The sequence below is a fragment of the Athene noctua genome, chromosome 4, assembly GCF_965140245.1.
Source record: "Athene noctua chromosome 4, bAthNoc1.hap1.1, whole genome shotgun sequence".
Classification (NCBI taxonomy): Eukaryota; Metazoa; Chordata; class Aves; order Strigiformes; family Strigidae; genus Athene; species Athene noctua.
Genome location: NC_134040.1, coordinates 29,085,783 through 29,329,575, shown reverse-complemented (window position 1 = coordinate 29,329,575; position 243,793 = coordinate 29,085,783). Strand labels below are relative to the sequence as shown.

The following is a 243,793-nucleotide window of genomic DNA, read 5'->3' as shown; positions in this document are numbered from 1 at the left end:
CAGCTTGGGGTTTTTCACTGACCTTATACCCACCAGTACAGACTTGTAGCTGCTTTCACATCCTTACAACCCAGTGTTACATTTATATAGGCGTAACTCTTCACCTGTGAATTAGCCTAGTGATTTCAGTAAAATAAGGTCTGCCTAGAAGTGTTACCATTTCTGTGCGGTTTTGTGCGTTGCTGGGACTTTTAATTCCTACAGGTTTTCTTGTACAAGTGGTCTGGGCAGTTCTCCTTCTTCACATTCCCATTGAAATCAACTTAAGGCAGGGAAAGGTCACTGCTAATGCTAAAGCCTGTTTCATAAATCTCCTCCACGCTCTGGTGAGCACTGAACTCCACTTCGGCAAAGCAGAAACGACTTGTTCACGGCAAACACTGTACGGGCAGCACAGACTTCCGTAGTTAGTATTTCTCCTAACCTCCTCAATTTCATTTAACGTCAGAAAAGAAGCAGCGCCCGTCATAAGCCTTGAACTTCCTCCTCTGTCACCAGTTGGCCTGCTACGAATGAAAAAGCAAAGCTGCAAAACAGGCAACACGCAAAAATAGCTTGAGTGTTCCTGCATATCAAGGCTCGTAAAGCGCTGCGCTACCAACTGCCCCCGCCGACGAGCGGAGGGCAGCGCACAGCCCCGCGGGCGGCGGGGGCGGGCCCGCGCCCGTGCGCATGCGCGTCACCGCCCGAGGGGAGGGGGAAGCGCGTGCTCGCCGTCACGTGCCCGGGGGAGGCGGAAGGGGCCGGGGAATGCTGCGGTTGCTGGAGAAGCTCCCGCCGGGCCGGGCCGCCGAGGTGGGCTCACCGGGCGGGCGGCAGCGGGGCCGCGGCCGTCGCGCCGGTCAGCAGCCCGCCTTTCTCCTTGGCGGACAGTGTGGCTGCTTTCCGTCGGGGCCTCTGAGCGGCCTGCGCTGTGAAGTGAATTTGGGGAGTGGGGACGCGGCGGGAGCGGGCGGGTGCCCTCGGGTCCCGGTCGGGCGGTGTCCGGTAACGGCCCTCGGGGCTGGGGAGGGCGGTGTTCGCCGCGGGGAGGCCGAGGTGCCGTTCTCGGCCACCTGCGAGGGAGGCCGAGCCCGTGGTCCGCCGGCGGCGTGGGGCTGCGGAAGGGGGCTGCTGCCCTCTGCGGGCCTCCCGGGGCCGTCCCCGAAGGCCCGCCTCGCAGGGCCTCCCCAAAACGAAACCAAAAGTACGGGCTCAAAATACGCCGGGGGGGTGCACCCGCTTTGCTGTTAGATGCTTGGAACTAGCCTTGAGCTCTTCCAGCGCAAGCCTTCCGAGGGCTGTCAGCTGGCATTGCGGGGGGTGGCCTCCGTGCGGAGCTCCCGGCTGCTCCCAGAGAGGCTCCCGCGATTTCCAGGTGGTGAAGCAGCGAACTGGCTGGATTTGCCTCACTACGGTGCTCAAAATTATTACAGCAGGCTAAGAAGCCTCGGTGCTAGAGAACACTGGTTTGGGAGACTAGAGACCCACAGGCACAGGAGTGAAGATCAGCACTTTGAGTTGTGCTTTGCGTCCTGGCAATCCCAGTGCTGAGATGACTGAGGTGCCCTTTGGTGTGGCAGCTTTGCTGCTCAGCAGTACATAATAGTAGCGCACAAAACTATTAAGTCCAAAAGTAAGTCCAAGGTGAATCTGAATCACGTTATTTCTGTGGCAAACTTGTGGATTGACTTGGGGAGAGGTGGGGGGACAGTTCATATTCAGGGACTACCTCTTTATGATATTTTTTAGAATGGTGCATTGGCTGCACTCGAAGCACTGAGCCGTACGAGTGATAACTGAATCAATCACCTGATCAGTCCTATAGCTGGTGTACATTAACTGGGATAGAATTATGCTCTTATGTATTACATTGTTTCAGTTCCTTCATAAAATAATCGATGGCATATGTGGCCGTGCATATCCTCGATACCACGATTATGGCACAATTTGGAGCTTGTCAGAGTGGATGGAGGTTTTAGAAGAAACAATGACATATTTCAAAACTACAGTTGGCAAAAACATATCTGATGAAGAGGTAAGGGCTCATCACTGGGCTTGACTTTGAGAGATCATACTGAAGTGATTAATCTTGTAGTGTGTTTAGTCCTTAAATATTTTTATAGTGTAGCATTTGAATAGTAGCAGACTAAGCCTAAATAGGTAAAACGTGAGCAGCATTTAGAGATACACTGCAAAGGCTTTTAAAAGAAAAAGTTAAATTGACACTTATTTTAACTAGCACTGGATAGTACTTTTTCGAATACTGGTTTAGCCACTTAAATTGAAGTACCACCAAATTAAGTCTGTTTTCCTTAAAATACATAACCTGTCATTACTGTTCTTTAGCAATAAAAACAGTTCACACTCTTGTTTGGCTTTCTTTGTTCGTTACTACTGCATTGAAGTATTTTCAAATACTGACTGTATGTAGATCCAGAAAAACCCCAAACCTAGACTGTGACTGGAGGACCATGTGGAACAGCAACTATATTTCAGAGCATTCCAGTATATATGAACTTTGCAAAAACTTGGTCTTCCATTATCAGAAATGTTAATTCTCATCTTTTGCACAGTGCTTGTATTTTGACTACCTGCTAGTAGCTAGATGAAGAAAGATACTTGGTTAGCCATAAGAAGGTCCTTACATCAGTATGTCTGTTTCAGCTAAACTAATGTATTTTGTCTCTGCTCTGATGTTTATAAACTTTCAGAGCTAAACCTGTGTTGTGTGTGATTTTTCTGTTTTGATTTTAGGGTGGTGTCTAAGAAGGCCGATAAAGCCTCCATTCTCTTGTGTCTTTTAATTTAAATGACAAGAAATATTTTTTTTTTCTTAGTATTTTTCTGTGGTAAATACTATCAGAGAGCAGCCACTGAAGGCAGTGTAAGACAGATCAGACTATGGAGTCCAGTATAACAGCTATATGGGTAGAAGCTCAACTATTACAGGTAGTACATGTTATTTCTGAGGTTCATAATTTTAATTACTATTTTTATTTTTGTAGGCTGCTCAGCAGATAAATGAGTTAAATTTAAACTATCAAGAAGCAATCGCAAAATGTCTAAAAGGCAGAAAGGAAGAAATCAGGAATGCGCTAGTGGAAAGAGTAAATGCAATCTCTTCTGCCCAGCTGCAGGATTTTGACTGGCAGTTAAAGGTGAGAGTGTTGCCTTAATGTTCTTTGAAAGAAGTGTTCCATGGCACAGAAGTAACTATTGATACAGTCCCCTTAGGCCTGCTCCTTAGACCTGGAGCATGGTTTAATTTTTATAGGTATCAGAAAAGTACATTCATGACAACACATCAGAGACTTGTCAGAAATTTGTATGAACTATAAAAGTAAAATTATTCTTTTTTTTTTTCCTCTCCTTTTTTCTAAATCTGTAATACCTATCTCTTTCCTGAAAGGAGATTGAGTATTTTTCAGGAAGACCTGAAAGTTTTGTATGCTGTTATGATTTTGAGGCCTGAACAGACAGTATTTTTACTCAAAGGAAGAAGAAATATTTTAGAGAGTAGTGGACTGATTCAGGATGTGTTTCCCTGACTTTTTTCAAATTTTTAGATTCCTGCAATAAACAATTATTGAATAATTAGTTTAAAATCATTTGTCTTTAGACTTATTTTGATAATAACTGTGTTGCCTAAAGTTGGATGGTGCTTTGGGGTTATGAAGACAGTTGCTTTAAATTAAGCTCTATCAAAGACTTAACAATGTTATTTACACTGTTTATATTTTTAGTTAGTCCATGGGAGCTGTTAAACAGATTTGTAGAGCTGTTAACTAGTTTTCCATTTCAACAAGAGTGTTAAATAATTTGTGCAGCAAACGGCTTTGGAGATCAAAGAGCAATGCCCACAACAGACAAGATTTTGCAATAGCAAATATGGCATCATAATGTGCTTCAGATGAACTATTACTAGGGACTGATCTCATGCTAACTGCATTTACTGCTGACAAAAGTTTGTTAGACTTTATGTGAGCTCTTTGTTTTGTTGTTTCTTTTAACTTTTTATTCTGGAGGGTTTTTTGAGTTTCTATTTTGTGATACAAATTTCTGGTACATGTCTGAACTATTTTGCTTTAAACCACCTTTTTTCCCCCCCTCTTGAGCTGGCTGTGATTTTATTTTTTAAATTTTTTTTTTTTTTTGCTTACTATAGTTGAACTGTACCAAGGACATTCTCTCTTCTGCTGTGCCACATTCTGCTTTCTAAATAAATGAGATAGGCATGTACAATCTTTGATTTGAATGTATTTTAAAAGCCTTATTTATATTAAAGTGAGTATAACAGTAAATAAAAAGAAAGCACAATTGACATGTAATCCTCTTCATCAGTGTTTGTCAGTTAGGCTATCTGACAAATGGTGTTTGATCAGCTGTAGAGGGAGTTGAAAACTGTGCAAAGGTGTCCTCTTTCTCCCAACTGCCCCTTCTGTAAGACCTTTCTTGTGGATTACCAGAACTTTGAATAGTGACTTCAGAATTCATAGACTTCACTTTTAAAGAGCCATGATCAAATATATCCTTTCTTTTCACCTAGAATACTAAAGTATAGCAGCCCAGTAATTTTAAGAAATTGTTTTGATAAATATATTACTATGAAGAGGGGGTTTTACTATTTAAGTATATTTCTGGTATTAAGAAACAAACAAAAATCCCAACAATGGTGAGGAAAAAAAGCAAAACAAAAAACTTCAGAGATGACTTGTAAGAAGCTACTTTTGTCATGTTGATGATTGTTTTGGTAGTACGCATTTAATGTAAAGTCCAGATGTAATCCTATGAAAGTCTAAAAACTTAATGGCTCCACCTTACACTATTGTTGTTTCATCAATCTGCATAGCTTGCTCTCTCCAGTGATAAGATCTCCATGTTACAAATGCCACTTCTCAATCTTGACTTGGATGTGAGAGAAGATGGTGAAATTAAGCCAGTTTCTATAGAGATGAATAAGGAAGAGTTGCAGAACCTAATAAATGCACTGGAAGCCGCTAATAAGGTAGCTTTTTCTGATACCATCCTTTTTTCCTGACTTCTCATGTATTGAGTTTATTTTAACTGAAATTGATTGTTCTGGGTATCTTGCTTGAAAACCCAAAGTAAATCATTCATTGGCAAAATAACTATAGAGTTACAGAAAGCCTAACTTAAGGCAGACTATCTTGGATAGGCTTCAGGAGTTTTTTTAGCACAGTTTAGTCTAGAATTTTTTAAAAATGTAATTAGAATCCTGATAAGCATAGTAGTCACACACCACCATTAGAAAGTCTTATGAGAATAGGAGATGAAGCAAATGAAATGACAAAGTGTCAGATGAGAGTTGATTTTGATTTGAAAGATTGGAGAGAACTCCAGTGTTCCTCTGGATTCACAAAATGTCAGTGACTGGTAATGCACATGGGAGAGTTGTTCGGTTCAAACTGAGTGTCTTAATTTCCATGTCATAGTAAATCAGGAAAAAAGTTAGGAAAATTTCCATACAGTAGTCCAAGAAGAAAATTGCAAGTGAAACTTTATTTGGAGTCTCTCAGATTTCTTAATAGAAAAGACTAAGGGAAGTAAGAAGTCGAAGAAAAATTACATGCGGAAGAAGTGTCATCTGATTTGAACCCTAGTGGTAACTGTAAAGCCTGGAGTCCCTACTTGTTCAGTTACCTTTCAGGTTTAATTCTGGCTCTGTTACAAAGGAAAGTGGGGGTTTTGTTGTTTTGTTTGGGTTTTTTTAAAATCTGAAAATGTCTTCAAATATGTATTGTCTGTTATTTGTGAGATGGAATTCTCTGACATCTTACAGCATGGATGTGAAAGTGTTGTATCAACATGTTTTATAAGTTAGAAGCTTCTAGTTGCTTCATAACATTTAGCAACTAAGGGGTTATATAGATGTTATATGTAATGTTATGCTATAGCTGGAATCTGTAGATGAACATTTAGAAAAAATCATCAGTATGTAACTAAAAATGATAAATTTATAGCTCAGAGTTAAATATTAAGTTATAATAGTGCTGTTAATATTTTTAATTTAAAAGAACACTAAGATTATGTCTACCAGTTGCTTTAACGAGGCTGTGAGACCTCTGAATAACTACACAGTTCCCAGTAGGAAAATGCATTAGTCCAGATACAGGTGGCATTATTGTGAAATGAGAGCCCTTAGCAGCTTGCTTTACCCTGGATTTTTCCCTCCAAAACTAAACAAAAAATAGTAGCTTGTCATTAACTCTGCGCTATGCAAACAAGAATTTTTCTGGGATGGACTCCAGCAGTCTCCACACTTCTCTTATTCTCCTTGAAGGTCTGTTTGGAAGCTGTGGGATGTTGTCATGTCCTTACTTGGTATTATTTGCACACAAGGAGGAATTCACTCTAGAAATGGTCTCTTGGTTCTTCTTTGTGCAGAAGGAATCTCACTGGGTCTGGAAATTACCGTTCTGCTTTTTGATTACAGGGAGCTGAGGAATGGTTTTCATGAAGTAAGTTCTAAAGAAAGTTATTGGAAGTGATAGCTGTGTGAGGTTCTAAAAGAGAGCTGAGAGAGAGAGGGTGTGTTTTCCAGAGTAAAGACATGTTTGTGCAGTTGCATATTACGCTAACAGAAAGCAAAATGCTGTATTTCCTAAACTTCTTAAGTTTTGATGTCATCCAACTTTAATCTCATTCCTTTTCTTCTTTTTGAAGGTTGTCTTGCAACTGAAATGATGGAATTCGGTTCATCAACAGTATCTGCTGGCAATGGCTCCCCAATTGACTTGAACCAAAAAAAAAGTTCTCTGCAAAGCCAGAAGTTGTTGATGCTGTAAAATAGTGACCAAATAAACTGTTGTATCTGACCTAAAATATAAAAATCCAGTGTACAGTCACTTTTAATGTTAAAGATTTATAGAACTACAGAAAGGTACCCCTTATTATGTGTGCCATATTTGTTTTGGTTAAACTTCACCAGTGACTGCACAGGTGCCTAGTAAAACTAAGGTGTCTTACTTGCATAATAAGTTATCCTTATCCAAAGTGCCATGATAATTAAGAACATGACAGAATACTTGTAGCAGTAATGTATTTATACTTGTAAATACTAAATAAACACTTGATTTTGTGTGATAATTGCAGTAAGTTATTTCTTGATTTATTAATCGCTAAACTCAATTTTTTTAGATACTAGGGAAAGTCAGCTTTACAAACGGAAACAGTATAAAATCGCAGAATGTTTGACATTGGAAGGGACCTCTGTAGGTTATCTTGTCTGACCTCCCTGCTCAGGCAGGGCCACCTAGAGCTGGCTGCACAGGACCCTGTCCAGACAGCTTTTGAATGTCTCCCAGGGATGTTGGCAACCTGGTCAGCACCTCAGAAATTGAGGAAGAAGCACTGGGGCTTTACTCAGAGTAAAGTTTGGATTTTTAGTTTGGGTTTTGTATCTTAGCTGATGGATTTTCACTAATATATATCAATGTTTTCAAAAGGAGGTGCAGTGCTGCAGAGGACCTGACCTACATGGACTGTGAAAAGGCTATTCCCAGCCCAGATAACAGAGCAGAGAATTGGTAAATTGTGGTCTAAATCTGCAAGAATATTAGGTTTTGACTGTAGTGTGTAACAGAAGTTAGAAGCTGTAACACTAGACAAACATATACCAGGAATCTTTATGGTTTTTACTATTTGTCAAACCATTTTTCCATATATAAAGAGCAAATTATCTGTAATCCTTATATAAATACTAAGATGTACTCTTCCACATGTGTGGATGTGCACGTTTTGTGTATATATAAAAGCAAAAAGGCAAAGTGTTGATGACTTCCCTGATTTTGAAACTATGAAGATGGTGTCTTGTGTTTCTTCTACTGTATCTTGTTGTGCCATAAGTTTTCACTTGTATTATTTTACAAATGACTTATTATGAGTGTACAAAAGAATTTGCCTTCAGAGGGCTGGTTGGAGAAGAGGAAGACAAGAAGCTGTCTTGTAGAAAGGCCTCTATGAAAAGGATTTTAGTAGGCTTCAGGGATAGTAACCTAAATAGATGTTTCTAATAACAAACTATCTTCCTTGAAGATAGTGGGTCAGAGTATTTAACAAAAAATGTGTCTGTCTATGAGATGTAGTGTGTTTCCCTTTTATTTGGTACTGGTATATTTAGATGTTCATGTCCTTCAGTGTCAGCAATTCAAGAAAGATCAGAAAAAGTAGAGAAGGGGATTAAGTCACAAGAATGAAAGAAAGAATGAAAATATATCTTACAATGAAAGGGCTGCAATCTCTAGCAGATGTGGTATGATCATAGTTTTGAATATTTATAAATAACAGAAATTTGATAATGGGTCAGATAACCTAAGTCCTTACATCAGTGGTACCAAATTCAAGCTAAAAAATTCAGGTTTGAATTGATATTTGTTTAGCTTTATAAAAAAATCTGGAAAGAGTTACTGAAGTTTGTCCTGTAGTTGTTTCAGGAGAATGCTGTTTTTAAATTGTGAGTGTAATGAATAAATTGGTCATGTCTATTCATAGGTATATTTGTCTTAACTCCAATTCTCCCTTTTCCTCTAGATCTAGTCTCTATAGGAGAGTGAATACACTGCTATGATATGGCCCTATGTGCTTAAATGCTCTATGGATGTGTGGTGCATACTGAAGCTATGGCTCTGCTTTAGCTTTTATTGTACTGTGATAACGTACGTTGCTAAAGCTTTTGTAGAGAAAAGAGGCTTAATTTTAGGGAACTGATTTTTAACAGATTTTTATTGTTGGCACGCTGTTTTTGTACTTCAGGACAAAAGGACTGAAAACTTCAGTTTAGAGTAGCAGAAATAATAAATAGCAGTTTATTTCATAGGAGTGAACACTATCAAGTTTGAGATGTCATTTGGGTAGAAGATACCACTCATCCATTTTTACAATTTATAGATGTACTGTGAACACATTTAAGAAAGCAAATACCAAGGTCTTCAAATAATATAAAATTGAATATTTTAAACTTATTTAGCAGTATGTTGCTGAAGAGACTTATGTTACTGCCTCTTTTTCAAAGATCAGTGGTTGAAAAATACAGTATATTCTTCAAAATAAAGTCATGTGTTTTCTCATCAATAAAAAGCCACAGATGATAACTTCTATTTTTACATTCAACCTATGAAACTTCTGTTGGAAAATGTGCTACGCATCTAGTTGAGAAACAATTTCTTTAAATTGTAGATGTTTAAAAATATTCTTTTTCTCATTAGTAGAGACTTAAAAGTACAGTTTCCTTTTAAATTTTATAGTAAGTTATGTAAAAATGGATTTATGATTACTTTAAGGGTTTGTGTTGGTGTTTCACCCATAGTATCATCCTATATTTGTCCTGTCCTTTACTGCAGCACTGAACAGGAAAGGCTGAAGAATAATTTTTCAATGATTTTTTGCTTTAAAAAAAGAATACAGTTTCTGCTATGTGACAGTAATAAGTGTGCAATGAGCTGCTTTTTCGTGGGTGTTAGACTTTATTGAAAGTCTGAGCATTGTTTATATAACCATCAAAATGATGCTTTTGACAGGGGGCATAACAATGGCTATGTGAATGATTAGAGAGGGAGAGGAGCACCAGTTGACAAGCAGTTGAGAACTAGCAGCTAAAACATGGTTGTCATGGAATTGCATTTGAACATGCACCCTGACCTTACATCTCTACAGAGAAATGAACTGTCCTTGTAAGGCATGTAATGTCCTCCAGTAAAGGAAAAGGACAAAACGGAATGAAGAAGAGAGATTGCTGCTCTGTTCTTTGTACCATCTACCAGAAAATGGTTTCATTTTGTCTCTGCTCTGAGATGTAGGTACTTTTGAAGAAAGCAAGGTCTCTTCTTGTGACAGATAAGGCATTTGACAGATAAGGCTGTACTAGACAAAATTGATGCAAAAAGCTAGAGATTGCACAAACCCCATTATATTTGTGTCAGCTCCAACATACATTTCGATGAATACAGGTAGACATGAAAAGGTTGTGAATAGGAAAAACATATTACGGAAACATCTAGAACAAGCTCATGTGGCCAAGAGCATACCTGTCAAGTATGCCCAGCCATGCTCCCTTTTGGGATGAAGAAGGGGAAGTTAGGTGAGGAAGCTGGAGTTACATTGCCATACAGAGGTTTTCATAGAGCACAGAGCACTGCAGTCCATGTTGCAGCTCCTGGGGGAACTATGCTGGGACCAGGGTAAAATATGAGAACTGTGCTGGTAACAAAAGCCGTGGAAGGGCTGTGCTGTGGGGAGCGTCATTCACACAGCCACTTGAGCCTGTGACTAAGGGGGGAAATTGGGGAAGCCTTCTGAAAGTATAGGAATTTGACTAAAGGTACAGGAGTTTAAAGAGACTCCATTAACATTAAATAACTTCTAATTTTGTCCTTGCCTATTTGCTCATTTTGCCCATATCCATATTTTTCTGTGTTCTTCCAGGCCTGAGCTCTTTCTAATTAGCTGGTTATGGTAAGTTGAATGGCTCTGATGTTTGCGCATCCCACCACACTCCCTTTTAACAGTTGATCCCAGGTGATTCCCCCTTTTGTCCTGTTTCACAGAATCACAGAATCTAGGTTGGAAAAGACCTTGAAGATCATCTATCCAACCATTAACCTAACACTGACAGTTTCAGGGACATCTGTTCATATTCTCCTAGTGTTTGCCCCTGCACACCAGCTCACTTCTAGGTCCTGTGGTCACGTGGGAAAAAAAAGGGAAAACAACCGTCATAAATATATCAGCGGAACCTCTGTGATTTTTCAGGTACTATGTACAGACCTCTTAAGTGTGTAACTAAGACCAGAAACAAAATTTTGTGCAGTAGGCTTTTTGAACCAAAAGTCCTAACTAAAAAGTACATATAACGGACACACTGTATGAAGTTCTCATTTTGGCATGTAAAAAGCACCTACAGCAATTCACATTTCTTAAATAGACCTGCAATTTGAATCAGAAAATGCAGCATATCTTGATGCAAAATATAAAAGTGAATTATAAAAATAATGTTACCTGCCCTCCATTGGCATTCATTACACTTCTCTCCATTTCATAGAAATCTTCCCTTGATTTCAGAAAAATCATGTTTTTCTTGATCAATTATTTCATCTTTGATATTGGCACACTAAGGTGAATCAGAATTGGATCTGACCAGCAAACTATTGGTATGGAAGTGACTGCTGTAACAAAACTGCTTTTGCAATTGTGTATGTCAAAAAGCTGGGTTTTTAAGAGATCTGTATAAGCCTGTAGAGTATTTCTGAGTTCTGGAGCAAGGTTTTCTGATAACAAACATGCTGAAACATGATTATGCTTTTATCTGAAAGGTGATCTAAGAACCAGTGACACCTTGTCCTGAAGTATGCACACTTTGCTATCACTTTGAGTTGTGAATTAATATTTATAATGAAGTATCAGAAATAAAGGGGGTTTAACTTTTCTGGTACCAGAGAGTGCTTTCATAAGTGTATCAAGACAGTATATAAATTTTTTTACTTCTTTACATTTTACCTTAATTATGTTTAGCAGTATACTATGCTTCCCTCTGTAGATTTATAGTTTATATTTACTTCAAGTCCTCTCCAGAAAGACCAAAACGCAACTACCAAAATGTATAAAAGGAGGCAAATCTCATAAATATTCATCCTTTGGACTTTATAAACCTGTGTGGTTCACATCATCGGGCCACTCTGTGGAGAGGTCATTGCAGGAGCAGTACCTGGTGTTTTAAGCTAGTTTGTGGAGGATATACTGGATGTTCAACCCTTTACATTCTCTATGACTGGGAATTTTACTCAGTATGTGCTAGCACCAGTGGGAGTCCTACACAGAGAAGGCTCTGGCTATTTTTTTTTTGGCATCAGGTTACTCAGCTAACTGAGCTAATATAATAATGAAAGGCACTGGAACATGTGGGGATTTTTCTAACTGGGAACAACTACAGGTCCACAGGGACTGCTTTGGTGGTGCACTATCTGAGGGGAAGGATTCCTAGTATATGTTGTCAGCTATATTGAAACAGCAAATGACATTTTGGAGATGGGAACAAGGAAACTGATATGTTCACAGATGCAAACAAGGTTGCTGATGCTCTCGCTGAAATGCATAATCTGCCAAAGAAAACCATCTTTATGAACATTTTTGGCAGCATGATTGATATTTTATACTTTCATGTAAGACTGTGCAGATACAGATAGCCAGTGATGAGTTAAAAGACGTTATTCATCAGAGACTGTCTCTAGAGATATGACATGCTTCTGCTGCCATATAATTATTTTAGCTCCTCATTGGTAATGATACTCAAATGCAATTGGATTTTTGACAAGAATAAAACTGTGAAAGAATGACTATCATACCATTTCTTTGACTGGCACCAGCACAAGACAAAAGGTGATGTTTTTATAACACTTGGAGGCTCAAAATTACTTATAAAATAATTAAGAAATAAACACTCCAAGGAGCAAACAACATAATTAGAGTTCACTCTGCACTCCAAGACAGTAAATAGACCAAAGTCACCTGATCTTCCTTTAAGAAATGCCAGATTTCTCATTTGTCTCTTAATTCTTTCACCCTGTACATACACATTCTGGTATAATTGTTTGCTGAAATTCAATATTCTTGTGTGATCTCCTGCCTTCTTTGGGCTGCAGGGTGGATGCCTATGGAGGTAGGAAGAAACGTACAATCACAGATGCGGGGCTTTATGCTTTTCAATGCAGAAACCTTTTTAAAACATTTTTATAGGCAACAGGTATAACACAGCTGTTTTTTGACTAGTACTCCCAAGGCAGTGCTAGGAATGCATTCTTAGTACATGGGAATTCATGAGAAGGGGCAGAGGTTCATTGGTGATGCGAAACAGAAGCAGCTGGTGGAACATAGCCCCCAGCCCTGGATGACATTCCTCATGATTTATCTCAAGAAATCTTCCACTTGCAGTACAAACGGATGGAACATTTTCTGTAAGGATGTACAAGGTGAACCAGTGGCTAACTCAAACAGCAACTTCCATGCTGTTCAGTGGTAGCATAAAGTGCAGGACTGTTGTCAGAAATATTCCTGTGATATTGAACATGTTATTTTTTGGTGGTGTTTTACAACCTTTTCTACCAGTATTGCTATTCCTTCTTAATTGTTTTGAGTATGTGGGAATATAAATGAAGTGGAAGACTTTTTGTTTATCCTTCGGAGTGACTACAGATGACTCTTACACACTGTTTTGGGCCGATCCCAGCTCTCATTCCTGCCATCTCAGCGCTATGGCTCTTGTAAACCAGTGGTTTTCTCAGCCAAGGAGGATTCACAGGCTGGCTATCCAGTTGTGTTGGTATTAGAGAGATGGGCAAAATCACCACAGTCTCTGGGCTGACCCCATTCCAGTTTGAAGCCCTGGGCAAGCATAGAGGAGCTATTTAATATACTCTGCTCTTGGAGAAATACATGCTACAAGACATGTTGCCGATTTAACCACTGACTGTTTAGTTCATAATTAGGTAGGATACTGCTGAAGATAAGATTAGAATGAGATTAAAAATTGATTGTAAGTGTGAAATAAATAGTTTCAAGAGCATGAAAACCAATGAACCCTGTTTTCCACATAGATCTGGGAACTGAATTACCCTCCAGTGTGGATTCTCTGATGATTAATAAGGTTGGGGTTCTTTTTTCCAGAGAAGAGGGATGGATTAACAGCAGCTTTGTCCTCTGCTCAGCTACCTGTTTTGTTGAAACTTGTAAGAATGTATTATCTCACAGATGCTTACTGTTCTGTTATCTTTTGGTTGAAATTGCCAATGGATTCAAATATTTTTGGGAGACTCAGAGGCAAGCAAACACACCCACAGGGACAATAGAAGCTCATATCTTTGGGAAACCCAGTTAAAAAGGATTTCCAGTAGAAATGTCTTTAAATAACCTATTCAAACTCACAAATTGTATGAAATGGCAGCACAAATGTAAGAGGGTTTATCTGAGAGCTAATTAGCAATAGGACTTTATCTAATCTGAGCTTGAAGTCTGGTTCATATGGGCAGGCAAGCTAACTACTGAAATACAACAGTGAGGGAGCTTAGCATTACAGCATTAATCACTTAAAGCCAGCCAAATGACTCCAACTTATTGATGGGAAGAGGTTGTGTTTCTTTTGTACTTGCTAATTCCTAGCCCCAGATGTCAATGTACTTGTGTAACCCATAAGTATCCACATTTTTTCATCCTGTGCCTCTAATAACTACTGCCTTTTGCTTGCTGCCAAGTTAGTGCTCTCAAGTGAGAAATGTTTTCTTCTGCTTTTTTTTCTAGAAGTAGTGGAAAGACAGAAAACGTGCTAATTAGGGTTATATGCTCTGTTGCCAAGTTTTGAATTCTCTTTCAAGGCTTTGAAAGAGGTTTTAGTTTAAATTCAATGTGCCTTGCAAGCTCATATGCATAATTCTGTTTTCTTTACCGGTTAGTGGTTAAATGTTCAAGAGGAGCTCAGTGGAAGGCAAGAGGTGCTGGTTCTGGGTTAAGATATTGCCAGCCTTCATAAGTGTCTCTTGCCTCTGTATGTGGAGGGGTTATTAGCCCCTGTTACAAAACTTTGTGCTGAGAGCTGGCAACTGTTTCCTCACTTAAGACTGTGGCTTCTAGCTCTTGCCATTCAAAACTGGCAGCAGGTTTGGGGTTTCTATCAGTGACATGTGTTGAAGGACTCCTGATACATGAGTGTGGACCGTGCTATTTTGGAATATGCTGCTCTGAAGGAGTTTTGCATTTCCACTGCACTTGGTTTGTTAATGGCCTTTCTTCAGCTCCATACCTTTTTTTTTTTTTTTTTCTTGGTACTGTACAATGTAACTGCTTTTAGCCCATGTGCCGGACATCTGTGCATGAAGTAGCTGGATGTTCCATAAGCTAGAAAATATGTGTATACAGATGCTTGGAGTCTACAAGCAAAAATGCTAAAGACCAGTAATGCTGATTATTGCTCTTGGAACAGAAGGCAAAGGATCTTTTCTTTTTTTAACATAAATTCTTATTTCAATACCATGTTGGATGTTGGCTCTTCCTAAATGTCCACTGTAGCTGTAAGAAGGGGTTTAATGTCTCTTCACCACTGGAACAGCTGGGTTAAATTACTGGTTTTTGTCTGTGAATATCTTTGGGAAATCAGGTAATGCCAAAACATGGGTCACTGACAGTTGTTTTTCATAGTGTAAAATAACACCACAAATCTGCAGAATATATTGCTTGCTTTGAATTTATTTCTGTGTATAACCACAAAGCTGGCAAGTTCACTGGCTCATGGATTTATTCTCTCTGTTTGTAAAGTCTGGTGCCAGTTCATTGAATTCAAAACTGTTTACTGGGGTGTGTGTTTGAAATGGACAGCACATACAGTCCTACTGCTGTCTCCCTCCTGGGCCTATTTTTTTCAGTTATGGAAAGTTCAGTTTGCATAGCATGCAAGACTTCTGTATGTTCTGTGTATTTTTTATTTTATGATACCAAAATATTATTGTTGCCACTAAAATATTCTTGATCTAAATCTAAACATTGTTTAAACTTGATAAAAATTTAATCAAAATATCCCATGTGGGATGATATGTGACAGTTCTTATTTTGGTTGCTGATATGGTACAAATGTTGAAAAATTACTTGGAGTTGTTTTAGGGTGGGGATAGGCATCTAAATTGTAGCCTATTCAGAAGAGCCATTTGACTGAATATTTGTCCTGAATCACCTCAAGTTGTACTAAGTGGCTGATTAATCTGGTAAACTCTATTAATAGACTTGAGGTTAAAGGTTGTAGCAGAGAGAAGATGGCTGAGGAGACCACCTTTTTAGTCCATTGACCTTGGGATGAGACTGGGACTTTGGAGGCCACAGAAAGAACTGGTAGTCTCAAGGATCCCCCTAGATTAACAATGTCAAATGCCTGTTTTGCAGCCTTGTATTTTTTGCAATGAGTACATTAAACCTATCCCTTTCTTGTTTGGTGATTTATCATTTCAGACTGTTTCTGCCGAAGCTTACTGCACAAACAAAGGGAATGGGCAGCAGGTTCTGATTTGTTAGGAGGTCCTGGTCCTGCAGGATGTGACAAACACTGACATGTAGGAGTGTTTCATTTATTACATTCTAATTTAAAGATTGTAATGTCAGCTGGCAATAAGGTCATCAGTTGACCTTACTGCCAGGCAATGAGGAACTCATGAAGCTTTCCACATCACTCCTTTGCATTCCCTACTGAATCCTGACTGTGTGTATTGCTGCCTACTGTCCTGATCAATGTTTATTTCTGTACCAGCTAGCATTGATAACAATCACCTTGGTACCTGCATAGACTTTGTTGGCTTGTATATCCTGACTCTCCTAAAAGTATGAAACACTTTCAATACAAAATAAAATTTTAATGGATAATAGTTACGTTTCAATAAAATACTATGTTAGGCAACATAGTATAGACGCTGTTAGAAAGTAACTGTCAATAGAGAAAGGAAATGGATTTGGTACAGATAGGAGATGACAGACCTATTGCTTCTCAGTTGCATGGACCTTGCCAATATTTTGCCTGTGGCTCCTTGGTTGGAGTTGTGTCAGGCAATGAGCATCCGGGTGGGGAGAGGCAACTCCTCAGGAGCAGTGTACCCCAGATCACCAATTCAGCCGTGTCTCCTGTTCTTCAGTGGAGTAAGAAAATCTGTAGGAAACTGTGTGCAGAACTCTCCTCAGATCTGATCCCAGACATCTGCCAGCCTTTGGGAGAATGTGTTGCAATTACCAGCCCCAGGAAACCTGTGAGTCAAGAAAAGTGGCCACTCTTGGGCTGGGGTATCTTTGGTAGTTGCTTCCTGGAATGAACATGTTTCCATTCTGCTTTTTAATACAAAATTACAGATGGTACAATTGTTCTCCTCAATTTCAACTTTGCTACTTTGTGGAAATAACAAAATTCTAGTTAGATCAAATCAGCTGATTACTTAGTTAGAAACTCAGTGGGTTTTGTCTATGCTACCCTTTCTTTCTTTTGAAGATCTCTGCCTCTGAAAATGTGATCTCTTTCAGTGATACTGCTCACAGACACTATGGAAATACTTCCTAGTATAACTATTAACTTTGAAATGATGTGTGTTGTAATAGTTATAATCCTTCAAACAGTTATTTCTTCAAATTTCTCTACACTATAAATGCTGAAAGACTGTGACATAACTCCTACTTTGAGTTTTACTGTCTTGTTTGGAAGCATGCTGCTGTGGGCTGCCAATATGTGGAAAGAAATACAGTTAGGACTAATTTTTATTCCACTTAAAAATAAAAGATAAAAGAAGGTACGGAAAGGTCACGGGTGATGTACAAACTCTTTGTAAAAATTGAGGTATAGAGCTTTTGATGAAGGTGCTCTTTAAGAGCAGATTTGTACTTTTCTGATCTGATGTGGTGAGGCTGGATTTGGGTTGTGGGTTGTTTTTTAAAGCTTAAATCTAGAAGTATTCAATGGCTGGGTATCTTACCTTGAACATGTAACATTACGGCTACTGCAGCTCTTCAGAGTTAACAAAATTGAAAGGAAAAGTAACAAGTCTAATTACATCAGATTATGGTAACATTATTGCATAAATTAGTGGATATAATACAGCCAGTAAACAACATTGAAAAGAATAAAAGTGATAGGAAAGACCATTCTGGACCATTTGTCTATCGAGTTAACATCAGTCAAATCAGGGATTTTGACTTTGATCTGGGATGCCCTTCTTCGTAAGCGTCCTTTTTTATGAAGCCTTTGCCTGTCCAGAGCACTCCTACTGTAGAGGTCTCTGCTGGAAGTGGCTCTTCTGTACTGCAGGTTGGCACTGTCATACGTGTACGTGGTGGCTCGGGGGTCACGGAGGCTCGTGAACATGTCTGAGCTGCTGACGTCATTTCGTATTTCAAGTGGGCTAAGAAGCATGTTTCCATGGGAATCAACCTGTGTCAAGGAAGGAATGTGAATTAGACAAGTTCCTCAGCCAGCCCAAGGTGTTTCCTAGACAGACTGGTACCTTCTGGCTCTACTGCCAAGGTGCTCCTGGGGCTGCAGTGACAGTCATGTCTTGTACAGTGTTGACAAAAGTAAAAAGATATTGAATACACTTTCCTGACTGGTGTGAAATTAGCTATTAAGCATCTAAGTACCTTTTCTCCTGACCTGGCTCCTTGGTCTGAGACCTTTTAATTTGGTTAGTTATCTCACTTTCTGTAAAGTAGGATTTTTCTAATTTTATCTTTAACTTAGATCATGGTCTTTATGAAATACTGATTTTTAGTGGCTGGTGACCTGACACCCACAGCTTTCATGTACTCAAGGTGAAAAGAAAATGTTGCTGTCTCTGCCCATTTTATACAGTTTTAGTGTTGTAGGTTAGTTTCAAAAACAGTCTTGTAACAATAGGCTCACCTGAGAGAGCATGTAGGTACATGCGCATTTTATCAGTTATCGTAAAATGCTTGTGATGAGAATTAATTTTGGGGAATTACTATATTGCAGAGATGGAAATCCCTGCTCCCCACAGCATACTATTAACTTGTGCATTACAGATAAAATAATCCATTTTACTCGATGAAACCTTACATTCTGTTGCATTTTTATATGTTGGTACCAGAAGCAGTTGTTTCAAATATCTTTATTACTTCCTTTATTAGTGCTATTATTTAGTCATGGCACTGTTTTAAGTACCTAAGCAAAGAATTGGAAACTGCAACTGCTATGTACACGTCTGGTGCAAACAATTATATACATATGTATATATAAAATATTTTAATATAATTGCCTTTTTAATGTATGAATGTAATTAACCATGAATGGCTGTATTACTGCAAAGTATTTAGCTTTTCACTCATCTTTAGTTTTCTACATGTTTGTAGTAAAACCTCTTTTAGGAAAAGTTTTTTGGTGTTTCCAAGGATGACTCCTGACTTCTCCATAAGTTGAGACTTAGATGTTTCAAATTGCCTGATATTTAAATATCCACTGTTGCTCATATGAGGGAAATGCACATCAGGACACAGACCTCTTAAATGAAACTTCAAAGACTTTTCCTTGCGACTTGACTATTAAAATAATTTTTTGTAAACTGTGGTGTTGGACCTACCCCATATACATTACCATCTATACCATGGCTGTCTGGGGATGCCTTTATACCAAGAAATATTCTTGTGAAGCACTGGTGATATGCAATGCTTTTTTCATACTCTGAGCTTTACATTTTTAGCATGACATAGCAGAGCTAGGAAATGGTATAATAATCTACAGCAGGTTTGAATGCTGTTCAAGAAAAAACTCCAAGCAGAGCACATGGGGAAATCCAGGCTCTGAGGTTTGCTGCAGAGAAAAGCTGGAAGCCAGAGAAAGCCTCGGTTCCACCTGGCAATGTGGAAGGTGTTCCTTTCCATCACCAGAAGAAGAAAACCTTGTGTGATGACTGCTGGCATATTTACACTCTGCCAGACTAAGCACTTAATAACCGAAAATAAAGTTGTGAAGGGGCTATTTGTACTAAAGCCACCCAGGAGAGCTGTGGGGAAAAAAAAGTCTTCTAAATGGAGTAGTATAGTAAGTCATCACAGGTAGAAAACGCCCTAGTCAGGTTTAGCAATTGATTCTGTACATGCTGAAATGAGCATTCAGTGGGAACATCCCAGTTCCAACCACTGTTTTGGTGGGAAAAGATCACATATTCTGGGTTTGAGAGGCCAGCTGTTCACAAACTCACAAACCAGCATGGTGTTCGCAATATTTACTTGAGATGTGGGCTACCCAGTTTATTCTTTTTAGGTCAAGTTTTCAAATTTAAGCAGAAGAAAGATCTAAGATGGAGTTCTTTACTCTTCAGAGGACTGCCATAACTATGGGACTATACAGTACTCCTAAATTCTGACATTTTCTGTGGAAAAAGCAATGATGTCAGAGTTGTCTCCATGTAAAAGGAGAAATTTTTTTAATTCTCAGAAGTTTTGATGGGTCAAACTTGTATTCCCAGTTTTACAAAATAGCTCTCTGAGCTGTCTTTGATTACATAATCTAATGTTCAAGCTAATTGACTTTAGTGTTATAATAGTAGTAACAGTAGTGCAAGCATCATTAAGCAGTTATTATGGCTTCTCTTCTGTAAAGACAACTCATGATTGCCTACAATCTGAAGTGATTCATAGGGATGTTTCTAAAACTAACACACCCTGACAGTTTATTATAAGCCAAGCAGCATATGAATTCCTGGTTTAAGTGTTATGAATGAACCTGTTATGATTTAAAATTAGTTTCATTTAAATAATTTTAGCCTGGATGATTTGTATAGAACACAAAGCAATTCAGTCTTTGAACTGCAGTCTTTGCAATTCAGAGCAAAGGACCTTATGATGATCTTGAATAAATTAGTTCAGAGAAGTATAAAAACTCTTCTTACCTACCTGTGTCAAATTCTCTGCTTGTGAAACATGATGCTGGACTAATAGTTAATTTCACACATAGTTAAAAACTGTTTCAGAACTTACTGAAATTGACTTTAAAATATTCTTAAAACTTGTGCAGCTGAGGTTTTGTTACTGAAGCACAGGAATTCTACAAATTCCCATAGGAATATGGAAAATATATAAATTGTTACATGAAGCCCCCAAATCCCTTGTTATTAGTTGTTTTAATATAAATGTTAGAATGGATTAACAGCAAATATGCACACAGAAAAAGCTGTACATTTTCTGTCCTTAAATCTTTTCTCCCTCACTTAATATGAGGTTATCTGGGACTTGCTGTCGGTCCTGTGCTAGAGGAAGCCTGTGCATCAGAAACAGTCCGCAGGCTTTAACTCACTCCATGTCTCAGTGATGAGGGTCTTTCCCCACATCAGGGATGTACTGCAGTTCTACACAGCCTTTGACACATTTGCATCAGATGGCATGAAAAAAAAGTGGATGGAAGAGACAAGGCTCTGTTTACTCAGTTTTCTGGCCCACTAGCTGGCTGCCTGCTTAGGATCTCAGTCCCCTCCTTAGGTAGGAAAGATGAGCCATATCAAGCCCAGAGTAGTTCTTCCTTGCTTGGATATAGCGCGTTTATTTTTTCAAATACCACCTTGTCGTTCTTTAACTGAAATGTCCTAAATTTTATTACATAAACCAACCATTGCTCAGATGAAAACAGGATTTCTTGCTTAACAGATACTCTGAGCCTAAATATGTGTTTGCATGAACATATACATTTTGCTTTGTTTGTACATTTTGCCCAAAGTTGTAGAAAGCTGAAGAATTGTTATATTTTTGTCCTTTGAACATATCATGAAGAATATGTGAGGAGAATCTCAAAGCATCTAAATCTGACATTGTGTTAGTCAGAGGGTATAATTATCAAAGTTTAAATATTCTTCAGATGCATATATGTGGTGATGCTTCTTGTAAGGACATTTGTATCTATATTGAGAGTCTATCTATATTGTGTTTATAGATTTTTAATTCTCCATTTGCACTGGAACTACCTAAAGCCTAAATCAGCACAGGTACATATATATGAATCTTCATCAGTGATGGAAAAGCCTTGATGTGTGTTCAAGAAATATCATAAAAAGAAATAATAATCTGGCTTGTATGTTTACTTAGAAAATGAGTTTCCTGCTTAGGAGCATCAAATGATATTGTAATGTAAAACAGATAAAGTAATAAAAACCTCCAAAACAACGATCCTATGTTGACCACATAAAACATAATCAGACAGTTCTAGAGGAAGAGCATATTGGTATTCCTTGACAGAGAACAGGTGTCAAATGCTTAGTGCTGTCTGGAATGAGTTTTTACCTACCTACTTTCTTTATGTTAACTGTTGGGAGATAAAAGGTAAGAACTTTTATTTTGTCTCAATACAAAACTATTTTGTCTTTCTCTTAAGATGAAAGATTCAGGGCCATGTTACTCATACGAGCTGTCTTGTTGGAACAAATACAGTAGTGTTATCACAGTCTGATCTGCAAAGAAACAGGTTATGCTTAGCAGGGATATACTTATTCAGGTGCGGATTTACTTGAAGGTTTGAGTTAATTGTGTAGTTATGTGCTCCCTCCTTTTTCTCCTTCCAGTAGCCACTGTATCGAGAAATTGTATGTTTTCCTTGGAGACTGCAGTTTGAAAGGAAGGTGTGATGCTGTGCAGAACTGGGGAGCAAGAGACCATCTATCACCTGCCTTGTGTTGCCATTTATGAACCCTTTGATGTCTCAGACCTTTTCCCACTCACATTATGATTGCATCCTACCTCTTTTTGATGCTTGAGACATCTTCTGTGTAATTATTCACATTATAATTGTCTGTGGAAACAGAAGCAGTTGCATGCATAGACTATGTAAATATTTTCTTGTTGGATGGTTTGTCTTATTTATCCATAAATTATCCAGAATTTATGGTGGTTTCCTCTGTGACAACTAGCTTTGATAAATGGACAGGGAGGTACAAACAGTCTTGATCCTTTATTCAGAGAAAGGGAAAGATTGTTTACTACAAATTGGTATTTTTTTGCATATTAAAATTGAAAATGGCATAAACTGTGAAACTGGAGAGGCTTTATTTCCACCTTCTTCAGTCTGTAGAGCAAGGAACAGCCACATATGAAACAGCAGTATCAGTATGGCTTCATTTTCCATATGATCTTCTCTATACTGCGTTAATATCATGGTCAGTTTGCTGAGTGTTGCTCACATATGTAACGTTTTTGTTGTCTGGTGAAGGAATTTGAACTCATTTAGTCGTGGGCATCATATGTCAGATGGGAATGAACAATATCTTCACCTGGCACAAAGAAAGGAAGCACTGTTACATATCTTCTATTGCTTATAGGTCTCTGTATGGATAAGTGCTATGGGTGAAGAGTAAAATGGAAAAAATATCCTATAGTTGTATATACTTACAGCTGTACTTCTTTTGTGCTCCAAAAACCCTTTCCCCTGTTCTGGTACAGACATCATAATACTAGTGAAAAATCTCAAAACATGATGGAACGGGGCTGGGAGCTGTCTTCACTAGAGGTCACATAACCTTGCTGTGTCTCAGTGCTCTGGTCATGTGCACTCTTCCTGCCAAAGACAGAAATATGGCTGTTGGACATCAGCATTTCCATGCTGAGTAAAATGAATGTTCACAAGGTCCCACTTGAATGTATCTCCAGTGGGATAACAAAATCTAATGATATCCATTCACATGTGTGTGTTTGTGTGTATATATATGTATCTAAAATCACAAACCTTCACTGTACAGTCAGAAAGTGGTCTGTCCACTTAAAGCATTCTCAGTCTCAGAATGGAATTGCAGTCTTAAGTGTGAACACTTACAAATCCTGGTACAAAGCATGTATGCCTTCTGTCTTCTGTCAGAAAAATGCTGGTGTATGCATGTGGTGCTCTGAAAAGTTCAGGTGTGGTTGTAAATACTTTCCATCTCATTCTGAGTACTGGTGTCAGTTTAATCTTTGCCAGTATAACATTTAGACAAAAGCTTTTAGTGGTGTTAGGGCTTTTTGTTAGTTAAACAAACTCTCCAAATATGTAGGAAAAAAAGCTTACCTGGACTCTCATCCTTTACACTTTCTCATCCTTTACTTAGTTCAGTGCACTGAGGCCCATGTAGCCAAGGCTGACCTCTGAAGAAGTGTTGCTTCCTTCTTCATCATGAACCCTTGCTGTGCTTCTTCTCACCTAGGCTGGGTTATCTCAGAAGCTGTTGAGGTGGCTTGTCAGAGTTTGTGGGTTTCGTTGGGATTTTCCCTTCCTTATCTTCCACAGAAATGGATAGACAGTGTCCGTGCACAGCAATCTGTAATGGGGCAGCTTATCTCCTCTGCTCTGTGGAAGACAATACTTTGTGGGACCTTGGAGACTGCTGAAACCCTGAACTGAATTTGTGCACCCACTGTAATAAAGCATCTCCTACACATTGGGACAGCAGGTAAGGACTTTTAATGGGCTCATGAATTCACTGAGGCTGAGGACACGCCGACTCTGTTAATGATGTTTAGCTGTAGTGGTATGGCTGCTGGGACAAAAGATACACAACTCTAGAACTAATAAAATACCACAGAGTTTCTGAAATGAACTTCCTGATATGTACATGAAATCGCAACCATCCATCAAGCTAAAGTCTTACCTGTTATAATTTTATGCATCGGTCTTTCTTCAAGCTGAACAGAGGGCTCCAATACAATTTTGTCCAGTTTTGTGTTATCACCTCAGGCCACAGGAGTACAGAAGTTTATGGGACAGCCTGGGTAATATCTCTATAATACTTGGATGTAATATATTGTAAGAAAAGCAGAGAACAGAAGAAAATTTTTGGCTCATTAGGATATGCATTTTCCTCTGAGTCAGACTGGGCCAAATACACCTGATGGAAATGTTTATTTCTGAAAAATTGACAAAAATGGAATAGGTTTATAGAAGTTTGTAAGTGCTCAGTGATGTACTGCTAAATTAAACTATTCCCTATTTAAAAAATGTCCATAGTATTAATTCCTGGAGTTTGTCTGGCTTGTTTTTTAAGAGGGGGTAGCTGTGGTCTGCTTGAATTGAGCCCAGGGGAAAAATCTGAACAGCTGTGAAAGCTGTTATAAACTAGCAGCATCCCCCTTGTGTTCCTGAAAGCTCAGTGGTGTGGGCTTCATTCAAGACTCACTGAAGCAACAGTTTCTGTCTTTGCTTTCTATTTTTGGAGAAGTTTCTGTGTATAAAGAGGAACTATATAATAAACATTTCTTCTATACCACATTCTATAGCAAAGAAATATACAGTTGAAATGGTAAATATTTAACTTCCTTGTACTCCTTGTATTTCTTCTGTGGTGAAATGGTAAATATTTAACTTTGTGTTTCTTTTGTGCTGCAAAGAAATGCTTGTTCTGAATATTCATTTGCATTTTCTATAGTTTCTTACTCTGTTTTCAGTTGAAGATGGAACAAAACGTATGTTGCTGTAATCTCCTTGAAATACGATTTTTCTCGAGACAACCTTAAATGCTTTTGCATATGTGTTCAAACTGCATTTATCTCTGTCATTGTATACATCAACAGTCACAGTAGAAATAATGTTTCTTAGTTAAACAAACCTTTAAAAAAACAAACTGAAAAGTTAGCTTGGACGTTTTACCTGGACTCTATTTGTCTCCAATCTGCTCTTCTCGCCTGTAGCATGTCCTGTCCTGCCTGCTGCCTTTTTCTGACGTTGGGGTCCTTTCCCAAAGAATATGTAGTTTACAAAGGCATATTCCAGCAAGGCCAAGAACACAAACACAAAGCATCCCATCAGGTAAATATCTATTGCCTTGACGTAGGGAATCTTTGGCAAGGTCTCCCTGAGGTGGGTGCTGATAGTGGTCATGGTCAACACAGTTGTGATTCCTGTGAAAGGAAGAAAAAGACATTGACTAACAAGACAGGGAAGGAGATTTGAGCATGAGAGGCGTAATAGCAGCATTGCCCAGCTACCATGCACTTATGCAGATGGCTTAATTATGTGATCAGATTCTTAACAGCCAAGGGAATGTGTTTTGCAGGACTGGAAAGGAAGATACCCTTGCAGGCCAGCTGATACACCTTCCTTGACTTTCCAAGCAACAGAGGGTCAATGAAATAGCCTTCAAAAGCCCACACTGTCTTGTTACATCTTGCCTTAATTTTTACAATAACTCTACTTGGGAACATGGTGTTAGCTGACCTTGGTAGCAAATTGTTAATCACTGTTCTTTCTAGGTGAGGAAATGCTTCTCATTTTATTTACAGCAGTAGACATTCTTGACCCCATAGGGTGGCTTGCATTGTTCTGGGGAACTGGAATAACTATCTAGCTTTTGACTGAAAACAGAGGATTGAAAGGAGAAAGGGAAGCTTTATGATAAAGTAATGGTTTTTGATGATGAGAGTGACATGTATGTTTGTACCAAAACAGCTTTTCCTGTTAAAGGGATGCTTGCAACAAAACATTTTCATCTCATTGTGTTATCCATCACTGCATGATTTTTTTTCTTTACTTTTTTTCTTTTTTGCATTTTGTTTTAGCTGGATGAAATGATTTTTAGTCTGCTTTAACCACAGGTCATTAATGCATCTAGATAATAGCTCTAGGCACAGGTGTAATGAATTGAATTTACAGAGGTGGTGCAAAATAGAGATGGGACATAATGGCTTTCTGTCATTAGCATTTGAAAAACATCTGCCTTAAAGCACAGATGGCAGCAGAAGATCTTGGTTCTTATGGAAAGTGTAAGAAGGAACATGGCATGGGAAATAACCAACTACGTAGGCAAAACAGGCTTTTTAGGTGTAAACTGGTATATGTCCCCTGATGTCAGAGGGATCTTGAGTATTCATTCCAGCCACATATGTGGCCAGAGAGGATGCTTTTTAACATCAATGAAATGTTGATGCAGCACAGTGTAGATATCCTTGGATAGCCAAATTAGACCTTTATGCTAGTTTGGAAGCAAGATACTTTTGGCCTAATCCAAAGACCATTATGGCAACTGCAAGTCAGTCAGGGTACCAACCTAACTGCAGAGCAAGAACTTCAGATGTAGGCAAGGTGACACCTGACACCTGCCTGCCTGCCTAACAGCAAAGACCCTACGCTGCATGTGTTAGATCACGATAAATGCTGCTGCAATCAGCTGTATGGATTTGGTGCTACCGTATTCAAAGGCAACAAGTATCTATATAGGTCAGTGATTTTGAAAAGAAGTTACCTAGAGCAACCCTGGCTGCAGAGGCATCATAATTGATCCAAAAGGATACCCATGACAGAATTGTGATCAGCGTGGAAGGCATATAGGTTTGCAAAATGAAGTATCCAATATTTCTTTTAAGCCGGAAGCTAAGTGATAATCGAGGATATGCTCCTGAAAGAAAGAAGTCATATAATGACTAATGCCTAACAAAAGTTAGACATTGATATTTCTGGGCTGGGGAAGAGGGGGGAACTTTTTTAACTAGCCGGTGCTTACCTGTTGTAAATTCCACTCTCTTTGATACCATCTTGTAATCAACAATAGAAAATTGTGGGAGCTCGATGTTATTAACTCCTGTTACTGCTGACTCTCCTCCATTCCAGTAAAATTCAATATCATCAGTAGTGTATCCATCTGAAACAGAGGCACAATTTGATTATTGTTTTTTCTCTTTGTTTTATTACTTGGCTTAAATAGTTGTGGTCAAAGCGGAAGGAGCTGCCGTTAATCAGGAATTCAGCCTTCTGCTGTGTGACATTTCTGTTATACAGAAGCCATGTAGCCTTGTCCATACCCAGGGGAAGCTTCTAGGTATGGAAAGGGAGAAGACAACAAACAGGACAGAATTTAAGATTAAAGATCAATTTTTACCTAGCTCTAACACTACTACTTTTCATTCAGGCTTGAGTTGGTCACTTAAACCAATAGACTGATATAACATCAGCAAAACTTTTAAACTCTCTAGGAGGAGCTCTGACAGTAAGTACCAGGTTCTGTTCTCAGCTTTGCATTTGATTTCCTATGCAGGCTGTGACAAAATACAGAGTTTGGAGCCAGTGGAGGCAAAGATGATTCTAGAAGAATTCAGGTGCCTGTACTATTACCTGACAATGTCTGTCGGAGATGTAGGTATCCCTTTGATATTCATGCAACATTTTATATTTTAATTAGACCAGCCATCTTTGATCTTCTGTTATCACAGAACTATTTCCTATCAACTTCAGAACTAACATGTTTCTTCTCTTTCCCTTTAACAGCAATGTTGATTATTTATCATTTAATTAAAAATTAATTTGCCATTTTGAATGTTAACATTATTGTTACAATTTTCAAAAATAATTTGATGAAACTCAATAGTGACTGAGTTTCAAAAAAGCCCCTCATAATTTATGACATTTTGGAAGTAATATTTAAACTGGTTCCAATTTACTGCATTTTACTACTTTCTCCAGATATCTACCAAAGGAAAGAACAACATCTCATCTATTTTTGACTTTTCCCTCAGGTGTTAGATTTAAACAGATTTAAATCATATAGCACAGATCAAATAAAAGCATATGTTTGAACTCAGAGTTTTAGAAAACTTGACAGTGGTTTTGCCAGCTGAACCAACCGTAGCATCAGAAGCCTCTACAGTGTTAGGAACTTGTCCTTTCATATGCAGTAGTAATGCAATTTCTAGCTAGGGAAATTGATCTTGAGATGTCTTTGCCTATGATAGTGCCTGGTAATAGCCTCATCTCTGGAAAGCTGACCACATGCAGAATGGGTCCATAGAGCTAGTTTCCCCGGTGACAGAGAAGTTCTCACAACTTGCTGCCAGGCTCAGGGGACTGCTCGGAAAGTCTGCAGTTATTGAACAGCTATCTTTTGATGCAAACACACAGCGACAGGTTGAACAAGGTTAAGTGTTCACGTATCTTATTTGTGAACAGCTCAGTGCCATGGTTTGCTGTCTGAATTGCTCCTGAAACCGCACTAACCTGTGTAAAGTGAATTGCTGCTGTTTCCTTAAAACTGTGCTTCCCATTACTTATGATAACTTTTTTGAAATGAACCATCCTAGGACTGTCACACAGGGCTCTCTGCATGGCTGGTTTTCCTTCCTTCCAGGGAGAAGCCAAAAGCTTTTCATGCAAAAGGTCGAGGTAGCTGCTTGGTAGTGGGACTTCAGTAGCTGGTTTAAAAGAATTGCACACAAACCATGGGGCCAACATGAGCTACATGTAGGGTGTAACACAGAATGATTGAAAAAGGGAATGAAGACTGTTAAGTCTGTTTGAAAGGCCAAGATTAAGATTGTCAAAAAAATGTTAACTTCATTTTCTTGTAAATCTGTTTTATAAAAAAATCTCCCTTGAATTTTTTCCCGTTTTAAAAAAGATGGAGCAAAGAGAAGAAAAGGTAAACTGTCATCTCATACTGAAATGATATTGATCATGTGTAGACTTGGTACCACACAGATATCCTTGACATGAGGTAACACTCATAGCTATTGTCTGTAGGGGCTAGAATAAAAAAGAAAGGTGCAGCACTACCTAGATGTTGCATAAGTATTTGCTGCAAAGTCACAGGTGAAAGTTTAGATGTGAGAATCCTGGATTGTGCTTTAGGGTTTGGAAAAAAATGGTGAACCTGATTCTTCTGTTCTGTGCCATCATCACCTGGGGTCCTTTTCACACCCTTCCCTCCAATTTTGCTCTGATCGTGCTGCTTCCTCCACCGGTGTATGCTGGGAGCCAGGGCAGAGAGAGGAGCCGTCTCCAGTTCTCAGCAAGTCATGACTTTATTTGCTCTCTCTTTAGGCAGTCTCTGCCAGCCTCTCTGAACTTCCTCTACCTTCTTGACAAAAGAGGGAATAGTTTGGGCACCTTATTGCAAATAAAATTCCCTTCCCTGAAGGTGAATTATTGTAGATTTACTTGTTAAACCATAATGATTCCAAATAAACACCTGGGATATCACAGGGCAGATCTTAAAAAGAAAACAGGCACAACTTCCCACAAAAGGATTGCACATGTACAGTGTGTGGTGATGCTGGACCTTTGCAAAAGCAGATTATGGGAGTTTCGGAATGTAAGCCAATGTACTTTTCACTAGCCTTGAAAAGGTTTCTTTGATTTTGGCTACTAAATGAAAAGTTGAACTACAAGGTTATAAAGTCAACTGACCAAAAGCAAGAACCTGGCATGGAAGATTTCAGATGATAACAAACCATCATTGCTGGCAAGCCATGTCTTTAACCTTTACAGATTTAAAAAAGACTTCCAAATGCTTCAAAAAATGGATCTAGTGTGAGCTACCGCTGTTCCTAATATGCTGATAGGTTCCTTGAATTTAGTCTGGTTAAAGATGAGGGAAATTATGAGAAAGGACTAGGAGCATTCACATTTGTTAGCGCTCTTTTTAGAAGAGTAATTGAGCAAGAACATCTTCCTGCGGTTTTGTCTAGAGAAAACCTCAGTACAATCGTGATTTCTTTGACAGTCATTGTAATAACTCTGCTAGACACTAACGAGGTGTGTAAACTCTCCCCAGGCAGTCCATTCCCTGATGTGATATGATTTTTGTTGTGTGATGCCCTTCATTATGTGCTTTGCACGTTGTTCTAGGTGTGTGAGAGGCACTGCTTTCACGGCTGACGATGGCTCACAGGCGCAGGCCTCAGAAGCCCGCATGTTCACAGGCGTTGACATTGCTTTTTGCTTTCCAAACTTGAGAGGACCACAGTTGGCTGTGGTATAAAGACTGGAACTGATCTCAGCTCTGAACAGGGTTAGCAGAGGACAGATCACTACTTTTTGAAGTGTGTAGTACCTTTAAGTGAGAGAAGTAACCATGTAAATTAAGAAACATTCAGTGTGGAGCAGCACTAGCTTCTGGCTAGCAGGTAGTGATAAACCCTCATTTTTGGCAGCATATGCCTTTAACATTTACAATGGAAAAAAGCTATTTCCGTGATGGAAAAAGCACGCCTAGTCTGTGCAGTGGCCAGCTCCAACACGCTGATTTATTCACTGAACTTATCTGTACTGCCCAGGTATTCCCTCCGCAGCTTTTTTCCCATGTGATCTTTTTCCCTCTGGGTACATATCCGTGTCACTGCTTTAAAGGGATGCCTCTGCTTTTGTGACAGAAAGAGCAGTGCTTACAACTGGATGGTGATGTCTGAACACAAATTTCATAGAAGTCACATACTGGGAACATGAAATATTTTGAGTATGTTCATAAAAGCTGTCAAGAGTGGTTGCAACTTCAACCGCAGAAGTCTAGAATTCCTTCCCCAAGTATCTAAGACATTAATGATATTTAACTGGTTTAGTGACACGAGTTAATCTCAGTTATGCCCGTTCCCCCAAAGCCAGAACCAGGTTGAGGGCGCGGGCCCGCCTGTGGCCGAGCTCCCGCCGCGCTCCCCTGGCCCCTCGCCCGACGCCCACCAGGGGGCGCCCGCGCTCCGCGGCGGCGGCCGGTCCCGCGCAGCGCCCCCGCCGCGGCGCGGCCGTTGCCCCTTGGCGGGAGCGGCCCGAGGGCAGCCAGGCCCGCCGCCCCGACCCTGCCGCCCCGACGCTGCCGGCCCGACCCTGCCGGCCCGAAGGGGTCTCGCCTGTTGCCGAGTCCGGCCAGGGCAGCGATTGGGCCGCGCCTGCGGAGAGCCGCGTTCCCGGGCGGTGATGCGCGCCGGGTCGCGGCTAGGCGGTGGGCGGCTGTGTGTCGCGGTGCGCTCCCCGCGGAGGCTGAGGCTGCGGCGGGCCTTAAACGTAGCTGCTCGATATTCCTGGTGCAAACATGGCCTGATTTCTGGGCTAGAGCCCTAGCAGTCTAGCCCCCTTAATCGAACAGTTTTCCCAGGATTGCTGCGTGTGATTTTGTTGATCTAAATAATAAGCCATCACTAAGATTTTTAATTAATACAGGTCTCGTGTAAATTATTAGATCTATTTAAGCCTTTGTTTACTTGCTAGACTCTTCTGGCTTCAAAACCATTAAAATATGTTTAAATGCCCATCTTGAGATATCAAGCTTTTGTTTCCTAGAAAATAACGTCTAGAAATATAGTCCTTGATGTGCCAACACTTTTTTTTTTTTTTTTTTTCCTTTAGATCAGCAGCTGAGATTTTCAGTGAGAACATTTAGGCAGAAGTACTATATATCTAAAAAGTAACTAGATTCAAGCACGGCAAGAAATAGGTTATGTATAAACCTTGCTGTTCATAGAAAAATGTATTTTTGAAATGTTGCTGACATTGTGATATAGCTGAAGTTAATAGTCTATTAGATCTTAATGTCACCAGGTTGTTTTATTTTCCACTGCAGCACTTACTTTCTCAAATACCTCTGGGATAAATAAAGATCTGTATTACACTAACTTAATAAATAAAGTAATGGTTCTACTATTATTACCAATTCCACAGAGATGTCCAAATGGAGCCCCATTTTCCTTCTGATTCACCAGGGTAGGCCGCTCTGAAACACCAGCAACAGGGTCTCTGCCTTAGGGATCTGAATCTAAATAAGGCATTTCAAGAGATCATTTAGCCTTGTGTAAGGACATGAGGCTGGAACCCAACTCTCTTCCATCACTACTGGATTGTCCCTTTCCTTACAATTTAGTCTTTGTTGCTGAATGTATTCTTACAACACCACTTTTCTTGTTTAGCGCAGTTATTATTCCTCCAACTATTCAAACAGGGAGCTAAAGCATTTCTTCCACACACCACTGAGGTGACCCTTACAGTGGTAAATTGACTGTACTATTTCAACTTAAACCCAACATGTGAAAGGGACACTGCAGCTCTGAAGAGGTGTTTTGCAAAGCAATGTCATCCGTTAACATTACAGTGATAGAAGTGCTCGAAAAGGCTCCCTGCCACCTGTGTTCAAGTGGGTGTTTGTATCTATAAGTGACTTTTTTTTCACTGAGAAATACTTTCTATAGGCAGATGGCGGATTGTAACTGGGGTTATGAGTCAGAATTTAGCCTAAGCAATACTGACCCAAATGAAAACTTGGTTAGACTGCTGGAGTACTATAAATTGTCAGTTATTTAAGAAGGTTTCTCAAATAAAAATAAACTAGCATATGGGGCAATCTGTTCCATCCCAGTTGGAGACATCACTTCCTAGCCATTAGAAACAGAAAATAAACGTTATTACAGCATAAAGTCACTCTTGCAACACCCTAAACTAGTTCAGAGAGTGAATGATAACCTTGCCTTACTGTGCAAATACCTTTAATATTGGTACATTATTACTTGTTATCATTTTCTGCCCCTCTAACTTTTTAAATCTCATTTGCCAGTGAGAATACAAGGTTGAAAATCCTTTGGGAGAAGAATTGTTTGGTTTTTCTTAATATCTCCTTAATGGCTAACACAGCAGGACTTCTCAGTACCACTGTAGTCTCAACAGATGTAAACACTGAAGATTTCTGGATAAGTAGTCAGACTTCTACTGAAAATGCCTTACTGGTTTATTTGTCTCTTTTTACTGGATTATACCAGTGATGTCAAAGGACATACCAAGCCTAAAATAAATATAATGCAGTGCACAATCAGAAATACACGTTAGTATGTTTTATCTAGTATGGCTTTCGTGTGCAAGAGCCTCTTATAAGGCATACTTGTATTTTAATTTTTTTTCCTGTGCATTTGTAAGAGTTTCATTCTCATTATCTATAAAAAAACAAACCAAGGAATTATTAGGAAAGGAAAGGAGAGCTAATGCAAAGTTCTTCATTTGCATTTTCATATGCTTTCCAGTTCATGTTGTGCTATTTCTTGACTATTATATGCAGTTTTCTCTCTTTCCCCAAAATAGCTGTATTAAGTTGGCTACAAAGAAGGGCCATGGAGATAATTAAGGATAAACTTGCTTCCATTGAAGGAAGGACTGACTGAGTCGTGCATCATTCTTTAGCCTGGAGGTAAGATGGCTGAGGGAAAGTTAGGACAAAAGTCTAAAATCACAATAAATAAAATTAATAAAATACTATCAAAAATCCCAAGTTGCATGGTGAGCTTGAACAGGACATGTTAAATCACAGTCCCTCACACTTCCAGATGAAGAAAGCAACAAATCCTATGTATAGTAGCTAGTTTGAAAGAAATAAAGGGAAATACAATATAAACAGTGTACAAGGTGATGTGTCAGAAATTTACGCTTGTTCAGAAGCTATCACATACTCACAGAATAAAAATCCATCCAGGTTATCAATGATACTATTTCTGACTTGAGGTAGCCAAGTACAGAACGCTAACTGGAGGAGTTTACTGGGGAAACACCAGCATGTATATCCTATGCTGTGTTCTAGCTTCATAAGATAAGTGTTACTGGTCACTGCCAGAGGGAAGATGATGAGATAGATGTTTGATCTGAGACAGTACAGCAGTTAAGGGTCTGGCATGTTCCACTGCAGCCGGATTTGCTCGTCTCATATCTTTAATCTTTACAACTCGTATTTTTACTTCATCACTGGAGTGCTGATTTTTAGCCTGATGTTGAGAGCCTCTGACTCTATACATCTTTGTGTGATTCATGTAAATTAAAGTGTGATTAGAAAACCTTGTTCATGCCCACACATTTTATGGAGTAATAAGAAACCTGCCCATAGGAACTTAGTGGCCAAAATGTCACTGAAAACTCAGAGATCTCTTATACGCAAATGTTTAGTGATCAGTTCCAGTGATTTAACTTTGGATTTGAGATGTTTTGATGACCTGTTCTCTCAAAATTAACAGCAACGATATTGGGTTTTAAACTTTTTTAACAAAGCAAGTGTGCAGTATCTGCTTCTGACTACTGTCTTCTTGTGCAGATTAGACCCTTGCGTAACTGTATGTGTAACATGTACAGATCCACAACTACTGCTAACACATCAGCCCTGATAAGCACAGCCATTATACATCAGTTTCTACAGATCTTTAGCTATTTTCTCATCTTATAATCTAGTTTGAGTGGCTCTGAAGCATGAAGGTTTAAAATGTTACTTTAGTTACTTTGGTAGTTCCAGCTGCTGTGGATCTGTTTGTTCAACTGCTTCCATGTTTCTCACTTCTTTGCCTGAATCCTCTTCTCCTGTGGGGTTGAAAGCAGCAAAATTCTGTCATCACCATTTTCTTGTCTAAAGGCTAGTCAACAGTGATCAGGGCAGAGCTTGTGCATGAGGAGATTAACCCAGTTTCCCTGCCTTTTATGCACGTTCACTTGCTGCTGGTACCAGACTGTCCTTGAGAGATTGGAGCTGGGGAGAGAGGGGTTGTTTCTTTCCAGTAGCAAGTGTCAGAAATCCCAGTCGTCTTATCTTGCTTTTGTTCTGAGATGCCCTCTACCTGAATCTGTTTTGAACTTTCTCCTTCTCCCTTTCTTCTTCTCCTTTTGAGTGGACACTCATACTGGATACCAGCTGTATCTTAATCTGCAGAAAGTTGAACCAAAGGTCCTGAGCTTTTCTGGTGAGGTTTGCTTGCTTCCCCCCCCCCCCCCCCCCCCCCCCCCCTCTTTCTTTTTATCTTCATTCCCCCCTCATTTGATGAGGAGGGAAAAAATCCATCTTCAGGAGCAGCAAAATGCAGACCCTAAATTGTTTCTACTGCAATCCTGGCAGCACAAACTGGGAGTGCCTGACATGGGATGAAATACCTCAGTATGTTGAGAGAAGCCTGACCCCTCCTGGAAGCCCAGTGTTTCAGTCCGTCACCTCTTTTGCTGACTCAGAGGACTTCCACACCTTCACGTGAACCAGACTAAGGTGACTTGCAGTGCTGTCAGGAGCACATTTTATGTAGAGTTTGTAAGTCCGATGCAAATCACCCTTTTCACCTCTTCGTTTCCTTTCTCATCTGGAGCTGCTGTACAATAGATGGCTATCCCTGTCTGAGCCATAATCCTGGAAGTTTGTTCTGGTTTGAGTTGCTTTACAAAGTTAAAAAGAGAACAACACTATTTATAAGCACATTATGTAAACACTAGCAACAGAGGTCCAGCTGCTTAGCATTCAATTAATTTAGTTCAGTCAATATTGCATGGTACATAGTTTTGTCTGCTCGTATTGTAAACACATCTTGCCCTTGAGCACTTATTTCATTTCACTAATTAAGATCTACGTCTAAGTGCTCTCATTTTGTTGCCAGGCAGAATCCTCCAGTTTTAGATACAGCTGTTGTACTCAGTGAAAAAGGCATCTGAAATCCAGGTCCATCTGGTTTGTGCTCCAGCGTGTCAGGCCAAAACCTGCTCTTGTTTAAGGCAGTAGGATCTCTGCTTTCAACAAGACTCACACGGCAGATGAATCAGGACATGTTGTGTTTCTTACTTATGCCAGCATGGCTTATGCAAGTACACCTTATGTTTCTATGAAATATTGTGTTCCACTGAAATGCTGAAAACCCTTTAAAAATTTTAATTACTTAATTCAGGTGCATAGATTTTTCAGAGGTAAATATGGAGGCAAGTACAAGGCCACTGTACTTGGGCTTTTTAGATAAACAATGTTTATCTAATTTTTCATCGTGGTCTCACTCACTGTTCTGACTATGTAAGTAATTCTCAATTCATGAACAATCGTAGAAAGATTTAAAGTTATACTGAGCTACTTGAAAATTTTTGTTCAGACAAAATTAAGAATAATTGAGTGAAAAAAGTACTTTTCTAAACAAAATTAATTTCAAATAAGAATACCATTTTGACTTTTGAAAATTAAATATTGACTCTTTTTAAAAAACAGATTTTACAATGCACATGTATTGTGCATGTATGACACTTTTTCTGCATGTATATTTTGCCAAAATAGTTACACATTATTGATTTGATATACTTCACTGGGGAAAACGCCTTGCCTGAAAAATACCATGTTGTTCTTTATGACACTGTTACAAGACCATGAAAGGAAATGCAGCTTTGACTGTTGTTTTAAAACTTTGTCACTGATCCTCTTTAATTCTGTAACTGTAGGTAAATGCTAATTCTGTACTGCCAAGAAACAGGAGCAAGGAAGTCATACAAAAAAGCAAAACGCAAGGAAAAGTACAGCCAGGTCTATACTTGGTAATAGATTTATAGCTCTAACAGGAAAAAAAAAAAGAACTTCAGACTGAATTCTCGTCTTGGTTCTACAGAAATGACTCCCATTGCTTATTAAGCTGGGATGGCATTGGCTTCTCCTGAGAAAATTTAACTCTGCTAAGGCAGTGAGATAAGTCATAATCATTTAAAACACTGTGACACATAATGCAGTTCACAACTGGTCTAAGCAGAGCAAGCTACCAGCATTTTTTGGGTGGCCTGTGTTGCTAGCAATGGTTACAAACAGAATGGAAAAGAAAACTATGGTAGAAAATAGCAAAATTCTGTTACTACTAAGAAATTATACACCACTTTTCATCCATAGACTTTAATACCATACAAAATGAATCCATCTCCATTTAGTAGGGAGACCTGAACTGCATGAAGGGGAAATATAGAAGGAATATATTGTACTTTACCAACGTGTTATTAATTTCAATAATAAGCCAAAACCAGGGATATGTAGAGAAATGTTAGTCCTTACTAGTCTGGTATGACTAATGAGCCTGGGCTGAAAATCAGAATTAGCAAATTGCATGTTCCCTTGGGCAATGAACAGGCTGGGTTCAGGAGAGCAGTACAGTTCTGCACCGAAAGAGATGAATGGCTTCTTGGACACCGAGGTGTCCATGATACTGCCGTGGTTGCTATTTTTCCTTAAGCACTGAAGAATGAGTGGGGGATTCCTGTGGCTAAAAGCATGGGCTAAAATCAAGGAACAGGCTTTCTAAGTGCTTGATGTACAAAGTCTGCTTAGTATCTGCAGTTTTGTGTGAAGGCAGATATGTGGCACACACTCGTTAGCGGACTAATACAAGGTGTTAATGGAGGGGCAGGTGCTCTATAGAGGGAAAAGGTCCAAGATCTTCCAATCAAAGGATGCAGAATAATTTTATGTGCGCCTAATCTTGTTGGTACAAATTCCTGCCCAAAGGAAGTGTATGAAATACTTGAATTATGGATTCTGTTGCTTTGACCCTGACCATGAATTCAAATAAGGCAGTCATGTTCTGTGTGGTTTGGATTAGAAATGGTAATCTGTTAAATAACTGTGTTTTCTCGTGAAGAACTCTCCATAGGTAATTTAGTGTTCCTAGGCACTCACAGAATATAAATGAATGAGAATTGAGATAGATTGCTGAGGAGATTAGCCATATATTCTGAGTTAAAAGTAAGTCCTTGTGGGTATTAGCCAAAATTGCACCTCAACAGCAGGAACAGATATACTGGATAGCAATCTAGCAACATTTAGGCACTACTTCATCAGCTCAGATCTGTACTTAGAGTTACTGTGCAGCCTTTCCATTTTCCCTGGCCATCAGCACTATGGCTATGCAGCCCTGATCTTGGACGTCCAGTGTCTCGTGTGAAATGAATCCTTGTCTAATTCAGTTTCCATCTACATGCTGATGGACAGTTGTCCCTTGTAGAAACCTGGCTTGCACTCCAATGGTAACAAGTAGTCACAGAAAAACTGAGGGAGACAAACATTCACCTCTCTGCACAGATGGTTCCTGCATAGCCAGGGAGATCTGGGCTGGCAGTCTGGGAAACTTGGTGCTGTTATTTCCATGGAAGCCTAATGAATTGAGAGCTGCCAATCACCGGAAGAGATAAATTCAGTGAAAAATCATATCAGTATAAATAAACTCTTCAAATACAACTGAAATGCTCAGTGTTTTCTTCAAGTTTCTCACAAACTGTGGTTTGCTCATAATGATCCATGTTTCTTTGTACAGTCTGTTCTTGCACTTAATGTTTGTTGCTTTAACCTTATGAGGAAGATGAATAAATAAATACAGCTGTTAGAGGTGGTAGCAGAAAGCTAATGGAGGAAGCAATAAGAAATTTATCTGAGGGACTCAATTCTGTTCTCAATTCTGCAGAGTAGATTCCTGAGGGTTCGAGGACTCGTATGTGAGTATACTGCCCGCTTAATAAAACTACTTCTTGTTAATGTTGTCCCAGGTCAGGTAAGCAATCTTTCCACACTGAGACTTGAGGCATTGTGTTTTGTTTATTTGTGTTACTGCTGTGTCAGGGAGCCATAGGTATTGATCAAGACATAGAGTGGGTAGGCACTGAACAGAGAATTTCCCAAGATTTATAATATCTGTAAACTCGGATGCATTTGGGGCAAGGCTTAATTCTTACAAACTGAAGTGAATCCATAAGTACCAGAATCTTCCAACTTGTTCTGGGTTTTGTTTGTTTTATATGGCAATTCACACCTTGGCAGAAGACAAGTAAATACATAAACTGTACTTATGGCTGTAGCACCCTAGGACAACTGCATTATCTTAAAGCACAATATGCCAGCTCTTCCAAAAATGTGATATGACCAGGTGCAGAGATTATTTTTCCCGCTGCTCTGCAGAAATACAGACTCATTTAAGAGCACAGCTGTTTCCAGAGAAATCATTTCCTTCTCTAAATGAACACTTGTTTTTGAAAAGCAAGCCCAGCTTTTCCTTTTGCTGTTCCTCTGGCCTGGGGGCTGTCAGAAGCTGAAGACTGAGACCTGGTGAGGCTGTACTGGGAAGCGACTCCGCCCCAGCTCTCCTGTCCTCTGTGGTCATCAGGGAACAGCCTGGTATTGGTACCTCCGAGGCTACTGAGATGGCACTAAAATCAGAAGAGCAGTCAGTGAGAGTAACTCTGCATTCCTCTCTGTGTGACAGAAAAGATATACCAGAAAGGTGACTTGATTAATTTTGTGTGCTCATGAACTGAAATAGTTGAGTATCAAGTATTTGCTATTAAAATCTATGCATCCATACAGAGACAAGCTACCCATCTTTTCGAAAGTAAAACAGGGAAGTCATATAGACTATACTATTAGCATCTGAGTAACTTCTAAATTTGTGTGCAGTGTAAAAATACATGGTGAAAGTAAAATAACTGGTTTACAATCCTCTGGGGAAAAAAATCTTTCCAAAGTGTAGAAACAGAGCAGTTGCTGTGGCTTAACACTAGTGTACCGTGAAGAATGAATTATTTTAGCTTAGTGACTGACTTGAAAGATGAGTGGTAAGGAATGACTGAAACTGAGCCAGAAATACATTTTAAATTTTAATGTGAAAAAAAAGAAACATACAGTCCTATTTGGCTAATTTCTCAGTTTCAGTATCAACAGGCTATTTGTGAATCTGCTTCTCAGAGTATCTGGAAAACAACTTGCTCAGCTCCACAGCTCTGTGCTAGTCTTTTTCTCCCAGTGATGTTTAAATCGGCTGCTGTGGATGCTCATGCCGTAACTTTAAAATCACTCCTGTTTTGCTGCCAGCATGTTCTCTGAAGCTCAGAAGGATGGCATTTTAGCTATGTCAGAAGTTAATGTGGATCTACAGACTGCTGTGTGCTCAGGCAATCCTTCTGAGAATGAATTTGCAGTGATACAAGCTCAATGTGTGTATTCTGCATAGGGTCTACAAAGCATCCTAGGGTCTATTATCTGAATGTTTTTAAAGTGTGTTTCAAATTGCAAAATGTGTTGCCCAGAGAGTAGTCACTTTGCTGTCCCAACGGGCAGTATATATGCTGGGATCACACGGGCAGCCTGTGTGTGCTGTTCTCCATTCCTGCTCTTGCTGAGATGTTTCCTATGGTACCATCTTGCTTGTTTTATGAGTGTGCTGTGATAAAGTGTGTTTTTCTGTTTTTCTGGTGGTGTTAACCATTCTTTTGCTGGGGTTTGTGGGAGCTAGTTGTTTGAATCTGATTCATGGCAGAACCCTTGTGAAATAAGGCATTTTGTGGATGTCATAGAGCAGGCAGCAATGGGAGTCCAGAAGAAGGCATGGATGGACACCCATCTGCACACTGGTGAATTGTGAATGCTGTGAACTGGATGAATTGCTAAGAACCTCATATTACTTATAGCTGGCAGATTAAGTCAAGATGGGCAGGCAGGATCTCCTCTGCTTTTTGCATTCAGAGAGTTAATTTCAGAAAGATCCTACTGTTTGAGTGATCAGTTTTGGAACAGATACCCTTCTCTCTCTCTTCAGAGTCCACCAAGTTTGAAATAAATTTAAGGCTGAGTATGTATTTTAGAGCAGTTAAAGGAATTGGCCAGAAGCAGAAGAGAGTTCTTATTCCCAGTGCTATACTGTAATAACCAGAGACAAGTCAAAGTAGAGAAAATGAGTTTTTTTCTCCAGGGTTTGCAGGGCCTGTGGGAAACAACACATTCTGGGACACAGGTTTATGGCTGACGCATCTCATGAGAGAGCAGGGGGAGTCTGACAGGTGGGTGAGTGAGAGAAGCTCATTTACAGATGTGGCAGAGCCTAAGCAACTGCAAAGGGTGAGAGCTGCCCTCATTAAAAACATCAGAAAGATGGAATCTCTTAAAAAAAGGTATAGAGTTGAGCATCCTTCCAGCTTTTTTTTTTTTTTTTTTTTTTTTTAACTGGGGTCTTTGCAGCTGGTTTTTAGAATACTCTGAGCAACGAGTTCCTTTGGGAGGGAGAAAATATGACTTCTGTGGAAGCAATTTGATATGCTTGGTGAGAAGAAGCAGCATGAAACCAGATGCCCTTTTAATGGTTTTGAATAGTTTCAGAAGAAGATGAGTGGATCCAGCTCAAAGCTCCTACTGCCTTAGGTACCAGCACAGTCATATTAATTAGTGAATTTTTATTGCCAGGCATGAATAAATTACTAGATATCTGGTGTCTGCAGACAGGCAAAAGAAAAGCTGTCTGAAAAAGCTTGGATTTAAGACAAGTTTTTCATCTCTAATAAAAATAAACCTTTTTGTTTGAGGTGTAGTTTCTTACATCTTTGGTAGTTCAAATGCAATCATACCCTGGATCAATGCAATCTTGTCTCAAGCAGGGAGCTGTGATAAATGTGTTCAAATCTCATTCTGTCAGACCACTCTGTGCCAACAGAGGTGATAATGAATGTTTAGATATGAACACAGTTGTTTTTTCCAGCAACAAACTATGTAGAGGTTCAAATGGAGTCTTTTATTGACTCACTGCAATATTCCTTAAGTTGGCTGAACTTTCATCAAAGCATTCCATATATTTAGTGCTAGGTCTATTTCTATATGAAGCAGGGACAGCCATAAAAACAATGAAGTCAAGACAGAATTGCCATTTTCTATGCTGTAGCCAACTAAATGAATCCTCTTCTTTTCCCCAACTCACTCTGTTAAGGTTTCTGTGGGCTTGTTCAGTTCACCCACACAAGTGGTTTCTAAGAGTGCTGCTGATAAGACTAACACATGGTTCAGTGTTGCAGTGTTGATCCCTGAATCATGCTGCAGCATTACAGTTGTCATAGTGACACAGATTTTTGAGACCAAAGGGACAGTTCTGATAATCTGCTCAGACCTGTTGTAAAACACACAGTACCTTGCCAATAAGTAAGTGACTTTGCCAAACTGGAGTGCAGCCTGGCCCTACCTGTCCTGACAGTGAAACAAATTTCACTTAAATTTGGGGGATGCTAGAAGAGAAACCCCAAATGGGGAGTTAATTAAATGTCAGAGTGGTGCTGTCAGCACATCATTTTTTTCTTCTGAGTGAAAACTGGGTGCAAGCTTAGTCCACCAGGTCACACTGTGATTGTGATACTGGCAACTTCAAAGGGACAAAGAGTATTAAAGTAGTAACAGTATCCTGTCTTATCTTCTGGGTGGTGCGGTGAGGTCAGTACTTGTATTTGTAATGAAGGATGCTAGAGTGGGGCAGCTCTGTGCAGTCAGAAGTCTCTGACAGACAAGTGCTGGGTGATTTAGCTACAGAAGTTTGATGCTAGTGTCCCTGGTTGTTTGCCTCCTCCTTCTGTCTGCTCCTTTATCAGCTGAGATGTGTGTCTGCATCTCACTCATGCTAGTCCAGAGCCTGCTGCAGCTGCTGATAGGGACAGTGGGCTTGTGCCAAGGCACTGGGTTGTGAACTTCCATAGCAGCTGTAGCTCTTGCCAGAGGCTACCTGGTACAGCAGATCTAACAGCTAGGGGGATTTAACATCTTAAATTGCCAAGCTGACATCCATTAGAGCTCACATGAGAATGTCAATCAGTCTGGTTAACTGCCAGCCAAGTATTAAGTCTCCTCTGTCCCAGCATATGTTAATCTTTGAGAAATGGATTGTTACAGATCCCAGCTCTGCTGATGAAGCAGTTCCAATTATAAAATTCCTTGATTTTATACACAGAAGTTTCCAGTGGCCATCACGGTATTAGACAGTGAAACAGGTGTAAAGCCTCTGATATGGTCTCCCCATTTGCCACTGCAGAATTGGAATAAGGTGAACTGCTTGAGCAAAGCCATGAAAATGTGTGTGAAGGAACATGTGCAGCCAAAATCCTCTCCTCCTCCTAAATGTATACATTTCTCTGCTTGTCAGCTGGGCATACATAGCTTCTGTGGTCCTATAGGATAGCTTCAGGAAAGCTGAAAATGTAGTTTTTTAATGGAAATAATCTGCTGGCTCAATATAAGCATGTATTATCCCTGTGTTGACTGCTCTGCTGGAGAGGTTCGATAGTAGAGCAGCATTTGATTCTTTGTGCTGTTTTCCCATTCTTGTGTAGCACAATTGTTTTGCTGCTATTTGCAGTGCCTTAAATTCCTCACTGGTAAGTGTTATTAAGGACCAATTCTTAGCACTTTAGATTTTCAGGGATTGTCTTTGGCTAATTTCCACAGCATCCCTGTGAGGCGTAATGACTCATTGCCTTTCTGTTCACAAATAGTGCTATGTGCATCTATTCTTTGAGTAGCTTAAGAGCAATTAATCCATGGGACTGCCCGGTTCCTCTGAAGCATGCTCCTTCTGCAGTAGGTGCAAGTCTCCCTTAAAAACACAGGGGAACTCAAGAGAGGTCCAGGTTGTGTGTGCTACAGCGTTGTTCTCTGGCACTGCTACAGAGCTGCGCAGCTGTTCTGGAGGCACTGGGAAGCACTGAGCTTTTGGAGGGGAAAATGTGTCTCCAGCTTGCTTGGTTTAGAGGTGGGGAAGCACCCTGGGACAGGGAGAGGACTTGCTCAGATACCACCATCTTGCTACTCTTAAGGGATGAAGGAGATCCTGCAGCTCTCATGTTGAGAGGGAGCTGGGGAGAGAGAGAGGACAATGTTTGCTGCAGCCTTCTGAACGTCACATCCATGCATGGTCAAGCCACAGCCTGACCCTGGGTAAAGAAGCAAGACTGAATTGAGGAAGCAGACAGGGCTTCAAACACAAGGAGAAAGGATGGCACAGCATGTAACACTTACGAATCTGAGTGTAAAATCTGTTAGCCAACAAGTTTTCCAAAGGATTCTGTTCAGGGAACTACTCAGCAGCCCTAGTGTCCTTGTACAGAGGATTAGAAGAACATAAAGCTCATAAAGTTCAGGGTTTTTATGTGAGTTTAACAATGGTGTGAAGAACACATGATCCACCTTGGTCGTGGTCTAGTGTCTGAGCATTGGTTTAACTGTAAGGCTTTTGCTAGCTGTTTCTATTGCACAGTCATACTGCTTGTGATTACACCTGCAAGTATGCACCTCTATGCGAGCCATGCATTTATATCTGCAGGAGAGGGGAGATCAGTTTAATAACTACTGCACGATAGTTTAATAACCTATGCAGGATAGATATTTTACTTGCCCATACAGATCTTTGACTTGGTTTATTATTCACCCATTGCCTTTTTGCTTAAATTCCAAATTGTTGAGAGCATTTACTACAGGCATGGAACACTCCTCATAGACATGCATCTTCACTTCTGAGTTACAGTGCTTCTGCTGATCAGATCTGATTTAAAGGGCGGGGCTGAGGAAAGGGCCATCCACTTGGAACAAACATTTGAAACAATTAATAAAGAAGCAGATAGAGAAGATTCTCAGTGTAAGTTGTGATGGTTTAATAGACAAAAATGGAGCCATGCCAGTTTTCACCAGCTGAAGATCAGACATTACTTCTGTGTCAGATTACATGCTGCTGCGAGCTACTACATTCAAGGCTATTAGAGTTGCATAGATTTACACATCCATACAGGTCTTTTTGTTCTCTAAGTGTCCAGTTCCATTTATTGTTTTCTTTCTGCATGCATCAAGCTTGCATGATTACTGGCAGCACCAAAAATGAAAATGCTGTTAAGAAACAAAGTTAGCATTAAAAGGTCACTGTTACTGTTACTACATGCCTGCTGAAGCCCAGAAGCCTGTAGGTAGCAGAAGAATAAAGTCAGTGGTGATGGCAATTTAGAGCACATCTCTTCAAAGTAGTGATTATTGTTCAGTGATGGTTTCCTTGAATGGTACTGGTCTGGAAGCTGGTACCATGTGGGTTAAACCATATAACTGTACACAGTACAAAAATGTACAAAACTATTTTCCAGTGCTTTGAAAATCGTCTGGGAGTGCACACAGTACACAGTATCGGTCTAGTGGTGAGAGATGCTGCTTGCTGTTACACAGTCATTTCCAGGATTGCTTAGTGATTACAGCACCACCTTCCCTGGCGCTTTTAAAGGAACAGTTCTGCCCCAGGGTTTGTTTAACTCCTGTCTCTCCCAAAATTGAGGTGGATAAGACTTTTTTTCAAAGGGATATTTTTTTAACCAAGAAAATGTTAATAATTTGATTTTCATCCCAGCTCTGTGAAGATTTGTATACTGGCTTAACAGCTGAATAGATGAAGTGCATTGCAGAAGCTGGGAGGAGGGGTTGAGAGTGAATCTCACAAACTGGTTCTGTCATGGAAGAAAATGTCACATGCCTAATGCATGTGGCATGAACAGAGAGGCAGCTGTCATGGTTATCACCTCTATTCTGTCCCCTGGTAGCTTTCAAGGGGATTAATGGCAGAGTACTCAGGACAGCTGGCTTACTTGTATTCAAATGCTTAAGAAAGGAGTAGGCAGCCTGCTTTTCAGAATGTTCTTCTTCCAGGTATGATCAAAAATTTTCAAGAGTCTTAGAGTTGCAGAGGAGAAAAGCTGTGATGCATTAGAAGGTGTGTTTTAGGTGGACAATTGTCAAAGATTCCAGTGCTCATGACATATCTACTACTTGTGAGCTTTCAGTTGCAGGTAAGCATGTTCGTGCTTTTAGAAAATCATTCAGTTGTTAGCAGAACTAATCTAAATACTCATGAGAAGTAATGCTCTCTGCCAATTTTGACCTGTTGGCAAACTGTGAATAAAGATTTTGTTGATTTCTTTGGATCAGCTCAACAAGTATTAACATATCAACATATATATCTTTGGAGACATTAATTATTTATAGCAAATGCTCAAAAGGTCTGAAAAGCAATTTTCTTTTGGGGATGTGTGACTGGTCATATGGGTGGCATGGTATTCTCTCATCCCTGATTGTGTTAGCATTTTAATTGCTTATTCCATCTGATGCTAATTTTGATTCTTGATGAGCTCTCAGTGGTAGTACTTAGTCCATTCTCACTGAGCACTCATCCCTACAAAGCTTTGTTTATGTGAAAGCTTGTGACTAAAGAGATATAAACCAGCCAAGCATCAGTCTAGTTTTGTTATTTGGGCTGTTAGCTGATAAATACTCATGTACTTTGATCAGCTTTAGTCATGATTGGGCTGGAGACTTCAAATCAGCTATCTCCCAGCAAATAAATTCAGGTATGACTTCAGTATGAAGGCGACTTCAGTATAAAGTCGCCCATTTTGATTACTGTGACACTGTATATATATCCATTTCTTCTGCTTATCACATAGAAAAGTTACTGAGGAGACACGTTATGCAGTGTATTTTGAAAATCAAGATATGACTCATTCTCCATTGCACCGCTTAATAAATGTAAGCCAGAAGATGAGCCAAGCAGTGGCAAGCAACATCAGGAAAAGTGGTTTGTGCCAAAAAAGGCAGGGGACTGCAAAACCCAAGGATGGGTATGACAACCATGCAGCTTAACGAGTGGCTCTGTTGGTCTCGTGAAGTGGCGGATTATGAGACTCGGACAGAGTTTTGCACTAGCGGAAAGTAACTGGAGAGATCAGCAGGGTGAGGGCAGCACTGGAAAGGGAAGTTACAATTGCCTACTGCCTCTGCTTCTTGGGACTGAGAAGAAAATGGCTGTATATGTGTTCATACACAGGGGTGTGGGTGTGCAGGGCTTCAGTCAACTCAGAGCAACGTAGATACGGACATGATAACTGAAAGCAGATGTGCAGGGAAAGTTAATGCATGTTGGTCTAACACAAGTATTAATTATATGCACATCGACTTGGCCCAGCTTGCCACATTATTGTGTCTGTTGAGGAGGTTTAATATGGTGCATAACCAGTATGTCCTTTCAGAGACTTCTTTGTATGTGTTTAATGGTGAACAGAGAATAAGCTATTGTGGTGACTCGGGACTGCAGCTATTGAGGTGCTTCACAGGGAACCTTGACAACAGTCTCCCTGCTTCTTTTTCTGAGATGTCTGCCTGCAATGCCAAAACACTAGGATCTTTAAAATAAAACCCACTGTTTTTTAATCTCTAAAGAAATAAATGTGCAGATTCTGTTCAGACAACACTCTCGAGTAAAAATAATTTTCACTGAACCTACTGTGAATGTTTACTTGATTGAAATTTTTTGCTGGTGGAATAAACAGTTTGTTCTCAGCCTGATGGAGAATTTCTAAAATCACTATAAAATGACATTCCAGGAAAAGGAGCAAAAGCAAGTAATTCTTGGGGAAACATTTCAAGTTTCTTACCAAACAATTTAAAACCTGAATGAAAAGCTGCACCTCCACTAACTTATATTAGGGCTGATATTGATTATGTGCTTACAAAGAAACAAAATACTTCATTATGGAGAGTAATTCTGAAGGCATGTGCCCATTTCAGTCCTTTAAACAAGGCATCTTCCTGGTGCTATGAAGTTGAAATTATAAACAAGTATAAACATTGGGCTGAGAGCCCATCTTGTCTCTCATCAGTGCTCTAGACTGACTGCTTTTTTCAGTGCCTGACAATCGCCACCTCACAGTTATGCTGAGATATATTACATTTATGTATACACAACTGATGAGAACCCTTGCAGTTCAGAATAAACAGAAATTTTGCCCAGCAACATTTCTAAGGCTCAAAGTGATTTTGTCTTCTTTGGTTTAGACTTATTTATTTTATATTTGTGTTACAATACTACTAAACCTTTATACATGAATATTCCATTGTTTTGAAACTGTCAAAATGATTTTATTTGTCAAATCTAAGCAACTGAAAACTAATGGAATCCTTTTGAAGACTGATGCTGTGAGACTTTAGGGAATTTAACCTCATTTCGGTCCACAGCAAAATCTTACATCATGAGTTTCTGCAGAATGAAAACTGTACTTGCTGGACTTCTGAGAACTTTTAGTTCTTTGGATGGGCTGTGATACAAAACAATGAAAACATTGCTTTTGTTGATGATATAGCTACTAGGAAATTATTATGGTTAATCCTGGATCAGCTTGTTTCTCCGTTTATTTAGCACTTCAAACTATCCATCAAATCAGATGTTCAAATGCTAAAAATTGTTCTTTCTCTTCTGAAAACCAAACTAAAATACTGTCTTTGGGGAAATCTGTTAATCCTTTCTAGAACCCCATACCTCAGAGAGAAGTATTATTAAAAAAAAAAAAGAAAAAAAGAAGAAAAGATTGCTTAACTCTGAGAATGCAGGAGTTGTAACGTGAAAAATGGAAATTCTTAAAAAACTGCTGCATTATTTTGCCTTGGATGCTGTGTAGTCTTAACCAGTTTGTTAGATAGACTGCTCTGTGGACAGTGGCAGCAGCTGGTTTGACCAACAACAGAATAAAAATTATCTTCAAAAATCTTGATAGGCATTTCTCTGAAGGCTAGCGTCATAAAAGATATAAATATGTTAATGACAAAATTTTGCAAGTGCATACCTTGATCCTGTGCTCATGGAAGACAACAGCAAAGCTCTCATTAACCTTGGTGCTGAAGGATCAAGTTGTTTTCTTTTATAACCCCCAAGTGTTTTGGAAAGAGCAATTATTAATCCTGCCACCACTATGCAGGGCAGATGTTAATCTTGATGTTAGAGATGAATGCACTGAGGTGAAGCAATTCAGGTTCTGCAGTGATTAGGCACTGAAGACGGACGGTGCTCAGTTGCTGTCCTCTGATCGAATCATCAAGAAATACTGTTCTCCCTTTCTCTATGGGAGATTTTGAAAGACATCTTACAAGACTGGATCAATCAACATTATAAATTAAACATATTTTGGCTTATGTATTATAGAAATATATTGGGTATGTTCAGTGTGCAAGCTCACTGGACACACAGTATTTGAACAACTTACTCCTGTTTTACCTAACCCATGAATGTCTTTCAATCCACAGCTGTCATTTGGCCAACCCTCTCCCTCCAGTAACTTACAACTTTCAATTTCGAGTGTGCAATTTTGTTCATCCAGAGGATATCTGCGTAGATCCATCATGCAAGCAGCTGTTGTTGTGATCCTGTAAGAGGAAGGTGAAAAACATAATGAGATTTGAAACTACATTTTACCTGTTTGAGAAGGCAAGATTTTCTATAGTGGCTTTTCTGTTTGTTTAAATACAGAATGGTTATGCACATGGATTCCTGGCATACAGGCTTTATATAGCTTGTAAAGAATGATTAAATAATTTATACAGCACAATATACTCGTTACACTATAAAGCATCAGAACATATGATAAGTATCATAGAGCAGGATTTTGACTGAAAACTTTACATGCAAAAGTGTACAGTGTTTTGAAGAACATATAATGAGATTTCTACTTGGACATCTTGTTTTTCATGTTCTTAATTCAGACATCTTCAAATTGCTTTGCAAATTGTTTTATTTATAACTGGTACTGCTGATAGTTTTTTTTTTAGCTTAATTTTTTTCAATTCGTTGTCATCTACTGCTGTTTTAATTTTGTCTGATAGGTATATACATTTTCATCTATGTTGTGGAAATATTGGTAATATCTGATTCATTATTTTTATGGTTTCATAATTAGTTTATTGTTAACTATGATAATTGAACATCACCTCTTAAAAATGTCATGACGCGATCAAACACTTGTGAAATATCATATGGTAGTTACTTAATGAACATTTAAAGTAGCTATGATGTAAGCTGGATCTTCCAGATCCTTGCTCTTTCTAGGGGGCATGTGAATTGATATTCGATTCCTGAAGATATTCTCCACAGCCTAAGCTTTTTTGAAAGGTAGTTCTTCTCCTTTTGTTAGACATAAATCACAGAGCATCTAAGCAAATGCTTGCTGATAAGCCTGTGACTCGGGAGGAAGGTTAAGTGACTACATGAGGATAGGGGTCAAATTATAGCTTCTTTTAAAGATTCCTTTAAAAAAGAAACTCATAATAGTGCTTTCGAAGTCACAAAAGTGAGTTATCACCTGAATTTGCCTTTTTTTTTGGTGATAAATGGGTTCTTAAATGCTTATAAAACTTCTGAAGTTGTGAATGGGAAAACTTGGCTTGTAATTTTAATGGTCTCTCTCTCTCCCTCTCTCTGTCCTACAATTCCTGCCTGAGAAAGGCAGATAACCTCTTTTCTTGATCTGGATTCGGTTCTGTTGTTCCATGTTAATTAATGCCACAGGAACACATCTAAGATTTTACTTTTGATATGCTGAAAGTCAAACACACATTCTGTATTGGGGTGATAATTCTGTCACAGAACTGACAGAATTAAAAGAAAAAAAATGCCACAATTTATCCTAAATCTACAAAATCCATCTGTCTACCTGTGTATCAGGCCATCTAGCAAGAACTGGTATGAGAACTAGTCCATGAAACTACTCTAGAATACTGCATAAAGTACCATAGAAAGGGTATATTTTTCAGGCTGATTTTTGTCACATTAAATTGGATTGCATGTGTCTTAATGGGTTCTGCATTTGTCGTAGAAAAGGTTGAGGGCTTCAGCAGAGATAGGACCTCATTTACTTTGGCCATGTACCAAACACACCTTATTGAAAGGCATTGAGAACACATGTAGTAATCATTTGTCAGACACTTCTTAATAATGCTTAAGATCATGCATAACAATATACTAACATTAGTCACAGTGAAATGCTTTTTAATGAAAGTTTCATACAGTAATGTTTTGTTCCCAATTAATAAGTCAGCCTTTATGGTAATTTAGTTCATCTATATCAATCAGATTTATTTAAGTGGGTACAGAAGTTGACAGTGTTTCCTAGACGACAAGCTTACAGTAGCCAGCTATTTCCTAATGGCCAGTGTATCTGTACTGCTGACTTCTGCAGTTTTGCACATCCTCCATAAGCTACATAAGCAATACCAATCTGTTATTCTTTACAACATCAATGCAAATTAATTATTCAGTAGTAAATAATGCAGTCGTTGTATACCTGAGATTTAAAAATTCCTCATAATTTCTTTTTTTCCCCCTGACATTGTAATGCTGACAACTGTATTGTCTTCTCGCTATTTGTGCAGTTTTTTGTGCACTGGTTAGTTTACTGTGTCTGATCACTACTATGATCCAAGAACAAAAATGAATGTACATGCTACTAAGACCCTGCACTGCTAATAAACCCTTAGTATCAGTTTCTGGCAGCAGTAAGTGATCCAAATTTGCCTAGCCTGTCTATTGGTAATTTCTCATCCTTCATCCTTGTTATATCTCTCCTTGTCTCTATGTACAAGGAAAGGTAAAACAGAAGTACTTAGTCTATGTTCTCTGCTTCCCTCAGCTCTGTTTTGCATTCCCTATAGGGCCAGTAGGGCAGTCTCTGTACTTTGGGGTCAGTCTCCATACTTTGGGGAAAGTCAGTGGTGGTGGTGGGGAGCAGGTCTCTCTATCATGACTACTAACCCCTCAGCAGCAGTGTTGAATGCTACTGTGTCTCTCTGGTGCAATAGCAAGCAGTTGCTTCCAGGGAAGAGGGGCGTGACAGGGTTTTTGCTGAAGTTTGCAGAGACGAGAGCCACACAACATGAGATGGGAAGGACAACTGGAGGCTACTGTCAAGCAGGTCGTAGAGGGTGGCAGTCAAGAAGCTTGAAGCTTGTGGCTTCCATCAGTAGGAGAAAGGATCCTCCTTCATTTGTAGACCTGCAGCTTTGGAAGTGGTACAGTGCTCTATGCAGAGCGGTGACAAACAGTATCTGTCCAAGGATTTGTTAGAGTCAGCTGAGCCTGAACTGCATGCCCATGTGAATGGGAAAAATCAGGCCAAAGCTCCTGGAGGCTCCTTCCTGGATGGGAGGGAGGCACCAACCTGCCAACACAATGTGATGCCTCCTAAAGTTGGAGGTGCTTAAGCTTTATTTGGAATCTGAGTCTTCATAAATCTACTTTTTAAGCATTTCTTTCTCCCTCATGATAGATCTCAGCTGTGTAAAATTTTTAATGACATTATGCTCTGGATAATCACAACACTTGTTTAAGGAGATAAATTAAACCCAGATGCAATTGTAGTAATTGCTATCTCGATTAAAAAAAAAAAAATCAATTTCTCATTATAAATAGAGTAAAATCCCAAACCAGATACTGGCTGCACTACTGTCTCAGTGAAGAGAGTAACTGATGGCTGGCATATGCACCAGAAGCTTAAAACTGAAGATATTCAAATGCAGAATACAAGGGGGTAATGGCGGGAAGGGGAATGCACTAGTCTGTACACAGGGCAAAACTTGCAATATATCTCTGTTCAAGAAGATTAGTCCTGAAAATCTGGGCACAAGCAGTTTGTGGCAATGGTGGAATACTATGAGGCTCTGTTAAAGTTTAAGTGGAGGACTAATTCCACACTTGAAGCAGAGCTATTTATACCTCAGAGTAGGATATGCTTCTTCCAGACCTTCCATTCTTAAAATATGTTTTAAGTTCTGGTGTTGGGGCTAACTTATTTTGTTTGTATAGTGTCTTTCACCCTACTATCCTTACATTATTTAGATTCTTTTGAATATAAATGATAAAAATGGGATTATGCGAAGAACACACGCAGTTAGGTGAAGATATATCATTATGCTACATAATTTTATGTCAGTACTCAGACATTCTGGGATGGAGTGAAGTCTTAATTGATAACAGGCAAGATAAATAATACTTGCAAAAAAGCAAAATGAACTGATTTTTTTTTTTTTTTTAATTGTGGCTTGGGGTTCAAGTTATCTGATCCACTGCTTAGCTTTTATTTTGATGTCTGTCTCTCTGAATACCATATTTTTACTGTATAATCAAGTTATTTTTTGCCAAAAATAAAGTTATATGAAAGAAAACATTGATGTCCAGTATCTGCAAAACTGACTTCCTTAAGTAATACTGTCAGAAGTTTCCCTGCAGAGCAGCAGGTCTTGCAGGAACAAACAGTAAAATTTAGTATTTTGGGTTAAGTCATCAGTGAGCAGTTGAAGTAAGTTCAGAATGAGTGCAAGAAGTGAAGTTATGGTTCAGTACTTAGAGCATTTCATCAAAATGCTGTCAAAAATTGTTCCTCAATTCCCGAAGAAGAAATAGAAGCAATATTTAAGACAGCAATGACAGCTAAATATGGAGATGATCAGAAATAAACAATGTGAATTTTGTCATGGAATGATACTCTATTTGGAGGACAGGTATCAAATTCTAATATGCTTGTTCTTTTTCTCTCAGTCAACAGAACATAAATTATAAATGTATATGAAGATATGAAGTGGGACTGACTAATTTTTCTTTCCTTAAAACTAAAATAAATTCTTCAAATCAAATAAAGAATAAATATGCTTTTCTTAACCAGTACAGAGCTAGGGTTCTAGTACACACTGGACGTAGACTTTCATAATCCAGGTAAGACACTGCTTTTAATAAATCGGTGTTAATTTAACTTCAGTGGTGTCAGGGAAATTAATCCCATAGCAACTGTTTGACATCAGAACCAAGTCCCATACCCTGATGTAATTGGCCTATTTTTTCTGTAATTCAGAAGAATCTTGATGTTTAAGATTTAATGGGATGTCATGTAGGGAGAGTTATTGAAGGAATAGAGGAACACAGAAAAATTGTACATTCAATCTGAAAATTTTTTTCTCTGTCCATGTCATGTACAAGGTTTACAGTTATTGTGCCTTTCTCCAAGAAAAGCCTGAGTGCTTGACCCTGGGAGAAAATATCAGCTCTGAACCTGCAAACATGCTCAACTTCTAGTGCTTGGAAGAGCCTACATACAGGACATACATTTGAGCATTAGGGTTGATATCATGTATTTTATATGATGTAGTGTGTACTTGGGAAATCTGTGTTCAGTGGTCTGTGTTTTACTTCTCTGGCCAAATTGTATTAAAAAAGAAGTTACAAGTGTTAGTAAAATTGGGGAGGGCCAATAGGTCGTTAAATAATAATGCTTTCACAGATCTCATTAGAAGTTGAGAGAAAATTGGAATACCGGGTCCTGAGCCAGACACCATAAAAGATTTAGATACTTAGTTTTAGATATGAGCACATTAGCATGTGGGAACCATTTTTTTAGGTTGGAAAATTATTATAATTTGGCTAATTTTTTTTTTTCTTTCCCCCCCCCCAAATCAGAAGGAAATATATCTTTGACTCTAGGGAGACAAGCTATCACTGCTGTAGAGTACATATTTTGAGAAAAAACTCAAGTTTATAAGGAAAACTTTTGTATGGGTTTAGATTAGCAAGTGCAACACACATTTCCTTTTAATCTTGCTCAGAGAAAGAGTAGAATTGCATAAGCATGAAAAAAAAAAAAAGCTTCTTGAGGAAGGTGTGTACAAAGAAATATACAGCTCAAGGAGTTAAAGTTGTAAGCAGCTGAGAACAGGGTCAAACATGAGAAGGCCCCAACAATCTTTATTATATTGGGTAAAGTGACCTGTTCTACTTAAGTCACACAAAGATTAGGCCAGGAAAAATGTGTCAGACTACAGGCTGACTGTTTTATTGATGTTCTGAACTGGTGTTTGCTTGATTTGCCTCTCCTTCATCTTTGTTTTTCATTGAGAAAAGAAATTTTAAAAATGGATTAAAATTCACAAAGAAGTGAAAATGGGTTTTAAATGTAGAAATCCTGTGGTGTGACTTTCTGAAAAAGATATATTTATATATGTGTGTGTGCATATGTAAATATATATGTGTAAATAACGATGCTGTTTATATTTGGATTAAGCAGAGGGATGTGGATTTAACACACTGCAGATAAATAACATTAGGTCAAACCTTTCTCCCAAGACTTTGATAGAACTTTGTTATTATTTAGAACTGACCAGCCAGCCAGTGGTGCTATGGCAATCAGTCACCATAACCTACAGTGCAGCAAGCTTCTGGCCATGCAGGAGTTGACCTGTTTTCAATGCAACAACCAAGCACGTCTCCAGAACCCACCTCTTCCACTGCCTGTGGACAGTGGTGGTGTGGAAAGGCATCTGAGGTATAGCCTGCATCTTTTGGCTACAGCTCCCACTGACCTGCAATGCTATTGCCTCCTCCTCCTCTGTCACCATGTTCCTTTCCTCCCAGTCTGCCCCTTTAGTTGCCCACATTGAACCTTGAATGAAATGGAAGCAGCTCAGAAGTCAGGTTGGTAACCTCAGGTATCAAGGCGATGAGCAACTGAGGCAGTAATATTATCTTGAGTTAGTATAGCTGCAGCCAGAAAAGGACATGTGGTCAAATTCTTCAATGCCTTTCAAGGGTTGAAACATTGTTTTTAAGTTGAAAAGAACTGCAGTGGTTAGGAAAAAAACATCAACTACAAACTACTGAAAAAAATAGAGAGGAATTAACTATAATAGTACTACTGATCAGTGCTGTAGTATAGTAATGGACTGGGATTCATGCTGAGACCTGGAGGAGTCATTCTGAGTTTATTGTCTATCCCTGTGTACCTAGTAGCATTCCTGAGAGTGAATACACTTGTCAAATGCAGAGGAGGAATATTTAGTTTTCTCTGAGGTATAAATACAAATGTCTGTTTCCAAGCAAAAGACAGGCATGAAAAGTTAATCTACAGGGTGTCAAATCAATCAACTGCATTGGCTTGAAATAAGAATATTTAAAAAATGCCCTTAATAAAAATGTTACTGTCCCTACTGCTCTTTCCAATCACATATGCTCTTCTCCCCCAAAGCTACTGAGCTGCCTGCTTGGGCTGATGTGCTGTCCCTGTTGCTCCCCTGAGACACTCCTTATCTCATTCCTTTTGCCCCAAGTCATATTAATATAACAACTACCCACCTAAATAAGGCAGAATTTGCCCAGGTTGATTATTGTTGTTGTTGGGTTTGTTTAACACGGATCAGTTCATTGACTGGGCTCACTGCTGAGCCCCAAAGACAGTTAAATGATACCATCTCTGAAGAGAGTATTGATGATAAAGAACTGATGAAGGCAGTGCTTGCACACAACAGAGTTTGTCAAGTTATTCCACTGTCAGTGCTATGCACTGGTGAAATGCTACAGGTCAGTCCATTACTGGTAAGCTGCTTGAGCTTTGTCTCAGACAGAAGTCCTGGAGGATTCAAAATACAATTCTTAAATAATGTTTCCTGTCCATCTCAGCAGTAGAGCCTAATCCTATGGGATGCATTCAGTATGTCTTAGGCAGGGGCAAGCCTCTGATTTAACACACACTGTGACATCCATCTAAGAATGCTTTGTGCGTGTGTCTTTATATGTCCAAATGGTTACCAGGTCTGATGCAGGAGATGTTGGCTTGCAGTAAGCATGTGCCTACTCTTGCTGTTGTGGTCATTTCAGTTTGCTCCAATTAACATTATTTAACTCAACCTAGGCACTAGTTTCTTACATTGATTTTGTGTCTACAAAGCTATGCAGAGAAGGCTGTCTTTTTCACTTAATAAAAGTCATGAGTTGTCTCTGAGAATACCTGGCAGCTTGGTGGTGAGGGGAAGGTAAAGCAAGAAATCAGAAATCATCTTAAGCTCTTCCCAAGACATTTGCCCTTAGTCAGTGCTGGGGGCAAGGTAATGGGCTAGATGGACCTTTGGTCTGGCCTTTTGTCATAATTTTAATGTTCTGACCTTTGACCAAGTTAACAGCTTAAATGGAGGTCTACCCGTCACCACTTTGACCATCTCAGGATATCTTTCATTCCCCAAATCCTTTCTTTCTGAGTTCAACTGTCCCATCACATTTATATGGATAGCCTGCACATGCAATAAATGAGTTTGGGGTAGTGCTTCTCAGAGAAGCAAGGTCTAACTTCTTTCACAGGATCTGATACACTCTAGAAGATGAGTGGAAATAGTCCGGTCTCTTCTACTAGAATTATAGTAATACAAAGCAAGATTGATTAAAAAAGAGAAACATGTATCCATGATATTTCACTCCTGTATGCCCAGGAAATATTTGCAATTTCCAAATATTTGATCTAGTTTCTTTCACCTATGCACAAGTGATGACACTGCTTGGTCTTTAGAGTTCTGGTTATATGAGTGGTTCTGCTGAGTTACTCATGTGATCTGAAATTTTGTCAGTAGAGATTGTGAGATCCACAGACTAAGGCAAGTAGAAGTGGGTGCAGTACACTGCAACATCTTTAAGTGTGTATGGTAATATATATTTTTAAAAGCCTGAATCACAAGATGATGTAGACAGAGAGATGAGATGTGGATGTTGTCACAAAATATCTGAAAAAAAATCACAACTCCTTCATTCTTTTCTAGATATACACAGTGGCAAGATGTGCAAAATTAAAAAGGAGAGCTCTTGGACTTGTGCATTGCAGGTTCATTTATGCCTTTGTGAGCAAGCCTATGATGGTGTCAGACTGAGTCACTGGCAATTTGTGCAGAGTTGGAGCAGATGTAAATAACTAATGCATATTACAAAGTAGAGGAGCTTCAGGGCTGTATCTTTGGCAATTTCAGCCATTCAGGGTGAGCAAACTATTAAAGGCTACAGTATGAGAATCAGCTTTGTGCTACCATCTATTCAGGCGTAAATACTCTTTTGCTAGACTGAACCAACTGTGAATTTTAAACCTGTTATCCATCTGCTGTTTATTAATTCCCCCCTCCCCCCCCCCCCCGGTTGTATTTACTTTCTTTGTTGTTGGGTTTTTTTTTTAATGATGAAGGGCTGTTTGCTGGAAAAGGTCACTGCTGGTCTTCCTTTAAGAATACCAGGTTCAGATATTGCTTGAAGCACTTTGAAGGTTATGGGTTTTCTGATGAAGGCTTGCAGCTATAGTGCCTTGTGATCATGGTGCTGTGATCTATAGGACAGAACTGTGTGCTGCCTAAGAACTGCCTGTGAAAAGCTGACGGCCTGGATACTTCACCACCAATGTCACCTTGAGCACTGGGCTGCTGCATGCTGGCCTCTCCACTGTGTTGGCAGAGGTATCTGTGGGACAGTGGTGTTACCCAGAACACGGATATATTCAGGGCTAAATACCCACTTTTCCACAAGGAAGCGTTATTTCTAGTCCCAAAGAAATACCCTGTTCACAGCATGTCTCTGCTGAGTCCAAGGGGTGGTGTGCTGCAGGGAGTGGGGGCTATCTCCTGGAGCACAGGATCTCCTTTAGCTGGGCCTGCTGTTGACCCCTTCCTCCTCCTCAGCTCATGAACCTACAGTCCCAACTACCATTCCTCCTTAAAAATAGATCTTTTATTAAGTTCTGTAAATCCAGAGTGAGACCTGCTCATTAGTAACAAGTGTGTGGGTGGGCCAGACTATGGCATGTCAGGTGTTGAGGAATGATTCATCACACTCCTTCACTATCTGCATCATATTCTCTTCCAGTTTATGCAGTGATCCCCATTGAAATCTAGCACTACACTGTCATGTTCAGCATATTTGAAAATTTGATTTGGGCTAGCAGCTGGCTGATTTGAAGGTAAGTTTTGGAGGCAGTAAAAGAAAGCCAAGTATAATATAAAATATCAGTTCAATGGATATTCACTCCTGAACTCATCCTTGCAATGAACCAGATCTTTGAATGTAGAGACCTGCAAAGTGCCTAACACTATAAGCATAACCTAACATAATAACATCCATATGAGGAGGTGCTCAACCCTTTCAAGGTGTGTCTCATTCCTGGGAAGAGTCAGGATTTTTTCTGCTATATAGGTATGTATTCTGGCTGACTCTTTTTATACTTTGTTCACGTAGAACATTGACTTCCATAGTCAGTGCCAAGTAAAGTGTCTCAAAGGTTAGATAATCTTCAACTTGGGTGCTATAGGCATTAAAATATTTTGTGGAAGGGGATATCCCATTTTAGTTGTCTTGGGACATTTACCATGGCACTCAAAGTAATTGTCAGTAAATTAATCATTGTTATTTTGCTTAAAGAAAACCCCCCTTGCTGAATAATCTGATTTTAAGATGTCAGAACTATGCTGCAGAGAACAGTTACATAGTACTATCATAAAGCAGGGGTGAAGTGAGGAGATTACCCTAAATGGGGCCAAATAGGCTTGCTGGCATCTGCCTTCCACAGGAGAACCTGAAGCTCCAGGACAGAGGTGGGAGTAGGAGGCAGTGCAGAAGGGAAAGCTCTGATGTGGAGGAGTCGGTGAGAGAGGTAGTAGGAGAAAAGGTCTGTAAGGAAATATTTTTCTTTCACTGAATTATAAACTTCTAAAATTAAAGCCTTAAACCAGATATGTACTTTTTACAGATAATGTTAAGATCTTTTTCTGTTCAATACAGTGTATCAGAAATAATTCAGAGTGAAGATGAATGACTTGCACGTGAAAATCTAGAAATATAATAAAAAATTACTAAAATGTTACAATGCAGCTTTTTAAATATTAGGAAAATGCTCTTTCTTTGATGCTTGTAAGCCAAATTTCAGTGCAATGAGACTTTTTACAGCACAGCTATAAACCCATGAAAATAAATTTTATAATAAAATCCCAAGAGAACTATAACTATACCAGGGCAAACAAGATACTTCAATAAAAAGCGCCTGAGAGTTGGAGCTGAAATTTACTGCAAAAAGTAATTTAGTTTGACAGCACAAGTATGTTGCAACTCAAAAAGAAAAAGAGAGTGAGACAGATGTGTGGTGCTTAGCATAAAGAAAGGTCCAAGAGGGAAGTAAAGTCAGATAACTGGTTTTCACCTGTTTTTAATTAAAAAAATAGCACTAAATCTGTAACTTTTTCAGTATCTCTATACAGACCTTCTAAAAGTGACTAAATGCAAGAAGAGTGATGTTACTACTGAAATTCCTAGATGTAGATAACTTCCACGAACTGAAATACCCTGCTCAAGAGGAAGTAGATGACAGCTAGATGGCAGCAGTTAGTGTCTTTTGGTATCTTCATTTTTTGGGTTGTTTGTTTTATTGTTGTTTATTCCAAAATAAAACAAAACTAGACACCAAGATATGTATTGTGTGTGCGTGAAAGAAAGGCATGCACATGGTCAGATGTCTCTACTTCTTTGGCAGAAGAGGAATCTAGGCAACATCTTCCAACACCCAGCCTGGTTTCTAATTGAAAGGCTTAAAGATGTGCTTGGTCAAAATGACTGGTAAACCCCAGTTTGTTTCTGGGATCAGACCTACTTCATACTGAACAATTGTTATCTATCTTCCTTGTAACCAAGGCAGATCTTCCTGGATTTTGGAAGCACGGGTGAGGTTGGAAGAGAGTACTGTCATTTCCCTGTAGGTGCCATGCAACTCTTCAGGAACTGTGATTCTTCATGTAGCTTCTACATGCCAACATTATCATATCAGTGCATCTCAAACAGAAACCTTCAGTCAGAGGAGGAAATGTGCAGAAGCAATAATCAAAACAATTTTCTTTCATATTTTTTGCCTTCTTCTAATGCTTGGCTTGTTATATTTTTCAAGATGGGGGAGTCTGCTCCTTTTCCAGTGGTTGTGGCTTTACCTATGCACTGGAAAAATGGGCAAAAACAGGGGCTTCAGTACTAAACAAACTTGTTTTAGAGACAGAGGTCTAGTGGTTTTAAATGAAGAGAAATTAGGTGTTACAAGCTGTCAAGGGTGGTATAGAAACTCTTTCACAGTTGAGAAGCACAATCCTTTGTTGATTTTGTGAAACATGAGAAACAGAATGATTTTGCATGTGGCATGTCCTCTGACTCTCTGTTATGCAGTTACAAACAACACAGGTTGTCAGCCCTTACTGTTGGTTCACAACACCTGTGTGAGCCAGCAGAAAGCGCAGAGCTCTGAGGGAGTAATTGAGAGTACTTGGGCAGGTGCTTGTCTTTTCTTGTTGGTTTGGCTGGATGGATGTCTAACTTCTGGAAGCATGAACTGAGTGGGGAGTTGCCTTGGAAAACACCAGTAGAAAATACAAGTAAGTGCTGAACTTCTGTGGTTTTTGTGAAACAGGTGCCCGACTTGGCTAAGCGTCTGTTTAAGATGTGAAATGCAAGGCCTTTTGCCGATGGTAGGTGAGCCTTGCTTCTTTTTTAGCTATAATGAAGAATAAATTAGTAACTAATTAATTTCAGAGAAATCTGACTTGATATTTTTAGGACTTCATGGTCCTATATTGTTTTGTTTAAACCACAGTCCCTGCTCCTAAGAGCATGCAACAGAGAGGACAGGCAGCATTTTCTATAGGGGTTCTGTGGAGAAAAGAAGAAAAGGTGTTAAGAGGCAGGAAGAATCCTGATGCAAAGGAGAAGAGGCCTCTGCTTGAATCTGTGGTTAGTTTTACGGCTGTGATTCTTTATAATGAACTTGCCTATGAAAATTATTAATGACATGTATCACCTAGAAAAGATTGCAATAGCAGCAGTAAATGGCTTCTTACAGTGTGTCATTGTACTGCTTTACATTTGTAACTGACTGTAAGACATAATACTTGCCAAAATATGCTTTTATCAGTTACAGAGAAGGTCTTAAATTATCAAGACTTTACAGATCACTCAAGCGATTCTTAATATAAAGCATGATTGATTTCTGAAGGTTTTTCTCAGGTGTTTGGTATTTGTTGTTTTCCTGTGTTCTCCCATCCTGACCAGACAGTAAGCACACCTCATTTGTTCCAGATAGGTAGTTGAATATGAAAACTAATAATTTCAGTCAGCTAAGCTGGCAGTATAATTATGTCTTGATACACATGTTGTGAGGAAACTTGACTGCATCTGAAGAAGCTGAGCTACTGCAGTTAATCTACCATGTGCAGTGACTAATTTCATTGGAGAGCCGAAAGTAAAATGAAAAATCTTGTACTAGGACCTTAATGAGAGGATCTTTGCTTTTGCCAAAATATTGACCCTGATGGCAGTGTAAAGCGTGAATAAAGAAATTAGATTGCCTTTTTGCACACCCCTAACTTTGGAGGAACGTTGATGTGATTTTTGCGTAGAAAACTGATTGATGATCATGCCCTGTGAATGGATCTTAATTGGAAAACAAGATAAATCAGAGAAGAAATGAATGTTTTCATTGCATGTGGCCCCAACTGATTCTGTGACAGCAAATCAGTTTAAGGCATGTATTACTTCAAAGAGTTTTCTAGTTACAACAGCTTATTAATTCTCATAACTTTTTGAATGAGGCATAAATTAATTATAACATTGAAATAAACTTGGGGCAGTAGGGTGTTTCTGTTATTCCAGTACAGCTTCTCTGTAGTTCTTATGCCTTATTTTTCTTTGTGAACTGTGCTGTTGAGTCAGTTAAAACAAACATTGGAATAAAAATTGTACTCTGCCATTCATTTTAATTAGAAAACAAGATTTGGGACACAGTGGGAAGGATCTTTGGGTTGTTGTTTGTACTACTGCAAGTAACACCTCATGGTATTTCTTTCATAATCTAACCAACATGTATCTTAAAGTACTTGGGGGTAGTAGGGCAAATATTAAATAAGAAGATTTGGAGGAACCATGTTTTTCTGATAGCCCTTTAATTTGCAGCTTGGATTGATTTACAGCTGGTGTGTACCCCTTTGCCTTTGGGACAATATTGTCCTGTGGCTTACGCAGCATTTTCCCCTAACATTATTTTTCCTCTTTCTGGACAAGCACATCTCCTGACTTTTGCTGCATGAAACAAAATTCTCTGTTCTTGTTAAGCAGACATGTGCCCCTTCCCAGCTGCAGCAGCACTAGATGAAGAGGTTACCATCTTCTAAGTTACCTTCCCTTTCCTGGAAATTAAAATCCATTATTTTCTACCAGCAGAGCTACTGCTGTGAAAAAACCTTGAATAGTCTTTGTGAATCTGTTTTTGTTGACTGGTAGTTAAATCAGGTAATGTGGTAACTAGCTCATAGTGACTCAGAGTAGGAAGTGTTCACCAAAGCAACCTTAGTTAGCATCTATAAGAGAGCTGTGATCTCTAGCACAGAAACGGTGATGGGTAACTTGGAGTAGACTAGGAGAGATCTTCTGAAACCAGCACAGTGTGGATTAGGAGAAAATATGTGAGTACATATGTGGCTTCCCCTGTATGAATGTTTTATCCAAGCCTGCCCTTTTCACCTGGTTCTTCAGCTGGGCTTCCCTAAAATGGAGCAGGTTAACAAGCCCCAGAGAGTAGCTTAGAGCATTTAGTTTCACCTGACAGCCAACACTGATGAGTCATATGCAGATTTCATCTGAGTGGGTCACATCTTTGAAAAGAAAACTGGGTTTGTGCCAATGAGATATTTTTATCCTAAAAGATCTGTTAAGTAAACCCAAATTTTATAACTTTGAACTGGTAAGGGATGGGCATTTTGTATTTGAATGTGTTGGGGGGGTGGTGATGCTGGTGAATATTTTTGCCAGTTTTGTCTTTCTGTAGTGGTAGTTGTTTTACAAGGTGGGTACCAACATTTTTGTGTATGCTGAAAATGTTTTAGGGGGAAGAAAAAGTTACAAAAATTCTAAGCAGCTGTAGAGCAGAATATATATATTTGTTTGTTCAACTTCATATTTTAATAGAGGGGAGAAGAACTTGCTCCAGTGTTGAAGCTTTGTCCTGTTTTATTTGGTTTTAGACTTCCTTTATATTTAAAACATAATTTCTTTTTATTTTTAAACAATGATACTTACTGCTCTCTAATATTCCCTGAATGATGTGTGCACCAGTGATCCAGCAGACTGATATGTAGCTGTGTAGCATCTTGAATGCACAACATCCATCACTTCTCCTTTGTAAACTGAACATCCCTCATAAACAGCGCACACAGGCTTGTTATAAACAATATATATTTCATAATTTAAACAAGTGTGTATGTCCTGTAGAAAAGACATTTGTATGAATGCTTTCTCCATGATATTTTGGAAGACCTTATTTTGTCTGTTTGCTTTTCTTCCCAATTTTTTCAAATTCTTTCTTTTTTTTTTAAAAAAAATATCCAAAACATACACATTTCTGTTAAAAGCTTCATAGAAAGATTTCCCGGTCATCCAAGTTAGGTACTCAAAATCCACTAGCTATTCTAATTTCTCCTTGGCACAGAACATTTTTCAAATGGATGGAATACAGGACAGCCAGACAGGTGGACCTGTTCAAGCAGAAAAGGTCCAATGAAGTACCTGAAGTACTTAAAGTTCAGGTTGTCCCCTCCATGCCTCATTATGCAGTATAGACATACTTCTTGATACTTAGCATTTTGTAGGGCTGGCAGACTGTAATTAAAACTGTGACAATTTGTATCTGAAATCCAAGAAGACGTATGAATGGAATCTCATGGTACCTTTTTACATATTTTGACTGTAGAGCTGCATTTAGGGTACTTGCATAGAAAGGCTGGCTAGAGAACACTTGTTTTTTTTCACTAAAATCATGAAGGTTAGCTGTGTTCAGAATGGTGGTGTGAATATACTCTGCAAGATTGCATGCACTTGTGAAATTTGAGGAAGCTGGATGTTAATGTGGGGATGTATTAGCTATTGGCAATTCCAGCAGAGAGAATCAAAGCCTTCATGAAAGAAACAAAATGAGCGCGTTTTACGAACCAAAGCCATGAGCTGAATGAGAACAGGGCTTGTCTTCCTCAGCTCTTTAAACATCAGGACAGGTAATATTCACGTACTTTTGAGAGTTTCCTGGCTCAGGCTTTGGTGTTGACCTGTATCAGGCTTTCTTGTCCCTGCCTTCATCCTGCCTCAAGTAAGCCTTAATATTCTGCAAGCTCAGACTCTGCAGGCTTTTTTTCTTTCCTAGCAACACATCTGCATTTGATTTCTACAAACAGTTGACATATAATTCCTCACAGTATCTGTTGTGCCTGTTTCTTCCATCTTTAAGAACACAGTCTGATAGACTCTTTAATGCTACTGTGGCTTTATTCATGCAATGTTCATGAGGACAGAATAAGCAAAAATCTTAGATGATAGCGATGCTCTTCATCATAATGTTAAAATACTGAATTAAGATTGAAGCTTAAAAACAGATTAACTTAGTTTCCACTCAAGGTGTCTGACTCATTAAGGAGAATTTTGAGATAAAATCATATTATTTATGGTGATTCTCATTTTATGTTGTTTTGTCACAACCTTGCTGTGTTGCATGGCTTCTTAGTGCCCTAAGAGGTGGTTGGGTAATTTTTCTTGTTTTTTCTCCTGGGACAAGAGAGAAATACAGTAAGATAGTGCTGCTTGACTACTGTATTGTATTTTCTTCTGGATTTCATAGTTTAGAAATTCTTCCCTGAAATGTTTTCATGATGAAAGAATGCCTATATAATTTATTACAGCTTTCATCGACATAGCTAATGAAAATATAGGAAAGTATGAAAGATGACAAGCCAACCTGTATTGTTCTGAAACTCTCGTCTTTCTATTTTCCACCCTGTATAAATTGTTTCCTATTATTCTCATGTTTAGTAGATAAATAACATGTTATTGCTAAGGCTCAGTGTTCAGGTAAGCCTGATGAAAAGCTGCCCTAAGAATCTACAGCCTTGATGACTGCTCAGTAGATTATCATGGTCTAGATTTTCAATGAGCAAGATGGCTTACTTAAGAGGTAAGCAAACAGCCAGTTTTTCCCTTAGGCCCAGCAGAGCAAGATGCAAAAGAAATATGTAATTTATAAGGAATGATTTACACTCTGGGTTTAGCCTCTTTTTTGCTGTTTCAAAACTGTCTGAGAGAGAGCGTGAGTTCCTCAGGTGGACAGGCTTAATGCTGCTTGTCATTTTTTGCCTCTCTTATTGGCTGCAAACAGTTCATGATAAGGAGCTATTGCACTGTGTTCAAATTCCATACCAGTTACCCAGTGGTTCCACAGAATGATTTCTTTTCATTGAATGGACACCTTATTTTAGTACTGAAGGAAGGAGTAGAGAATCTTTAGAGGAGAGGGATCTAAAAATGGGTTTGGAAATGGTATATTTTAAACTTGATATATTGCAGCTTCTACTGGTTTAAGACATTCTTCCTAGGTCTAATTTAAGGCTCCTTTGGAAGGAGGAATATTTACATATAAATTTTACTTCTTGTTACATTTACACAAAATAAACGCATACCTGGCATAGAGAGAAGAAATATGATAATTTTTTTTCCCTTTGATCTTTTAACTCCTTTTGCTATGGCCAGGGCCGTCTCCTTGAGTATGCTAATAGCTCTTCAATTTGCCAAATAATACCTTGCTTATACTGATAAAATTTCCTACAGGTGACTGAGTATGGCAGAAGATTGAGTTTTTCCCCAAGTGAGTGAAAATTCATGGACAGTACTGTGCAGTATTCAGGCAGCTTTACTTATAATCTTGTGGGCATTCAGGCTTTTGAATTTTTTCAAGAAAATGCTTTGATGTTTTCACTGGCATCTTAAAAATAAGCCTGACATTTTGCTATTAAGACGTAACAGAAAAAAGAAATCAGAAATGGAATTAAAGATTGCTAGTGAATGAAAGCTCATCTATTTGTCTGTCTCTCTCGAGTTGTATCTCAAACAGCCATCAGCTCAATGCTTATAAAAGACAGAAACTTCTATCGCCACTGAGAAAAAATTTCCAATCAAGCAAGCTCTCCACCACTGACATCTCAATCTTGAGCTTATAGGGAAACCTACAAAACATCCTCAAAGATGAACCTGGACACTAAGCTTTATGGCTGTACCATTCATAACCAGAGGAGTGAAATGATATGGCTACACAATACTTGTGGAAAAAGCTGCTGCTTATAACCCTGGGTAGTTTATTGCACAGCACTCTGAATGACTGTGCTTAGGGGAATGGAGGAGGTAGCAACTGTAGTACGGGTTGGAATATCTATTTTATATGAGTTTTGTCAGGAAAGACAATACTGATGGATCTGTGACTTCAAAGCTAATTGTTCTAACCTGTACTTAACTTAAAATTTGTTGCTTTGGTTTGATCAAAGGTTTTGTGTGCCTGAAAACTTGACTATTTTTCAGTTAAATCAGGTGGTGCAATAAAAATACTATTCTTCCGTAGAAGAGAAAGATGAATTTTGGCATATTTGTTTTCCTGCTGTCCTAAAAGTATTTTAGTAGCTTTTTTGTTCTGTCTGTGGTGTTGCTTGTTAGGTGTGTTTTGTTGTTGTTGTTAATGAAACTGAATAAACCAAATACTGTTTATCGTATTTTTAATGATAGCCACATAAATAATCCACCAGTTTGGTTCCTTTATATCTAGCACACTCGTCGTCTGTTTGAATCTGCATGCACTTTTCAGAATTAGGAATATTTTTTAAAGTATTTAACTAATACAAAGCAAATGTATTTATTATGCAGAGAAAAATTATTTATTCTTCTCCCTCATAGTGGTTTGCTTATGAGAAATTAAGCATTCGGTGACTCTAAGGTTGATAATATACCGTATGTAGAGTAATTAAATATCACTGACACACCTGTGACACATGTTCAAAACAAAACTCTTATCTTTGCTTGTTTTATAAAGGCAGAGTCCCAGCAGGGGGCTCCCAGGTAACACTGAGAAACCTTTAGTAGTCAGCAACTGCATCCTGGCTGCATCAAGACAAGTGTGACCATCAGGTCGAGGGAGGTGATTCTTCCCCTCTACTCCACTCTCATGAGACCCCACCTGCAGCACTGTAACATTCAACATAAGAAGGACATGGACCTACTCAAGTGGGTCAGAGGAGGCCACAAATATGATCAGGAGGCTGAAGCACCTCCCCTATGAGGACAGGCTGAGAGAGTTGGGGTTGTTCAGCCTGGAGAAGAGAAGGCTCCAGGGAGACCTTACAGCAGCCTTCCAGTACCTAAAGGGGGCTACAGGAAAGTTGGGGAGGGACTCTTGATCAGGGAGTGTAGCAATGAGGGGTAACGGTTTTAAACTGAAAGAGGGTAGATTGAGATATAAGGAAGAAATTCTTCACTGTGAGGGTGGTGAGACACTGGCACAGGTTGCCCAGAGAAGCTGTGGCTGCCCCCTCCCTGGCAGTGTTCAAGGCCAGGTTGGACGGGGCTTTGAGCAACCTGGGCTAGTGGAAGGTGTCCCTGCTCATGGCAGGGGGGTTGGAACCAGATGGTCTTTAAGGTCTCTTCCAACCCAAACCATTCTATGATTCTTAATGTACACTAGTCATCGACACTTGGGTGATAGCTCTGTATTTTAAAACTTCCTAGAATTTCAGTAAAAGTACTATTTAGAGTATTTATTATATTTTTTAAGCATTTTACTTAAGGTTTTATTTTTTAAACTCTTTTGGCTCCTCTTAAAGTGTTTCAGTAGAAATTGCTTTTCCTTGGATCCAAAGCTAGATGGTAAAAAGCTGAAATTTTTGCTTTGGATCTTTTAAAACTTGGGCTGATATAAGTCTTTTGCCAATTTAGGCTTAACACCATCTAACATCCCTGAAAGAGCTTGGAATTCTTATGCATTTTAATAATTTTCTGCAAATGGGTTAAACGTATACCCTGCATCAAAGAGAGGCAGCATTAATTGTATTAAGAGCAGAATTATCAGTCTCATGCAAAGCAATAATTAAAAAAATGAAAAACTGATATACTATCAATATGGTATATCAGTATGCCAAAATATTAAAGCACTGATTTTATAGCTGTTTCATTTCTTTCAGTGAAAGACTCAACAGTTGGAGGTCTTGTAACAAGACAAGTAGGCTAGTAGCCAACTGTATTTCAAATGATGCCACAGCTGGTGTCAGTGGAATAATTCTTAGGAAATAATCTGACAATTTTTTGATTCTCTTCTCTCCCTCCATTTACAAAATGTCTGACTAGAGATTCAACAAAAGTATTTCTTCAGAAACACTTCTTCAGGTATTGAAATATCTCTTGTGGAATAGTTTGAGCTAATAATATAAATTTTTTTTTTTTTTTTTTGTTGGACTCCAAAGATGTGTTCCACAGATGTTTTCTGACAGAAGAAAATAATGAAAAATGTGTTAAGACACTATTTGAACTAAATCCTTGGTAATAAAATAGATCTGTGCAATGTTTTTCTTTCTGTCCCTTTATCAGAACATAGTAAAACTGCTAAATACAGCATTGTGGACATACAGATGATTTACTTGGATAACTTTTAGGCCTTTTAAAAAGTCTTAAATACTATCTCTCATTTTACAAAAAAAAAAAAAATTAGCCTAAAGAGTTATGGTCTTTCCTTTGTAAAAAGGTTTATCATCAAACATGAGAACAAGTTTAAACATCCCACATCAGTTGATAAAAAATATTAAGATTTCTACACCAGATTGACTTTCCAGGTTCTTCACTTACACAGATATATTAGAAACAGGACTGGAAGTAGATTTATGCTTCTACTATAACCACTTGATCACTGTCTTACCCAACTTATAAATCCATGTATCTAAAGATTATGAAAAATGCTGCATTTGTAGTCTCTTGTGACCATGATCTTGGAAGTGGCTAGCATGGCTCTGCTACAAGAGACAGCAGCAGCAGCATGCATTGGATAGTGAAATTTCCCAGGCATGAGAAGTGCCAAGGGGTCTAAACTTCCCCCAATTTCTTCTGCATGTGTCATGATGCACAGGAGATGTCAGCCTACCCCTTGTATGTAACTTATCTTCTCAGATGATAAACTTTTCTGTCTGATCTATAGAAATGATGGTAATGTAAGAGGATGTATATATACCTTTTTGGAAGATGATTAGTGTCTTGTTTGACCAAGCCTATTGTTATGCATGTGGCTTTGAAAAACTGGTCTTTAGCATTTTATGAAGAACTGGACACTTCAAGTTTGGAAAATACAGTTCTGCTAAAGTTAGAACAAATAATTTGTACTTGTCCTATTTTGGTTTTAGCTGTTCTTTCCAAAGATAAACTAAGTGTAAACTCTTACTGACTTGACTCTAGGAAGGACCTGTGTGGGGTTTTGTTTGTTTGCGTGTATGTATTTTGGTTTGTTTGCTTTTATTTTTTTTGAGGGGTGGGTGGGTTTGGGGGTGGTGGTGGTGTGTGTGTTGTTTTTTTTGGAGGTTATTTTTTTGGTTTTGTTTTTTAATGGAATTTCAAGAATTGGAGAGCCAATGCCTTTGTCAGTGGGACATGTTGTCATTGGTACTGAGGTCAGAGGCTGTGACTGCTGTGTTACTCTGACTTGTGAGCAGGTACCGCAGCTAAGGTGAAACCAGTCACGCCAGGTATAGACCACACTGTACCTGAGCTAGGGGAGCTGAGGCTCATGTTGCTGCCTGATGATTTACCCAGAGATCAAGAAATAATTTGCAGTCAGGTCAGATTCCCATGTAAATCTACCTACTGTAGGCTTAACTGCTGAGAGAGTTTTGGGCTTTTGGCTCTTGCTTTAGGCTCCAAGTAGCCGCAGTACTTCTGCTACTTCTAGATTCTTCCCTGAAATACATTATCTAATTATATTTGCAATCCAAATATGTCATCTGAAACTACATGGATTGTATTTGAAGTACCTACCTCCTCATGCTTGCTCAGGCTGACTTCCCAGTCTAACAAAGAGGTCAGACTTGCAGTTTAAGGTGGAATTGTATTACCGATGCTGTAGCAATACTTGGTAATCTCGCCTTATTAAAGACTTTATACATTAAAACACTCTAGTTGTGACACATTTTGCCTCTTAAAATGAGGTCATTTTAGCCTGGCAGTTATGAGACCACGTACATTGATACTATAGCAAAAATGCCAAATAGAGGAATACACTATCGTACTTTATAGAACAATTCATTTTACATTTTATTATCTCAAGGGCTTGACTGTTTTCTAGATTGTAAATTCTCTTGCAGCTACTTCTAAACTAGGCCAGTGATATTTGAGAAGAAAGGCTAATTGTCTTTTTCTTTTAGGTAGAGACATTTGTATAACAGTGAGGGTTAAGGAGAACATACATTGCCTGAAAACATTTTTATGCATGATTGTTTGCATTTTAGGATTGTACTCAAAACAGTTCTTAATTTTTCTTAAAATTACTTAAAACCACGTGTTTGATTGACTTAGTGAATTAATCAAGGCAGGCTTGCTCTTGATGTGGATACATTTAAACACTTGATGTTGTGCAAGCCAACATGCTGCATGGTGCAGCACAGAGCAGGTACAGACTGATGGCTGTGAGGTACATGAGCAAAGAGGATGCCTCCGAGAAGCAGCAGTCCCAACAACCTGATACCTTTTATTAATTTTCCTTTTTCACTTTGTGTGTTGTTAGTGAATGGGCTGTCCCTCCCAGCATTTGTTCAGGATTTCAGCAGCTTTAGGGTAGTGTTTGTTATGCCAGGTTTTGTCTCTTAAAGAGAACACCTAAATTAGGAGACCAGCCTTTTGTGGATATAAGTGCATTCATCAATGTGGTACAGGTCTGGTAAAATATTTGTTGCCTCCCTTAGGACCTTAATTTACCTGCCTGATACCTTTATTGCATAGAAAAAGTACAGATTTACCCCTCATCCCGGCTCCTCTGACTTTGGTTGAACAGGTACTTCACTGATGTCACCGATCAACATCAATATAAATTAAATGAGAGTAAGGTTGGGTTTAAGCAATTAAGAACTTAACATTTTCTCCTTCAGTAATTGTTCTCAGTATGCCTGCAATTAATAGCATGCAAATTGGAGATCTGCAGCAAAGTACTATTTTAATTATTGTCCCTTTTAAATTTTTATTAGTAGAGGAAAATGGATTTGCTTTTTATTAAATGTATTTTTAATGAACTTTAAGACCTGGAAAACACACATACTGTGGTATGTGTCAAATGTATGCTGATATGAAATGTACTACTTAAAGTTTGTTAGCATATTAGGGTTCATCATGGATCTCTATTGTTATGTACCTGTATACAGCATTATATAAAAACATATACTAAAAAATCTGTACTGCTAACAATATATACCAGCTCTGTAAGTTAAATTGCAGTGGTTTTTAGAGAAGCTTTTGCCTTTTTCTTTCAAAAATACAAGTGGGTTACTGTATATGTTCATTTGGTGTTCCTTGCAAAGTTATATTTGCTTTTTCCCTGAAATACTAGATTTTGAACATATTTCTTGCTGCTTATAAAGTTATGGAAACTTAAACACTAACTCCTAGAGTACAAAGATGAAATATGTGCTATGCAACAGTGTGTATGCAACTGGCCACACTGATACAGTAGGAGTTACATAGCTCACATATGAAAAGATTATGGGACCTTCTTTCTGGTTGCACAATTGTAAGATAGCCTGTTAGGTGTACAGATATCAGGCACGAGCTTTTATGGTTTGAGGGGAGAAAGCTGAGACGGTAAACACACAAAAGCGCCTTCCTCATATGATACCCACCCCTTAAAAGCAAGTAAAGAAAGAAATACTTGTAAAAAATTGCTTTTGCTATTATTGGATGAAGTGATTCTTAGAGTGTATACAAACTTACTTGAAATTCTTCGTGATCAAAGGTACTTCCGTGTTAACCTCTGCCATTAATTTTACTTAATTTCTGTCTCCCAATGTGTTTGAGGAAACTATATTATTTATTTATTTATACCCACTACAGACGAGCTTTGGTGTGAATGCAGTTCTTTTTAAAAAATAAATAGCAAAAAAAAAAAAAAAGACCATCTACTTAGAAGTGCAATTTTGATGTAGTTTCAGTTGACAGTGGCAGATTAATACTTCCAAAGTACCGGAAGACACTTGCACTTCTGATATGGGAGAAAGGGAGGACTACTTGCTCAGATTTAGTAGGCAGAACAGAGGATAAAATATTCCAAAATTAATTATACCAAGACAGTAAGAGATGATGTGTTGCATAGATATGTAATTCATACTTTGCAATGTCCTTCAGCTTTAAAACTAAATGTCTAATTATTTTTTAGTTTTTCTTTGAATAGTATTAATGTGCTTAAATAGTATTTTAACAATATCAATATATTTAAATAGGTGACAGACAATTTCAGTAATCTGAGTTTGATCTAGAATCTGCTTGACTTCAGTGGTCTTTGAATAAAGCCTAATGGGCTTTGCTCTACAAAATGTTTATAATTCAGTTCTTCAAAGTGCTGTACTTGATAGCCACAATCAATTACTGCATCAAGCTTTTGTTCAAATTCAAGCCCATGAAGCCAGTTGTTGTGACTCCACCAGATTGCTTATGTACTTAACTACTGAGTCACCACTCACATATTTAAAGCTGAGTCCATGTTAAGTACTTGGGGGTTGGTTGGTTGTTTTTTTTTTTGTCTATAGGACTTGCTCAACCTGAAGTGTTTCCCCACCTACCCTAGGTTATTTTCACATGAAAAAAAATGCTACGTGAAAATCGAATAAAAATTAAGTTGGGTGAAACTGGAGGGAAAACTTCCAAATCAAATCTAGGGAATTATGTGACAACTCATTAGGAGTCTATGAATAGTTGCTCCCCACATTGCTGCATGTTTCTGCCACATCTGCTGATTACTGGGAGTAAGATCCAGGGGAGATTTGCCGTGCATGCTGCTGGAGGGAGTTCAGTTTGTGTGCTCTTTTTGGGATGTGCAACTGGTGGCTTCCCCCTGGCTGTTTGTGAGGCCATTCGTGCTACAGACAGCAAGGCTGTCTCTGAGTTACTCCTGGGACTTCTTACCCTGGCAGCTGGAGAGGACCCTAGCTTTCTTCCCTTTTCTTACAGTTTTCAGTCTTCCATTTCCATTTCTGTTGTTTATTAACTACTAATTTACCACTTAATTTTATCAAGCCTGCAGGCTCCAATTTGTTCTTGATGCTGAACAAAACCTCAGTGTTTCGTAAGCGGTCTTTTTGGTTTGCACATAGAAGCCCATAAACATTTGCAGGTTTTCTAGTTTACCTGTAGTAGTAAAGGTCTACATAAATGATGCCCCATAATGTTTAAGGGTTGTACTCACTTATGTCTTAAATATCCTCTGTTTTGGTGGTGTGCTTTCAGTTCTGAATTACTGCAGTGATCTCGGTCTCAGGTATTCTTCATCAAATAACGTTAAAGAAATTATAAAACACTGTGTTGATGGGTATGTTACATTATGTATAACAAACGTGTGAGTAAAGTAGTAGCAAGATTGCATTTCACTGTATATACAGCGTTACATGAACATATCATAAATGTTGCAAATCCAACCACTCCAGAGTGAGGTGCCTGAACTGAGGTAATCTCTTCGATTTCCAGTCATGGTGTTAAACAGTGTACAGCAGCTTCTGGTGATGAGTATAGAGCAACACAGCACACAGTTTCCCACCAGTGCCCAACTAAATACTGGAGAAGTAAAATGATGAATTGAGCTTCATGCAGCAAATGGACTAAATGCGCTTGTCCTCCACTGATTTATCGTTTTGCACTCTGCCCTTTCCAATCTTTGTACATTAAGTAGGGTAATAAGAAACTGCAGGCTGGACATGAAGAGTCCTGGCAGGAGCTGGAGGAGGCAGGTTTGGGGAGAGGTGCTCACATCTGGAGAGGGGAGTGCTGCTAAGCTGGCAGATAGTGTAAATGCAGGTTTCAACATCTAAACTGCAGAAAAGTCTGGCTGGACCTGAGAAAATGTTCCTGAAATGCAGTAGGCCCAGAAGGGAAGTAGAGCTTTGTGCTGCTACTTTCACAATTCCTCCTGCTAGTTAAGTTAGATGGCTGCAGGGGACACCCAGCCTGAGGAGGAGACATAAGTAAAAAAAAAATAAATAAAAAGTACTTTTTGATATTTAAGGAGAATAATGCAGTAGTTGTTTGTTATGAGCTTAGGAGTTGTTAGGTTAAAGAATCACAGAATCACCTAGGTTGGAAAGGACCTTGAAGATCATCTACTTCAACCATTAACCTAACACTGACAGTTCCCAGCTACACCATATCCCTCAGCGCTATGTCAACCCAACTCTTAAACACCTCCAGGGATGGGGAATCCACTACCTCTCTGGGCAGCCCATCCCAACGCTTAACAACCCGTTCTGGAAAGAAATGCTTCCTAATATCCAGTCTAAACCTTCCCTGGTGCAACTTGAGGCCATTCCCTCTTATCGCTTGTTACTTGGTTAAAGAGACTATCCCCAGCTTTCTGCAACCTCCTTTCAGGTAGCTGTAGAGGGCGATGAGGTCTCCCCTCAGCCTCCTCTTCTCCAGACTAAACACCCCCAGTTCCCTCAGCCGCTCCCCGTACGACCTGTGCTCCAGACCCTGCACCAGCTCTGTTGCCCTTCTCTGGACACGCTCGAGTCATTCAATGTCCTTTTTGTAGTGAGGGGCCCAAAACTGAACACAGGAATCGAGGTGCGGCCTCACCAGTGCCGAGTACAGGGGTAAGATCCCTTCCCTGTCCCTGCTCGCCACGCTATTGCTGACACAAGCCAGGATGCCATTGGCCTTCTTGGCCCCCTGGGCAGACTGCTGGTTCCTGTTCAGCCGGCTGTCAATCACCCCCCCAGGTCCCTCTCTGACTGGCAGCTCTCCAGCCACTCCTCCCCAAGCCTGTAGCGCTGCTGGGGGTTGTTGTGGCCCAAGGGCAGCCTCTGGCATTTGGCCTTATGGAAACTCCTCCAGTTGGCCTCAGCCCATGGCTCCAGCCTGTCCAAGTCTCTCTGCAGAGCCTCCCTGCCCTCGAGCAGATAAACACTCCCACCCCACTGGGTGTCATCTGCAAACTGACTGAGGGTGCACTCAATCCCCTTGTCTAGATCATCAATAAAGATGTAAAACAGGAGTGGCCCCAAAACTGAGCCCTGGGGGACACCACTCGTGACCGGCCACCGACTGGGTTTAAGTCCGTTCACCACAACTCTTTGGGCCCGGCCATCCAGCCAGTTTTTTACCCAGCAAAGTGTGTGCCCATCCAAGCCATGAGCAGCCAGTTTCGTCAGGAGAATGCTGTGGGAAACAGTGTCAAAGGCCTTACTGAAATCAAGGTAAACTACAACCACAGTCAGTTCCTTTATTCTTGCTATTTTTTGTTTGGTGTCTGAATACAATTATATCTCTTTACATCTGAAAAACAAAGCGAGCCAATAAAATTTCTGTAGGATTCTCTCATTCTGTTCCACGTTTTTTGCCCTGAACTAGAGTTATATAGAGCACATAGCTGTTCAGTTAGATTTGCTCACTCATTCACTAAAAAGGAGTGACACTGATAGCGTCTCATACCCTGGTGGTCCTTCCATTCTTGCACAGAGCTATGAGACAGACTACACCTGTACGGCATTCTCGTGCTTTCAGCAGTATTTAGAGAAGCACATCCCTCATCTTTTGTGTGAAAAATAAGCTATATCGTGGTATGCCTGTGCCTGCTTGAGCACTACCATGCTTCATGCAGTAAATTGCAGACTAGCCGTATGGAGATTTTTTTTTTTTCTCAGAAAGTATTGTACAAACCAGTTTGCAATCTCTATCAAATTAACAGCAGTGTGTGGGAAGTGACCTGGGGCAGACTGTGTCAAATTAACCAGTTTTGCACATCGTAAGAACAATCCTGAAAATGCATTTTAGCTTATGGCAACATCACATATTGATGGTGCTGCAGCTCTCAGACAAATACAGATGTTCTCTGCTTTGACTTTATAAACACACAGGCTGGAGGAGTCCTTGCTCAAGCATGAGGGAGCATAAGCGAACTTTGGTGCTTTTTTTCCTCTGGTAAACACCAAGGTTAATGAGTAGCTCTTTCTCCTGCAGTTACTGAAGCCTGGTTAATTAATGCAACTGTATTTTGGCCATGCCTGCTGTCTTCTGTGCATAGACTGTTGGTGCCAACTGTTTTCTCCCCATGGGTTTAGGTACTTGTCATGGATCACTCCTCTCCTTGCACCAGCCATGCCATGCCCAAGGACTGGGTTATGGACTAGGAAGAGGAGATCACAGTAGGATTGATAGAGGGGCACAGACAATTCAAACAGTCTGCAACCAAAGGGAGGTACAAAGAGGAAAATCCATTTGCCTTGAAATCAGTTTTGCATGTCCTTTTCCTCTCCTTTTCTGTGAGTTGAACAAATGCTTCTAGCAGTGCATCTCCTGTGATTAGGGGCCATGACGGCTGCCCATCAGGCATGTTTGCTTGTTTAAGGGCGATCTGCTGGAAGAAAGTTGCAGGCCCATGTGACCTGTGTCAGGCTGAACTGGTATCCACAATGTGCACATGAAATGCCTCCCTTATCCCTACACCTTCCTAGTAGCAGTACACTGAGGAATGTATTCATTTGCCTGTGAATCCTGAAAAGTGACCCTCAGAGACTGAAATGTTTTGGGAGGTGGAAGAAATGTCAAATATTTGTTTGACTTATTTTTGCAAAGTTCTTTATATCTTCAGGTTTCAAAAAGATAAAGGAAGTCCCAGACTGGTTCTTGTGAGACTTAATACCAGGTAAATACATATGAAGACACAAAGTAGGAGAAAGTAAAGTTTTCTGTGCTGGATGTGACCTACTGTCTTGCTCCTCCCTGGATTCTTTACTCTGGCATAACACTTCTTTTTTTTTTTTAAAGCCACCTGCTGCTAAATCTTTTGGCACTGATACATGGAAGAAATAGCTTTTTGTATCACTTTCAAAACTACTCTATCACCTTGCTTTATAAGTTGTTCTGTATTCTTCTGTGGAGTAAAATAAACAGTAACTTTTCATTTCAGTTAGAAGGCATCATTTTTTATCATTTAGTCTTTTTTTTTTTTTTTTTTTTTTTTTTCTGGAGCTGTTTAGTAATACAGGTGAGGACAGTCTATTAATGTAAGTATGCTGCTTGTTGCCATGATGGAATGTGCTCAAAAGGACCCAATAACTGACTCTAATAAAATCTATGAATGTGTTTGGAGGAAAACCAAAACTCCATAGTCCCGAATCATAGCAATACAAAACAAATCCACAAAGCAGTGAAATTTCACTGCACTCAAAGATGTAAGCTCCTGGCTAGCGAATTTCTTTAGTAACATTCTCGGATATGTCATGAAAATAGAGACAGTCAAGAAGGGAAGTTCACACTCAAATTTACTTTTAAGATTATATTTAAAAACAAAGCATTCCACATTTAATAAATATAGCTTTTCTTGCATTCCACCTGTAGGATATGCTAGATGGGCTTCCAAGGATACTACATGAATAAGTGGTCAGTAAATCCAACGTTGCATGGGTCAATTCACATTTGTGAGCTGGTCAGAGGTAGATGGATGTGTTTGACCATGTTTACATCACAGAAGATCTTCTTTGTGTAAGAAGAGGTGAAATAAGTCCTTATATTGAAGGCAGAGATCATCCTTTCGCCATCCCCTTGCAGTTGTAGCAATGCCTAGGAAAGTAGCATCCTCTGTAGCAGTATAAAAATGTGTGGTCTCACTAAACCCAGAAGTTTTCAGTGCTCTAAGCCCAACCTGCACATCCTTGTCGTAATATGCTCAGACCCCCTGCCTTGAAATAAGTGAAGACCTGCTCCAATGAAAGATGGGCTTGTGTCTGAACACCAGAAAGGAGGGAAATTTGTGTAAAGGTATCACTAAAGGTATGTTGAGTTTCTTAACTAGTACTTTTGAAAGATATACTTCTTTCACCACACCAGGTGAAATTCTGCTGATGTTTATTTTATTTTGAGGCAGTGTCGTGATAACAGATGTCTTGGAAGCAACAAGATGTCATTGTTCTTCTAGTGAAATGCTGAGAAGAATTAAGAGGTGGCATAAAAATACTAGAAAAGGATGATTTAAATCAGAGCTTCTATTCTTGACATCATGATGTAAGAATTTGCTTATGGAATTCAGAACAATAAATTAATGTTTCCTTAAAGATCTTAAATACAGATTACATGTCTAGCATCTTACCTAGGAAAGGGGGAGAAAGAACAAGCAAAAGAACTAACAGCATGTGTTGATTTGAGAATCTAAAGCTTTGGGAGAAATATCTATAGAATCTTGCCTGAAAAGGCAATAAAAATAATGAGAGACGCTGCTAGTGCCAGAAGTGTTATAGCTAATAGGATCTGATGACTTATTAAAAATTGGGAAAAAATAAAGAAGAATCCAGTATTTTACCATCTGTACTGGAACCAGGCTAGAGTTGTCTCAGACACCAGCCTCACAATGCTGCAGGTTTGCACATTGACTCAAACGGATTTTTTTTTCTTTCTCTTCGGAAGCAGGTGGCTACACCACAGAAAATAATAATAGCTGCTGGTGGGAGTACTTGATAGAAACTGGAGAATCACGCACTTCAGGTAGATAATACTTAACAGTGACACTCAACTTCCCTGGCATATTTGAGATGGAATTCAGTGGAAATACTAATGTGGAGTTAAATACGTTTATGTGTGTTTAGTTGCTTAGGCAATAGGATGAAAGAGTTATTTGGTTAGTAATGTTATGCATTATTCACTACTGTGAAAAATTATCAGAAGTAGTATTTTCAGTAAGAGACATAACAATGCACAGTTTTAGAGAGCAGAAGGTTTAAGAGCATTTTGTGTCTGCACAAGTTTATATGCACACATTGTTCTTTAAACTGTGGGGTTATAGCAGCTGAAAGTTACAGGAAAAAAATAGCTAAAAGGGCTGTTTTTTCATCATAGAAATAAGACTGTAATGGAGACATACTGAACTGATAATGTTTTGTTATATGATCTAAAACCATTCCAGTGTATTCAGTGCATGTTTCCCTTGTTTATTCATCTGTAAAGCCAGATGATTAACCTTGTTTTATTCTTCCTCAACTCTGTTGAGACTGAACATTTCATCATTGCCAAACTGCTGAGTATACTGATGCAAGCAAAGCAGGTTATTTAGAGCTGCTGTGATTGTTCCAATCCCTGTTTAAAGAAGCCAGTAAAATTTCGTATCTGAGCTTGAAAAGAAACATTTAACTCTGGACTGAAAAACGAAAATTTGTGTGGGGAATAGGAGGCAAAGGGAAAGCAAGCGTTTAAATCATCCTTGAGAGATGGTTTAAGGCCCTGCCTAATTTGTTGGGCATTCAGACCCTGGTCTGCAGTGTAATTGGTGTTGTCTGTCTTATCCAAGTCATGCAAGGCCAATGCTCTGTCTTCAGCAATGGAGGTCATGGCTCCTGTGTGAGAGGTTTGGTGATACTGTCTTCATGGTCTCTACTGCATAGAAACTAAATGAAGCTAGTATGTTGCAATGTTTCTTCTCTACTTGTGAGACTAAGATTGCAGCCGTGCTCAAATTTCTAACAGGCAATGCTGAATTTTACCCAAGAACATTTTCTGCAGTGTTTTCTTGTGTTCTATTTCTTATGAGGCACCTGTGTCATCTGGTATATGAAGAAATTTCTGTTTGTATGACCTAAAGGCTGACAGAAGCATATTTATTACCATGAGGAAAGTGACCGCTAATAGATGCAAACCAAGTGCAATAATTGCCATCTGTTCTATGAAACCTGTTTCAATGTCTCTTCATTCTTTCTTCTGCTCATTTGTTATCTTTGCCTTTGATAAGGTCTGTCTTGTGGGATGGTGACACTGCATGTGTTTTCACTGTCAGACCGAAGTCTTCTCACTAGATGTATCTAAACAGCTACCTTGTCCTTGCAAAAAACATGGCACATCAGCTTGAGCTGTAAAAAAGTCATGACAGCTGAGCATCTCTTTCTGCATGTGGTTCGTGACGACAATGCTGTTGTTATATATGGCCACATCTGACAAAGCAGGGGCTTGGGGTGCAGCAGCCTTCTCTGGGGTGAGAAGGTGGGGAAGCCCAAAAAACCTTGGAAAGTCCCAGGTTGCCCCTGTGCCAGCGTATGTTAAGGGCATGAGGCAGGCGTGAGGGAGGAGATGGGAATCGCCCAGTACTAGACTGCAAGTGTGTGGAATATAGGTTGCCCTTTATATTAGTGGGGAGGGGTGTGTGTGGGTGTATGTTTATTTGGTTTTATTTGGTTTCCCTACTGAGAGCAGGGAGGTATTGGATGGGGTATTATTGTAAGTTGCAGAGCTGCAGCTGTGCTGGAGTTGCAGAGCTGCTGTTTAACCATTCAGATGCAAATGGTAATTTAATCATATGAACTATGTGAAGGTGACCATCTTTACTGTTGCACTGGAGTTTGCCTGACCACCTCTGAGAGGAAGAACACAGGCATTATGCTCAGGCGAAGGTCACAGCTTCTTGGCCAGGCTGGTGCTTTGTGGATGAAGTACATGAAAGGACTTGCAGCAGGTTCACCAGATATGTCACAGATTCTTCTGCTATTTCTGAAGAAGGCAGTTATTGATGTCAGATGTATGACATGCGTGTTGGAAGAACATGCATGACATACATTTCTAGGTATATTTTATATTGTATACAACTGCTTGTGACAGACTGCTTGGCTCTAATGCACATTCTTGCCCCTGTGCAAATCCTGGAATGTAAATAAATTTAGTTTCTGGCTGGGAAAAAAAAAAAAAAAAAGTATGGAAAGTTCTCAGGCCAAAAAGCCCTCTAATGATAACTGCCATGCTAAGCTGATTTTCAGAAGTCAGTTTGATTGAAGGGAACTGTAGGAGGTCTGAAGGCAATGCGAGAGATTTATTTTTCAAATGCTCTGTTTAGCAGATGATAATGACAGCCTGTAGTCTATCATCTGTTTCCTCATGGGTTCCTTGTTTTCTTTTTTGCAATAGAAGTAGCATTTTTTCTGCACCAGCACAGATCTGGCTGTATCAAAGTGCCTATGTAGTTGTTGGTAGCAACTGATGTGCGCTACCTGTGAATCTGACAACTTCAAAAGAAAATTTATGATGAACCAAAATAATAATTTTTAAATGATTTTTTGTTTCTTGTGACGCTTGAATTTATGGATTGGAAGGCTTTCTCTGAGTGCATGGGGTAGTGTTGTGTTTTAGAAGGTTATGCTTTTGTAGGCTAAGAGGTCATTTCAAACTTTTATTTTCAGTAAGCTCTAAGTTATCTTTCCCCAACCTGGCAGGGTGGATTGGAACTAGATGATCTTTAAGGTCCCTTCCAACCCAAATCATTCTAAATATTATTTTTATTTTGAATTGCTGCAGCAGTTTGGTTTTTTCAGTCCTATCTTAGGTACAATTTTGAGGTATTTCAGCTAGGTTTTATGCTTTATGACTTTTTTTACTGCCTAACTGAACTATGCTTTCAGGTTTATGTTCTCTGGACATTATTTTCACTGTTGAATGACAACAGTGATCAAAGGTTGTTTCAGACAGGCAATGTCTCTTTTCCATGCAAAGCTACCTTAACTTTAAAAATAATGCAAAGCCTACTCAGGCTCTGCAGCAATCAGAACATAAGAACTTGGTTTAGTTTTAATTTTACATTTGTGTACCTTATCATTAGATTGTGCCTGTTCAGTTCTTAGAATATATTTTTATCAACAGGGGTCAATACAGGTTGCACTGTATGAAGAAACAGTTGTGGTGTGAAGAGGCAGTGATTAAAGGAGAAGCAGCAGATTAAAGAAAACCTGTTACTCAGACATATAGATAATCTTTAAATAAATCATGTAAATTTAGAAATGTCATCTTTTTATTCCCTATCAAATGTTGGTCACATCTTCAGATAACTCCCCGTTTTATATTTGTTGAGATTTTATATTTTTATTTTATTATTTGTTATCTTTTATTATTAATATTTATATTCTGTATTTGTTCTAAAGAGCTGCCGGATAAATTTCAGAAAGAAAGGTTTGTCTAAGCTGTGATTAGCAGGTGAGAACCATAATAAAGAACTCATCAGTAGTATTAACATGCTCAGAAGAGCTGAAAGAAACAGAGGCATTAAACTTTGCTAGTTATGGCTATAACTTTTAAAGGTAGTTTTGATGCCCTGTGGAAAATTCTTGGGTGTATTGTGGTGGTCTAGATGGAGTATTTGTTGACTCATAAAGCTGCACTGAGCAACCAGGAAAAAGGAGAGGAGCGCAGCATTGGTACTCCTGCACTTGGATTCTGCCAGGACAGCCATATAGCTGATTTAAAAAACCCAACATACCGTAGGCCATAAAGGACGGTCCCATCTGGATGGAGTCGAATCATTCGGTTTTTCACAGTCACCCCATGGACAAATGACTTCTTGTCATTTTGGAAATACGTGTCCGGCACCCAGAGCTGGTCAGCCACCCTGTTGTCCAGAGTTAGGTTCAAAGGTATTCCAGAATAAGAGAGCCTTTTATCCCTCCAAGACTGCTGGAAGTACATGGTCAAGGTGTAGTCCTAGGGAAGAAATAAGAAGGGCTTTTTGTATTTTGCGTATTTTGCATACTGATTAACTGAACAGAAGTTTCTTTTTAGATAACTCTCAGTAGTTGAGTATCAGTAGCAACAGAAAGTTTAAGGATCTTTATGATGTTGTCATTAACTGTGATTGTAAGTCTTGGCCTGTTTGTGTTAATGTCAAACTTCACACTACTCATCAATGTCAGCGACTACTACAGGCTTTCAAAACCTCTCAAGCCAAAGGGAATACATGGTACATTTGGGTCTCCAGTCTGTGGATCCCACTTGTGCATTTTTTGACTTTTTTTTTTTTTTTTTTTTTTTTTTAAATGTGAAAAGAGCAGGGTTTAGCTGACCCCAGCCAAACAGCATTGCTTACCATTGAGGACATTCTTTTGATATTCCTTCCCTTCATCTTGAAAGATTCCTTCCCCCGCCCTCCCCAATTCAGAAAGGCCAGCAGTCCATAGACCTCCCGAGAAAGAGCAAATATGATCTCAGAATGTATAATGGACAACTTCCCGTTCTGCATCTGCTGGAATTGCCAGTGTAATGACCTTAGATAGCTGGGCACATATCACCTCAGCCCAGGGAATGCGGTGCTTTCTGTCCTTGGCAATCAGACATTACCACACAGAAAAAGAACGCCTTCTCTTGACTATCATGTTATGTAGCTTAGATGAAATATCATTTATGTAGTCCTTCAGCTTTCACTTAGTCTGAAAAAAAATAGTTCTAAAGGCTTATGGCCTGATTTACTCTCTCATGTCTGTCTTTCTGGGAATTAGGAGATTTTAAAGGTAGTCAGTTCTTTAAAGTGGAAAAGACCATGTACTCTGTAGCTGATGGAGTTCTTAGAAGGTAAGTGGAACAGCATCATATGAACTATTAGTTTTCTCTTCCTCATCTTCTCCCCCAGCACCCTTTTTGAGTGGCAAGTTGTTTTGTCACATATTTTTTCAGTAGAAATGCAGCTAAATTATAGATATTATTGAAAACATTGGTCAGGGGTAACACTTTCTTTTGTGAGGGAAAACCTTACCTCTGTCATCCTCGCAAATCCTAGCCTGGACTCTTAACTTTTGAAGAAATAGAAAGCATAAAAGCTGTCTGGTGTGATTTGCTCTCTTCATCTTCAGTGGCTTCTTAAGACTGTATCATTGCCATGAAATCAAAGCAGACTTGTTACTTTTCCAAAAGAGTTTCTGCCTAAAATGTTGCATCTAGCAGAACGATAAACTATAGACTTATCAGTAAAAGAGTTAATGAAAATACCGTTCTTGTTTGCCCTGGGCCTGTAGTAGTTGTTTTGTATGGAGGAAATGCCATAACTTGATCAGTGGTAATACACAATAGGACAATTACACCCATTCTGAGGACCTATTTGCAAGAATTTTACAGATATGCCCTTTCCCAGGCCTGCAAGATGATTACCCATGACAGAGCCAAGAAGTGGTACGCTGAAGGCATGAGTTTTTTTCCTGGCCAAGGTGTCATGTCCTGCTTAGAAGAGGGAGAGAAGTGACTTAGATTTGTAAATCCCCAACAGAGTGGACAATGGTGAGAGAAGTCTCAAAGTCCGTATGCAATCAATTATGAATTTCCCACCGTGTATTAACTGGATACATGATAACTGACTAAGTATATAACAAATTATGGCAAGCAATATGATATGAACAAGGAAAAGGATGGGAAAAGAGAAATAGAGATGAGGATAGAAATCACCAGTTGATTTCTAAATGGTTGATTTCAACAGTTCCTGTGTTGGTCCCGCCAGCGAGTGTTCAAGGATGCATCCGTCTTCTTCACTACTGTTACCCTTGCCCCTCCTCAATTTATATACACTTTCCTTGGGTCCCCCCTCCAGGCCAACCTACATATGGATGTATTGTATGCATGGGGAGGAGTAAGGTGCTTCATGGGATGTTGCAACTAGCATGATCTTGTTAATCTTTCTTAGCATATGCAAGGGTGTCAACTTTAATGTGCATTTTGCAGCTAATGCGGCAAAGGTCATTCACCAGCCCGATGGCCCTGAAACTTTACAAGATGTACCAGAGGAGAACAATCCTGTCTCCACAGGGCTTCTTCCTCCAGCCGCATCCTGTACTACCCAGGCAAGTTTTCTCCCACATGGGTCACACAACAGATAAGAAAGTGTCAACCTTAGCTCACTGAGCACAAAACCTGCATTATTCAGACTCCACATTATCCACTCTGTGACTATAGTTTCACAAGTGTTTGAGACGTTCCTCTGAAAGCGTCAGAGGGCCTCCACCCCACCCATTCCTTATCATTGTTTATGCTTCCCTCAGACTGCTTCTCTCAGTCTTTGTTTTGGAGAGTTAAAAGTTGTCTGTTACACCAGGTAACTAGGAGGAGGTCAGGACAGCTGCTTTTTCTTTTCAGACCATGCTGGTCAAGCCTGGAACTACAAAGTAATGCAGTGGGATGTATGCTGTGCTCTGCTGAATAGGTGATTTATGATTTAAATAGCGGTATGGAGAAGCATGAACCCCAAGGAAGCAAGTTTTTGAATGAACAATTTGAATAGAGTTGGGTTAGAAACAGACACTTAAAGAGAAGTTAAGTCCCCGCCCTTTGTTCCTCTTATGCATATACAGACCCAGAGACCAGATGGGAATTGGATGAGAAAAAACAAAAATTAAAAAAAAAAAATCGCTATTCTGGTGCAGTTCTCATACGTTGTATCTGTTTTCTAGCCTATTTCAAGCAACTTTAGGTAGAAAAGCTTCCATACATGGCTGATACAAGATAAATCCTCAGTGCTTCACTTGGTATCCTCTACATCTTCTGCCTGATTCAGCAGAACCTATGCAGTCTGCAGCACAGATGGAACAGAAATTCCAATTATACATAATTATCTTTTTTCCTTCCTGCTCTCCTCTATATTTTTACTAAGTTTTAAAGATGGTTTTGTAGAATTGTTGTGCTGTCCTGTAGAAAAAGCTTACAATTGAGAGTGGTGCCTATGTGATGGTTCTGAAACCAAGAGAGAAGAATAGCCAAGATAAGCTACAAGAGATCTCAAAGGATATGATCAAGTCAGTGGCTTGGGAGAAATTCTCTCTTGGCTATGGCTGCTAGAAGAAAATGAGTTGCTATTTTTAGCATTATAGTCTGCTTTAGAAATTTTATATTACCCAGCTGTGCATATATACAGAATACTGCTGTTGGTAACACTATGGTAGAGTGATCAGCTGTCCTGCAATTGTGCTATACTATGTAGAAATACATGGCAAGCCAACAAGTGTTAATAGGGAGAAAAAGATCTGAGCTTTATCCTGAAGCAACCTCAGTGTTTCTTAACTCAGAAAGAATTATCAATTTTTTTCCATTCCCCAGAATGTAGGAGTGTTACTCATTAAATATTTTAATGAGGAAAATGAAGTTGTATATCATGGTTGTGAGAGTTCCTGTACGTTCTTATTTTAAAAAGCATAGTTAAGGGTTATTTTAATAAAAAGCAAATTCTATCTAAGCTATAATAACCTAAATGATATAGTCATACATTTTCTATTTTTTTAATGGAATACAGCCTTACCTTTCTCATATTTCATCAGTGAAGAATGAAATGCTGGCAAACCATATGGCTAGCCACATCTTGGAGGTGTCTGTGTTATTTTTTTTATATTTTACAGTAGTGAGATTGAAGTGAGGATTTAATGAATCTGCCTTCTACCCTGTAAAGTTTGCTAGGGGGTTTGTGGTTTCAAGCTCTACACTGTATGAATAATTTCTGAATCTTTCAGATCTATAGTGTTAATTGGCTGCAGATTTTTTTTTTTATCTTTTTATGACTGCTTCCCAAGACCTAAAGCATCAGTTTAGCTATGAAAATAGATCAGACTATGTTTAACTTTTGTATTTAAGAATTTCTAATGATGAGTTACAGCAGGGCCTAATGTAAAATTAAAAAAGAGAATCTATTTCTGTAGATTATTATCTTTTTAAATGTTTTGTTTTAAAAAATATGTCACTTTTTTTTAGAAGCACACTGAATATTTTTTAACCCCCCCCCCCCTTTTTTTTTTCCCCAGTAGATTTAATGGAGGTGTCTATGCTTTCCACACATGACTCCCTGCTTTTTCAGGGCATAGTCAGCCTTCCTAGTGGTAAATGCCTGAGAAGCAATGACAAAGTTGCTTTGATGTGTATTGATTTTTTTATTTAATGTGATGAATTCTGATTTCTTAGAATTAAATGGGTTTTATTTCTTAGTTATTGTGCAAATTTCTTATTTTTGTGTATCGAACTGGAAATTTGTGAGAGTATACAGATGTGTACTGTATTATAAGTCAATTTGTATCAAATAAATAGACAAATATTAGACAAATAAATACATGCTAGTTCTAGGTAAGAGATTCTGTGAAAATGTGAGTAAGAGAAACTAGCCTATTTTACTCAAAATGGCAAATTATTTTTTAATCTGAATTTAAGCAGCCTCATAAATAAATATCGGCATCAAGCTTTGCAGTTCACTTGGGTAATACAAATTTCTTGTAGTAAAGAAAATGAACGGACCACCGATGCATATTGTACTTGAAGTTAGAAGAACAATTTATAGTTCCAGTAAGTAATAGACTGGAGAGTTCCCATACAGTACTATGTTTCCTTTTTATTTCTATTTTTTGGTTCCCTGATCTTTTTTGTGCAATATGTATAGATGATGTAAGGGCAATAATGGATTTTTTTTTTCCTGTTAAACCCATGTAGCTCTCTGAAAGCAGTAGAGATCCATTAAAATAGCTAGATAATTTGGACTTGCTGGTTATTTCCATTGTGTGGTTTACCAGTTCAGCACAGCAGAGTATAATGTGGAATATTGTTATATTATAATCTAGCCTTCTGGGAGGCACAGAACTGGTACTTCACCATGCTTATCAGTTGAATTATGGACTCTGGAATAAAAGAGGAGTTTACATTCCTGCTGTACTGGCAGTTGCTTCAGCTTTCATAGATTCCAGACATACATGTTTTAAGGGGAAAATAGGGAATCTTTTAACGTGCAGTGTTCAGCTTTGTGATCTAAAAGATCTTTTGTATTTTTCTTCTTTCCAAGGTGGTCTCAATTTAAGTTCTGTTATCATTTCATGCACTGAAAAACAGCTTAGCACATGTGGTGGTTTGACCTTGGCTAAATGCCAGGTACCCACCAAGTTGCTCTATCACTCCCCCTGCCCTGTCTTTTTTTTTTCTCAACAGGGCAAAAAGGGGAAAGAAAGTAAGATAAGAAAAAAAAACCCAACGCTTGCGGATAAAACAAAAGCAGTTTTAATATAAGCAAAGTGAAGCAAAGGTCTGCACATGGAAGCAAAAAGAGACCAGATTTATTCTCTCCTTCCCATGACCAGGAGCTGTCGGGCCTTCTCAGGAGCAGGGCTCCCATACGGGTAGTGGTTGCCTCGGAGGACCAAGGGTGACCCCACCCCCTTCCTCCTTTCTCCCAGCTTTATACTGAGCAGACGGGATATGGTCTGGAATATCCCTTTGGTCAGTTGGTGTCAGCTGTCCTGGCTGTGTCCCCTCCCAAGATCTTGCCCCCCCGTCCCACTGGGGGAAATGTCGGGAAGAGCCTTGGTGCTGTGTAAGCGCTGCTCAGCAGCAGCCACAACACCAGGGTGCCATCAACACCCTGCCAGCTCCCAGCATAAACCACAGCACCAGGAGGGCTGCTGTAGGGGAAAACCAATTCCAGCTCAGCCAGACCCAGTACAGTGCATTGGGATATATTTAAGTAATAACTGACTATTAAAGCACACTCCAGAAGTCTTACCAACTAAACATTACCAATATGAATGCAGTTCTTAGCAAAAGTGAGTAAAAGGAAGACTATTTTGTGAATATTTAGCTGTTCTAGGTCAATTCAGTATCAAATGTCAGATCTCTAGATGAGTTTGCGCATGAAAGTACTGTGCAGCAAAACACATCAATGAAACACACCAGTGTTATACTTTTAATAGATAACAGTGTATATTGATAGTTGTAGGATGCATACTGTACACCTAAATGATCTTAAATTTAAACTCTTGGGAACCATCCAATAATCAAATATCTGGCAGCATCATAGCAAATGAGAAGCAATGCAATTCAAATTTAGTATGACTTAATCAAGACAAACATAACTGAAATTGCAATTTAAATATGGAGTGATCATCAGAATACTAATACTGGCTGCAATAAGACCATAAATGTAGAATAGCAATATATGTAAATCCTGCTGTGACTGCAAGCTGTTATTAATTGGGTAAGATTATTTTCTGTGTTTATCTGATACTAACAAGAATGGGAGGGGCAAGAGTTTTGAGACAATGGTAAGTGCTGAATTTGCAAACTGTAAAAAAACCATACTCTACTCATATGTTGTAAGCATGCTAATGTATTCTGAAGAAGCTGTTAGCATTTGTTTAGCAAGAGTTAGCTGTGCTATCTTGGAACTGCTAGGGAAGATCTATACCCTCACATGACAAAGAGTAAGAATGCAAACAGTGATGTGGTATTTTGGGTGTGGGGTTGGTTGTTTTGGTGTGTTTTGTGTTGAGTTTTTTTGCTTCTTTATTTGTTTGTTTGTTTTTTACATTCTGTATAATTTCCCATTTATACTTGGTGCTCAATTTCAAATACTGCACAGAATTAGGGGAAAACATTTTAACCAAAAGTCTGGAAGAAAATACTGGTTCTACTCATGCTCTTCTCTAAAAATGTCAGGGCAGCTACATCTCTATAGTAAGCCTGCAGTCCAGCCAAGCAAGGAAGCCAGGGAGTTAGGGATGTACACAGTAGTGGATCAATTGTATTCGCCTTCCTTTCTAAGGATGTAGTTCAGTGTTCCTTTTGGTTTTGTTTTCAATGAAGACTGATGCAGCATATCTTGCCCAGTTTCCCTCTTCTGTCCAAAGTAGTGGGAGAAGTGGGGAAGGAGCATGTACTCAAATTATTCAGTGCACTGGCCTGGTTCACAGGAGGCTGCAGTTCCTGTAAACTGCATTTCTGTCAGGGTAAACAGGATAGGGAGCTCCACTGACTCCAGGACAATAGAACAAAAAACTTCTATTTTCCTGAGAGAAGCTGTTTGTTTTTTCAACAGGATCAGAATTTTCCCACTTCAATTTTTCAGAAATCAGATTTTCTGTCAGAAAACTGCAAATCATTTGTAGATATGTGATTTCTGTAGGAGAAAAAGTTATGCAAGGTATTGTTATTTTGTTTGATCCAGCCGGTAGCTCTAGTTGCTAGTGAAGTGCCTTGCATTTTTGTTTTTCAAGTGTGCTGACTATTCTCCAGAGAAATGTTTCCTAAACCTTGTTGGCATTTATAACTTCACAATTAAATTAAGTATGTGGCATCACAGCTGTGTCTTACAGAAAGAAGCAGAGATCTGGCAAGAGTCCTCATAGCTGTAATGATGATGCTCTTTATTGCTCAAAGCACAGCCAGGAACAAGATTAGACTCATTGTAAGAGTAGCATGTTGGAAATGAAGGCGCTCATCGTTACTGATTTGGGATACAGTATTACTCTTTGCAGTCAAGGCAAGTCTCCTTAACTGCTATGGGGTTAGAATTACATCCAACGTCTTCAAACATTACTGAAAAAGCAAACCAAAAGGCAAAATGTTTCTCAGTTCCAACAGACTATGTATTTTATTGCATTTTGTTCAGTGTTTTAGTAATAATACTTAGTAGAATTATTTATTACTGCTTCTGGCATTTAAATGGATTGTTATGATAGTTGTGTTCCACTGGCTTGGCACTAATTAACATACAGGAGGGTAATATCTCAAGTTTATCTTGTGTATTCTACTTTGCCTCATAGAAGAGTAAGGACTTCTGTACTTTTGGATCAATATTCCACTGCCTTACTCTCTGTTTTTTTTCTCTTATTTGAGCTTTGCCAACCTTTCAGGCCTGAACATGCTGCTTGTTCTTCGTATAGGAAGAAGAAAGATGATATTACTAAATACTAATATGAATTGCTATGATTAGGAGTGGACTTGGCTAAACTTATCAGGAAAGTAAGGTAGCAGGTAAGGTAGGCTTAACAGCTATGTTATCCTCACCAAATGTTGGAAGCTCCTTTAAGAAAGCTTGAAAACCATAACAGCATTCCCAGCTGCACTTTGAACTTCCAGCCACATAACCTACTGTCCGGGGTAGCAATCAGCTACACCAGTGTAACGTTGCTCACAGTCCAAATTAATATTATGTCTGTCTTAAGTGGCTATGCTAATTGCTGACATAAGAATTAGAACACATCTGTGGTATGAATTCACATACCCTCAAAGATCAATGAACTGCTTTTTAGTACCCATAGGAAACAAGTAATGGTATCTATTCCCATGCTATTCTATTTTGCTTTGGAAGCTAGTAACCTTTTCTATATAGAGGTAATACTGCCATAAAGGGGGGGTGATTGAGGGGAGGGGTGGAGAACAGGAAAAATATGGCACAGGAGATCTACGTGCTGAAGTAAAATGGCATTGTAATGAATGATGGAGTAAACAAATACAAGTGTCCTGGCATAGAGAGTAACTGTATTGAATGTATGCATATATTTTTACAGGCAGCAAATAAATATATTTTGGCTTGTGAGAACACCTGAGATTAAATAAAAAACAACAGAAGGGAAAAAAGAAAAGGTTCTTGCTGGCAAGTAGTCCACAGACCAATGTATGCTAATCCATGTCTAGATCCATCTTTTAAGAGCAAATGTAGACAGCAGTAAGGACAAACATATTTTCTCTTAGATGTTTCTCTCTGTGAAGGAGCTGAAAGCAATTTATCCAGGTGGTCCCATATCTGTCTGTATCTGAGGATTTCATTTAGTGTTCAAGTCCAGGTATTAGCAACTATAGTGCAGAGGTGTTCAGGTATTATATGCTGCTTTGTGCTGAAGTCAGGGATGTTCTAGGATTCTTCTGCAAGTTGTGCAAAAAATATGCAGGTATGAAAGGGAATGATGGGATGACATTTGAGGACTGTTCCATTGTGCCCAAGAAGTGCTGTCTTCCTCCTCTCTGCAAAGCAGGTGGAGAAAGCACTCCAAGGAAAAGAAATGTCAGGCTTTAACTTATGTTCCAAAACATTTCAGACAGCTTGGACTCAAAGTACCATTACACAGGATTGGTACTGGGCATTTGGGAGGAACCTGCACTTCCCCGGTTCATATGTGGACTACGTAGAGATGGCTCCTTACTGACTAGGAGACTGAATCCTAATAAGGTGGGAACAGAACATCTCTGAGGGTCTACAACATGGAATGTGATGTGAGGAGTAAAGGAAACTAAGAAAAAGATACATTGGAAGGATGCAGCACTTTAAAGTTCCTGTAAAGGCAAAACACTGTGGAAGAGTGGAGAATTAATTAAACTACACTTGCTTTGCTACCTATAAGAAAGATAATTGGAAAGCAGCCTTTTTTCTAACAATAGTTGTTTCTGAAGCACTTGATTTTAATTTTTTTTTGTTTGCAATTTCCAGCTAGCTCAGCAGGGGTGAACTATGAGACCATTATGAAGTGCACTGAATGTCTAAGGAGGATGACATAGTGCTAAGAGCTCAGAATTCCTTGTGGTGTCGTGCAGAGTGCTGCAGGCAAAGCTGAACCAATTGCTAGTTTAAGAGCAGATGGGAAAAGTTTGCTGAATTTTGTCTTGAACACTATTGTGTAAGCGGTAACAGTACCAGAAGTCTTATAAGCACTGGGCAAAAAGTTGAAGAGAACACAAGCACAAGAATGTCAGCAATGTAAAAAATGAACTGGAGTCACAAGATGAGCTAGCTGAGCATGTACAGTAAAAGAACTGCACACAGTTCTTACACACAACCCTCAATTGTACAAGGGTTTATGTTAAGCAAAGCTTATGACTTAGAAATCAGTAGTAAAACCAGCAAACCGTGGCCAGGCTCCTTGGCTCCAGAAGATGCTGAACAATGTAGGAGGAAAGTTACATATATTTTAATGTGAGGTTGGGCTAACTGCAACAACAGCTACTGATTTTTATATATTTTTTTAATGCCTTAACATACATATATATGTAATGTATTTCTTACCAGTTTACTTCTATACAGATCAGGTAGGAGTTATTTCTATTTCTGTGGGTCTAGGGATTGAAATCTATCTGAATTCCTTCTACCTTGTTCTCAGTTGTCATTCTACTGTATCGATTTTCTTTGGTTTTGAGAGAAGCAAATGGAGGTCGAAGTGACATGCAGTGAGTCAGTGGCTCTACCTGGAATAGAAACAGTAATCATTTAGCTACCAGGTCTTTAGACTTGTATATAGCTTACTGATTTTTTTGTGGTGGTTTTTTTTGTGGGTCCTTTTTTTTTCTGTTGTTTTTTTTGCTTGGTTGCTTTTTCTGCTTTGTATGTAACTATAGGGTTTTTTGATGATTTTCTTTTTTTTTTTTTTTTTTTAAATTTGTTTTACATTGCTTGAGACTACTTTGTTTCATTGTTCATGATGCTTATCCTTGAATCACACTGTGTAAGATGGTGATGAATACTGCTAAGTGGCTGGAGAGATTTTTCCTGTAAGTTGTTGTCATCATGACTCCTTTACAGTATTCTACCCCATAAATCATAAGGTCAGGCCATCTCCCTGATACTTTCAAATGAAGGATCATAACATTTTGTGCTGTATATGGAAACCAGGGATAGAGCATCATATTTCTGCATCATAATGTCTCTCAGAGTGGAAGTATTTTGCACTTGGAGTTGATAACACTAAGGGTACTAGCAATATTATCATAGTACAATAAAACTACTGACATGCTGGTTGGAAAGTCCTCTGGAAGTTTCTAATCCAATCTCTTCCTTGAAGCAGGACTGTCACCAATGTTGTCTCAAGTTAGACATCGCTTTCTCTAGCAAACCTTGAAGACCCTCAGGGATGGGAATTCTACAAACTCTTTGGGCAGGCTATTCCAGTGTTGCACTGCCTTTCCAGTGAAAAAGTCTTTCCTGACATCCACCCTGAACCTCCCAAAGTGCAATTAGTAGTCGTTGCCCTTCATTATATCATCTGCCACTACTGAGAGTGGTTTGACTGTCGTCTTCCCTTAAGACAGTTGTAGGTTCCCATGAGGTTTCCCCCTGGCTCTTCTCTTCGCCAGACTAAGCAAGGCAAGCTCCTCTGTCTCTCTCGATAAGTTACATGCTCTAGGCCCTGGCCACGTTGATAGTTCTCCACTGGACCCTTTCCAGTTTCTCAGTATCCCTCTTGAACCGGGGGAGGAAAGAAATGGGGGATCATGTTGTAAGTGCAGCCTTACTATTACAGAATATAGGATGATAATAACTTCCCTCTGTGGTGATCACACCCCCGCCAGTGTACCTTAGTATGCAGTTTACATATGATAAGAGTGCACTTGGCTTGTATTCAGCTGCTGCTTTACCAGTCAGTTTCCAACCTGCTCCACAGGCTGACATCTGTAGTTCTTGCTGAACTCCGAGTTTCCTGTTAGCCCAATCCTCTGGTTTATTAAGGTGATTTGAGATGAAGCTCTGCTGTTGAATGTGTCAGCCACTCTCTCTAATGCAAACTCATCCATGTACTTGCTAAAGATGCACTCTCTGCCACCCATGAAGATGTTGAACACTGTTGGCTCCAATGTTTACTGTTTTGCTTGTTGCTGGCTGCCGCCTTGACCTCAAGCCATTAATCACTACCTTTTGAGCCCTGGCAGTCCAGCTAGCTAATTTTCAACTCATCTAACAGCCTGTTGGTTCAGCACATCATCCCTCAGCTTCCAAATATGAATGCTGTGGGAAATGTCAAAAGCCTGACTAATAGCAAGTTATATTACATCCATCACTCTCCTCTCATCCATGTAGACAGCCTCTGTATTGCAGTCAGACTGATCAAGTATTATTTGTCTATGGTAGATCTGTGGTGACTATTTTAATTACCAGAGAATCATATAGGTTGGAAAGGACCTTTAAGATCATTGAGTCCAACCAGAAACCTAACACTGCCAAGTCCACCACTAAACCATGTCCTTAGGCTCCACAATTGCAGGTCTTTTTAAACACCTCCAGGGATGGTTACTCCACCACTTCCCTGGGCAGACTGTTACAGTGTTTGATAACCCTTCCAGGGAAGAAATTTTCCTAATATCCAATTGAAACCTCCCCTGGCATAACTTGAGGCCATTTCCTCTTGTCCTTGCTTGTTACTTGGGAGAAGAGACCAACACCCACTTCACTACAGCCTCCTTTCAGGTAGTTTTTGAGAGTGATAAGGTCTCCCCTGAACCAGAACTGGCTCCAATACTGAGCCCTGGGAAACACCACTCATGACTGGCTGCCAACTGGATTTAGCTCCATTCACCACAACTCTTTGGGCTTGGCCATCCAGCCAATTTTTTTTTTTTTTTACCCAGCAAGAGTGTGCCCACAAGAGCAGCCAGTTTCTCCAAAAGAATGTTGTCTTCTTCCCTGCCGGCTTGTGTTTCAGCACCTAGGGACAGCCTGCTCTTGTGCCTTTAAGATTTCCTTCTTGAAGAATGCCCAGCCTTCCTAGATGCATTTGTCCTTTAGGACTGCCTCCCTATCACTTTGTCCTTCATATGCTTTGAAACCGATTCCAGAGGATGTGCTCAATGACTTTTCTAGGCACTGGGGTGAGGCTTATAGCTCCCTGAGCCCTCCTTCTTGTCTTAGAGATGGGTATAACATTTATCATCTTTCCTATCATCAGAGACCTCCCTGATCACACATGTTTTTCACAGAGGTAGGCAGCAGTCTTGAAATGATATCAGTCATTATATCCTAGGTACCTTTTGACCCATGTTGTCCCTCACCACCTTTTTTGCAATTAATGTACCTAAATAAGCCTTACTTGTTACCCTCGACTAATATCTCAGACAAATTGTAATTATGAGGTCCAGCAGACCATATTTTCTTGTTAGCTTCTTAGTTACCTGTGCCATGGTCATCAGTGTGCTCAAGAAGTCTCCTGGATTACCTGAGCCCAGCTGTATCATCCTTCGGTCAGATATTAGGATGGTTAAAGTCTCCCATAAGGACCAGGACTTGTGAACATGACACTTCTTCCAGTTGTTGGAAGAAGGCCTAATCTACATCATCTTCCTTGACAGGAGGTCTATAGTAAACACCTACTACAACAGCCATGTTGGTCTGGTTGTTAATCTTCTTCCATAATCTCTTGGCTGACTCCCGACCCATCCCAAGGCAGAGCTCCAGGCATTCCAGCTGCTTTCTCACACAGAGGGCAACTCTTTCTCCTCATCTTCCCAGGCTGTGCAACAACAAATAATTTCTTGTTGTTGGTTTTCTTGACAGTTCTGTTGCCTTGTTTCCTTCTCCTGTATGCTTCATTGAGAAGCTTTTATCTTAGCCAGGCAGGCCTTCTGCTGAAATTCTGGCTTTCCTGCGTGATGGGGTAGGTTATTCCTGGTTTTCTTTAAAATTCAGCCTCTACCCTTTCTGCTTGATGACTGCTTGCTGGGGAATTTTATTTAGCACTTATCCAAACAAGGCAAATTCTACTGTCATAAAGACCAGAGTCCTAACTCTGCTGCTTACCTTCTCAGCTATCCTCCAGATACTGAACTCTGTCATCTTGCGGTCATTGCAAACCAAGTGTGCTGTAAATACCTGCTTTGCCTCTGGGATGTTTCTACAAAAGGCAGCTTGAGAAAAAGCTTCCCCATGTGATTACTCATGAGCTGCATCATTTAAATATTAAGCTGCTTACATGATAATCTAACATCATAGTTGATGAATTTATAACACTGATGCAAATTTTCTGTGGAAAACTTGCTTTTGGCTTTTTTAGGGAATCAGTTTGCCTTTAGATGCATGCATCATTGACACTAAATCCTTAGAGCAGAATCCAGGGTATTTTTAGAGTGCTGATAATAAAGGACCTTGTTTATTTTTATCTCGCTAATAGCATAACCAACTGGATAACTAATTAAGTTGGCCAATTTAATATGATTAATCTGATTAAAACCCTACAAATCCAGTGCCATTGCCAGTTTCATGGGAAACCACATTTCAAAACATTTTATAGTATGTGTAGGCATTTAGGAGAGAACAAAACAAAAGTAAATAACTCATTGGTTGGTTTGAGGAAATAATCAGCTTAGTGCAGAAAGTTGGGATTGGCATCAATACACTCTAGGAAAGTGTGTTCTTGAAAACTGTATTATAAGTAAAGCAAACCCAAATAGCCATTTTTTTTAAATGCTTACAGCAATAAAATCTCTCTCTGAGACTGATGTTTCAGAAGGCTTTCACCTCACTGAAGTTCAAGACAACCCCTACTTTCATCCCTTCCTGTGAGCCAGGACACATTTGAATAACTAATTAGGATGGATGCTCGAGGTTTGGACAATTGCACACTTCGCTGGGTAAAAAACTGGCTGGACGACCGGGCCCAGAGAGCTGTGGTGAACAGAGTTAAATCCAGCTGGCGTCCGGTCACGAGTGGTGTCCCCCAGGGCTCGGATTTGGGGCCACTCCTGTTTAACATCTTTATTGATGATCTAGACAAGGGGATCGAGTGCACCCTCAGTCAGTTTGCAGATGACACCCAGTTGGGTGGGAGTGTTGATCTGCTCGAGGGTAGGGAGGCTCTGCAGAGAGACCTGGACAGGCTGGAGCCATGGGCTGAGGCCAACTGGAGGAGTTTCAATGAGGCCAAATGCCGGGGGCTGCCCTTGGGCCACAACAACCCCCAGCAGCGCTACAGGCTTGGGGAGGAGTGGCTGGAGAGCTGCCAGTCAGAGAGGGACCTGGGGGGGTGATTGACAGCCGGCTGAACAGGAGCCAGCAGTGTGCCCAGGGGGCCAAGAAGGCCAATGGCATCCTGGCTTGTGTCAGCAATGGTGTGGCCAGCAGGGACAGGGAAGGGATCTTACCCCTGTACTCGGCACTGGTGAGGCCGCACCTCGATTCCTGTGTTCAGTTTTGGGCCCCTCGCTACAAAAAGGACATTGAATGACTCGAGCGTGTCCAGAGAAGGGCAACGAAGCTGGTGCAGGGTCTGGAGCACAGGTCGTATGGGGAGCGGCTGAGGGAACTGGGGGTGTTTAGTCTGGTGAAGAGGAGGCTGAGGGGAGACCTCATCGCCCTCTACAGCTGCCTGAAAGGAGGTTGCAGAGAGCTGGGGTTGAGCCTCTTTAGCCTAGTAGAAAGTGACAGGACAAGAGGGAATGGCCTCAAGTTGCACCAGGGAAAGTTTAGACTAGATATTAGAAGGGGTTGTTAGGTGTTGGGATGGGCTGCCCAGAGAGGTGGTGGAGTCCCCATCCCTGGAGGTGTTCAAGAGTAGGGTCAATTTAGAGCTTAAGGATATGCTGTAGGTGGGAACTGTGCTAGGCGAATGGTTGGAGTAGATGATCTCCAGGGTCCTTTCCTACCTAGATGATTCTGTGATTCTGTGAAGCAGAGAGAATCAATCCAGCTTAGAAATGAGCACTGATGATATTTTTTTAGTGTGGTTTTTTTTATATAGGTAAATTCCCTGATCCTGTCCCCCCTATGGCTACCCGAGGACTAATGCTGGGGCAGGAAAGGACATCTAGAAGCAAAGGAGGAAGGCAGAGCAACTCCTTTTGCAGGGCAGCTCAGAGCAGCTGTGAAACTACAGTTCTGGAGTGGGGTTTACATCCCCAAAATCTAGGCAAGAAAAACTTAAGGATATGTGAAAGATCACAGAGCACACCTACCACTCTTTTCAACCAAGGCAAACACAGTTGCATTTTTCATGTTTGCTAGTCAGAGGAGGCCAGGACGAACTAGAATGAGTTAGCAGTGTGGGGCCATGCATGGGATTACAGTAGAGATTGGGTTTATTAGCTGCGTAAAGCTGTTTCACAGCTTCAGGTCAGAGTGACAGAAGCAGCTTAGATCTATTGCCAGAGCTGCACCAACACCAGTCGAATGACCAAGGTCTGTGGGTTGGCATCTAGTGGCCTATCTGCTTATTTTGCGTTGGCTATGTTAACTTATTAGTGTTTTCACATCATTAAAATGCTGTAGGAGCTCAGCAGCCAGTTATCTGTTTCAATATTATCTTGCTCTTGGTTATTAACTGGAAAAAAAAAATCATCCAAAACATTTGAAAAAGCAAGGAAAACCAGTCTGACCTTTTAGCTTTTCCTTGCTTGCTACAGCCTACTCCCAAATGTTGAGGTGCTGTTGTGAAGCTCATCCTGCATGGTAACCTCTGAGAGGGGCAAACTGGAAGCCTTGCTGAGAGAAGTGTGGTGTTGGTTTATTGTGGTTTTTTTGGTTCTTGTTCCCCTGCCTCCCCTTTCTGGAATATTTGTTATCTTGTTCACCCTGAGATGTCAGCAGAAGTACATATAGCAGTGCTTTTGCACACAGCTTCCCTTCCCTTGGTGCCTTCTAGGGACAGCTCTGCCACAGTATGAAGGGTGAAGTTAAAACATCTCACAGAGACCCAAACACAGTGATCACTGACAAGAAGGCAGAGGTCTGGTGTGTCCTTAATTTATTGCGATTGACATGATATAGGCTAGAGGGGCTATTGAGGGCTGAGGGATCCTGAATCCACGGGCTGTTGGCCAGGCAATGTTTTCTTCCGGGGCTTTAATTTCTGGACTCATTGCAGTTCCTTAACCATGTCAACTAAAAGTTCTCATGAATTTCTTGCATTTAAAAACAAGCAAATAGCTGCTTGTTACTGGTAAGTTTTCACCGCTTTGCAAATTAAGACAATTTCTATCCCACATAGGAATGGAAATTCAGTGTGTTTTCAGGAGTGAAACATGCATTTCAAATTTTGCCTCTGCACAAATATGACTGCTTTTCTGTTTCCTTTCCTTAATGCCTCCACTGAGTAGAAAAACTCATCTTCCACTAAAATCCACTTGTATTCAGATAGAAAAGTTCTACATGCAGCTGGCCACTGCATGTGGACTTCAGGTCTGTGTCACTATTGTTTAAAGCTAAAATGTAATGTTTTTCTAATTACAGCTTTTTGTAGGATTGGCTTAACTTATTACAGAGCCAATCAAAGGTGCTGGTGTCAGAGGCATATGAAGTGCAGAGGTGCAGAAGGCTTGGCTTTTCTGAAGATAATGCTGATAAAGAAGGTGTTTGTGGACATGAATGGAAACTAACATCAGTGAAGCAGCACTCCTGGCAGAGGAGTAAATTATGGGACAGATAAAGCTCTTCTCCAGCCACCTACAAAGATGGTCTGTGTCAAGCGGGGGGATGACAGTAAGAAACTGAACTGGGATGGGAGACCAGCTGTTTATCAGTTCTGGTGTATGGCAGAGGTGATTGTCATGCCATTGTTCATGATATGAGCAACAATGGAGATGATGGGGAGGTTTTTCTTCTTTGTGGTAACGGCGGTGAGTCTTACTGTTCTTCAGTATGATAAAATGGCTCTCCCTGCTGACTTCTCATCACAGATATGGCCCTTACAGGTGACAGGTAAGTGATGCTCCAGCACAAAGCAGGATGCAGCACCATGCTATGCAGCAGCAAAAACTTTGAAGCAATATGGCAAATGGCTTCAGTTAAGGTTCCTGATTATATGGTGTAGATGTAGTCAAGTACAGCTTTAGCAGAATGGACCTATTGCCTATTATTTGACTTACCTAATTGCATAAAGCTTGATTAAATAGTTACAGAATTAGCAAGTTTGCACCAGTAGACACTGAATGCTTAGAGATAAACATTCTGGCTAGTCATAGGACTTTCCAGATGGATCTCTTGTATCTGAGTGGATGTTTAGTATTTCATTTATAGCAGGAATGATTTTTGTATCTGTTAGACTAGAGCAATAAATTTATCAAGCTACCAAATAATTTGTCTTCCTGCTTGCTTTTCAGCTGATTACGACATCTCTAGGTATCTCAGGATAATATGAACATCTGTTCCCTGGAGATTGACTCTCCACAGACAGTAATCATAAAGCTAATGAATGGAATGGGGAATGGTGTTTATGAAACAACTAGGGACAGCTCTGCCTCTCTTTGCTATCTCTCATCCTAGTATTTCTTTTTCACTACACTGGCTTTCTGACATACCCTACAACAAACTTGCTAGATGCAATAGTCCCATTTTCTTCAGGACAGGATAGAAAATGAGATAGTGACTCTGGGACTTGAACAGCTTGTTCTAACAGTTTGTGTTAGCAGGTCATCAGAAATGGATAGTCCTGTCTCCCTTCCCACCCACTCTGAACCCTAGAGCACAAGACCAGGAGTGGGTCTCACTCCAGCACTCACCAGTGTTCTCACAGAGAGATCTCCCATCATTTCTCATAACTTTAGTGAAATTGATTACTTTCCTAGTATGCTTTTCAGTTTGTTATTTTTGATGATAGAAGTGAATCTGACCCCTAATTTGCACTTGTTAAAACAGGCTTAGGACAATGTGTTGTAAATAAATCTTGGGAGGAACATAAGTTAGCATGGTTCAGGGTAACATAACTTCCCTGTTGTGGGTCAGAACGAAAATAATGCTGTGGGGATATTATTCCACTTCTGTGTGCTGGAGGAATTCTTTTTTCTTTTTATGTAGTATTTGATGTTGGTCATCACTGGAGTTAGAACTCTAAAAGGACCTCAAGTCTTAGGCAGCATGACAGCCCTGCTGTTCTAAGACAGCCAGATGAATGTTAATGCTTGAGTCTCCTGGATTACAGATGTAATAAAGCAGGCAAATAAAAGTCTGTGTATTAAGCAGTGAAATAGTTGCAGATGAGAGAGACTTCTGCAAGAAATGTGGATATAGTTAATTAAGCATATGTGTGGCAGGATGGGAGAATAGCTTAGTTTTGGCAAAACAAAATTCAGTAGATTTAATAAAGCATTCTATATTGCTTGCTATAACAGTAGCTGCCCCAGTTTTGTGATGTGGATAATACTCTTTTGACTTATGTCTCATCTCAGGTAATCTAAGAAAGCTTGGTCCCTGCCCAGCACTTGTTATCGTATACTCTCTCCTGCATCACCAACCTGATGTTTCAGAAAAGCTTTTCTGTTAGGTGGAAGATAAGTGTTCTGTGTGGAAACAGTGCTCTTATCTCTCCCTTTTTTGTATTTACAGGAAGAATTACAGTTCTTTAATCTTGTTTTTAGTCAGTTTTTAACTGTATTTCTTCTTCAAATTCTGTATGCAAATACTGCTTGTCATAAATATACTTATTTTCTACACCATCAATGCAGGTTCAGCAGTAGGTGTCAGTTCAACATTGGATGAACTGCTTAAATCCCTCCCCAAGCCTTTTCCTTCTCCATTTCATGGCAAGTCAAAGTCTAGCAACTGAAAGGAAATCACTATGGTTACAGCACCCAGTTCTAGCAGTGAATCCAAGATTTAAGTCTTACCACTTGTAGCAAAGTATATGTATTTGAGACACTCCCAGACATTTAGGATCATGTTCGCAAGTGTTAAAACAGATATTGACAGTTTTAGATAATTTCACTACACCATTTTGCTTGTAAGACAGTGGTCTGCTATTATAAATGTATTGCTTTCATAAGAAGTGAAAGAATACACACTAGTTGAAAATGCAGCTCAAAGCAGGGTCAGATTTTTAACGTCGTAAATCTAAGATTTAATCACCACCAGGTTAGCAGTCTGTATCAACTGTCAGCCAGAAAAATGACTGAAACTTGCTTCCTTTCCAGCTGCAAATATTACAAAGACATCACTGTGGGTCATTTTTAGGCATTATGAGAACTATGAACACTATGAAGCACCAGACTTTCAGAAACCTACAGCAGATTATTTTATGGCCCGGGTGGTTGGTACATCCTATGTTGAGGTCTCTCACCCCAGTTAGTAACTAATTGCAATCCAGTTGCTTACGGATGGCAGAAAATAGCTGATTTACCACAGTTCTCTCTAGCAGACAGGTATCCATCCATAAGTCAAATTAACAACCCAACACCAGAATTACATAGGGAGATTTGTTGAGATGCCCAGTCAATGCGTAACATCAAGTGTGCAAATTGACTTCAACAGGGTGGCTTGTGTGCGCAGTTAAGATTTGGGTTTAAGCTTCTCATGGAATCAAAATCAGAATACAGATCTGTGCTTGATAGTTAGTTGCTTTAATCTGCCAAACCTGTGCTGGGCTGTAAACTACATTGATTTGTACCAGTGCTGCCTTGATCAGTAATTCACTTACTCTTGTGCCTGATTTCAAGTGCCCAGTGTTCTCACTGAAATGGAAACTGCTTAGGGGAATGTAGATGCCTGAGCACTTTCAGACAGTACTGGGTGCTCTGCTCAGGGCCATGCCTCATGGGGAAAATCGGAACAAATAATTCTTTTACCCTGGCAAGTGTTTCTTCTGGCTCTGGCTCAGGCATAGGAGTTAATCTGGATGGGGAATGCCTAATCTGGACTATTCTGTACATGATTGTACAGGGTTGTCTTTATTCTTAATGGATAGGAAAAGAAGGCTTAGAGTTCCCCAAGAATTTAATTTCAAGCAAGAGTGCAGTAACTAGTGCAGATCAAGTGACTCTATATCATAAAATGTGACAATGTGGGGGTTTTATTGCATTGTTAGAATGGCACTACTTTCTAATCTTGAAAGGCTCATTATAATATCTATTATCTAGTTTGTTTGTTTTTTTTTTTGTTTGTTTTGTTTTTGTTTTTTTGTTTAATGGAGAAATAATTAGAATTTTTAAGAAAATCTTTCAGGAAATCCCATAGGCCACCCACCCAGGACAGAGAGGTGGGTGAAATATCCTATAGGCATTTAGGTGAAATATCACGATCGCTTGCCCTTGTTCTTGTGGGAGACTTTAACTTCCCAGACATCTGCTGGAAATACAACACAGCAGAGCAGAACCAGTCCCGGAGATTCCTGGAATGTGTGGAAGAAGATAACTTCCTGACACAGCTGGTGAATGAACCAACCACAGAAGGTGCCCTGCTAGATCTCCTCATTGTGAACAGAGAAGGACTGGTGGATGATGTGGCGGTTGGAAGCCGACTAGGGCACAGTGATCATGAAATAATAGAGTTCTCTATTCTTAGAGAGGCCAGGAGAGGGATAAGCAGAACTGACATCCTGGACTTCCAAAGGGCTGACTTTGTCTTGTTTAGGCACCTGCTTGACAGAATCCCTTGGGAGACGGTCCTGAAGGGTATAGGGGTCCAGGAAGGCTGGGTGCTCTTTAAGAAGGAAGTGTTAATGGCTCAGGAGCAGGCGGTCCCCAGGTGCTCTAAGAGAAGCCAGCGACAGAGAAGACCACCCTGGCTGAACAGGGAGCTTTGGCTAAAACTCAAGGAGAAAATGAGAGTTTACAGCCTTTGGAAGAGGGGCTGGCCACTCACAATGATTACAAAGATGCTGTGAGGCTATGCAGGGCAGAAATCAGGAGGTCTAAAGCCCAGCTGGAAATTAATCTGGCTTCAGCAATCAAGAACAACAAGAAATGTTTCTGTAAATATGTCAACAGCAAAAGAAAGACCAGGGAGAGTGTTCATCTCCTGCTAGACACAGGAGGAAACATGGCAACAAGTGACGAGGAGAAGGCTGAGGTGCTTACTGCCTTCTTTGCCTCAGTCTTTAATAGCCAGACTAGTTGTACTGAGGGAATCCAGCCTCCTCAGCCAAAAGAGAGAGACTGGGAGAACGACCCTTCTGCAATCCAGGAGACAGTCAGTGACCTGCTGCATCACATGGACACACACAACTCTGTGGGACTGGATGGGATACACCCGAGGGTGCTGAAGGAGCTGGCTGGGGTGCTCGCCAAGCCACTTTCCATCATTTACCAGTAGTCCTGGTTGACTGGGGAGGTCCCGACAGGTTGGAAATCGGCCAGTGTGACACCCATCTATAAGAAGGGTCGGAAGGATGATCCAGGAAATTACAGGCCTGTCAGCTTGACTTAGGTGCCCGGGAAGCTGATGGAGCAGCTCATCCTGAGTACCATCACATAACACATGCGGGACAACCAGATGATCAGGCCCAGTCAGGATGGGTTTATGAAAGGCGGGTCCTGTCTGACAAACCTAATCTTCTGCAACAGGGCAACCTGCTTACTGGATGAGGGAAAGGCTGTGGATGTTGTTTACCTTGACATCAGTAAGACTTTGAACCATTTCCCACAGCATTCTCCTGGTGAAACAGGCTGCTCGTGGCTTGGATGGGCACACGCTTTGCTGGGTAAAAAACTGTCTGGATGGCCGGGCCCAAAGAGTTGTGGTGAACGGACTTAAACCCAGTTGGCGGCCAGTCACAAGTGGTGTCCCCCAGGGCTCAGTTTTGGGGCCACTCCTGTTTAACATCTTTATTGATGATCTAGACAAGGGGATCGAGTGCACCCTCAGTCAGTTTGCAGATGACACCCAGTTGGGTGGGAGTGTTGATCTGCTCGAGGGTAGGGAGGCTCTGCAGAGAGACCTGGACAGGCTGGAGCCATGGGCTGAGGCCAACTGGAGGAGTTTCAATAAGGGCAAATGCCGGGGGCTGCCCTTGGGCCACAACAACCCCCAGCAGCGCTACAGGCTTGGGGAGGAGTGGCTGGAGAGCTGCCAGTCAGAGAGGGACCTGGGGGGGTGATTGACAGCCGGCTGAACAGGAACCAGCAGTCTGCCCAGGGGGCCAAGAAGGCCAATGGCATCCTGGCTTGTGTCAGCAATAGCGTGGCCAGCAGGGACAGGGAAGGGATCTGACCCTTGTACTCGGCACTGGTGAGGCCGCACCTCGATTCCTGTGTTCAGTTTTGGGCCCCTCACTACAAAAAGGACATTGAATGACTCGAGCGTGTCCAGAGAAGGGCAACGAAGCTGGTGCAGGGTCTGGAGCACAGGTCGTATGGGGAGCAGCTGAGGGAACTGGAGGTGTTTAGTCTGGAGAAGAGGAGGCTGAGGGGAGACCTCATCGCCCTCTACAGCTGCCTAAAAGGAGGGTGCTGACAGCTGGGGATGAGTCTCTTTAACCAAGTAATAAGTGATAGCACAAAAGGTAATGGCCTCAAGATGCACCAGGGAAGGTTTAGACTGGATATTAGGAAGCATTTCTTTCCAGAAGGGGTTGTTAGGCGTTGGAATGGGCTGTGCAGGGAGGTGGTGGAATCCTCATCCCTGGAAGTGTTTAAGAGTCGGGTCAACAGCGCTGAGGGATCTGGTGTAGTTGGGAACTGTCAGTGTTAGGTTAATGGTTGGACTGGATGATTCTCAAAGTCTTTTCCAACCTAGACAATTCTGTGATTCTGTAATTTTTCTACACTATAATTGTCAATAGTGCATCACATTTCTCCATTTGATATAAGATTTTTTTACTTTATGACATTAATTTTTTGAGTCTTTGTGGTAATTTACTTACAGTAAAACATTATATAAGATTTAATCTTTTCCATTTAGTGACTCATTCTAACTGTGGGTTTTTGTCCTGAATCTATTAAATTAGTTGTAGAATATTCTCCAGACCACAAGTCTTTGAACTTTGTAACTAAGTCAACTGTATCTCAAGCAGCTAGTACATATTTACTATGGGATTATTGTTTGTTTGTTTGTTTGTTTGTTTTGGTACATGAATTAGGAGGCAGTGGCTGCTGCTATCACTTGACTTTTAGACTGAGGATGTTTGAAAGAATGCACTGATTCAGATTAAGCTTCATTTGTATCCGAGTCCTGAGATGAGTAATTGCTAACTCTTTTTGCCCTGGAGCTTTTTGTTTTGTTAATTGGGTTTTGGGGTTGTTTGTTGTTTTTTTTTTTTTTTTAATACCACAAGACACAAAAGTAGAAACAGCTGGTGATGGAATAAAATGCAACATGTGTTCAGCAATTGTCATTCTTTTTTATTCTTGTTTTATTCTCTGATAACTGCTTTCCTAGATAAAAGAGTTGTGGTAGATCTCAATGATCCGATGTTCAGTAAAACATCTTTGATTTTGTGACTTAATTTAGAGAAGACAGGAATTAGTACGAGAACAGTGCCATGGTTTAACCCCAGCTGGCAACTAAGTACACACTGTCACACACTCACTCCCCCTGCCCTGCCCCCAACAGGATAGCAGGGAGGAGATTTGGAAGGGTAAAAGTGAAAAAACTCATGGATTTGAGGTAAGTACAGTTTAATAATTGAATTGATATAAAATAATAATAAATTGTAATGAAAAAGGTTAATAACAAAGAAAAAAAAAAAAGACAAGTGATGCCAAAGAAAGCAACTGCTCACCACCAACCAATCAATGTTCAGCTAGTCCTGCAGCAGCAGCCCCCCCTGCCCACCTTCCCCAAACTTTATATGCTGAGCATGACATCATATGGTGTGGGATATCCGTTTGGTTAGTTGACATCAGCTGTCCCAGCTATGTCCTCCTTGTGCACCCCCAGCCTACTCACTGGTAAATTGGTGCCAGAAACAGAAAAAGCCTTGACTCTGTAAACACTGCTCAGCAGTAATGAAAACATCCCTGTATTATCAACCCTGTTTCCAGCACAAATACAAAACTTAGCCCCATACTGGCTACTGTGAAGAGAATTAACTACCCCAGTAAAAAAAACCAGCACAAACAGTAGAACGGTTAAGATACTGGATAAAAGGGGATGTGCCAGTAGTGGGAGCTGAACATAGAAGAAACACGTCAAGGGAGATTACAAGTGGAAATCCTCAAGGATGAGGGCCTTTCGGACTAATTCTTATTTTCTCTTATATTTTCTCAAGCACAACAAAAATGTGTCCACAAAATGTGCAGCTGATATTAAAGTAAGGAGCCACTGTCAACATCATAGAGTATCAGAATATCACAATGATCATTTTGAATGCTGGGGTAGTAGAAGTGGGATTATATTCAATACTGAAAGGTCATAGACTGGGAGACTAATGATAAGGATTTATTTTAGAAACTGAGAACTTGTTGGGGAGTGGGATGAAAAAAAGAAGAAAGAGCTGAATATTTATCAATCTGATGCGTCACCCTCATGCAGATGGGATAGAAGAAACAGGATCCTACTGTGTACAAAGTGATGTATGCCAGTTAAATCAGGGATAAACTGACCTTGCTGTCCAAGAGCGCACGGGGCTAGGAATGCTGAACATCATCCCAGTCATTCACAGAAGGACAAGTTAATCATGGAAGAAATTAATTCAGGCTGGGGCATTTGCATAGAAGGGCAGTGGCAGTGGTCAGGGGAATGGAGAGTGGGGCCCTGAACTCCAGGTCCAGCCTTGTGTGACAGCAGCAGGCTTGGTTAATGGGAAGTGGGAAATCTGCATGCTACTGTATGGGTAACCTGATGCCCTCTAATGCGAGCTATGTGTTCTGCTGGCTAGTGGTGGCCTATAAAAGCTGGACTGATCATCATGCAGGCAGTTGGGAGTGTACCTGAGACAGTCTGTGGGCCTGAGCTATCACCAGCTACCACCTGGCTGAAAAACTCTCTGAAAGGTGTGAGAAATGCATAGCATCAGCAGTAGCTTTTAAAGGGTGAGATAGATGTGTGCAATGGAGCACTTTTACCAGACTGGCAGGGCTACCTTCTCTGACTTTCAACGTGACACCTTTGCTTTACACGTTGATGCAAATCGATTGTCAAAAATGCTCTTCTGACAAATACTGTTTTACTGTCAGCATTGAAACGGTTGCTGGTAATGCTGGATCTGCCTCTCCTAAAGCTGTGGGTATTCCCTCACTTGTGCGCAGTGGGTAGGAGAACAATTCACCCCTCCCCCAGCTTCAACAATATCCTGGTAACTCCAAGGATGCCTACAGGCTCTAGTGAGGCTAGGCTGCTGTATGCTACTCCCTGCAGGCAGGAGAAGACAATTTGGGAGAAGATAACTTTAGTTTCAGTTGCATGGCAAAGATCAGGGTGTGGGGAGATATCCTTTATCCAGGGTGAACAATAGGGTAGCTGTTTGATTGGAATTCTCATTTAGATCTTCATTAGGGTTTTCTGGGGAAGGCAGTTGGCTTAAGGATAGAGTGAGAGCAGGAAGGTGAATGTGGAGAGGAGGTGGAGGGAGCGTGAGGTACCAGGGCAGGAAAAAGCAGCTGAGTGAGGGGTCGGGCAAAGGCCAGCTCTTCGGAGACCAGAAAAGTGATCAGGATGGATCAGAAGACAGTTTGGGAAATGATTTTTCTGAATAATAATTTAAGTGAAGTCAGGGAAATGCATTCCCTTCCACAAAGCTTTCACTTCTAAGGAACGGGTAAAATAAAAATGTAATAGAAGGAGTTTAAGCAGCAATGTGCCAGGAAAACCTGGGAAAGGAAAGAGGCAAGCTTGCACATCTTTTGCATTAGAAGGAAGAATGGGGTATTTAAGGTTTGTTGGGTTTTGTTGGTTTTGTTTTGGTTTTTTTTAGGTCACCAAACAAATGGAAAAATAAAATTAATTTTGGGTCACCCAAAGCTAAAAACTTCAATTTTCTTGATGAAAATTCCTCTAAAATGTTTTTGAGCAAATGACACCTCATATTTGTGTGGGTTTTTTAACAACTTTTTCATAAATAAGTGTAGATGAATATACTATAAAAATATAATCTTAAAAATCAATATATCAGGCTGTTGACACAGTATTTTTTACGCTAGAGAAGTTGGAAGTCTTTATAAAATGTGAGAAGAATTCCTGAATAATTTCTAATGTTTCTGTTCTGAGAGAACTTTCCAAAGTTCCACTTAAATGATTCAAAGTGTTTGGGTGTTCAGTCTCTTTCTAAGCTATGCCTACAAGTTTTTATACGAATTACAGAATCATGCAGGTTGGAGGGAAGCTCCAGAAAACTTCCTCCAGCTCACAGCATGTCCAGTAAGATCAGGTTTCCTGGGCCCTCATTCAGTTGAGTTCTGAACATCTCCAAGGATGGAAACACCACAACTTCCCTGGGCAACCTGTTCTGGTGTTTCATCACCCTCACATGGGAAATCTTTATCCTTATGTTCAGTCACAATTTCTCACATTACAACTTGTGCCCCTTGTTTCTCATCCTATCCCTACGGTGTGCACAAGACAAAAAAGCTCACGCTTGTGTACTGAAAATTTCATTAGAGCTGATTGTTAAAGATATTACGTGATGATACTGACTTTTAATTTCTTCTTATATATTAATGCATGATGTTTTAACTTTTTTTTTTTTTTCCCCCCCGAACAGGCAATTTTTCAGCATTTAAATCACTTTAAAGTAAAATTATATGTGACTATGTAAGACAACCTAGGGTTAAAAGCTTCAAGTGTATTGTAATTATCTCTAAAATATCTTTTGCTCCACTGAGTTTATATCTGAAATTTTGGCTGAAGTGCTTAGTTTAAATATGTAGATCAGAAAATCAAGTAGATCAAAGGGCTTTTAATTTCTTAAATATTCTTCACCTACAGGTGAAGGGGAAGTTCTCACAGACATGGGTTGGGTCAATGATTTTGAACCCTCATCTAGTGGGGAACATCTATCTCCCATTCACGTGAGGGTAACCCAGAAAATTGTTTTCCTGAGGTAATCTCCTGCATTATTTTACCCTGTAATCTAGTAATAGCATGTGTGTACCTCTGTAACATTTTTCTTCAAGTGTGTCAGGAAATATACTGAGGATTCTTTTTTTTTTTTTTTAACCATGAAATGCTGTCACATTTTAGGAGAAGAATGACAGAAATAAGAGCTTAAGAAGAATTAATCTAGATAATTTTTACTGTGATGAAGTTCTTATTAGTAAAGAAGAAAACAATAGTGAAAGCTTTGAGTCACTTTGAGTAACAGGTATTAAAAGTCAGGTGTGCTTTAATTTGTTTTAGATTTTTGTCATATTCACAAGTGTGAAGAAAACTTGAAGTGGGGGGAAAAGGAAAGAAAAACATTCTCTGCTAGCATGTTTCTAGCAAAGAAATGTTGGGAATCAAGTTTTGTAGCTGCTTGCTTATAGAGATGCACAGGTGATTTGAAAATGTATTCAGCATTTTCTGTAGCTGGTGTTTGCAAATAATATTTTTTTTCTGGTCAATGTATTTTGACCTTTAGGTATATACATAGAAATAAGAGTGCAGCTCAAGCAGTAAGTTTGTAGGAAAGCTGCAGTGTATATCCTGGTTTAAGGACTGGCTTCCAGGCACAATTTTCATTATTATCTGCAAACTTAAGATAGGGAAATATCTGACATTTGATTTTAGAATACTAGCTCATTTCCTTTCCTTTTCTCTGTCTAAGAGACATTTCTTAATAAAGAAGACAGATTTCCCTAATAGAAGACAGTCTGATATTATGATAAAAGAGCATAACAGAAACCGTAGGGACTAAGAGAGTGTTTACATTACTTTCTCATCTGTTTCCAAATATTGTTTAATATCCATTTTTACTTTGTGGCTGTTTTGTGTGGCTATGACCTATTCAAGCTGTGGTGTTCCTGGCTTTCTTCATCTCCTGAGCATATGCTGTAAAGCCACTGAAGAAATTAGAGTAAGACTGGCACCTGTACAAATTCTGAATGAAGCACATCTTGCCTCTTGAATTTGTCTACAAACACTGCTTTAGTTGGGTCAGCAGGCAACCTGGCTTTTGCACAGGCTTACAGAGCTTCTACAGGTAGATTGCAAAAGGCTACAGAAGAGTTTGCTGGTTAAGGCAATACAACATTTATAGGGGGACAAAGCAAGAAAAATCAAATTAAATTGGAAGTAAAACTGCCAATGGAGATGTTGGCAAAGAGGAAGACGGTATTGCAGAAAAAAAGGGAAGATCTTTTTTCAGTTCTGGGAAAATCTGGAAGAAGGAGAAACATCAGAAGATTTATTATAAATTTAAGAAGGTGTTAGTTCTTACAAGAATTGTTTCTGAGCCTCTTGTTTTTTATATGTTCTTAGTGTAAAATACTGAATTGCTCTGTTAGTTTCACGAGTTCTATTATACGCTTTAGGGATGTTCACATGAACACATAATTTGATCTACTGAACTTTGACACTAGTTTTCTCAGGTATTTTCTCTAACTTTTTCTTTTTGATTACACTCTCTTGTCAGGAGGAATATTCAGCCTTGACTTAGAACAAAGTTTTTGTCTGCTGCCACTCAATCATAAGCCACTGAGCAAGCTGTTTCTTTGTTTCCTTAACTGAATTTAGAGGCAGTGGGACCTGGGTTCAAGCCCCTCTCTTGAAAGGAGTTACTATTTCTGATGAACAAGTAACTATTTATCTTTATGAACTTTGCCATGCCCAGAATTGGGCTAGAGTGCTCTATCTTATCCACTCTGTGAAAGTCTGTAAACATCTGACATACCATTATGTAACATAGCAAGTAGCAAAACCAGAAAAATATTATTATAAGAAACTTAATATGGGATTCACAGAGCTCCTTAAGCAATGAAAAGCAGCGTACTAGCTTTTCACAGGCAAACTGGTAAGGGCAGGTGATGACTGCCTTTGGAAATTGATGCTCTTTTTTGACAAATGCATTAATTTATAATGGCTGGTAGCATCAGCTGTAGGCAACCTCCCTGATCTAATAAAGACAACTCCTAAATTTCACAGATGCTGAAATCTAAATTTGGCTTTTGATGCCAGACTGTATCAATGTTTTAATTAAGGAAACCTATAATCCTTCTTTTAGCGGTTACTTTCCACTGTGTGGCCACATGTAGCTTTTTGTCCCACAGTGAGGAGGTAATTTCCAAAATGCTTGCTGAGAGACAAATAATTAGACTTTTTGGGATATTATTGGAGAATCCGACACTAAATTCTGTGATTATGCATTCTAGCCATTTGATCCTTGTTGTTTTTCATTCCGTGCTTCTATTTCTCTAGCAAGTTAAGTAAATTTTATGTATATTTGTCTTTCCTGTTTTATATACATTGAACTTTCAAAACCCTACTTTGTAACTGAAGCGGAGTTAATTAGCGCACCCTAAAGTTCAAATACCCTCATTAATATGAGCAGTCCAGGTTTGTTAGTTATCAGGGATTACTGAATAATGATTCCATCAACAAAATTTATAATTTGCATGTACAGACTATGCAAAGTGAAAGAAGCAAAATTTTTTGAATGCTTTGTTCACAAGAAATTACATGTTAAGTAAGCACAGACTTCTGGATTGGCTTGCCAAAGGATTTCTCTTTCCCATCAGTGACACATGGCTGGAGTTTTAAAGCATGAGGATTACTTCAGTGTATTGTTTTAGTTTTTTAGTTTTCTTAATACACATTATGATACACTTCTCAGCTCATTCTAGGTAGCACATCTTCCCCCCACCTGCCTTCCCGCTCCCCCCCCCCCCCCAAAGTCTAAAGCCCACAATCTGTTAGATGTATGCTTTGAAGTGTAGCTTGCTTGTAAGAGCTTCGTACTTTTCACAGCAGTTGGAAGATGCTGCATGGAAAGGGTGCCTACAGCAGTTATTTTCCACTCGTACAAGCAACTACAACAGCCTGTGGAGCTCAAGGGAACGAGGTTTCTATTATATGTTCCTAACTCACTTTTCTTCACTGGATCCAACATATTTCAGCAGTATTACCTTTAGTGGATAACTGTAATTTCTCTTGAGTATGAAAGTAGAAAATATAAATATTTCCATCATTTTTGCCCTAAATCAATCTATTGAAACACCTAGTGGTTTTCATTTACACACATCTGTAAGTTTCCTTTGGGAAGAAACCCAGATAAGCTGGAGAAATGCTGGGTCAGCACAATCTTCTTGCTGCAGGAGCAGGTGGCAAAGGCCATTTGTGGCATGGAAAGCAGGGTAGGTGAGCAAAGGGGTGCCCGTGCCCCTCAGAAATCTGTGCAGCTCTACTGATGACAGTGGATGTGACAGCACATTGCTAATCTGCTGGAGAGTGTGCTATGGGAAGGGTTACTCTGTGAAAAGTCCTTGGTACAGGGACATGACCCCAGCCTGTTTTGCTAACCTTCTAGCACACCTCAAAGTATGCTACCTCTTAGTCATGGAGAAGGCACTGGCTTCAGTATTGGAGTTCATTTTTGTGAGTAGACTTGAGCATTTTTGCATATTTTGTTCAGCAGAGGATGGGCAAATATATCTATATTTGATGAATGCTATAAATAATGTAAGCAGATTATTGGAACTGAAAAGCTCTGTGGTCTCCTGGAGGAAGTGAGTCACTGCTTTCATGTTTTTTAGGTCCTCATATGGCATTTGAGAAGTCCCAATCACATGTTTGTTTTGTAATGTTTCAGAGCTTTTTAGAACTTTTCAGACTTCTACTTTTCTTTGACAACACACAAATTACTTTGTGGGTAACATTTCTTCTGGCTTATGACTGGAATTTTTCTCAAATAACAATGTTGTTTTAAAAAAAGGTAATAAATGTTGACTTTTTTTTCTCTTATTGTGCTTTTGGTGCTTTCACATGTGCCATGTTTTTCTTCCTCTTCTGTCATTTCTAGCTGGATGAAATTAAACACATGCCAAAGATATCTACCTCTGTACCATGTTTCTTTCAGCTGGTCTTGCTGAGTTTATATCAAGCTATTTCTTGATGTGTTTCTTCAGGGACTTCTTGGTTGGCTGTCTGGGATCCACAGAAGTGCTATGGAAATCGGTCCTTCACTTCGTTTGATTCTAATGAATGCTGCGGTGGTGCTGGTCAAGAAATGCTTTTTGAGCCTCAGGGACAGGAATACACACTTTTTCTAGATTAGAATGCTAAAACCATCTTGTGTTGAAACTAATCATTACAGAAGCAGCTGTCATTTAAATTTTTTTATATTAAAGTTTAAGGGTATAATAAGACTTGCCATGGTGGACTGTTCTTTCATTCATGTTCAGTATGTACCAGCTTGATTATTGTCCTTAGCTTGCATTTAATTAACATCAGCCTCTGACGCTGGTAGGAAAAATTTTCTCTTCAGCTACGTGGCATGAGAGTTCTGTGTCTTCATGTTTTCTTCTCACTCATACACAGTAAGTAGACCAAAAATGTTCTGAATAAAATCCTGTATCTATGTAGGTGGGGTAAGCAGAGCTGAAATAGAAGTTATGTAGCCATCTGAGATGAAGCAAGCCCGTAAGAAACAGCTACACCTCAGACAAATAAGTAGAAGCCCTGGCTGTTACTGAGTCCCTGTTAGAACAATGTTTAATACTGCATCTGTGTAAGATTCAGCAAATTAGCCCTACATGTTGGTTCTGGTCCAATGACTGGTATGGCAGGAGAAAGAAGCTTATTATCTCTCTATTCCTTAAAACTCCAGGAGAACTGGAAGAAAGGACAGTTCATCTACAGGTAGTCCTTTTCTCCATCACTCGGGAAAATTGGAAAGATGTTTTGTGCCTTCTGACCTTTCAAGTGCCTGTAGTACTGACAGGCACTATCTGGTCCTTTGGGGGAAACTTAGATGTAAGTGCATTAGAACCTTGTGATAGCACATGTATGCTTCATCTCATAGTAAATTATTCTTCATGAACACATGTCTACTGGAAGGAAAACAAAACTTGCCAAGTACTTCATTAGTGAGGTTTCAATGAGTGTTAACTGATATATGGGATGTTTCTCTTAGTTAAGTCTTGGGTTTGTACTTCTTGTGCTGGCCAGACTCCCAGTAGCTTCATTGAAAGTAAGAACTTCAACCCTTGAATGAACAAGAACACAAGAAAGAAGGAGTTTAGAAAGGACCACCTATAGAATCTGATGACAAAGTCTAAGGGACTACATGGTACTGTAAGGCTTTTACAAAAGCCTTATGTAAATAGGTCATCTGCCCCACTGTGTGGTGGCAGATGTTACAACAACTGTTCTGTAACCAAACTCTGCTCTGTGCTAAGAGCTGTCTACAGAGATTTGAGTCAAATCCCTGTGATAAACATCTTTGGAATGGTCTCATAAACATTGTGCCAAGCAAATGGAAAATAATCTTTTAAAAAAATAGGAAATTCAAAAGATACACAAAAATTAAATTGGCACATATATGAATGGGCACTATTAATTTGGCTGTTTTGCAGAATATGGTGTTGCTAATCCTTTGATTAGCATAAGACTCTGAGGCATTTTTAGTCTGGATTGTCAGCCCAGTTATACCAAGGTTATTATTTCTATCTCCAAAGGACAGTTTTCTGAACAAAGGTCTCCAGGCAATCACATCAGGAATCTGACATGTGATACCAACAGACTCTTTTGGGATAAACTCTCTAAGCCTTCCATGGTTTGGAAAGGGAAAGTAGAAAAATAATCCCTGAAAAATGTCCTGATGGAGATTTGTTTTCTTTAAGTGTTTTTTTCTTTGACATACTATGGACCTTCATGCAGACCATGGTGTCAATTGTTTGCCTTAACTCTCTGGACCATTAACAGTTCTACAATTACACCCAGGACTTTAAAAGACAGACACAAACCCCAGATACATGCCAGGTGCTGAAACAGTCCCAAAGAGTACATCTGTGGGTTTTAGCACTTTTTAAAAAATTAGGCCACATATTTCAGGACTTAAATAAGAATTTTGAAACAAAGAGAGAGACTGTGTGAAGAGGGAGACACCTTTTTATTTCTATTCTCTTCTATGGTTTTAGACTTGTTGGAAGTCTCCAGCTGTAGTCACGCTGTCCCTCTCAAACATACTTGTGCAGGTGACAATGAGATAGTAGACAGCTGGCAACATCAAGATGTGCACACACAACAGGCACTTGTGTCGGATGTCATTTGAGTCAAGTTGGTGATGGATTTCCCAATATTTGTGAGCTGGGCTGGAGGGGTAGTGACAAGCCTCCCTGGAGTCCTCTTGTTCGTAGGGGGATTAAAACTGTGTGAGGGTTGTTACAGCGAACAGAAAAAAATGTCAGGTTGAACTTTGGTAAATCAGGAAGAGAAAAGCCAAACTCTCATCTCAGTTGGCATGAAGATTATTAAATATGAGAGTTAATAGATAGGGATAAAAGAAAAGACAGGAGCAAGGACATAGTGTCTAGATTGGAGAAGCTGTGTATGAGTTTCTAGAAAGCATAATGGAACTAAATTTTATCATTTGTATGTTTTATATGTTAAAACCTGGGTCCTTAATTATGAGTGTGGTCCCACAGAATTAGGGAAGCAGAAATAATTATTGTAAGTTTTAAACCAGATTTGGCTAGCATGGATTTTTGTGTTTGCATAGAAAAAAATCCTAGAAGGCGCTCATACACTATACAACTGCAAGGATCAATGCTACATTATCCTGAAGAGTTTAAAAAAGGAAGCAAGGAAGAAAGTGAAACATAAGGTTGGTTGTACTTTCTGAATAAACATAAAGATAATTAGAAAAGGCAAAAAGACAGACAGCCAGTAGAAGATAAGATTCTCGAGCTATGTTCACAGGGCTTATTAAAGAGGTGAATGAAACTGCTGGTAGATGAGTAGCTAGTTGACTGAAAGGAAGAGAGAAGAAAGGCTACCAGGGCTACTGGTTGCTATTAGAGCACCAGGCTACTAATTTCCGAATCTAAGTCAAAACTCAGAAGCCCAATTTTAGGCTACAGAGTTTTGACATCCAAGACTGCTTTTGAGCCAGAACACAGCCTTGTCCACACATGAGGACACACTGTCTATCCTGTGTTGATGCTAAAATCACTGGAAAGAGATGAGCATGTTGCAATGTGTTTACACAGCGCTTCATTGAGGGTGCTAAGAGCTACCTCATCATAACAAAATATAATTGTAAATTATTTTCATTTATTTGTTATCACGTTGAGTCCCTTAGAGGTATTAGCACTAGGTTTATCCTTGCAATGCTTGCTGAGGTAGGGAAGTTGCTCTGGAAACACTGGTTGTCATATAGGCCTGACAGGGACAGAACATGTCGGAATGTGAAATTGTTTCACTGTGATTTAAAAAATTCTTTTGAATTTTTAGTAATAAATAAGTTTTCACATAAGCTCTATTGTTTTATTTTAAATAATTAGTGTGTATAATCAATTTGGGACTTGGCTTAAAAAAAGTTGACTCAGTCACAGAAATTAAGCAACTGTGCTGAGAGCAGTCAGTGGTGCCAGGGTGTCATCTTGTCTCAGAACAGGTGGCAAGATTTACCCAGGAAGACAAACTCTCTAAAAGGTCTCTTTAGGTGACCCTCTGCTGCCTGGGTACTTTGGTTTCTGTTAAGCTTAGCACTGTAGTTCCCTAGCACAGAGACTGAGCTCTGTTAAGACTAAAGAGTGTGTGTAATAGAGAACTGGGGAGAGAGGATTTAATGAGCTTGTGGAGAGGCTGTTGGCAAGCATCCTCTGTACCACCTTATTCAGTCCTGTGAGGCCAGTGGGAGTGATGAAGGAGGGCTCCTGATCAGGAGCTGTGGATCTGGTAGCTGCCTCTCCATTGCTATACTGAGGTAGCCTTCCACCTTACCTGTTGGGCAGCCCTTAGAGCCTGTTTCTGGAACAACCTGCACACCATTTTTTGGGATGTGCACAGGTATGTACACACCTGCTGATGGTCATTTAATATACTAAAGATTTGATTTAGTTTCCTACTTTCAAGGCATCAGAGAGGTTCAGTGCCACCTGAACTTTCAAAACAATGGGGGACATCTTGTGTGTGAGTTCTCTGAAGGGCCACAGGCATGAGATGACAACAAATGAGGCACTTGATAGACCAGTAACAGCATTTGAATAGTAGCTGAAATTTGGGCACTTGCTAATGAAAACATTGGTACCTATTGGCTCACTTAAAGAAATTTCTTGAATTACTCAGCTGGAGGTAGGCTACTAGTTATAATTCCCTGAAATATCATTGTTTTGGTAATTTATTATTTCTCAACACTACTTTTTCCTAGCTCTAGTTGGGTGGTGTTTCACTGGTCCTGAAATATTTTGGAAGTTTTTATTGCTGTCCTGGTTCAGCTAGGATAGGGTTAAGTTTCCCCAGCAGAGAGTGGGAAGCACTCTCCAGCAGGGTTATTCATACCATGCTGAGGTCAGGTCTGGCGGCAGTGCAGGAAGCTTTCCTTGGTGGCTTTGGGCGCAGAAAGCACACGTGGCAGGCTAGCTGTATCCTTGCGGTATTTCTCTGTATATCTTTTGTCTTGTTTACTGTTATTACTGTTTGTTGTTGTTACTATCGCTATTGTTGTTGTTCAGATCGTTTATTACACTGTTGTATTAAATTTCTTCTTATTTTAACCCCGGGTTTGTGTCCTCCTTATGTCTGAGGGTGGGGGAGGGACAACAGCAACGTGGTCTCTGGTCCCCGCAGGGCCTAAACTATCACAATTGCTTATTCTTATTTTTAAGAAGTTAATATACATTGAGTCTATCAAGTTCAGACAGAAAGCCCGGAAGTACTGTATATTAGGATTAGTTCAGAGAAGGTTGAAATGGGTGACCAGTGTTTCCTGCTGCTAGTCTTTAGGGGAAAAGTAATTTCTCCGACAGTAATCTGTTGCACCTACTGTCAATGTGACATGTATTCTTTGTTTTGAGTGTAATGACTTAATTCTTACAGTACTTCTTAATCCTTCATTGGTCAGTTCATGTATTTTTGTACAATATCTTGAGCACTTCTTCCTCTCAACTCTGATCTTTTTCTGCTACTGTGACTTTCTCATTCTCTGCTTGAGCTGACTGGTTAAGACAGACTGGAGCCACTGGCACAGGTGAATACTTCTTTCCAAACTATGGGCTGTCTGTTGAAAAATTCAGTAAAATGAGCTGTCAAATGGTTCATCTGGAGAGAGTCTGAGATTCTGTGGCAAAGCAACACCATGTGATAAATGTGAAATTTGACAAGTGAGGGCTAAGTAAGTTGGTGGCCTTTGAGCTCAGGAATATTCAACTCAGAGTCCTGGACCCATAAATTGAAGCTGCAGACTGTGTAAAATAAATGGGATCTGTAGTCACCACCGTCATTAAAATCCACCCTTGGTTTTTGTGCTTCCTACATCACACTGTTGTCAAGTAATAAAAATTCAATTCCTTGTGAAATGAAAATCATTCTAGCCCTAAAATGCGGTAGGAATTTTAAAAAAATATGGTTTATTGGCAGCTGCATCCACCATGCCATGCTTTACTTTTCTACTTTGTATGTGCTATTTAGCCACACCAGAGTTTTCTTTACTATTTTACTTATAATGATTCCTTTCATGCTTTCAGTGGCTTGCTTTGCAAGACAGCTAGGCTAGCCTTAGTATAGATTTACTGCTGCTAAAATATGTCATGAGAATAATGGGATTAACTGTACAGGTGACAGGTAAGGCTGATCGATCTATCATAAGCAGTTTCAGAAATTAATTATTTTTATTTTCTGAATGACCTTCATAAGCCACCTATGCCTGATGTCTTCAGATGCTGAAAATCTAGACCTTCAAGCTATATGCTAAACTCTGAAGGGAGGGGGGAAAAAAAAAGGTGGGGGGATTTTAACAGACTATTCCAAACCAGTCTCAATATACCATTACCAAACAGTTTTGAATGTCTTTTTGCAAATTAATAAGCTATTAGAAGTAAATAGTAAAAACTTACAGTATCTGTGCAAGAATGATTGTGGTGAGCTCATACTAACTTTCTCATGTTTCTTCTTGGTCTTTAACGTCTCCATGCCTCAGTTCACTCACCTGTAAAATAATAAGTCTTGCCTATTTCACAGGCCTGTTCTGAGCCTTAATTAATTGCACTCTTTAAAGAACTATTATACTATAACTATTATACAGTGATACATAAAATGTCACATTGTATTGGTGTAAGAAATGAAACATCCAAATAGCTATACGTGAAAAGGGATATGTCTCTTGAAGGCACTTTTAGCTTTCTTTGCTGCAGTAATTTGAGAAGCAGAAAGGAATAGAAATGAAAAAATAAATCTGTATAATGTTTCCTTTGGTGCTAATTTTGGAAGACTAGTTTAAATTGGGAATGTGTAGACTTCAGAAACTAGAGACAAAACAAAGACTGCACAGTGTCCTCAGCCTAGAAATGAGGGACTGGAACTCAAATATTGAAGGCATCCTGCTAACCTACTACCTACTACAATATACCAGCTGAATCCTTTGAAAAACTACAGCTTTTGGTACTAGAAATGATGTCTTTGTAGTCAGTATCTTTTCTGAGACCTTTTTATGCTTCAGAACCAGCGCAAAGTCAGTCTATTTGTCATTGCCTGGGGAACTGCAAGCATTTCGTTTCTCTGAAGGCCCACAGCATTTCAGTACACTTCTGCTTGGATTTTTGGTAACCTTGCAAGCTGAAGTGATTTTTGGATTGCTTAGGAAGAAAACCGCCTTTTCATCCTTTAAAGTAGTTTGGATATAGCAGCAACTCTCAACTCAATTAATATCTATTACTTAAAACACTCCCTGCAGCTACCCTACAGTAGAGAATTAACATTTGGTTAAGAAATTTGCAATTCCTTGATGCAAATCCCAGAGGGAAACACACACACACACACACACGTGTATATACACATATATAAAAGAGGGGGTTTTGATACCTTACAATGTCACCCTTTGATTTAAATTGATGGATGACCCTACAGAAGGAGGAGGTGTTGGAAAAGGTCTGAAAAAGCCTGGATGCTCATTGTTCCATGGGACCAACAGGAAAAAGGTGCTAGGAATCCTAAAAATGCATAGGTACCTATTGGGCTATAGCAAAAGGAAAATATAGACAGGGAAGTTGGAAGATTGTGTTCAGATAGAACCCCCAGGTGATGACTACAAGATTATTTTTGTGAGCTCTGTTCAGCTATGCTACAGCTGAGGGGGATAGTCTATGCTTTGCCCTGAGACTAGCATAGAAGGAATCAAAAACATGAGGGAATAAACACAAGGGGAGAGCAGTGGATATTGTCTACCTAGACTTCAGTAAGACTTCTGATACTCTTCCTTACAATCCTTATAGAGAAGGTGATGAAGTATGGACTGGATGAATAGACAGTGATGTGGACTGAAAACTGGCTGAACAGCCAGGCCTGGAGCATGGTGATTAGCAGCACAAAGTTTAGCTGGAGGCTGGTATCTAGTGGTGTACCCCAGGGGTTAGTACTGGGTCCAGTCCTGTTCAACTTCATCATGAATGGCCTTTGTGAATGGAACAGAATGTACCTTCAGCAAGTTTGCTGATGACACCAATCTGGAAGGACTGACTGATATGCCAGAGAGAGTCATGCTGCTGTCCAAAGGGACCTTGATTTGCCAGAGAACCTCATGAACTTCAACAAGAATTGCAGAGTCCTGCACCTGGGCACAAATAACCCCATGCACCAGTATAGACTGGAGGACACTCACCTGGGAAGCAGCTTGGCAGAAAAGGACCTGAGGGTCCTGGTGAATGCCAAGTTGAACATGAGCCAGCAAGGTACCCTTGCTGCAAAGGCTAATGGTATCTTGGGCTGTCTTAGATAAAGTTATTGCCAGCAGGTCAAAGAAGATGATTCTTCCCTCCCTGCTCAGCAGTGGTGAGGTCACAACTGGAGTGCTGTGTCCAGTTCTGAGCTCTCCAGTACAAGAGAGATATGGACACACTGGAGAGAGTTCAGCTAAAGGGCCACAAAGATGATAAAGGGACTGGAACTTCTCTCATATGAGGAAAGGCTGTGAGAACTGGGATTGTTTAGCCTGGAGAAGAGAAGGCTCAGGGGGGGATCTCATCAATGTATATAAATACCTGAAGGGAGGGTGCAAAGGGTACAGAGCCAGACTATTTCCAGTGGTGCCCAGTGACAGGATAAGGGTCAACAGGCACAAAATGAAACACAGGAGGTTTCTCCTGAACATCAGACAATAATTTTTTACTGTGAAGGTGACCGAGCACTGGCACAGATTTCCAAGGGAGGTTGTAGAGTCTCCAGCCTTGGAGATATTCAAAAGCCATCTGGGCATGGTCCTCACAACATGCCCTCTGTGGCCCTGCTAGAGTAGAAAGGTTGGACCAGATTACCTCCAGAGGTGCCTTCCAACCTCAACGATTCTGTGATTTTTATCAATGTATAGTCTACATTTGCTTAAAAGCTTGCAGTTTTTAAGTGGTTTAAATCCTGGATGTTTGTGCAGCCACAATGTCTACTGAGGAGAATCTGGCCTTTCTGACTTATGGAATCACCCTTCACCAATACATGTTTATGCTGTAGATGGAACTGTTTACTGAGATCACCCAAAAGGTGAATTAGGTTCAAATGGGTTTATCTAATCTGTACTGCTTCATACATTCAGCTAGCACACTGCATGCTGCATTAGCTGCTTTCTGCCTTATTACCCTATAAAGCTCTGAATGTTTTGGGACTTTGTTATTGCAGAGAATTGGCTTTCCACATCTGATACCTCTGCTGCTGCAATTAGTGTTAATGTTTGAACTAACAACCAGTTTTAAAAGAGATGGGATAAAGTGGAAACATCTCATGAACAGTAATAATCTGTATACCTTTTTCCTTCATATCATAGCAAGCTGAGAAGTGAGAAATGTGGGCAGGTGGAAAAGAATGTGACCTGCTCTGGGGACTCTGGGCTGATATATGGTATTAAGAGGTGTCTATTATAAGCAAGGGAAATCTCCAGGCATGCATTCTTTAGAAAGAACTTGAAAATCTTGAGACCTTACTTTTTGTTCGTTTAACTTCTCAGTGAAATTTCTGGGTACATGACTTGTCTTCTCCCCCTACTTTTGTACATTTATGAAGACTAGCCTAAAAGTTTAGTGGCAAAGACATTCACTGGCGGGGTACACTGGTCATGTGATGAGCTTAACTAGCCAAAACAGTTCCTAGAGTTCCAGACATTTTGCTTTGACCTCTACATATCATTTCTGTGGTTTGGGTAGAAAGATGACAACCATTCTATTGATGGCTGTTGTGCCTTATAACATGGGCTGTTAAAACCAAGCATCCATGTATGTGTCTAGGAAGCCTTTAGAAGATCCATTCTGAAGGGAATTTGATAGAGATGAACAGCTCCAAACACTAGTATGATACGAACTAGACTCACTCCTCATACTGAAAGTGAGATTAATTAGATTTTTCTATTTACTTTAAATCATAGATATCACATTTATTTTAATCCAGTTTAAAAATATTGAAATTAGTGGAATTTTCTTCATGTGGAATATGTTAATACACAAGGTAGATAATATATATTCTGAAGTGTTGGTTTTTTGGTGCTTTCTAGCAAGGTTAATGGGTAAAGATCTGTGGTAATAAAGAACTGTACTGAGTAGTCTGACATTGAAATGAGTACAAGGGATAAATCTAGTGCTAATCAGGTAAGACATATCAAAATGATGTTGCTTAATCACCTGTTGTGTTATTATGAGGAAAGCCTAGAGAAGCCAGTAGCGGTCACTGAAGATTACTTTAATGTGTAACATTTAGCCAACAGTAGGAAACTTGGGAATTTTGTTTTAGGATTTGAAATGTCTGCAAAACTGTTTTCAGAAGAGAAATTGAGAGTTATATAGTACAGTGCACAGTTGTGTTAAGTGAAATGTCTGGTTACGTGAAGGTTATTTCAAGGTTAGTGTCTCAGTTCACAGCTGAACCTAACCCCCAAAAGTGGCAGCTGATGACAGACCATGTAATACAATAATGAACACAGAGCACTGTGGGAGCAGTGAGAATCAGAGATCTACAGATGTGATGGATATAAGAGAAGTCTCTGTTTTCTTTGAACTCTTCCTTTTTTCTCTAATATCACCCCTTCAAAAGCTTCAGATTATAAAATCGGTTAAGAAATTTTTTTTCAGCTACAATAGTAGCCTTTGTAGTTAGAAGGAACAGATTTACGCAACCCAAAGGACAGATGATTTCTAAACCATGTAACAACAGCTTTCAAAAAATACTACACTTCCTCTAGGAGGAAAAGGTGTGGTTGGTGTGCAATTGCTGGGTGGACAGCTGACGAAGGTACTGACTACTGGAATGGAGGAATGTACCTCTGCAGGTTTGTGGTGGCACAATAATGCAGTGAAGGGACAGCCCAGTATGTCCTGCAAGACTCTGACTGGGTGCTACTGGTTATAAAGATGTGACACCCAAGAAAGCCACATCTGGTAAGCTGAAAACTCAGGTGTAGTCTGAAGAACTGGAAAGATCCCATGGAAAAGAGAGTATTTCTGAAAGTCTGTGTGTGTTGGGAAAGATGCTGAAATTAACTGCACTAAAAAGGGAATTTGCAAGGGAGAAGGGACTAATCAGTCCCTGAATCCATTTCATGACTGCAAGAAGTTGAACTTAACAAAAATTTCAAGGAAATATTATGGTTTAGCAGTGGTCAAATGTGCCATTGCCTTTTACTTCATTTAATATCTACCCCTGTTAGGAAGAAATTTTAATAAACCAGGTTCCCAAAGAGCAAGCACCATTGGCAGTAGGATGTGATGAACTACCTGAGCAGGATAATCCTGGCAGATTTGCGAGGCTCTGCCTTGAGAGGTGCAGACACAGCATGTCGTGGGTGGAGAAGTGCTTCTGTGAAGGGCTTACTGTACAGCCTGGCCTGAAATCATGGCACCTAATGACTGTGAAGATTTTATCTTGATGAAAAACAAGTCTCTGGCCTACCTGGAAAGAGCGTAACACAAGTCAGGGAGGTTTCAGATGCACTTGAATTGTGGCAGTTGTTGCAAAGGGTGTAAGGCAACCTTGAAAATCCTTGTTTGCCTTCAGAGAGTCTTTAATGCAGAGCAATTACTTCTAGATAGTACAAAGAATGCTTAGGGCAATACACTGAAAAAATAAGAAAAGCAGCAGAAATTATGATGATTACTATACTTCAAAAAAAGCTGTATTTTTGAGAATATTTGGCTTCTGGCTGAAGAGAATTTATTAAGCTAGTAACTCTTCTCCTGGCTGGAACTGATCAAAACTGCCACAAGCAGGACACTGACACCAGTGTCAGGCAGTCTGGGATCACTCTAAGTATCAGCCTGAGTTACAGTTTTGTTTCCCGCTATAATGGATCTGACCAAAGATATGTGGCCTGTCAGGGCTCTCTGCATAGTAAGGTGGGGCTATTTCTTTTCCTCTGGCTCTTGTAGTCAGGTTTCCATGGCTTTTGCCTGCCCTGCTGGGGAATAAAGCATCACAGTGAATAGATGGGGCAGCTGAGCTGTTCCTTCAGAGACCTTGTGTCCACCTCAGACGCAAGGCCCCTGGGAGCTGCTGTACCAATTCATTCCTCAGAGGGTGACTTTTTAGCCTTGAAATTCTATCTTGGGAAGACAATGATCTGCAATGTATTGCTTACTCTACTCTTAAAATAACAGGAAGATCAAAATGCCACAGTGAAATGAAGCAAGGGAATGGGTAAGCCATGCTAACATGCCTGGAAAAAAATAACACCCAAAAGAGCAATTGTCAGTGTCAGAGTTCCTTGGCTGTCATAGTCAATTGCACAAATCCTGATGATGTTATGTCGGCAGCAAGTATTTTTATTATTTATGATGGACTGTGGGGAATTTGCCTTTTAGTAGGATTTTTTTGGTGCTACCATCTTTTTTTCCCTAGGCTGTTTCAGGTTTTCTGAGAGCTCTGCTGCAGTGTCTTTTCAGATGATCCAGACACTTTCCTGTATCTGCTGCTGTAATGCTTATTTTGATTGGGAGCTGACACCAGACTGAATGTATAGATTGAATGCAATACTGTATGTCATGTCTTCTCTTAAAGAAGTTGGGCAGAGAGATGAGCTTTGTGCAGTAAAATTTTGTTACTGGTCTTCCAGAAAGAGTGGGCCTTCGGAAACTGGTTGTGATTTCCCAGAAATATGAAGAGCTGTGTTTGGTGTAAGAGTGATGGATTAGGCAGACTATTTGAAACCTGGCAAAGGAAGCATTCTGTAAATTGAAGAGATCAGCTCAGATCTGCTTTTTTTAAAGATCTGTACACACAGAAATTTTGAGCAAGGACATTAGGCTGCAGTGTTGCTCATGAGAACAGATCATCACTGCTCAGCAGTCGTGAGGACAAGACACTGTTACCTAGCAACTTCTCAGAGCTGTCTTTTATAAATCCATCCTGTCATGGATGTCACATATACGCCACAGTTGGTCTTTACAAATTTTGCACCAGGTAGTACTGCAAAATATATCTTCTGAGCGGTAGCATCCTTGGCTGGTATTAAATCACAACAGCACAGGTTGTTCTTGCCCTACCTGCTTGCACAGCAAGGCAAGGGCTCTGATTAGTTCTTTGTGTAAATTACCAACCTGATTGTTTTCAGAGATGAAGCAGCATCTGTGGGAGCTGTCACTTGACCTCCCTCTTCTTTCTTGTAAATTGAGAAAGCATGGACAATGATCTGTGTTGATTCCTGTGCCTATAAGCTGCTCTTCATCTTTTGTTGCAAGAGGTGATTATGAGCTGTAACTCTGTCTTCTTGAGTTGAAAAAAACCCTTACTCTGGTTTAGTATTAAAATCTGAAATGAGTAAGTAGAGTAGAGTACTTTTTATATTGCATACAGATCAATATTTTTGACTCCATGTGATGGGAAGCAACTATTATGTTAGTTTCCCTTCCAAAAAACAGATGACCTGGACAGTTATGATGAGATGCCTTTCTCCGTTCTACGCAGACTTTAGCCCATGTTTCAAGCAGCTCAAGCTACGGAAGCCAGTAAAAGGGTTTTCAAACCTATTTTGACAAAAGTACATGTTACCTTTTTTTCTTCCAATTTAACTTGTGGGATTATTCAGAGTATATTGGCTTTGTGTACAGCTGTTTGTTCTGAGTAGAAAACGGGTGGGTAAGTACCCTGACAATGCAGTGTTGAAAGTATCTCGCTTCAAGGTAAGTGATTCCTGCTCTGTTGTCTTCCTTTACTTGTCTTTGTGTCAAGATCTTGTAAACTCAAGAAACAGTCTGAAAAAGTGGGATGTGATTTAGTTAAGGATTCATTCAAATTCTTGTCTACACCCAACAGGAATACTGAATGTGCAAATACAGGACAGCGAAAAGATAACAGCTCTGAACAAAAGGATCTGTGGCTTACAAGATGAATGTGGACTGATGTCAAGCTGTTGCAGAAATTAAAAAGGCATATGCTGTAGTGGGATGTGTAAAGAGAAAGAACCTGCAACATCTCGTATTTGACATAGTACAGAGAAGACACAGAGGGGATGTGATACCAGTCTTTAAATACATGAAAGGCTGCTGCTGACTTCAGTGGCTAAGTCAAGATGTGATGGACTTAAAATGCAGCAAGGTAGATTTCAGTTAGTAAGGCAAAACCTTTCTAACACTGTGGATATATTTTGCATCCGTTGCTTCAGGATGTTACAGAGAATCAGTCACTGGCAGTTTCTAAGTATCTATTAGCCAAAAGTGCAGTGCAAGTGCTATTCCACTACTAACCCTGCCTTGGACCATCCAAAGAAATGGACTGTATGACCTTCTTAGGCTTCTCTGGCATTATGCCAATATGCATAACAGCATTATCTCATTATCAAGATAGTACTTGTTAAGAGGCTGGAAAGAAGGTAACATATTTTTAGAGTACATTTATTTTACAATTACCCAAGCATCTATTCATGCTAATTCCTAACATCCCAGTACTAAAAGCCTATAATAACATCTAAAGAAAGTGTCCTAAATACACAGAGAGTGATCCCTGTGATATAAATCAGCCCCTGTTACCACAGCTGCAGGGCTACCCTGAGCTGAAGACTTGGTTTTGGGGTTCTCCCCCACCCCCAACACTTTACTTTTATTCTCTCCTATTATCTCCTCTAACTGTGCAAGACTTCCTACAGACAATTCCTCCAGCTCCCTTTACCATGACACACAGTTAGTCTTTCAATCTTGCCATGGCAGGTGGTACGTTGTCATCAGGACCACTCATTCTAAATTGCGCACCAAAGACAATGGTGACTGGACAGAAAAAAATGTGCTCTTTAATACAAGCTGGATTCCTACACAACTTTCTTTTGGCTCACTTGTTTGCTTTATCTGAATATTAAGTCTTGTGATTTAGATTATAAAGTCTTTGAGTCAAAGCTTCCACCTACTGTTTGATTAATGTCTTGCATGTGGGTTTTTCCTCTATGTGAAGATAGCTGTGGTCTCTCTTTGGTACTCTCTCTCTTGCCCTTCACTTGCTCAGAGTGCCAAAGACCATGGATGAGCTTAATAATCAGAATGATTTCAGGTCAAGTACTTGGCAAGAAATGTGAGTAGAGCACTCATTCTGGAAATGGCCCTAAAAACAGAGCTTGATTAATTAATACCTGATTTCCAGTTAAACATTTAATAAATCTTATCTTTTATGCTATATTATACAGAATATTTGTGGCATATGAGAGTGGCCAGCTGGTTAAGACACACACTGTGCTGTTCAGCATATTGGCCAGCCAGTCAGTGTGCAAATGAAGCAAGCTGCCAAGCTGTGAGGATGGGACAACACAGGAAAAAAAAAAAAAAAAGAAAAAAAGAAAAGGGCATGTAGATAAAGAAGGCAGAGGGGCCGTAGCAATGATAGAAGAGAAAATAAGCAGTTTAGCAGCTAGTAGAAGGGGCTGCAGCCATTGCTTATCAGGTGAAGCCTTTAAATATTGAACCCACTTGTTTTGAGTTGATTATTCCTGGTTAATCATCTGAATTTGTTTAGTGCATCATAAATTAGCTGTTGTTTCACATGAAGACATTGGCTGGAGCCAAGATAAAACAGTTTGCTCGCCAGTTAGTTGCTGGGCAAAGTGAACTGAGTGCTAGCTAAGGGTTAGATCACAGCATATGATCTATGGGGAAACTGCTCTCATTCACAGTAGAGTATTAATTAATTAGAAATGCTTCTTTTGGCCCAGTGAGCTATACTGGAAGACAGCAAAAATTTTAAAAAGTGAGTCAGAAACACTAGTCATTGACCAACCAAAGGATCTTGACAAAAAAAGGAGTGAGACCTGTCAGAGGTACAGACCTAAAGAAGATTCTTGGAATAATATTAGCCCTGGCAAAATCCAGGATTAAGTTCTCGGTAACATAAGAGAAAACAAGCTCAGAGCAAATGGTATGTTTCTTATATGGAACTTTTATCATTGTTCTCTATCAACTGCTTCATTCATTGATCAAACTATTTTAATGAAACCCCTTGTGACAACATATATCCACAGTCTGTTCAGTCAACCCAGCAACTGAACTCAGAGTATCTGGCTTTTTCAAGCAGAAATGGACACACCTCCCTATTTTGAAGCTTTACCAACAAAAATGAAGTGCTGCCACTTGCACCATTAACACTTAAGTATAGAGAGCGGTAAGGTGCAGCATTTTCTTCTATCAAATATAACTTCAGCAATATAGCCCATTTTTATATTTTTGTGTTTGACATAACTTTTTTTTCTTTTTACAGAAAGCTTTAGTTTGTGCCTTTTTATAATTGATACATTACAAGGGTCTCTTAACTGCCACCATTCCTTTAAATTTCAGCCCCATAAGCCTTGACTGATGCAGTTTTCTTCAGCTGAAAGTAATTTCAATTTGAAATGCACACAGAAAAATGGGACTTTTTTTTTTTAACTCAGCAGTGCAAGTCTGACAGCACTAGGTGCCTGTAAGACCTGGTGCTTCTATGACTTAATTTCACAAAGACCACAAATTAAGCTTAACATCTGAAATGAGTGGGATTTGTTCTATCTTCCCTTCACTCTGTTTCCATGCTTGAGAAATCAAGGGCATGGGCAAGGAGAAGCCACGCTGTGCTCCTGTTCATCCCCTGGATGAAGTGATGGGGCCACAGGGACTTGAGGCCATGGCATGAAACAGAATCACAGAATTGTCTATGTTAGAAAGGACCCTGACGATCATCTACTCCAACCGTTAACCTAGCACTGACAGTTCCCAACTACACCATATCCCTCAGTGCTATGTGGACTCTACTCTTAAACACCTCCAGGCATGGGGACTCCACCACCTCCCTGAGCAGCCCATTCCAACACCTAACAACCCCTTCTGTAAAGAAATGCTTCCTAATATCCAGTCTAAACTGTCCCTGGTGCAATTTGAGGCCATTCCCTCTTGTCCTATCGCTTGTTATTGGTTAAAGAGACTCATCCCCAGCTCTCTGCAACCTCCTTTCAGGTAGCTGTAGAGGGCGATGAGGTCTCCCCTCAGCCTCCTCTTCTCCAGACTAAACACCCCCAGTTCCCTCAGCCGCTCCCCGTACGACCTGTGCTCCAGACCCTGCACCAGCTTCGTTGCCCTTCTCTGGACACGCTCGAGTCATTCAATGTCCTTTTTGTAGTGAGGGGCCCAAAACTGAACACAGGAATCGAGGTGCGGCCTCACCAGTGCCGAGTACAGGGGTAAGATCCCTTCCCTGTCCCTGCTGGCCACGCTATTGCTGACACAAGCCAGGATGCCATTGGCCTTCTTGGCCCCCTGGGCACACTGCTGGCTCCTGTTCAGCCAGCTGTCAGTCACCCCCCCAGGTCCCTCTCTGACTGGCAGCTCTCCAGCCACTCCTCCCCAAGCCTGTAGCGCTGCTGGGGGTTGTTGTGGCCCAAGGGCAGCCCCCGGCATTTGGCCTTATTGAAACTCCTCCAGTTGGCCTCAGCCCATGGCTCCAGCCTGTCCAGGTCTCTCTGCAGAGCCTCCCTACCCTCGAGCAGATCAACACTCCCACCCAACTGGGTGTCACCTGCAAACTGACTGAGGGTGCACTCGATCCCCTCATCTAGATCATCAATAAAGATGTTAAACAGGAGTGGCCCCAAATCCGAGCCCTGGGGGACACCACTCGTGACCAGCTTCCAACAAGATTTAACTCCGTTCACCACAACTTTTTGGGCCTGGCCATCCAGCCAGTTTTTTACCCAGCAAAGCGTGTGCCCATCCAAGACATGAGCAACCAGTTTCACCAGGAGAAAGCTGTGGGAAACGGTGTCAAAGGCCTTACTGATGTCAAGGCAGACAACATCCACAGCCTTTCCCTCATCCAATAAGCAGGTCGCCCTGTTGTAGAAGGAGATCAGGTTTGTCAGACAGGACCCGCCTTTCATAAGCCCATGTTGACTGGGCTTGGTCATCTGGTTCTCCCGCCCGTGTTGTGTGATGGTACTCAGGATGAGCTGCTCCATCAGCTTCCTGGGCACCTAAGTCAAGCTGACAGGCCTGTAATTTCCTGGATCATCCTTCCGACCCTTCTTATAGATGGGCGTCACATTGGCTAATTTCCAACCTGTCGGGACCTCCCCAGTCAGCCAGGACTGCTGGTAAATGATGGAAAGTGGCTTGGTGAGCACCCCAGCCAGCTCCTTCAGCACTCTCGGGTGTATTCCGTCTGATCCCACAGACTTGTGTGTGTCTGTGTGATGCAGCAGGTCATTGACTGTCTCCTGGATTGTGGGGGGTTCGTTCTCCCAGCCTCTGTCTTCTAAACACATCCTCCCACCACAGTGATGGGCCTGGCTGGGGCTCTAAGGAGTGTGAGGGATGGGCCTAAATAAGAGACACAGACGGTGAAGATGGTAATAATGAGTGGCAACTTTTAAAACCAGGTGAGGTCTAGGGAATTTGGGTACAGTGTTTACGAATTGTTCTGTCCTCCTCTTTTTCCCTAAAAGCAGTTTGCTGAAATCCTAAGTAGGCTACACGATGCCATAATGGACTGATGTCTATTGGAAAATATCTTTTTGGTAACAACTCTTCTGTGTAAACCATTTCATTGGTTTTTATATGAATGGTGCAAGCACTTCACATAGTTAGCATGATTAGCACACATGAGGAAAAACCCTTGAAGGTCATTCACAGGTTTCCCCACTTTGTACCACCTATATTCTTACAGTAACTCTTCTAAAGCTCATGTTATCCATTTTAATTCTATTCAAATTAATGTGTTTTAAATTCTACAAGAAAGATGGCTTTAGTGATGCTTTATTGATGTGCACAAGGAGGCATGAAATTAGCTGCAATACATAACACAATTTCTTTCCAAGAGGCTTTAATTGCTTTACACTCTTTATGTAACTGGGACCACTCTGTGTGTGGGTGTGTGTTTAAATGCACATCAGTGAGTTTCTGTCACGCTATTTCCAGATGACAAATATGAAACTGGAGATGATCTCCAAATAGCCTTTGCTACAGCCACTTATATTGCTTTAAATTGGGAGTGGGAAAAGATGTCACATAATATTTGAGACTGATTCAATTACACTGGCTCCTTGAAATGTTTTATTGTTGATTCTTGATTTCATTTTCTTTCCCTTGCTCATTACCTCATAGAAGTCCTCCCCCCACCCCTTTACTAAATCAATTTTATGTGAACTGTCATTTCACTTACAGTAGAAGAACCTTTCATCACAACTTTGACAGATATCTTATACATCTTAGAATGGGGATGAATTGATTGATAACTGATTGGGCAGACATATCTTTCTCTGGTGAAGTACAGATGAGCTTAGATTACAGATTTGGACCAGATTCCTAACACCTAGGGGGCTGTGCTCTGGTGTGAAAACAAGGCTCATAGGCTCATAGGAGGTGAGTAGTTTAGTTCATAATCCTTGGTCCTTCATAATTTCCCTTCGATAATCTGAAACAGTTTTGTCAGGTAGCAAAAAAACAGGAAAGAGCTTATGTAAAAAATAAAACTAGCTTTAAATCATTAACAGCTGCAGCAAATTCTCTTTTGAAACCAAGCCTAACCCTGCTTGATGCTACTTTCCTAGGATTGCAGATGGCTGGATCAGTTCAGACTCTTGGTTCTCTTGCAACCTTCTCTTTGGGACACTGAAGTGATTTTTCTAGGAGGAGTTTGAGAGTATTTGTACAGGCTTCTTGTTCCTTCAGGGCTAACTATTACTAGTCAAAAACAGCAAGTGAGAAGACCTCTGGAGTTAGAGGGTAGGTTGTAAGTAAGTTTAAGCATAGGAAATTTTAGCATATTTGAAACATAACTGCTCCTTGGTCCTTATGGATTCATCTTGTCACATCTTGTTAATTATGGAGGACATGTTCGGTGATAGCAAACAGATTCTCCTTGTGGCAAAGCATGCTGTAGCCTTCTGCTGTGAAAAGTACATGGAAGATGCATCCTGAGCTGTTTTGCATCTGCCCACATATTGAGTTGGCTGCAGGTTTCGTATCAGTGCAAACAAATTAAATATTACTGCCTTGAGGACAAAGATAAAACACTTACTCATTTTGACAGAATTCAGTTTCATAGCCACAGGAGTGTAGCTCTGTTAGGCACCATATACCTGTGTGGGCTGGGAGCAAAGGCTGAATGGGCTTCCTTCTCTGACGCTTGTGTCTGTGTATTCAGTTATATCTAAAGCTGCTGCTTCCCCTGTTGATACGGAGCTTGCGTGTCCAGCCCTTGCCCTGTTGTCTGGAGGAAGGTAAAGACAAGGTGGTCACCTGTCTCTCCCTCCCACCATGCTGCCCACCAAGGCAGCCTTACCCTTCAGCATTAGCACTGGAAAGCAGAGCACTGAGTCAGGTGTGCGTTTCACGAGGTACTTGCATTCAGAGGTGCGTGGGGGGGAGACAGCCTGAACCTGGAGCAGAGCTGGGGTGGCTGCCAGGAGACCTACAGGATTTCCCTCCCATGCTTACCTCTACAAATTTGTGTCCAGCACTCGCTTAGTTTAGGTAACTGCTTATTTTGCTTGTGCCTTCACCACTGCTGACTGTAACTTTCAAAACTGTGTTTTAACCTGTACTGTCTGAGAACTATAAGCCAGCAGAGAATAACTGCTATGCTCCCATACGTTCCACCAGCAGTCAGGAATCATTTCGTGATGCAGTCCCCAAGGAATCCTGAGCTGGTCAGAGCTACTGATTTCCTGCTTTCCACCCTTTTTTAGCACATGCAGCCACAAAGGAGGAGGATGCTGCATATGCTCCAGCCTGAAATTCCCAGTAGAGCCAGCTCATGCATAGTTGCCAAGTGTGTATTTCAGCTGCAATTACAGATGCTGTGTATTTTGATGATGAATCTGCTACAAGACTGGAGAAAGGCAATAAAATAGTTATCACCAAACACCTTCCTGTTTACAATCCTTGTGGCTACTGCTGCATTGCTGTTAGATTTTAGCACTTTTGTTTGAGAAGGAACTTTTCATATTAAGAAATCTGTCATCTGAAAAACTGAAAATCATCTGAAAAAGCCTGTCTGTGCGCATTTGGTACAGAGGGATTTCAGCTGTCCAATCTTCTAAGCAGGCTTTTTTTCCTCTTTCTAGGGAGGTTTTACAACTCTACACTGTAGAGATTCCTGGGGAATAACATACTACTTCTCTCAAAAAAATACATCTTTATTATTTAGCTTCATTATTCTTACCTCTGTTGAAAATGTGGACATGTAAATGCTGTGTAATGAAAATCAGTAAACAAGGTTCTTGAATAGACCTGCACAGACTTCCAGATGGGGAAAGAAGCCTCAGCCCAGTCCTTGTTCCTTGTCCAGGCAAAAAAATAACTTTTAAATTGTGATTTTTCATGCATTCCTATTTTGTTACTTTGCTGTATTTCTGCTTAACTCCCAAGGGAAGAGAATTCACACTAGAACTGCACAGGCAAACATTTTTGTCTGAAATGAGTGTGTTTAATATTTGGCATTGAGGGGTAGGGCTGGACCCTCAGATGTTTCCTCTCAATGTTTTCTTACTCAAAACCATGCAACAGCTTCTACAGGAGCAACTTAGCCCTGCACCAGGATAACTTTGTTCAGACCATTCCTCAAGGAAGTGTGAAATCAGTTACTCCTACAACAGGGAAATTATATTTTGCACAACTGGTCAAGCCTGTAGGCAGTTGAGTGAAAGGGAAACAGTACTGCACCATCCTCCTGTGAAAAGCATCTGGCTTGGATGCCTACACCGTGAGCATTCATTTAGAAAGATGACATCTATATGGCTAGGTTAGGCTGATCTCTGCTTAGTGAGCTGACCTCATGCTTTAATTTGGTGCATGTGTGTCTTTTGCTGCAGGTCTTGATACAGGCAACCTAAACTGCTTCTGATCCATGTCTGTTCTGAAGGAGAAATAGTGCACCTGTAATTGTGGATGTTAAGTCCAAATTAATCATTCTTGCTGAGTTTGGACCAATTGTTTTGGGCATAGTACTGCAAGATCTGGATTCCCTGCTTCCAGACCCAAACCGGTATCTTAATGTTATCCTGCATGATGTGAAACTACAGGAGTGGAAGGGTATTAGCTTGATGAGTAACTTACACTCTATCACAGGATGAGCATCTTGGATACCTCACATTCTCTATGTATGGTGTAGAGCATGTAATTCAGGAGTCCAGGTGCCATTCACCTACTCAATCACACCATTGCAAATTAGACACAAAGCACTGCTATTCAGATTTGGTCTCGTGAAACAGCGTAGAAAGAGTGGAGAACGAGGCTCTAAATTTAGTCTATTTAGAATGACACACCACTGAGTATTCCCATCTATTTTCAAAGATGCAGTAAAACAGCATGGCAATACTAGTAAATGTCATTAGCTCTTTGAATTAATAGTATTACTTCTGGCAGCCAACAGTAATAGATTAGAGCAATTCTCATCTACTACACTGGAGTAATTCTTGGCAGTGGGAACATAATGAATCTGAGGAGTTTACAATACAGCCATCCAGCTAAAGCCTGGGATATAAATTCTCAGCCTGTAATCACTTCCTTTTTTGTCTCTTTTCTCTTTATTCAAGGCAGTATGAATTTTTTTTTTTCAGTCTGTCATAAATTTCTGCTTAAAGCTTTTTATTGGTTTTCAAAGATGCAGCTGATCGGTTAATGTGGTTTTAAAAAAAATCCTCCTCTTTTTAACACAGGACTTTTTCAAGTTTTAAGAAATTTACCTGAAATCACAGAGTTTTTTAGGCTGATAGATTATAAATTTTAATTACTCAAATGTATTAAGTCATGCCATCTTAACTGGGCCATGAATATTAAAGTTCTGATCCTGTTATATAGCTTCTTTAGAAGCCTTCTCAGTAAAAGAAAAACTGTCTTCCAAACTTATCAAGTTTATTGACTTTTTTCCCCAGGGTTTTAATAGCTGTATTGATAAAATCAGCATCAGTACTATGTAAAACCTCAAAATGCTACAGAAGCCAGTATTTTGTCACTATAGTTCTTAAATCTGATATCAATTTCTCTGTTGTTGGTATAATCCTCTAGTATAAGTGGAGTTACTGCTGATTTATGTGGAAGAATTAAGTCCTGCTCCAGTTATTACCACTGGAATAAGATTGTGAATGGGATTACAGTTCCTTCTGTTTGTGAACTGGTCTTTGCTGCTCCTACCCTCTGTCTGGGCTACAGTCCAAACACTATGTGAGTGACAGAGCTAAATCTGAAGAGATTCAGAGACTCCGAACTGGTTGAGAAAACAGTGTGCTTTGATTCTTCACTTGTTTGTGCTAAATTTTGATTTATTTTTAAATAGCCATACTGAAAAAAGAGGAGAGCACTTCCTTCTACTTGCCGCTAAAGAGATGCTGGTAAAACAGTGAGCAAGTGCTCCCTGCCACCATTTAACAAATGAGTTCAATTGCTGAAGAGGGTCATTGCCACCTTTTAATAATCATACCTTTGATTATCAAAGGCATTGAGAGATGCTGATGGCTCTAATGTAGAACAGCACCTATGTTCTACTTGCCAGCAGAATTGATGTATGTGGAGTGCAGGTTATCAAAAGATCTGTACAGATATTGAAAAATATGTTCTGTGCTCTTTCCCTAGTGGTAGATTTATGGAAAGCTAGCAATTTCCTCAGATTTGAACATAAAGTGAATGTTGAACCTAATGCCTACACTCTTGAATGATTACTGACAGACAATATCCAGCATGGCAAAGGACAACCACCAGTCATAGGCAAACATGCCTGAGACTACAATGTGTGTGGAGAACGTGACAGCTGGCTCCTTCAACACAGTGGTGAAAACCAGGCTCTTCTATGGGAAGTTGAATCTCTCCATATAATCTTAAAGAGATGCGTCCTATAGGCTGGGCACCAGGGGTTTGTTTATTTATTTCATTTTTCTTGCTATGTATGATACTTTACCTTAACGGCCACCACTAAAGGAATGCCCCTGAAGAACTGAAGTTAGAGCAGTATTTATGCATTTAGAGGACTAATAAACAGTTAAATATTCTTTCTGCTTCTTCGTTACAACTAATCTTCCAATACCACTGTAATGGAGAAACAGTTTTTTGTAAGCTGAGCAAAAGGACTGCATGAATCTTTCTCTACTGTTTGATCAAGAACAATGTAAAAGGGAGAAAGGAAAAGAAAAAAAAAAGTACACCAGTGTAGAGATAGGGAAGCCCAGTGTTTCTGAAATGACCTAAATTACACAGATGATAAGCAATTCTGAACCTCTTTCATGCCCTCCCTCCAGTTTTCATCACTACACTATCTTCTGGTATTTTCTGATATTCTGAAGCAGCAACTAAAGAGTAGTCTCCACAGGGAGAACTTGCTAGAAGAAATGACCTACTGAAAGTAAATGCAAGGCAGCACTGTGACTAAGTGCTATACCAACAGACCTTATCTGTCTACACTGGCCAGCCTTCCCTTGGTTTAATTCAGGAAGGATTATGACTTTGTTACTGTTTCCAGCTGTTTTCATTCCAGAATGGATGGTGAATGGAAAAGAAAGTAAAAAAGTTGTCTCTCTGCAGTCTAGCATAAAAGCAAATGGTATCACTGGTTTGACAAATGAGCCAGACTCACTCAGTAAAAACAAAAAAACTACATTTTTTCTTGCTGTTCTGTAATTGATTTACAGATTCCAGAAACTTATAGAAAAGACAAAACATTCAGAGACTTGGAGGCTCCATAAAAATTACATATTTATTTGCTAATGTAAGGCCAGTAAATACTGTTAATTTAATTCTCTTAGGCTTATAATCAACAGGACAGAAGAAAATTTGTATGGAAAAATGCATCTTTGTAGGCATTTTCTTTCATAAAATAATCCTCTTAAGCACTTGGTTGTTTTTTTTTTTTTCCCAACTCTGAGCAAAAACCAATTCTCAAGTGATTAGTAATTTGAATTATGAGCATTCAAAGAAACTCCTCCATGATCTGAAAACGTTGGAAGCAAAGCATAGTCACCTAACAAAACATAAAAATACACAGAAGCAGAAATGTATCAGAGAAATAAATCATTCTTTGTGACTCAACTCATATGCTGTGAAATTCATTTAGATAACTTTGCTTCTAAAATTAAATCACGGATATCATAAAATATAATAGAGAATTAATAATCCAGTATTTTAGTGATAAATCTGTTGATGTTGTCTTAGCTGGTCATCTTGGAAAACTCAGATCTTCAGCAAAAGGAAATATATAGCTAGATAAATTATAGCTGCAACTCTACAGCTGATTTAGGAATTGAATTAGGCTATCTAGAATCTTAGCCAAAAAACAGCTTTCCTTCCTAATCCTGGTTTGGGGAAGAACAATACCGACTTTTAAGAGATTCATAGCAACCCGACATATGATGTCCTTGATCACTGTCCTATGCAGTTTGTTATTCTTACCGAACATTTCTCTAACTGACTCACCATTTTGCCTAAGCAAATGTTTAAATAACTGCAGCCAGCCATTCTTATCTCTTTTCAAAGTGATTTTTTTCTCAAAGACCTTTTTTTTCAAAGGTGGTGTTGTTCAGGGAGCTCTGTGCAATACACCTCAGTTCTCTTGCTACTGATCAACTGTGGTATTCTTAAGAGTTGCAAACAGCTGTTATGGGAGGCAATGGATAGATTCATGGGTTTTGGAGTATTTTTTGCAACGAATTTTCATACACTGACAATTTGACAGAAGGAAATGCCAAGTGAAGAAGGCTCCAGAGGATCCTACAAGAGAACCAATAATAACCATTTTAAAACATGGGATGCCATGCTAAGGAAACAACGGCTGCTACAGGTAAGGGAAGAGTGGTTTATAAAACCTGCAGGATAAAACCTGGATTTCTGCATTGCATTGTTTTCATTTACTATTTAGTTCACAGTGGGAATCCATTGCTTTTTGCTATGGAACACTTCAAAGGGAGATAGAAACTGAGTCATAGTATTCTGATTAGATAGCAACTGAATCACAGTATTCTGATTACAGTCAGTCTTCTATTTTTTTAAATCTTGTATCTGTATGTAGAAATAGTAGCAGAGCAACTCTGCTTAATATCATGCTCTGTTGTTGTATTGTCTGGTTTACAAAACAAGGAGAAATTGGCACTTGTCTGTTTATAAAACATTCTAGAGCAAGATGACTCTGGAGCTGTGAATTTCTTTCAGTTCCAAAGCTAGTACCTTCTGTTCACAATCACAGCGGAGCACTACAGGGTTGATTTTCATCTTTGGGAAGATTTACGTGAATTCTGCTTTTGCTGTATCTATTTAGCAATAGATTATTCCATTCTCCAATGCTAACATCAAGTCCCTAGCACAACCTAAACCTTTTGTTGATTTCTATGTTAATGCTCATCAGGGAATTTAGGAAACATTTTTCGGGATTGTGTTTCACCCACGGTATTTCTGCCAGAATACTCCTGCGCAAACTCCTAGCTATGCAGCTACCTGAGCTGAACACCTCAGTACTAGCTTTTGAAACACTGGTTCTGTTTTTTTGTCATGTGTTGATACAGCAGGGGATGGGGGTGAGAGATGGGAGCCATGGGATAGCAGGGTGCAGAGAACTCTCTTTTGAAATGAAATTTTCTTGGTCATCTCTTCCCATTCAGCTAAACATGGACAGTAAAACACTTCATCAAGTAAAACCAACTTCAAGCTAGGAAAGGAAACTAACTTAAATTATAATTTATTTTTTTTTTAACAGAAGCTGATCCTACATTTTGTATTTCTCTTTAGATTGTATCGTGTTTACAGATGTCCAGATAATAGACATTTAATCTGTTAACAGAGATGGATGAAAATGCAACTGTTTTGTACTTAGTTCTTAATGTTGGATCTTCTGAGAGATTTCTTTGCTCAGAAACCATCTTTCACTTTAATGAAAAATGTAGTTAATTTTAAAGAATTTGACTGTACTATGATAGAGTGTATACACTGTTTAGTGTTTGTATTCTATTTTGGCCTGCCCTAAGTACATTATTGTCATATTATTTACATATGTTTTCTGCTAATAATTTCTGAAATACATTTCACTGATCCTCTGATATACTCTTACCATTTGACTCTGTGAGTGACATTGTCAGGAAGACTGCCTGGGTGTAACAAGACTACAAAGAAACTGAGAAATTGCCCATGTCTGCTATTAAGGTACTGTATCACCCCTTGTTATGGTGAGACACATAGTCTTGCTTGGTGCTTATAATCCACTGTAGAAAAATATACTGCCCACCTTCACAGAACTCAGAAATGTGCCGGAGAGAAGACTGGGGTTTTTTAAGCACTCTTGTTGATCTGGGTCAAAGCTATGCCTCATCATCTGGACTGAAGGTTCACTCACCATTTGCTTTCCTTTCTTCCAGTGCCATTTTAAAATGTCTTAATTTTCTCCCTGGAACTAGATTAAAACCATCAAGTGCCATCCAAAGTGACTCTCAAAGTGCAGGCCAATTTCAGCAAGTCCATAACTAAACTCCAGCTGGGTATCTTCCTACTGTCTGCCAGAAGTCCCCCTTCTCATCTGTCATGCAGGTGTTTGGTTTGCTCACCTCCATGATAATGAATCAGACACCTGGTGAGCCCTCAGCTTGCTGCCCCATCATGCATCTCTTACATGTCAGAAGATACTGAATCTGAAAAAAAATCATTTGATGATTGCCTACTGCTGCATATTCAATGGAAAAACTCAACCCTGAGAAAATGAGCTGTATTGCTGACATTAGAAAATGTGTGTTTACTTATCTTCTTGTAACATATTTCCACTCAGCCTTGCATGAAAATTCATTTGTGGCACTGATGTGGAAAGCAATATAGAAGTTGCCTATCTACTAGAAGTCATACTGTGGAAAATATACTGCCTCTCCAGAAATTTGTTTTGGGTCTGTAATAATGCCCAGGCTGAGTGGTCAAAGCATTTTATCTCCAGTGTTATCCCAAAGACATTGGTTCAAAACTGTCTCAGCTGGAATACCTAGGAACTTGATGAGAAGTAATTTATGCCAGCACAGCATCTTGTGGGATAAAGCATCTTGAACCTGTTTACTCCTAGCTCTTTTCACAGAGGAATTTAGTGTAAATCATTTACTGTTCTTCCTTTAGCTCAATGTTGTTCAGCAGCTATTTACAGCATAACTTTGCAAAGTGTTGAATATCCCTGGGGGGATCACAAGGCTCAGATATTGATGAAACGTACCAATGTTTTCACAAGGGACCTCTGTGAGAAGGCTTATTTGATATGGACCTATGTATGGGATGACACAACCAGAAAGTTCAATGAATGTAGGAAGTCAGATATTAAAATAAACAGGATGCAGGTAAATTTAAGTGGGATTGCTTAGGTTTAGATAAGATTACTTAGATGTAAAAATAGGCAAGATAACAGAATTAATGAAAGGGCAGTGCTGTAAGAAACAAAAATTACAGGGAAATTAGGAGATTTGGGAATACTACTATGAATTGTACTTTCCATCCAACAGCTGAAACATGCTTTGTTTTGGAAGGAATACATATGCAGAAGTTGGCTTTTGAAAATAATACTATGTCTGCTTGTCCTTTTTCTTTCATCTGGATCTGATTCACTGATTTCAAATTAGTTACTGCCAATTTCTAACAGCGTTGGTGAGCAGGGGTTCTGACCCAACATCAATGTACAGTAAAAAGTATGACTCCAAACTGCACTATTCATATTACAGAGCACGGCATTTCTCATCAGTTGTTTTCTCAGTCACATGTGTGAAAATACACCTAGAATGCAGCAAGGTAGCCAAGCATGCATTTCCAGACTGCATAAGGCAGATCCTTACATGGGCTGCTACTTGGAATAACATATGATGTGCTGTTTCTTTAACTTGAAGATAAACAAAATGGCTAGTGAATTTAAGTGTATCATATAAGGAAAAACTTGAGGAAGAAAAGGATTATGGGATGTAAAACAAAGTACACAAAATGACTTCTTACCCTTATGAGAAAGGAGCAGGTATTGGGAAATGTAATATAAAGTGAACATAGGAGAAATAATGTCCTGGAGACAAGGGGAACTCCCTAACTGAGATATGGAGAGACTGCTCAACAATGATCTGATTTTAGTTCCTGGAAGCTTTCAGACTAGCTTGGAATAAGCATGAAAAATACACAACGCAGGGCAAAATTCTCCTCACTCAGTGGATAGACTAGGTAAGATAACTTCTCTCATTTCATGCTGATTTCTACACTTTCCTCTTAAAAGTAGCAGTTTTTCTCATGGTTCTAAACATCTTGTCTTTGCTTAGGTCTTGTTATTTATTCAGTATCTTTATGAAGCTGTAACACCAGTTTACCCAGTTATCCAGGGATTTCTTATCAAGTGCATGAAAATTTTCAGTTGGCACACATCAGTCGTATTACCTTCTGTTGCCTTTGACTGGTCTTTATGGTAGAGACATGGTCAAGATAATGAGTATGAGGAGCAATTTTATCCCCCAAACCACATCTAGTATCCATACAGTTTTTAGGTGGCTCTAAATCACTTCATGCAGCTGGTCTGGTAATGCTTAAATCATGAGGCTAAGGATTCTTGGGGGGAAGAGTGCTCCTTGATTTGAATTTAAGGAGTAATAGATTATAAAGCAAGAAAAAAAAAAATCTTTGTCAAAGTGTTCATAGTGCCTAATTTTGTCTTCCCAGTCTTGGAGAAGTATCTGCAAAGACTATGTATGATGGCATTAATGGAGAGAGAGAAGGATCCCTCAACCAAGTTCTTTTAGAGGAGGGAGGGAAAATTTCCTCTTTGGCACTTTAAGCAACCTGCATTATCTTCCTGGTGAGAAGACTGATAGCAACTGAAGCTATTTGGTACTACCATGCTCAGCTCTCATTACAGCACATCAGTAGCAATGTTTTGGAATCAAAGTACTTGACTTGCTCATCTACCCAGGAACTAAAGCTGAGGATCCACCTTCTTGTGCCCCCCAGGGATGGATGACTTTAAAAACTGTTGCTCCCAGCATAAGACATAACTTAGCCAAGAGGCCAAAGGGCTGAAACTGCATTGTAGAGTTGCTATGGACAATTTTCTTTTTTTTTTTTTTTTAAAGAGCACAGTGGGCATGGCACTGACAGAGAAGACAGTGAAGTAAGACTTTTTTCCACTTACAAGCCACACGCTTTGCATGAAGGCTATGATTTGTCAGAGTGCACTAAAATTCTTCCATAAATACCTAAAGAAAAAGATCTTTTCCACAAGTGTTTCCTGCTCATGCTAACTGCCCTGCTAAATATGTGAGACAGAAACCCGAATTTGTGTCAGTCTCTATTGCTTCTTTTTCCCCAAATAGCACCTTTGCAATTTCTTGCAAAATACAATGCAAACATGGAGATACATATGAAAATCTGCCCACCTCTTTAATAACCAGCAGAGCCCTCTGCTGTTGCATGTTGTCATGTTCTAAAAACTGGGCAAATAATGAAATTTCATGAGATTAGTCTATTTACAGAATCGTCATGTATGTTGCTTACCTGTTGCTAATCACAAGAAACAGGCATTTAGTGGCATCAAAAAGTAAACAGAAAGAAAATGTAAGTCTTGTATTCTGACATGCTTGATTCTTATGACGTGTGCATCATTATTGTCTTCTGTGAAACCATTCTGCAAACAATATGGTCTTAAATATTAAAGTGAATATGTAAGCTAAATAAATAATAAATACACAAAGTTTTCCCAAGCCAGCCCAGAATCATGTGTGTTTTGAAAGCTAAAGCTGACAGAGGATGCATGATGCTGTGAGGTATACAGAAACTTCCCTTTATTCTTACATTCACACTATGTTCATCTGGAAACCTACTGTACTGGGTAAAGTCTACTGTGCTGACTCAAGTTAAATTCACAGTTGCCTCTTGATATATCACAATATGTCATTCAGTAATCCCACTGAGGAAAATGTAATTACCATGCAACATCTTGTGCTGTCTTGGGATTTCTCACTAGGTAAGTAAGAAATAAATTCCTGTCAGTACTGCAAGAATACTTTTGTAGAGATGTAGGAACAGACCAGCTGGGTCATAAGCCACAATGTTGCTTTGAAATTACTGGTCGCAAGTGATACATTCTTTTTTAGCTGCAGGCTGTATGCCTTTTCTATCCACCTGAGTGTGCAGAAACTTGCCCACTGTCCAGATGAACACTGATACAACGTATGTAATTCTCATAATGTCCCTGTAAGGTAGGAATCATAACAGAGGAGGAACTGGGGGCCAGAGGAATTGCTGCGTGTCCACAGTCATGAAGAAAAAAGAAAAAAAAAAAATCCATGTAAGGAACAGAAATTGACCCTTTGGTTCCACCCAAGATCTCTCCCTTGAGACTGTTTTTTCTTCTATAACGCAATAATATATAACACTATTTTCTGCTGAACACAGAGTGAAATCTAAGGCTTCTGCACTGGCCTCCAAAACACTTTCTGAGCCTGTCCCAAGTCAGCTGAATTGCTGCCTTTTCCTTTGGAATCAGGACCTCCCCTCACATCTTTGTTCTACTGCTACAATTGTCACGATTGCTGGGAGGAAGAAGAATTAACACCCACATACTTTCCAAATTTCAGCACAAAATTCAAAGCTTCTATTGTGGACCTATTCTGATTTCTTAATTTAAAGACAAATATACAAATGTAGTTGGTCACTCATACCTACTGAGAACAGAAGAGTTCTTGTGACTTTTAAAGCTTGCATGTCATTCTGATTATGTAGTCGTGGGTGTGAATGGTAAGAAGAAAGATACACAGGTAGTTGTTCACATTAATTTTATTTCCACTGGAGCTGGCTCAATGTAGACTAAGGAGACTGAGATCTCAGATTACTGTCAGAAAGACTGATAGCTTCTTATACCAACATTTAAATGTTAGGTTAGGATGGATGAATATAGCAGCAGGAGAATTGTGAAAAAGCTGCAAGAAAAACCAAGTTGTCTGCAAGCCAAGACTGAAATGACAGAGAATATATTCCTGGGAGGATAACAGGCTTCTTGTTTTTTCTCACTTGCTCATTTTCATTTGTTTGTATTTTGCTATTGAGACCTTCTCAGAAGCTTTAGCATAGAAATTAAGCATTTTAAAAAGTTTTTCCTTGATGTCTGTGAGGGTTCAGGACAGTTCAGTTTGTCTTTCGTTTATGAATGTTACAAGTAGCATTTTCTGCAAGAAACTGCAATTACTGAAGGAAAGTATAATCAGTTTGAATAAGGTTGGTTTGATTCATTACTGATGCAGCCTCACTGATTTCACTGGAACGTAACCAAAGGACGATGTGAGCTGAACATTTCTATGCTCCAAGTACTCCAGAAGAGCCCTCTGGAGCTCATACTCAGTGGAAAAACAGCTCATAAACAGGAATAACTTTTTCCCTATTTAGATTCCAAATATATTTTGAAATCATATTTTGATGACTCAAAAGCACATGGATATAGCTAAATATTAGCTAATTAAAGTATTTCAACCAAAATGTATTTGTTCAAAATGGGTTTGACTTACTATTGCCTGTTTTTCCAGCTTCCTGCTCCATAGTTCTTGAATATTACAGTGTGTTATGGTGATCACTCCTGTAACTGGAAGGCACATGAAATACTGACTTTCCGTTTGCTTAAACTAGTAAATGCAAAATTATGCATCCTAATGAGTTTATTGGATTAATAATGTTTTAAGTACAGACCTCCGTATTTTTTAATCACTTTCCACAATACTGTGCTGAACTCTCCATCACTGTAATCATTTGGATGAGAAAAAAACTCACAACTAAGGAATGCAGATCTACCTGCTTTAGTTCAAGTTTCTTTCTAGACCCAGAAGCATTAAGCATTACCGAAAATAAAGCAAACCTGAAACTTTAAAAAAATGTCGACTGTATTGTAAGAGGTAGTGCTAAAAAACCTAATCCAAACCACAGTATTCCTGTTTTAAATATGGTGAAAAGAATTAGCCATCTGTCATGCCAGCAGCTTAACCTGATGGGCCCTGCAGTGTAGCAGGGAGATCGGCAGGGTCCCCACTGAGCCAGCAGTCCTCTCCTGCAGAGCCAGGTGCTGACGTTCCCTGGAACAACAGGTTGTTGTCAGCAGCTCCTCTTGCACTTGTTCTCTATGATCTGGAGCACCAGCGCTGCCTGGATTTCCGAATACAAGCTGTGCAAAAGTCATTAAAACCATCAGGTCCTGCAATAAACCCATGTAATAAGCTTGCCTGAATAATAAATGTCTGAATCATCTGCAGATTAATATTTAATCTTTTTTTAAAAAATGTATTTGTTTCCAATAAGATAGTAGCTTAATAGCTATCCTACTGTGGGAGGAGGGTAGATATAAGCAGGAGTACTGCCTCAAAAGAAAAAGTGACTTGTAAACCAATTAAAAAAAAAAAAAAAAGTCAATTTTCTCTTTCCTTTTGAGAAAGCAAAACAACTTTTAAATTGGGTGACTTAATGAGCAGAGTTTCTGGATGGTCCTTTGTTCTGTGTTACCCTCTGAGAGAAGGAAGCAGTTCAGGAGTTAACCTATCATTTTAATTGCTTCTGGCTTCTGCAGATCTGAAAAGCAAACACCTGACATTGAGGACACTGCTGGCTGATCTGCTGCTCTTTGCCAGTGCTCCACTCGCTCTTATTGATGAGCTGAAAAATTAATGCTAATACCCCTTACAAAGTAAGTTATGGTCTGTATTTAATGTCTGTTCTTTAACTAACTGGAGTGCTTACAGGTACTTTGAAGGCACTAACATAAAATAAATTAAAATTCATGGTGTTTCATAATGGACAGTGTAACAATCCTGTACCCATGTCACACTGCAAAATGTCCAGAGACCAACAGTGCCAGTGCAGTATCATGTTATTCATGAGAATAGTCTTAACTCACACTGTTTGTGTCTCCTCTTGCCTATTCCTCTTCTAGGAGCTAGACCAGCATTACTTACAAAACATCCCTGTTCCAGTGAGAGACTGAGGAGATCAAACCCACAGAAGGACAGTGGTTGGTCATGGGCCTCATTTCCCTATTTTGTCTCTGGCAGTGGTATTTCCCTGCTGTTACCTAAAGGGCAGAACAGTGTAAACCGCATTTAGCGTTACAGCGTTCTTCGAAGGGAACAGTGGAAGATTTGTGTTATGTTTTCAGAACTGATGTGATGAAATGTCCACTGGAATTAGGCACTCCAGAATGAGAGAGAATTTCTAGCTTCATATTTGCAACTGCCTTGCTAAATTGATCTGCTGCAAAAATTTCCTCACAGAGAAACTTTCTCTGATAGACCATGCCACATTGGTGAGAAGAACCAGGATGATTGCTGTGAGTTGAACAGTTACTACTTTGTTATGTTTGCCTTTACATTTTCCTGAAATATGCTAGTCCTTCTCATCATCCACTTTGTGCTTACTCTGAGATTCTACCAGGAATAATTAAAAGAAAATAATGTGTTATCTGCAATATAAATATTTGTTAATATCTCAGAAATTTATACCCCCAGTGTGCTTCTGGAAAACAAACTCATTTATCTTGACAGTGGGAACTGAAAAGATCTATATTCAGGATTCATTTCCAATTGACACCACAATGACACTGTATTTGCTTCCTATTAGTTTAAGAATCCATGGAGCATTTACCAAGCTGTGAAGTCTGTCATTGTAGATTTGATTCTCAGCATGTTACTGATGTTTTGCAGCTTTTTTTTTTTTTCCCCTAGTTGGTTCTGGCACAGTAGATAAAATAAACCCAGAATTTACAGGTGGCTGTTAATCCCATGTTTTGTTTCCTTCATAGACACCAGTGACAAAGCTGTACTGGCTGTGAAATACAATATATATGTATGAAGCCTCTGAATCTCATCCATTTCTCTCCTTGGCCAGTGTATGGTTTTGACCAGTGAATGGTTTACAAAGCAACTGGTTAAAGAAAGGATGAATCATCATGGAAGAACACAGGGTGGGATGGTAGCATTCCAGGCTTGGTTATTCTCTCATGCTGAAAAATAATGACACAGAAAATTATAAGGAAACAAGGGTTTAAAACTGATGTAAACCAGAGAGCTGGACTGTTCCTTCAAACTGCAGAGTAAACTGTTGAGCTGGTAAAGCTAATATGCACTTAATTTTACTGGTGTGAGAAATTTTATCCATGAGCATACTCAGTGAAACAAATGGGACTATCAGTATCTAGTCTCTTGGGTGGGAACAGAGACCTCAGTGCTTTGTGGGAATTAGTACTTCCTAGAAGTTCCCAAGATACAAAAGCAGGAACATTATCTACCTGCAGCTGACTGCTACTCATGTTCCTTCAGCTACACTTAAAAGTCTCTTCAAGTTAAAAATATGCTTGGAAATTAATTGCACTCCTCTTTTAATATGATTAAGATCCTGAATAATATTTAGACACTGTTTATCTGTTTCAACAGTTCTAACTTTGCTATCTCTTTATTCTTTCTGTAGGCAATTAAAAAAGACATGACTAAAATTCTTCCATCTCAGCCAAATGGACTGATGAATTGTATTGGAGAACCTTTAATTAAGTTTGGCAGTCTGAAATCATTAATCTTTGTTTAGAAACTATGCACTCTATCATGAGTATTTAAAATGTTACAACTCAATCTTGCTATAGAGTGGATGTTTGTGTCATAATTGGATGTTTTGCCCTGCTGGATCTCCTCTTTGTGAACAGAGGACTAGTGGATGATGTGACGGTTGGAAGCCGACTAGGGCACAGAGATCATGAAATAGTAGAGTTCTCTATTCTTAGAGAGGCCAGGAGATGGGTTAAGCAGAACTGACATCCTGGACTTCCAAAGGGCTGACTTTGTCTTGTTTGGGCACCTGCTTAACAGAATCCCTTGGGAGACGGTCCTTAAGGATATAGGGGTCCAGGAAGGCTGGGCGCTCTTTAAGAAGGAAGTGTTAATGGCTCAGGAGCAGGCGGTCCCCAGGTGCTGTAAGAGAAGCCAGACCCAGAGCAGACCACCCTGGCTAAACAGGGAGCTTTGGCTGCAACTCAAGGAGAAAAGGAGAGTTTACAGCCTTTGGAAGAAGGGGCTGGCCACTCACAATGATTACAAAGAGGTTGTGAGGCAATGCAGGGCAGAAATCAGGAGGTCTAAAGCCCAGCGGGAAATGAATTTGGCTTCAGCAATCAAGGACAAGAAGAAATGTTTCTATAAGTATGTCAGTAGTAAAAGAAAGACCAGGGAGAATATCAATCCCCTGATAGATACAGGAGGAAAAATGGTAACAAGTGATGAGGAGAAGGCTGAGGTGCTTAATGTCTTCTTCGCCTCAGTCTTTAATAGCCAGACTAGTTGTACTGAGGGAATCCAGCCTCCTCAGCCAAAAGAGAGAGACTGGGAGAACGACCCTTCTGCAATCCAGGAGACAGTCAGTGACCTGCTGCATCACGTGGACACACACAGGTCTACGGGATCAGATGGAATACACCTGAGGGTGCTGAAGGAGCTGGCTGGGGTGCTCACCAAGCCACTTTCCATCATTTACCAGCAGTCCTGGCTGATCGGGAAGGTCCCGACAGATTGGAAATTGGCCAATGTGACGCCCATCTAAAAGAAGGGTCGGAAGGATGATCCTGGAAATTACAGGCCTGTCAGCTTGACTTTGGTGCCTGGGAAGCTGATGGAGCAGCACCCTGACATCAGTAAGGCCTCTGACACCATTTCCCACAGCATTCTCCTGACGAAACTGGCTGCTTGAGGCTTTGACGATCACACTCTTTGCTGGGTAAAAAACTGTCTGGATGGCCGGGCCCAAAGAGTTGTGGTGAACAGAGTTAAACCCAGTTGGAAGCCGGTCATGAGTGGTGTCCCCCAGGGCTCGGATTTGGGGCCACTCCTGTTTAACATCTTTATTGATGATCTAGACGAGGGGATTGAGTGCACCCTCAGTCAGTTTGCAGATGACACCCAGCTGGGTGGGAGTGTTGATCTGCTCGAGGGTAGGGAGGCTCTGCAGAGAGACCTGGACAGGCTGGAGCCATGGGCTGAGACCAACTGGAGGAGTTTCAATAAGGGCAAATGCCGGGGGCTGCCCTTGGGCCACAACAACCCCCAGCAGCACTACAGGCTTGGGGAGGAGTGGCTGGAGAGCTGCCAGTCAGAGAGGGACCTGGGGGGGTGATTGACAGCCGGCTGAACAGGAGCCAGCAGTGTGCCCAGGGGGCCAAGAAGGCCAATGGCATCCTGGCTTGTGTCAGCAATGGCGTGGCGAGCAGGGACAGGGAAGGGATCTTACCCCTGTACTCGGCACTGGTGAGGCCGCACCTCGATTCCCGTGTTCAGTTTTGGGCCCCTCACTACAAAAAGGACATTGAATGACTCAAGCGTGTCCAGAGAAGGGCAACAAAGTTGGTGCAGGGTCTGGAGCACAGGTCGTATGGGGAGCGGCTGAGGGAACTGGGGGTGTTTAGTCTGGAGAAGAGGAGGCTGAGGGGAGACCTCATCGCCCTCTACAGCTACCTGAAAGGAGGTTGCAGAGAGCTGGGGATGAGTCTCTTTAACCAAGTAATGAGTGATAGGACAAGAGATAATGGCCTCAAATTGTGCCATGGAAGGTTTAGACTAGATGTCAGGAAGTACTTTTTTACAGAACAGGTTGTTAGGTGTTGGAATGGGCTGCCCAGGGAGATGGTGGAGTCCCCATCCCTGGAGGTGTTTAAGAGTCGGGTCGAACTAGCACTTAAGGATATGGTGTAGTTGGGAACTGTCAGTGCTAGGTTAACGGTTGGAGTAGATGATCCTCAAGGTCCTTTCTAACCTAGTTGTTTCTGTGATTCTGTGATAATGCAGCTTCCTAGAAGTTGCCTTTCTGTTTTTTAAATTACCTTTCCTTTGTTCATGACATAACACAAATCATTAAGGATTTGCCCCAGCAGAGGATGGAGCAAACTTCAGTGTGACACGGCTTTGGACAAACCCAACCTTTTAATATTGAAATGTCACTGTATAAAAGTTGATAAGCAATAAATCTAGCATAACTTTTCCATCCTATGTAAATCTTAATACAGAGGTGCTGCTTAAAGAAAGAATCTAACAAACTGCATTATCTGACATTCTGCTAGATTATTCAGTGACTGCTACTACTGATTTCCTTGTGAACATATTTGCAGTAGTTTTGCCTTTGGAGTGGAAATAATTTCATTTTAATATGCTTTTTGGAGCACTGCCAGAGTTACAGGCGGTATTGTACGTGACAGAAGAGGAATTCTACAAGCATGGAAGCGTGAGCCTTGAGACGCTGAATTCTTTTTCTAGAAGAAAAAAAGGAGTGAAATATAAAATCTTTCTGGTAGCCATATCGGACTCATCACCTGCTAGAAGCCTTACAGGTTTTTTTGTTTTAGGCTTTACTGATGTTTTAAAATACAGCACAGTTGGATAGATGGGAGATGAGACACCCCAGCAAATTCTTCTAGGCAGCTTCTGTTTGGAATACAGCAATCAATGAAACAGCAGCTGGGGATACTTCTGAATGATGGCAATCTCTGGGTTTGATTTCACAGTTTCAGCTGTTGTCCCAGAATACTTGGCATCCTGTGAACAGGAACAGGTCTTTGTGGTGCTAGTTTTGGAGCTTGATACTGTTCCTCCCTTAAGGCTGGGAACTTGTCCCACCTCAGGGTATACTGGTGGTGTGATTGTTCCCTCTTGGTTGTGCAGCTTCAGCTCCAGGTCTGTACTGAACTGCAGTTAGTAGAGAATTTATTGGTAAAGACCAGAGGAGTTAAAGAATACTTTTCAGGCAATAGAGTACAAAATAAAGCAAATTTTTTAAAAATCACTAAGTTTTGGTGACACTTGAAACATAACCCTTAAATCACCTTATGAAGGAAAATGTTTAGTTTGGAAGATTCTGACATTCTCTCATTTTCAGAAACAGAAGTAAAAAGGCAATGCAACTGGGGAAGATGAAAATGCAGGCTTTTAATTAAGCCCCTGGTCTGCCCTACACACACACAAGAAAAGAAACATCTTTCAGGTACCTAGAAGAACTTGATTTTATGGATTTATTTTTCTCTTTTTAGAAAACAGTTGATTTTGAGGAATGGATCTTTTGTGTCAATCACTGACTGTTCCATTATTAAGGAATCAATTGGGACCCTGAATGTTTCAAAAGGTTTGTGCCACTGAACTGTGGGGTTGGTGCATGCGAACAGACCCCAAGCTGGAAGTTTCCATAGGTCACAGCACAGCCATGTTGTTTGACGTGGGTGCACAAAACAAGCAGTGCTGGGGAAAACCTTGGGTTTTCTCAACCACATAATTGAAAGGCGTATCTCACTGCAGGTATACACCTTATTTAGAGAAATCCTAGACACCCCAAACTGGGTACTAAAGCCTCCACTAAACAGGGGGAGAGTGTCACCCCTCCTGTTTCATATGCACCACTGCTCACCACTGTGATACGATTAACTGTAGATTTCAGGAACCAGACCTGGCTGGAGAAGCATTTTAGGGCATGATTAAGAGAACATGTGGTTCTGTCCTTCACAGGTGGTCACTTAATCACTGCAGTGGAAGAGATTTTTGACAGTTCACAGGAATACCGTATTTCAGACTTGCAGTTGTTTTGATTTGGTTGGGGTTTTTTTTTGACTCTATGCTCAGGAGAAACAAGACAGTAAGAAGAATCTTATCAAAATAATTACGTTAAAAATTCAACTGACTCTAGTAATCTTCTGTCCCGTCATGTGCTATTCTGTTGCATTCCTGGAATATGTTTTAAACAAATGGGAAGTGTGACTGATTTATTTCTTGTCTTCAGAAGTGTAAACTCTGCACAGTTATATTATCTGTCTGGAATACAGATGTGTCAGGATGGCCTGTGGTGCCAGGTGTAAAATCTGGGCTAAAAGATGAAGTACATGGGTCAGAACTGATCTTATCAGCTCTTGAGGAAAGCTGGAAAGTGAGGGTAACCCACCTGCAGTGACTAGAAAGTAAATGATGGAAGGAGTCAGGACAGTTGCCCTTGTAGGAAACTGACTTTAACACCAGATAAAAGAATCACATCTTTGCTATGAAGGGTGTTCATTGCTAGCTTGTTTAAACGTTGGGATTAGGGAAATATTATGCCTGTCAGGCTAAAAAGAAAATTTGGAATACAGATTGTATCGACTCTGAAGCTGGTCTCACATTAGTTTAACTTTTGAAAAATTAAGGTATACCCACTTTCTGGATCATATGAAACAATATTTAGGTTATTTCTTTATCCTTTTTGCCTACTTGTTAATTTTGTTGAAGAATTGCTTATTCATGTAGTCAACAAAACATCCAGTAACAGTGACCCAGTCATTTAACCTCAAGCTGCCTATTTCTACATTCATTCTGTGTTTCACTCTAATATAATTACTCCTGTTTGGAACAGACAGTGATGAAATGATCTGACCTTTATGTATTATTACTTGATTAGTTTTTCTATATTTGCTGGAAAAAATAAAATCAGTTGCTGAACATTCTTAATAATATTCATTTCAAGTGCTTCTGCATGTCCTTCACGCTCTTCAAGAGTTGCTATGTAACAGAGAAGTACTTCTTTCTTCTTCTGCACTATGGCTAAGCAAATTTTCATTAATAATTAATGAGTTTTATATCTTTTTAAAAATCAGTTTAATCTGTATGAACATCTTCAGGCAAATATATTTAGATCAAGGACCATTTATTATCAGTGTGCCTACCCCGATCACTTCTGTTGCCTTATTAACTGAGCTGAATGAATTTTAGTTCTCCAGGAACTAGACTTAAGATTACAAAAAATGAGACTTGGCCTCTCTCATGCAAAGAGGTATGAGATAGGGTTCATAATGCCAATTTGGTTCCCTAGTCTAAATTTTGTTTTGTACACCAAGATTCACAACAGCCACCATACTAAATTCTTAGATACTTAATCCAGACAGGGAGAAAGAACAAGATGATGTGTGAAACTCTGGCTATGTCTACAAACACAGCTTAAGCCTCCCTCAGCCTACAAAAAGTGCCTTAAAATAACCTGCACCTATACATCAGTCTCTCTGTTGTTCCTAAAATTGGTATCCATCACATGAGCGCAGGCCTGCCCAGATTCACGGGCAAACTTGACAGTGCCTTGGTTCTAAGACTTACCCAGCCTGAGTATTCAAACCCACAGATTGAGCTTCTCTTGACTGAACACCTATCAGTGTAGGATGCCACAGCCACCTGACTGGCATCAACCCTAAAGTAAGGGGAAGCCCTTCTTTTCTTCTAGACCATGGAGGCATCTATATCCTTGCCTTCCATTTACAGGCAAATTTGAAAACTTTTGTGTATGTGTAAATATATATCTGTGTGTGTATATATATGTATCTATCTCTATTTCATCAAGTTCATCTTGCATGATTATCCCAGAACTCTTGAAATTAGACACAACTGACTATCGGTGAATGTTTATCACTGTTAAGGGGAGTTCTGCCTCCACAATGTATTAACCAATTGTTATTTTATAACATAGAAAAATTCAGCTGTGAAGTCAGACCAGGTTTCTCACAGCTTGATCCAGTCAGGTCCTGCAGACCACCAAGGATAGAGACTGTACAACCTTCTTTGGGCATCTTGCTTCTCTCCTGAACTGTCCTCAAAGAGTAAAAAACTCTCTTCCACACATCCAGTCTGAACCTCTTTTGTTTCCCTTCATGTCTGTCATCTCTGTCCTCCTGCCATGTTCCTCTGTGATAAGCCTAGTTCCATTTTCTCAATAACCTTTTCACAGGTCCCAGGAAGCTGCCTCTGAAGCCATCTCTTTCCAGGCTGAACAAGCCTGGGTCCCAGAGTCTCTCCTCACAGAGCTCCAGCCATCAGCTTGGTGGCTCTCCACTGAACTTGCTTCTGTCCAACGTGTTTCTTGTACTGGCTGGGAGGGAACTCAAAACTGGATACAGTATCTAGATGTGGTCTAGTGAGTACTAAGTAGAGGTAATCAGTTTCCTCAACCTACTGGCTATACTCATGTTCATGCAGCTCTGGACGCAGATGTCCCTCTTTACTGCTGTTTATACAACTAAACAGAACTCTAATCCTTGGTTTCAACCTGCGGAGTGGTATTTGCTCAAAGACTGCTTATTCATCAGGCTTGGTTCTGATGTTCAGACTGTCTGAAACATACTCTGTTGATCTGTCATTTTTTTTAAGGAAATTGAGGAGTGAGACTGATAATAAACAGCAAACACAGCAAACCTGTGCAGATCCTAAAAGTAGTAAAATACATCAACACTTTTATGTGGGAACTGACTTTGTGAAAGTTCAAACAGAAAAAGCATGAGGTATCCCAGAAAGACACACTCTGAAGACCATGAAGATTCTTTCTAGAGATCAAGTGGGGGGAAAACACAAGTTTTTTCCTCATTTTTCCACACTTGCAGAACTGTTTGCTACACAGACTGAACAAAGGAAGATGCTCTGAACTAACTAATATAGTCGAGCCTTCAGAGACAGAACTGTTTAAAAGCCTCTAAAGTAATATAGCTGTAAACTTCTAGTACATCAGAAAATGCATTTCTCTTGGATTCAGTTTCTAATGTAAGCTAGTGTTTCAGCAGTAGGCCTGAGAGCAGTCCTCTGCTCTTAGAGGAAGAAAGGGAAAAAGAAATACTATATTGCTTCCAGGGAAAGATAAGTAAGTATAGTGGAAAAGGATGTCTGACAACATGGGCAGGGGAGCTTTAAGTACTATAGGGGTCACTTCATTCTCCAAACCAATGATAATCTGCAGTTATGACAGAGTGAGGGATCAAACATGACGTGCAGGTCTATTCTATGCCACAAACATGTGACATCATCATTCAGCATAAGCCATGGTGTCAAAAATGCACCAGAAGATAATGGCTGTCTCTTACATCTAATTTCTCATGTATAATCCTTTTAGCCCGCATGATTGAGATGGAACATGAGAGGGCAGTATTACATGAAACTGATTTAAAAAAAAAATAATCTATGCAGCTGGCTTATTTAATTATCAGTTTTTCCAAAAGGACACAAAGTGAGTGGTTTAAGCTAAATTATACTCTTTCTGGGACAAAAAGACATTATCCAACAGGTTGGAATGTTGACAGCATGAAAGACGGGCTACTTAAGGAGAATCTTGAGAACCAGTAATTACTTTTGAGCAGTAGGCAGGAGATGAGATCCTGCTGCTCTAAAAGATTTGCAGCTTCTTTGGGAGATCAGATAAATGTAAAAGCTTTGAGTAAAAGTGACTTTGGGTATACAGAAGCTAAAGAATTACATGAAAGAACTGAGGTACAAGCAGCACCTTCTGTTAACCATGTAAAGGTATCAGAATAAAAGAGACAATTCACGTCACAGCAGCTTAATGGATTTAGTTGTAGCATGGTTCTTAATGAACTCTTTATATTCATGTAAATGTCTGATATACTTCTAAAGGAACGCTGTCATGGATGAAAGTTAGCTGAACAGTCATTAACTGAGACAAAACAAAGGGTCACCTTGTACTTTTGGAAGGGAATGCTTGCAGTTACTGTAGCAAGGATGTGAAAATCTGATCGAAACAGATTAAAATTTATCTCATGGTATATTAGGGAGAACGTACACTTAGAACTAGGCAATGGCCATTAGGTCTTCTACATTCTACTTCTGCTTGTTCCATGTATGACAAGCTCTTCAGTTTATTACCTGCAATTTTAAACATATCTGATGCCAAATGGGAGAGGCATGAGAATGAGTGCTTCAATTAATCCTTCAGTAAAAGATGCTATGGTGGCTCACTACAGTATTACTGAACTAAAGTAGCTATAAACCAATGCAGTTTAAAGAGCTGAACAGATGAAGACCAAGTACTCAGGGGAAATAACAGAAAGGCTGACTTCAAGGCTGTGCAAGTCTCCATTAATTGAGTAAAGTATTTCACAATAGTTTAGTATCTTTGAAGAAGCCACTACAACTGGACAAGCTGCTTGAACAGACAGTTATTACTGATGCTGTTCACAGAATTCACAATAGTTCTGTCGTCCGTATTTCAACTTTCTACCTGAGGACTGGATGTACTAAGACACACAGATCAGCCTGTTGACTTGGCAGCCAGCCTACAGCCATGACAAATTCTCAGCTAATGCACCAAAGGAGTACACCTCCTTCATAGCCTAGATATATACTTTTCTTCCCCCCCCACCCCCCCCAATCTTTACTCTTATTTAAGCCTGAAAATGGAATAGAAAATTTAACCCTGGCTGTGAATAGCAGGATTTGGAATAGCTACTTCCATCATTCTGGAAATAGGTTTCATCTACCCATGACAGCCAAAGGATCAGACAATCCCCTCCAATACTGCTAAAGTGATACTGACTGAACAGAGCTCCAGTAGAGTCCAACCAGACTCTCTTGCCAGGAGGAGCTCACACCATGAGAGCATTGTGCTCTCTGTTTACGCTACTGGTTTTCTTCAGCAATAAAACTGCCCTATACACAACAGAAGTTACAAACTAGGATCGTCTGCTAAATATTTCTGGCTCTAAAGCCACAGAATGTTAGCACTTACTAAACAAAGAAAAAAAAATAACAACAGTTTAAAAGAAAAAGAGAGAAGGTGAATGATTCACAGGTTGCTGAAACATTAAGCATTTCAAGGGTGTTATTCTCAGAAAGAGTACTAGAATAAAGCACTAATTTTACTAGGTAGAAAAAAATTTCTTCAGCTGAGATATTGATCCCCTCATTTCTGAAATGATGGATGAAACTGTTGGTCATTGTCAAAAAGACTATATAACAGTCTCCAGCAACACAATAGAGATGTTGCAACAACGAACACTAGACATGGGCTTGTATGGGTAAGCACTTGGTGATATGGAAAAGCCTCTTTCAGACTGATTCAGAATGGAGACTGTTTTTTCCATAGTTTACTTTAAGGAATGAGCTATTAGCTATACCTGGGAATGGCTGCTTCCTTCCACTGAGAGAGATGTGGCATTTTAGGAAACTGCTCCCCTAGCACATGGAGATTAGACAAAGGATCCATCTAGCATGTAACTTTCCTCGATTAAAAAACAGGAGTTCAAATTACAGTTTCCCAGGGGCTGTGCAAGCATTGGAATGGAGGAGAAAGTTGCATGCTGGATCCATCAAAACTAAGCAGAAATGCTGTAAGCTGGTGCAATGCAGTTAATGTCCTGTGACATCCATCGCCACTGGAAACCATCACATCCACTCTCCTCCAAATTAAGATTATTTCAGGTGCTGAGACTTTGTAAATTCTGGACCTTTCAGAGCAGGTATTTTGGTGATGGTATTCGCTGTGTTTGGCTTTCCCAGGGTGTACCACTTTGTAGAAGCAGCAATCCCATTACAGGGTGGTAGAAACAGTTTGGAGTTGGAACTGATGTGTTCTTTGACTGTTTTGATAAAGTCTATGTTCTGTTTTCTCTGCCTCATCCGCACAGCCCCTACCATGTTCCTCCCTGAAAGTACAACACAGCAACAGGAAGTTTAGGAGCTGAAACTTGCACATTGTTGTCTTTGTGTGGTATTAGCACTCTACAGAGCCTGATATGCTACACGCAATGTGGTAAATCTCCTTTCTTCCCCATTCTGCCAAGCATATTCATAAGCAAATGTAACACTTGTACACAAACAGGAACTGTGTATATACAACAAACAAAAATAAATATGAAAATGAGAACAATCTGAGGAGACTGTTTTAATGACAACTATTAACTAACATACCAAGGAGAAAGTCACAGCTCTTGGGTAAATTACTTTGGATGGGTGAATACAACTGTTTTTGTTTTTTTTTTTAAGTGAAATAAACTGCTGATCAGGATGGAAATGTAAGGTTTCTAGCTTCTTTTAACTAAATGGGTGTTCCCCTATGAAAAGAAAGCATCATAGATTTTTGTATGAGACCAAATATAAGAGAGCAAAATGCCCATGGTGAATACTAACCCAACATGAATTTGTAAAATATTAAAACTTGTAACTGATTTTTTGTTTTCGTCTGGGAAAAGACGTCAAACAAGGCAAGCACTAGACAGACACATTTCTGCTCTTTAAGCCTGCATGTCTATTATTAGCATTCCTTCCAGCAGCAGAACTGAAATCAAATGCAGTGTTTCACACCTGTAGCTAGGAGACTTCTCTGATTTTGATAGCTGGATAGGCAAGGTCCTTAATGTACTTAACCTGCAATATTGGGCTTTTTTCCCTTCTACGAGAAAAACAGTGTTTTCTAGAAGCTCCTTTTCTTTTTGCACCTTTCACTCAACGCCGCTAGCCTGCAAAGTGTCTAACTCTTTAAATCATTGAACATGAAGAAATCCACATCTGTCCATCCGCTGCTACAGCTCAAGGAAGTCCAACATTTCCGAAGACGGCCGTTGCCTCTGCAAAGGGCAAGCCCCCAGCGCAAGCAGAACCCAGAACCTGAAACCCGGGGCGGGTATTTTGATCGCGGCAAGGAGCACTTCTGGGGGGCCGATCCAGGCACGTAAATGTCACCTCAGCCACGCAAATAACTTTTCATAGCAACCGCGATGCGCTTGGCAATTTCAGAGCCTCCGCTGCCGCTCGGGAGGCAGCTCCCCCCGCTCCGCCCCCCGCCCGGCTCCCCTCGTTACAGCCCGCCGCCGCGGGACGCGCGCGGACGAGCTCACGCCGCCGGGGCGGCGGCTGCCTCCCCTCGGGCAGGCGGCGCTGTGGCGCGGGGGGCGCCGCCGCTGCGAGCAGCGGCGGGGAGCGGCGGCAGCGCCCTCGGCCCGGCCGGGCCCGCGGGGCACTCACCATGTTGACTTCCGAGACCACGTCGATGCTGGCGATCTCTATCCGCATGCCCACATCCACGGGCGGACCTGCAGGGGGAGCGGGAGGCGGCGTTAGCCGGCGCGGGGCGCCCGCGGGTGCTGGGGCGCGGGTCGGGGGAGCGCGGGCGCCTCACCTCCGAAGTCGGGCCGGAGGCGGATGTCGTATCCCTGCAGCAGCCCGTCCACCGTCTCCTTCACGTAGGACATGTTGCTGGGCCCGTCGGCGCTGCGGGAAGGAGCACAGGCGGGTTAGGGAGGCGGCCGGCGGCCCCGCACCCGCGCCCCTCCGCGGCCCGGCGACGCTCACCTGCGCGCCGCGCACGCCACGGCCAGGACCAGCGGCAACGACAGGGCTCGCGGGCCGTCCCGCCGCGCCGGCGCCGCCGGTCCCCTCATCCCAGCCCCGGCCGCGCCGCCGCCTCACGGGCGAAGAGCCGCGGACTGGAACTTGGTGCGGAGCGGAGCAACAATTCCCGAGAGCACAGCGCATGCGCGGAGCGGGGCGCACCTCAGCCCGCGTGCGGCGCCCCCGCCCCGACCTACCCCGGCGCGGAGCCGGGCTGAGCGCGGCGGGGCGGCGGCAGGCGCGGGTAGCGGGGCGGCTCAGCCCACCGGCCGGCTGGGCGGGTCGGGACCGAGAGCCCGCGGGCTGCCGTGAGGCGCTGCCGGTGCCGCGGGGGCGAGAACTTCTCGTCGAAAGAAAGAATTGTTGAGGACATTCTCTGTGAAAATTCACACTGACAGGCTCAGATGCTAGTGATAACGTAAACGGGAATTGGCTCATTCAAAAGAAGCGGCACGTTTGGTGCAAACAGTACTTTGCCCAGCTGTGAAGGCTTAGCGATGCATCCACGGGCTGCTCCTTGAGCAGGTTTCTCGCCGGAGTTGTCACGCAGAAGTACCCGCCGTGCCATACGCAGGAGGTTGCAACAGATTTTTAGTTGCTATTTTTCAACCCGAGTAGTTGATCTTGCGTTTAGAAGGGTATTTTTAAAAAGACGCTATGAATTGATGTCCTAACGTAGCCTGAACTCTTACGAGCAGTATTACACGCTGACTAGTCAGAGCCCCGTCAACGATTTATGACTTTGCTGGTGTCACTCTGTTTCCTAGCACAGTAGCTCAGCAGAGATAACATTTATCCCTTTCAAATTCAAACCACCTCATCTGTGTGCTATACAACCCTGCGTGCGGTGACCTTGGGATATGTATTTGATGGTTTTGAGGCTCAGACAGTGTCATGCAGTCTTATTTCTGAGAAATGGCACACTTTTGATGCTTTTGTAGTTGAAATATGCCACAATTTTTGAAAAATGCAGGAATATTGAAATAGATAGTTTGTGACACAAATTCTAGTGATAATTTTGAACATTTTAACAATGCATATTTCTATGCAAATTTGTCACCCTTGGAGAAGGAACACAACATGCTTCCTGAGAGATTACCATGGGAGTCTTTCACCCGCACAGCTACTTTCTGTAACGATGACAGTACAAGTTAATGAAAATAATTATTTTATTGCTGGTTTGTAACAGTATAATAAATATTTTCAATTGGCTTTGAGGACTTTTGCACCAAACATAGCTTTCCCTCCTATTTTAGTCCTAAGCTGCTGAAAAATGTGATCTCCCATCTTGATGGTAATTTACCATTGTTGTTTGTAAAGCATTTTTAAAATTTACTAACCCTGATTAGTACATTTTAGTAGGGTTCAATTATAATTGGTGCAGCTTGGGTATAGCAGATTTTTTTAAAAAATGTTTCTGCCCATAGAAGTCTGCCAAAAATTATCTTTTTATTCAGAGTTGTATCAAACATAGCCACAATAAAGTTACCTGGTTCCTCTGAAGCACTGAATTAGGGGTTTCCATGGGACTATAGAGTCCTTTTTACTTCTTGATGGTGTGCAGCTTTATATCCTGTAGATCATTTTAGCTTTGTCGTAAGCCATGTGAAAGTCAGATATGCCTGTATGAAAGGGAGACCTCTGCCTCTATGGCTTGCCAAAGTCCATCTTAAGGCATAAGGGAAGGGGTTTATTACACAGAATCACAGAATCATTTAGGTTGGAAAGGACCTTGAAGATCTAGTCCAACCATTCTCTATGAATTCTCCATTCTCTGCGCATTTCAGGGCATCTTTAATTCGGACTAGCTGTAGTCCAGTCCCTGGACTGAATGCCCATTAGTGGTTGAAATGTTTTAGGTGCATCTGGTTGGAAAAGCCATAAGCTAAGCCTCCCCTGCAGGTCTGCTGCCATTAGGGATGCCTCCACTCAATGGCTGTACTGCTGGGGAGGGTGAGGATGTTCCCCTCAGCAAGCAGGTTCCTCTGAGAGCTCGCTCAGCTGAGTTGTCCTGGCTTCTGCAGACCAACATCGAGCTTTCTCCACTGAGCATCCCACAAATAAGACTACTGAGCAATTGACTCCCAAAAGTGGCATGCTATGGAAATTCAACTCCATTTTGTTCAGCTTGATCACTGGGGAGATCTGGGCTCTAAACCGGGGTCTTGAAAGAACTACAAATATCCCACTGTGTGGAGACAACAATGAAAAGATTCCTCAGTAGTTGGGGCTTGGGAACAAAGAAGTTTATATGGTACTTTTAATAACCATACAAAGGAGGAGCTGCATGGCATTACACTGCCACAGCAACAGTGGTGAGAAGGATCTTTTGCCCCGTGAGGTGGATGATGGGAACATGTCTGGGACCTGATAAAGATAAATTATTAACAGCAGGACTTCCACTCTTCCACAACTGATACTTTCACTAGTTTTATCTGGTTTAAGAACTTCAAGTTCTGCTTTATCTGCAGATCTGTTTCTAGGAAAATATAGCATACTCTTTCAGGCCATCAACGTGGAAGAATCTTGCTGTAATTTTGATAAAAATACTCTCTGCAACATAATTCTTGCTTTCAGCAGTTTTTTAACAACCCCTTTTAGAAAGAACAGGTGATGTCCAAAATGTGTGACCATGGCAAAGAGGCTAACTTTCAAAGCCCAGATATTATCAGTATTGTTCACAAACATACTCTAAAAGTTTTTACAGGTGATGAGATATCTGTTGGTCTCATTTACAAATGTGGTTCAAGCTGCAGCTTCTACAGTCAATAAACTTGATTAAAAAATACAGCAGTATGTCTTTCCATCCACTCCAGTGGGGTTTGCGTACTCACTCAGGCTGAGTGAAACCTGATGGGTACCCAACATGGCTTCTACACATCTTAGAATTTGCTGAGCACCCCAGAATGTAGGCACATAAGTAGATGCACTGCTTTGTGCTTTTGAAAAATCAGGCTGCTTAGTGCCTAAAAACCTAGGACGTTAACCTGGAGAATTTTGCCAGTAGTTTGCAATTTTTTAAAGAAAACCAGATTTCAGTAGTGGCTTTCATTTCTGCTCTTATGGTCTTTTCTTATGGTTATTTTCTCATATTTGTTGTTCAAGAATCTATTTTCTTTAAACCATTGCTAATGATAATGCCAAATTATTTTTCCACTCATTTCTACACTGGGTTTAGTATTTATAGGGTCCATGAGAAAGATATACAACTTATAAATAAGATTTTTAAACATATTTTATGGGCTGTGTTAGTGAAGGCAGACCATTTGAGTGGGGAATAGTTTCATCTTGATTAAGCATATATAAGCACTAGTAAACTAAAACAATTGAAAGCTACAAGTTCTTACATAGTAGCCATGAGGCATGTTGAAAGCTTACTAGAAGCAAGACAAATAATATAATTGCAAAACATGATTCATAAAACCATCCTGGGCCAGTTGCATGTTCATTTTTCACCTTCATTATGCATAAAATTCCAGGAGGAAACCTTTTTTCTTACACAAATAAATGTTTCCAGTTTATTAAAGATCTTTTTTGCAATGCTCATTTTCATTTGGAATCAGAAAGCGCACACAGTACAAAGATAATGTCCTGCTCAGACAATGTTGTCTAATTAAAAAGAATCCAAGATCACTGAAAAAAAGGGAAATTTCTCCCGTTTCCCACTGGATAAGATCTGTAGGAAGGAGGACAGCAACTTTTAATGAAACTAGGGGAAAAAAAATTGCAAAAGTTGTGACTACGCAATCTCTCTCTAGTGCTACTTTGTGTCTTCTTAAATGTAGAATGAGGGAAGGTGTGTCTTTGTTCTCAAAACAGGGAAGGGGAACTGTGTGCCTCACGTTGTGCACTTTGTATGTGCAGGTGAGGACTGAAAATGCTAATATTTGTAATACTGACTGGTTTGAGTAATTGGAAGTAGGGACTTGCAGACGCAGGATACTTGTAGTCTTAAGTGTCCAACTGGACTTTCAATTTTCCAGTCAGTGGGGAGAACTGTTGTGGGAACAGGTACACCAGCCACGGGCCAGAAGCAGGACTGGTGTTAAGTGGGAAAGCAGCATCACTGATTAGCAAAGTTGCATTATGGTGTTACCATGTGCACAGAAGACAGAGCAGAAAACCAAGCTCAGGATCTTTGGTTTAAGCATTGTGTCCTGCTTCAGCTAGGATAGGGTTAAGTTTCTCCCAAGCAGGGGGAAGGGATCTCCAGCCGGCTTATTCATACCATGCTGACGTCAGGGCCGGCGTGGCAGAGCGGGAAGCTTTCCTTTGTGGCTTTTGTCACGGGAAGCACGCGTGCCGGACTGGCTGTGTTCACTGTGGTATTTCTCTGTATACCTTTTGTCTTGTTTACTGTTATTACTGTTTATTGTTGTTATCATTGCTACTGTTGTTGTTCAGATTGTTTATTACACTGTTGTATTAAATTTCTCTTTATTTTCACCCGGGGTTTGTGCCCTACTTGGTCTGAGGGTGGGGGAGGAACAATGGCAACGTGGTCTCCAGCAGGGCCTAAACTATCACAGCCTTTTTGGCACACCAACGTGGGGCACAAGAGAGTTGAAATAAGGTTCAAAAAAGGGACAGACCCTGACCAGAGTGTGTTGGAGCAATCTGTTGGGTGCATTTTTCTCTTTTTGTACCTGTATTGTTTGATAAGAAAATGTTTGCAATGCTGGCCCACTTGCTTGTGTGGTGGGGCTGGATTATTCCTTATATCCACTGTGTTCTCAGTGCTGATGTTTGCTGTCGGTGGAAAACGTATAAAGGGGATTGTTTTGTTATACAGGCTATTGATTGCTTATAATGTGTTTGTATCTCTGGGGGTGGGGGGGCGGGCCAGTACCTGTTTGCTGCCTGGGCTTTTGTTAGGGGTCTCACCTCCTCTATGGGTGAGCCAGGGGAAGAGATCCTCTCAGTTTTTGAGAGTTTCAATTATCCTTGGAGTCTGCAGACCAGTGTGATTGCAGCACTGTGCTTTCTGAATGCCTGCCAGATCTTGCTTTGGGCCATGTGGCACTTTTCTAACAACAGCAGTGCCCGGAAACCTGCCCCGAAGTCAGATAATAGTGAGTGGCAAGGGGTGTGGGAAAAGATGGGCAAAGGCCTGAGTCAGTGGGCACCCCCAATGCTTTGGAATTTCACTCCCGAACAAATGCAGAGCCCTGAGAAGCTGATGGAGTGCTTAGAAAGGGTGTGTTACCAAGCTGGCAAAACCCAGGAGACACAAATCGCTGCGATGTGATGTGTTGGGTACTTCCCATGCATACCGTGTCCTCTTTGATACCACTCACTGCCCTCAAGGGGAAGAAAGGGCTGCAGGATCTGAGAGTGAACTTACTGGTACAGCAGCTGGGCTGGGGGAACAGGCAAAACCAGTCTCAGTTGCCTCCATCAGCACAGCGACTGAGCCAGAGAGCCAGCCAGTGCTGGTATCAGTCACCCCGATACAGAAAACCAAATATACCAGAAAGTCAGTTCGCAAAGTGGGGGATGGGGATAAGCCAGGCCCAGCATGGGAACAGGAGGAAGGACCAGAGGTGATTGTCTGATGTCTATCCCCAACTGAGTTGCGAGATATGCGGAGAGATTTCGGCCGCCTGGGAGGCGAGCAGATTTGCACCTGGCTGCTCCATGCTGGGACAATGGATCTAGTGTTTTTGAAATGGAGGGGAGAGAGGCCAAGCAGCTGGGGTCTTTGGCCAAGGATGCTGGCATTGATAGGGAAATAAGGAAACAGACTCAAACCCTCAGCCTTTGGAAGCGACTCCTGCTCAGTGTAAGGGAGAGGCACCCCTACAAGGATGATATCCTATGTCAGCTAGGCAAATGGACCAGCATTGAGAAAGGCATCCAGAACCTCAGGGAACTGGCTGTGTTTGAGATGATCTATGGTGATCTGAATAATGAGCAGTCACCCATGGACCCAGATCAGGCCCCTTGCACACACCTGATTTGGCGAAAGTTCCTGAAGAGCGCACCAGAAGCGCACTCGAAAGCATTGGCAATAGTGTCCTGGTGGACAGACACACAGACTCTAACAGTGGATGGAGTGGTTGGCAAGCTCCGGCAATATGAGGGAAATCTCCCTTCATCTCACCATTCCCTGGTCTCAGCTGTGGAGGAACTGTCTCAGAGGGTCCAGAAAATGGAAGAGGACATGTCCTACGTTCCACCTGCATGGGCTAATGTCTCAGCCATTAGAAGGAAACGTTTCCCCACACAAGAGAAAGGCAGCAGAAGGTACACACCACAAGGCACTCTGTGGTTTTTCCTCCGTGACCATGGACAAAACATGAGGAGGTGGGATGGACAGCCCACTGCCGCCCTAGCTGCACGAGTAGAGCAACTGAAAGGGAAGACCACCGCGAAAGGGGAGTCCTCCAAGAAGAGCGCAGCTCCAGTGTCCAGTCAGAAATCCTCCAGGCAGAATAGAATGGCCAACGTTATGTCTGACCCTCTTGAGGGGACCAGTGAATCATTCTTGCAAGAAGTGAGTGATGATGAGCAGGATTAGAGGGGCCCTGCCTCCAGCCAGGTGGAGGAAAGGGATAATTGGATTTACTGGACAGTGTGGATCCGATGGCCTGGCACGTCAGACCCACAAGAATATAAGGCTTTGGTGGACACAGGCACACAGTGATGGCACCCTGATGCCATCGAGCTACAGTGGGGTTGAATCCATTTGCATCTCTGGAGTGACAGGGGGATCCCAACAGCTGAGCCTACTGGAAGCTGAAGTGACCCTGACTGGGAAGGACTGGCATAAGCACCCCATTGTGACTGGCCCAGATGCCCCGTGCATCCTGGGCATAGACTACCTCAGGAGAGGGAACTTCAAAGACCCAAAAGGGTACCGGTGGGCTTTTGGTGTAGCCGCCCTGGAGGAGGTTGAACAGTTGTCCACCTTACCCGGCCTCTCAGAGGATCCCTCAGTGGTGGGGCGGCTTAAGGTTGAGGAGCAGTGAGTGCCGATTGCTACCAGGACGGTGCACCGGCGGCAGTACCGCACCAACCGAGATTCCCTGGTCCCCATCCATCAGCTGATCCGTCAACTAGAGAGCCAGAAGGTGATCAGCAAAACTCACTCACCCTTCAACAGCCCTATATGTCCAGTGAGAAAGCCCAATGGCGAATGGAGGCTAACTGCGGACTACCGTGGCCTGAATGAAGTTACGCCAGCAATGAGTGCGGCAGTGCCGGACATGCTAGAGCTCCAGTATGAACTGGAGTCGAAGGCAGCCAAGTGGTACACCACGATTGACATTGCTAACGCGTTCTTCTCCATTCCGATAGCGCCAGAGTGCAGGCCACAGTTTGCGTTCACTTGGAGAGGCATCCAGTACACCTGGAATCGATTGCCCCAGGGGTGGAACCACAGCTCCACCATTTGCCATGGACTGGTCCATACTGCACTGGAGAAAGGTGGGGCTCCAGAACACCTGCAGCACATTGATGACTTCATTGTATGGGGGGGCACAGATGAGGAGGTCTTTGAGAAAGGGAAGAAGATAATTGAAATCCTCCTGAAGGCTGGCTTTGCCATTAAGCAAAAGAAAGTTAAAGGGCCTGCAAGGGAAATTCAATTCCTAGGGATAAAATGGCAAGATGGGCGTCGCCACATCCCAGTGGAGGTGATAAACAAGATAACAGCCATGGCCCCACCAACCTCTAAAAAGGAGACTCAGTCTTTCCTGGGCACTGTGGGGTTCTGGAGGATGCACATCCCGAACTACAGCCTGATTGTGAACCCTCTCTACCACGTAACCCGTAAGAAGAACAGTTTTGAATGGGGCCCTGAGCAACAACAATCCTTTGAACAGATTAAACGGGAGATTGCCCAAGCAGTAGCCCTCGGGCCAGTCCGGGAAGGGCAGGAGGTTAAGAACATGCTCTACACCGCAGCCGGGGAGAATGGCCCTACCTGGAGCCTCTGGCAGAGAGCACCTGGGGAAACCCGAGGCCGACCTCTAGGCTTTTGGAGCCGGGGATACAAAGGCTCTGAAGCTAATTATACACCAACTGAGAAGGAGATACTGGCAGCGTACGAAGGAGTTCGGGCTGCCTCAGAAGCGGTCGGCACTGAAACACAGCTCCTCCTGGCACCCCGACTGCCGGTGCTGGGGTGGATGTTCAAAGGAAAGGCCTCCTCCACGCATCATGCAACCGATGCCACGTGGAGTAAATGGATTGCACTGATAACACAACGGGCTCGAATAGGGAACCCCATCCACCCAGGGATATTGGAGGTGATCACGAACTGGCCAGAGAGCAAAAATTCTGGGATGTCACCAGAACAGGAGGTGACACGTGCTAAGGAGGCCCCACTATATAACGAGCTGCCGGATGAGGAGAAGCGATATGCCCTGTTCACTGATGGGTCTTGTCACTTTGTGGGAAAACATCGACGGTGGAAGGCTGCTGTGTGGAGTCCCACACGACGGGTCACTGAAGCTGCTGAGGGACAGGGTGAATTCAGCCAGTTTGCAGAGGTGAAAGCCATTCAGCTTGCTTTGGGTATTGCTGAGCGGGAAAAGTGGCCGAGGCTCTACCTCTACACTGACTCGTGGGCAGTGGTGAATACCCTGTGGAAATGGTTGCAGCAATGGAAGCAGAACAACTGGCAACGTAAGGGTAAAACTGTCTGGGCTGCTGAAGTATGGCAGGACATTGCAGCCCGTGTGGAAAACCTCGCTGTGAAGGTGCGCCATGTGGATGCCCATGTACCCAAGAGTCGGGCCACTGATGAACATCCGCACAACCAGCAGGCAGACCAAGCTGCTAAGACTAGAGTGGCTCAGGTGGAGTTGGACTGGCAGCGCAAAGGTGAACTGTTTATAGCCTGGTAGGCCCATGAGACCTCAGGTCACCAAAAAAGCATTAGGGGGTGGGACCTTCAAAGACTGGGACATGCATCTAGCAAAGGCCACCTGGCTAGTCAACACAAGAGGATCTACCAATCAAGCTGGCCCGGCTCAGTCAAAACTTCTACGTGCTGTACATGGGGATAAAGTCGCTGTGGTGCGCATGAGGAATATATTGGGAAAAATGGTCTGGTTTAGTCCTGCGCCAGTCAAAGGTAAAGGCACACCCATCCCCAGGATTGCTTTTGCTCAAGGACCTGGGTGTACTTGGTGGGTGATGCTGGACAATGGAGAGGTCCGATGCGTACCACAGGGGGACTTGATTCTGGGTGAGAACACACCGTGAATTATGCTGTGCCTTTGTAAATTGTTGTTTTGTTATTGTTAACTGCTAAACGGCCGCTGGACATGACACAGATGGTATAGAATAAAGGGGTGGATTATGTCCTGGTTCAGCTAGGATAGGGTTAAGTTTCTCCCAAGCAGGGGGAAGGGATCTCCAGCTGGGTTATTCATACCATGCTGACGTCAGGGCCGGCGTGGCAGAGCGGGAAGCTTTCCTTTGTGGCTTTTGTCACGGGAAGCACGCGTGATGGACTGGCTGTGTTCACTGTGGTATTTCTCTGTATACCTTTTGTCTTGTTTACTGTTATTACTGTTTATTGTTGTTATCATTGCTACTGTTGTTGTTCAGATTGTTTATTACACTGTTGTATTAAATTTCTCTTTATTTTAACCCGGGGTTTGTGCCCTACTCGGTCCGAGGGTGGGGGAGGGACAACGACAATGTGGTCTCCGGTCCTGGCAGGGCCTAAACTATCACACACTGTCAGACATCTGTGCCCTACTGGTTGGCTGGCTGTATGGCTTTTCATACTGTGTACACCCCAGCTAAAAGAAAAATGAGAATTAGGATGGGTATACATTTTTTCTTACTTAGCACCAAGCAGGTGACATTTTGCAGTAACTATACTGACAAGATACATTAAAAATTTTAAATCAAATTTTCAAATTTATAAAAATTACGCTAAATGATTGCATTTGAAAACCATGAAATGAAACCTAGGAATTGTGAAATGACTACCTTTGCAGGTAAAAAACAAACCCTGGTAATATTTATACTTAGAGAAAAGAGGCAGGTAATGAAATACATCACATATTTCATCTGCTTAGTGATAATGCTATTGTCATTGTATACCTACAGTAATCCCTTGAGTCAAATACAGTTTGTGAGCAGTTTTCCTGAATGACAGCAACTGGCAAGCTGGAGATACTTTTAGTGTGCTTTGGGGATTTCAGTGCAGTTGGAAAGCTGCACAAGCAAGTGAGAAGAGCTGCAGAATGACACTGAACTTGGGCTTTATCCTGAGATCTGTAGACAGCGTGATGCTGGCCTGCACTGAGGAGAGCACCTCACCCTCCCAGCCACTTCCCTTCCCTTCGGGTCTCTCGGTAAGCCTCCACACCCTCACACTTCCCTCAGGAAATAAAGGTACAGCTCAAAACTCATGCCTTCTTTGTGCACTGTTTTTATCCCTCTTTTTATATGCTGTAAAGGTCAATTAAGATCTTCTCAGTGCAGAGTCTACTTTCTTTTAATAGCCTGTAAAACAGTTAGGACAGTGATTTTAAAGAATTAATAGTAAATATCAAAACTGTGAATTGAAGTTATTTATCTTTAATAGCCAAAGCGAGAAGAGGATATATAATAAGAGCTATAGGATTCTTTTTTGACCTATAATATCTACAGACGGAATAATTTATTGAGTCTTTAATCATGTCAGATAAACATCTGTAACACTCATTTGAAATCCCTTTTTATATCTCCCAGTCTATGTCTACTCCACTCATCCAACATCCTTTCTTAACATGACAGAATTTGCTTTCTCTCAAAGTGTGCGAGTCCAGCACTGCATGCCTAATGACAGAATTCCCCCACGGCAGTACATTTTCTTTGACCCCCTCCTTGCTACTGGTGGGAAGTAACCATGCTGACCTTCTGAGTCCTTCATCCCAGGTGCGGGAGACTCACAATCTCCCTCTCCCTCTGATGCTAGCTCAAGAGAAGTAGTAGAGGCTAAAGATTAAGGTCTTTGTGCCAGATGCCGTAGAGATTATCAAAAAAGACAATCCCAGCTGCAGAGAACAAACCAGCTAAGATAAGTTAGGAAGACATTCAACAAGTGTTGTGACAGACATGAAGAATGTGAAGGCAGCAATTTGTATGCATTTGTACAGTTTAGTGGCTTTGGTGGGTGTATTAGCTACAAGGAACCAGGAGTCTTAAGTGTTGCTGAAAAAAGGAAGGCAGTTGTAGACAGCATTGAAGAGACTGGTTTTAAGGAGATATTTGAAGAACAGAGACATTTGAAGTGTGATATTTTTATGAGGTGATATTTTTAAAAGGTATTTCAGGTACTTCAGTTCCTAACAACTGAGGTTTGTCAGTGCTGGTGAGATGTTAGAAACAGGACAGAAAATGTTAAAACCTGATGTTTTAAGCTGTAGAAACTGAGCACATATATACCTTTGCATTGCGAGCAGCTCCCTTGACTCTAACAGGCTGATGCATACCATGGCAAGTTGAGTATATATTTGTAGGACTGAGACCTTTGCTTCTATGCTTTATATGCCTGATCCTGTCTTTATTTTTATGGTGGTTTGTTTTTTTTTTTTTTTGGTATAAGAAAGGAAACACTGTTACTGGAATGGCCCAGAAATAATTTTTCTGATGAATGGAGTTCATTTTCTCCAACTTTTCCTTTTCATTGTTTTCTAAAGCAGCTCACTGCAAACACCTATATAAATTGTCAGGTTAAATAAGTCCTTTTAAAAGTAGTGAGTAGAAAAATATGAGTAGTATTCTCATACTCAGAAGTATTTTACCACACTGAGCCACTAGAATGCAATGTGTCTCTTTGTCCCATTTCAGTGATGTGATGCACTCGCTACATACATTTATGAATCTGTGAGTCATATAAATAAGAGCCTAGCTTGTTTGCTTTTAGCAGTAAAGAGACTGAAAGGCTGAATTCAGTCAAGCAAGCAACTTTTCTGGGGATATTTTCACAAAAGCATGTTGATCAAACCATTCCTTCAGATAATGAAAATAAACTTTTCTTTGAGAAAGAATAGATTTCTGCATTATTTACTCAATAAATTTAGAATTAAAAGATAATCCTTTCAAAGCCCTGAGCAACCTGACCTATCTTCGAGGTTAGTGCAGCTCAGAGCAGGAGCTGAACTCGGTTTTGCGGTTGATCAGGAGGTAGGCTAGGTAACGTCCTCTCCCAATCTGAAGTACTTTGCAATCTTTTTACTCTAAAGGGTGGTAACATTGCCTTCTGCTTCTACTTACAGTCTGAAGTTCTCGCATGGAAACTGTAGTTCCAATACCTTTGTTTATCTCCAGGAGCCCCTGCTTACTTGCCATGTTACGTTATTGCTGGGCAGATTGAAGGTTCTAACCAGTTTTTCCTCAAAACTCGTTTTACACTAAAAGTTTGGGGGTTTTGACTTAAGTCTGATTTGGAATGAAAACTGGTGCTGACACAGGCCTCTTCCAGTTCTAAAATTAGATCTACCTGAGAGTATCCTTAGTTTATTTGAGACCCAGCCTCCAAATCACATACTCCTCAAACAGCCAAGTTCAGTAAGAAAAGAAACAGACATTTTGGTTGAGATTGTATAGTACTTGTTTTTTAAAAGGTTGTGCCTATATATGTTAAGATCCTAAAGAGTAAAAGCTAGAACAGAACCAAGAATGGCCACTGCAAATAGAAATGGTTTATCCTCTTGCCTTTGCACCTGCCTCACAAAAAGTAGGCATTTTGTATTTCCACTCATTATCAAGGTTGACTGCTGCCTCCAAGGACAAAGGTGACAAGAAAGAAAATTTGCATTATATTTCAATAATATGTTTACAAAATATTCTACCCCTCACATTTAAAAGTGAGTATTGAAAAACCAACAAAATATAGCAATAAAAGCTGCTAGACTGAAAATTACAGGATGATTTCTTTGCTGATGGCAAATTCTTCTGGAATTCTGTTGAGTAGATTTTATGAAAATGACAGCATCAGATATGTATCACCATGAATAGTCATACCTACGCTGGGAGAAAACAAAGTGGGCATGATTTTAACAAATGCAATAGTCCTACACAACAGCTGCTTGCACACTCCTTTCTTGTCTCAGGAGCACATTTGATGAGCGAGATAGATGCTTCCTGCTTGCTGAAATAAACAGCACATGTGAATCTCTTCAGCTGGGTGTCAGTTTGTGACCGGCAAGGTGTAAGACAACAAGCAATTTTACTTATCTCTTTAACTGATGCAGGGGTGCAGGTCTAAAATCCATGATTTATATATGTCGTGTGGGCTGGCAGCAGTCACTGGAAGTGGTCCATAAACTGAGAAATAGATTACGCCCTTTCATTTTTGCTGGTTTTAGCTAGCTGAAAAAGAACCCTAAAATAAAGGCTAAAATAAATGCAAAGATAAGAATTGGAATAAAAAATAAATTGAACACAAAGAAAGAGAACGGATAAAGACATGAGATAGAGGTTCCTCAACCAGATCACAAAACTGGTATACTACTAGATTTTTAGCCCCTTTTGGTATCTCTTCCCACTGCAGTGGTGGGCACAGGGGGACAGAGGCTCTCACAGAGATACCTGCTCTGAGAAGAAGCCTGCAGGATGGATGGTTGAACATCAGGAATTAGTGATTTATTCACTGTTCATGCATTTTGGAAAAGACTAAACTGTTTGTGACTGCCTTCAAATCCACCCAAGAGGGCAAAACCATCCCAACTCCCCTTTTAGGGCAATTCGAAGAACTTGAACACATAGGAAGGAGTAAAGGGTGAGATAAGGGGTGGGGTCCTTCCCCTTGTTCCCCTGAGCAGCAGCAAGTGTTTATATGATGTCGACGATATTAGCTTCAGATATTTTCTAATACAATCTCTGGACAGAAGTGAAAGAGGTTGAAAGAAGATTTAGTTTCATGGGCAGAAGAGGCCAAAAGAAGAAATATTAAGAATACACTTAATTTTATAATTTGGAAGTATTTGCCTCTCATCTCTTTCTATTGCTAGGGATGATTATTGGATCCTTTCCATGAATTAACTTCTCATCTTCTTAATCTCTTTGTTGTGTCTTCCTTTGTCTTGACAAGTGTCTCCTTAGGTGACTTGTTCCTTAGTTCGGAGTTTCTCTCCCTTCACCTCACACATTAAGGCTTATATTTTACTTCAGCTTCTGGACATTATCAAGGTTTTAATTTCACAAAATCTTCAAAATTTATTTCAGTATTGTCTCCGTATTAGACCAGTCTGAGGGGCTGGCCACGGGAGTGGCAGCCAAGTCAAATTCCTGTCTACCTCCCTTTGATGAAGGCAAAATATTGTCTGCCTGTCTGTCAGATGGGGAACTGAGGAATTAGAACATTTGTAAAATGGGACAAAAACAATACCAATGAGGCTATAAGAAAACAAAATATTATAAATATAGAGAAAAACCCAACACCACAATAAATCAGGAACTCAAGAGTGAAAAATGCTTTCTGGTTCTGATCCAGAATCTGCAGGGTGAGTGACAGGTTTTTAGTTTACTTCAGTGAGTTTTGAAACAGGACCTAAATGACCCTGGTGTCTAAATCATACATAAGTCAGGGTAGATTTGCACTTCATCTTCTTGGGCTGTGAGCTGAACCATACAGCAGGAAAAAAAGCGTGTATTGCTCTGGAGTAATAGGACAGGGAAGACACAAATGGTTTTCTATGAGATAGAAAGAGCACTTGTGAGTGCAGACCTCATACATCCTGTTAAAACCATTCGTCTTGTGAAGTCTGCCTCCTGGAGTTGTGTATTTGTCTCTGTAAAATCTTCAGCTTCCTTTTTGTCCCCTGGGTTTTTTCCACCCACTCATTTTCACCATCAGCAGTGGAAGTCCTTCATTTCTCATGTCTAAGTGGGCTAAAAGGCCAGGGAGGTGACTTGAAGGCCTATTCATATAGACAGTATATTGGCTAAGGAGTGTTTATTTCTCAGATGGTGTTAATCTCATGTACTCTGATGCCTGTGTCCAGCAGAGAAATATTTAGAAAGCTGATTATGTATTAAACATCCAAAATGAGACACATAGTCGACAAAATGTCTAAACTAACAAGAACATGAGTATTGGTTAATTACTGACCTATTTGATAGTAATACTTAGTATTTGTACGCTGTGTATTTTTAAGCCCCTGTGTGCATTTGAACTAATTAATACTTTCAAATATCCCTGCATCATATGTAAGCCTCCTCTAAAATTTACAGAACAGGAAATTCAGACATGAAGGTCTGGGGATCAAAATTTTAAATGCAGATTTGGGTATTTGTCCTCCATAAGATCTGGGTCACTTTTATGTATAAAAGTTTTCATATACATTCATGCATGTAGTATTACCTACACTTGTTGAGATTTGGCTTAAATGACTTATCCAAGGTCACAGAAGTGGCAGAGCTGTTAAAGGAACTGAAGAGTGCATTTTCTGTAAAGGTAAAAAGCAACTGAGCCATAAAGCTGTGTCTTTTTAAAGCATATTATGCGTTGTGAATTTTATAATTACAATAATAAGTTTATTTTATTTCCTGCTATTCTTGAAAAATTCAATCTAGTGCATGAGAAAAGAGATGCTGCAGCTGCACTGGATCAACCTCATGGTGTATCCAGACTAGCACCCTCTGTGACTGTGGCCAAGAGGTTATATTTCTACTGCTGCAAAATACTTAGAGTGGACTTGTCACTGTATATCAGTTATCTGTTGATCCATACACTTAGGTAAAAGCAAAAGTTACTGTACTTCTTTCACTTGGTATAAGAGCAGACTACCCTTCCTTCATAAGAAATACTCCAAGGATAAAAAATACTCTGAGAAGATTGAAAGAGTGAGGATCTCTTCAGAGGTCCTGAGCTACCTGATCTAACTTTGAGGTTGGCTGTGCCTTGAGCAGGAGATTGGACCAATAGCTTCTAAAAGTCCCTTCCAAGCTGAATCACACCACACAGTTTCCCTTTAACGAAACCCTTGTGTAGGAAGGGGAAGAGACTATATAGTGGTGAGCACAAACTGTGCGAGAGGTGAACTACCTCCCCAGAGAACTGTAGAATGAGATTATCTTCCTCTTGCTTACCACTGAGGACATAGGGCCCCTGTTAGGGTATCGCTTATAAGATACCTCTCTGGGCAAGTAGTGAAGGAGATATGGGAACTGGTGATTAAAAGTGGTTAACAAGATACCTTATCTTGCCAAATGGTCTCAGCTGTCATTGCTGTCAGTGGGAGGGAACAATGCACTATGCTTTGCAAGCAGTTCTCAGCTCCTTGCAAATGATACTAGGTACGCCTTAAATTACTTGATGAAATGCTAAAGTATTACCAGGTGCTTCTTAATTTTCTCTTTTCCACCCACTCATTTTGTCAGTGGTTTTTGGGCCTGATGCTTCTGTATCTATGCCTATAAGCCCCCTTGTGCTGCCAGTGCCCTTTCCTTTTTGGTGATGATATGAAAATTCCTCTCAGTAACTTTTTGAGATGTGAGCAATGCCACTCCATACAGCAACCACCAGATGGTAATGAAGAGCAGACTGGTTGTGTGTCTTGTGTGGATTAAGTGTATTACCACAATGGCAAGTTTTGCCTTTGCAAGCAGATCTTACAAGTACAGCTCTAAATGCCAATTTGCTCAGCTCTTTACAGACCCCTGGGCTACTGCAAAAGTCTGCTTGGCAGCTCTATTTGCATAGAAAATTGTTCTGTTTGGTTTTATACTAAAACATCTTAAAGGCAAAATCTTTTACCTAACATGAATGCTGATATTATTATTATTTAGTACAGAGAAGTTATCATTATAAGTTGGTATACAACTATACAAGCTATCCCTTCTAAGAAGGTAGATGCAGAACAGCTTTAGGTGACTGTATGCTTTGTTCCTTCTGGAGCCATAATATTTCTTAAAATGTCATGACATTACGGATGTATCTCTTCCAAGGTGGAAAGGAAGGTCTCTCTGTTAATGTGTGTGCTTGACATCAGCAAAGAGAGTAGCGACAGGAAGCGAACCAAACCAAAGTGTCTCTTCTTAACTGAACGTCATTATCAGTGCAGAGGTGGTGCTGAGCACCGCTCATCAACCCCCCAGCATGGCAGCAAGAGAGAAGAGGAGCATAAACAGAGCGTCGTTAGTACTGCTAGCCCCAGACTTCTGAGAATCAGAAGTCAGTCCCATAGGGGTCATGAGATTCAGAAGTCTCAGTTTTACTAAATTGCCTGCAGGATTTTGGTTTCTTTATGCAGTATCTTGTAAAACACCTAGGCCAAATTTTCACATTTTTCTCCCCTATTGTACAATCCAGAGACTCTGCAACTCTCCCCCTCTCTTTCTAAAGAAAAGTAGGGCTCCTCCTGCCTTTGAGACACCTGGGCAAGCCAAGCACCATGAAGGCAAGGAGAAAATCACTAGAGCTGACACCAGTGGCTTCACTCTGAGTCAGGAGCCAGACCCATGGCTTCTGTGACACATTTAACTCATTCCCCAGGCAATCTGCCCATGACTCATATACTTCTGGGATTAATAGACGTGTAATGACTGGGAACATGAAGACTCCCAGGGAGGCAGTTTGTTGGTGCTTCTGCTCTCTTGTTCCCCCTGGGAGCAGGGGCCAGCAGCAGGATGCAGCTGTCTTAAAATTAGGTGGCAGAGCAGGAGCCTCTGCCTGAAAGCAGGAACCTGAAGGAGACCTCGAGTGGGATCACCCAGCCTTCCTCCCCATTCCTTCTCAGCCACGGCAGCCCCCATGAGCTGCCCCTGGCCTGCCCCTCTCTCTGCCCTGCCTGACACCTCTGAAAGCAATAGCAGGTTTGCTACCGTTGCTCGGGGCAACCAGACTTTTTGACACATTTTGCATTAAACTTGGCAGTCCTGGCAGGGAAAGGCAGGGTACAGGGCAGAGGTTTCCCAGATTCCTCCCCACAATGCTGGCTGCCATGTCCTTCACCTCAATGAGACAGAGACAGCCTTGTACCGCTTTCAGAGAAATCTCTATTCCCCCCTGCATGAAGGGGGTATCTTCTTATTGTATTTTCTGGGGATGCTCATTTTAGAGACAGAAATCAGATCTGCTATATTCCCCACTCTGCCACTGAGAGGGGACTGTGACCTGCCCTGATGGCCCCTGCATCTCTAGGCTCCTGCTGTAGATGTGACGTGGGTTAATGACGTGCCTGATCATATCAGTGTGTGTGCTGGGGAAGCTGTAGGGTTAGATGAGAAATAAGAGGTGGAGGCATAAAGAATTCTCTAATGCTTTCTTTCTGAGAACACTTTTTGCCCCCAAATTGGCAGTTCCTGCAGTGAGTGCTTCCACAAACACATTTCCATTGCAGTGTGTAGAGTAGAGGTCCTCTTAAATATGAAGCTCACGGTTTACCTCCTTAAACATCTATGTGTCAGTCACCAGAAGAATCCACATAAATGCTATTGCAATCAATAACAGCAATATAGATATATGTGTATGTATATATATATATTTGGTACTCAAAAGTATTTTCTAGCCTTATTCCAAGTAATCAAGGACATGTGTGTTAAAATAACCATGGTACTACATAACAGTCTTGTAAATACTGTACGTCAGAGGGAAAAATACATGGCTAAACGCATGTCAGCATCAGTTCCTGCAGTTTTGTAGGAGTTCTAGCCATGGAAGTGAAGCAAACCTGGGACAGCTAAAGGTTCAGTTTTACACAGTTTACACTGTGCTTTGAAAGCACAGCTGAGGTGGTGATCAGAGAACTGACCTGGGACACCGCAGACTGGAATTAAGCTCCTGTTCTGCAGCAAACTTCTTACATGGTGTTATGGTGTTGCATTGCCAAGTCAGCTTTTTGCATCTCAGTTCCCGGCAAAACAGAAATAATAGTACTTGTGTCCAATCCTTAGTTAGTCTTACTGACCTAGACTGTAGGTTTTTGAGAGAAGGAAGTGCATCTGGTAACACGTTTGCTATAATGAATGCAATGGGGTCCTTTTAAAACTGGAGGTAACAACTTTGTGATCAGATTCTGAAATAAGAAGCTGAAAAGAAAACTACAAGAACTACAGCGGGAAGGGAAGGCTGGACTGGAAGAAGAAACAGAAGGAGCTTAAGTATCTATCTTACTGCTCCCAGAGCAGAACTTAAATTGCAACCAATAGACCCAAAATCCAGACTCCTTAAACATAAGCCCATCGCTAGAGGTGGAATCAAGGTCCGCAGTATCCTGGCATCCCCACTGATGGAAAACTCTTCCCTGAACAGGTAGTTCAGGCTTCTTGTGAGCTCCAAATCAAAGTCTTGATAAAGTCAAGGACATGTGGGCTTTTTGTAGGTTCCCATGATCTCTTTAATGTGTGTGGATGCAGCAGAGGAGGGGAGTGAAAGATCCCTTGCACTCTTAAGGAGGTGCAAGGATGTGAGTGAAAGACCATCTAGTTAGCTGTTCAGAAAAGGTATCTATATCTTCTCTTGGTCACCTACCAAAAATGGGATTGGGGTATACGTTTTCCAAAGAATGGATATTCAATCCTTGACTTTTAAAAAGGATGTATGTGAAGACAAGCCTTTTGATCAAGACTGTAAGAAACTCCATTGATATAGGCAGAAACTGTATAAAGACCAAGAAATCAATGATTTAGCTATTCAGATAAAGAAACATTTAGGTGGTTGGCAGTGACCCCAGTTTTATCTCCTCTTCTAAGTGTCAGAGGCTTCTAACTATACAATATATAGTTGGGCATTAAAGAGTTTCCCAGTCTTTTGCATATAAGCTTGGCTGTCTTCATGCATTTGATGACAGGACTAAATCAGGTCAAAATCATCTGAATAATGAAATCTTCCAGGGAAAAGGATGCAACGTGTAATTTATCTATATAACCTGTAATGTTGGTGAAGCCTATATTTTACCAGAAATACCCAACCTGGAAAGATCAGATAATGCCTTCCACAAGAAAAGTACCGACTTCCTTTTTCTTTCCACTTAATTTGATGGTAAAGTAGAAATGTGAAGAGTGATGAAAAAGTTTTCTGCTCTGCTGTGTGTTGTGATAAATAAAAAATGATCAAGCTATACTTGAAGATCCATAGCTTTGGATAAAACTGCTTTTGAGGCATGGCCAGAATGCCTGCTTCATCAAAAATCATTAGGAGGATACATCAGCAGAGGGGCAGTAAAAAAAAACCCAAAAAAACAAAACTAAAAAAAAATCTATTTAAGATCTTCAAGTGCTTTCTGAGCATATGGAGCTGGGCAAAAATAGTCCCCTTCTTACAATAGTCCACGATGGGTGAGATTTCTTCTGAGAAATCTTGGAAGAATTGGTGGTAAAAGCTGGAGAAGCTGAGAAAATGCTGAATTCAGCAAACATTTTTAGGGACCATCAATCCAGCCTGTGACCACTAAATCCTTCTCAGAGTTATCAAGCTCTTTTAGAGAGATGATACAACCCAGAAATTCTTTGAAGTGATCAAAGACCACTTGAAGAAGCATTTTTAAAATCTAGCATACATTTGCTCATGACAAAGCAGCACCCTGGGAGTTTCTGTATGTGTCTATGCTACAAATACATTACAAAAGAATCTAGAATATCTCTTAAGATGCAATTCAAAAAACGTTGAAATTTGCCAGGGCCATGCATATATCAGGAGGTATAAACAAGTACTCAGAGGTGATATATCTGGCTTACAGGACTGTTTACTGTTATTTTGAACTGTTTTATGTTTCTTTCAAGCCTACTTTTGTAAAAGTTTCCACAATATACAAATAAGACAGATATCAAGGACAACAGTCTCTGTTTCTGGTAATAATCTTCTGAGTTCTCAATAGTCATTGCTAGATCTAAGGGAGATATTAACCACAGATAAATCTGAGAAGTGTTAGAATTCATTTTTTGGATTTAGAGAAAGTGATTTCTCATTTGGTTTTAGCACTTGTAGGGAGTAAATGCACCCAGATGGCACCCGGATCCTACAGCAACACAACCTGTGTCAGGGAGGGTGTGACAGATGGGCACTATGTCTACCTTTTCTTCAGAAAACCACCCATAAGCATCTTCTTAGAAGTCGTGAGTATTTCTTGCCTGGTGCTCTGGCATGGCATGTCTACAAATCTTTCAACCTGATATTACCTTTACTGAAGTACCTATACTGTAGAGGCAAAAGGTATCAATCATATCTTTCTTTGTTCTAAAGAACTGGGGAATTATTCAAAGACCAGCTCAGTTCCTAAAATTGCTGGAAGGGAGATAACTGAGTGAGTTTCTTTGATTTCTACCTGTAGCAGAACTACTGGGCCTACAGCATCTGTGTTCCTTATGATTCCAGGCATGGATTTGAGAGGGGGTTGAGTGATAACATTTCTTAGGACGTTCATGTGGGGAGATCATAACTAGTGAATACCACTTGACTTTTCTATTTCAGTTTGCACAGGTGTCTATACATACGCAGAAAGTAATAAAACAATCTAAAGCCAAGGGTGTCCCTGGCTCTGCTAGGGTGTTGTTGGCTTTCTTCCACAGCAGCTGCTAGAAGTGGCAGTGCTGTAGAGTTGTTGTTTGCTCTGTATCTGTGACCAGCCAGCAGGATTCTTCCCAGTTCTCAATTACCATCTATTGCCCTTGCTTTAGTTTTGTGAGTTTGGCTTCTGCCAGCAAAATTTTTCTGAAGTATCCCTAGATCAGATAACCTCAGTTAGAAATATTTTCAATATTCTACAACAAGGGATTACTTTTTTTGCAAGGGACAGATAAACTAGAGAATCTTTTACTGGAGGCCAGTTCTAAGCATCCCATTGACAGTCCACACTATAGCAGAAGACTGGTCTGGAAAAACAAAATACATCACTTTATAGGAGATCAAAAGTGGCTGATTATGCCAGGCAAACTTACCTGACACGGTGCAATTAGACTCCTGAAGAGCTGCTGATCCATGGTTCTGTTGTTCCTGATCAGATTGCTTGCTAATGGAGGCAGGGCAGTGGACTCCTGCTGGCATGCCAGTTTTCACCTGTGTGTGGAATTAAACAGGCTGCTCCCAGAGCCTCATCACAGGAGCTCAAGTGACCTTGGTGTCACATCCTACTGTCTACATTGTCCAGGCTTGTAAATACTGTGTGGAGCGTGCGTGCCGGCAGAGCATTTGTCATTCCAGTAAGGCAGTCATATCAGGATCCTGTGAGGTCAGGAGGTGAGGATCTTGTCAAAAATCTCAGGAAGCAGGCTAGTAATCTGCAGAGGCCTAAATGGGGCTTTTAAAATTGGAACCAGAACTGACTGCCTAGACAGAGTTTTTTGAAAGATAAACAGCATCAGCAATCTAAAGGGATTTCAAGCACAACTTTGTTTTTCAAAGGAATCAGCAAAGGGCACCATAGCTGGAACAAGCTCTGAAGTACAATCAGGAAGATTTCAAGTGTATAGCAGTTTTGGAAAAAATTGGGCATTTCAGTCCTTGGAGATTCTGTATCAAGTCAGGAGTGAAGCGTTTTTATGTCAGCATTAACAGTACCGCAGTTTTGGTGTCAATACCTGTTCTATGTGCTCCTGCACACTGCACTTCACTGTCCTCATTAAAACTGACATGCATACTGGTTCCCAAACCTAAACAACTGTCCCTGCAGCACACTTGCTCAAAACAAGGAGTTTATTGTGAATACCTATTGTGCGTGGGACACCCCCGCTTCTCTTTCTTTCCCCCTTCTCCACCCAACCATACCAATAGCTTGTGGCAGACTAGCAACACTTCTGAGTGGATTTTACAGTAATCGCTACAGAATCCCTTGGACCTTGCATAATGGAAATTATTTAGGTCACCAAATCTTGTTTCCTAATTATAGGAATGAAAAGGGGAAAAAAAAAAAAAAAAAGTGATATAACGTGAAACCATTCCCTTATTCTGGTATTTTTACTTTTAGAAACCCGGGATAACCCACTCGCTCCCGTCCGTTTAGTGCGCGCTCCGTTTTAACCTTGAAGCTCTCTTTCCCCTCCTCTCCCCCCTCCTCTCCCCCCTCCTCTCCCCCTCCTCTCCCCCTCCCCCGGTCCTCTTACACCGGGGCGGAGGGACCCCCCTGCTCCCAAACCCTCCTCGCGGGGAATTACTCCTTCCCCCGGCCCGCCCGGCTCTTGGTTTTGTTCCCCCCTGGGGTGCAGAGATGATCGGGACGACGGAGGGCTGCGCCGCCGCGGTCACCACCACGGCGCCCTCGGGCACCCTCTCCGCCCCGGCGCCCGCCCCGCACTGGCGCCGCACCTCGCCCCGCGCCCCGGGCAGCCGGCAGGCAGCGGCCCGGCGGGTTCTGCGCCCCGGCGGGTTCCGCGCCCCGGCGGCCGCCCGGGGCGGGCTGCGACGGCGGCGGCCGCCCTCTGCCACGGTGCGGCCGGGAGGGGAGAGCGGGGCGGAGCGCGGGGCCGCGGGCGGGGCGGGGCGGAGGTGGGAGCGGGGGGGAGCGCCGGGCACCGGCGCCTGTTGCCCCGAGAGAGTTAACGGTGCGGGGAAACTCGCCTCTCCTCCGCCCGTGCCGGGCGCCTGGCAACCGGGGCGCCGCGCATGTAGGGCCGCCGGGGGCTGCTGCTGCCGCCGCCGCCGCACCCCCGCCGGGCCCCGCGTCCCCCTCCCCGCCCCGGACAAGGCGTTTAACGTGTCCAGGCGTGAAGTATGGCATGCAAAGATGGTTTCTGCCAAGGAGCCAGCCATCGCCATGTCCTCGGGTCTCTCCATCGCCCTCCTGCACTGCCTGTGCCTGGCGACGTGGTGAGTACCCCCGGTGGTGGCGGCGGCGGCAGCGGGGGGCCCGGGGCGGCCGGTCCCAGTGCCGGTGCCGCTGCCCCCGCGGGGTCCCGGCGGCTCCGCTCACCCGTTCCCCCTTTGTCTCGTAGTCTCACCGGGCCGCCCGGGCAGAGCAAAAAAGAGGAGAAATTGTGGCCGGAGAATTTCACCAGCATCCTGAACAGCCTCCTGGATGGCTATGACAACCGGCTGCGACCGGGATTCGGGGGTACGGTGGCAGCTCGGTGCCGGCGTGGGGGGGAGATGGGGGGGCGCCGGGCAGGGGCGGGGGGCGCAGTGCTCGCCGCTCCTACCGACTCGTTACCGACCGAAAACGTGTGTGTCTCCCCCAGCTCCCCGCCCCGGGGTCCGAGCCCTCCGGGGAGGGTAGGGCCGGCAGCGAGGCAGCGCCTGGCCCCGCAAGCTCAGGGGGGGCTGAGCAGCCCCGGCCGCGGGGGCCCCGCTGGGGCGGTCCCGGGCTCAGCCCCCGCTTCGCTGCTCTGCCCACACCCTGGGCTCGGGTGCTGCTGTTGCGCTGGGTAGGAAAAAAAAAAAAAAAAAAAAAAAAATCAAACCAAACCAGAAAAAGCCCTGAAACTGGTGTGCCTTGGCTTCATGAGGATGGAGGGATCTGTCTAACATCCAAATTCTTCTGGTTCTTGGCAGTTTTTGACCCCTAAATGCTACGGATAGGGTCCTTAGAGAACCAAGCGTGCTTTTAGCAGCCTAAGAGGTCAGGGCTATGATGGGTTCTGTTCCACTAGTCGGGGAAAACCAGAGCTCAGGTGCTTGAGCACACCAGTCCCTAAATCAAAGTAGTAGACTTAATTGCTGTATAGGAAATAGAAGTGGAGGAGTCTCGAATTTGCCTTCACGTGTGGGGGTTTTGTGCCCCTTTTGTGCCTCAGGCTGTTAAGATGCAGTTTTGTGCTGCTGAAGAAGCAACCAGACTTTCTGTTTATTGGTTTTGATGTTACTGTGTAGGGACTTGGAACCAAAAATCATTAGGAACCAGACAAAATAGAAGTTAATTTTGTAATCTGGAATGAAGATATTAAAAATACGGATCTGAAAATAAGTAAAAAAAAAAAATGTAAAAAGAAATGCTACAGCCTTTCTTATGACGCACAAAGCTGTAATGAGCGTTTTATAGGGTGCTTCCTATACAGGGTTGAATGAGATCCTTGCGTAGGTTTATGTTGCGAAATACTTTCTTCCTCTTCTGAAAGTACCTTCTTCAAACATGAGATCTATCTATGCTGACGTGTGTGCCAGCACATTCCCTACATGCCATGTACAGTGCTCACATGCATGATCATGATTGTTAAAGGACAACATTGTTAATCCTTCATTATTATTTTGAGTGTATGGAATAAATGAGGCCTTCTGTAAGTTAGCTTACACATTAAGTGAGAAGAAAGCTAAATTTATTAGCACCCAGAGGAATTACTGGGAACCAGTAGCCATTTGCAGTTTAGTTTGAACAGAGAGGTTACAGACACTTCTGCACGTGTACAAGAGATGTACTATGTTTGGCATCATTTTAGGTTGAATGCCAACTAATTAGTCATCTAGCAAAGATGCTTTATGAGCATTATCAGATTTCCAAAATTAAACAACTACTAAATATGTAATATGACATACAGTTTATGTCAATTTTTATTTTAATACAGTAGTCCTTTGCAGGATATTTTGCAAGAGTAGATCTTTTTCCCCAGTAAGTGTTCCAGACTTTCAGCAAAATGCTACCAAGGAGAAAAAGTTCATTGTATCTTCTTGAACTTTCATGACAATATTGAAGTAAATGATAGAGGGAGGAAAAAACTCCTAGATTTCAGCCTGGGCAAAACGCTTCTGGGTGAATATTTCACAAAATGGTTATTATATTGCTTCTTGCTTCTTCTTTCCTTGTAACATCTAAACCCCTCATTCATCTTCGAGTTTTGAACTTCTGAGTAATACATGGGGGAAAAAAATGCTTTATGTTTTAAAATTATGCCTGCCTCCCTAGCTCTTTAGAGCAAAAGTTATCCTCACTTGTTTTGACAAGAACAACTTAAAAAAAATCCCCCACCCCCCAAAAAAAATCCCCCACCCCCAAAAAACCCAACAAACCAAAACCAACACAAGAAATTTCTGCAATTGAGCAGATTTGAATTTTTGACATATCCACAGTTATTACTCTGAGTTTAGTTACTAAAATAAAGACTATCCAAATTAAGTTTCCCCTATATTTTTAGCTTTTTTTTTTTTTTCTGATAAATCTTTATGACAAATGGGACTTGCAATTTAAAAGCGGGTCACTCACTAGTTTTATAGCACAACAGACAAAATGTCAGAGGGGATGGGAGTATTTAGAGATGGAAAATATAGTACGTTTTGGTAATGTTGAAGCTACATCACTTTCTGATGAATAGCAGAATATTTATTTTTGTTTTATTCTTGAAGCTGATTCACCATCTAGTTTTCATGTGACTTGCAATGAAATGAAGGTTTTATTTTAAGAACAAAAGGCCGCATAGAGGTCTGACTGATGCTGATTTTAAACTTCAAATTAATGAAAACCTTTCTAATTCTGGTGCAGATGATGTTTAAAATCAGACTTGGGGAGGTAGCCAAATTCTTAATTTTGCTGGCGTCTTCCAGAGTTGCCACAAATAACAACTCATGAAGATTTTTTGCATGCAGAGTGAAGTAGAAAACATTAGATTTTTGAGATTTCCTAAAACTGGATCCAAATTATCCATGCTATCATTAATTAGCATAATTTTTTGTAGTTATGGAGGAGAAGTTAAATTGCCTGAGCATGCTTACAGATGTGGAAATGGTCTCTCAGGAGGGTTTTGAAACCCAGCAGAGTGTGTCAAAGCTTGTCTTGGTACTTCTTGTGCAGAAGCATGGCGTATGTTGAGGGTTAAAAGAAGAATGGAGTTCCCCATGTCATTGGATTGATACCTTGGATTACAGACTCACTTTATTAAATGGATTAAAAAGAACCTAAAAAGTTGCTGTCACTAAGCACTGTAAGGTTTGTTAGTCTAATAAAAAAACCCTAAAGGGTTTATGAAAAAGGTTATTAAAGTTCCCATTAAGTTGGGGGAGGGGGTTGTGTGTATGTGAAGGAATCTAAAGAAGCAAGAGACAAGCAAAGAGATTTCACCTAAAAATTTAATGTAACAAACCAGAATGGACAGTTTTGTATAAGAAAGAATAAAAATCAAAACAAAATCCAAGTGCTGTCAAGAAGACTTTAAATGTGTGAGAGTTTTGAATTTCAGTAGAGGGAAGGTATTTAGGGACTAGTGAATAAAGTAATGCTTATGATGTTTGGAAATAATGTGGTAGAATTGAAGTCAGTTCTGTTCTCCACACTGTTTGCTCCATTATATCATTATCCTGAATTTCAGTATACAATTTGTAATGCACGTGTGTTTCCTGGTCAAAACCACTCTATAAGAACAGGTTGTTTACATAAGCCACTTGTAGTGTGATTAATTAAAAGCATTATCTGCTGGAGAACTTGAGGAGTATTACCACAGTGCTATTTTGATTCAGCTGTAAAACTTTGAAGCAAAAGAATTTCTAGTTATACCCTGACTCTAGTTTTCATGTGCTTTTAAAAATTTTGTCTATGATGCAAAAGAAAACTATAGAAAGCTACAAAAGCTGGATTTTCTCTGAAAATCCCCTTGTAATCTTTCTACTTGTGATTATTTCACAGTGACAGTAGAAGTCCAGAGACTTCTTGAAAGGAGCATTATTCACTTGAAGTAAAAGGCCTGGGTCTGGTTTGCCATTTTAAACATTTGGATGGTTTCAGGCTTTACCTGAGAAACTCTTGACATAACTAAGGGCCTGCAAGATCTGCTCAAATCTGTGTTGGATTGTAACTTTAAAAAACATAATGGTGTCTTTGAAACTTTCTTGATATAGTAACTCACCATGCTTAAGTCTGCACTCAGGGAAGAAGGAATGAAGGGACTGAAGCTGGTGAGGGCAGCATCACTGTGTGCTGCCATGTGTCTGCTAATTTTAATGAATTGTGCCTTTTAGAGAACATCTCATCCCTGGCGTCTTCCTTTTAATGGCCAGTTGTATGGCCAGGCCAAAGAAAGGAGGTGGTATGTGACTTGCCTCCTGCTCAAGGCTCTTAGGTTGACTGCAAAACTTGCTGATGTTAGCTCTAAACAAGCTGACATTATCTCCGGCAGCATCTTACTGGCTCACAGTGTGGCTGCCCATCAGTCAGTGAAAGCTGGAGTGAGCTCTCTTTTTGGGTTCTGTTTGTGTGAGGCAGAGTCTGGCATGAGCTGTCTTACTGTCAGCTAGTGAAATGGTGATAGCTCCGTGGCTTTCTGTTTGGAAGTTGCCATGTACTCAGTCTCATGAGTAGAAGGAACAGGACTGTGTTCATTCATTTCCTTCTTCCTTTCTTCCTCTTTTAATATTCTTTCTCATCATATCATACCTGTGAAAGTGTAGCTTAGTACTTGGTGGCATTATATATGTTAGCTATTGTCTCCCCTAAGAAGGCTAGGAGAGGGCTTCTCTGCCCCTTCTAGGCTGTGTAACGTTCAGCTGATGAACAGCATTTCTGCAGAATTTCATTTCCCGTTAGTGCAGGAGGAGTGACTTTAGTCAGAAAATAAACACAGAATAAATATGAAGAGCAAAGACAGTTTTCTGGTTTTGGAGAGAAAATAAAAATATCTACGTGATTATCTGTTCTTATTAGGAGCTCATGCATACCTTCAGAGTTCCATTGCTCAGCATAATGGCTATTGTAACTTATTTTTATTTTTTAGTTTGCAAATGGACTTGAAATGAGCATTGTAAAGTGAAGCTGATTATTTTTTTTTCAGGCAGTTGTCCAGTCTTCCTCAGCTGGTGAGAATAGATGACTCAGAGGCTTAACAGGATATGGTGTTAGATACCTGTAGTTGACTGATTTGAATTTGGCCCAGGTTAGTAATGCTTGAAGTCATTACCATCTGTCTGTTGTTCAGTGACCTGTATAAAATTAGCTGATATTCTTAGTCCAGTTCTTAGTAGACAGGTGTCCACATCATGAAAACTGGCACCAGTATCAAGCTTGTTGGCTGTTGTAGCAGAGATTATCTGCTGATGAACAGGCAAAGAAACAGTAGTCTAATTTCTGGAGGTATGTTTTTCCCTTTTCAGGGTTCAGACATGCTGATGGATGAACATATGTAGAGACAAAGGTTATTGTGTGCTGCTGCATTTGTTGTATTTGTCTTTTGGAAGAGAATGTAGCCCACGTGTTTGAATTACATGTTGGTTTGTTTTTTTTTTTACATTACCCTACCTAGTTTTTCAGGCTTCCTAGCAGAAATCTTAACATATAGCAGGTGTCCTCAGCTGTTCTTTCTGATAGAATGAAATGAGAACATGCTTTATATGATAGCTTTTTTTTTTTTTTTCCTTCACTTAAAAGGTACCAACCCTATTCAGGCAGCAGGAATTTGGAAAGAGAAAGCACCAAATCTTTCACATGTAGTTATATTTAAAAATCCCAAAACTGTAGCAACTGTTTTTTTTTTTTCCTAGATGTAACTGTAGGAACTGATGTAATATCATTTCAAGTAGTTTATGTGTCCTGGGAATGATCTCATAATAGCAGTAATAACTGCACTTAGCATTTAAATTGTACTTTGTATGCTGAAACCTTTGTACAGACTTGTTTGCTAATGTTCCTGGTGGGTTGTGTGACTCTTGATGGCAAAATCTGCACTATACAGAAAGCCTGTGCAGGATTTGACTGTTTACATACAGTAGAAATCTCTGCAGTGACAGTTGCCTATGGAGACGCTGCGATAATGGAGCCCAAAGTCTTTCACTGGGAGCTCTGCTGCAGTTCAACCCATATGTTGGCATAAAATGCATGGGAGAGCTGTCTTATGTTCCTCTTCACAGGGTTAGGGCCTGGCATCGCTTCTTCAGCCCACATGTAACATCTCTATCTAACACTGAACTATTCTGGCTTTTGCAGGGGTTGCTTTTAATCCTGCCTGAGCTTCTTTAAAGTATATTATCTTGCAAGCAGTGATTCAGACTTAACTGTTCCCACTGCAGTGTGTAGGACTCTCCTCCTATTTCATTGACATAAAAATACACACCAGTATGTTATAAATAGTTCTTCAACATTTCTGAAGGTTTATGGTGGATAGATACTTTCTGAACATCCATTGAGGGATAAGCCCAAATGGTCATATTTAAAGTTAATTGGCCTTCTTTCATCTTGCTGCATTTTATTTTCAGTAATAGAGCATTAAGGATTCTAACAGAATCTTCTGTTTGCAGAGCCTGAGTTAAGTGGTGCAACACGTTCATTTTGGAGGACAGCTTAAATCGCCAATAAAAGTAGGTTAGGTGACTACAGATCACCTACTCGTTGACAGGAATTCCCACGATTAATAATAGTGTTGGGGTTTTTTTTAAATGAAGCATGACTCACTATTTGTAGCCCTGCTATTGTTACCAACTGGAGTTATGTTTTCTTCTAGATCAAGAAGAATAAGAGATAGATTTTTGGTGTCGCCATAGATACCTCTGGGTTGGCATTAAGTACTGGGTTGTGCTAGAAAATCCAAGATTTGGCCTTAACAGTTGTGAACTGACAATGTAGGTGGAAGACGTGGAGCACGACGGGGCTGTAATTGGAGAACAAGCATTAAGGAGATAATCAGCTTTGCTGTGTCTTGCTGCTGTCTTCACTCCTACCAAACATTTTACTGTTTGGCCAAGGCTTTGGATGCAAAGCAAGGATTTGCATGTCAGTACTAGCTGAATAACTGAAATATTTCTATTATCTTCATTCATCTGCTATTTTCTAGTGGCCTAAAATGCAATTTTAACCTTTGTTTTGTCACTGCTGCCATCATGTTGGGCAAACAACCGAAAGTAAACTTTAGTTTCAACCTTATTTTGTGGCTTCATTGTCTGAAATTCCTGCTTCCTTCTTTCTCATGGGTCCTACTGTTAAATAAAGGTCTGAGAGCAGAATAGCAGTTACCAAAGAGTGAAGTCAAGCAAAGTTTTTGTCCTGCATGGCTGCTATAGGATTTTTTAATAGCATTAAGGCATAGGCTTGCTGATTTGGAGATTAGCTTCTTTGTCTTGGCTTTCCCCTTCTTTTTGAGAAACTTAAAAAAAACCCAAAAACCAACCTTGCAAAAAGCATCTGAATGCTTATTGCCCACGAAGCCATAATCATTTACTAGAACACAAGAAATCAGTGCCTGAAGGGAAAGCAGCTCATGCCTGTGGGAAAAATCTGTCCCTTTGCTCAATTTGATATGATTATAAAATTACAGTGTTCTGTGAGCTAAAGGAAAGAAGGTACCGCCAGAGGAAAGCAGTAAAAGGTTTGGGGTTTTCTGAGGAATATTCCTATTTGGTTTCTTAAAACTAACAAATAAATCCTGAAAGGGATTCAGGAACTGAGTACAATACTAAGTATACCCGTATTACTGAGTAATGGAGACTAATTCCTGCACTTTCTTATTAGAGCTACATGGGAAAATGACTTTTTCATTTCTGTTGAACTTTGATTTCAGAAACATTTCAAATTCAGGTGAAATAGATATTTACATATTTCAACCAAGCCTAGATAAATTAAAGTCATGAGATTATGGGAGGTCAGATACAATTGTGTCTCTTCTATTTCTATGCACAAGTGTGATTGGGCTTTTCTGTCCTATTTTCTAACACTTCACATAGCTGTCAAGATACTGGAAGACATTTCTAGTATGAGTTTTTCCAATCTCCTGGAGCTCTTCTGCTCTCAAGAAAGAATTATATTCAGGAAATGTCATTGGACTATGGTGTCAGTAGAATGAGTGGTCTGACCACTTGTGGATTTCCCTGACCTGATGAACACTTTGTGATTTGTAGAAAGGGGAGCAGCCTTCATTGGACCTGTTTAGAGAGCAACCCATTGCAAAACAAACAGCATGGTATGAAAGCATGTTATCTGGAACTTGGGAGTTTCTTCTTAAAACCTCTTCAAGACAGACATGCCAAACTATCCAACTTTACAGGGACCGCTGAGCTACTGACTGTTGTAGGGTGAATTTTCTTTAGATTTTATGTTGAAAAATGTCTTTCTGTGAAACCTTTAACTTCCAGTAAAGTAGTTTTTTTGACATTTAGCTGAAAAATTCTTAGATGTTCTCTACGTAACTTGCAAATGGTTTAGTGAAATAATTTTACATGGTTTTGTTTTACTTTTTGTTCACAGTTTGACACTTGTTCTAGGTGCAAGAAGTAGAGGTTTCCTGTTTTCCAGTTTCTTGCTTCTTGTTCTCCTTTTAACATTTGTTTCGAAGTGGCATCTGTGAACAGTGATCTTTAATTTTTTTTTTTTTCTTTCCAAGAGGGACATATTCTTCTTCAGCTAACAATCTTAAGTCTTTCCTCCTTTCATTTTTAGATTGCAAATACTGTGATAAAGCCCGAATTAACAAACTCAAGCCACTTACCCTCTTTAGAAAGACGAGTTATAGGAGTTTAGAAACTGTGATTGTGATTTTGTAGACCATATATTTTTTTCAAGCAGATACTGTTTGGTAAGACCTATCAGTAGATTGTGGGTTTTTTTTAAATTTATGATGCAAGTTAATTACCTGAATGAAAACCATTAGCTAATGCTTTGATCACAGAATCATCGTAATAACTGGTAATGATTAGCAGCTTTCTAGCCTTTTACACTGGGAACAGACCTAAATCCCAGTGAAATCAGTTAGTGGCTGTGTTCTTTGGTTTAAGGGGAACTGTAGTGTGTACTGTAGAGTGAATGCCCATCTGAAATGTCAAGATGTTTTGTCCTGTAGTAAAATAAATGACACATTAAAACAAAACTGCTTTCTCTGATAGTTGCTACGCTGCACCCAGCTGTGAGAATGCAAGACCTCTTCTCAGTGCACTGTTTTTAACAGTGTCCAAAGTATCACTATTTTTTTCAAGCTAGGCTTTGTGGTAGCATGTGGACCTAGGTTCGGACCCTGAAAAATGCTTAGATATCCAACTTTTATTTTGATTGTTAGTATTAAAGCACTGAAGTACATCTCAGGGTATGGATGCAGTTCGTGATCCTGCAGTACTAAATTGCCCAGTGCATGGCATGCAAATATCTGTCGTCCAATTATTCCTAGTAGAACCATATGTTAGTAATAAATGCCTTGGGGAATGTGGATTTCCTGAATTCAGTGCTTGGTGTTAATTAGAATGATGTTTTCTGTGAGCCTTTTAATTTTTTGACATTTGTTTTCTTACCCGTTGAGTCAACATTGATTTTCTAAATGGGGATTTGCATGGAAATGCTGCTTTTGATTTACTTACGTGGTAAAGGTAATTGAGCAGTACTTGATATTGGAGATTTATTTGAAATGACCTGTGTTTGCATTTTGCTCTTGCTCATCTGCAGAACCCTCAGAGAGATAACTGTTCACACACCAGGATCATTTATGGGAATTGTTGACCTGCAAAATTCAAATTTTCTTGCTCACTTCCTTTTCATACATTAGGTCCTGTTACTGAAGTCAAAACAGATATATATGTCACCAGTTTTGGACCAGTTTCTGATGTAGAAATGGTATGTATTTCTGGGATTAAAATGCCATTTCCTGGTTCTGAGAAACCATTAACTGCAGTAAGGAGTGGATGCTTCATCTGTACTGTTCTGTCAATCATGCAAAGTAGGCAAGATTAGTAACAGCTTAATTTACAGGTTATAATTAGATACATCAGGCCTGATTCTGGTCACACTTTCACTGGTTTTTGGCTGGTTTAAGGAATTAATAAGATTTAAAACAGACTTTCATGGTATAGAGGCAGAATCAGACCTTGCAGGGAGCATCTAAGTCTACTGTGGGGCAAATGTATAATATCTTTGAAATTGCTTTTCCTTTCTGAAACTTGTGTTATTCTCAGGTGAATAATAATGACATAATTTCACAAGTATTTGTTGATGTTTTCATTTCAGATTAATGCCCTTTGCTGATCTTTGTGCCCCTTTTAGCATCACTTTCAGCAAATGTTTGACTGATAGGTGTTTTCATAAGTGTCTGCAGAAACTGAATGTCAAAGTGACATGCATGAAATAGTCACAGAAGAGAAATGTTACATTCGCACGTACTGTTACTTGTGCCTGAACAGCATCTGCGTTCATTTGATGTCAAATCCAGCAAAACTCTCATCAACTTCTATAATCCAGTGGTATACCCTTAAATCATACAATTGTTTATCTTTTTATAAAGAAATCCAAGAAATCCCATGGGAGTAACACAGCCATATTTGCTGAACTGAATTTCTTTAAGGGAAGGGCAGTTTCAGGGTAGTAGCTTTCTTCCCATACAGTGCTGTCATGCACTTTGTGGTGCACCTGATTTGGTTCTATCATGTGGAAGGGTATGTGATGATAGCGAGATATTTTTTGAAGGGCTACATTCATGAGAGCAATCTCATGTTGAAATGCATCTTATCCCTTCAGTGGTTGCCATGTACAGTATGATGCTGTTCAGTGTGACAAGGGGTACAAGACTCTGGTCTCAAGGATATCTAGTAATGTGTGCCTCAAATCTGAAATGAGGGCTGCATGGCATCTCTCAGGTTTCACTGAAGCATTTGACATGATGCCACATAGGAAATTATTAGTTATATTGAAGAAGGCAGGAGTGAGAACATGGTCTGAAGGTAGGTAAGAAACTGGTAAAAGGAGACTTTACAGCAGATGTTTCCCCTTTCATCCTTAAGGATTAATTAGGAGGCTATTCAGGGATCCAGGAACTGGTTTTGGAATAATTTTTAGTTAATGTATCCATTAGTAACCCAATGTAATCTGAATGTGGCTTCACTCATAAAACTCACTGAAACAGCAAAGTGTGATACAGTCTCAGTACAGGGGATGATCAGGTGGTCTGTTTAGAGCAAGTTGGTACCCAGTGTAATGAAAACTGTTGAAATCTTGTATTAGAAAATCTGTCACTTAGAAGCTATTAACAGAAACTGCTACTTATGAGCTATGACATCACCAGCAAGAAAAAAGACTTTTCATAGATTAACTATAAACAGTAGTGGAGGATGGACCCATGGAAAAGACAGATGTAATTCTAAGATGCACTACACTAGTAGGCATGCCTCCTTGCCAGTGAGAATTGATATGGTCATACAGGTAGTTTCAATGGTAACGTTATGCAGAAGAGTTTGAAATAAAATCAGAAAACATTGGCTTGACAACAAAATCACAACTGTAGGTTAGAAAGGACTCAAAGTTTTCTGTGTTCCATTTTTCGGTTCCACATGATGCTGTTTTTGTGAAATGCTTTACTTCCCAAGATGAGAAATGCATTCATTTGTCCATTTATTCACTTACTGTTTCTCATGATGTGCCTGTGTCTGCAGTTCTGCAGTTGTTGTTTGCATGTTTTCTGTGGAGCATCTTAATGGCTCTTGTTAATGGGATAGTTACATATGGGAAGCTAATGGGATAGTTACATAGTTAAAACAAACGTGTGTATGTGCAAGTCTGTATATAATTTATTACCCATGTTTTGTCACATGGCAAAGGAAATATTTAGTTTTTCTCAGGTAAAAGCTTACTTTCCATGAGTTGAAATTAAAATTTATTTTCTAACTTTGAAAGTGGAAGTAATTGTTTGTCCTGGTATTTTTAATTTAGCCAGCAGCAGAAAATCCATAGATATCTTTTCTTTAAAAATCTGTTGACACTTATTGTCAGAGATCATTTTGTTTCCAGTTGCATGCTTGACTACTAATTTAGTTGCCTGCTTCCTGCAACCTAATTAGATTAATTATTCCTTAATGATTAAATATGTGTAGTGATTTATTGATATGACTAATGTGGGAAATTAAGCTATTAAGAAGTACACAACACAATTTAATTGGTGGAAATATGTTTGTGTAGTGGACTTAGTATTTTCTTTACTACTGATTTCTTTACTCCTGAGGGATTTCTTTTTTTTACAGGAAACACACATGCAAATGTGATCTTTGTTTTTCTGCAATTTAATACAGGAATATACAATGGATGTCTTCTTCCGTCAGACATGGGTAGACAAAAGATTAAAATATGATGGCCCTATTGAAATTTTAAGACTTAACAACTTGATGGTTTCAAAGGTGTGGACCCCTGACACTTTCTTCAGGAATGGGAAAAAGTCTGTTGCACATAATATGACAGCCCCAAATAAACTCTTCAGAATAATGAGAAATGGCACCATCCTGTACACAATGAGGTATCCAATGTGTTTGTTTGGCTTCTTACAATTACTGTATGCAAAAGTTATACTGCCTAGACAAAATGGCAAACAGAGACTATTTAATTTGTTCCATTATAGGCTTACAATAAGTGCAGAGTGTCCCATGAGATTAGTGGATTTTCCCATGGATGGTCATGCTTGTCCTCTCAAATTTGGGAGTTGTAAGTTGCAATTATGAAATTTCTTGTAACTACAGAATTTAAATTGTAGAAGTAGATTTTGAGCAATTACTAAACTTTCTAAATATTAGTCTTGATACACAATCCTTATGCAGACAAAACTCCTGTTAAGTTCCTTGGGAATTTTATTTAGGGCCTCAAAAATTAAATCCAGGCAGAGAATTGAAAAGCAGGCAGTGATTCAGCTATTATGTTAAACCCCACTATTCGGGCTACACAGTTGCTTGAAATACATAGTTTTTCTTGGTTCTTAGGGAGGAATTGGATACTCAGTGAGGTGAGAGATTCTCTGGAGAAGACAAAGAGGGTGGGATCCATCTCAGTTTACAACAGGCAGGTAAAAGGCAACCAGGGAAGCAGGTTATTTGACTTTATAGTTAGTGGAGGCATTTTGATGTCCTAAGATAGGTAGGTTATGTGCAGAGATTCGTTCTGTAGCTGTATTTGTCTGTCTCCTGGCCTATAATGTGAGTCTGCATGGCAAGTTTAGACTAGATAAATAACTTTTAGACTGGTGAGAGGAATCTTACGGCAGGTGACTTTCCTTTTCTGTATCGAAGCCAGACATAGATTTTTTGGATAATCTCCAAACTTTGGCTAGAAGGAACATTTTGGGACATACTGCATAACAACTGAGGGAGGTAGTTATGATTTCCTGATTTGAATCCACAGGAGAGACCTCTGAGACCATCTGGGGATGGTTGGTCCGCTCCATTAACTATCTTGTCACTCTTCTAAGCCTCCTTGGTCACTGACTTCTCTGCTGTGCACTCCAGTGTAGCCAGTGGCTGGGCATTAATCTGTTTTCCTTGACCCCAGAACTCTGAAGTTAGAAATGGATGGAAGCTCCTCACAGTCTTTCCTCAGCATAAATTTAGCTTATACAGCTGGGTAGTGAACCAAAAGTGGGATATTGAAGACATTATTCTGATAAGGTTTTTCACCCCCATTATGATGAGACTGGAGACCTGGTGATGCCAGATTTGGCTTTGGTTATCAGCTGTACAATAGGGGAGCTTCAATAGTGGGGGCTTCTCCACAGGCATATTACTTCAGGCAGAATCACCAGCCAGCAGATACTGTGCTTGACACTAATCTGATATTTTCCTCAGTGAAACTTGAAATAAGATGTAACCATTTCAAATGCAAGACATTTAATTTCATTTTAACAGGAGTTTGGGCTGTGTAGGGATTGAATGCTAGCCCTAAGTTTTATATCTTTTGTATTAAATGTAAAATGTTTCTTTGGGTGTGCATACTTTTGGGTTATTGTGATTTTTTTTTTTTACTGAGCTCCGTTTTTTGGCAAATACTTTAAACACAAATTTAAAGTAATAAAGTTTTTAGTATAGTATAGTTTTTAATATCATCATTCTTTTCTGTAAAGAAATGTGCACTCAGTCTCCAAAATGTATCATTCTTATACATGCTCTTTTTTATAATTAGTATAATTTATCAGTACAATTTTAGATAGAAATTTCTAAAGTTTAAAGATAAACTTTGCATGCCCAATAAGGGCTGATCCAGAAAGAACTCATGTTTAGACTTCACATTCAAATATGAAGTGAATTTGTGTGTGACACTTGACATACAACCTTAGCTGCTATTTATTCTCCTCTGAGGGTGGCTTTTGGGGGTAACTTAACATGAAGGGTATCTTCTAAAGTGGTTAGTGTGAAGCTTCCTGTTCGGTTTCAGTAGGTTTGGATTGGGCTCTTAGTAACGTGTGAGAAGAAGTTTCCTATTTATGCAAACTGATGCTCTGTTGTAGATGCTTATCCAAAGAGTGAAATGATTTATACCTGGACAAAAGGACCTGAGAAGTCAGTGGAAGTTCCTGAGGAGTCTTCCAGTTTAGTTCAGTATGACCTGCTTGGGCATACAGTATCCACTGAAACCATTAAATCTATTACAGGTAGGAATCTCATCAGAAAAAAATCAACTTGAGGTCAAACTAACCCTGTAACATTGCCCAAGGCTTTTTTCTTCCTTCCTGTAAGGTGCTCTACTGAATGTCATAGGGTATATATTAAGGGCTGAGAGCATAAACCTGAATTACGTTTCTGTCCTTCAGATTTACATTTACAGATTCATTACAGTAGATTGCGATGGTCTTTCAGAAAGCTAGAATGAGATCATTACTCCAAGGGACAAAACGAGTATTTAATCACTGCTTAAAATGCAGTTTGAAGAGTCAAGAGGATGCCTGGGTGAGGAAGTAATTTCTCAGCACTGTATCCACATTATGTGCAAAAGACTTCCTTTGTTTGGTGGTGTAAACAGCTCGGGATAGAAGTACAGCATACAGAATGGGTTATTAAAGCCATAAAAACCCTCTAGTCAGATAAGGATAGGCACAAATGCATTAGTCACAATAGATACTTCTGCTGATTTGTGCTGTAAGAAATAAGGCAAATGGCAACTACAGGCATCCGAAATGAGTGAAGTATCACTGATGAGCAGTGTGGTGATAAACAAGCATATTTTTAAAATTTGGAATCATTTCCTAAGCGTCAGCAAGTTTGTGTGTTGTGAGATGGGCAAAATGAAACAGATAAAGGAAATACATTTGAGGTACTACTCTATGGATATTTTTCTCAAAGATAAAACAGCATTTTGAAATACACTAGAAATTTACTTACCAGCATATTATTATGAGTTAACAACAGAATTCCCTTACTGTCCCTAAAATGCTCATTCTGTAGTGCTTTATTTAAATAATTTATTCAGTTTATGGTAAGGCTGCAATTTTTTTTTGTTAATATGAATGATAACATTTGAGATAATACTGACAGTATTTTTAATTCTTGTTAATGATTTTTGCATTTGTTTTGTTATCATAGTGGTAGTGACATATAAACCTAGTAAAAAGCTGAGATGCTTCCATAACACTTAATGTGCATCATTGTTATTACTGTTTTATTTGGCAGTTAGATACGACAATGTTATGGATACTATGGGAGATAGATTGTGTCTTGGGATTTTTCTTCAACAGCTGCCAAAAGAATTTTAAAAATCATGTTTCTACTGTATGGCTCATGCTGGATTACATCTTACATTTACAGTATTTTTTGATAACAGCTGCTGAATGGCACTGTAGGGACCTCCTACTTCCAAGTTTTTTTGTTTAAAACTTTCATTCATTCTTATCTCTAAGGAACATATCTTTCTATACACATTAAGTGATTTGAATAGCATCATCTTAAACAATCTTAGTTGATAGCCTGAAACAGTTATTCTTCAACACAAATTTTATGCACAGTCAGATTTTTTTTTTTTTTTTCCCTAGGTGAATATATTGTTATGACGGTTTACTTCCACCTCAGACGGAAAATGGGTTATTTTATGATTCAGACCTATATCCCATGCATTATGACCGTGATCCTTTCTCAAGTTTCATTTTGGATAAATAAGGAATCTGTTCCAGCTAGAACTGTGTTTGGTAATTACTTTTTTTCACTTTTTTCATGTACTTCCTCTTTTAATGACCTTCACCAGTGCATTGGGGGTATACTGTCTCCATTCTAGTGCAGAAACAAAGGAATAATGCAAATTCAGATTAAATTTTGCTATCAATGTCTGAAGAATGTTTTTATGTGAATCCTTGTGATCTGAAGAGAAACTTGAAGTACATAACCTGAACGTTGCAAGGTTGCTTGTGCCAAATGGGTGTACATCTCTGAGGATTCTACCTACCTGGGGGCGCAAATTGGAAAGACCTACCTATGAATAATACTGTCAAGTCCTTAGTCTACATCCAGACCAGTTTTATCCTCTGGTGGACAGCAGTGTAATTACTTGAACTCACACTTTGTAAAATACTTTTAAAATAATTTGATTGGGAGTGTGCAAGATACACAGATGTCTTCTTATGAGGTACCTGTGTCATCAGGGGAAGCTTGCTATGAGTAAGGCTTAGATCCTGATACCGTAATTTTGTGTTTAGAGCTTTTATCTCCTTTCCACCATTGCCATTATGAAAATGAATTCAAAAATAAAAATGATCGCAAGATATTAAAATTGCCCTTATCAAAATACAGCTTGAATGAGATGCTACAGTGAACTCTGAAAATAAAAACCAAAAAAGCTTCTGTGGAAGATGAAGCATAAGTAATTAAGTGGAAATACAATTCCTAACAAGTAGGATAAAAACATTTTTAAAAGCAGTCTTTATAGAGCAATGTCTTGACTTTATAATGTACTGTAGTCTAAAGCAGGACTAATCAGGAAGAGAATGTTCTACAAAAAGCCTTTCTATAGATAGCTAGATGCTGGCAAGTGTGATAGGAATTAACGTCTCTACGTGATAGCCCATTCATACATGTAAGTGGAGTCAGAACACTGTTTAGTATAATAAAGTAGACAAGGTTAATGATTAGTTATAGGAGAAACAACCTGTAAACCTAATAAGAACTCCACTAGCTCTGAACTCAGGCATTACATTAGGCAAACTAATATATCGCTTCACATGCCTTTGCAGTGATGTTGAATAATGGTACTTTTTGAAGGGACTGTTACTATGAACTGGAAAGGTAGAATATGTATTCATAGACAAAATGTGGTAATTGAAACTGTACAAATTATAGTGATAGATGTAATAGGTGTTGTTATAGCCACATGTGAAACTGAAAACAATAATAAAGTTTGGACACCCACTAAGTTAAAGTCTTTTAAATGCCTTTGAAAGCAAGTGGCTTAAGTTAAAAGTATCTTTTTAGTTTTCTGATAAATTCCAACAAGGGACCCTATGTTCTAAAGGTTTTCTTAACAGAAGATAGAAATGTTGCAGGCAAGAGATAGGAATGAAGCCAGAATACTCGCTATGGTACCAGCTTTCTAGAGGAACTGTCAGAAGAGACTAGCCAAAAGACCTTTCCATTGGACACTGTATGATTAGGGAGAATGTGGCGAAGGTGACAGAGGAAGGATACACAAGGAACTAAGGTATGTTAGGTTGTGATTTCTGCAGTCAGAGCTTCAGACGTCTGAATCTGGTGATTGTGGGAGATTGCTGTTTCCTAGAGGAAAGACAGTAGTAATTTTAAAACAGGTTTTAAACATTAATTTTTATATTCAAATAGCCAATATATTTTTATATGGTTATGAGCATTTATATAAGAAGCTTGCAAGTATTTAGATCTGGATAATTACAGTTCCTGTGTATATATATTTTTTTACCAGAACTTAATTCCCTGCTCTGTAAATCCCTGTGGCACGTATCCAAGAGCAGTTGCAGTGGCAACTGTAGGTCTCCCAGAAGAATGATTAAATAGGGGGAAATCTAATAAAGACTATGGCCATAAACCATAATAATTTCATGGCCTCCCCTCTCATCCTTGTATTTGGGGGATGGTTGGTCATTCAAGTCACTTCACCCTATTCTTGTATCTATTAAACAAATGTCTTTAGAAAGACTATTCAAACTATTTGCTGAAGTGGACTCAGGAAGGGTAGGGCTAAGCAGGGATGGGCCTCTTCCAGGAAAAAAATAACTTTTCATATTTATTATTTTTCTCAGACTTCAACATTTTCAGTGGTGTGTTTTTCAACACCTTCCCACTGAAGATGGTTTTGCGAGCTTACGTCTGTGTTTTTATCCTGTTGAGGAGTTTGCTCTGAGATATTCTTTGTGCTTTCATGAACTAGCTATTACTCTTTTTTCTTTTTTTTTTTTCTTTTTTTTTTTTTTTCTTCTTCTTCACCAATGGGAGGGGCTGGTTTCATTGTGTCCAGTTCTCTGTCTGGCAGTGTCTAGGTGAAATTTTTTGATACTGGATTACCCAGATGGCATACTACCATTTAGGGAATAGGAGATGTGAGGATTCTGTTGGAAAACATGCTCTTAATTATTTTGAATTCTCCTGAGCATATCCATTTAATTTTGAATTAAAATGGGTTCAGTGTTCTTTTCATAAGAGTAAAAGCATCTCTGTTTGTAGTCAGTCTTCCTTGAGATTATTGTGGTAGGACTTCTGCAGTGTTCCCTATGTACTTGGTATTTTACATTTGTATGATATAGGATATTTTGGATGAAAAAGGAAAAAAAGACCCCATACCTTGGTTTTATATAGCATGTATTTGCATTTGAAGTGTTACCATGAAGTGATTATCTTTTGAGTTCAGTGTTCATGCTTGTGCACTTTAATTAAAAAGTTGTTGTTTAAGAAGATGAAATTCTAATTATATTTCATCGGTTGACCAGTAGCAGAAGGGTTTAAATGATAAAGTAATGGTTTCTTAATTAACAGAGTTGTTAACATAATATTCTAGTTTTCCTTAGCACCATGACTTAATGGCACCTGGATTACAAGTGGGATCAGAGGAACAGACACAGACTTAATAGGTAGCATTCTGAACCCATTACAGGAAAAATCATGGTTTTGTTGAAGTCTGAGGAGCACTCCCCTATTTAACAACGTAAATTATGTTCAAATGTTTAGAAAAAAACTACTTGTAAGAAATTCTAATGAACTTGATATGAAAAAAACATGAAATGAAGGCTTCCACATCTTATTCATGTGAACTTCAGATGATCTGCTGAAGTCATGGCTTTCCATGTCATCTTTAAAAAGTGGTTAATTGTTCTGTGTGCATAGCTGCTCATAGATACATGATGGTTGCTGTAACTTAAATCTAATATACTATTCACAAACAACAGAGACTCCTAAGTAATTTAAAAGTCTTTGTTTGAAGCTGATTACCTATTCTCACTTTGTTTTACTCAGATTCAGCAGTGCTTTTGCTTTATTTCTTTGAAGGAATAACGACAGTGTTGACAATGACGACACTGAGCATCAGTGCAAGACATTCACTGCCAAAAGTATCCTATGCTACTGCCATGGACTGGTTCATCGCGGTCTGCTTTGCCTTTGTGTTCTCTGCTCTTATTGAGTTTGCTGCTGTCAACTATTTTACTAATATTCAAATGGAAAAAGCCAAAAGGAAGACGGTAAAATCCCTTCTTGAATTTCCAGTTGCTCCAGTACAAAGAGAAAGAAGTACAGAAGAGACACTCATGGTACGTTTTCAGCTTATACAAACATTTTCTGTCTTTTTGGTAGTGTTTTTTGGTAAAAACAGGCCTATAACTTTCTCCCAGGTTCTCTCTGACTTTACAATGCAGTGTAAGTCAGCCTAGTGGAAGGCTAATGCTACTCTATATTCAATGATAAAAACCTGTAAAATATGATTCAATTATTACTTGCATTATTGGATTAACTGAGGGAGAGGAGGAGGTTGTGTCCATCAATACCAGCAGTCTATTCTGTATTTAGTTGTGTTTTGGTGTGAAGGTCAGTTAGGATGGGTATCTCTAGGAAACTTTCTTTCCTTTTGCACATTGATTCTTATTGGACTGATTATGCAGATCAAGATATTACAGATTATAAGGGCAGCATGTTATTTTACATGGCTAATGTCCTTAATTAATTAAAATAAGCTAAAGCATTGCAGTTGTGCTTTGGAGCACTTCCCTAGACATCACAATTCTTCTTTCATTGCATGTATTGCCTTTCTAGAGTTTTCTTTCTTCATCAGTTACAATTTCAGGAATTTTTGAAGAATGCTGGTTGAAACCTTTGTGTCCACCATAGATTTAGTTTTTTTGTAATTTGTATAGCTTTGCACGGGAGCTCATCTCAACTCCTGAAAAGATTTTGGGGCTCTGTTTAACAAAATACTTTCCAGCTTTCGTAGTACTTCAGGTTAAGGTGACTTGTGTGGTAGCTACCCACCCTAGTGTGTTAATAAAGGCTCGACCTCATTTCCAGTTGAGCTCACCAGTGATTCTCCTTTTCTCCCTTTTTCCATTCCCATATTCATACTCTCCACTGCATCATTCCTTTTCATGAGACACCTGGCTAACAAAGTACTTGCACTGGCCATGCAGTGGGCCAGTAATTCCCAGCCATGGCTGACTCTTGGCAACGCCATTCCAGAAGTAAGGCACTGACAGCAGCATTGTAATTTACTCTTCCTCTCAGGCTGACTGTAATTTCCTTTGGCTGAGCCATGATTTAAGAACCACTGTTTTAGACTAACTGTTGGTAATTTTGTCTTCTGTCTCTTTTCACATCTCATTTGTCTCCTTCCTTATTCATCTGCTCTCTTTTGCCTTCCCGCCCCTTCCATTTGCTACACTGCTCAGCTGCTGTCCACCCACTTCCATTTTTCTTCCTCTTCCTTGCTGTTGTACTGTAGCTCGTAACTGTTTTCAATCTCCTGGCTGTGTGTTCTGTTTAGCTCCCATTTCTGCTTAGAAGGATAGATGTGCTCATGAAGAGTTTGTTACTTGGAAGTCTGTTGGCTGCTAGTAAGAGAAGGCAACAAGAAAAAGTATGTTTATAGTAGCGTGTAGTTTACTCTGTACATAGAGATATTAGTGCCATTAGTTTATGCTAAGCTTCTTGATTGTACGGCATGCAGTTCAGTATTGTGTCTCAGGCACTCCTGGGGAGTGTTAATAAATACTGCTTTTGGTGATAGTCAGGTTTTACCTGGGTCCACAGGAAAATATATTACATAAGAATAATTTAATCCTAGGCTTATTTATAAGATTTGATGAAAACAAAAGTAAAAATAGTAATTTTCTCAGGTAGCAATCACGGAGGCTTAACAAAACTGTTTTGATTCATGGTCAAAATTTCTGTAAGTCAGTCTTGTATCATGTATCATGCCTAGCCATTTACACACATGGTTTGGAGAAACTTCTCTTTCTCTCTTTTTCTTGCCCTCCCCCCCCCCTCTTTTTTTTTTTAAACAGCAGCAACAACAGAACACACATAACTTCACCCAACTTGAAAGCTAGGTAAAATGAGATACGAACAGTTGTATTCCACTGCTTAATTAATACCTCTGTGATAAATGCGGTAGTGTGCTTACAGGTTTGGGGATTTTGAAAGCACTCAAGGGAGGAATCTGCTTTTTTGAAGGGTTACACGTTAATGTTATGAACATGTGAGTGAGTGATAAAGTTGATTCTACGTTGAACCATTACCTTTTTTTGTGGCTTTTTGTCTAATTATGCCTATACTAAGACTTGAGTTTTTGCTCTTCCAGGACAGACATACAGGGTGAGCCTACAGGTACTGTTACAAAGGCTTAGTTATCATGCAGTCCTTTTCAAGACTAGAGGATGACTTCTGTTCTGGTCTCCTGGTGCACAGAGCGGAAGCTAATATTACTGTTCTAATTCATTAGAAGCTAATATGGCTGTTAGATTCTGCTTTCCAACCTGACATGTAATATAGTCCTCTCCTTAAATTTTTTCGTTTTTCTTATAAAAGACTAATTTAGAATTTTCTTAAGCCTTCTTATGCATGTGATTTTTTTTTTTTTTTTTTTTTTCCTGCACATATACTGTCTAATCAGTGCTGATTTACCAGAGATAACAGAATCTCAGCTTCCCTGTGAGTGTGTGGTGCACAAAGCATGCAGGACAATAGCCTGACTGTAGTATGTAATCTGTAAGCATTGTTTTTTAATGTGAAGACTACACATTTTATCTCCGTATCTAAATAGGAGGCTTTGATTTCTTAACCCAGTTAGTGTTTAAAAAAAAGTCTGTACTACATTGCCACTACTGTGCTAGAAATTCTGTTGTTAGCAATATGATTGCCAGAGCTCAAGGAGAAGTTTTATTTTAAACTTGAAACTTTTTTCAAACAGACTTTGCCTGGTCTGAATTTGCCAGTCTTCCAGAATGAAAAATTTTCACTTAGCCCAGGGAGGAAGTGTGTATAAATTGGAAAAGAAGATGCCTGAATACCTAAGCCCTATAGTTTTTTCTGGTGCATATCTCACCATTTGCAACCTGCTTTGGATTTTCTACTGATTGGAGGGGGAGGTCCCTTTCTTATGCCCGTTAGCCCTGTACTTTTGCTTGCCTTGAAATGACATACAGGTGGCTGCCCTGGCTTTTCGTAGTTGAGATCCATCTGTATAGATCCCCTGAAACCAAGAAAAATACAGAGCAATTGAAGCTGTTAAGGAAAACAAAAAAGGTGATATATTTTTAAATGAGGTTTCATTTTATGGGCTGTTGATTCTGCACTATTCATTGGATGGTTATGTGCATTTGATTATTTTTATATATGTATTTATTTTTCTCCAGTAATGTGGGATTGTCCTAGAGGGATTCCAGGAGGGAGCAAGTTGGGCTATGAAACTGGATTCCCTGTAGAACATGGGAATTTTACTGTTTAATAGTACTAGAAGTTAGGTATGTTAATAGTAAAGTCTAGTAAAATAAAGATAAATTGCATGTAATTGGAAGTCTTTTTTTGACATGTATGTGTGTGACCAATTTCTGACCATAAAGTTAAAGTAGGTTTTCTGTATTGAAACAGTTCATGTATTACTCAAGCTAATTAGAATTCTTGGTGGTGGGTTGTTTTTTTCAGTGAAAACCACTTTTCCAGTTGTCTTGGATCAAAGGCAACTCCCGTCATTATGATCAAATGACTTGTGATGTGTTCATTCATGTTATGTATTTCTTCACCACCATCAATACATCTTTACTGTAGTAAATGTGGACTATATGCTTTTCTAAGTTATTCTCTTGTGTAATATTTACTTTTTTTTGAGCCACATGATGGGTGTAGCTGATCTGTATATTGATTACAGTAAGCATTAAATGAATTTTGGAGGCTAGCTAAGTAATCAGAATGTGTCGATTGCAGCAAATAAAAATCCTTGTGTTGAGCTAATTCAGTGGGCTGGGGGTGGCAGGAGTGAGTATGTAGTGCCTGCAGATGCAGTGTGTGCTCCTCTGTCACTTGGTTTGGTTTTAGCTATGGTATTATTCAACCTCTTTTTACACACACACCCCACACCCCCCCCACACCCCCTTTAAAATCTTTCTACTTGTTGCCTATAACTTTCTGATACAAATTTAACGTGTTTTCATAAGGAGGAATGAAGTTTTGCATTAGGCAGCCCATGAGTAGGACCCAAACTTGTTTGAGATCTGCCTTGAGTTCACAAGGGACTTGGACAGCCTCACTTCCCTTCTGTCAGACACAGTGAGGTAGTACTAGAATCTAAGCCAAGACAGATGACTTACACGGTGGTCTCCTATGATTTCCTTGTCTTGGGAGCAAGCTAAAACGCTTTCAGGTTAGAAAGAATGAACCTGTCCCTAAATGTTCTGAACTCTTTTCTAAAGTAAAAGCAGAAATGTTGTTGCAAGTCAGTGATGGAAATGCATGATTTATAGTTTGTTATTGGACTCCTATTTTTACGCTCATGCACTATTTCCTTTTTACTGTATTCCCATTAAGTTTATTTTTAAAGATCTACTCCTTTTGGAGATGAAGAATGCTACTGAAAAATTGTCTTCAAAAATAGGCTCCTGAACACTGTTAACATGAGCTTCAACCTCAGCTGTTTAAGAGTGTAAAATTTGGAAGTAACAGGTCAACTCAAATGAACCTTTTGAATGGAATAATTTCTTCAAACTCAGTCATAAGTGGACAGCAACTCAAACTTTCTTCCTCTTTTCTGAAGGCAGTTAAATGTCATGTTGTCTTGAGTAAGCCCTGTAGCATCCAATGGGAGAACTCAAGGGTCAAACTATTCACTACCATGTAGGTGCACACTCCTCTGCTTAATAGGAGCATCCATGCTGGGGTGGTATGTGACTGGCACGTACCTGACAAGTTTACAGGAAGCATTGTCATGTGAGCAACCTGCATATGTGCTTTCATGTGATTAAGATGTATTTTCTGTGATATGAAGTACTTGCCTTTTAGCCATATGATGGACACACCTTAAGTTACATGACGGGGGTGGGAGGAAAGTAGGGATCCTTTGGCAGCTTTTGGTGAATAGACATCTAGAACAATTTGTCGAGGGCATGAGCCACATTAATTGCTCAACTCTGTGCCCTGTTTCATGACTTCCAGGGTGAGGATTCGGCCAATATTCTGATGGGTACAATCCAGAGGCCATAGGCTGGATACTTCTTTTTTTAGTGTGTGTGTGTCCTTTTTTTGTTCTTAATCCTGAAAGTTGATTAATGCTGAAACAGATGCAGATACCCTCTTGTGTCTAAGGCCTATACTGTAAGTGAAAGTGGGAATTTTAGCCTTTGAATCAAAACTTTTTTAATATGTAGACGTATTCTGTAATGGACAGAGGTGCATAAAATGTACCAGATCTAGAGTAGTACCACTTAATTTCTTTGCTTCTTCCTTGGACTAGTAGAATGATAGCTACTCCTGTCCCAGCAAATAGAGAAGTAGAGCTAAATCCACGTCCCTTATATGTGGAGGAAGTTACCTGAAGAATATCTAGATCTTAATGGAGGTACTTGGACCACATGGTGATGGTGTATCTACTGGACTCCTTATGTGGATGCACAGCCTACTTCCTCTGTGTGTCTTGAATAGTCCTGCAGCTGGAACAGCATTTCAGTTTTAAATACAATAATAATTTTTTGCTGCTTCACTACTTCTCCACTGCCTAGGGTGTTTGGGTTTTTTTAGGGCACTGGCATTTAAAACTCTGATCCTAATGAAGGACTTCAGGCTCAAGAAATGCATAGAGTTAATGAAAATATAAGGACAGGACATACAAAGGGAGGCTGCTGTGCCACATGAATAATTTCTTTGACGTGTTAATTTTCTGTTGCTCTAGTTTCATTAGTCAACATTTTTTCTGTCAATGATTTACAGTCATAATATGGTAGCTTTGTTTTTAAGTAGGAAGAAAGTGGATGCAGATCATAAACAAGTGGCACATTTTGTACTGAACGCTATTTGAAAGATAGGAGAGAATGACTGTCTGGGGTGAGGCTACAGTGGTTTAGTGGGAACTTTCAATATTTGGATACCGGAAGATAGAATAGATCCAAAATGGTTCTTAAAATATTTTATTAGCTGTGATGCTCAGGTAAAATGTTTTGTGGGGTTTTTGTCTCCTTTTTGCAATTGCTTCTTTGGTTTTGTTTGTGGGGTTTTTTTGTTTTTTCACTTGGTTTGCTGGACTTAGTCCTTCCCAGCAACTAGCACTAATTGCAATGTATAAAGCTAAATATATGCTCAAACAGTACAGTTGGGGCATAAACATGGGATGTGCAATTTAAAATGTTTTTTGGGTTTTTTTAAATATTTCACATAGTAAATCTTTCTAAATAGCACAAATTAAAATGCTATATTAAAAAATTTGGTCCTGATGTGCTCTACCTTTAACATGGTTGAGTTGTGGTATAAATTTACAATGTAAGTAGAAACATTTGACTACTGCAAAGAGAGCAGAGTAATTGCTGGTAGTATGCAGCATAATTATTAGATTCTGACCGAGTTTAACTGTGATGTAAACTCCACTGAATTCAGTTATTATGAAGGTAAAAAATGGCTGTGTGTTGATAAACAAAAGTGTTGGAATTCAAAGTTGGGGAGTCAGGTTTTTATTCTTACTGATAGTGGAAAAGGTTTTTGCTTGTGTGGTGGTTTGGTTTTTTTTTGTGTGTGTGTGTGGTTTTTTTAATGCACAACCCCACCCAGGAGTTTAATTTCAATACCTGATTTGTAACTAAACAAAAAATTCTGCTGGAGTGCTATCTCCTGCAACCCTTACTAGGAAATGTGGTAATTGCTCACTCTTCAATTTTCTGTAAGTATTCTAATGAGCTACCACAATAGCAGGCAAGGGAGTATGAGGGATATGCTTGTCTGTTATTAATCTGATGCTCAAATACCTGCCAGTATGTACCGTAGTTACTGGAAGACTAATTTAAACGGTATTAGGATAAGACTTTTATTTTGGGAAACCAAAGCATAGCTCAGTAATGTCAATCTTTCAAGTGGTTATTCTAGAAAATACTAAACCCCATTGTTTTAATTCTAAAAATATGTAAAATGTCTTTCTCATTGTGCAGATCCGGGGAAAAAAACCCCACCATGTTCCAAACCCCCATATTTCTTATGATTTAATCATTAGAATAAACACTACATGTTCCTGATAAAAGTTATTTTCATGCTAATATAAGTTGCAGGCATTACGATAGGTCTTAAACTGATCTAATTTCCTTTTTTCTAAAAAAATTTTTTTTTATTTTTTTGGTAGAGGGAAATGTTAAGTGGTCAAAAAGTATGTAGTAGCATTTCAGAAACACCAAGTCAGAATAAACCTGTATGGTGACAGGAGTAAGATTTTCAGATTGTTTAGCACCTTTTACAATGCAAATTATCAGGGATTTTATAGTTTTCCCTAAGATGATTAGTATCAAATGATGCCTCTGAATATAAGGTTCTTCATATTTTCTGCTTAAACCTTTTTCTGTATTTATATTTACATTTCAGTTTTGTTTCCCCTCCACAAAGAGTTTTCAATACTGGTGAACCCAGTGACATCAAATTGCAATTGAGCTTCACAGCTGTGTGAGATTTCTAGCTGACTTCATTTTTACACTGGGAAAATTGGAGTCAGAAGAAATAAACGTTGAGAGGTTTGGGAAAATCTACAAGGCGATGAGTGTTCAAGGCATTTTCAGCAAACTACTGAAGCAAATTTAACTACAGCTTTAAGGTCACAGAAAATTGAAAGATACAGAAAGTAATGAAGGTCTTTGATCCCTAAACAGCTGCTGTTCTTCCTTTCATAGATGTTATACAGAGCACCTCCACAGTTGGTTATCCTAATAGATTTATTTTTTTCCCACCCTGTAGTTTTTTTCAGTTCTTTCACTTTTGTCATGATATAAATAAAATCTCTAAGAATTGTGCACACCAGTGCTTGAGAACCATATATACACATAATTACATATAAATACATATACGTTTGCATGTATGTCTTAAGCACTGTACAGGGGAATGGGTTTATTTGGCATAAATTTGGCATTCATTTTTTGAGAATAGGTTCTTCTAATTTATGTCTCTTTAATAACCTTGGATTCACCTTTCTTCCACATTGTGCACATTTAGGCCTGTCTAATGGTGGAACATAAGATGGAGTGCTCTTCTTACCTCCCATCCCCTCCCATCACATGAGTCAGATTGAAAAGTGAGCAGCTTGGATGGTGGACTGGCTCTTACAGTTTACCTACCCTCACTTTTTCCTCTTCAAATAAACTGCGTTGGTCTTTGCATTGCTAAAGCTATGGACTACAATTTATTGTATTTAGTAGCAGGTGGAGTTTTTATTTGGTTATATTCCAGGGCTCTTTAAGGCAAAACAAAATCTCTAGTACTATTCCAGTAAAATTTTGATTGACTGGCTCTACAACATAGTAGTAAAACATGGTAGATCTCTCCTCCAAATTGTGCATTTGCTATCAGCATGGCAATATGGTGACTCAGTGGGATTTGGGACAAGCAGCATTATTTACACTGATGACAACATGCTACTTCCTTGGTAAATGTCAAATGGTTTGAATTTGGCAGACTATATAATGTCCTCCCAGAAGAACAGACTGTTTTCTTAGGGAGGAATGGTAAGGATAAAAAACACTATGGTAGAATTTAATAGGAAAATATTACTAAATTACAACACAAACAGTTTTAATGTTGCAGCTAAACAGTAAGTAATGCCAGACTTTTGGTTGCCTTAAGACTTCCAATTTTGCATGAGTTTTTTTTTTAATTGAGATCTCCCAATTTAGGAAACCTATGCTTTCATATAGCACATACTGACCTTCCTATGTATTAATTTACCTGCATCTTGTTGAAAGTTTAAAGTTTAATAGTGCCATTATCGAAGGCATAAAGATGTTTATCTACTGTTCACTTTTTAGTTATAGTAACACCTCCTTGTTATATGCTTGATTATTGTAATAAACAAAATTCTTCTGTACAACTTTAAAAATGCTTTGATTGTGGTACCTTTTTCAGGGTTTTGGGTTGGTTTTTTTGTTGTTTTTTTGTGGTGTGGTTTGTTTTTGTGGTGTTTTTTTTTTGTTTTTTTTTTTTTTACTTAGGTTGATTAAATATCTGAAATGGTGATTAGACACCTAAAGGCTTAATTACTAAATCTCCCTGAGAAGGCATGTACAGAACTGACTTACTGCTTCCAAAGTGCTTGCCATGCATCCTAGGTGGAAAAATATCTACTTTGTTTTATCTGAATGGCCAGCATGCCTATTGGATACAGCCTTCCACAAACCCCATGAGTGGTCTGAGCAGATGGGAGTCCTATCCCTTCCATCTTGAAGAACTGTATTAGTAACCAGACTGCTATGTCATCCATGGGATGTTAAGTTCCTACTGAAGCTGCTCTTGTTCTGTTGAATAATTTATATGAGGCCAGGGAGAAGGAGAGGAATTGATTCTAGAGCAAGCTTGTCTGTGCATGCACTGCAATGGGAGGGTGAGATTGAAATATGCAGGGTGCAACGTCTATAACAAGGAATGAGGACCACTTGTCCTAGAATATCTAGTAGCCTGGTGGGGAAGCGCTTGAGATGTGGGAAGCCTGTGTTGATGTTCCTGCACCGGTTAGGGCAGATAGGAGAAGAGGAAAAACCTGTATTCCCATCCTGGTTGCTGGGTTACTGTGGAGGACAGTCTTTTTACAGTGTGACTTGGCTATCTAGCTTCAGAAGAGAGCTCAGAGCTGAAAGCACTGCGTACAGTTGGATGGCTGCTCCTGAAAAGGCATGTAATTTAGGCTGTGAATGTACCCAGGGTATTTCTCTCCAGCTTGGACAGCTGCTTGCTGGATGTTGAAGCGTTAGCGCTCTCCCGCTAGAACTGGTACCAGATGATGATGTTGTGATTTATACATTCTACTGTGAATTTATCCCTGAGAAAATAGAAGCTAGTGTTTTAAATGTTGTACCAACTTTGTCCCAGAGAGAGATACACCTTTAGTGATACCCTGAGTCAAAGATCAAGAAAAAAGGATCTGGAAAATGTGTTGACGTGCAGCAATGAACTCTTTGTTTAAGTAAACAAATGGTGCAAAAGCAGCACAGGGACCTTGCACAGTGTTGCTGTGAAGGTCTGTTGTAGGATAAAGCTGATGCAGATCTTCTGAAGTGTCTATATATCCAACCCCAGTACTGCTGAGCTATTTTTCAGAGTGCTGAGGTGGATTAGAAGAATACCTCAGAATTATATTGCAAATATGTGTCCCTAGTTTTAATGTGTACCTGTTTATCAGCAGTTGATGGCTGTGCTTCCTAGTGGCCAGAGTGCCTATGGAGTGGATTTTTAGTGCTGAGTACTACGGGTTCTCTGTTGGCTCAGGTGGTAGGAACTGCTTATTTTGGATTTGCATCCCAACAGGACATATCCATCATGAAAACTATGAAGTAATTTAAAATTGCAGAGATTGATTTAAAATTGCTATGTAGAGCACTAAACAGGCTATAGGAAGATGCTCTTGAGTTGTATGAGGAAGGTAACAGTACAGTGCTGTACCAACATGAGAATTTCTCACAGTTCACAGTGTTCTCAGTGCTTATGTTCTTAAGTACAGTTCTAAGGATAAAGTTGCCTGTTGCACTGGTAATCACTTTTATCATTGCTGTGTTCTCCCCAGGACTTGGCATGTGACTTTTAATGTTCTTGTTTGTTTACAGATTCCAGGTTGACCTTATTGTAGGGAATATGCGCAGTGGTTGTTACCAGCTCTCTTTGTTCTGCAACAAGATGACTAAGTTTGTCAGTTCAGTACTGTATATTGCTGTGCTGCTGATCTCCTTCCCATGAATCTCAGCTCAGCTGCTGCACGCTACTTCAGTTCATGCTAAATTTGCAATCTTGACTTCATTGAAGTGCAAAATTGGCTTGCTTGTCAAAAACTAGTAATACATACAAAACAATCCAGTACTTTTTTTTTTTTTTTTTTTGGCTCAAGTCAAGGCTTATGTAGGCTTAGAGAAAGTTTTTGAATTTCCACATTATGTGAGCAGCTGTTTATAGTGTGCAAACCTTGTTAAATATTGAAGAGTTTAGATTGACTCATATTTGTGTATCCTCTTAGTGCAGCAGTAAACAGCAGTATCCATCGAAGTTGAGCTTAAATGGAAAAGCAAATGATCTATGAATAGATTTTTGGCAATAGATTTTCTGTACATTCTGTCATAGAAGCTGACCATCAGACTTGCTCCACAGATCTGCCACAGTGTTCAACAATATATTGTATAAATCTATCCTGAAGTATGCTAACAGCATCGTTCATTGTATTATTCATGGTCAGTTGCATGTGAATCCAGTTGTCAAGGAAGGGATACAGCATTAATTGCCACATTTTACACATGCCTGCAAAGAGGTTGGTTTCATTATCGTATCTTCATGTCAAATAAAATTTCTGCTCTGGGACTAGCAAAAGGGCATCTTCTATCAGGCCTGTTTACATAGGAAGAATTTATACTGAATGTATTTTTTCCCCACTTCATTTCTTTTAAAGGTAAAAACCGTGCAAAATAGCATGTGATGCTTAAAATTAAAGCAAGATCTCTATGCTTTTAAATACAGTAAATATTTTGCATACTGCAGGCTGTATGGCAGAATTTGTCTGAAAATTTGAATCTCTGGTTCTCCAGTCCTATCCTATGGCCCCCCGCCTCTCCAGTAAAGTATGCTTATGCATAGGATGGGAGCCTTCTAAACCTCTTGTACTGAGGGTTTGGTGGTGGTTTTTTTTTTTTTTTTTTTTTTTTTTTTTTGTATGGACTAAAGAAATATTAATTTGGCTAGAAAGGTGGAGTGATTATCAGTCTCCTGAAAAAGACTGGAGGCCACATTTCCCTATGTTTGGTCAATTGCTTGGCTTTGTTAGTGCCCTCACCTACATTTTCACTTTTGCCAGTCTTGGCTGTTAAAAATCAAATAGGAGATTGATGCTGTAGGTTCTTGGCATTAACATATCCCAGCCAACCACAGAGCTTTATCTAAGGAAGATATCCCACAATTATAACAAAATACATATTCTTAGATTATTATCAGAGCTCTTGAGAACTTTTTCTATGCATGGACAGGAATTGTGCTCTGAGATCCCCCAGGATTTTGAAGATCTCATCCACAGTGTTTCTGCCAGTTAAGGTTCAGAGGCTGAATTCTCCTGACAGGATCAATAACAAGAAGGTTTTCTCTTGAAGGAGGATACAACAAAGCAAGGTACTTACAACTTCTTGTTTGGTGGTGGTTGTGAGGTATGGAATTGGTTGGACTAAGTCAGAGTGATAGGCTGTTTCAAAGGGAGGTTGAGGCATCATTTATGTAAGCAGCAAGTTGTGTTTATAGAAAGACAATCTTTACCAAATATATTAAGGCTGGTGTTGCATGCTGTAATATATTGCATTTTGTGGTGGCTTTCAGACCCATTTTACATTCCTGAGCTACACCATTTTAAATGTCTCCTGAAAATCTCACTGAAATGCCTCCAGAAAATCAGATCCTTTCTCAGTCTAGAGTGAGAATGTAAAAAATGTGGACTCGATATTTCCTGTGGAGCCCCATCTGGACTAGCACAGCAGCTCTCTGTTGGTTCAGGATAATTGAGTGGTTTCCTGATTTGCCCTTGGAAAGGAATCTACTTGGATAATCCCTCCAGTTCCTGGATTGCATTTTAATTTGGTTTCTTTTTTTTTTTTTTTTTTTTTTTTGGTATCTGTGGTGGTTTGACCCTGGCTGGATGCCAGGTGTCCACCAGAGCTATTCTATCACTACCCCTTCTCAACTGGACAGGAAAGAAAATGTAGTGAAAGGCTCATGGATTGAGATAAGGACAGAGAGATCACTTGTCAATTATTGTCATGGGCAAAACAGATGGGGAAATTAGTTTAATTTATTACCAATCAAATCCAAATAGGATAATGACAAATAAAGCCCAGTCTTAAAAACATCTTCCCTCCACTCCTCTCTTTCCCAGGTTTAACCTTAATCTTGATTTTTCTTTGCCTCCTTTCCCTGAGCGGCACAGGGGGATGGGGAATGGGGTTGCAGTCAGTTCATCACACGTACACCTTGCACTCTTCCTCTGCTCCAGCATGGGGTCCCTCTCACAGGAGTCAGTTCTCCACGAACTTCTCCAATGTGGATCCTTCCTACCAGCTGCATGAACTGCTTCAGCATGGATCCCTCCCACAGGGTGCAGTCCTTCAGGAGCAGACTGCTCCAGCGTGAGTCCCCAGCGGGGTCACAAGTCCTGCCAGCAAACCTGTTCCAGCATGGGCTCCTCTCTCCATGGGTCCACGGGTCCTGCCAGGAGCCTGCTCCAGTGCTGGCTCTCCATGGGTCACAGCCTTCTTCGGGCATCCTCCTGCTCTGAAGTGGGGTCCTCCCTGGGCTGCAGGTGGAGATCTGCTCCACCATTTACCTGTTAACTGTTAACCTGAGCTGCAGGGGCACAGCCTGACTGACAATGGGCTGCACCACCGGCTGCAGGGGAATCTCTGCTCTGGTGCCTGGGGCACCTCCTCCCCCTTCTTCTCCACTGACCTTGGTGTCTGCAGAGTTACTTCTCTCATGTATTCTCACACCTCTCTCTGACTGCAGTTGCTGTTGTGCAGCAACTTCTTTCCCCCTTCTTAAATATGTCAGAGGTGCTACCACCATCGCTGATGGGCTCAGCCTTGGCCGGCAGTGGGTCCATCCTGGAGCCGGCTGGCATTAGCTCTGTCGGACATAGGAGAAGCTTCTAGCAGCTTCTCACAGAAGCCACCCCTGTTAGCCCCCCTGATACCAAAACCTTGCCACACAAACCCAAAACAGTACCTCCAAACTAAAAGCTACTGATAGGCAGTAGGTTTGTGTTTCTTGCTGTTGTTTTTAAAAAGGCTAAGTAAAAAAATTTTGGGAAGCAGTGCTTTACATATGTATACAATTTTGTTGGTCAGATTGTCATTATCATAATATCTTTTTACTAGGGGTATGCGTTATAGCTGAAATGTATGTGGAGTGTTTTGCTTAGTACAAACTGGATGTTGCATTTTACTATGTTTTACATTGTAGTTGTTAACCTGTCTTCTGTTGATGTCAACAGTATTTGGTTTGTTAAGGCTTGGCCATGGAATCAGCCTTGTTTAATACTTTTATTGGTGACGTTGGCACTAATCTTCAGATGATGTAGACTTGTGAGATAGCATCATTACAGAGGAGGAATAGATTAATGTAGGGAGAAATGAGTTATCTTTATAACATTGAATAGAGAAATATATAGGAGTCATATGTATACAACCAATAACAAGAATTTTTGCTAGAAACTTGTGAACTGTAGAAACCAAAAAGAAGAGACACTTGAGTGCCTTGAAGGAGGAGAATGAGCTATTGTCGTGATAGAGTCTTGAGTAAGGCAAGTGGAAGAAAATAATATGTGAGGGGATGTGGTGGGCAATGTGTTGGCGAGGCCACCCTGGCAATGAGTATGCACTCAGCTTAGCTATGACCAGCCACAGAGCTGGGTGCTCACCACTCACAGTGGGAGTGATGCAGCTGCCGTGTTAAAAAAGGAAGCAGCGAGACAGGCTGCCTGCCTCTTGTTTTGCTGCTGCACACTGATTCTGCAAAACCCACCGGAGACAGGAGTTGGAATGTGTTTCACTGAGACAGGGCTTCTGAGGTGCATCAGGTATTGGAGCTAAGCACTGACTCAGGAGATTTTCTATCTCCAGTATTTAAGTTGCTCCCAGCCCTGTTAGAGTGAGTATTAATGGTTAACAGGCTGCTCCAGCAGGGCCAAAGCTGCTGCCTTTCTGTGTGTAACATAACATTTCTCTCCATGGAAAGTACTTGTTTCAGTACGTTTCAAGGACAAGGTCCACAAGTCCAAACTATTACAATGACGTTATGCAAGAATAACCATTTTCAGTAATATGTTGTCTGTGAAGCATGTTAGAAATACAGTTTCTAATTTCCATGTTCTCAGTTTTTAGAAGGTGGTTTCCAGAGAATTAACAAGAAAGTACCTGTAATTTTGGGGCTCGTTATGCAGTGCGATGTTGTGATATCTTACAATGTTACCTATTTGGGCTTTGTGTGTACATTGTAATACTTACGAGGAAACTGGGTTTCTCTCTAAATTTATGGTTCCTGAAGTTTGGGAAATTTTATGTATTGGTGTCAAGAATGCCAGTAGACTTTTAAATGGTTATGCATTTTGACAATTTGAAATAGTATGGATAATTTTATTCTAGAGTAAACACTGTAATGGGACATGAGCAGTGGATTAAATAGCAAGAGGTCTTGTTTGATCACTTGGATGACAGCTGAAGTGGGGGAAAGAGGAGGTATTATACAAACGTATTGAAGGAAACAAGGTCCTACAAAAGAAATGAAGATGACTGGAATGTGAGAAGGAACCTGGCTGTTACCTATCTCTTACCATTGTCTGTGGTTCATGCACAGAAGGGAAGGGTACTGAGGTGGCTGTTGAAAACAGGTGACAGTACAAGTGAGCAGGAGTGTTAAATGATGTCTCTGTGAATTGCACTTAATTTTCTGTTCTACTCTTGGGTTCTTTCATGGTTGTGCTTGGAGTGATTGAGGATGTGGTACTTCTATTCTCCAGCACCACCACCTCTAAGCTACTGGTCTAATGTAGGCAGAGAGCAAGAGGGAGGTGAGACATGTCTTAGTTCCAGTGCAGATCTACTTTGCAACACCTGTCCCAGCCTGTGGGCTTTTGCTCCCCAGGTGCTGCTTGAGAGCTTTGTGATGGGAGAATCTTATTTGAGCAAAGCCAGGTTGTTCAGGGATCTGCACATAGAAGGTAAAACTCTCCTCCTCTCAATGACTCTAGTTCCAGTTTCTCCATAGCACAGAGCTATTGTTTTTTTACATCGAGCATCAATGACTTGCATCTGCTTAGCTTTGCAAGCCTTCAAGTAACATGCAGTACTCTGTCACATAGTACCAAGTCTCTAGTAAATGCACTCCTGTCCTGACTGTACTTTGTAATTTCAATTTAGCAGGCTTGAAAGATGCTTTACTGTTCCTGAGTCATTGACAACCCTAGTGTGAAAGTATCCAAATTGCACACCTGTGTGTACTTCTGCATTTCCCAAAGAGTGACTCAGGCTTCTTTTTCAAACAGTACGATTAGTGTTTCTTTCAGGAAATACCAGTTTCCTCTGGTGTTTATTCCAGTCCTCTGCTTCTTTGGGTTGCAGATGCAGAAAAATAAATAAAAGGGTTTGGCATGGTTTTATGCAGGAAGGAAAACTGTGAAACCTAAGATGGATTCTTTGATAGATCAACCATGAGGTGGCAAATACATCAGCCATGAGCTGGCATATAGATCTGACAGCTTGCGATAAATTCAGGCCAGCAGTATTGCCAGTGACTGATTTGTACTGCAATTAACAGGATTTGGGACCAGCATTCTGGCCATGATGGGAGTACTGGAGATGTCAAGTGATTTGATTTTTTAAAACTATTTTTTCAGCTCCCATTTCTCTGTTTCCTGAAGTAAAACAGCTAAGCACAACTGGTGCACCAGACAGACATGGTTGCCACTCTTCTCACTACTCAAGGTACTAGCACCTTGAATAACACCCAAGTTGTTCTCTTTTACTGCTCTAGCACTTAGCTGGAGAGAATTGCTGTTGGATGAAGGAGGGAAGAGAGATCGCTGCCCACTTTCCCTTTTATTTGTGCTGTGAGCTTTGGCAGGGTTCTCTGGTAGATGTGAAGGAGAGGGGAGCCAAAGACACACAGTAGATGTGGTGCAGGGCAATGCTTGGGAAACGGTATCATCAGAGAGGTGCACAACATTTGCTTTTGGATATATAAGGCATTGTTTGGTCCTGCCAGTATTTAGACCTGTACCCTATCTGCCATTAAGTCTTTGCCTTTTGGAAAGCAGTGAGTCTTTGCACAAAATATATTCACATATTATATCTAAAATATGGTATGTTTTATATTATATTTTAGGTGCAGGGCTGAAGGTTCAAAAGTCTGTTCTTCAGGTACCCTTCCAGAAGGAGGTTCAGGAGGTGTTAGGCTTCCTCTTAAATGTAGAGAAGAAAGGCAGAGCCTGAGCCCCACTCGCAGAAGTCAGTAAAATATTGAACTCTGCTGGATTTCCCATCTGTACTTCCTTATCTGTATTTCAGTTTCTCATCCATTCTAATAAGTGCTATTTGGCTTAAGTTTATCTTTCAGAAAGACATCCAGACTTGCCTGAAGACATCAAGTGATGGAGAATTCACCACTTTTCTTAGTTAATTAATAGAAAGGAGTAGTTGATGAAAGATTGATTTATTCACTGGTTCAATTGCAGCTGCAGAGTGTATTGCCTGTGGTTGATGTGAAAAAGCACTGCCTTTATTTCTGAAAAAGCAGCAATGTGGTAACTTGGTTTGGTCAATTCTTCCATTCTAATAGCATCCACTCTAGAAGACAGGCTAGAGTTCCTAATATATGGTAGTTTCTGTTCTGGAGATATAAAGCAGACTGGTAAGTTGCATCTATAATAAGTGAAAAATAGGTAACCATCAGAAAAAATTGTTCTGAGCATGAGCCTGGAAAAAAACCCGACTCTAACCCAAGAATTGTTAGCCTCATGGTATTAAGTTTACATAGGTCACCACAGCACATGGAGTGTGATTCATCAGATGTGTTCACCCTGGTATTCCAAGCACAGGTAAAAGGAACTCTTGTTTATCACTTTGTATGCTATTAAATCTGTTTTCATGAGCATGCGGTATCTTTGTGCTTCAGGATCAAGCTACTGGTTATATTTGTGAGTATTGCTCTCATAGTGCTTGATTATAATGTTTCCATTGCTTCTGCTTAAGTGTTTATTTTAAGAATGACTAATTTTTTTTTTTTTTTTTTTTTTGTAACTTGCAGAGTACAGATGCCAATTCAAATGTGAGGAAAAGAATGAATGCCACAGTACAGTCTGAAGCGGATGGTGGGAGCCGAATTGACACAAGGCACAGCTCCATCCAGCCTCTCTCTGTAGCTCAGGGGTCTTCTGACATTACACCCCACTCCCTTTCTGCATCAAGTCCCAACCCTTTCACACGCATCAATGCATCAGAGACATTATCTTCTGCAAGAGCTACCCCTCCAGCTCCTCCTTCTACCCCAATTTTGACTGGATTTGTATCCCAGCATGCCACAGCTGGATCTCCTTCCATTCAGCACTTGCTTGGATCTAGACTGGAACAGATTCAGACCACCACACCTAATACATTAGGAGCATCTGCAAAGCCATCTGCTGTCACACCACCTGCTCCCCCTGCCTCGCACTCTGGCACGAGTAAGATAGACAAATATGCACGCATTTTATTTCCTGTTACCTTTGGAGCATTTAACATGGTCTACTGGGTGGTGTATCTATCCAAGGATACCATGGAAAAATCGGAAAGTCTAATGTAGTTTTGCTGCTATGTAGTAGTTCCTAAATTATACTCACATTTGATGCAGAGTTTCTTCTTTTGAAACTGTTTAAAAAGGTCAATAATTCTTATTTATAAAAGCTGTGTGCTACTTTCCCATTGTAAAGGCTGGAGTTATTGGGGATAATAAGTTAACTCCTACCAGAGTAATAGGTAACAGATTTGTCTTCCTCCCTTCAGCTAGCAGTGAACCATCAGTCTCTTGAGACAGACTTGCCTTTGGGAGGAACACGCACCCAAACCAAATCAAAGGCAGAGGTGCATAGCTGTGCAGTGGAACACATCTTGACTGCTAGGAATATGCATGTTGATTATTACAGATCCCTGAGGCATGCAGCACTGCTGTCTGGACACAGCATTGCATTCTTGGAGTGCAAGGTCCATGTCTGGAATATTTTGACAGTGCTTGCTAGAAAATGACTTTCCCTGCTAGATTAAAATTGGCAGAATGAGGGGAAGAAAATGAACAATGGAAAAAGCAAAGAGAGTCCAGCCGGGGAGAGTGCAACTCCAGAAAAGTTATGCAAAGGAGTTGTAGAGCTCCATATATTTTTACTAGGCGTTATTTTGCGTTGCAACCTGGGAAATTCTCACTTCAAAATAAGAATGAGTGAACCTTGTAAAATCTGAAATCTGATGTAATTCTCAAAATTGGAGTTTGTTGTTTGGTAAGGTGATCTTAAGTGTGTGATTTTTCTTTGACCTTGCTGACCAGCTTGAGTGGATTTATTCCTTAATTACATCTGTTGTGGTAGATGAAGACCAGGCCCACAATGTTCAATTTTTAAATTTGAATTCTTTGTTCTTTCCTTGGATGCTCTGGGGTTTGTTTATATTTTTGTCCATATTTGTCAGTCACACTCATCTGATTTCATTTGAACACATATTTCCCCTGCCTCCCCCCCCACCCCACCCCCCAACTGAGGTTTAAAAGTGACTTAAAATTAAGCAAAACAAATTTTTCCTATGCTTTGATGAGCGTGGCTATGGCACATCTTTGAGTGAATGAGAGACACTCTTTTATGAAGGAATGCTGTGACATAAGTAAGAGAATAAAGTTTCTAGGTGAAGCCTGGGGAAGAAATAGTTTATAATTCATTTGTTTCTCTTAAACTATGGCATAGATAGGTGCTTTTCTTAGTGGCTCAAATTGCACTATGCAAGCAGGCAACTTTATTAAAGAATTGAATAGTTTAAACGTGATAGAAATCTTGATCAGAAATGTTGTTTTCACCAGAATGGGTGGAAGATATGAAGATATGCTGGCAATAAATCTAAAAATGTTTGTACAGATCCATCTGGCTAGGCAAATGGTTAGTATTTCTGTGCAGGTGACAAGTTAAAATCAAAGGCCAAATTCTCAGCTGTGATCTGGCTGTGCCTTTAAAGGGTCTGGACTAATAGCTTCAGTTGGTTGGAATAGCAGATTGTTAACCTATTGTCAAGGTTTTATGTTGGGGGGCAGATCAGGTGAGTGTTGAGTGGTTCTGTGCCCAGGTATGATTGAGTACATGCATGAGACTGCCCTAGACTATGTTGGGACAAGAATCAGAGTGAAGACCACCCATAATGATGAAACTATGACTGTATCTCTGTGCTGCTTTCTATCTTTGCAAACCTTTTAGCCAGTTCATGGCTGTGAATCTGACCTTTAACTTATGAGACCTAGGAGACTGCAAGAGATGTGTATCTTCAAGAGATGTAGTATGGATCCCGGGCTGCTATTTCATGCGCAGCACTGAACTGTCGATGATAGAATGCACAGGATGTGGGAATGTCTTACATGACTTTCTTATGATGTGGTGATATAAAGTTACTTGGTCTTTTTTCACTGAAGTGATGCTCTCAGAAGGCCAGGTATGGTCCTTTCCTTTTTTGCCTTTTACATGTAGAAGTCGTCTGAAATTACAGCACTCCTTGGGAAACTATTACATGTGCCATAGCACAGAACTGAAAATGAAGCACCCATGCAAGATGTCTAACTACAGTAGTTTTCATCTTTGGATGTATCTCTAGTTGCTGTAGCTGTTTCTTCCCTAATTTGGTCATATTATTGCAGATTGTCAGAATATAGTATACAAGAAATTGTTTATTTATTTTGTTAAGCCAGAAGAAACAAGGCTAATCCTCTAGCAATTACTGATCAAAATTGCTAAAATTGGACAGTATTTCTAGTGTGAAGAACAATGGCCTTCTGTGTTGAGAACCTAGTGTTTGTGCCAGAAGTTACTGCAGTTACTCTTTGCTTTCCTCTATGATGAAAGGCAAGGATGTTTTCTCTCAGGCAGAGCTTTAAACGATTCACTAGAAGCAGCTGTCTGTTCCTTCCACCCATCCCTATATACTGATTGTATAATCAGCTTTGTTCAGTAGGATCGACACTGGTTCAGGCAATTTGACCATGATCAATCTTAAGTGTGCTACTTGGATTCATTTGTAGTTCCTGTTTCATTTTAAAGACTTATAAGGGGGAAAAAAGGATTGCAAAAATTAATAGATTCCAAATATTTATTTCTGTTCCGTTTTGGAAGAAATTTCTAATGATACCACAGGAAAAAAAAAAAAATTAATCTGTCAGTTATTTCTGAAATACCTTACAACACTTGCATGCCTATGTTCAAAATGAGATATAAAAAAATTTACCTCATTATGAGTCTAGGACTAGTTTATTGTACTGTGCTTTATGTTACAGCATATGAAGAAATTAGCTTTCCAAACTACCTATGGACAATGTAAATAGGAATTTATGGTTAACAGTAGTTCTTCATTATATTTAATCTCTTTGTAGAGTGATCAGAAACAGTAAAGAGCCTGCAGTATACTCAGTAATACTGGCAGGTTCTGAATACTGTGTCATTCAGAAGCACAAACAAAAGCAGGAATATTCTAAATATAGCAGCCCAAATGTTCAACACTGTTAACTAAAATCTGAAGGGACAGTGTTGTAGATGTAATTTCATGACCACATGACTTATTATAGATGGGTTTGAGTGAGATGAACTCTACAGGAGCTATTATTAATTATTTTTTTTTCCTATTGGTTTTGTTGAACAATCTTTTTTGACAGTACCATGGTGAGTTAAAACTAACCAAACACTTCAGATAAGTCATCTCTGTCAACAGGAAATGAAACTGGATAGAAAGCCAAAAAATCTTACCAGAAAACAGAGATAGATCTCCAATGACTGCTGTTTCCTTGGAGACATTGTTACCAACAGCAAAACTCCCACAGACTGCAGTGATGCAGCCCCAACCACTAAAGCAGTCATTTGAAAAGATCAGTTAAAAACTCAGTTCAAGAAGACTGTCTTCACAGAAACTGAAGTGTAGTAGTCAGTTGTGAGCTGGGGTCAAATTTCTATCAGCCCACTATTAACAGGTTTCACTGCAATTGTGAAAATAATGACGCCAGGCAAGGTGGGAAAATGAGACACTGCCCCTCCATGTGACCTTAGCTCTTAGAATTCACCAGCGGAATTGGAGTTTTTTCTCCTCCTATAAAATCGACTCATTTCTATCACATGGATGCCTGTGGCACATTTCTTCTTCCACATGTCTTTTAAAGAAAAAAACCTAGACTTTGTAAACTGTTTAGTCATCCGCTCTACATTACCCTGTGATCAGGCAAGTAGACCTTTGAATGAAGGAGGTAAATAATTTAATAAGGAAAGTGATTAGAGCTTTTCTGTTAATGGGAGCTAAAAGTTATTGATTACAGAGTGTTTAAGCATAGCCTTTGTCATTTCATCCTTTCATCATTCAGGATGGACCTTGCAAAAAATTCGGGAAACGAAGTAGCTGTATTTAATAGGATTTAATTTGTATTTGTATAGAAAAGTGAATGAACCTAGCTTTTCAGTATGCAGAGGATTCTGTCTCCTTTCACTTTCTTGCATACCTCCTATATGTCATTTGGCCTCAGTGTACCTTAGACTCTAGTGCAGTGTCTGTGTGCCGTGTGAGAACATCAGAGTATACAGTGTATATTTATTCAGCTTATCCAAAGCCTAACATTCCCATCTCCCTTGTGCTACTGGAAGTGGAGGGAAGATCAGATGGAAGAAATGACCACACAGGTTGTGTAAGAGACACATGTTGGCCACCTGGGACATTTTCCCTTAAGTGTTACAGATTTCCTAAGGAGAATTTTTCTCAGTGTGAGAAGCCGGAACATGGTTTCTGCTGTGGCACACTCTTCCTCCAAATCCCAAAAGTGTCCAAGAGATCTATTTAGAAAGCAGAGTAGATCACAGACTTTGCACATTGGGCTCCAGCACATTTGCTTGACCCAAAAGATTTAGGAGGAAAGAAATTTCAGAGAGTTTTGCCTTGTCTTTCTGGGACTTGCCAATAGGTCTCGACTGCACTAAAACAGGTAGGTGTTGTGTGGCTAGCGCTGCTGTGAACTGCAATACAGGCAGCTGACAGAAATTTGCCCTTGGGTTTTATTTAATCCTAACATTGAATAACAGATTAGGAAGACGGCACCTGTAGTGTTGAGAAGTCTAGGTGAAGTACAAGCTTTACTGATGATCTGGATAAAGCCAAGGGTGATCAAAGCTGTAGAAGTATTACAGAACTGCAGAACTATACAGCAGTAAATGTGCAGTGGGGAGAATATGAGGTGCTTTGCTTCATAGTCTGACAAGCACAATGCAGCGTAAAGTTGGAGGAGCAAAACTCTATGAATAAAACTTCCTAGTGAAAACCCAGAGGGTAAATAGCCTTATGGAGGTCAGTATTAACCCCCCTCTCTCCCAACCCCCAAAACCAAGTTAAAAATCCAGGAAAAAAGAAACCAGTTAAGTGAAAATAGCATCTTTTCTCCCTAAGTATATTTTTAATTTTTTCACATCCTTATATTTCTTTTACTGTGTGATTCCAAGGTAAGTTACTTTACATTTATAATGTAAAGACCTTTATTGGTATCCATTGAAATAGATGTGTGTTTTTCATTGACTTCACTGCACTTTAAACAGGAGGTTTACTGGAAGAAAAATGCACCATTTTGAAAGAGTCTGATATGTGTTAATTTGTACAGTCTTCATTTGTAGGTCTCTCCTCAGAGTCAAGATGAAGCTTTTTTGGAGAATGTGAGTGTGTTGAGCAGTTTCAGCATGTTCTGTCTGAGTAAATCAGACTCTGAAAGTAAGTTTTTGCCACATCCCAAGCAAATGAGAGTAGTGTGAAGTACAGAGCACTCTGAACAGATCTCTCTTTGCTAATGTTATGTACTGTGTTCTTAACTGGAGGGAATGAAAAATACAAATTCTACCAGTTTTACAATAATTGCAAAACATTCAATATTTTCACATGAATTAGACAATGTGGTAGGTGTTTGTTTCAGAATTGACTAGTATTGCCTTCTAGTCTATAACTTTGTGCATCTACACATATCTCTTAGACTTTCTTACGCTTTTTATATTATTCTACTAGAAAGGACTTAAAAGCAAACCAGTTACTATCCACTGCAGTTCACTACATTTTTTGGTCATAATTCTATTTTCATTTTCTTGTGCATGCAAAGTTGAGAGTGTGAGGACTTGTTTAAAATAAAAATAACAGCAGCAGAAGTAAAAAGCCTTGGAGATTCCCTTTTTAGAAAACCATCCAAACTCCCATCAATTATTGAATGCTCTTTTTAAATAATAGCATCGTTTTAGCATTTAAAAATACTAATGTGATCGCAGCCTGGATACATATATATGTGTATCCATCCAAATAATATGAACTCCCTCAATTGTAAGGAAGATGGGCTCAAGATGCAAGCAGTCTTGTTTTGAAAGAGTATCTTTCTGGATGGAAAGCACCATCTGAGGTAGGTATTTTTTATGATCTTCATATTTCTATTTTCAAGAAAAAGATCCCAAGAGAAAATACAGTATTACTGAATTAACCTTCAACTAGCACAGAGTTCTGGGTTATTTCCTGCTGGTGGTCTTGCTCTTGTTGATCTTCAACATTTGCTGTGTGTTTTTGTGACTGTTGTATCCATGTTGCTGTTAACTGACGTAATACTCTGTGGATGATCTAATAGCATAAAGAAGCATTTAAAGAAATAATCATTATTTGTTAATATCTTTTCATCCTTGGAAAAAAATTAACTCAAGGTTGGTAGAAGAAGCAGATGACAGTATGAAGCACTCAGCTGGACTTCTGAGCTCCATGCATTGCAAAATTTAGTTGAGTGCTGCTTTGTCATGCCTCATCATCTTGTGCTGGTGGCTCATCTCTATGGTAAGTAAAGATGCACAAGGATGGAGGACTCGTACAAATATTTCTTCAAAGTGCTTTCAAAGTATGAGATAGTTAACCTTGCTACTAACAGGGACTTCACAGTGCTTTACATTTGCAAGCTTGAAAATCTCCGGTTCTGCTATAATGTACCAGGTCATCAAATGAATAATAACATACTTTTCATAAATAGATGATTCTGTATGTACATACACTTAATTTTCACTTAATTTTGTGTTAATTCTTTCGCACCAGACCAATGGTGGAGATTCAAGGAATTTCAGATAACCAGAGTTGTAGACTCTTGTAGAATTACATGAAAATATCATTTTGCTTCATTGATGCATGCCTTTGCAGGTCAATACCAGCAGCACATTCATAGTGGAAATGAATCCACTTTTGCAAAATCCTTGCCTTGAGTATTTAACCCATATTTGAAGGGCTCATGAAGCATATTGGGCAGGTCAGGACTCATGGCATGTTTGCTCTAAAGGGCTTATGTCCTGCTATCCTCTGAAGCAGTCTGCACCAGACAGACCATGAACAGAATCCATGTTTTTTGTTTGGTGTGGATTTGTTTTGTTTTGGCTTTGTTTTGTTTTTTAAGATCATAATTACTCCACCATAAAACTGTGCTACTGCTGAACGTCATGCTCCCACCTTCCTCCTTGCTGTCTTGCTTTGTGTGGGGAGAGCGAGCTGGCTGAAATAACTTGTCTAGCTAAAAATCAAGTTTGTCTTTTGGCTGGTGGGTAGCCAGCGGGATCAGTTCTCTGATCTGGCTCCCTGTCTTAGTGCTGGTACAAAGGAAGTGATGAGGGGGCTGGGATTGATGTTTTGAGCTGGGTTAAAGCTAGTGTGAAACCACAGCCTGAGGATTCTTGCCCTGCCTTCACTGGCATTAAAACAGAGGTGCTCTCAGGCTTTTTTGAACATCAGGTGCCCTCTGTCGTAATTTTTCCTCCACAGAGGTGATCTTGTGAATTACAATGACAAATAATGCAGAAAAAAATATAAGCAGGCCAGAATTTATGAAGGAGCCCAAATCAATAAAGTTATTTGGAGAGAAAAGGAAGAGAAGGGAAAATATGAGTAAGGATGAAAAATTTAGTTTCTTGCTACCAAGCAGTTATTTTAAGATACGTCCTATTAGAGGTACTAGAACAGCATCTGGCAGGAAACAGCTTAGAAATAATTATTTCTTCATTATAAGTATAATGAGAAAGTAATAAAGAAAATAGGTTGCTAATGTCCTCTTAGAAACATTTGTGTTCCATTGAAGTTGTTTTCATTAAAAAAGGGTATTTTCATCGTCAGCCAGGAAGAATTAGGAGACAGAATGAATGGTAAGGGAAAAAGATTGAGTTTTATTAGGTATTACTGTTTCCATCTGTTTTAGAGCATTTCTCAACCAAAAATATAAACTAACATTTTTTTTAATCTTTCTGGACACCATGTATTTAATTTTCAGTAATGAAGCACTTTGTAGCTTTTAGCATTTAACTTGCTTTATGTTTAAGAGGCTGGATACAGAGATTGCTGCCCCTGATTTAATTCAGTTATAGAAGGAGGGGGGTTAAAAAAAAAAAAAAAAAAAAATAAACAGTCACAGCCAGTTTTGGGAAGTATCATGCCTTCCTACTAAATCTGAAGACTTCATTCCTGTACTTGAATTCATGGGAGCTTTTTAGTGCTGAGCATTTCTGGTAATCTGGTCAGTACTACAGCTTGTGGGCTGTGGCTGCATTTAAAGTAGACATGTCTGAAAATGTACATCCACAACCTTGGCACTTGCACAGCGTGGATCCTGTGAAAGGCAGAGATGCGTCTGTAACCCACCGTATGGGTGCATGAGAGCTGTTATGTTGCTGATGTGGGAGAAAGTAGGAATCTATGGTCAGAAATAGAGGGGAGGAAGGAGAGTGAGACTGCCTCTTCCAAGGATAGCACAGATTTTATATTGGATTAAGCCACCCACAAAAATGCCCCCTGAACTCTTTTCCAAGTAGGCAGCTCAGGCACCAGTGGAGTGCAATGTGGAATTCAGCACCAACTGTGAATCCTGCCTGAGGATCAGCACAGTTAATCTGTCCTGAGGTCTGATGCTGTGACTAGAAGACTGGAAAGATGTGAGCTAGCTGCTGCTGCCAGCTGGGATGCATTCACATTGCTGTGCGTCCAAGTGGTACTGTGGGGCAGCAGGGTCCTTGGAGCACTGAGGGTGGGATGGAAAATCCTGGAAAATAGGGCAGACTGAAACTGAAGAAATCTCTCCCTTCAGCTCAGCACTGCCGATACTCACTGTAACAGCACCGAACATCCCAAAGGAGGGCCAAAGTGTATTGCAGGCTTGCCGCCTTGCATATCTGCTAAACGTTCTGATATGGAGAGTGGTGGGAGTGACCCATACATGTATGGTAATAAAACAGCATGCTTAGTGCTGCTGCCTGGTTAAGTACGCACAGTCTCATGCCAGCAGTTTGTGAGCCTTCCCAGAAGCAGAACTGCGTGGCTGATTTTTTTGTGGGTATAGTTATTATTCCCTACCACTTCTCTCATAGATTAAACATCGGAAAAGGGGTTTTCTCTTTGATGATCGTTTCTCCATTTTGTTGTGTATTTGTGGAGAAGAAAACCAAACTCAATTTTTCTTTAGTTTTTTTTTTTTTTTTTTAAAGTGGTTTTCTCACCTGCACACAGATGCACACACAAGTGGTTTCTTCAACTGCACACACGAGCTCTGTTTCAAACTTTGTGAAGGTTACAAACACTTCTAAGCCAACTTCAGGAGAATCTCTGTGATTATTAAAAAAAAAAGACAGCTTTTGTTTTCAAAGCAAATAATTTGGAGAGTATTTAGTTACAACTTTTTAAATGAGCTGAAGTTTATCAAAATATACTGAAAATGTGAAATGGCTACAAATAAAATTCACTTAGGAAGGTAAGACACAATGAATGTATGTTGGTCTTCTGTTAAGCTTGTTAATATATGTCATGGTGGGAAAGATGCTTAGCTATGTGATACTCATTAGCCATTTCATAAATACATGGATTGTGCCTTTTTCTCTGGAGAATGTGAAGATTGTATGTAAATAGAAGGTGGGAGAATTTTGTAGAGGGATTTTAAAAGGCTACTTCTCACTTTCTATCTGGATATCACATGCGTAAATATAGTGAAATACAGTAAGAGAATATAACGTGAGTAAAAGACCATCTTTGATCTTCATACTCTCAATAGTTCTTCCTAAGTATACAGGTTAACAGCTTCCCTGTACACTTCCAGGTTTTCCCTCTGCTGTGCTATGGGAGGAAGTGCAGAAGGCAATGCCTTTTCAAACAAGACCTAGGAATACTTAGGTTCAGTTTATCAGTCCAGTCAGGAGGGCACTTGGTCAGTGCTGGCATTGCTGAGTTAGGAACATGGTTTTGTAGGTGTAAATTTAGTCCTGATGGAGCAATCTGTTCAGCAGGAGAAGGCATCAGTTCTGGGTAAGAACAGCTGAGGCTGGAGGCCATTAGGCATTTTGCTGAGGTAAGACATGAGTTGAATTAGGCTTAAGAGCTGCTCATTAGCTATTTAAAACCCCCTAAGTGTACACTCTAAAAACATGCTTCAGTGTGACCTGCTACTTTTGCACTGATTTGATTCATTCGGGACCTGTCCCTGGCTTTGCTCCCTTGCCTCCCAGCTGAGGTGGGGGCAGCAGCTGCTGGGCCAGCGCAGGATTCGCATGAAGTACTGAAGCCGTGGTGTTTAAAGATTATTGTGTGGGTTTCAAGATCCAGTGTTAGTGCATTGTCATAGAGCACTTTGGATGCTTGAAATACAAGTTGGCTACAGAGCAGACAAAAGATTCTCTGGTTTCTAGATTTTCTAGATGAGTACTAGCACTGCCAGCCAGCTTGTGCTGTGTGCTGCTCTGGCAAGGGCCATTTGACTTGGATGTACGTGAAGAGTGTTGCTTCACTAGCCGCTGTACAGAGCAGCAGCAATATTTTAAAAGCCTGGCTGCAGATACAGTATTTACTTCCTGGTAATAAGTAAATAAGCCCCCTAATCGTTGCCTCAAGCTCCTGTTTCTCCTCACCTCCTGCCCTTGCACTCTAACAATCCTGCCAGTTTGGATATTCCAAATTGCTGAGGCACTTATGTGAGCTGTTAAAATCTGTCCATCTAACAGATGATGTGGAACATCCTTTCTCTTGCTCTCTCAACTTGCAGTGGTCAGAGAGGCAGGCCTGGGAGATACCAACTTCTGTGCTAATTCAAAGTGTAATAGCTGTACCTCCTGAGGAACCAAAAGAAAAAGGGAATTTCTATGTGATGTGCAGCAGCTGCTATAACTGGGTGTTTTTAAGCTGAAAAAGGTAAAAAGCAAGAAGATGGTATTTACTGATATTTTAATTAACTGTAAGCGTTTATTTTCCTGTGAAGCCCTGTCCATTGCAACCAAAGCATTTGGGTATAAGCTTAGACATTGCAAGGTATACTCCCAGTGAAAAACATGAATATGATTTCTGTAAAAGCCGTAGCATGCAAAAAATACACGCTAAAGCAGCATAGTAGAAATGGTTCTTGTAATACCTTCTTAGGAAAGTCCCAAATCCCTTAAATTCTCTGTCAGTCATTTACTACTACTGCAATATGTGACTGTCCTAGATGCATGTTGCGAGAGTTTCTGTGCCATGCCAAATTCTGATGTTTATCCCTTTGTATTGTCTCGTACATGGGGAAAAACTGAAAGTAAGTCAAAGCAAGGGAAGCATTGGAGTTGAATTCTTTTACACTATTTTTCGTGCACATTTTTGTTGCATGGAACAATGTGGCTGGGAGGATTGGAAGAATCAGAGGTTAACTAAATTATTCAAATGCATATATTCAATGCTGGTCACCTGACTACACTAACAAACTTAAAAGGTGGTTTGATAGCTGTCAACTTGTTTTGCTATTGTGCAGCTTAACTGTTACCTTCCTGTATTATGAACATCTATGTATTTGGAAAATAAATCCATCTTGCAAGAAAGATTGTGCAAAAAATTGTTCCTATGATACTCCAGTGTATATTGCTGATGTCAAATAAAATACAATTGTGAGAGTTCTTAAACAGTTGTCTTTCTAATTGTGGCCTGCAGCAGAAAAAGGGAGTATAGTAAACTTCTTTGATATGGATCCTCCTGCAGATACTGCTGGAACATTGATGTGAGCCAAATGATTCTATCAACCTGATGCTTTTTTTATGAACAGATAAAGGGATGGGTTTCATCAGCAATATGATGAATGATAATCTGTTGTGTAATTTGTTAAGATGGCACACCAGTCTACTGATGTATCATTGTCAAGATTTGACTCACTATGTTAACAAGCTAAAAAAATAAATTACCATGCCCCTCTCGTAGCAGCAAAACCAAATAATACACATACTGGCAGTTCTCACTTTTATTACTTTTTTTAAAAAAAAAAATTCCTTTGAGGTAATCAGACAGTACTTACTCCTTGCCTTATGTGCCAAGACGCCAATTGTCAGCTGCTCTACTTCTTTATACGGCTTAAAGTGATTTTCTAATATTCTGTGCTTGGGTCTGGTAAAGCTTCCATGCATTAAAAAGAATAGAATTGAAAAAACTGTGTTTCAGTAAGGATGAAAAATACCTAGTAATAAATATGTGTAGAGAGATCTGTGGAGATATTGTTGCAGTATGCAAGGTTGCCTGTGCAAGACAGGGAGCAGGGCATCCTCATTTCTTTTGCCAGTGTGGCCAGGACCATCAAATGTTTTTGCAGGCTGAGACAGGAGCTGTCAGAACATCTTACAGCACTGCAAAGTGCTGTAATTGCTGTTTGCTTTGGGTACAGATGTTAATGCCAATAAATCTGCTGTGTTTGACAACCACAGCTAGTTCATAGATTTAGGAGACTCTACATCCCTTTCTCCTGGCTTCTGTGGCTGTATTTTTTAAGCCTGATACACAAATCTGTCATATGTGCTGCTGCTGCCACTTAATGCTGTATGGCATGATGCTACCCCACGTCCCAGGATTTATTAATGCCACTTGTGTTGATTAGGCAGGGAATTCTGCTGTTTGGCTACAGATGAGGCCTGTTTAGCACCTGAGGAAAGTTGACATTGCCTTCAGTGGATGCTGGGATGAAGTTTTATGCAAGTCAGAAGTCTGGCAGCTGGTGATGTAAGGGGAACTCTGCAGACTGAAAGCAATTAGGAACTTTGCTGTGGGCTGGTGCAAAGCAGCTCCTAAATTCATTTTTTATACCTCTTCATGTACTTGGGTGTGGCTAGTGTTTCTTAAGAGCACTAGGATCTGTTCCTGGTAATTAGGAGCATAAGACTTGTGTTGTATGTTCAGACTGTGTTGAAGGGAATTGAGCCTGGGTTTGCAGTCTGAGTGGTTTCAGTGTGGGCCCATGAAAAATCTGAGATTGAGCTGGGAATAGGTGCTCTTGATTCTCATTAAAATGTTCTACTTTCATATGTAGTGCTTAGTACTTCTCATAAGAGAAAAACCACAACTGAGGATGGCTTCAGTTGGGGAAGTCATGTTCTGGCTCTTGCCTGCCACTGTCTTCTGCCCTTTTCTTCCTTCCTTTCTGCAGGGCTTGGTCTCACAGATGTATTCTGGGATGCTCTGTTGGAATAGTCCTGGAGAAGCAACAGGTAAGTATGCTGTTATTTGAATAAAAAGTCCTGGCCTTAAATGCTGAATATCATTATTCATCTGCTGAGCAGACTTTGACCTGGAAAGTATTAAAGGTAAAACCAGCTCAGCCTGTTAGATGGTCTGAGATCATAAGAGTAAAACTGTCTAGGAAACCAACCATATGACAGCTCCAGATGTAAGTGAAGAAACACCTGGGAATAGGCTGGATGTAACCCATGTGGTTTTTCATAGCTTATGCTAGCGTCATGTCAAGATGACAGACAGTGCAGGCACAGAGAGACAGGCTCTGTATTGGGAGAGCACAGCTGAGTGAGGCTGTCGAAAGACGGGGGGACGGGTAGTCCCAGTGTGAGAGCGAGAAGGAACTGGTCACAACTTGGTGAGGGAAGACAAAGGCAGGAGTTGTTGTGATTAAGCCACCAAGATTTAGAGAAATTCTGTATCAAAGGTTTATTTTTCAACTTTGTTGCAAAGTGATGCTGAAGGATAGATAGTCTTTAAGAGGAGATTTATCTGTATTGCTGAAGTGGCTTTAATGCTGATGAAAGCCTTTGGACAGAAACTCTGTTGCTACCCTGAGGGATGGTGTGAAAGGAATCTTGCTGGAGAACTAGCAGGCGTGAAGCTGTTGGAACAAGATACCAAAGGCATTCTAGGATGGGAAATGTGTCCAAGCATACTCACTGGTATTTATTGCAATTTTGGATGTTTCCTATGTGGCTTTCTCTGTTTGGTCTGTGGAGATTCTTACTTTCTCAACTGAGAATATTTCATTTTGAACTACAGAAAAATCATTAAAAATGTATTGAAGTATTTTCTTTTTCAGATGACAAGAAGCTGAATAAAGAGCTATTCTGAACTGTCATTCACAGCATTAGGAGAGCATGCCAAAGCAACATGAACAACTCGGGGCTCCCCAGTGTCGTATCTACTGGGTGGTTTTTTAAAAACTGATTTTAGACTGAGGTACTTATGTCCTTTCTTTACAACACTAATGGTTAGAGCACTTGCCCATAAAAGACCTTCAAAGACTTCTGCCCATTTTACAAGGTCTATATCAGTGCAAGTTCCCAGGTGACATAAAATAACTGTAACCATAACATGAAATAACCATAACCAGTGGGCAAAGGAGAAGCCCTGTGGGGTGCCCTGAAGCATGCTAGGTGTTTTTCTTTAGGAGTCTGTCCAGGATATGGAGCCAGCAAAGGTGCATGATTGTGTTGGTGGTTCGGGAGAGAATTTTGGACACATTTTTCATAGTGTTTCTGGGTCTCTTGTTTGAGGAACCTATATGCCCAGGGAGCCTTAACACAGATGAAGTTGTATGTGGAGTACATGTAGACAGGTGTTAGACTGCCTTCACTGGTTGCTGGATTTCACACTGAATTCTGCTAAGATAGCAGTTGTTGAGGCAGTTTATGGCCTTCCAATATGGGAGCTGGACTCACTTAAAGAGGCGCAAGTGTTATGAGGGTTGTATGGACACAGATCTAGCTATAGGAGGACTATTTCTCCCCAGGGACCCAACCATTCTGTGAGCTCCACTCCAGCTTTGTGTTAAATGCCATAGTGGTTTTGATACTTGGCTCAAGGAGAAACCTTGTAAGGGTGGAAGTAGCCAGTTAGAAATTAAATTGTCCTGGTTATTTACATGGCTCTGGGCCCGTCTGACCAGTTTTTGCTACTGAAATGTAGCAGCCTCTTTTTTACCATCCAGTTGACTTTGATTGCTTTATTTATTCTCCCTTAATAATGTTCTTTGTTTTTATGGAAACAAATTACATCTGTCAGTTTAGGCTGGAAGTTGTGCTAGTGTTTTTTTCTAAGTTTCCAGCTTCTCTAAACAGCATTGCATCTTTGTTATGTGATTATTGTGGGCTATAAAGCACAGCAGTGTCTTGGAGACAGTCAGTGTAAGCTCTGCTTCATATGTTGAGAGCTGAAGGTTGAGAAGGTAGGATGCTTTGGGGCTGCAGAAGCATGCCCCTGCCAGAGTCCCTGGCCGTCACATGGGAGGAGATATTTGAGGTCTGCTTTCATGCTCTCCATGTGCTTTCAGCCTCTTTAAGCAGCTCCACTGTCTGAGAGTTGCTGCAGGTGGCATTACCCTAAAATCCCTTTTCAGTTTGTTTGAACTTCAGCATATAAGATTGCAATAAATTTCACCTTTGAAGAGTAAGTGTGATAAATTTTATCCCTGAATTTGAGAAAATATTATAACTGTGAATCTAGCTACGTAAAGTAAGGAAACTGTGTATGTCTGCTTCACTTCTCTAACTGGAAGCCTCTCTTTCTGTCTAAGAGACTGGGATCCTAACATCATCTTGAGCTTTGATAATTTTCACATCCCATAGATTAGCTAAGATGTCAATATTGATGCTTCTGAATATATTTAATTCTCAAACTTGTGACCACTGTATCTGCCAGACCTTTTTCAATCAGTGCTTGTATACTGCATGTTTTATCTTGTCCTTTAATTTCATAGGTTGTTGTCAATGAGCTGCATTCTAAAATACGAGCAATTAGACTTCTCTGGGATATGAATAAAATCACATGAGCATAAATGGCCATCAGCTTGTTATTGCAAGTGGTGATGGGGAAAGAAGTTGGTTTTCAAAGTTAGAGATTCTGAAAGCTATGCAAAATACATGTGTCTGTATGCTGAGAAAGGTTTGAAAAGAGCCAGTCTCTAATGGATTGTTCAGTTCTCTGAGGCATCTGTCGGAAAAGCCTAATAATTAGGTACATCAAAACCTAGGCATGAAAACTTTTGTTCATGTTCTGTATGTGCCTTTTAAGTCCTTAGCCATTGCCTTCTCATTGTGCTTTTAAAGCCCTCGCTTGGAATGTAAAAGCAGTGGATATAAATGCTGTCAGTAGGGAAGAAAAATGTTGTCATCGGGGGCAAAAAATACAGAAGGTGTGCTTGAAACATGAGACCTGCAGAGTTCGCTGGAAAAAAAAATGCATTTAGCGGCAACTTGCCAAGAATTTTTAGCCTGGAGCTAACAAATGATAGAGAAATTCGACCATAAACCTGAGTGAAGCCCAAAGGAGTGGTTGAGGAAAGATTAGGATAAGCTGTCTTCTCAGTGTTTCCCTTTGAGCCACCTCAGGATAGTCCCTCTCATGCATCCTAGTCTCTGATACCCTTTTTGAGACCCTTTACCTGTCTGAGAAAGATAGGATAAGGAGCCAGGGATCCCACAGGAGGAGAACCAAGGGCCTCTCCTGTGAAGCTCTGGATTGCAAACTCTGGGCTAAGTGCCAGTCATTGCAGCTTTTTAGATGCTAGTCACCCTCAGTGAAACCCAACATCCAAACCTATAGTAGAGTTTGAACCTAAATCCAAGCAGATGCTATTTCATGCTGATACCATTGCAAAGGCCCTTCTTCCTGCATGTTTTTTCTAGGAGCAGGGAGGAGCAGAGACGGGCCAGTGACAGGGAAGTAAAGGTGGACAGTGAATGGGAGGGAAAGGCGTAATTTCAAACAATAAAAAATTGTTTGTTTTCCGGTTTGTTTGTACTTCAAAGTCTTGGGATCACTTATGTCTTTCTCCTCTTAACAAGTGTGCTGTGGAATGCAAGTTGTGCTGACATGTTTAAATTTGGTTATGTAGACTCCTGTACTGAAATCCAAATTAAATCCTTGGTTAGGTATCCAGCCTCTGTTCCAGCACACTCTGAGGTCAAGGTGTTCAGTCAGATGGGAAGGAATGACCTGTGGCAGCAATAGGTTATAGGTGCTCAAAGTGAGAGCCAAGGGAATGAGCCTGAATGTTCTCTTGCTGTTTCATGCAGCTTGATTTATTGTTACCTTGTTCACGTGAAAGTCAAATTCAACGGGTAAATTATCTTATACAGTGTGTGCATCCCTTATTTCCATTAGTGTAGGAGCAGGGTATGCTAAACTGAGCAAATCAACCAAATCGTTACTTAATCATGCGCTTAATTAATTGTCATGGATTTTCCCCTTGAGTATTGGTTATGTCCTTGCAAATGCAGTGGTGTTGCGTTTCTCTGTAACCATTATTTATAACCATTATTTTTTTTTTTTCACTATTCAGTTAATGCTTTCATTACTGTCTCTAAATTTAGGTGACCTCACAAGTAGTTAATTCAGGTTACAAATAGCATTGTGTTGTGTTATTAACATGTTTATTTAAAGTTTTCTAGGGAAACTTGTATAGAATAAAGCATTTTGCCAGTTATGAAGAAATGAGAGAAGTACAGAAGATACTTGCTTCTGTGCTTGTGCTGGAGCTACTGAAGAGTGAGGTACAGATCCCTACAATGGCCTAAGTACAGTGGTCCAAGGCCACCAGATTTAATCTGAAATCCTGTTGGGTTGGGGTTTTTTGGTTTTTGTTTGTTTGTTTGTTTTTTGGTTGTTTTTCAGTTAGGCTTTGTCCCATATGATATTTCTGTTTTTCTCCTTTGCTGCTTTTCAGTTTCTGCTTTCCTTTGTCCAAAGTCCTCCCTGATCTCTCTTTGCAACTAATTTCAACTAACCTAATAATTGACTTCAGTGGGACTTGAAGACATGCTCAAGTGCTCTCCTGAAGAAGGATGCTCTAGTTAATCAGGACTGAAATTGTCTGTGAAGTAAATAACATTTGTGAAGAGTTTTCTGACTTGTGAATAAATGCAAGAAGAATTTGTTCATGTTCATTTTGTCACAAATTATTCATAAATTGTTCAGGCAGCTAAATGAACCTCTCTCAGATACCTGGTGTGGAAGATAAATAGCCCCACCTACATATTCATTTAGGAGCTCTTGTTGGCACCCCCTAATGCATTAGTTATACTCTGCAGTCCAGTGTTTGGACAGTGAAACAAAGGCATAGTTTTCTTTCTTGCTTGCTTTTGTTTCTTCCTGACTATGTCTGTACTAGAAGTTAAACACGTGTATTAGTCTCTGGAGTGGTTTTGGCTTGCATCAGCTAGCCAAGTGGTTTCTGGACATAATTTTGGAGTTCCTGATGGGAGTTTTCTCAATACACAGTTGCCTTCACTGGAAGGCAAGAGAATGTAAATGGCATTACTCAGTTCGGTGCCAGCTGGCTTCAGCAGGACAGGTTTAAGGTAGTAGCATTAATCATTAAGCAGAAGCTGCAAAGGAGCTTCTTTGAGTTAAATTGTGAATGTATGGAGGGATACAGAAAACTGTGTTTGTTGAAATTAGACTTTTAAAAAAGTAATTGCAGAGGAATACCCCACAGGGTTATAATAATCATAGCTGAAGGTCGAACTTAACTACTTAACTACCATTAGTGGCATTATATGCCCTTAGTATCCATATTTCAAAATGAAAAGACATGTATTACTACAATTTGTTCCTTTGCAAATGCTTTTTATTGTCTGAGAAATAACCGTAACACATTCAATCAATTTGAGATAAAGCCATTCAGTGTTTTAGACATCACAAGTAAATGATCTTTCTGGTGCCATCACATGTGAACTTCATAGCCTGTGATCACATCCAGGCAGTGGCATACAAATATATCACCTGAGAACTACCACAACTTATTCTACCTGGACTAACATACAGTGATAGCTCCATGAATCATCAACCACATGGCCAAAGTGCACATATTCTAGATAAACTCTGCACTCCTTGTAGTCTTTCAGGTCTGACAGTAGACGGGCAATTCTTCTGGCCCTTGCATGCAGGTGACTGATTTTACTGCCTTCTTGCAGATCACTTGAGTCCATGTGATTGTCATTAAATGTAGGGAAGCACTGGAGTTGTTTGAAGCTGAAATGTTTCACATAGCTTTCTTTGATAAAGAAAGATGTCGTAAAACATGAAATCACAGATTTTTATTTCTTCAGGGTTAAAAAGTTGAGCTTGAGAAACAAATACAATGACTGAAAAATAAATCTTTAAACCACCTAAGTTTACAAGTCAGCAAACCCAAGATTTTCAGATTTTCTGTGAAGAAAAGCAGAAGTTTTTTCCAGTTCTGATAGAAAAAGACAGACTAATAAATCAACCACCGAGTAGGGATGTACATGCCCCATTTTAATAAATGATCTAATGAAAAAATTTCAAGTGAAGAAATTTCAAGCATCAGCTTGCAGGCTTGCATGTGATAGAGAAGGATAGCATTCCAAATGTAAGAAAAAGAAGATGACTGAATCAAAGACAAATCTTGTTTTACCCTGCTGACCATCTGCACAGGTCTTTGACCTTACACTGCAGAGACAACAAGGCTATGTACCCTGCTAACCTTGAAGTGCAATGCGAGGATGGTAGCGTTCAGGTAATAAGAATGATTCCTGACCCAGGTGAAGAGCTTCAGAATGTCTGTTTTCTTTCTCTCTAGCAGGCAGCTCTGCATCTGACTTGAAGTCTTTGGTTAAGTGAAGGAATGCGCAAAACTGTTCAACATAATGACATTGACATTTCCAGCAATTCTGTATTAATGACTAATTCTAGAGAATTATCAGGCATGAACCTCCATGTTGTTTTAGGAGAAATGTGGTGGTTTATAGATTTGGCCTTATGGATGGGTCTAAGGTATAGAGTACAGCAGGTATCAATACCTGTCATTAATAATAGAAGAGAATTAGAAGGAGGTAAGGACTGATAAATGTTGAATAGCATTGTGGCTAAAGATTCACATTCTTAGATGAGGCCAGAAAAAAAAAAATTAATCAGCTTTAATAGCAAAGAAATTAGCAATGGGGAAATAAAGTCAATTTTTTGGAGAATTTTTTATATACAAGACAAAATTTAGAGCTATGGAACTAAAAAAATCATGAAATGTCAAGAAGTGTGATACAATATGAAAAAGTATAACCAAAAAAGTTACCTCAGCTGGAGCAAATGTTTCCTAGTTTGAACTGAATAGCAAGCATATCTATAACATACTATTGCAGCACACTGAAAAATGTGTTAGTTGCCATCTGGAAAGTTGCAGTGATTGCACTTTTTAAAAATTTCCTTCTAACAAGAAGCAATTTTGCAATCTCAGCTGTGGCAGAAATTATCAAGATGAAATGCTTCTTTACCTTTACTTAAATGATAACATTATGCAAATTGAAAACAGCAATTTAAGGAAACAATTACATAAAGAGGACAGCTTTTCTGATTCTCGAACAGGAAATGTTAAGGGATAAAAAAAGCAAACCCTAAATGCTGTTGACTTCAAGCTATTATAGGAAAAAAAGCTTGATACCTTTCTTCATTTCAGGGCTTCCTGTCTCAGCAATTGCCAATAAAGACAGTCCTTGTATAACATCCCTGATGTGAGGCCTTTAAAAATCTGAGCACAAGTAAGGAAAGTTGTACATCTGCTGAAAACTTGAAATGTGAAGATAGTACTACTGAAAAGGCATAGGGGTGGTAAACAAGTTACTTCAGAACTGAAAGCAGACTCGCCCTGACCTAAGTTACTGCACCCCCTAAACATTTATTAGCTTTTATGGGATTCATGGCTCTTTGCTGATAGTGTCAAACAGCCCAGTGCTTGCTGATCCATGACCATCAGTGAGTGTTTTTACTAACAATTTATTTATGTCAGGCTTTAAAACTGAGAAGATGGTCAGTGACTATGGCTGGAGAAAAACAGGGATGTTCAGGTGATGACAATACTGTGTCCCACTTTACTAATCCATCCCCTTTGTGTATTTCAGTGATTTTAAGAACGTGTTTACATCTTGTTGACTTCATGTGGTCTCTTGATTATCTGTATCTAGATTACCTTTTAGTTTTCTACATTCTACATGGTCCCTGCTGTACAAAAAGGATGTAGACAGGCTGGAGAGGATCCAGAAAAGGGCCACAAAAGATGTTCAGGGAACTGGAAAGCATGTATGAGGAAAGGCTGAAAGAATTGGGCTTGTTCAGCCTTGAGAAGAGAAGGCTTAGGGGAGACCTTATCACCATGTTCCAGTATTTAAAGGGTGGCTACAAAGAAGATGGAGACTCCCTCTTTACAGGAGTCACATGGAAAAGATGAGGAGATTCCAACTGGATACAAAAGGAAATTTTTTCAAAACGATTAGCTGCTGGAATAATCTTCCCAGGGAAGTGGTGGATTCCCCATTGGACACTTCTAAGATTCAGTTGGACATGGTGCTGGGCCATCTTGTCAAGATGCTTTTGTCAAGAAAGGTTGGACCGGATGATCCTTGAGGTCTCTTCCAACCTGGTAATATGTGATTTTGACTGGCAACTCAAATTCATGGGTTACATTCACACAGCGAGAGAGACCTTTGACACTGGGGAGAAAACAGCTAGCTGCTATTTTATTCCAGCCCAGGGCTGTCTAGGGACTTTTTGGAGTCTTTGTCATTGCTTTTTCTTCGTAAAAAACCTCTATCAGGAATGTTTTAGTGTTGTGGTTCCTGCCTTGGGTATGAGTCTGAATTAGCTGATCTCTTAAAATCCATTCTTGAGGAAAAATAAGGTGTATTTCCCTT

The 243,793-nt window shown here is 40.2% G+C and overlaps 3 protein-coding genes and 1 long non-coding RNA gene across 12 annotated transcripts; 2 read left to right on the top strand and 2 right to left on the bottom strand.

Annotated features, from left to right (window-relative positions):
• The first annotated feature begins 701 nt into the window (after positions 1–701).
• On the top strand, positions 702–7,089 carry COMMD8 (COMM domain containing 8). Of its 2 annotated transcripts, XM_074904743.1 has the most exons (5): positions 702–795; positions 1,862–2,017; positions 2,988–3,140; positions 4,832–4,987; positions 6,667–7,089. In XM_074904743.1, the coding sequence occupies exons 1-5, from the start codon at positions 751–753 to the stop codon at positions 6,685–6,687; spliced, it is 531 nt and encodes a 176-aa protein (XP_074760844.1). In that variant the 5' UTR covers positions 702–750; the 3' UTR covers positions 6,688–7,089. The 2 variants fall into 2 exon arrangements, with proteins under 2 accessions (XP_074760844.1, XP_074760843.1); XM_074904742.1 differs by lacking the exon at positions 6,667–7,089 and having other exon boundaries at positions 4,832–5,020.
• A 10,444-nt stretch (positions 7,090–17,533) lies between these two features.
• On the bottom strand, positions 17,534–161,071 carry GABRB1 (gamma-aminobutyric acid type A receptor subunit beta1). 6 transcript variants are annotated; one of them, XM_074904735.1, is made up of 9 exons: positions 160,935–161,071; positions 160,762–160,853; positions 160,608–160,675; positions 82,721–82,941; positions 48,892–48,974; positions 26,967–27,104; positions 26,709–26,861; positions 25,118–25,368; positions 17,534–17,935 (listed from the first exon to the last, which is right to left on the bottom strand). In XM_074904735.1, the coding sequence occupies exons 1-9, from the start codon at positions 161,021–161,023 to the stop codon at positions 17,588–17,590; spliced, it is 1,443 nt and encodes a 480-aa protein (XP_074760836.1). In that variant the 5' UTR covers positions 161,024–161,071; the 3' UTR covers positions 17,534–17,587. The 6 variants fall into 6 exon arrangements, with proteins under 6 accessions (XP_074760836.1, XP_074760837.1, XP_074760838.1 ...); XM_074904736.1 differs by having other exon boundaries at positions 25,124–25,368; XM_074904737.1 differs by having other exon boundaries at positions 82,721–82,911.
• On the bottom strand, positions 22,435–24,171 carry LOC141960076 (uncharacterized). The gene is made up of 3 exons (XR_012633545.1): positions 23,543–24,171; positions 22,892–23,056; positions 22,435–22,772 (listed from the first exon to the last, which is right to left on the bottom strand). It is a non-coding gene; the product is annotated as an uncharacterized LOC141960076 (long non-coding RNA).
• A 23,351-nt stretch (positions 161,072–184,422) lies between the features above and the next one.
• Positions 184,423–223,475, top strand: GABRA4 (gamma-aminobutyric acid type A receptor subunit alpha4). 3 transcript variants are annotated; one of them, XM_074903820.1, is made up of 9 exons: positions 184,423–184,606; positions 184,794–184,912; positions 194,229–194,296; positions 196,738–196,958; positions 197,061–197,143; positions 198,933–199,076; positions 200,451–200,603; positions 203,920–204,179; positions 221,899–223,475. In XM_074903820.1, exons 1-9 carry the CDS (start codon positions 184,578–184,580, stop codon positions 222,430–222,432), a joined length of 1,611 nt encoding a protein of 536 aa, XP_074759921.1. In that variant the 5' UTR covers positions 184,423–184,577; the 3' UTR covers positions 222,433–223,475. The 3 variants fall into 3 exon arrangements, with proteins under 3 accessions (XP_074759921.1, XP_074759923.1, XP_074759920.1); XM_074903819.1 differs by having other exon boundaries at positions 184,529–184,668; XM_074903822.1 differs by lacking the exon at positions 200,451–200,603.
• The last annotated feature ends 20,318 nt before the right edge of the window (positions 223,476–243,793 follow it).

What these genes read in the sequence shown, in the direction of transcription:
- COMMD8 (XM_074904742.1), top strand. Translation starts at nt 751, where the DNA reads ATGCTGCGGTTGCTGGAGAAGCTCCCGCCGGGCCGGGCCGCCGAG. An exon ending in CGCCGGGCCGGGCCGCCGAG is followed by an intron (nt 796 to 1,861) that starts GTGGGCTCACCG and finishes ACATTGTTTCAG; the next exon opens with TTCCTTCATAAAATAATCGA. An exon ending in AAAACATATCTGATGAAGAG is followed by an intron (nt 2,018 to 2,987) that starts GTAAGGGCTCAT and finishes TTATTTTTGTAG; the next exon opens with GCTGCTCAGCAGATAAATGA.
- GABRB1 (XM_074904735.1), bottom strand. Translation starts at nt 161,023, where the DNA reads ATGAGGGGACCGGCGGCGCCGGCGCGGCGGGACGGCCCGCGAGCCCTG. An exon ending in GTGGCGTGCGCGGCGCGCAG is followed by an intron (nt 160,854 to 160,934) that starts GTGAGCGTCGCC and finishes TCCTTCCCGCAG; the next exon opens with CGCCGACGGGCCCAGCAACA. An exon ending in ACCGTCCTTTATGGCCTACG is followed by an intron (nt 48,975 to 82,720) that starts GTATGTTGGGTT and finishes TTCCTCTTACAG; the next exon opens with GATCACAACAACAGCTGCTT.
- GABRA4 (XM_074903819.1), top strand. Translation starts at nt 184,586, where the DNA reads ATGGTTTCTGCCAAGGAGCCAGCCATCGCCATGTCCTCGGGTCTCTCC. An exon ending in TCCTCTCAAATTTGGGAGTT is followed by an intron (nt 197,144 to 198,932) that starts GTAAGTTGCAAT and finishes GCTCTGTTGTAG; the next exon opens with ATGCTTATCCAAAGAGTGAA. An exon ending in AACCATTAAATCTATTACAG is followed by an intron (nt 199,077 to 200,450) that starts GTAGGAATCTCA and finishes TTTTTTCCCTAG; the next exon opens with GTGAATATATTGTTATGACG.